We start from the raw sequence: 252,275 nt of genomic DNA, 5'->3' as shown, positions 1-252,275 counted from the left end.
TAATTAGAGTTACAGCCTGGATAAAAAGGTATATTGACAACTGCAGAGATAAAAATAGAACAACGTCAAAGAATTTAGAAATCGAAGAATTGAATGCAGCTGAATTCCTTGTTTGGAAAATTGTGCAAAGGGTATCCTTTAAAACAGAAAAGGATAAACGCTTACGACATTTAAAACCATTTGTTGATTCATCTGGTCTTTTAAGAGTAAAGTCAAGAATATTAATGAGACAAGACTTCGAAAATTTTAGAACACCTGTAATCCTACCTCCTGAAGATCCAGTTGTCTTTAAACTGATTATGGAAAAACATGAACAACAAATGCATTGCGGAACTAAGACTTTAATGGCAATGCTACGAGAAAATTTCTGGATTTTGAACTATTCGTTAAGTGTTGAAAAACTGCACTAAATGTAGAAGATTTGATTCGAGGTCCTCCACGGTACAATCCGCACCTTTGCCAAAAGACCGTGTTAAAGATTCTTCTGTTTTTGAAGTGACAGATATCGACTTAGCTGGCCCTTTGTTTTTAAAAAAAATGGATCGAAAACGTGGATCGTTTTATTTACATGTGCTGTATACAGGGCAATTCATCTTGAACTTTTAACGTCTTTGTCAACAGATAACTTTTTACTGGCTTTCCGACGTTTTATAGCACGCAGAGGAAGACCTGAAATTGTCTACACTGATAACGGTAGTAATTTTATTGGTACAAATTCGCACTTAAAAATGATTGACAGGGATAAAATTATTAAGAACCATGTTGTCAACCGCATTAAGTGGAAATTTATCCCACCAACTTCTCCCTGGTGGGGTGGATTTTGGGAAAGAATGATTGGCCAGATGAAAAACATTCTGAGAAAAGTTTTAGGTAATGCCTCACTGAAATATGAAGAACTTTCTACGATCCTTTGCAATTGCGAAAATATTTTAAATTGCAGACCATTAACTTATATTTCCGAGGACTTGGAACTGGAACCCTTGACACCTGCAATGTTTTTTCGTGATCTAAAAGAAAGTGGCGTTTCCGATCTAGACATTATTGATGCCAAATACTTACAAAAAAAGGTATGCATATCAAATGAAGGTCAGAGAAGATCTAAGAAAACGGTTCAGAACTGAATACTTAGGACAACTGAAAAACCATACTTTAAAAACAGAGAAATATGTTAAACTATCGGTTGGAGACATTGTGTTAATAGAAACTCCTGAGAAAAGAATTAAGTGGCCTCTAGGAAAAATTATAACACTCATCCCAGGAAATGATGGTGTAGTTCGTTTAGTAAAATTACGCACCAAAAATGGCGAAATCCTTCGACTCATACAACGAATTTATCCGCTGCAAGTCCATTTACAAACGGATAATATAGGAGACTGTTTGAGAAAGAAGCATTCTGATCAAAAAATGTGTGATAAGCCTACAACTTCTATTGGATCTACAGATTTTGGTGCCACTGACAAAGATCAGTCAGATGAACTCAATCAGAATTCCCTCAAAACAACTAGATGTGGACGAGTGATTCGAACTCCTGAACGATTAAACCTCATGAACTTTCAACCAGACTGTGGCTGAGTTTCAACTTGGTGAAACTCATCGGGGGGGGGGAGTGTGTCGCGAATGACGCAAGCTCCGCTCTTGGGGAACGGATTGAGCCTCCAGACCGACGAGAATTGAAAAAGAAAGTTTGTTTTTTTGAGAACTGGCAACGATGAGTGTATGCTTTTAGAACAGTGACGCATACTGCTTTAGAATGATGACGCTTTTAGAATAACGACGCTTTTAGATATGAATAAGAATGATGCTAAGTAGTTAGAAGTGATTTTTGATGTTGTAATGATTTAGATATTGTTCCTCTTTTGTGTCAAATGTCACATAAAATTATTCATACAAAATAGTGCCAATTTTAGATGAGTTTGAAACCAAATCGGAGTCTACAAAAGCGGCGGAATAGAATCGAAGAACGCGGATCATAAAGGTAAGCAACCTTTCTTCATTTGCTTATCTAGAATTTTGAATGATCTGTTTCTTACTGAATTGAAATGATATAAATAGTAGTGACAACTGTAAAAAAGCTTGCTTACCATCACATGTAACAGTGAAATCATGCAATAGAAATCTTAGTAGACAACCAATAGATTCAGGAAGAAGATTCGGGCCAACTTCCAAGGTATCGTTCAGTGAAATCATTCCTGGAGCATGCGAGGAAGCATCAAACACAATTCTCCACTTGGTTTCAGATTGCGTTTTCTTTCTTACAGCATGATGAGGAAGGTACTGACTTCTCATTGGATTCATCTATGGAACAAACTTCAACATGCTTTTGTTCAATGTAATTCAGCATGCATTTGTCATATTGTGTCTTTAACACATCACTAGATGCAAGTCGTTTTTGAAGAGAATGAAATCTGTTTTCCGCTATAATTTTGTTTGTAGGCAAAGGTGTGACCAATGGTTTTCTAGGCAGACACATAATTCTTCGATTGTCTTCAGTGTTGTAAGTTTTGTGAAATTCTGATAAAATTTCTTCATCTCGAGTAGTCATTTTTCGTTTCTGCGCTTCTTGTATCCCTATGGAGTCTAATTCCCAGAAGCGGCGTACCTGATAAATTTAAACAATCAGTTTTAACTTGCACACAAACGTGATGGACAGAAGTCTTCTCAGCGATTGTAGTATGTGTTCTTGTTCCGCTAAGAACCCATCCAAACACTGACGGTACCATAACAAAAGATTCTGAAAGCTTGATTTGAGCTTCTGCGGAAACAATTTGCCAATAATGATCACCACCAATAAGTATTTCTATGGGCAATGAAGAGTCATCCGGTGGATCAGCAATTCTCAATCTTTTCTTCTGAGCAAAGTGAACTATTTCTGGTGGTGCAGTAGGACGTGTAGTATAGGAATTGGAGCTTTTAAATGCGGAGATCAAAAATGCTTGGTTGCTCCACAAACTTGAAAGTGACAGTTGAACACATCTACGTTGTTCTTGTGAAGTGAAAGATTCAAATGCTTGAACTGAAAGTGAGGCAGAACTGACAACTTTAAGCTTAAGCTTTTCAATGAGGTTTGTGTGAACAAAACCTGCTTGGCTACCACCATCTAAAATGCAGCGTAAATGGCCTGTGGGGCCAGTAACATACACACGAGCAGTTTGCAAATGTGTGAAAATTGTTTTAGGAAAGGTTATGTGATTTACAGCACTGTTAGTTATCTGCAGTTGATTGTTTTCAACAGGAGGACAAATAGAAACATGATGCCTTTTCTTGCATTTAGTGCACCGTGCAGTATTTTTCCTTGGGCAGTTTGAAACTCTATGACCACGGTTAGTACACAGAAAGCAGCGATTTGAAGTTTTAAGTTTCTGAACACGAGTATCATAGTTTGTAACAGTTTCACAATATTGAGGCCAATGTCCTGTATTATCACAAAATGAACAAAATGGTTAAATTTTCTTACATTTGTTTACTGTTTTGGAATTGATATTAAAATTTTCTACAGTGCACTTTACGGTGTGATCAGAAAAAGACGTACCTTTAACTCTTTGTACTGCAGCTACACCTTCCACTTCTTCTGCCAAGAACTGCATCAATCTAGTAATATTACCTTCGTTTAGTTTTTCGCGCTTGGCATAGATAATCCAGCGGCAACAAATATCATTGGGGAATGCAAGAATAATTTTTGGCACTAGGATTCTACCGTATGCTTCAATATTTTCACCCAGAGCACTTAAAGCTTGAATTCTTCTGTTACATTCTATGTAAAGATCATTTAGATGCGTAGGAGATGGGTCTTGAATAACATTTAAATGTTCTAAGTAATCTAAGTGTGATTGGATAATTCGATCTTTATTTCCGTATCTTTCCTCCAACAATTTTTTTGTTGTTTCATAGGTGTCTCCTATTACACTAATTCCATCAACAAGGCTTTTAGCTTCACCATCTAAATAACCTCTGAGGAAAACATGTTTATCAATAACAGAAAGATGTGGATTGGCATCTATAGAAGATTTAAACTGTTCCCAAAAACATTGCCAGTGTTCAATTTCTCCTGTAAATGATTGTAGTTTAATTGTTGGCAATTTAACTGTATATAGTTGAGTCATAGGCACTGTAGTAGGAGGGTCGCCAAATGTCATCGATAAATCATTGGTAGCCATATTCGAAGCAGTAACATTATTTGCAGTTGGCGATAATTTATTTTGAATAATTTTTCGTGCTTTGAAAATCGCGGATTCACCAGTATCTATGTAGTTTTCACACTGCAAATTATCACTTTCATATTCATCGTCAGAAAGGAAGTTGTGAATTTCGTTATCTATTAGTTTCATATCATTTAAAGTAGTTGTTAAGCGATTACAAATATATTTAACTTTCTCAATTGAGAAATCGTCGTTCAAAGTATCAATTTCAGTAGAAAAGCAAGAAACATTACTTCGCACGGCTTTCCGCTTTCGTTTCACTTGCGTCATTTTGTCTACAGCTTCACCGGTCGGCGCCATTGCCCGAGTAGTAGAAAAGAACAAAAACTAAACTAAGTTTTAATGTCGGAAGCAAAATAATTCAGCAAGAATAATCCAACAGTAGGAAGTATAAGTTCAAGGTCCTGTTTCGTAAATGGTTTTTTCGGCACCAGATATTAGGAGATAGTATTTTATACTTATTTATTTCCTAACATAAACATAAAGTATAGAACAAGCAAAAGACATTTATAAATACAAAAACGTAAGTGATGCCATTCACAAAAAGGGTAATGTTATTTCTAATAATTCGCTGGCTTTGCCGCAACAAAAGTATATTCACCTCAAGTGATAAACATAACGTCACAAAAATATAAACTACGAACATTAATTGTAATATACAAAATATTGCATTAGGAGTTGGACCTGACTCTGGTTCATTTTGAGAAAATTATGAACCTTAATTAAAATTTTTAGGTGATTTGCTGCTCCTTTTAATATCCTCCATGTTACTAATCAGATAATTTAGTAGCTAGCTATAGACCAGTGGTCGCCAAACTTATGAAGCTTCTGAGCAATTGTACCATTTTTAAATCCTACTGTGAGCTAGCAACCAAAAGAAATGCCAATTTTTAAAAGAAATCTTACATGTGTTTGTTGCCTATAAGCTTACATTTTTAGTAAATATAAAATCAATTTTGGTTAAACTGTATGTATAACAAAAAGAAACTGAAGTGCAGTTACTAAGAAATAAACGTCTGATGTCTACACCACACGACTTCCTTGTACGTAATTTTAAATGATACGCAGCTTTTCCTGCATTTCGTTTAAACAAAAAAAGAAACAAATCTGAAAGTTTTCAGATTTTATATTACACCTTCTTAACGTTTTGTGTGTTACCTTTATTTATTAAATATCGTAGTTATTAAATATCATGTTCTTCGCACTTAAACCAAAAACTTCAGTTCAACAGCAATATCGCAAAAATATAATATTATATCACATTAAAGAATAAACGCGAGTCTCACATGAAGACCATATCGTGCAAGTTTTTCTTATTTATATTCACAACACATAAACATATTAGACTGAAATATAATCCAAATATAATTAATAAGGTAATCCGAGAAAAAGAATAAACTGACCCCGTCACCAAAAAATATCCGTTACACTCCGGATTCTAATCCGAATATCAGACGACTGCAAACGCGCGATTGCCAGATATCACATAATCATTTTATTTTCCAATATTTCAGAAGCGAATCGAAGCAAAATGCCAAAACGAAATTAATAGCCCTTCTGGGCAACTTGACCCCTTGGGCTAACGCAGAAACAAGCAATGCGGCCAGCGGGCAAGAAGGCAAATTTTTTGGTGCACAAGACCAAAAGTTTACTTTTCGTCCTACTCGGCAAAAAAACACTGAAGAAGCATCAATATTCTGTGAAGTTTCAAATGTAAACAAATATAGCTGCTATGCAATTATTTTTAAAGCAAAAAACGCACAATTTACCAACATATAAGAATGAAAAAAACTAAGCTCACACAATCCAATAACAGAGTGGGTATACATATATATATATAAACTTAACAAACGTTCTCTATTCGTAAAAAGCAAATTTATTGTTAATTAAAATTTAAAATTTAAATTATGAAATTTTAATAGCAAACAAATAAATGAACAAGTATTTTACATTACTTAAGAGTTTACAGAATAAGTTTTCAAAATAGATCTAATAGGTAGTAGCTTAACACTCAACTTTAGCTTATATTAACGACCTCTATTTATAAAGTTAGCAGAAGCACACTACTCAACATCACTTAGTTTGGCAAATACTGCTCCACTCTCCAAATACAAATATAGTTTGGTAAGTTAAATTAAAACTTACTATTTACTTGCCTTTTTAGTATTATTTATGTATTTTTATAGACTGTATATGGTTTATATTTGATTTGCGTGCATAATTCGTGTCGGGGAAGTTTCCAAATAGGCAAAGGTTTCTAAATTACTTTGGTTTTCTAGAAAGCTTTGATTTTCTACTCTTTTTACATTGGTAATTTTAATTATTTTGATTCTTTGCCGTTTATTTCCAAATTACTCAAAATTCCTTTTCTTAAATTTTAGTAATTCACTACTTTTGATTTACTTTTGGTTTTAAATTACTATACCCAAGCCTATATGGATGACGAAACATGAATTGAGTAATTGAAGAGTTAGGTTTGGAGGCAACTTTTCCTTGATAAGATCTATCTCCTGCCTGCTCAACAATTATTCACTATGCAAATTAATTTAGATTTGGAAATTTTTTATAATTTTTTAGTTCTAAAAATTTTTTTGGAATATTATATATTTATTCATGGATTTTGATACATGCACTTAATTTACACATGCTCTCAGAATATAAATGGATTGGATTGGATTATTTAATTATGGCAAAGCACACGAAGGCTATCTGCCTAAAGGGAGGGATGCTTTCGTGGAGGACTTTCTAAGGGGAACTGGCTCGTATACACGTTACACATGGGGAAAACCACGAAAACGCCCATGCAGCCAGTGTTCAGCGTCTTTACGGCTCGGCCGCTGGTGGGGCAGAATTTAAATGATAGTATAGATTAGTTCGCAGCAATAATTAATCATTTATTTGCTTGCTATTAAAATATTATAATTTAAAATTTAAATTTTAATTAACTTTAAATTTGCTTTTTACGAATAGAGAATGTTTGTTAAATTCAAATTTCATTCATTGCAGGAATGGCGCAAGAGAATTATTTAAATTAAATTTAACTTTGCTATTTAGTCTTATAAAACAATTTTATATATACATATATTTAACATACTTTTGGTGAGGCGGATTGCAACCAAAAAGGGAGGTGTATAGTACCTCTATATACAAAATTTCAACATACTCATTTTTGAGATAGGCGAGATACATACATACGTACCTACGTACGTATGTACAGATGCCATGAAAAAATTTCTTCTGAAGTCACTTTAAATCAGTTTTATAATTCGTTTGTGGAAAAAGAGTCCTTCATTCTGTCCTTACGTACAGATGTTTCGCAAATACATGGTTAAATTGCATTCCATAGTGTTCAAAATGGATATTTTCGTTGAAATATTATACCCGGAATTTTTTGTGATTACAATACTTCCTTTACGCCGTACAAGGAAGGAATAAATGTAATGACATTATCAGGTTCAATATTCCGTCTTACTTTCTTTGGGAACATGCACAGACCTGACTCGGAACAGGGAGCTTACTAAAGCTATGTTCAATAACTGTGGGAAGTAGACAAGATACACAAGAAGGGTATACAAAACCCTTTATTTTTCACTCTTTACAATAATTTCCGTACTTCGGAATACAGAGACCAACTACTTGTGGTCTGAACGTAAGAATATAAAAATATTTAACTAAACTCTAACTTAACTTTAGAATAATAAACGTGGAAGATTGGCCTTATATTAACAGGAAGCCGTAGGTAGTACAGAGAACTGTTAACACTACAATAAGTTTAAAATTATCACGAGGAGTAAACCTCTGGCCTGGAAGGCAACTAGCAACTGAGTAAAACTTCTAAGGTAAGTGGCCTGCTTCGACTAACTCCTTCCTCTCTCTCGTTTGGCAAAAAGCCACAACTTAAGTACTTGGCGTTCGCCAGACAAATTTTGCATAAATAAGTTAACGCTTTTAATTCTGGCCGGAAGTAGAAAATAAGAAGTGATAGTAAAGATTTAAAATAAAATAAACGTTAGTAAAACGTAAGATCCTTACATACTTCCCGCCAGAGTTAATTAGTTTGAAACGGAGGTCTAAAACGACCTTATTGAAAACTTTTAGCTCTAGAATCTAACTCGAGGCCAATCTTTTACAAACATTTCTCACTAGAAACTAGAAATTAAAAAAAAAAAAAAAAATTGTTTTTACAATAGCAGCTCCATGGACACCCAATTTTTCATCTGTACTGCATCTAAACAGGAGCTTTTATTCAAATCTGGTTCCTTCCAGATCTCTGGAAGGAAAACTAGTTTAATGAAATGTTACACAATGAAATGGCAAGTAACATGCATATTTATATTTCTCTTAACATTCTTATTTCATTCATGACTATTTTAATTATCTCTCCCCGTGCTCTCTGACATGTGTTGTAAAAGAACACCAAACACGAATGTGTTTATGTATACGTGTTCAACACTGCCTCCTACAATCAAAACACTAACGTGTTAAAATTCAACATGACAAGACTTCGTAACACACCCTATCTTCAACTCTAAACCCTGAGGTACTATTCTGAAAGTGGCTAACTCTGAAGTGTAGCGTCAGAGAGCCTAACTACATTCATTCAACCTTACCACATATTCACCATAATTTGGTCTTTTTACTATGACACGAATAAAAAAATTTTTTTTTGCATTACTTTCACTTTTACCATATCACAGTATTTCTTAACATTTAAAATAACAGTTCACATTGTATATAAGAACATATTAACATGCCGTTAATTTTACGCATTTTAAAACATACATTAGTAGTACATTGTTAACTTCTATTCTTTTCAAAGCAAGTGCAATTCTTCTACATTGAAATATTATATTTCAAAACGTCTTTCAGACTAAAACTTCTTTCTTGCCAGAATGTTTTTAAATAAAATTTATACAATAACTTTTACAATATTTAAGTATTTACACATTCCTATTATACATCAAATTTAGTTTTACGCGCGAGTAATTGAAAATCATAATACCAAAATCGGTAACAACTCATTTCTCGCCAAGCCGTTTGATGGCAGCTGGTCTTGGCGGAACCGGGACACTTCTTTCGCGTTCCTGCTTGGACCTCGTTGCTGGCCGTTCAGATTTTCCTTGTAACGTTTCCTCCGCCGCTGGTGACCTTTCCGCAGTTCGGCGACATTTGCTGCGGAGAGTCCTGTCCGATGAGTTGATCTTCCGTTTGGGAGCCGGGTTATAGTTGCCGTTATTTCTCCTGGCTTTCTTTGCATTCGTCGTACTTCTCCCTTCTTCATTCTGGGGGTGGTCGTGCTCTCTCTTTTCTGGACGGTGGAATGGCTTCTTTTTCTTGTTACCTTCAATTTTCCAGCGGGGAAACTTTCTTTTCAATTGCTCCTGCCTCCTAATGGCTTGTCCTTGTGCTTGACGTGGTTCCACCTCTGGAGCTTGTGCCTGCCGTGTCTGCCGTGCCGGATCCTGCAAAAGATCTTTGAAAATTTGCATTTTATTACGATCATAGTAGGGTTTTATTTGATCAATGTTTGCGGAGCACGTTTCACCATTTCTGGCTTTTAACACCACTACAGCGTGAGTTATTTTTTCTATGACATATGGTCCTTCAAATCGTGGAAAAAATTTGGCAGTTTTATCTTCTGGTGCTGAAGAAAGTGAATGCTTAATTTTTAACACTTCATCCCCTACTTTATAAGTTACTCCCCGTCGTTTCATGTCATAATAAAGCTTCTGTTTTCTCTGTGCTACTTCAGTATTCTTTTTTGCTTCTTTAATTAATTTTTCTATATCACCCATTTTAAATTCTGGGGCTCTTTGTTGCACATAAAATAATTTATCTAACGGCGTTATAATCTTTCTGCCTAAAAATAACTCAGCAGGAGTTTTGCCCGTTGTATCATGTTTTGCGGTCCTAAGGGCGAAAGCAAATTCATTGACATAGTTATCCCAGATTTTATGAAAATTTTTAACATAACTACGGATAATTTTCACTGTATTTCTATTGACCCGTTCCGCTATATTTGATTGCGGCCGATACGGGACCATTTTTAAATGACGTATTCCCAGTTTTTGGCACATGTCTTCAAATACATTACTTACAAATTGAGGACCATTATCCGATATAACTTTTAGGGGCGCCCCGTATTTTAAAATATATTTATTTAAAATAGAATCAGTAACTACTTTCGCGGAGGCTCGTTTTAAGGGAACAATTTCGGTCCACCTACTAAAATGATCAACCATAACAAGGAGATAGCGACTTTTATTTAACTGACTTTTTGGGAAAGGGCCCAATAAATCGATGCCAATTATTTCATTTGGAAATTCGGATTTAATACTATTTAGAAACCCGGCCGGGCGGAAATTAATATAATTAACTGCTTGACATGTTGGGCAGGACTGGACATATGACGTTGTTAACTTTTGCAGTTCAGGAAAATAGACTGCCTCGCGTACGCGTTGGATAGTTTTTCGAATACCAGCATGAGAAGCTAAAGGGCTGTCATGCAACTCCTGCAGGATATTTAATCTAAGACTAGCTGGGATAACAGGTCGAAATTCGTTGTTGGAATTCGTAATTTTTGTATAAAATAATAGACCATCTATTAGTTCGTAATGGGCCGCCCTATTTCTTATCGCCACAATATCTTGGTGGCTAAAATTTTCAGGATCCTTTAAATACTCATAAATGCTTCCAAACTCAGGATCCTTACCCAGTTCGGTTATTACAGTTTCTCGGGAATTTATAGTACATGCTGTGAGCATTGCCACCTTTACAGTATTACCTTCTTCATCTATTTTAATTCTGGATAGGGCATCTGCTACGATATTTTCCTTTCCGGGAGTATGCTTGATTACCAGATTATATTCTTGTAGCTTGAGTGCCCATCTTATTAACCTTGGGGATAAGTTTTTCCCTGAGTACAATCTAGTTACCGCCGCATGATCAGAGTACACTGTTATTGGCGCCTTTCCAAAATAGACTCAAAACTTTTGCACTGCTAACAGAACTGCAAGTGCCTCTCTCTCGGTCGCGGAATAGTTTCTTTGTGTTTGATTTAAAGTTCGGCTAAAAAATGCCACGGGCTGCTGATTTTGTGAAAGTACCGCTCCTACCGCATAATCCGAAGCATCCGCTGAAATTTCTAAATTCTCATCCTTTTCAGGAAATTTCAACACAGGGGCTTGCGTTAATGCTTGTTTTAATTTTTCGAAAGCACTATTAGCTTCGGCCGTCCACGAGAATCTTGCCTTTTTCCTTTTTAATTTTAACAATGGTTCAGCAATAGCTGCAAAATCTTTAATAAAGGACCTCTAATATGAACAAAGTCCTAGAAAAGACGAGAGCTTCTTCGCCGTGTTTGGAGTCGGATACTTTTGAACAGCAATTATTTTTGATTCGTCCGTCTCGATTCCTTTCTGAGATATTTTGTAACCTAAATATTTTAACTCAGGGGCTGCAAATTTGCACATTTCGACATTAACTTTTAGACCGGCCTCATTTAATAAAGAAAACACCTGTCTTAAATCCTGTACATGTTGGTCGAGATTATCACTAGTAATTATGATATCGTCTAAATAGATAAATGTGGACTTTCCAAGAACAGGCCTTAACACAATGTCCATACATCGCTGAAATGTTGCCGGTGCCCCTGAAAAGTCAAACGGCATACGCAGAAATGCATAAGTGCCAGACTTGGTTATAAAAGCAGTCTTAGGCACGTCCTCAGGCCTAACCCCTATTTGAAAATAACCAGTCGTTAAGTCTAAAGTCGTCATATATTTGGTCGATATTATGTTCCTTAGAATTTCTTCAATAATAGGTAACGGATATACCGGATATTTAGTTATGGAGTTTAATTTACGGTAGTCAATCGCGAATCTCCACCTTTTTGGATGTGTCGATGGATAGTCATTATTTTTCTTACATAAAACCACCGGGCTAGCATAACTACTTGAGATGGGCGTTATGATCTTTTTACGTAGCATATCGGTGATATGCCATTCTATAATTTTTTCCTTATTGTTATCATACCGGTATGCTTTATGGCGAACTGGCATTGAATCTCCGGTGTCAATACTATGGTTAGTAACCTGAGTAAATCCTGGAATATCACTAAATAACGAAGCAAATTCACTTACCTTTGGTCGGATTCTTCGTTGCTCTTCATTAGGCAGGTGGTCAAGGTTTAACATCGGCGGTTCAACCATTTTTTCTGGAACTGGTTTCATCGTGAGCTTAAGGGACTCTTCATTAAAATCCAGCGTTGCTTGTGCCTCTGAAAAAAAAAATCTATTCCTAAAATAATATGATGAAGAATAAAATAATTAAATGGCATGTCTGCATGGTCAAAGGTATTGCATTACATAATTGCACTGTCCACTTTAAGAAAATATCTTAAATCTTTCGAGTAAAAATTTTAGCTCTTTAAAGGTGATGAAATTTCTGTTCCTCAAGAAGTAAATTCTCAAAAACGTATCATAGCGTACTGGAACAATTGTATATCTAACCGGAATGGAATTACTATGTAGACAGAAAGGAGTTGCTTGCCAGAGGTAAAGCCGTAGAATATTTCTACCGTTACCTCTACGCCAGAAAACTCATGCTCCTCACAGATTACGCATCGTTTCTCTGGCCTTAAATTTGTACAGTCGTTAGGTTATTGTGAAGCAGGAGACGTGAAAAATATGCTTTGCTCTCCGCCTGGACTCAAACCCTAGATCTCTCAAATACGCGTCAAGTGTGCTTCTAATGACACCACGTAGGCATGCGGAAAGGAGGGAGAAAATACCTTATACATTTCAGAAATCCCGAAGGCCTAATAGCTAGATGAATAGGGAGACTGTATAAATACGACATCTATATCTGTTATCAGAAAGGATCGTCACAAGGAAACTGCGACGCCCTGTCTAAAAGACTGTCCAGAAAGCTGTTATTGTTTTAGGGTCAAACTGCGAGCTGTTTAATCTGGTCACACGTCAAGATGGTCTGACCCAGACCAATAGAGTGAGGAAAAAGTCAGGAAATACCAGTTGGAAGACAGCGACATTGCAGTAATAACAGAGGTAATGGAATCTTTAAACGAGAAACCTGCCTTACAGGATATTCGATCTGTAATCCTGCGGTAAAATAATACTGGACTGTCTGGATCCCACTCCATATTAAAAATGGGGTCTTTTACCAGAACGTTTTTGTTGGATTTGGACGACAATCAAGCATTCGGATGGCAGCTCATACATCCAATATTTCGGATCCCGGAAATCGTTAAAGAACTACATAGCAGTTCGACAGAAGACCAGCTCAGAAGAACACAAGACATTGCACAGAGTTCGAGAGAGCTTATACTTTAGAAAAGTCAGTTCTAACATGTAAAATCATGTCATGTGATCCTGTGCGCGTCGGAAAGCACTGAACAAACAAGGGAAGCCGCAACGTCTCAGTGTAGAAACCTATTGCCTTTGACTTCTCCCATTAATTTTTTATTCAATACGGCTATCGCTCCTTAGACTGGTATTCTTTTTTATTTGTTACTGCTGTGGGTAAGCAATTTGTAAATTGCTTATGCAAATCAGCTTACCAACAGCAATAATTATTGCAATAATTATTACAATTTGGCTAGCAGAGCAATCTGGTTTATTTGCATAAGATTATGATTCAATTTTGAAAGAATGAAAGTATAAAATATGTATCATAAAAATATATACTTGCAATATATTAGCGTATATATAAAATATATTTTTACAAAATTGAATAAATATATATTGAATACACATAAATATACAAAACAGACATACATAGCTTTGGGATTCAAGCTGATCAGTATTTAAACTCACAAGAGAAATTACTTTCTCATAATAAAATTGAAATGATACATTGTGTCTAATGTGTAATTAACAGATATTCAGCTGATTACTATTATAGTATATAAAGAAAAATTATTCCATGTATAATTCTTGTTTTCATTCCCACACTTATCTTTCATTTCATTTCATTCACATACTTACCTTTAACATTTGGAGACTTCCTTAAAACATGTTATGTAGAAACGTAAACATTTCATATAAAATAAGTTAGAGAAAAAACATAAGCTTAAAATTAAGATCGCTAAGCCTTAATGAAGAAGATATTTAAATCAACATACACAAATTTTGTGCAATTGCTACATAAGAAAATTAATTACTTAAGAAATATTTTATGCTGAATGCTGCACAAACGTACATGTAAGCATACTTAATAAATTATATCACTTATATTCTGTTTAAAAAATTTAATTTAACATGAAACTACTCATATAACTTGTGAAATGTTATGTATATTTTATACATATTTTAATCATTATTTTTCAGAATTTAATAGCAAGTATTTCTGAATAATTAGCTCATATTGTTATGCTTATATAGAAACAGGATATACATCGATAACATTTTTCTAACTTTAATTGCATGAAATAATTAGGATAAACTTAATTGTAAAGTATGTGTGATATTTTTAATTATTTATAATATTAACAAACAGCATTTCGCAGGTTCACATTCTGGAATACTTTAACAAATAATTCTCAGAAAGCTCACATGTGAAACTCAAATTTATAACTTTTTAGTCTTATATACATAGTAATCAGTTCTTGCTACAGAACAAACACACAAACAGACATAGTACTCAATATTAGATGTTAGAACATACACACAAACAATGCATAGTACTCAATATTAGATCTCAATCTCCAGTTATGGTGCAGCTCCTAATGTACCACTTGATGACTGGTCCACTTTACATACATTCTGATCTTGGATGGATATCGAGGTAGTCTTGAGGTGTACAGGGTCATGAGGTCATAATCAATGGTTGACACTCTTGGGAATGTTCTAGTAGATCATCTTTTAGATCCTGCTTGCCTATTTCAACAACAATCAAAACCTAAAAAAAGAAGCATTATAACACAGCTACATAATATCATGCATTATCTAAAAAAATAACAAGAGCATCATAATATATTAAATTTAATTAAAAAACATATATTTATTTTAATGAATTAATTGGATATGGTAAGCCAATTGATTGCTGTCTGACTAAGCTTTTGTGGAGAAACTTTGGGTGCGTATGCTTTTGTGGAGAAACTGGGTTGCATTGATGTTACATACGGGGAAAACCAAACATGCAGACAGTCCGTTTGCATGAATTAAAACCCGAATCTAACTATCGGTACTAGTGTTGAACAGCCTCAACCACGCGATCACTGATGGTAATATGTTCGTTTTATTTCTAATGTATAACTAATAGAAAAAACAAAAACATAATAAAAAAAGAAGCTGTTCTAAAAAAAATATAATTTTTTTCAAATACTGGGGCTGAATATCAAATGTTTTCCTGGCCGAACATCAATATTTTGATATATTCAAGGGTTTTTTTTAAAGGATATTTTCTGACTATCCCCAAATCCACCAAAGAAGCATAAAAATGTACTGATAAAACAATGCATCATGTCGCCAAAACATATTTATGTCGCAAGTGTTTATGTACTTGTTATGAAAATGTGCTGGTGCTGATAGAGCATACAATCCACCGGTTTATTTTTAGTACAGTGTGTCGTTTCCGTTTATACAAAACATTAAGAAAATTAGGTGAATCACATACTATATACCGGCCCCAAAGCGTTTATTCGATCATTATAAACTTACAGTGTTGCCAAAACATATTTATATGGCAATTTATGTGTGTCCATGGCAATCCCAAATGGCTTTCCAGACATTTTACCAATACGACAGCAGATTATGATCCATCCCATGGGAATTGCAGCATTTTAGCGTAGCGGTGAATCGCATACTGCAGTTTTCACCATCTCTGGCGAAATCTTTCTGCGCGCACTTGCTTAAAGGCATCATGTGCCATTTTTTTCGCTTGTGCCATTTTAGGATTTTGATGCAAGGTTGTTGAAAATGTCAAGTTTCTGGAATTCTCTGATGCTTTTTTAAGTGAAAGCAGATCACTGTGTACGTAAAAAAAAAGAGTGGAAGGAAACCAAAAAATGTGCATGTCTTACATGGGGAAAAAAAAAAAAACTATCAGCACGTGAATGCATTTTTAAACTAGACATAAGGATATCTAAACAAACATATCTCTCCAAAGTCAGCAATCAATTTGTGACTTTTTGATGGGGGGGGGGGTAAATAATCAAAAAATACCAAAAAGGCTTTTAAAAATTATATGTCATATGACATTACATTTAAAAATAACAAATAATACAACTTAGTTAAGGTAAAAATAGAAACGCTAGGTCTTGGAAAATTTTGCTTATGTAAAGCAGGGGTTCTCAAGCCTTTTCTTACATTAACCCCTTTTAAAGGAATTTTAGAAGAAGGTTTTCTTAATCGAACCCCTTACATTTTCCCCTGTAATAAAATATATAGCATGCGGTATAATCAAAATACAAATAGTTGTAAGTAAACATAACAAACAAAACTTTTGAACAAAAATTAAAAAAAAAATAGTTTATTGGATTTATATTTTATTATTTTTATTTTTAATTTTACAAATATAAACAAGTTTCCAGAAACAAAATCACAAACTTTTAACTGCACAAAACTTCAATTTTAATTGCACAGAAGTGTGAATAATTAATTCGATGTGTGCATTCATGTAATTGTTTAAACATTTGGTATAAAACTGCTTAATTCTTAAATCACTTCCATCAGAAATATTCAACCTGTTTCTTGTTTCCCATAGTAAATTATTGACTTGGTTCGGTAACAACTTTTATTTTGGAATATTTTTCTTGTATGACTTTTAAAATCTAAAATTTAGCATACATGTGCATTTCTGGAATCAATGCAATGCGCAGCATGCAATGCTATGCTAATTAATTACCACTGCATATTTGGCTGTCAATCATCACTAATCTCCCATAAAATTTCAGTGTCTCCATTGGGAACCCTTGATATAATGATATGACTGTAAAAAACACTCTTAGCTAAGAAAGCGGAATAGAAAATTTTCTGGAATGTAACTTTTTGTAGTAACATATTTTTAAAATATAACAACTTAAAAATTGAATATTTTAAATATTGCCGCAGTTTGCAGTAATAAAAAGAAAACTGGTACAGTTACATACACACTTACTAATACAAATCAGAAACATATATGATCCCTCGAAGATGCCTTAAAACTTAAAACAGTACTTTACAATACATATTTATTCTGATGCTCTCTCGGCCCTACAAGGCTTGGCAAATCCGGAACCAAGCAATAGACTTCTTTTGGATATAAAAAACATTTATAACAAAATAAGAGAGAAAAATGCTATATATTTTCATTGGGTCAAGGCACATATTGGTGTTATCGGGAATGAAAGGGCGGATATGCTAGCTAAAGAAGCTGCCCTGGATTAATGATTCCAGAAGAATTACCTTGAGAAAAATGAAAGCAAGTATAATTGAGAAATGGGCTCGGAAATGGAATGGTTCAAATAAAAATAAGGGTTACTTGAGGATTTTGACCATAAAAAGAAAAATGGATCTATTTAATAATATAGATACTATTCAAGTTATCACGGATCATGGTAGATTCCAGGCCTATTTAAAACGATTTAATCTCCAGGGAAATGATCAATGCTTGGCTTGTGGGAAGTACGGAAATGCAGCTCATTTTATGGAAGAATGTAAACTGACCGAGAGTGTGAGGATGAGATTTGGAAAAATAAATGAACAAAATGTAATTGAAAAAAGAAAATTCTTGAATAGCTATGCAACAGAAATTATGAGGATTGTGAATGAAAATAAGACTATCATAGGAATAGGACTTTAAATATTTTAATCTTTTATTTATTTATTTATTTTATTATTATTATAATTTTTTGTTGTTTTTCTGCGTCGGGTGTGCTGCGTTAACCATGAGGCCGATTACTGTCGGCCAGGAGGGTTGCAGCATACTCGTAAACTAAACTAAACTAAACTCAATACAGTGGCGTTAAAGCTAATTAATGTTAGACACTGGATAAAACATTGCCATGTTACAAGGTGTATGTAAAAGCATGGATACGGTAGCATATATACATAACGTGTGTACTCATATGTTGAATACACCATGATCCTTTGAAGCATTATCATTAGATACACGAGACATGTAGTACATACTGAAATATTAGGTGCGCAATGTTATGCTGGAATAAGTAATTAGAACAGTAAATTAAAAGTTAGACCCTAAATTAGTACTGTGTGGTACAGTGTCTTGCTACTGGATTATTTGTGCTGTTTCCTAAGTACATTAACCAATGTACAAAGATATTAAAACACGTGTATTAGGTACACAGTAATCAGTGGGTACCCAAGCGTTAGGTAAGTGCTACTTTAACATACATTAACAATAAGTACTTAATACAATGCTGAACAGATAATTGCTGCTATTAATTTTAGAGTGGGACCCTCGAGGTCTGCGGACTATGGTGGATGGGGGTATGGTCTCCCAGCCCAGTCGCTAAATGGTATCTTTAGCCTTTCGAGCCACATGAGGCCTCGCATTGTCATGGAGGAGGAGTACCTCCTTACGATTGACCAATGCATCTTTATACATCAGTGCTTGATGCACACGTTCAAACTGCTGCGAGTACAGGCCTGCCGTGATGATTTGGCCTACTGTAGGAGCTCAGAGTGCACCATTTGGCGACTAGCCCACCAGATACCGAGCATGATCTTACGTGGGTGGAGAGAAGATCTCGCAATGTTGTTAAATAGCTACTGCACCAATGTTCTGTTTCTATACTTTGCCGTAAAAATCATGGGCACCAATGCAGTGTTACTACTTTCTCTTAGGGAGGAAACTAATGCAGAAACAGACAGGTGTGAAACCGTAACTAGCTAAATATCAACTGCGAAACTAAACTCTTAAGAGTTTGCTAATTACCAAACTTTTAGTGATCGTATAAGTGAATTTTTAATGCATTGCGTTGTGAAAATGCATCCGAGACCGCGCCGTGAGAGGATCGAATAAACAACATGTAAAATCAATATATATATAAGAAAAACAAATAACAGATATAAAGAACACATAAGTAATAGGTTTCCAGATTAAATATCAGTTTATTCAAATTCCTCACAATAAAAATTAAATCTTATCCTCATCAGAGAGTCTAATTTCTTATTTGTGTTACCTTTTAATTTACTTATTTTAGACACAGGGGAATTCTTCAATTTGTCACTTACTTTTTGTTACATTTAAATTCATGATTTGCAAATCTATTACATGACTCTTTTAATTTAACGGCTACCCGATCTATAATTTCTAAGAGGTTAAGGAAAACATATTATTTGCAATTCACATCTGTTCTTAGGAAGATTACACAAACAACTTAAATTATTACATCCTAATTCATATAAAAACCTTAAGGTTTGTCTTGGTAATTTAGAAGGGGAAAGGGAAACAATTGAAAGCCTGAGAATTAATTTAAGATTCGACGTTGTTATTTTACATTCCAAGGAAGTCGTTGAAACCTTACTTAAAGTTCAAACACAAAAAATAGACTTATCTTGTAAGGACGTCTTGAAGTGGAGGATTCGTATCCTAATAAGCGTTGACGTCGGCGGGGCTAATTTTTACGGTCACAAATGGATGTTTAAGAAGACATCGTCCTGACCTGGCAACATTGGCGAAACACACACGCAGGTAACTGGTTTTCATAACGACGAAGCTATTTTTCTCTGGAAAACAGAAACAGGAGCACTGCTGCCCAGCACGGCTGTCCGCCTGGTCTTGAAAGTCTTAAGTCACTCGCCCGGTTCAATTTCGCCTTTTAACCAGAACGCGGCAGGGGAGCATGTTTGCAGCTCCCGACCTAGAAACGGCTCTCTAGGCAATTACGGCTCGCCTGTTCTTGCTCATCCCAAGAGCAAGCTTCAAGAGTAACGTCCAAAGTAAGTTCTGCAAGCAAGTCTTGCCAAGTCTCGCACGAGAAGTCACACGAAAAAGTGATTCAAACTCGAATTTTCTTCCTCTCCTTCACAAACGCGGGCTCCCACTATGGCTTCAATTATCGCCCCCTTAATTTTGGCAAAATTTGCGTTTTCAACCCCTGAATGCGGAAATAACGGTGATCGCGCATGCGCGCCCTTCTTCACTTAGCCAACAACCGGACCCTCAATCGCCAAAAACCTGAAAGACTTACATCGAAAGTCAAGTGGCAACCTCAGGCCCTTCTGTCACGTACTTCCTGTCCTAAGGTCAACTGCACAATGAAATTCCTTCTAGAACATTCTAAAGGACAAAGCGCGCGAAATTATGAATTAGCAAAATTGCCTCCCTTTCCCTGCTTCTTTTCACAATGAATCAAAGCTTGTACAAAAATTGCAAATAAAAGAAAAATAAATAATATTCTTTTAAACTAAATAATATTTCCAGAAGCATCTGTTTTTCCCCAAAATTAAAGCATTAAAAATAAATAATTCAGAATCAAATAAAATTAAGATTTCCATAAATCAGAAAATCATTCACCTAGTTTTTATAACGCTATCAGACAAATTCTCTACACAACATTCCTTTCCCCTAAGGAATTAAATTTTGGTGTACCAAAATTTAGAAGACAGACACTTCTTGAAATACCATGACTCATACTGTGCAATAAGGCTAAAAGATAACATAATGTACCAATATTTCACCCGACCCCTTGGTAACAGTTACGTAAATGACATATTAAATCTCAATCCAACATGTGCAAGGAAAACAACAAGATTAATCAAAGCAATTACTAATTAAAATACTCAAGGAAGATCATCAAAAACAATTAATCAAAAACATCAATTAAATCACTTAATTAATTAAACCTAGAAATATTCAGAACACATACAAAAATAAAAATAAAAAATAAGGCGTTAATCACAAACAAAATATGTCTAAGATCAAGGATTCAAGAATTTTATGACAAAAAGAATTTCTCATTTTTTTTTTTCAGTTCATTACATCACACTAGTGTTGCAGTCTCTGTGTGGCCACATTTCTGAACGTTTATTTATCTATTCATTCTTTTTCAGTCCATTAATGTAAACAATTTCACCTGAGGTCGAACATTTTACTATTCTGACAATTTCTGCTGAGCACAATCATGGAGTACATTAAATGAGTACGGAGTTGTCAATGCAAGCGAGGGAAAACCCTGTAGTTAGAAATCATTGTGTTAGCAACTCCCCCCTGCAGCCTTCAACGCGAGAAAGTGAAAGCAACAACCCCGTAATGTAAGAACTCAGCATCACAATACCCTTTAGTAGAAGATCACAATGCTCGAAACACAAACAGCTGACTGACAGTTTAGTAGAATACAAGCCAAGAAACTTGACCTAAAAAGAAAAACCAGATTTCACCCCCCTACGTCTCACCTTCGACCAAGGAAGAACAATCACTCTTTCAAAGTTGAAGAAGACTTTATCTGTCAATTTTTTCCTGACGATAGATAAGCCACTGAATTTGTTCGGATACTCACACCCGAAGAAAGAAATAATCTAATCCAATTGTTCACACCAAAAAAAAAAAAAAAAAAAAAAAAAAAAAAAAATAAAAAAAAGAAATAAAAATAAGATAATTAACGCGCCGCAGATACATAAAATAAATTCCTGAGAAAATAAACACACTAAGAATTCAAACAAATCCAAATAAAATATGTCACATGAACGTATTCAAACAAAGATTAAAGACCCCCTAAGTACTACGAAATTGAATAACTTCCAGAAATGAATCCCAAACAATCACGTCTAAGATCAGAAGCGGCCTGATCAGGGCCAAGCATTAGAAAGAAAAGAACGTTACAACACAAGGAACCTCGGAAACAGCCGAAAATAACCCCCACACACACACAAAAAAAAAAAAAAAAAAATTAGAAAGAAAACGTGATTGTCCAAAAATTCAATACGACCAAAATCAATTCCGAAAATTAACATAACGAATACGCTGTGCAAATACCAATTAGAATTTTATCCAAGACACACAAAATTAATACTAATACAACCTAATGCATATACAAAATAACGTTTTGCCAAAAATTTACAAATACTACCAAGATACACATATACACATAAAATGAAAATACAATTAAACTGTAAAAATTTCGTACATAATTCAAAAGAGCAATGAGATCAGTGATACTTAAAAAAAAATTTTAAACTGCAATACCTAAACAAATACACGAATAGTCATTACGTTAAACCATATCAAGTCAAAAATATTTCACAGTAATTCAAATCAAGCCAAAAAAAAAAATCAACCAGCAAGAGTAAAGTGTCTCTAAATTTTCAAACCTCAAAGTAAACACTAGTGAGTAACAACACCATATTTAAGTCCCCTTAATAAGACAACAATAACAAAAAAAAATTTCAGTAATTCTAAAAAAATCCACTAAGTCCACAAAAAAAATTTCAACTAGTCAAAGAAATCAATCAAAGCAGGACTGAAGCACGTTACTAGAACACTAAATAAAATATCACAAATCAACAAAGTGTTCAAAACAAACCCCCCAATTTAGGCAAAAACTGAGATCTATTTTGCATCAGACTCTTCCAAAACGTTGTATAAGTAACCTAAGTAACAGCTTTCAGCAACACCTCCTCCCGAAACAAAAGAAACAAAGTAACTCTTTACCGCGTCCATGTAAGCCGAGAAAAGCGCTGCATTATAAATGACAGACTCAACTTTACGTATCAAGCAAACCTCCAGACACGTTGAAAGAGAACATAAGATCTCATATCTCGGAAAGAAAAGTGCGCTGACTGAAACGTTACTATCTTGAACCAACACAATGAAAAAGATACAACAATAGTTTTCTCAGATAGCAGGTTCCTATTTCTCCCAGTGTAAGAGGTCAAGTGCCACCATGAAGTGCAAGTATTTACAAGAAAACCAGCTTTCAGGACATTACAACTTCACGCAAGACCTAACTGCAAGCAACAAATGCAAAGTTCTCAAGAGTTCCAAACTAAAAAAAATACTTATAACTCAAAAACCCCTAAAAATCTCACAAATCAAATCCATAACTCAAATTCTACCATTTTCCTATAACCACAGAAATCTCAATTCTTCCACAAAAACTAAACATCAGAGAACTTACATTTTACGGACACTGGCAGAAACCACCAGAAAACAAAACAAAAACCTGATACAACCAACTTGACACTAACAAGTCAAATACAAAACTTATGCCAAAACAAGAATTAACCCCAAATTCTGCAACAAGTCCAACCAAGAAAGAAAATTCAATAACTCAAAACAAATCTACTGCGATCCACTAGTAAATTCAAGACAAACTGCCTGTAATCAACAGAAAATTCCCACTCATGAGTACAGAACAAAAGTAAGTAATCTTCTCAAACTTATTTCAAACATTTTCACAAAACAAATTCCCGTTGTCACAAAATTCTCATTAAAATTCACTTTCTACAATTCACAAGACTAACTCAATTTCTACTGTTTAAACAATTCTCACATGACAACTCTTCACAAACTTAAAACTCAGAAGATAACTAATTTCAATTACTCTGATTCATTAAACTAATTAGAACTTCACTCAAGCTGAAGAATTCAATCAAAAAAAAAATTAAATAACCAAACATCACTATTGCTGATCTCAGGCAAAAATCCAAATCTAACCCATGTTAACTTTAAAACAGAATTTTTCAATTAAAAAAACAATCTACAATTTTTACTCATTCATTTGTATCATTATGCCTTCAGAACTTATAAAATTCATTGCTCAATACTAAATTAAATTTACTAACACCTTACACAATATACTGGAATCATATCAAAACATAGTAAATTAACAAAATAATAAGATACTTGGTAAGGTAGATAATCATGAAAACATTACATACATTTCACAAAATATTATTCAATCAAGTCTAAACTCAAAATTTTTCTAACGTTACCGCTCACAATTACACATTTCACAAGATTCTAGGTTAAATAAGTAGCAAAAACACACAAAAAAAATTTTTCTAGCTACGCATAGCTATGGCTTGTCTCATTCAGTAAAATAATTAGAGTCTTTAAGTCTCTTTCTCTTAGAAGTGCTCATAAAATGAGTCCAGTTTTTACCGACAAGCACTCGAAACTTTATACAAGGATACACAAATAGCATAGGATTATCGTGAAATAATTCATTTTCCATCTTGTATCATAAATCAGAAATGTACATCCAGAAAACACTCAAGGATTTTCAACAGTAAAAATGTACAGTACCTATTCTGCTACATTACAAAAAATATTTTTCCTAATTTTAAAGTTCAATTCTGATTGCCTAACGTTAAAGTCCAAAATTCCTGAAATTCACAAAGATTCTCAAAATTTATCCTCTTGTATTAACAAATAAGCAAACACATATCAAAATGAATTAATCCTAGCACATAGACTTAACTCCTTCATTAAAACAGTAAATTACACAAAATAGGTAAATTCAAAATCCAAATTCAATTCTCGATCCGATCCCCCACTAAGCAGAGGTCACGGCACCAATGTTATGTAAGAACGTGCCGTGAGAGGATCGTAAACATAAGAAAACATATGAAAGATATAAAGAAACTTTAGTAATATGTTTACACTATTAAATATCAGTTTATTCAAATTCCTCACAATAAAAATTAAACCTTATCCTCATCATAGAGTCTAATTTCTTATTTGTGTTACCTTTTAATTTACTTATTTTAGACACAGGGGAATTCTTCAATTTGTCATTTACTTTTTGTTACATTTAAATTCATGATTTGCAAATCTATTACATGACTCTTTTAATTTAACGGCTACCCGATCTATAACTTCTAAGAGGTTAAGGAAAACATATTATTTGCAATTCACATCTGTTCTTAGGAAGATTACACAAACAACTTAAATTATTACATCCTAATTCATATAAAAACCTTAAGGTTTGTCTTGGTAATTTAGAAGGGGAAAGGGAAACAATTGAAAGCCTGAGAATTAATTTAAGATTCGACGTTGTTATTTTACATTCCAAGGAAGTCGTTGAAACCTTACTTAAAGTTCAAACACAAAAAATAGACTTATCTTGTAAGGACGTCTTGAAGTGGAGGATTCGTATCCTAATAAGCGTTGACGTCGGCGGGGCTAATTTTTACGGTCACAAATGGATGTTTAAGAAGACATCGTCCTGACCTGGCAACATTGGCGAAACACACACGCAGGTAACTGGTTTTCATAACGACGAAGCTATTTTTCTCTGGAAAACAGAAACAGGAGCACTGCTGCCCAGCACGGCTGTCCGCCTGGTCTTGAAAGTCTTAAGTCACTCGCCCGGTTCAATTTCGCCTTTTAACCAGAACGCGGCAGGGGAGCATGTTTGCAGCTCCCGACCTAGAAACGGCTCTCTAGGCAATTACGGCTCGCCTGTTCTTGCTCATCCCAAGAGCAAGCTTCAAGAGTAACGTCCAAAGTAAGTTCTGCAAGCAAGTCTTGCTAAGTCTCGCACGAGAAGTCACACGAAAAAGTGATTCAAACTCGAATTTTCTTCCTCTCCTTCACAAACGCGGGCTCCCACTATGTCTTCAATTATCGCCCCCTTAATTTTGGCAAAATTTGCGTTTTCAACACCTGAATGCGGAAATAAGGGTGATCGCGCATGCGCGCCCTTCTTCACTTAGCCAACAACCGGACCCTCAATCACCAAAAACCTGAAAGACTTACATCGAAAGTCAAATGGCAACCTCAGGCCCTTCTGTCACGTACTTCCTGTCCTAAGGTCAACTGCAGAATGAAATTCCTTCTAAAACATTCTAAAGGACAAAGCGCGCGAAATTATGACTTAGCAAAATTGCCTTCCTTTCCCTGCTTCTTTTCACAATGAATCAAAGCTTGTACAAAAATTGCAAATAAAAGAAAAATAAATAATATTCTTTTAAACTAAATAATATTTCCAGAAGCATCTGTTTTTCCCCAAAATTAAAGCATTAAAAATAAATAATTCAGAATCAAATAAAATTAAGATTTCCATAAATCAGAAAATCATTCACCTAGTTTTTATAACGCTATCAGACAAATTCTCTACACAACAATGTGAGGCACAGAGTCCTGTGGTGGCAGCCAATGTCTGGAATGCCTGGATGTGTCATACTAGAGACACTTTTCATCGCTGGTGAGTACTCGATCAAATATGGATGCATTGCGGTGCCGAGTAAGCAATGACAAACAGGCAGCGACACGCTGTTGCTTGTTCGCATGGGACAGTGAGTTGTGTGCTCACTTGCTCAGCTTGTATGTCTTTCATATGCGGTGCAAATGGAATCTGATCGTTTCATCAGATACCTAGAAAGGTGCAGATCACCACACGTTTAGCTATTGTTACTCTCTATGGCTGCTCTCAGGTCCTCCTCGCTTGTGGCCGCGCTTGTGGCCGACCGCTGCGGGGTGCATCCCTGAGAAACATATCCCCTGATCTGAACTTCTGGAACCCCTTCCTAGCGGCTCATTCGTTAACGGAATCATCCCCAAAGGCCTGGCAAATTCGGCGACTTCATTCTGCTGCTGACAGGCCCACTTTAAAATCATACAGCAAACAACTCCGAAGGAGCACCTTGAGGCGTCCATTTCAATCAGTCGCTGTAGTTATTACCAATACAACTCGCTTTTATACTCTTGGATAATGTACGGAATCCCATCCTAACCGCTTCATCACCAAGTTTGGCGACTATTTTTATGTTGGGCTTCACTCTTCCAATGTCATATCAGAAACGGAAGGAGATTTTTTGGCTACCCTGTAAAAGCGCACTTTTCCCCAACATTTGGCATACCTGCTAGATGAATAAAATAAAATAAATAATGTAATAAATGAAGTCATTTAAAGACAAAATGCAATTAAAAATGATATTTTATTAGTAAAACATAAAATAATAGTAATTAGGCAGGATAACTTCTTTTTAGGTGAGGTTAACCCATGAAACCTTGCATCAATTTGATAGCTCTTTCAGGAGTGCAGACCTTTAGACAACTAAGTTTTCGTTTAGCTTAGACATAAGGAGCGTTATTTTCTCATGAAGACACACTTATCTGAAGAAAATTGTCGTTGATCTTCAGTCAGATAATAAATGTTTGCTCTTCTCAGACCCGAAAAAAATCGAGTTGAACATTTTTTCCTTCGATGAGATGTGTCGTTTGCCGAAATCTGAGATTTTATCCCTCTTTAAGTTCACAATTATTTTCACTTTTGCTTTGTTATTAACTTCATTATCAAAGAGTGATAACATGACTGTTTCTTCACATAAATACAAGAAGTGTTAGGCAAACTTATTTAGGGCTGCTTTAGAAACTGTTGTGCCAAAATTTTCGTAGTTCTTCAACGTATTCAAGAAGCATAATTCTTGGTTAGGTGCTTTTATCGTCACTGTGTACTCGAGGCAATGTTTTACATATATTGTGACAATAAACAAGCAAGCCACCCAACCGGTATAGTGGTTAGCGTCGCTGATTACCGTTCCGAAGCGCCCGAGCCGAAAGTCCTTTCGAGAGGCTGCTGATAAGAGAAGAGAGGTGGGAGACACTCGGACCTGTCCCCCCCCACGGGGTGCTCTCCATGAAAATTGGGGGCGAAAATGAGTTAAACTGTATTGTCACCTGTAAGGTGCACAAAGCTGTTGCCAATGACAGTTGAAAGTTTAAGCTCCTTGTTACGAAGATTTATGTGGGCTTGGGCTGACTATAGGTCATACAAGTGAGCATTAGCAACAAGAACATAAACATGCAAACCTCTTGCAGGGCTTGATTGTTCTTCGCGCTTATTTTGAATTGAGACTGAAGCAAACATATTTTTAAAGGGTTGCATATACAAAATTTAAACGTTCTGCCGCGACTCATTCTTGAGTTGTGCGCGATACATACGTACATACATATAGACGTCACGCAAAAATCTGTTTTGAATCCATTTTACAATCCGTTTTGGAAAAAAAAAAAAAGATTTCTTTTATTCTCTCCATATGTAGAGATATCACCCAAAAACATCGTTCAGATGAATTCGAGAGTGGTCAAAATCGATGTTTTCGTTGAAAAATGATACTCGAAATTTTTCGCGATTGAAGTACTTCCTTTACTTCGCACAAAATAGTAAAAAAGGGGAAAGTACGCGAAGAAATAAAGTATTGCAAATCAAATTTCAATCGAACCAACAAAATAGAAAGCTGAACTATGTAACTTAAAAAATGGTAATGGCCTCGTTAATGGTAATGGATTTGAATTTTTCGAAAATATTTCCTAACCGTTTTATATCATACGCAATTAGTTTTACTTTATGTTTTCTTTCGAACATATTATTCCTTTTATTTCACCCAAACAAATATATTTGCAACATTCTGAAGTAGAATATTTGAGACCAAAGAATTCGCAGACACTCAAAAGAGTCGAATTGTTTCCCTGTGTTGTTACATTTAGTGCTGCCGTTAAAGCAAACACAAGATTTCTCTGACGCCAGAATATTTACCAGAAGAACATTCACAGAAAGTATTCAACCATTCGGAGTGTCTTTCAGGTCCATATCTCTAAACGTTGGCATTACTGTAATGGTACTTAAGGGACCTGAAGAATGGAAAAAACAAACAAATCTGACTTTTTGGATCCATTAGCGATAGTAGATGTGACATAAGACTCATCAGAACCCACCGATGTTTTGAATATCCTTAGAAGTACAGGAAGTATTATTTTCATTGTTTTCGTGGCATCATTTCACCGAAAATGGAGAAGTGAAATTATTACATGTGTATTCAAATATTATCCCTGGTGGTTATCGAGATCTGTAATAATTATAATCGTATTCTTATAATGCTATTTTAGTTTGTTGAGGAGACTCACAAACTGAGAAATATTGCATAGAATTTCAATTTCTAATGCTATTAATCTTTTTCGCTTGAGAAATAAATACTATTATTGCAAGTTTTTATTTTTCATTCTCGAGTAAAATAAATTTGCCCACTTTAATATTAAACAAATGAAGAAATTCACAATTAATTATTAGCACAAATAAGCAAAAATTTATTGCCAAGTTCTGTTTCGTAGGAGCTTAGTCCCGCATTATCATAGCGTGGGTATTGTAAGCAATGTATGGAGACGAAGGTTCACTGCTTAACGTGGAAGTTGTGGGGATGTCCCCAAACAGCCTTGATTTTTTTATATTTGATTCAGCTCGATCGGGAGATAGCGTTTGACCATCATTCCCATATTAGACTTCATTTTCCACCCCTTTGTATAAACGTAAAGAGGGTACTTTATGCATACGTACTAAACGTAAAGAGGTATACATATGATGGCTATTCCTTTAGATTAAAATATTCAGACAAAAGTGAAACTAGGCAGTGGGTTTGCCGATCTAACAATTGCAATGGAAGCACTTCCATAAGTAAAGACGAGAAAATCATTGGCCAGAAATGTCATGTACGCCTAATAGACGAAGCAAAAATTGAAACCTAGAAATATAAAATGAATTTAGAAGATATCGGGAAAAGTTTATTCCGACGATATAGGCCTAAAATAAAAGTCATGGAAACATGTGAAATGAGATTTCAATATAATAATATAAAAAATAATTAAAAAAAAGTCTAAAAAGCTTCAAATTTTAACAGTTGCTCAAATCGGTTTGTTATGGTTTTTTACGCACTCATTGAGCTCGCAGTCTACCAGCCTGGTGTTGCACACACTTTTGTTAACGCCTTTTTTTAAAGTTTTATTATTAAGCATGACACTTACGCCACATACAATTCAATAATAAAATCATAAAAACAATAATAAAATCATAAAAAATTTAAAATCAGCATGTGTTTAAAATTCCCAATGCAGTATTAAGGGTTCGCATACATTTTTCTATTTTTTTCAATCTTTTCTCAGTTCATTGTATCAATGTTTAATTTATTTACTGAGATGGCTTAGAACGTTTTTTTTTCTGTTTTTTTTTTAATAATTAATGTTTTGTCTGTTACTTGCATTTTAAAATATCACTTTCTTCGCACTTAGGCTACATAAAATTCGATTCAACAGCAAAATCACAAAATATTTAAAAACAGCATATCTTTAGAATTTCCGATAGACAGTTTTGGAGCACTGGATAAATGTTTTACTTCCTGTAGTGTTGGCACTGCTCGCTTTTAAGTCGTTGAGTTTGTTAATCAAAAATTCCTTAAAGTTTCACAAAATATGAAATAAATAAATAATATATATATATATACATTGTCATTCTATGAAAATATTGAATGTTTTTAATTAGATAAATCTTGAATTGAATGCATTTTTATTATTTAAGTCAATCCGAATGAAAAGTAAGAAACGGATATTCTTAAAACAGCATTTTTGCTTACAAATAGCTTAGTTTGTTAATCCACAACTGACAGATTCAATTTGAAAGATAAATATCGTATATTTTTCCAAACGGAAAGAGGCTGAAGTGTAAAGTGGAAAACGCATTTATAGTGTTTCGATGTCAAATCCCATTTTGTGACTAATAGTCGCTCTGGAATTAAAAAAAAAAAAAAAAAAAAAAAAAAAAAAAAAGTATGCAACAGTTACAAGCACTGTCTTTACGTTATCATATTTACAGAAGAGGATGTAAAAAGAGACAGCTTTAAAAGTCATGTAAAGGATTATTTCCTGAACGGGTCCATTTGGAAATAAAATAACTGAATCTACTCGTTTATGAAGCTCGGGAACCAAATTGTAAAGACTAGAAGAGAAACACGCTAATGTGACAATCAAAATCGTAAAAACAACCTTGTATTTAGCGTAGGTATAATAAAACACTCAATCGATTTCGAGGGCAGCTAAAGGTCCCTCCTCATCAGGAGAAAGAAATACCTAGAAAGAAGAAAATAAAGGTGGTGTGTGGTGTATTTAATTATGGCAAAGCACACTAGGGCTATCTGCCTAAGGGAAGGGATGCCTTTCGTGGAGGACTTTCTAAGGGAAACCGGCTCGTATACACGTTACACATGGGGAAAACCACGAAAACGCCCATGCAGCCAGCCCGTTCGCGGGATTCGAACCTCGGACCGAAAATAAAGGAGTCACAGAAACACGTGGTCCTTATAAGTACTGCACGTGGTTATTATAACTAGATTTTCAATCAGAGTTGCACTGCCCGCCTACTTTTACTGAGCCAGGCTATCTGATCGACCATGAAAAATTAGCGAAGTTAAAATAGGGAGTGGGGGGCAAATTATTTGAAGTTCAGATTTTGAGCGTAAGGCGCATTTGCCCCCCCCCCCGCTCCCTATTTTAACTAATTTTTCATGCTCGATCAGATAGCCTGGCTCAGTAAAAGTAGGCGACCAGTGCAACTCTGATTGAAAATCTAGTTATAACCACGTGCAGTGCTTATAAAGACCACGTGTTTCTGTGACTCATTTATTTTCTTCTTTCTAGGTATTTCTTTCTCCTGATGAGGAGGGATTTTTAGCTGCCCTCGAAATCGATTGAGTGTTTCATTATACCTACGCTAAATACAAAGTTGTTTTTACGATTTTGATTTTCAAATTGTAAAGGCTATTTTGAAAATGGGCTGGAAGTTGTAGTTTAAAGAAGAAAATTGGGAATCAGAACAGGTTTTCTCCTGAATCCAAACGGAACAATAGAGGAATGCTTTCACCGTCGTTAAAGCAGAGTTAAATTTGATATAAGTATATATCAAAAATGGATAGCCCAGAGAGAGGCGCCGTGGCTTAGGTGGTTAAAGCGCCTGTCTAGTAAACAGGAGATCGTGAGTTCGAATCTCGCCGGCGCCTTAGCGAGACAGTTTTTTACCTCCCCCTGAAAACTGAACCGAGGCACTTAGCGATTTTTGCGGGCAATACGTAAAAGAGTAAAAGATCTTGTAAAAGAGTTTTTTTTCAATCTAGAATTAGATCGTAGGAAAAGGTTGTCAGAATACTGAAATTGAAGAATAACGATATAAAAGGTAAATTTTGAAAATTAATATTACTTAAATTATGATTTATTTTATAAAATACAAAGGTAAAACATATAGAAATTCTCATCAGTTTCGCTATAATTGTCTTCAATATACTTGAACTCAGAGTCAGAACTACTATCAGGGTCGGAAATATCGTCAGGAATATAGGTTATATCACTCGCGAAACGCTTCCTGCCAGACATCTCTGAGTTCTGAAAAGCGCGCGCAAAATGCTATATTACGTATTTTTGTATATTTGGCAGAAATGTGGACAACTAACGGCATCTGTTAGTCAACATCTCAATAAACATAAAGACCAAGTTGGGCCACATTCCCTGGCTGCCTCTCGGGCTGCCTTAACATGATCATATAGCCTTCCTCAGAAGACTGTGTCGACGGGGCGCCAACCCGCCAAACAGCCCGCAGGGACTTCTCATGTTCATCGCCACAATCCATCACTGGGGACTGCGCGGGCAACCGCCACCCCCCCCCCGACACAGCACTCGTATAGTTTCCAGCGGGGCCACGAGGAGGCTGACTCTGAGCTGTGGGAGACGCAAGCAGGCGAACCTGAAGCCATTCCCACAGCCCCTGCCCATCGATCAAACGCCAGGTCTCCTGCCTTCCGCCATTGCCTATGACGATCTCCCGCGCACGGTTCACGCCGCCTACAGTGGTTTTCAGCTGGTTCCAGACATCCGACCCCCGGGTCAGGGACCGGCAGATTGGTCCTCAGATCAAACGCCGGGTCTCCTCCTGCTGTAGCGCAGTCGGTTCCGGACATTGGTCCTCGGGAGGCCAATCGCCCCCGCCCATCTCAATAAACAATTAAACATCACAGAAAAGCCGAAAGGAAACCTTGAACGAGGTGGTGTGGTGTATTTAATTATGGCAAAGCACACTAGGGCTATCTGCCTAAGGGGAGGGTTGCCTTCGTGGAGGACTTTCTAAGGGAAACTGGCTCGTATACACGTTACACATGGGGAAAACCACGAAAGCGCCCATGCAGCCAGCCCATTCGCGGGATTCGAACCTCTGACCGAACTACCAGTGTTCAGCGACTTTACCGCTCGGCCGCTGTTGGGCCCCTTGAACGAGGAAAGAACGGTTTGCGCAGTTAAATAAACGGCAAAAAAGTCATCCCCGTGGAAATCGCGGGTTTGCGCAAAATTTGCTACTTTTAGGTTGCCGTGGTGCCCGCGAGAGGGTTAATTTCTTACTCGAAGCCTGGTTTTTGTTATCGTTTCAATCTGTTTGACTACCATTCACGGTAATCGTTCTCAAAATTATCACCTCTTTCACTAGTCAGCTGCCTTAGCGTTTTCTCGTCCCATTAGAGGACTTCTTTTTCAACTTTAGATCTTTAAACCCGTTAACGGTTCTTTTTCGTCCCTTTAGCTAATTCTCTTTCTGAATTATTTCATTTATCCTAACGATGATGGGAAGGTAATCGCTTAATTAACGCAAAGGTACTCCGCAACCAAACGCCTTGGTCTTTGGTCCAAACTTTAAGACGATGGGAGCCGCATGATAGATTTTATGAACGTTCGAGAGCCGCAAGTCCAAATTTATATCGTTTCATAAATAATGAGACAGGTTTTTGAATATAAAGAACCTTTTGAAGTAAATTAATGAATATGTGATTAACATGATTACATATAAATATGAAAAAATACATCTTATGTCTACTGTTTTGTGTTCAGAAAAGTTAAGTCCTAAGAAAATAAAAAAAAAAGTTAACATTCTACTAGGCAACTGAGCGTGTTTTCTTAATGTAGAGAAACCAACTTTTTTCTTCTGATTTCCTTATACCTCTCCGTTTATAATTATTATTGTTTTATTTTAGTAGAATTAAAATGAATCGGACGCATATTTATTAGTATAAAATTTTATAAAAAAATTTGCATTTGAGTAAATTAAAATCATTATTAATTTAAAAGAAAATGGAGTGTTTTTTTTTCATTGAAAAAGAAACAACAACTCATAGGCAGTCTTTTAGAAAGGATAAATTAAATGATACACGCCAACGCGCACAGCAGAGAAACTCTTATTCGAGAAAGAATATTTATTTAAAAGTAAGCTATTCACTTGTTTAGGCTTTTGTTTAGTAATTTTGTTTCTCCACACGTTTAACGCAAGGACCAACATACTGAGATCATTCGAATCTTTGGATGCTAACTTGAGAAACAGTTAAACATTTACCCCCAAATCTTTGGAGTAACTACTTTTACTACTGCCCAGTATAGAAGAATTTACCAAAAACAGAATGTGATTGCAATTTCAGTGGTATTTGAATATCTCTCATGACGATCGTGATTGAAACAGTATTTCAGGGTGGCATCCAAAGGAATCCGCCAGATGTTTTAGCAATCAGTACACAGCGCATCATTTAAATTTCTTGAAATTATCCCTCGTCCCGATAATTTTGAACATAGATAACGAAGTTCATGCGTATCATAAAAATTCTTGAAACTATCTTTTGAATCATCCCGATAAATTTTGGGCATAGATAACAAAGTTCGTGAGCATCATTAAAAATTCTTGAAACTATCTCTCGAATTGTCTTGATAATTTTGGATATAGATATAATGTTCATGCGCGTAACTGAAAATTCTCGAAACCACCTCTTGAATCGTAACAATAATTAGTAATAGTAGTTTATGCTGGGCTATACAGCCGCTTCGTCCAGCACATATTCCAACTGTCTACCAGCCGAACTCTTCAACCTAGCTGTTTAATTTTCAGCTGTTTTTCAAATCCATGGCAAATCAAAACTCCGCCAAAAATAAAATCCTTGTAAAATTCTTCCACAGATTATAAGAGCTCTATGTGGAATGCAAGGCGAAATAGGTTTCTTCAGCAGATACTTGCGCCATTCAAGGACTGAATAAAATTAGTAATCTAAAACGAGTAGCAAATCTTCCAGGTGGATCACAAATGTTGTGAACAATGGGATTACACAGGAATGTAAGCAGATACTGTCTGAAGTAAAATTAACTTGAGAGAAAAACTATTAGGGAGAATAACTAAATAAAAATATTAGTATTGCGTTTTAGAATAGCTTCGTATTAGTGTATTCAGATGACCATTACCTTTTCAAAAAGTAACATAACCGGAACAGTAGTTACCAGAAATGGAAATTATATGTAATGTACGTACTTGTTTATGTATTTGTTACTCTGATGATAAGTTAGCAGTGGAAGTTTGAAACCTATCAAATTTTACATACATAAATCAGAAATTAAATTAGCGATTAATAAAAAAACGCGGCGCTGCATGATTTCTATTTCAAATTCCATTTGTATTAAAAAATTGAATTATATTTATTCGAAACAAGTTACATTTCAGATGGCAAAGGATCGCAAGTGGCTCGTGAGCCGCAGTTAAGATGTCGGAGAGCCGCAGTTTGGCTACGTCTGCTATATATCATTAAACGAATTTTGTCTAACTATTCATTGATGCCATCGTGCTCAATACCAATAAGTGTTGATCAGTTGCAGAAATAATTTTTGTCATACGAGAGTCATAATTTTTGTTTTATGTTTTATAATGAACATGGACTTTTGTTAAACATAAATAACTATAGGGTCTAAGGATGTTTTTAATGTTTAACAACATTCTGGCTTGAACATTGTAACTTTTTCCAGTTTCTTTCAATTTGCTGGTTCTTTTAATAGTTTTTAGACAATTACACCAAAATGTTTCTAAAAATTTGCTTTTGATTAGTTTCAATAAAATTTTAATAATAAAAAAAGACCATACTTTAAGGGGACATGTGACATATAGACTGGCGAAAGCGGTCGCCCAAGAAAAACTTGCGCACGTGATGATCGTGTGATAAGAAGGATGATCATTCAATGTCCAACAACCTCCTGCGATAAAATTAGAACTACTGTGGCTGCAAAAGGTACCAGCGTTAATTCGAGTATTATTTCAAGACGTTTGACTAAAGATTATGGTTTATTTTCCTATAAACCTGCAAGGAAACCTCGACTTACTCGAAGTATGAAAAAGGAACGACTGACTTTCGCCAGACAATATCAGAATTGGACCGAACGACAATGGAGTACAGTGTTATTTTTCAATGAGTCAAGTGTGCAGCAATTTTCTGCACGTGCTAGATGCATTCGCCGCCCATTTGGAAAAAAAAATATGATGACAGATATACGATTCCGACAGTGAAACACCCTCCAAGCCAGATGATATGGGGTGCAATGTCTGCGTCCGGTACTGCAGCTGTATGTTTTCTGTCACCTAAAACCATGATGAACGGCAGTTGGTACCTTAATTTGTTACGTGACAAGTTGAAGCTTCACTTGAATGTTCACAGATGCTCAATTTTCATGCTTGATGAGGCTCCGTGTCACAGGGCAATTAATGCTAAGGACGATCTGAGGGCTACTCAAATCCTAGTGCTTGATTGGTCAGGTAAGAGCCCAGGTTTGAATCCCATAGAGAATTTGTGGTGTACTGTGAAAAATAAAATCGCGGAAAAGCTACCATCCAGTAGCAATAAAGCATGTGTGGTGTAGAGAGATTTCTCAAGGTTACTGTCAGTCTCTTGTACATAGCATGCCTAAAAAGATTGCAGAAGTGATAAAAAATAAAGGAGGTCCGACAAAATACTGACTAAACATCAATAACCTTGTAAGTCTATTTTTTTCATTTGTAGCATATGTTTTTATTGCAGAAGTCCAATAAATCTGATTTTTCCATGTGTGATCTTAAAGTTTTGCACACGACTGTATATATATCCAATAACATTTTTTTCCATTTTCATATTTTTCAAAAATTATTTTTCCATTTTCACACTTTTCATAGCAACTGAATATGCTTATGTTGGAGTTTTCTTGGAGCCACAGCTCTTGATAACTTTTTGGCGAGCTTACTAAAATTTATCTTCTAATTTCCTTAATTTTGCAGCACAATGAGCAAAATTTTCACCTAAATTTGTCTTTTTAGTTTTGTTCTTACAACCTTATAATATATGCAATAATATATATATACGATTAACTTTAAATTCGCTGTGTCATAATATTCGAACAAGGAAAAATGACCCTAAATGGCGCGAATTCGTTATTTAAACGAGCGGTTACGTAATATACTCGAATGTTCTCGAAAGTACTGGTCTAGGAGGAAGATCCTGAAATTGCGAAAAGTTAATTAGAGGTTGCTTGTTTGCGTAGAGCAAAAGCCATCGTATTTTTTATATTGTACATCTATTTTTTTCATTTATAGCATATGCTTTTGTTGCGGAATTCCAATAAATTTGATTTTTTCATGTGTGGTCTTAAACTTTTGGACACGACTGTATATATATATATATATATATACATATGCAATAATATATATACACACACACACACCATAACATATATTGTATGCTTTTGGCGCTGCGGATTGCAATAAAAAAAGGAAAGCGCAGAACTATGAATGTTATAGTCTTCCATATATACAAAATTTCAACGTTCTACGGTTAATCATTTCTGAGTTATGCGAGATATACACATATACGTACGTACGTACAGGCGTCACTAAAAATCAATTTTATTTCCATTTTACAATATGCGTTTCGAAAAAAAAAAAAAAAAAAGAGCCTTTTACTTTATCTGTACGTAAAAACGTCATGAAAAAAAAAAAAAAAAAAAAAAAAAAAAAAGTGGCCTCGGGAACAGTCAAAATCCATATTTCCGTTGAAATATGATAGTCGAAATTTTTCCCGATTACAGTTCTTCCTTTATTTCGTAAAAAGAAGTAAAATTATTTTGTTAATTTTAAAATAATAAATAAATAGTAAACAGCATTATTACTAATTCATAACTTGTAGTGTGAAATCTGACATAAAAATTCAAACAAAATAAACATTCTTTTTTGTAATAACTTCTTGAAAAGTAAAAATAAGATAATGTATCCGAGAAAAACTCTTCTTTGAACAATATCTTTCAAAGAAATCTTCCAGTTAACCATATAATTATAACGAAAGAAGAAAGTGATGCAAAAGTGTCTGGTCATGGAGTTTTGACAATAAGCCAAACGGGTGTCACTTATATTGCTGGTTCCGTTCTAGAAATTTCAGCAAAGTGCCAGATAATGTAGAAGTGATTTTAGTGTCTAAAGAGTTAATTCAGCATGAAGATCCGACTTCCGCTTATGTATTCAACATCGGTGTTTGACCTTTAAGATGAAAAATACGAAACTTGCAGAAAAGCGTGACACAAATAGCAAAGTGCAGACTTAAAATTGTTATGACTGGATTATTAAGGGTACGTTCCTTTTATTTCTTACGCATAAGATCCCGTGTATATTGCCAAAAAGATTTCCGAAATACTGCAAATGAAAATTAAAAAAAAAAAAAAAAAAAAAAAAATTGTAGTGACTAGTATTCATAAACATTTCAGAGTTTGATGCAAATTTTCAAAACGGTGAAAAAGAAGATGTGTAAAAGTTCGTGACAAGTTTTGATTTTATTAAAAAAGTTACATTTTTATGACTTTGAAGATATATGAACTTTTTCTTGAAGTCGAATTCATTATGAGATTTTTAGCAGATACTTTGCAGCTGCCTTGTCTAGCTTCGAGTAGAAATTAGGCAAAAAAGACTCTAATGTTGCACATTTTGAATAACACTTTACCGAAATAGAAGGGGATCAAGACTAAATTACTTTTTCATATGAGCAAAAAGATTCTTTCATACGTGAAAGAAGCAACAACCATATTTATAGTTAGCTTCTGATTTACCAGTATAATAATTAGCTTCGGATTAGAGTAATTGCTCACGTCAGGTCGGTTAGATTTGTTTTCGAACTCTACCTGACTCAATTGTAGGAGGCGATGGATTGGCGAGATTTGTTGGCGTAAAATGCGTAAACATCTCGCCCAGCTTTGTCACGTTCACATACAAGAACTTGATATAATTTTAATTATGAAATAATAATATTCAGTTTCGGTTATTCATTTAAACAAGTATAAAAATATGTATAGAAAAATATAAAATAAGTAAACAAAACATCGAAACTTGTCAACAAGAATAAAAAATTATTGAGAAAATAATTTTCAATATATAATTACTAGCTGAATAACATAAGACACAATTTACTTAATTTCAATAGGCAATACAGCTATTTTATTAATTGTTTTTTAAACTCTCCTGTTTTGGTAAGAACTTTCACAACACTGACTTTCCCATAGAACCGTGGTACAATGATGTTATTTGCCCTAAAAGCCAATTATTAACCGGCAGAAAACCTTCTTTAATCAAAACCATTTGGCCAATCATTAGGTCATTTATTTTCGCTTCCGCTTCCAAAAAATCCCAATGTCTCTACTGGAAATTGATAGTGCGTGTTATATTATAATGGATATTATTCTGTATTTTTAAAGCAGATGATAATGTGCAGGTCGCGATTTAGAAAAAAATATTATAACTGAATATAATATTAGAGTTTATTTTTCCAAGGAAAATATCATAAAACACAAGAAGCATTCATTATACTTAAGACGTTTGGGATGCTAAATACAATATAAGGTATTTTTCCGGTCTTCTTAGTGTGCCTTCGTGGTGTAGTGGTCAGCACACTGTGAGCGTGTTCGAGAGGTCAGTGGTTCGAGTTCCGGCGAGGGCATTGCTCATTTCCCCTTTCTGCTCTTTCGAAATAACCTAATGTCTCTACAACTGATGTAGGAAAAAACCAAAATTCTAGATTAATATACGACCGTATTCTCGAGGATAAACCTAGTAATCCAATTCCTTCTAGTATCCGTGATCTACAAATCAGAACATCCCTTATTATACATAATTTGGGGGGAACTCATTGAAGAAGTCGAATTCATGTCACTGCAAGCGTCCCTTGCAACTTGGACGTCAAGGTGCCTGAACAGCACATCTTGAATTCGTGATATGACCCGGAATGGATCTCCAGATGATGCTTAGACTCTCCAAATAAGTGGAAAACTCTTCTGTCTTCAAAATTATATAATAAAGAATTATTTCGATTAACGCAGATTCTCTTGGCTTCAGATCAGGCCATATTCTATTGATAATATCGGGGAATCGCTTGAAAACAATACATAATTTTCTTGTGAGACAGAGATAAAAAAAAAAAAAAAAGCTTTTCATTAATTTCTTTTAAAGCAGTTTGGCTGGGAGGAGAGTTTAGGTGAGAACTTATGAAAAAATGTAACCTGTACTGACAAAATCTGTCCATTTAGAATCTTGTTATAACACAAAATGCTCCATTGGGAGGAGTTTAAATATTTCTTATTGCAAAATCTTTAAGTCCTTCATATTACAACAGCTGTAAATATTTTATTACTCTCAGGCCTGTGTATTCATTACATCATCTAAATGTCATTAACAATTAATTTTCAGCAAGAAGTAACAGCTTATCAGTAAATATTATTGTATAATTAATTAATGTTTTATATTTACAGACGGAAACTATAGTACAGGCTTGTCGTGGACACTTAGTTCGTGATATCAAACTGGCGGCTCCGAAGCAATTTTATGCGGCCCCCCCAAAACATTTCATTTGATGAATTTGTTGCCAATACCATCTTACAAAGATTTTGGGGAAAGTGCAGAATCATCCACTACTTGGCGCGTTTTTAAGAATTGCACATACTCGGTATCCATGTGCACATCGACCTATTTTCATAAAAAAAGCATCCCAGAATTGCACAAAAATGGCATTGCGCACTGCCTTGACTTTATCCATGTACACATCGACCTATTTTCACTTAAAAAGTCAAAGAAAATTGACAAAATCCAATTCTTCTTACCCTTATAAAAAGCGCCAAACAAATAAGTGGGCGATTCTGCACTTTATCCAAGATTTCAAGCTTTTAATTATTTGAAGTCAGAATTTACATTATTTTCATTACCGTTCCTTTTGCCGCTGTACGCCGTGCTTGGCTAGAATGTGGGGTCTAGCTTTTGCCGTCTGTCGTGAAGTGTAGATGTTTGAGGCGTCGCAAGCAGAAAAATACATAAACTAAAAAATTAAAATCCTAAAGAAGGGAGAGAATAGCCAGAGCATAAGCCGCTTCAGTTAAAAAACGTTATAAGAATGGAAGTAGTGTCGCGCGATGAGGGGTCCGTAGTGTGGCGTCATCTGTTGAGGTCTGGCACAGTTAATCACATTCATCTTTCTTAAAGTCTAGTTGAATTAGTTATTCAAACTATCAATAAGTCCAGAAAACTGCAGGGCAAGCTTTATTTTTGCATATTGCGATTTCAATCCTTTGAGAATCTTTGCAAATTCTAAAATTTTACCGAAAAATCCAGTAAATTTATCAAGCAATTTAATGACCTGCTTATCCGTCGAATCAGAGGTATTATCCGAAGTCACTAATTTAAACTGATTTAGAAGCAGCAGCAACATCAGAGTTCAATTTTCTTGGCTTTACAGCTTTCTTTTTAATTACTTTGGGCAGCTCAGGAGCAGTCTTGTCATCTTTTCTGGAATCTCGAATTTTAGGAAAGAATTCGCAACCTTTAAAATTCGCCAAATTCGCAATTTTTACATCTCACACGGGTTGGTTTTTCATCTTTGCTCAGAGTACAGCCGTAAGTAAGTCGATCACAACCACATTTTAAACACTTCGGTGCATTATTACAAAAGAGTTATCCGTGGCCATACCTTTGGCATCGGAAACAAATCACAGTATCTCTATTTGATCTGAATCCTCGAAATTTAACATGCAGACTCAGAATAGTATATATATAGATGCTACTCAGGATAGTAGCTATTTCTGCCGGAATCATTTCTAGTGAGAGACAGGGAAAATATAGGCAGCTTCTTATATTCTCCATCCATCTTCCGGGAAAATTGATAAATTTTGAGAATCGGAAAACCACCTTTATAAGTTCATTTCTGATATCCTCAATATCCGAATTCTCAGGTAATCCGCGAATAACCACTTTAAGTGGGGATTCTTTCCTCGGTCGAAAAGTGCTGAATTGGAATTCACTTTTTATAAAAACTGCCAGTGCACGATAGCGGCTAGCATGTTGTCAAAAAGAATGGAATACGTTCTTTAGTCAGAATTCCAGTATAATCATCTACATCATTTTTGGTAAATAGGTGTCTGATTTCCTTCCAAGAGACTTCCGGTCGAGGACAAACGATCGAGGATAGTCTTTGCGTTTTTCAGGTGAAGCGGCAACAACATCAGAGAAGGTCGAAACGCTAACATCCAGCTGTCTTTTCTCTGCAGCAGACGGTAATTCATTAGTATCCATGGAGTTCTCAGGAACAATATCTGTTTCTAAAGCATCAAAACTGTTCTTAGTAGGAATATTTAAAGTTTTATCCGGAGAAGAAACAGTTTCTTCGAGAGTTTTATACAACACTGATGTATCAGGACGTGATGGAGTCATTTTGGTAACTTTAGATAGAGTAATCCATTCACTATCAGTTTTGGAACTTATTATACTAGCAGTCTCACTTCCAACACCCCAAGGCGTAGATTTTATATTTTTGCTAGGTTTGGAGAAACAGACATCATCAGACGAGTCAATAGTATTCATTAGTCTCTCAGGATCTCTGAAGGGACGGATGTCAATTTTTAAAAATTTAAGATCGTCAATGAAGTTTTTTTTTTCCTCACGGAAGAGACGGCGATCAAGCGGAAATTCAGATTCTAATTTGAGTTAGAGTTTAGCAATATCATTCAATCTTTCGAATAAATGCTCACTATTAGCATGTGCTAATTGACGAACAACAGTCCTAGCATGAGACACATTTATGGGAAAATGCATCGATCTCTTAGGCATTATGCATGAGAACACGACAGAGACGTAAGGAAATAAACTTGGTAGAAACTAGCAAGATCGTCAGAAAGAGCAACCTTCACTCGTAAAGGCAAACTTCCAAGTTTTCATTACCATTGACAACTAAATAACGGTTCGAAAAATTTATAAAATAGAGGCAGTTAAACCCCTCGAAGAAAGACTTTCCCCACCATTCCCGAAAAGATTTCTGAAGGAAAGACAGCAGACACATGCCTGTACATTGAGAAGTCAGAAAGAAATCTTCCTTCTGAGATGAAAGAAGCAACAAGCTGGATTAACGACAGCATCAGAAAGTTTATTCATGAAACCTTTACGGCTATGGTCTCTATTCCAAATTCCAAGTCACCACCAGAAGTGTAGCTAGACCTTTTGCCGCCCGGGGCGTATCCTGATTTTCCCGCCTGATGCGGTCCCTGAAATTTACGTCCTTCTTGATGTACAAACAAATTACTATAACAATGTCAAAATAACATATAGGAAATAAATTTTTGCCCAATTTACTGCAATGCAGATACAATAGAAAGATTTCTGAAATGCAAAATATATACTTATAGTTCTTAAATACTCCTTAAATGCAAGATACAGATTTATAGTTCTAAAATACATTTAAAATGACTTTTATTTACAAACTTCTCACAAGTACTAGCGCTTACTACAACAGAGAGGAAAGATCGTGATAGTATTAGAATATTTGGAACTTTGTTCTGGAGATTTTATTCCAAAGTAAACTGTAAAAATTCAAAAGAACTGCCCTTTCACTTGTCTATTTCGTCTTCCCTGGCAATAATGGAGATAAAAAAACTCTGTGCCATAGCGAGGAATTTTTCTTTATTAATGTCAGCGTGATTATAATTTATTTAGTATTCGTAATTTTTATGCAAATGCTTTACCAGAATAAAACAAGGATATGTAGCAAGGATGTATGATTTCTTTGAATACTTCGAGTAAAAACTATTTTTTCCTCTTAAATTTAATTCGGTATGCAGTTCAGAATCTGATTATTTATTACGTGCTTCGATGATCCTTAAGATTTACAAGCTGGATTAATCCTATAAAATAATATTACCTCGAACATTGCCGCCGTCAAAAATATACCGCCAGGGTCGGGCCGTCCCTTTTACTTCTCTATAATTTCGCCACTGCTCAGAACTCAGAAAGCTCACTTTGGGTTCATGAGCCATTGAAATAGTCATCCTCTTCGCGGACATTGAAAAATGATAATCTATTTGACCAACAGATGGAGCCACACTAGCTGCAATTTCGTAGTAGCGCAGATTTCTAAGTTTGCCGGACATATTTCGCTCAGCAGCGCTCACTCGACACCGGCTTTTTGACTTAGAAAGATATGTTTTCTTCTTTGGGAATTTTATAATTCCCTTGCTGCAATAGTGCTTATGAACCGTACTTCTCTGACTGAGGTCTGATAAACACAGGATAGGATATACTTTCTGGCTTCTGTATCATGTGATGTGGTCGCCTCAAAACTATCAAAATTTATGAGCGTTGTGGAGAATTTCATCGTACGGATACCCCATAAATAACATTTACGATTTAGAACCAAATTATAATAATGGTAAAAGGTCATAGGAATTACTAAACAAATTTAAATAAAGCTGCAGATATAACTGCAGAAGTAGTTGCGTTTTCTAAGAGAAATGAAATCTCTTGAATAAACTCTAGGGGTGGAGAGTCTGAAATAATTTTTCATTTCTGAAGATGAAGTATAGTTTGAATAAAACAATAATTGTTTTTCAGTAATTTTTTAGACAAACAATTTACCTTTTATTTATTACTCAAGCATTCAGTTTTTTTTTTTTTTTTTTTGCTTTAGGTTACATTATATTATGCTACCAAGGCATTTTTTTCCTTCGAGGTGTGGCAGCCTGATATTTCTCCGAGATATCGTCATTACCAATGGCAATGGCATGGAATTTTTTATTTACCTTTCAGTTAAAAAAAAAAAAAAAAACTCTATTTTCCCTTTTATTGGATCGATTGACGAAATTTAATTCGCGTTTTTCATCTATCGAAAGCATGGCTTAGATTATATGTTGGATTTATATATAGCGTCGTTTTAGCATAAGCATTTTGACACGAAATCGGACTTTTTCAAATAATGACATACCGATTTTTTTTCGTGTTTCGATTCTACGACTCAAAATATAATTTACTATAAAGTTTGCAAAGTTATAATATTAGAATTATAAAATTAAATCGTAATATTAAATTTTGCCTAACTAATAAATTTTATTTGGTGAGAAATTTAAAAATTTTTCTTGGAGCGTCTTTTCAGTTTGCGTCAAGAATAATTCACTTGGCGAAATTCTTAATTTATGGTAATCTATTTTCCTTTCTCTTTTATTCTGCACGAGCGGATAAAAAAGTGACTGATTGACTGACAGGTAGGGTATAGCAGAGAATGCTGTGAAAAGTGCGGCGTGTCCGGTTGAGATGAAAAAGTTGCCAATACGGCGCATCACATGAAATTATCCTAACATAAGAAGCAGGTCTGAACTGTGGGGTAACCGAAACATCGCAGGTGTGAGAAACAACAAGGCACTGTAAAGAAAAATAAGCAAAACAAGAAAATACAATGCAATACAGTCATGATATGATAGGTAAGCATTGCGAAAATTCAAAGTAAAACAGTGCAGTAATAACAGCTGAGAATTAAGTGAAAGTGAATTAGATGTGCAAATCAGGTGGGAAAGTTGGAGTCATAGACAAGGTATGCCGCCACGGGGCGAAAATTCCTCTCCTCTTTCAAAATCTCGTACGTGAAGACGTTAAAAAAATTCATATATTCACAATTCATAGCTTTTAGAAAAAATACCCTGTTGAGTTTTCTTAGATGATCTTCGATTGTATCCAGGTTTAAGTCTCTGTGAAGAGTAGCATTACTCACATAGGAGTGGACATTCGAAATCAGACGAAGCAACTTATTCTGGGTGACCTGTAATATTTTAAAGTCCTTGTGGGAGGCTGTTGCCCAGGCCGGTGACGTATAAGTGGTGATGGAACGGATGGTCGTAATGTACACTAGTCTTTTCTTGCATAGATCAAGATGTGAGTAATTCCCCAGCAGCGGTCACAGACTTGTTGATCACTCCGAAAGTTTTCCATTTAATGTTCATAATGTGATCAGTCCAACCAAGTTTTTCATTAAACATGACTACCAGGTACTTAGCCTTACAGACCTGAGGAATTTCTCGTTAAAAAAAACCACTTATTTCTAAGAGGAGTTTGTGAGCGTCGAATAATTAGTAGCTGGGACTTGCTGGCATTAATGGAGATATGTCCTCTGGTACACCCTTTCTCAATACAGGGCATAATATCCTGGAGCTACTTTACTGCGTGGTTCGCATTTGCGGATGATACAGCCAAAGCTGTATCGTCCGCCCGACATCCTAAGAAGTGATTTGAGTTGATGTGCGCTCTAGAAAAATCCGCTACATAAAACAGATAGAGGATGGGTCCCAAAATGCATCCCTGTGGGACTCCAGCCTTGATGGATCTGATGCTAGAAGTGTCATCACCTATGGCAACCGTAAACTTCCTGTTGTTGATAAAGGACACAATTAGCTGTATCAGTTCCCTGTCGAGTTGAAACTTAATTAACTTGTAAATAAGCCCCTCATGCCAGAAGCTGTCGAACGCTGGATAAAAATGTGCATCATTCATTCTTTTGAAATAATTTTAACAAAGTGCGTAAACCACATTTGGCGTTATTACAGCTTATAACAACTATGTCAAAGTTCAAAATGCGCCAATACATTAAATTCACGTATATCTTGGGAAATTTCGAATAAAGAACTCTAACGTTTTGCAGGTATGCCTAGAAACACTTCTAAAAGTGTAAAATTTTTTATGTGACGGTAAAAATTTTATAAACTGTAATTCAAAATGTTTTCGAAAAATTTATAAAAATTAAATTTTAAAAAATAGGGCCAGGAAATGTCTGCGAATTTTACTTGGACTGAACCTTAATTTCGAAATGTGAAAGGAAGAATAAAATAATTTTAATAGAAAAGAGAGATTAATAAATATATACCAAAATCAATTAACATTGAGGAGCTAAAATTTTGAGAGCAAATTTTTAAGAAAAACTACTCTACTTTGGCATCATTTGAGCCGTAGAATAGAAATGTGCAAAAACACGTATACGCCATTTCAGAAAAATTCCGATTTTGTGTCAGAATACCTACGTCAGAACAATTCTATGTATAAATCTAATATATATCCTAGTTCGAGCTTTCTAGCCATGAATTAAATTTCATCAATCGGTTCAAAAGAACAGAAGATATAGAATTGTCCTTTTTTGCAAGGTGTAGTTATAAGGTTTATTTTAGCTTAAAAAACTTGTTATTTATGTCAAAATTTTCCTGCTTATGCAAATTATCCTGCACTTCTATTACTCCGCCTTAACTGAAATTAAATTTGTAGTCATGGGATAGCAGAATTAGGCTTTTAGGCACGAAACTTAAACCTTGATTTGTAATTTGAGTTACTGTTGTCTATTTCACTCGCAGGAAGTGAAAGTTAATTTTGCTAAATATTTTACTTTTTATAACTTCAAGCTAAAGTTCAAATACAATGTTGTTGCTGTTTTACATAGACGAAATTACTTGGTTGTGTGGTATTGAAAGTTAAAGACGGGATCATAATTCTTTCGGTAAGCTAAGGAAGTTAGAGTAGACATTAGATTAATTCAAGCAGAGGTTAACTTTATATATCGATTAAATTCTATAAAAAAATTAAATGTATTGGCCATCAGACCTTGAACCTTACTGAGCATGTCTGAAATGCATTAAACCATCGAACAGTAGAACGCAAAATGCCTGCTTGGAAATTCCAAAGTTTAAAAAAGGCGCTTTTTGAAATAATGGAGGTATAATATGATTAATGGAGATAATTTTTGCGATAATGGAGGTAATAATAACGGATAATAATAGTAGCATAAGGTTTTTGCAATAACGCGATGGAAATATTTTTTTTTAAACATTTTAAAATTTCCATGAATTTGGCTTTAAATACGATATTTTGAGATAAAACGGTAGGCAAGCATGCTAATTTATGTTAAATTAGGCTTTTGTACAAATTGTTTTTAATTATTCAGCTAAAGTTTTTGTCAATATCCTTTACTTTTGATCACCAGTGTACAAGTTCTCTTTCAGTAGTCATGAATCGATTTATTAGAACAGAAAATCCACATTGAAAGAGATGGGTTTTTCAAAAATCTTTCACTCATAAGGACCACTGGAAAATTGCTTGATCCTATTCCAGTTTCCCTTCCTAACATAGATTGCATTACAAAAGGTGTCTCTTTCGGTGTAGTTAAAATTTTGTCGAATGCATTCAGAATTGTCTGCGCGTTTATACAACTCTACGACGGCCAAATGAATCAGTATTTTTCTAATCCTGTAAATGTTGCGTTTTTGTTGATATAGTCAATTTGTGGAGAAAACAAACATACAGTTGTTATTTTCAGCCAATGGTGGCCACCTAACGAGAACATTATCCAATGACAGGATGTCTGGTATGTTGGCCTTCAAGTCACCAAGGAAGCAGTAAAAAATATATATGTTAGTTTTAATTTCTGTAAAGTTAATTGTAATAATGTAAGAAATAAGCCGGAAAATAAAATGTAAGAAACAAAACAAAAGCCGCTCTGACGATTGCTCGGTCTTCACGTTCTGTCGTTTCTCTAGGCCTACCTTCTTGACGCTGTGTGCGGCCATGGTCCACCCATCCCTGCCAACATCATCTAATAGGGGCATCGCTCCTGTTAAAATGTCGAGCTATTCACCGATAAGACCAACCGGCTTCTTTGAGGCCAACTACACGACCTCTCTCAAATTCTGACATCTACGCATATCGTTCGCGCACCTGTATGCGAGGCATAGTTACTGTCTACCAAGAGTTGCGCAGATCAGATGCGCTGTAGCGACAACCGTTCATTCATTGGCAACCAAAATGTAAAATTTTGCATTTTCCGTCGAAAATTGTATGCATATCAATTTGTGTCTAATTTGCTTTATATCTTCTCGATGCATCGTGGTGCGTCTTTTTTTTTTTTTTTTTTTTTTTTTTGTCTAAGAGTGTATATATATTTAAATTCCGATATCATGTACATTTCGCAAATGGAACAGTTCTATATCTCCCGTTCTTCTGGGCCGATTGACGAAATTAAACTTGCGTTTTTCATGTCTCGAAAGCGCGACTTAGGATATGTATTAGATTTATATGTAGCATTGTTCTAATGTAGGTATTTTGACAGAAAATCGGACTTTTTCTGAAATAACATACCATGTTTTTTCGTATTTCGATTCTACGACTCCAATTACGCCAAACTGCCAAGTTTTGTAAAAATCGCACGAGCAGTTTTTAAAAAATTATCTCTCAAAATTTTGGCTCCTCAATGTTAATTGAGTTTGGTTCATATTTATTAATCAATTTTTTCATTAAACTTATTTGCTTCTTCCTTTCACATTTGGGCCCATCAGCGGCCGAGCGGTAAAATCGTTGAACACTGGTAGTTCGGTCCGAGGTTCGAATCCCGTGAACGTACCGGCTGTATGGGCGTTTTCATAGTTTTCCCCACGTGTAACGTGTATACTAGCCAGTTTTCCTTAGAAAGTCCTCCACGAAGGCATCCCTCCCCTTAGGCAGATAGCCCTAGTGTGCTTTGCCGTATTCTCAATACACCACTACCACACACCACCTTTCACATTTCGAAATTTAGGTTCATTCCAAATAACAACATTGATCCATTTTTTATGATTTATTTTCATGTAATTTTATAAATTTTTCGGAAAAAAATTTCAATAATAATCTATAAAATGTTTACCATCATCTTATAGTAGTAAAAGTTTCTAAGAATACCTGCAAAAAATTGCAGTTTTGTATTCAAAATTTCCGAAGATATATGTGAATTTATAAATTTTCGCATTTAGAAATTTGCCATATTTGTCGAAAGCGATAAAACATCCAATGTTAGACACTTTGCTAAAATTATTTGGAAGTAGGAACGATGGGAATTTTTTCCGCTCATGCACATTGTAAAAAGGTAGGAACGAGGTGCCTTTTTTTGCGTCTCGGCATATGGAAGGGAAGAAAAATTGTTGCCATTTTATTAAGAAGTTCGCCAAGTTAATTATTCTTGGCGCAAACTGAAAAAATTGCGCCAATATAAACTTTCGTAATTTCTTCGTAAATTTCGCACCAAATTTTACAAAATTTAATATCTAGGCATAATGTGAGTCTTAGAATCGAAATAGGAAAAATAAATTGCTATGTTATTTCATTCAAGTCCGATTTTGTGTCAAAATACCTATGTTAGAACAATGCTATATATAAATCTAATATATATTCTAAGTCGCACTTTGGAGACATGAAAAACAAGCTCGCCATTGGACAACTAATAACACGTGATAACAAATTCATTCTACGAGTATAAATGAAAAACTTAAGTATTATACTGGAAAAGCCGAAGGACTTAATATAAATAGTTATACAAGCTTTAGAACTTTGTTTATTTCTTATTTTAATCTATTATTATTATTTATTTACTTGGAATTACTTTATAAACAACAAAAATTGCACGTAGTGAAAATTTCGACATGCCTTAGCCAATCAGAACATCGCACCAAGTCACGTGCCTTAGACTGAGATTCTCACACAGTATACGATTACGATTCATTCTTCTGGCTGCTGTCTAACGGAATGCCACGTAAATTTCATTGCTTTTCAATTGTAATTATAAATTATTGCTTTTGAGAAATGTGTATCTCAAATAGTTGGTAAATATTCTTATAAGTTCTATAAAGATTGCCATCATTGAAATAATTGCTGTCAAGAATGCCATTACAATAATTGCTCACAAATTAATGACTCTTCACTTCTTAGATTTTCGCCCTCGGGTTTGGTACACTGTCATATAGATTGAATTCATTATGTTAAAGACCACTGGCATAATGTTAAATTGACTGGTTAAAGCTCATTGTAGTTGTAGGTCAGAAGTAAAGGAAAGATCAAACATCAATCATGTACCTAGCTGAAAGCAAACCACAGTTACTGAAAAACTGGCCATACTAAATATTTTAGTAACTTTATGCAGTATTGGCGTAAGATGATATATAAATAGAAACTCGATTTCTAATATTTCTAAATCTATGAAGCAGATAATCTATAGCAGAAATGTTTCTTACCATTCTAATTAAAATCTATTGTTACAAAACTAATCGCACGGAAAGATTTAGCGACTCTGCATGCAATATTCTCGTCTGATAATAAATATATTAAGTAGGAAATCGATTTCTAATATTTTTCACCAGTTAAAGTTCATTTGGTATGATGCCATATTAAGTAATGTTTCGCTCTTCATATAATGACTTTATTAGATAAAATGGACACATATAAGAAAATAAATTTAGAAACAGCATTATTCTTTCTTTACTTTTGATTAGCCTTTTTTAACTTGCTGTTGACCTTTTAATCATGCGCAACAGACGATTACGAATAAACGTTTGTGCATTTCCACTCGCAGAAATATCGGTTGGATAGCATAAGTTATGTATGCTTCTCAGAAATTTTAGAATACTTAAACTCAAATCCACCACTAAGTTCTAACTCTCACTTCTAAATTAAGTGAAGACCTTTTATTTACAGTTTTTACTTTTTTGCACAAAGTTATAAGATGTTTTCTCCCTCCTTCCAGCATGTCCTTCGTGGTCCAGGTTTCGAGTTCAGGTGATGGCACTGCACACTTTTCACGTCTCTTGCTTCAGAAAAACGTAATGAATCTACAAAGTAGATCAAGTATTATAATCGAGAAAAGCTTAGAAATTTGCATTTCAACGGAAATATCTATTTTCCCCTTTTTCGAATCCATTTTGACTATTCTATGCAATGTCTATATATACCATCAGAATAAAGGACACTTTTGTTTTTTCCGAAACAAATTGTAAAATGGATTTAAAGTATATTTTTTTCGTGGTACGTACAGATATATCTCGAAAAAATCAAAACCGGTTAACCTGACAAACGAAATCTAAATTACGAACGAATCACTATAAAGATTATAACTGAATTATAACGAAATCTAACTATAATTGGGGTCTTCTGGATTTAAACTTATATTTGGTTAAGTTTTATACTCCTTACGAAAAAATAAAATTCTAAGAAATCCGTACAAAGTATTGACCGTAATACCGTATTTACGCGAATCTAATGCGCATCGTTTTTGGCCAAATGTAGTATTCAAAATTGGGGTGCGCATTAGATTCGATGGCGCATTAGATTCGAGTGCAAAGTTCGCCGATGACGTCAACCAAATTTCTCGACTACATTTACCGTTACATTTATCGTTGACACATTATTGCATAGAGGATACAAACAGCAGAGTACGTAGTCACGAAATGGAGGGCAAACAGAGAAGAATGTCATATGACGCTATTTTCAAACATAAAGTAATTCTTTATGCTGAAAAAAATGGCAATAGAAAGGCAGGGAGAGAATTCAACGTAGCTGAGAGCAATGTTCGCTTGTGGCGGCAACAGAAATTGGCACTGTTTGCAACTAAAGCTAGTAGAAAGAAATTCACTGGCCCTCGCAAAGGAAGACACCCTAAAATTGAAGAAAAAGTTTTGGAATTTGTACGCGAAAGGAGGAAGAATGGACAACCTGTGACTAGTGACACCATAAGAAATAAAGCAAAAGAGGAGGCTGAAGTTCTTGGAATACCGAAACAAGAGTTTAAGGCTAGCCGTGGATGGGTGGATCGGTTTATGAAGCGGATGGGTTTATCTCTAAGACGCCGTACAACAATATGCCAAAAGCTTCCTGCAGATTTTGAGGGAAAACTGCTAACATTTCAGCGGTATGTCATCACACTTCGGAAGGAAAAGAATTTTTCAATGGGGCAAATTGGCAACGCTGACGAGACGGCAATTTGGTTTGATATGCCTCGTAACTACACCATTACGGAGAAGGGGACTAAGGAAGGTATCATCAAAACTTCGGGATGTGAAAAACAACGCGTAACAGTGATGCTGGCAATAACAGCAGACGGGTGCAAACTTCTCCCTTTCTTAATCCTAAAACGGAAAACATGCCCTAAAACCCCTAAGAATGAAAAGCTGTTCCCAGATGATGTCCTGATTCGAAACCAAGAGAAGGGGTGGATGACGGAATCATTAATGCTTGATTGGCTCCGAAATGTATGGAAACGCCGTCCCGGTGGGCTCTCTAATCCACCATCAATGCTTTGTCTGAACGCATTTCGTGGTCATCTCACCGACGACGTAAAAAAGAAGATGCACAGCCTAGGCAGTGATCTTGTTATCATTCCTGGAGGGATGACGTCTGTGTTACAACCCTTGGACGTTAGTATAAATAAACTTTTTTAAGGGGTACGTTCAGGCGGAGTACGAAAAATGGTTTTGTGAGCCAAACCGTGTATTGACCCCGACAGGAAAAATTAAGCGTGCTGCACCGCACATTGTTGCACACTGGGTTTCTGCTGCCTGGAAAAGCATCGAAGCACCAATGACTGTGAAATCTTTCAAGAAATGCTGCATTTCAAATGCATTGAATGGCAGTGACGATGACGTGCTCTGGAACGCCGAGGATGAGGATGACGATGATGAGGAAAGAAGAAATGAATCTGCTTCTGACGAAGAGTGCTGCGAGGATTCCAGTGATGAAAACATTAGTGAATAAAGACGTTTACTATTAATCACTGATAGTAGAAACTGTTAGCTAGATAGAAATGTTACGATTTATTTCATGTTCATATTTTACGATAGATACCGTATATACGGTAGTGCTAATTAACAATGATTGTTTCACATGACAATAGCCCACTAATAGGTTAATTCTATGCTCTGCTGCTTTATGTATAAATCCATCGTTGTATAAAATATATTATCTAAATTTAAATAAAATTATCATACCATTGATTGATAGTTTATATACAAATCCATTGTTGTATAAAATAAGATTCAATAAATTCCTCATATCATTGATGCGCATTACATTCGCCGACAAACAATTTTTTTATTATTTAAAGCTTTAAAATGGGGATGCGCATTAGATTCGATGGCGCATTAGATTCGCATAAATACGGTATGTAACTTCAAAAATTTTAATTTTTGAGATCCTTTCAACTTGTGTAGAGGGATCGTTAAGGGATCATTAATTAAGTTGGAATAATTCGAAGAAATAATTTTAAATGAAGTGCAGTACTAAATATGCATAATAATTACAAGGAAGTTATGTGGTGTCTAATCATATATTTTTATTGGTTTTAAAAGCTACTTTAAAGTAATTTCCCTAGCTTTATTCTTTTGCTGGAGAACTTACCACAAAAAGTTCAAAAGTCTGTTTTCCAAAACTAACCACAAATGTTATTCAATAATTAGAAAACAAGTTTATCACATCAACGTTGTGTTATGTTGTGACTCATCTCACTTGTCCGACAGAAACATCAGAACAAGCCCACGAACATCATCGTGGCAAGGAGAGCAAGAATGCCCCTGTCGTTGGCAAGAGCCATGAGCACCATACAGTTGACAGTACGACTTCGCTCAGTCCCTCCCCCCCGAATTTTGAAGGAGAGCACCCCGGGGATACGGGTCCGAGGGTCTCACATCCCTCTTACCCTACCACCAACCTCTCGAGAGGACTTTCGGCCCGCAGCAGATTTAGAGTGTCCCCATGCCGCACAGACGCTATATATTTATAAACATCCATGGGTTCTCCAAGATTAGATCCCGAAACCTTCGATATTGCAATAGGCTATCCTAACCACTATACCGTCACATCAAAGCATTTGTATAATTCTTTAATTTTTAAATATTTATAGGATTGATACAATTTGGTTGGGTTTCATTATTTGGATTTTTGAGAAAGCAAGTAAGGATTTTTAACAGAAACTGTCTTTTACTTACATTATAGAAGGAAAAATTCAAGAAAAAAAACCATGTGACCAGCTCATTTGTCGGACTCGAACCGGATCGGACTGCCAGTATTCAGCAATTTCAACTACTTGGCTAGTGATGGGGTAATTTCCAAAGCGATATGGCTTAACCTGTCCTAAAATAAAATGTAAAGAAGAGAAATAACTGAAATAATAAAATAGTAACTAAGCAACTATGAGGAAAAATTAATTAACTATGCCAATTTACCTTAAATTAGGGGGAAAACCTATCTAGAGCCTAATTGCTATTCTCTAACTTTGTAGAGGAACGAACTGTAATGAAACTATATTTGAAATTCAGCAGAAGTTCTTCGATAGAAAAGTGCACTGAGATTATTAACATGTTTATTTATTGCTACATTATACTGGTCCACTTCGTCTATTACTTTAATTTCCAAAATGGGAAAAATAACAATTAATATTATCTATAATTTATTACATTTAACTGATGTTATCAAAAATAATTGTAGCAATGATAAAAACACTGATAAATAAATAGAAATGAGAAAAGTTTTGCAACGGGCGAACATCCTCAGCCAAACAAAACCATAAAAAATCTCCGATGCGTAGAGAACGGTCTAGTTATGAGAGCGCTGAACGATTCTTATTTCTCACAGACACGTGTATGCCATAGCCGGTCACTACGTTGATTCTGACGTATGCATGATTTATTATTGCAACAGGAAGGAATATTGCAGGAAGCGAGAGACTTTAGAGGTCCCGAGCGGATTTCTTCAGGTGTTTTCTTTATTTATTTCTTGCGGTATTCGTATGCAGTTATGTTAGTTTGCGGGCAAAAAATAGGTCTTCGTCTGATGCAGTAGTAAACACATTTTTTGGTAAAAAAAATCTATTGGAAGCTAAGTTACTGAAATTACATACTCTTTTTTGAATCATTCTTTTCTTAAATAATATTTTTTCCGTTGTTTTATATTCGTCTGCTGGACGGCTATCTTTATTTAAAAGTAATCAATCTTACTTAAAATCCGTTTTTGATCTTAAATTAATTTACATACAAATAATTTAATTTGTTATAAAAGAATGAGCTACAACCCTGGACTAAAATGATTATGCAGATATCCGTTAATTAACCAATTATTGTGATTTAAACATTTATTAAGATGGCTACACTTTCCTCAGATGAGGAAGAAGATGAGGAAACCCCCTACTTCATTAATCAAGGAAATGTTTCAAAATGAATGTATATCAGAAACGTTGCAGAGAAATATTATCTTAACAAATTTCAAACAAACAATAATAGCATTGTATGGAAGACCCAATAATGTCAAAATTCCGAAACATCCTGAGGATGAAACAGAAGCAAAGTTCTTTGGACAGATTTATAGCAAAGGACAGACGTAGTGATCCTCAGTTAAGTCCAAGTAAGGATCTGACAGAAGAAAAGAGACAGAAACTAGATAAACAAATTTGGTAAATTTTCTTTTATGCATAGCATAGTATTTGTATTTTAGTACTGAGCAGTGTTATAATGATAACAATAAGGTATTTTTATTAGATTAACTATTTTCCCTTTATTTCCCCTTGGAAAAGTTCGTTCGTTATTATGAAGTTTAGTATAAGTTCAAAGATTTGGAACGGGTTATTGACTTATACCGAAGTATCACTCTATTTAAATATATGCCTTTTGAAGATTCCGAAAGTAGCGTTAGATGAGCTTTACCTTCGTGTTAATAAGTTTTAATTAAATTTTACTTATACGCGTTGTGGGAATTTTAAACTTCTAATTAAATACGACAACGATATATGTTTCGAAGCGCAAAAAAGTTAGACAAGTGGTTAAGATTCAATTAAGTTCAAAACTACGACTTAAAGTTCCGATAATGGTAATTTGTTTCAAATGGCCAGACACTTGCAGCTTGATTTATTTATATATTTTAATAAGCAATATTCATCAGTGAATTATCTGCCATATCACTGAGAACGTTTCCCACAGGAGGCGACCGAGAGATTCCATCACAGCTTTCAAAGAGCAGAACCATTTTTATTTTACTGGCAGGGTAACTTAACAGCCTGTAACTGTTAACTGACTGTACGAACAACATACACTACGAGCAGTGGAATCTTTTACTAATACTAGGGGCTACCAAACATTTTCTTGCATCGATTCCTTTTAAAACAATAATTTTCTTCATCAACGTCATTTCACTTTTCTCTATAATAACAGCATACAACATAATCATGCTATAAATCATTGCATATAAATAATTAAGAATAATAATTCGACTAAGAATACGAAGAAATGTTTTGAAAAAAAGTTTATTAGATTTATTTTTCTATTGTTATTATTTTGAATTAAAAAAATTATAAACAAACTCTCAGAAACAAAATCACAGATTCTAATTCGATTTTATTCGATGAGATGACGACTGCTTTTGATGTATTGTTGCAATGGCATAAATTGCATAACTTAATTTTTAATCATTTCGGTTAAAAATATTCGATAACGTTGGTTCAGTAACAATTTTTATTTCAGACATATATTTTCAATTCCAAAACTTAGCGTACGGATATGTTTTGAATACTTCTTTGTTTGATATAAGTTTATAACGATGAATAGTAAATTATAAATTTTATAAATAAGTTTTTTTTTAGCAATGTGATCGTGATAATGCCGATCAGTTGCAGTGCACATTCGGCTATCGACCTAATCGACCCCTTGATCGTCAAAGCCCTTTAAAATTTCATCGACACCCAGGGGGTCAATACAACCGCGTTGGGAACGCCTGAGGCATTTTCTTTCTTCTAACCGCATGACTTCGTGGTATAACTGGAAGTACGTTCTACTAGAAATCGCGAGGTACAAGTACTGGAGAGGACACTGCAAGATGTTGGAGTCTTTTGCTCCAAAATAAAATGTGTAGTGGTTTCCACAATGGCCCTAGTGGTGGAGGACAATTCATCACCATCCGGATTTAGCAAGTGGGTTGCCTCTTCCAGAAAACGCTCTTTAAGTGGAGAAGAATGTGAGATATTTTCTTTCTGCTTATCACGTGCTTCGTGGCGTAATAGAAAGAACATTCGTCCAGCAGTCACCAGGGTCAGAAGTCTAATATCAATGAGAGATTGCACCTCTTTCTCGTCTCCCGCTTTAAAATAAAATGCCTAATAGTCTCTTGGCCTTGTTTTAGATGATAACTCAAGCATAAGTGGTGCCTAAGGACTTTGTCGTTAACTAATTCTACCCAGTAAGTGTGTACGTCCGAGTCCGGACGTATTACCGTACAACCATAGTATTGACACAATACATGATGTATCCGAATGTCTCCCATCTCTCGTCCGCTACCACTAAACCTCTCCAACGAATTTTCCGCTCTTCGCTATTTTTTTTTTAAGTGCCTCCATGTAGAACCCAGAATATATGCTGTATGATCATCGAAGACGTTTACGGGACTCCAATCCGGGTCCAACCATACACGACAGATGGAAACTTAAAATTTAATACATACTTGTGCTATATACACATTATTTTTGGATTTCTTATTCATCAAGATGGTGGGTTTTTTTATCAGTAGAACAAAATATGTTTTTCTAGGATATGTGCCAAGAGGACAAGGTCAAATACTGAAAATACTTTTACAGCATCTCACGTCATGTTGATGTGATATGATAGTTACATCAAAATAGTCTTATTTTATTCAGGTATATATTTCACTTCATGGTCAAGGTTAAGAGAAAGATTATCGAATGGAATAGGAAACCAAACAAATTTCCTATACGATCCTGAAAGAAAAAGAAACATTCCTCACATAACCATTAGTAATCCATTAGTATCTTTACCCATTAGTATTGTTGATACCCATTAGTATGAATACGTGGTTTGCCTTACATTACACTAAATATGTGGTGTACCATTAACAAAATGTACGAGAGAACAAACCGTCTGATTTTCATCTTAATTTTGTGCTTATGTTTCTTCGCTATATAATACGAAATATCAGATGTGTACACCACATGACTTCCTTGCGCGGAATATTAAATTATGCATATTTTTTGCTGCATTTCATATAAACTTATTTTCTCGAATTTCTTAGAGATCTAGTTCGCATTCAATTAACTCAGTTCTCACTTCGCGGCAAGGAAAAAATACATAAAACCTCAAAATAACTTTATCAAAAATTAAAAAATATAGAAAAATATAAAACACCAAATAGAGTTAAAACAATTAAAAAACACGTTTTACAAATAAAAGTAACTGTTTTTACAGCTAAAGATATCCGGATATCATCATCAATTTAGATCCTAAATATAAACATCATAGCGGATGTAAAAAATATAATTTAGACACCATATGACTTCCTTGTAAGACCTTTTAAATTATACACATTTAAGCTACGTATTATTTAAACTTATTTCCTTAGAGATATATTTCTCATTCAATTAATCCAGCTCTTACTTCGCGGCAAGGCAAAAATATATAAAAACTCAAACAATCGGTTATTAAAAAATTGTAAAATACAGAAAAGCATGAAACATTCAACACAGTTAAAATTTTCCTCAAATTTCATTAGAGATATATTTCTCATTTAATTTAATTAGTTCTTATTTTGCGAAAAGCGAAAATACATGAAAACTCAAAACGTCTTCATAAAAATTCCTAAAACACAAAAAAACATAAAACACTAAATGCAGCTAAAATTATTAAAAAATATTTTTTTTACAATTAAAATTATAGTTTCTATGCAAAAACAAGCAACTTGGCCAGCGGATAAAGGAGGCAGATTTTTCGATGCGCAAAACTGAAAGTTTACTTTTGTTCCTAATCGGCAAAAGAATACTGAAGTTGGAGCACAAACTGAATATACTTCAAATTTGAATTAAGTAAAGATATACTTCATAAATATAGTTTATTATTTTTCTTTTAAAAACAGAATGTCGAAATAAATACATGTTCTACATTTGAGGGATCGAAAAAATTCATTATATTGCATTTTCGGACATAAATTTTGGAAGTACATTATTTTACATCTTCAGCATTCGAATCTGTGACCAGCCAATACGGCAACCAACAATACCAACCACTATACGATCAGGGCGGCTCAACTATTTCTAATTTGCGAGTAGTAGTTGTTCGGTTTATTAGCCCCAAAGTTCTATTAGTCTCGAAACACAATTTTGCTTTGACTAACTTTAAATGTCATGCACTGTAAATGTTTTTCTTTTCATTCTAGTCTGTTGCCATTCGGCAAAATGTAAGATATTTATCTTTCAAACTGAATCCAAAAATGAATTATTTGAAAGCCATAAATGATGTTCTTTAGAATAATTATTTTAACTTTTTAATCGGATGGATTAAAAAAAAATGCATTTAAATCACGATTAATCCAAGTAAAAATCATTGAATATTTTTATAGAATTCTATTTTTTTTCACTTTATACAGAAGCTGTATAGCATTCCCATGTGACTCTAAACGTACATTCATCAAGTTTACTCTAAAATATCTACTCGAGACATCATCATTGATAATCTCTACCCATAAACCCCAATAAAATTCAAATGAGTCTTTTTGAATAGTCATTAAAATCTGTTTTTTTTTTTTTTTTTTTTGCTTTTATATTGCATTTACTATTGAAATGATAATCTATTAATTACTGCCGGTTAGCAAGATAATTCAAAACTGGCTCTGAAAATGCTAAAATAATTGCACGAACTGATAAAGAAAAAGAGATGATATGTCAACATCAATCGAATTTACATAAGAAAGCATTGCAGGCTATAAGTAAAACCCTTGATCTGAAAGATACTGATCAAAAAAAGCCACCAGCAGTTTTACGAAATTCAGAATAGAATTAAAAATCTGTTGTTGAACAATATAACTGTTTGCAGAAGATTAAATTTCATAAAAAACGTAAATATAATTTTTTTTAAAACACTGAAAAATGAATTTAGAAAATGCGTAAATAGTTTATTTTTAACCTGGCTTATTAATTATTGTTTGAAGAATGTAGATGATTCAGCTATAACACAACATTATCGACGTATTATATAGTAGGTATATCTTAACTGGTGCAGAACGTGTACACTTATTCTATAATTACGAGCAAAAGTTTAAATAGTTATAGCGTTACAATTTTTTATACACACAATGCGTTAGCTGAGAAGTGTAAGAAGAGTTAAGATTATACTATTGATATTAGATTAAAACTGTAAATTTAATGTATTTATCACTGGTGGGACGTAGGGCTATTTTTATTGGGCTAGAAGTCAGCTACCTTTAAATAATTCAAAATATTAAAAATTGTTCACACTTTTTTACTAAAATTTGATTTCTCATAAGCATTAAAACAAATCCCATCTGAAAATATGCTCTACTTTTAAAAAATAATTCTCAGCCTTTTTCATTTAAAGGACTAGGTGATTTGTTTACATTTTCATTTCAGCATTCCTTGTATTAAATCCCTTAATCTAAACATAAAATGGTTTTTTATACTATTTTATGCAAATATGTAGGTACGCATGATAAAAAAATTAACTTATTAGCGGATGTATCTATAGTTTAAAAATAATTTTAAGGAAGTAACGCACTTGAAAGATTCCAAGGAAATTTACTTTTCAATTAAGATTTCATAAACATGTAATTTTTCTGATTTTATGCAGGATTTCTCTGAATTGGTTGCTTAGAATTTCAAGAAATGTTGATTAATTCTGCAAACAATGTATCTGTAAAACACGGACACTTATTGTGCTGTTGATACAACTTTCAAACTATAATTAAATTTGAAATCGCATGGAAATTTCGAATCTTTATTCTCATAGTTTCAATTAGAATATGTAGATTGTGTTTGCAATTTTGATTAAATATATACCTACTCGTGTATTTTTCCCTCTAGGTTTTTTAGAGCAAGATTATGTAATTTTCAAAAATACTCCTGAGAATTTTCCTCTTAAGAGTTCGGAAAGCGTGCTCCTCTACATATTAAAAGAGATTTGTCCACGTTCAATTCTGCAGTGATTGTCTTTGCCTTTCTAACTGATTTGATCGTGGATTCTGTGTGCATGGACTCTGAATGATGACGTAACAATAGCGAAGAACTTCAAGTAAACCGTAATATCTAATACTGTTAATGGGTCTGAATATCATTGCATGCCGGAAGACAGGCTGAATGTTGAGAAAGACGGTGACATGGCTGACAACAGCGACCACTTGCCAGCTGCAGGAAGCAGCGCAGACAACAATTTCAACTCAACTAAATTATTTGAGGTCGAAAGAATAGCAATGGGCAGCAATAAAAGCGGGGGGATATTCAGGATGTAGGGAAACGAAGATATATTATGAGATATTGTAGTGTTGATATTCTTATGTATTCTTATTGCAATGCAGTTTTCTTTCAAATAAACAAATATAGTTACCAGTCCATGAACACTTTTCATTTGTTTTGTTCTTGTAACAGAGTCCTTCTGAAATTAAATTAGTTGAATAATTTTCCTATCTCAATTTTTCGTAAGCTAAAATTAGTAAAAAAAAGATACATAATTAAAATTAGTAAAAAATACGGTAGTTACATATACTTACAAATTTCAACTTATAAGTATATTTTTATATTTTTTAATATGAAGAAAATAATGTGTATTTACATTATTTGAAGCGCCGCCCAAACGAGAGAGTGGTCAATCACTCTGACTACCGTACCGAAGGGTATCGTATCGTACCGTTCGAATCTTGGAGAAGGCTGGATGGATATAAATTATGGATGTAAATTAATTTATCCCATGGATGTAAATTATCTGTCTCTTCATAGGAGGTAATAGTGGCCCATATATTAGGTGCCTCTATAATAAAACGAAAGGCTTCCGGCGTTGGTTGTGGCCACCGCCTATAACGGCCAGTGCCTGCTATGGAGGGGCCATTATTTGAAGGCAATTAAAGATTTTTGGAAGCAGTAACTTTAACCCTTTGCGGCACAGTGTGTCCGGTCTGAACACACCTAAACATTTCTTTCTGTACGCACAGAAAAATTGAATAAAAAAGGATTTATAGGTTACTATAGGTTACTCTGAACTTTATTTATAGTAGATGGCAGCTCAACACAAACCATCCATACATTTTAGCCATGTTTAGTTTTTTAAGACTCTCATTTTTCAAAGAAATCTTCAAGATTATTTTTAGGATATAAAATAAATTGCTTGAAAACAAATTTCTATGTTATCTTTTTTAATGTATGCTAATCTTCTTATTCTATATTAGTTTTAAATTTTTAGCTTGAAATCTTGCCTAAAATCAAACGGCGAACCTTAGATGTGCCCAGACCGGGCTCACCGATAATCTAGGACAAATGAGAGTCTGTATTCTTTGTTTCTCCACATCTCATCGGTCAGTTCATTGATAACAATGCTTCAACACTCTTTCCGAAGCTCTATTCAATCACTGTGCCACTTCGGGCACACCCACAGAATTAAAACGATAAGTGCTATCTTCACAAACTTTTACTTGTGTACTCCTCTAGGCCTAATTAAGACTGCCTACCATTTTTTTTTTAAATCAAAACTCCGACTTTAAAAGGTAGCGTGCCGGAAAAGGTTAACGGTTGGCCGCTTTGATTTATCTGAAAGCGCTGAGCAGGTTTTTAAGAAATGATTGTTTTATACTAGCGTATAATTCATACAAATAAACTCTACATGAGTCATGTAGAGTTTCATATTGACGTAAAATGATGAACTATTATGTTCTTGCTTAAAAATGTAAGAAACTGCCTTTCATTTTCCGCTAAAATTAGCAATTTGGGGACCTCAGAAATCAAAAATATGATTTTTTAGGAGAATATGCTTCCATTCTTTTTAAAATAAGGCATTTTAATTACACATTTTTGTTCTAAATTGAAAAACCAATCAGCTAATACCTGTGATTTGTTTATGCATAACGCATAATAATTTTAATATCTGACACAGAATAAAACAAATACCTTTGTAGAGTACTCAGTTACTTTTATTGACCAGTTATTTTACATTATTTAGCTTTTCTGTCGTTCTCGCTTTCCATTTTTGTACCAGAATGCTAATTTTCTAGTTCGCGGGTATTGAAATGAGGCGGAAGCCGATAGTTATTGTTGTTGTGACTAATCTCGCTTGTCTGATATCAGAGCAAGTCGACGAAATTCATCGTGGCAAAGAGGCAAGATGATACATACTTGCGTCCAAAGTGGTGGCCTGTTATATACATATATAGTAAGCGGTAAAGTCGCTGAACACTGGTAGTTCGGTCCGAGGTTCGAATTCCGCGAACGGGCTGGCTGCATGGGTGTTTACGTGGTTTTCCCCATGTGTAACGTGTTTACGAGCCAGTTTTCCTTAGAAAGTTCTCCACGAAGGCATCCCTCCCCTTAGGCAGACAGCCCTCGAGGCTTTGCCGTAAATAAATAACCTAACCTAACCTACCTCTTTCAGGTGTTGATAATATCGGATAATAGTACAGATCATTATTATTTCGGGCATAACTATGAAATAGAATTGTCATAAAAATTCGTCATTAATATTCCTCTTGCGAAAATCAATTACGAAAACAGACACAGTGTTACACCTTTTCTGTAGTTTATTTTATGCGGTCAATGGCAAACTTCGATTATCATCTGACAGACTGTCTCACTGGTAATAAACGATAGCTTAATTCCAACGTTAAGAGTAGGACAAAAATACCTTGCTAATAGTGTCTTAATGGAAGGTGAAAAAGGTAACACAAACACATTATGCTGTGTGTTTCGAAACACCATTCTTTCGCAATAGCTGTTAAAGATTTATATAATGGCTACTAAGAACAAAGTGAAGATTCTACCCTGGCCAATATTCTGCTTAGGCATAGCTGCTAAATCAGAGTTTTAAATTTTCAGATTGTCTTTTCTTATAGAGAATAGAAATTATTTTCAGATATAAATATAGGTGCGAATTTTTCAGCAGATCCTGACAGCAATACGCATAGTATTCAATTAATGAAAATTTCCCTATAACTTTATGCATAACAATGTTATTTATACCATGTGAATAATTGCAATTATAGTAAAACAAAGCGCTTTGTGAATACAGAATGATTCATGTAACTGCATGCTACTCTAGGAAGGATTGAGTGTTTTTAAAACTAACGTAAATAGCAATGGTTATTAAAGGTTTAAAGTTTGTTTCAATTGTTTTATAAGGTATTTCTCCCACTTTCCTAGCGTCCTTCGTGGTGTAGTGGTTCTGCACGTTGGGCCGGTATCCAAAGGTCCGTGGTTCGATTCCCGGCAATTCCCGTTTGCTATTTTTCATCTTGTTTGCTTCCAATTAACCTAATGACTCTACGATTTGACTAGTTATATTTATGTTTGTCACTTCTCTATTTCAGTTTTACAGCCAGAATGCTAATTAGCTCACGTCAGAGTGCGTTCTGCCTATTGAAGTCCACATTACTAGGATTTGTATTTTACGATAAGAGTTCCTGTCTTCGGCTGTGCAATATGCTTGCCGATAGTTTAAATTCACGCTGGTTAAAGTCTGAGAGCCAACTTGGCATTTAATATAACCTGCGTAGCCTTTGGTTATTAGATACCTCTATTACGTTTTACATTTGAATTTTGACTTTGAGTTCTCGCCATAAATACTGGCTGATTTGTAAGCACCAGGTGTGTCTTCTGTTCATTTATTTTATTTTAAATAAAGGGTCATTTACACCCTTCCTAAGTCTCTGTAGTATTTTTACAAGACATAGCGATAATAGTATTAAGACATAGCGATAAGTTGGTTAAGTCGTTTTAAGGTTTGGTTACAAGTTAAAATATAAAAAAATATATCCTTTACAAAGTTATTTTGATATAACGGAAGTAAAGACAGCGATAAAGTGTCATGTCAATGGAGTGAAAAGTAACGCCAATAATGAATTTTCCCTTTTTATGAATTTGAATCAGCGATTTTTTTCACCACTGATTTTGAACCGGTGAATGTAGACCACCAGTAAAAGTTTCCACCAGAACAGAATCAGTAAAATTTGCCAGTGATGAATTTGAATAGTGATGCCCAAAATGACGCCAATGATGAATTTAAAGCAGTGAGTTTTCCCAAACTGATATGTTTGTTTGCGAACCAGTTTGTTTGTGAATTCACGTATGAGCCAGTGAATGTACACTACCAATAAAATTCTCCACCAGTGAGTTCTCCACTACTAAAGATTTTTATCTGCGATTTGAACCAGTGAACTGAATCAGTGAAATATGCTAGTGATGAATTTGAACAGTGATGCGATTGATACCCAGTGAACAGTGATGCCAGGGATGAACAATGGACAGTGAAGAACAGCGATGGTTATGTAAGTTATTCTGATATAGTGAAGTAAAACAGTAACAGTTATTAAAGTTATGCTTATAGAATATTAATGGTATCTTACTTGAGGCCTATAGAAAGGATGTCGTATGCTGGAGCCATCAGAAAGTTTTATTAGAATTACCAAATTTCATCGATAGTACCAAATTTCATCGATAGCAGTGCAGCACCACAGCACTTTACTCAGGTATAAAGAGAGAGAGTTTCGTTTGCGAAACAAATACTGTAATTAATTTAAAAGTGCAGCATTAATGCAAATCGCATAAGTCTTTCTAACGAAGCACTTTTTTATGGAGACAGCTTCATCAATAAATGTCAGAATTAGGGGAATGAAGACCCCTGTTATGGGTTTTCATGATCACTGTATACCCCAAAATTTACTGTATGGGCAGCTTTAAAGCAAAAGCGTCATCATCAGTGCATATTTCTACAGTAGATAGCGAATTCAAATAGTTAGTTATATTCAAATCTTGTACGAATTTTCTTCCGTCCATAAAGGCTTGAACGATATATCAGATACATCGTTCAAGCATCGTTCATGCAAAATGGTGTGGGATCTCATCAGATTGGTGAGATTTCAGCTTTCCTGGAAGAATATTCTGACAGTCACATTATCTCGCTATACTACCCTCACGCAATCGGTAAGCGTATGAATTGTCCACAGTATTCTTCGGATCTCAGCCCGTGTGATTTCTTCCCTCGGTACAACTCGAAAGATGCGGCTATCGATGGAATCTCATCACACTCGCAGAATTCCGAACAAATCATCATTTATGAACTCGAAGTCATTCCAAACAGTTGCCTTATAGACCGCGTCTGCTGATCTTATACTTCGCTTAATACAAATAATTTTTCCGAGTATTGAAAATTTCGAGAAAATTTTTATGTCCTTTTCAAAAATATTCCGATAATTAATAATTTCAGAAATGAAAGCGGCACGTGTTGAAGACTTTTGGTATTAATATAACAAAGCTTATTTTAAAAAAATTACTTCGTACATTAATCCCCTGCGAGAATTATTTTAATATTTTCAGCGTTTGCTTGGTATTCCATTTTAAAACTCTCAGAGCTTTTCAGGACATCTGTACATAAATACATTTACAACAATAGTTTCAGCACACTGCGAACGTAATGAATATAACAAAAAAATTCAAAAATTGTACTAAAAGAGATTGTAAAGATATATCATATAGCAACAGACAAACAAAGCATACTAAATTAAATATAAAGTGATAATGTGTGGTAGAGTAAATGAGGAAAGAATCAGCAGGTTCGACTACTAAATCTCTGTATACGATAGTATTCTTTACAAATTCATGGAGCGTATTATTTGCATATTATTAATATTGAGAAGCGGAACGTATTATAAAATAATTATTTTTATTACAACAAATCATGTGAAAACGGCTATATGACTAAGGCTAGGGCGTACGGTGAAACGGTTATATGACTAAAGCTAGGGCTTCGTGATTATGGCAAAGCGTACGAGGGCTATCTCGTGTATACAAGCCAGTTTATCTTACAAAGTCTTCCACGAAGGCATCCATCGCATTAACGAGATAAAACTCGAATACTTTGACGTAATCAAATAAACCAAACCAGACTACAAGAGCTATCTGCCTACTTTGAAGTATATCTTTGAGAAAGACTATCTAATGGAAAACTGTTCGTATCGATGTTACGCATGGTGAAAAAGCCTACACATCCAGCATATTTGCGAGGATATAGAATGGTTTTATGGTTAACATAGCAAAAATGAAAATAATAACTAGAATGTGCTTGGAGCAAGAAGCCCAAAAGTTCCAAATCAAGAATGGAATTCCTTTTCTTCGCTCACAGCACTTTAATTTTATTTCACCTTGTCTGAGAACAAAAATTGCACCATTTTTTCAATAGTTAGCTGATTTCTGATAAATATAATATCGAGGCTTGCCGAACTGAAGTTTTTGGTATCACCTTTTTATTATTTATTTGGAATTTAGAGCACTTTTCTTTTTTTTTGGGGGGGGGAAGGTGGAAGGAATCGTAATTTGAAAAGTACCTTAATTGCTCCTCGTCACTCACAGTTTTAATGCAGTTTGAGTGAGCCTTTCTTTAATGAGCATAATCTTTATATAGCTTTCTAAATTAAATTGAAAGACAAAAAAAATTTAACCTTGATAAGATGAAATTACTTAACCTTCAGGTTTAATTTCTGATGCGAGAGGGAACATAGATTATCTTTACATCTCTATTCTTAAATAATGAAGAATTTTTTGTCAGTGTGTGTGTTTGTCTGTATGTCTTTTTGTGTATTTGTCCGCACGCTTTGCTTTTCTTGCTGGACTCGATTGGATTCGAAGCAGTAATTGCTCAACTGTAACCACCAGGAAGTGTCTTCAAAAAATGAATTTTGCAGTTAGTTTTGGCGTAATAGCTTGGGGCATGTGGTCTCCAAGTTTAGTTGTAGTTTGACTTCTTTTCTAAGTCAGTTACAATCAATCACATTCTTTATAACCACTGTTCGTATAGTTAGCCGCCCAGACGGTATAGTGGTTAGGGGAGGTAAACCTCTGAGTTGGCTTCCGACACAGGTATAGATATATCCATGCAGAATTGGTTACCAACTCGGCGGGAGTCAACCACTAGCTACCAGGCCGCAGCCCTGGGCAGCACCGTCTGAGCAGACATTTATAAAATGCAAAAAAGAGATATACATATGGATACAAGGCACTTGAAGAAGAGTACAACAATGTACAGAGAAATATATACATGTGCATACAAGGCACTTGAAGAAGAGTACAATCAAAATATATATATATATACATATAAATACAAACTCATATACAGATATATAGTACACACTTACATACATAGATATTCCGAAATAAATAAAAGTATACATACTCTCACTCATATTGATATATACACCCAAACATATACGTTATCATGATAGTTAAAGTTTACAAGAAGCATGCCATTGAGGTACGCGTGATCCTTAGTATGAATTAGGTACCGTAAATAAAAGATATAAACATGTACAGATACATTACAGCATTCGGATACAGTACGAACTTTATGTATGTAAACCTGGCACAGCATAAATACAAAATTACATATTGTGCATACATATTACATACTCTGTTGCTGACATATTGAACTAGCTTATATAGACTTTTATGACTACTATCTTCCAGTGTCAGAAGCGTAATTGCTAGTACAGTAGTCAATTATTGTTTTCAGTTTCCGCTGGGCAACTCTGTTACTTTGTAGATTCTGGAACCAATTTGTCCAGAATCTGGCTCCTGGTTGCTGGAGGCTGTTAAGTGCTGCGTGTGGTTAGGGGAGTCTGACTGCGATACCGAAGGGCCCTGGTTCGAATCCCGGAGAAGGCATGATGTAAAATTGTCTCTTCCTTCCTAGGAGGCGAAGGTGGCCCACCTATTAGGTGCCTCCATAATAAAGAGACCACCACATCTGGACTTAGGAGTGGCCGATGCCAACATAGGCAAGTGTCACCATTGGAAAATAAAAGTGTTCGTACAGTTATATTTTCCATGTATATTTTCTCCCCCCGGTCTTTACTGCAATGGATTTCTTTCACGACTTTAGATTTGCCAAGAGATGTCTAGTGGATATTTTGTTTCTTTAAGAAAGACTGCATTCGAATAATCAAAACTTCATGAAATTAAACTAAAACTCGAAGACGAAATGACTATGCAGCCTTCTCTCATGGCGGGAAGGAAACAGCGTCCAAATACAATCGTAGTTTCTTGGATTTCGCATTCCCTTCGTCAATGCTGCACGGTTCATTTACTTGGTGCATTACGAGTGTTTTAAATGGTGAAAATATTCATGTTTCGGCAATGCCAAATGAAAAGAAAAAAAGAATTTTGGATAAATGACGAAATCTAACTTTTAATGCAGTCTCCTGCTTAATATACTAATATTTGGGAAAGTTTTATACTCGTGATGAAAAAATAAAAATACAAGAAGTTTAACTCCCTTACGACAAAAGTTGACTGGGATATTTAACTTCACAATTTGAAGTTTTTGATGACATTTTCATCTTGCCTCAAGTGACTGGTGAATTAACTTGGAATAATTTAAGGAAATAAGTTTAAATGAGATGCAGCAAAAAATATGTGTAATTTAATAGATCATACAAAATCGTGTAGTGTCCACATCAGATATTTTAATTTCTGATTGTCATTCCCTCTTGGCTTTTCGAGTTCGATAAAGTTTTTAACCTGAGAGAAAAATTACTAGAAACTATTATCATGATGTGCTTTTTTGTCAGTTCATGATTCTTTTTTTCAGATTTATAATTCTGAACTACGTAAAAAACTTGTCAAATATTAATGTATTCCCAAACAAAGCGATTATTATTACTGCAAAATTTTAGAACTGACACTATTTATCTTTTGATAAGTTTGATCAAATTTGTATTTTGGAATCTTCGAATAAGGTGCAAATTAATTAGCTAAATCTGTAGCTATTCTGGCATGTTACTTACGCTCGTTTTTAATGGCAGTGAAAATAATGTAAATTTGGACTCCAAGCCATTAACTTGTTAAATTTTGCCTTCAAATTAATGTCAGAATAATGCTAATGAACTTGAAGGAAATATATTTGCGGACTGTATCAATTAGGCGTTGTGAGACCAGTGTTTGAAATGACACATAGATTCATGCTTTAGCATTCTTAAATTTAAGAAAAAAAAAAAAAACCTCAATGTTACAACTATTATGAAATCTAACGTTTTATATATCATTAGCTAAATCTGTAGCTATTCTGGCATGTTACTTACTCGTTTTTAATAGCAGTGAAAATAATGTAAATTTGGACTCCAAGCCATTAACTTGTTAAATTTTGCCTTCAAATTAATGTCATGTCAGAATAATGCTAATGAACTTGAAGGAAATATATTTGCGGACTGTATCAATTAGCCGTTGTGAGACCAGTGTTTGAAATGACACATAGATTCATGCTTTGGCATTCTTAAATTAAAAAAAAAAAAAAAAACTCAATGTTACAACTATTATGAAATCTAACGTTTTATATATCATTAGCTAAATCTGTAGCTATTCTGGCATGTTACTTACTCGTTTTTAATAGCAGTGAAAATAATGTAAATTTGGACTCCAAGCCATTAACTTGTTAAATTTTGCCTTCAAATTAATGTCAGAATAATGCTAATGAACTTGAAGGAAATATATTTGCGGACTGTATCAATTAGCCGTTGTGAGACCAGTGTTTGAAATGACACATAGATTCATGCTTTGGCATTCTTAAATTAAAAAAAAAAAAAAAAAAAAAAAAAAAAAAAAAAAAAAAAAAAACTCAATGTTACAACTATTATGAAATCTAACGTTTTATATATCATTAGCTAAATCTGTAGCTATTCTGGCATGTTACTTACTCGTTTTTAATAGCAGTGAAAATAATGTAAATTTGGACTCCAAGCCATTAACTTGTTAAATTTTGCCTTCAAATTAATGTCAGAATAATGCTAATGAACTTGAAGGAAATATATTTGCGGACTGTATCAATTAGCCGTTGTGAGACCAGTGTTTGAAATGACACATAGATTCATGCTTTGGCATTCTTAAATTAAATTAAAAAAAAAAAAAACTCAATGTTACAACTATTATGAAATCTAACGTTTTATATATCATTAGCTAAATCTGTAGCTATTCTGGCATGTTACTTACTCGTTTTTAATAGCAGTGAAAATAATGTAAATTTGGACTCCAAGCCATTAACTTGTTAAATTTTGCCTTCAAATTAATGTCAGAATAATGCTAATGAACTTGAAGGAAATATATTTGCGGACTGTATCAATTAGGCGTTGTGAGACCAGTGTTTGAAATGACACATAGATTCATGCTTTAGCATTCTTAAATTTAAGAAAAAAAAAAAAAACCTCAATGTTACAACTATTATGAAATCTAACGTTTTATATATCATTAGCTAAATCTGTAGCTATTCTGGCATGTTACTTACTCGTTTTTAATAGCAGTGAAAATAATGTAAATTTGGACTCCAAGCCATTAACTTGTTAAATTTTGCCTTCAAATTAATGTCATGTCAGAATAATGCTAATGAACTTGAAGGAAATATATTTGCGGACTGTATCAATTAGCCGTTGTGAGACCAGTGTTTGAAATGACACATAGATTCATGCTTTGGCATTCTTAAATTAAAAAAAAAAAAAAAAAAAAAAAAAAAAAAAAAAAAAAAAAACTCAATGTTACAACTATTATGAAATCTAACGTTTTATATATCATTAGCTAAATCTGTAGCTATTCTGGCATGTTACTTACTCGTTTTTAATAGCAGTGAAAATAATGTAAATTTGGACTCCAAGCCATTAACTTGTTAAATTTTGCCTTCAAATTAATGTCAGAATAATGCTAATGAACTTGAAGGAAATATATTTGCGGACTGTATCAATTAGCCGTTGTGAGACCAGTGTTTGAAATGACACATAGATTCATGCTTTGGCATTCTTAAATTAAAAAAAAAAAAAAAAAAAACTCAATGTTACAACTATTATGAAATCTAACGTTTTATATATCATTAGCTAAATCTGTAGCTATTCTGGCATGTTACTTACTCGTTTTTAATAGCAGTGAAAATAATGTAAATTTGGACTCCAAGCCATTAACTTGTTAAATTTTGCCTTCAAATTAATGTCAGAATAATGCTAATGAACTTGAAGGAAATATATTTGCGGACTGTATCAATTAGCCGTTGTGAGACCAGTGTTTGAAATGACACATAGATTCATGCTTTGGCATTCTTAAATTAAATTAAAAAAAAAAAAAAACTCAATGTTACAACTATTATGAAATCTAACGTTTTATATATCATTAGCTAAATCTGTAGCTATTCTGGCATGTTACTTACTCGTTTTTAATAGCAGTGAAAATAATGTAAATTTGGACTCCAAGCCATTAACTTGTTAAATTTTGCCTTCAAATTAATGTCATGTCAGAATAATGCTAATGAACTTGAAGGAAATATATTTGCGGACTGTATCAATTAGCCGTTGTGAGACCAGTGTTTGAAATGACACATAGATTCATGCTTTGGCATTCTTAAATTAAAAAAAAAAAAAAAAAAAAAAAAAAAAAAAAAAACTCAATGTTACAACTATTATGAAATCTAACGTTTTATATATCATTAGCTAAATCTGTAGCTATTCTGGCATGTTACTTACTCGTTTTTAATAGCAGTGAAAATAATGTAAATTTGGACTCCAAGCCATTAACTTGTTAAATTTTGCCTTCAAATTAATGTCAGAATAATGCTAATGAACTTGAAGGAAATATATTTGCGGACTGTATCAATTAGCCGTTGTGAGACCAGTGTTTGAAATGACACATAGATTCATGCTTTGGCATTCTTAAATTAAAAAAAAAAAAAAAAAAAAAAAAAAAAAAAAAAAAAAAACTCAATGTTACAACTATTATGAAATCTAACGTTTTATATATCATTAGCTAAATCTGTAGCTATTCTGGCATGTTACTTACTCGTTTTTAATAGCAGTGAAAATAATGTAAATTTGGACTCCAAGCCATTAACTTGTTAAATTTTGCCTTCAAATTAATGTCAGAATAATGCTAATGAACTTGAAGGAAATATATTTGCGGACTGTATCAATTAGCCGTTGTGAGACCAGTGTTTGAAATGACACATAGATTCATTCTTTGGCATTCTTAAATTAAATTAAAAAAAAAAAAAACTCAATGTTACAACTATTATGAAATCTAACGTTTTATATATCATTAGCTAAATCTGTAGCTATTCTGGCATGTTACTTACTCGTTTTTAATAGCAGTGAAAATAATGTAAATTTGGACTCCAAGCCATTAACTTGTTAAATTTTGCCTTCAAATTAATGTCAGAATAATGCTAATGAACTTGAAGGAAATATATTTGCGGACTGTATCAATTAGGCGTTGTGAGACCAGTGTTTGAAATGACACATAGATTCATGCTTTAGCATTCTTAAATTTAAGAAAAAAAAAAAAAACCTCAATGTTACAACTATTATGAAATCTAACGTTTTATATATCATTAGCTAAATCTGTAGCTATTCTGGCATGTTACTTACTCGTTTTTAATAGCAGTGAAAATAATGTAAATTTGGACTCCAAGCCATTAACTTGTTAAATTTTGCCTTCAAATTAATGTCATGTCAGAATAATGCTAATGAACTTGAAGGAAATATATTTGCGGACTGTATCAATTAGCCGTTGTGAGACCAGTGTTTGAAATGACACATAGATTCATGCTTTGGCATTCTTAAATTAAAAAAAAAAAAAAAAAAAAAAAAAAAAAAAAAAAAAAAACTCAATGTTACAACTATTATGAAATCTAACGTTTTATATATCATTAGCTAAATCTGTAGCTATTCTGGCATGTTACTTACTCGTTTTTAATAGCAGTGAAAATAATGTAAATTTGGACTCCAAGCCATTAACTTGTTAAATTTTGCCTTCAAATTAATGTCAGAATAATGCTAATGAACTTGAAGGAAATATATTTGCGGACTGTATCAATTAGCCGTTGTGAGACCAGTGTTTGAAATGACACATAGATTCATGCTTTGGCATTCTTAAATTAAAAAAAAAAAAAAAAAAACTCAATGTTACAACTATTATGAAATCTAACGTTTTATATATCATTAGCTAAATCTGTAGCTATTCTGGCATGTTACTTACTCGTTTTTAATAGCAGTGAAAATAATGTAAATTTGGACTCCAAGCCATTAACTTGTTAAATTTTGCCTTCAAATTAATGTCAGAATAATGCTAATGAACTTGAAGGAAATATATTTGCGGACTGTATCAATTAGCCGTTGTGAGACCAGTGTTTGAAATGACACATAGATTCATGCTTTGGCATTCTTAAATTAAATTAAAAAAAAAAAAAAACTCAATGTTACAACTATTATGAAATCTAACGTTTTATATATCATTAGCTAAATCTGTAGCTATTCTGGCATGTTACTTACTCGTTTTTAATAGCAGTGAAAATAATGTAAATTTGGACTCCAAGCCATTAACTTGTTAAATTTTGCCTTCAAATTAATGTCATGTCAGAATAATGCTAATGAACTTGAAGGAAATATATTTGCGGACTGTATCAATTAGCCGTTGTGAGACCAGTGTTTGAAATGACACATAGATTCATGCTTTGGCATTCTTAAATTAAAAAAAAAAAAAAAAAAAAAAAAAAAAAAAAAAAAACTCAATGTTACAACTATTATGAAATCTAACGTTTTATATATCATTAGCTAAATCTGTAGCTATTCTGGCATGTTACTTACTCGTTTTTAATAGCAGTGAAAATAATGTAAATTTGGACTCCAAGCCATTAACTTGTTAAATTTTGCCTTCAAATTAATGTCAGAATAATGCTAATGAACTTGAAGGAAATATATTTGCGGACTGTATCAATTAGCCGTTGTGAGACCAGTGTTTGAAATGACACATAGATTCATGCTTTGGCATTTTTAAATTAAAAAAAAAAAAAAAAAAAAAAACTCAATGTTACAACTATTATGAAATCTAACGTTTTATATATCATTAGCTAAATCTGTAGCTATTCTGGCATGTTACTTACTCGTTTTTAATAGCAGTGAAAATAATGTAAATTTGGACTCCAAGCCATTAACTTGTTAAATTTTGCCTTCAAATTAATGTCAGAATAATGCTAATGAACTTGAAGGAAATATATTTGCGGACTGTATCAATTAGCCGTTGTGAGACCAGTGTTTGAAATGACACATAGATTCATGCTTTGGCATTCTTAAATTAAAAAAAAAAAAAAAAAAAAAAAACTCAATGTTACAACTATTATGAAATCTAACGTTTTATATATCATTAGCTAAATCTGTAGCTATTCTGGCATGTTACTTACTCGTTTTTAATAGCAGTGAAAATAATGTAAATTTGGACTCCAAGCCATTAACTTGTTAAATTTTGCCTTCAAATTAATGTCATGTCAGAATAATGCTAATGAACTTGAAGGAAATATATTTGCGGACTGTATCAATTAGCCGTTGTGAGACCAGTGTTTGAAATGACACATAGATTCATGCTTTGGCATTCTTAAATTAAAAAAAAAACTCAATGTTACAACTATTATGAAATCAAACGTTTTATATATCATCAAGCCCTTTCTATATACCTTTCTGTTTTAGGAAACTTCTATGCTCGTTTTAAAAAGACTCTGATGTCAACACCACATCACATCCTTATATGGCCTATTACATTATGCACATTTTTTGCTGCATTTCATTTAAACTTATTTCCTCGAATTTCTTAGAGATATATATCTCATTCAATTAATTCAGTTCGCGGCGAAGCAAAAATACATAAAACCTCAAAACATCTTCATTAAAAATTGTAGAATACAGAAAAACATAAAACACCAAATACAGTTAAAAATAGTTTTAAAAAATAATTTTTACAACTAAAATTAGAGTTAACACGCAAAAACAAGCAATTTGGTCAGCGGGCAAGAAGGCGGATTTTTCAGTGCACAAAACTGAAAGTTTACTTTTGCTGCCACTCGGCAAAAAGACGTTGAAAATGCAGGAGCTAACTGAATTCACTATGCTACTGAGTTTCAAATGTAAATAAATGGCCGTTTATTGGGCGTAACTCGAAACTTAAATTTAAAAATTTTTGACAATTCTACAACTATTGCATGCAGATTAACTAAAGGCATTAAAAACCCCATAGTTCAATCACTTTAAAAGCAAAAATGCACAATTTACCAACATATAAGAATAATAATAATAATAATAATAATAAAAAACTAAGCTCACCGAGCGAGATATTACAGTGGGCATATATATATGTAAGAAAAATAGAATATGTAAAAGATAAAATTTAAATTAGCAGAGTAAATTAATTTCCCTCCTCTATTCTAAAAAAATAATCTTTCTCTGCACTGCGTCATTTCGAGATTATTACATGTCTTATGATTTTTACATAATTCTAATGATGTAAATGGAACTAAAACTGAAACGTTGAATAAACATTTTACAGCAGTATTAATTATCCAAGCAAAATGCATTGAGAACCAAAACTAACTCAGTCTGAATTAAAATTTCACCCTCAACATAACACACCCGCTCGCTAGTCTTCATCCTAGCTGGACTGCTATCTGCTGCTTCCTTCTTGCTGCAAAGTTATCAAAAATCTAAACCTCTTGAAATAGGCACAAGAAGTATTCCAAGTTGCTTTTGGCCGCAACATGTTTGTTGAAATGAATTAAAAATTTTATCTGCCTTGGCTCCCAGTTTCCTATTCATTATGGATGAAGACTTCTACAACATCAAATTTCCTGCTGTTCATTACTTCTATGTTTGTTTCTATTACATATATATATATGTAAGATTGGTTCAGCCAATTGCAACAAAAGCGAGAGGTGCACAACTAAATGTTATAGCAGTCCCAAACATAAAATTTCAACATTCTTCGTTTACTCGTTTTTGAGTTATACGAGATACATACAGACTTACAGAATAATCTCTTCTGAAACCATTTTAAATCCATTTTACAATCCTTTTTTGGCGAAAACTGCCCTTTATTCTGTCCGTCACGCAAAAACGTCGTTCAAAGGGTTTCGAGAGCGGTTGTAATGGATATTTTCTTTGAAATGTGATACCCGAAATTATTCGTGATTACAATACTTCTTTTACGTTCCTTTGCTTCGTAAATACTTCCTTTACTTCGTAAAGGAAGTAAAAAAGTAAATAAAATGCTCTATACAATTTTTTATACATCTGTTCTACAAAAATTGACCAAACTGTAAGTTGCTACAAAAAATGATGTTGTTTTTTCTTTTTATAATATTGAAAACACTGATTGAATATTTACTATAGGCACTTCTTTTCTTTATAATTTAGAAGAATTTAAAATGTACTTAAGGAACAAGCAAAATAAAATCTTTGGGTGAGTCAGCCATTTGAAATTTTTTGAGTCATCCTTTAAAACTTTTCAAATACCTAAAATATGTGAAACGTTTTGGAGAATCCTACAATCCGTATTCAACAACTCGTTTCAATTTATAACAGTTCTTTCCATTGCGTTAATCAAAAATCTGTGGCAAGTAAGACAAATTTGAAGTATGTGACTGGTTCAAGTCAGCCCAACTCCTTTCCCAGAAACTTCTCATTAGAATCACAGGAACATCCTAATAAAATTATCGAAAGAGATTGCGGTTGCTCTGGAAAATTTCTGGTTTACGGGAAATATATATGTCTTCCTCAAAGCCCGGAAAACTGATTACTTATTGTTGGCCTTGGCCTAATATGACCGATATGAAATATACTTCCATCTAACTACACAAATTACGCTTGGTATCTCCGTGAAACGTCTAGACGCCTAATTTGCTGCGGATAAAGCAAAGGACGGAGGAATTATATTCGACGTCTTGATTGGCGCCATTTATTTCGTAGAAAAGAGGTTTTGTTAAGCTTCATTTGTAACTGAATAAGAAAATGCTTTCCCCTTGCGAAACAGTAATTACAAAGCCAGTGCTTGCACTTTTCCTGCAACAGCGACGGCGGTCGTTGCTTAGAAACATCATTCAAAGAACATTTGAAATACATTTAATTTGCTGACAGAATTAACTGTGTGCACATTTCGTGCTGGTACCATTTATTAATACTTCTCGTGTATGTTGTTACAGCCATTAATGAGGCGTACAGTGCTACCTGTATTAGGTTTCCGACAGCGAAAGAAAGATACATGAGTTAGTATTAATAAATCTAGCTAATGAAATTTCACGGATGGAGCTAGTAATCAATAATTATTGAAATGAGCCTGCTTTTATTGCTTAGATTGTTAATTAAAAACAAAATAAACGTGAAAAGAAATTTTCAAAAAATCTCAAAGGTTTCAAATGTTAAATTACGTCCAAAGGGGCGTTTTCTAGCGTTTTGTGTGTTACCTTTATTTATTAAATATCATGTTCTTGGCACTTAAACCATAAAATTCAGTTCAACAGTAATATCGCAAAATAATTTTCAATTGAACATATCTTTAAAATTTCCGATACACAGTCTCGCGCGCTGGAGATAAATACGTTGCCATCGCTCGCTTTGAAATCCTTGAGTTTGTTAATCAAAAATTCGTTACAGTTTTAAAAAATAAGAAAATGATAATAAAGCAAATTCCACATTTCAAATTTGGTCTTCCAAATACCCATATTCGCAGTAGCATTACGTCATTCAAAATTTACAGATTTTATATTACACCCAAAGGGGCTTTTTTTTTAACGTTCGTTGTGTTACCTTTTTTTTTATTAAGTATCATGGTCTTCCCACTTAAATTATAAAATTCAATTCAACAGCCATATCACAAAATAATTTAAGAAGAGTATATCCTTAGAATTTCGGATACACAGTCTAATCCGCTGGAGATAAAAAAATTTTTTTTCGTGCAGTGTCGCCATTGCTCGCTTTGAAATCGTTGAGTTTGTTAATCAAAACTTCATAAATGCTTTACAAAATAGATAACAAAAAGTTTTAATTTGGGCTTTCAGAGCCCATAATCGGGTGGAGACGTACGTTATTCAAAATTCGATGTCTGTAGTTACCGTTGTTTTATATCAATGCAAGAAACATACATACATTTATGTAGAGTCTTCATTATTTAGCTTCTTAAAATGTAATATAGGGAATAATATTTGGTTGTAACAATTTGAAAAGTGAAACGACGTTTATAGTGAATAAACGCCTCAAAATGCCAAAACGAAATTAATAGTCCTCTTAGGGTAACAAACACCCTTTGGGCTAATAATCTTACACTTTTCTTAAAAACAACATACTACCGCGTGGAAGATATTTAAAGTACTAAAACATATGTATGTTAAATCGCTGATTTTGTTGATTAAATTCGAAAGAGAAATAACTGCGTTTTGCTGAGTGGTAGCACATTTCCTTTGAGGTCTCTGAGGTTTCAGATTAAATCTTAAATATAAATGTCTTAGATTTTGCAGAGTGGCAACACAGAGGCTTTTAATCGCTAAGCGTTAAATCAAAAGTTCATTAAATGCGCACAAAATAGAAATAAAAAAATCTGATGTGGACATCTTATGACTTCCATACACGGCCTCTTAAATTATACACATTTTTTTGCTACACTTCAATTGCCTTTTGGCAATTTCAGAATTCTACAAATCCTTCCGCGAGTACGTATATATTTGTTATTCGAAAGAAAATACAGAACACAAATAATGTTTTTATTTTGCTTAGCAGTTACAGAAGACAAAGTAATCAGATTATGTTCTAAAATATTTTAATTCATTTCCCAAAAGGTTAAACTTAACAGCTTAAAACTGAAATCTCCAAAAAGAAACTACAATTGCCAGAAATTTGAAAAAAAAGTATAAGTGAAATTTGATTACGCTCATTAAATTCTATGAATTATAATAAGACACAAATTAAAATGAAGTTAAACATCTGAATCGCTTTTTAGAAAATGCCCGAGCTATTCATTTCAAAACAAAATTAAACAATCACGTTAATTAGGACTGAAATTGATCTTTATAAACGAATGCATTTGAAAGGAGTAAGTTCAGTTTTACATGCAAACGCCCGAGTGAATTTTCTCTTTGTCTGTAACTCGAAAATTATCGAAGCACAAAAGTGCTTTCAGTTTTTGGTTGGCTGCATACAATTTAAGTAATTAACTTTCGCACTTTAAATTTCGCACGTTTAAAATAAGAAAGAACGAAAGTAGAAATAGCTGCAACACGAAAATGCACTTTTTGTTTTCTTAAGTTTTCATTTGAATGTACAGGCACGGACTAAAGAATTAGAGTGCTTGAATATCTTTAAAAAAAGAAACTGCTTATTCAGAATATGTTCATACCATACCAGAATTTTAAATCGTTTAGTGAGAATTTAAAATGGATAAATTAAAGAAGACGAAAATTCACACTCACAAATTCGTAAAGTTTGTGTTTCTCAAATTTCTCTTTACCTGAAGAACACTTTTGAACTAGAACTTTACTCTTGTTGCCTTTGAAAACAATTTTTTCTGCATATGGTATATACTTATATATTAAAAAGCAATTAATTAAAATTCGTTAAATTTATTGGTATTAATCAATTAAGTCATAAGGTATTTCTCCCGCCTTCTTAGCGTGTCTTCGTGGTATAGTGGTCAGCACGCTCGGCGCGTATTCGAGAGGTCCGTGGTTCAATTCCCGGAGAGGGCATTGCTCGTTTTCCACATCGCCTGCTTCAAAAATGTATAATGTCTCTACAGTGGCGACCGAACTAAAAGGGTGGTAGATGATGATTCTTCACACCCAGGATTTGGCGATTGGGTCCCCTAAAACCCCAGTCGCCATTTAAAAGGAGGAGTATACAAGGTATTCCTCCCGCCTTCTTAGCGTGCCTTCGTGGTGTGGTGGTCTGCACGCTGGGCGCGTATTCCAGAGGTACGTGGTTCGATTCCCAGCGAAGGTGTTGCTCATTTTTCATCACTCCTGCTACCAAAAAGAAATCCTAATGTCTCAACGAAGTTAATAGAAGAAGAGTGGTATTTGTTTTTAATAACACATTATTATACAAAATTAAATAACTGTTGGCACTCACATTAATGAGATGGAGGAGCTTGCCGTTGCTTGCCCAGCTGTCCTCGTTTGGATGTAGGCTGGTAAGATTAAGTCTCAGATTGGCATATACATCAGGTCGATTTCGTTCGTGTTGTTTTTATTTGACTTCGTTTTTCTTACACAGGTACACCGAAGCAAACCAGATTATAATTTGTTTACAGTACTGTTGTAGAGTTCACTATATTCCAATTCCACTGATAGCGTGGCCTAGAAATAATTCGTACTTCTATCCGTCTGTAAATGATTAACAAACTCAGCGATTTAAAAACAATAAAACATTTCTTAAAAGCACAATTTTTATTTTTACTTCCTTCTACGAAGTAAAGCAAGTATTGTAACCACGAAAAATTCCAGGTATCATATTTTAACGAAAATATCCTTTTTGACCACTATCGAATGCAATTTAACGATGTTTCTGCGTGACATCTGTACGTAAGGACAGAATAAAGGAATCCTTTTTCCAAACGGAGTATAAAATTGATTTAAAATGGATGTAGAAGAGATTTTTTTGTGACGTCTGTATGTACGCTTGTATGTATGCATGTATGTACGTATCTCGTAGCACTCAAACACGGGTAGCCTCAGAACGTTAAAATTTTGTGTATAGGACTGATATAATATATAGTTGTTCACCTTTCGTTTTGGTTGCAATCGACCTCACCAAAAATGTATATATATATGTGTGTGTGTATGTGCCCACTCTGTTCATAGTACACACACAGTGTGTGTACTTTCGGTTAAGGTTTTATGCCTTTAGTTAATCTGCATGGCATAGTTGTAGAATTATCAACAATTTAAAATTCGTTTCAGTGCGGCTAAGCTTAATTTTTTTATCATAGCAACCATATTTGTTTACACTTGAAACTTAGCAGAATAGTGAATTAAGTAAGTTTCTGCACCTTTAGTGTGTTTTTGCCGACTGAGAACCAAAAGTAAACTTTCAGTTTTGCTCTCCTAAAAGTTTGCCTCCTTGTCTGCTGGCCGAATTGCTTGCTTTTGCGTAGAAACTCTAATTTTAACTGTAAAAAAAATTAAATAGTTTTAACTGTATTTGATGTTTTACGTTTTTTTATATTTTTCAAACTTTAATGAAGATATTTAGAGAATTTATATATTTTTGGCCTGCCGCGAAGTGAGAACTGAATTAGTTGACTGAGAAATGAATTTAGAGGAAATAAGTTTAAATAAAATGCAGCAAAAAGGCATGTAATTTAATGTTCCGTACAAGGAAATCATGTGATGACCGCATCAGATTTTTTTATTACCTCCATTTAATTCATAAAATTTAAAGTGCATTTAATGCTAACATGAAACTTTAACGCAAAACCTAAAAAATTAATGTAGGAAATTAGCAAGGCAATTTCTGATTTAAGCTCTGTCCCAAGGCTTCAAATCCTATAATCTAAATTGAGTATTAATGATTTTTAAAAGTTCAAGTTGGAACGTATTTTCTCCTTCCTTCCAGTATGCCTTCGGAGTGTAACGGTAGCACACTCTGCGCGTATTCGAAAGGTTGAGGTTCGAGTTCCGGCGAGGGCATTACATGTTTTTCACGTCTCCTGCTTCAAAACAGCCTAATGACTCTATAAAGTGTTTAAAGTAATGACTCTAACTGAAGTAACTGAAAAACACTTTAAACACTTTATAAAGTAATATAAATTTAATGAGACCGAAGCTGCTCTCTGAAAAATACTGACGGAAAACAACTTAATGCAAGTACATTATCTCCAATAATTCTAAAAGAAATTACTAGAATTGTTGATGTTTGAATAGAATTTGTAAAGTATTGAATGATTTCTTTGGTAATATAGTAAATATGATTTCAAAAACTGTTTGCTTTGAATGTGTTCGAAGGCCTGGTATTGGTATTTGGAAGTAGAGTTTTATAACAACAAAAGATGATAAAATTATATATAATCACTTTATTTAGTTCCGAAGCAAGATTTAGAATTTAATATTCATTCAAACGTTTCGAGACTGGAAATCTGTAAAATCCCATGAATTCTGTACTACATTACGTAATTTAACTTAACTAATAACTGTCTAAGTCAAAAAAATATTTTATCCTGGAGTTCTTGTGCGTGAAGAAAAATGCAAACGAAAAATGTTTTAATGAAACGTTTGAGAAAAAGATAATACCACTAGTAAATTATTTATATTCTTTCATGTCCTTTGTTTCATCATACTATCAACAATCAAAAGAACCTGTAAGCAAACTAAGTAAGCAAAGAAATACGATGATACGCCACGCATAGCGATGTCTTTACCGTAAATAAAAGCTTGTGTTTACAATTTAGCCCTTTTCCATACAGGCACTGAAGTAACAACGCAGCTTCAGTGACACCCTGAAATAAAAATCGCGAAACACCGCCTGAATACGTTATTTAAACTCAACTCCTTTTCACTGAAGGGGATGAAAGTTGGGCTTTGATTTAAACATTGAAGATGGCACGTGCATGGAATAAAACATGGAGGTGCACTATCTGATAAACTTACATAAATGGATTCTTGCATTCTTTGCTGTAAGAATTTCATGCGAGTTATACTAAGTATTTTATACGGGAATTCTTCATGCGAGTTATAGCAAGTATTTCTAAACTATTTGTGAACCTGTCTCTGTCTAATTTCGGTGCTCAAGCTCGAGATGTCTGCAGACTGAATCCCGTGAGGGTAATTGCGGATTTCTTTAGTTTCCTGACATCGAAAAATTCTAAAAGCTTCTAAGTGGCGCCCGAACTAAAAAGAACGATAATTCGTCACCATAGGATTTAGCGACTGTGTCCCTTCATCACCATTCGCCCTTTAAGTAGGGGAATGGGAATGAGGGGACGCATTCTTCTACTTTGCGAATGGGGAAAGGGAAAGTAATTAAGGTATGAATCAGAGGAATACGACTCGGTGTTTTCTCCTTCCTTTCTGCAAGCCTTCGTGGTGTAACTGGAAGCATGCTCGACGTGCATTCGGGAAGTCCAGAGTTCGAATTCCGGAGAGAGCATTGGACATTTTTCCCGTTCCTGCATCGATATAATATAAGGATAAGGAACGGGGGACGTGGGCACTATGCCTCTACCATACGGTTAATTAGTATAGCACCACGTCCACCATGATCTAGAGAACCCTTAGGACAACACTAATTCAAGTACGTGAGTACATAATTGAAAATGAATGATTAATTACAAACAATTGTGGTATACCTAGGCAGTAAAATTGTTGCATTTGTGTAAATAACAGGTTACGATAAATTTAACATAACACGATGTAGTTAAGAAATGATATGTGTTATTGCTTAAGACTTCTAACAAGTGATACATCATTAAACTTAATACATGACACAGCGCGAGGATAAAATCCTGAGGAGAAGTCAAACATATAACTATAGAGAGATTATAATATGATAAAAATACGGTTCAGTATGATTAAAATCCAGTATAGGATGACAAAAATACAGTAGTTTACAGCAGATTGCAGTAATGATGAATACAAAGGTATGGACTAATATGTTTGCGGTAAAATACATTGAAAATTTTTTGACAGTTAAAAATAGATGTGCATATAACATGATACAGTTTAAACAGTTGTAGTATACCTTGGCAATAAGGAATTGTTGCATTTGTGTAAATAGCAGATTACGATACATTTAACATAATACAATGTAAATACGAAGTCATACATATTATTGCATAAGACTTCGAATAAGTGATATATATGATTATACTTAATACATGATACAGCACGAGGGTAAACTCCTGAAGAGAAGTCAAACATATAGTTGTAGAGAGATTATGGGTTGATAAAAGTACAGTATAGTATGATACAAATGCAGTATAGGATGATAAAAAGACAGTAGTTTACAGCAGATTACAATAATGATGAATACATAGGTATAGACTAATATGTTTGCAGTAAATTACATTGAAAATATTATGCGAGTTAAAAATAAATGTACATATGACACGATACAGTTTAGAATAATTTAAATACATAGATGCTTAAATTCATAGACTAAAATAGATGTACATATGACATGATGTAGTTTAAAATAGTTTAAAATGCACATTATAATCCAAAATGCACATTATATATTATTATAAATCCATTAATTAATGAATAAATGATGGATAAAAGCAATGCAAGATAGTATATAAATACTACGTTGAATATAATTGCATATGTATTGATAATATTTTGTTATAAAACATTTCAGACATTTGTATGAAATGTCTAATAAGTTATATTAATACAAAAGATGTGCGATATAATATAAAGACTCAAATGGGATTTTGAAAAATTAATTAGAAAAGCCGAGCAGCGAAGAAAATGAAAATGTTATGCAGAAGTGAGGGGGCCACCTAATATTTACCCTAAGTAAGCAGGTATTAGCCCCACACACTAAATAGAAAACTAACAACATTCTGACATCATTTCGAGTCGTGATGGAAAATGTGACTCCAGTGAGCATTATAAGTACTTCCACCGGCGGCGGCATCAACGGTACTACTACCTTTCAGCGCTAAATTAGCTCAAGTAAAAGGTATTAATTTACATGATATACATTGCGAAATACATAGTTGTGCAGGTGCATATTTTGAAGATGTTATCTATCGTAGTGGGTACAGGCAACATGTTTCAGGACATTATATATTGCATTAGAAATAGGCGGGATGTTCACATGTTACAAATCATTTTTGTAAACATGATCTGTTTAGAATTAATTAAGAACTATAAAATTGTTTACAAAGCTTATATTTAAGTACTGTTGTAAAGTTGTGCTGAAACTTTAACAGCTCAATTTTGACGATTCATTATGTGCTGTAACGTATGGTTAGGAACGTATGATGGTAAGAAATTACCATTATGTGCTGTAACGTATGGTAAGAAAATGGTTAGGATCACCATGGAGTTGAAAAGAGAGATTGCAAGCACAATGACGTCTACGACTGTAGGAAGAGAAAAAGACGGGATTAAATCGGCTAAGAATGCTAAGTGGGCAAAATCGATTACGAAACAAAGATCAGATGCGTTACAGCATTAGATTTGAATACCATTTAAGAATTTAATGTTTTAATAACAATGTATAATTAATTATTTTTATCTAAATTTAATATTTTTATGACAAATAAGTTTATTTCTTTCTTTTAATTTGCCTCTTGTTTTTACTAGCTCGAAGCGGCAATTTGCCTAGAAGGGCTATTAATTTCGTTTTGGCATTTTTGCGATGGTTCACCTATAAAAGTCTCAATCACTTTTCAAATTGATGCCACAAAATATTAGAGCCCTGCATTATATTTAAAGAAATTAAATAATGAAGAATCCGCATGAATGTATGTATGTTTCTCGCACTGTGAAAAAACAACGGTAACCAGAGACAAGAAATTCTGAATAACGCTGTCCTCCACTCGAATATTGGCAACTGGAATGCCAAATTTGAAATTTGTTTATTATCTATTTCACATTTTTGAAACTTTAAAGAATTTTTAATTAACGAACTAAACGATTTCAAAGTGTGCAACAGCAACACTACACGGAAAAAAATATTTTTATCTCCAGTGTTCGAGACTGTGTATCGGAAATTTTAAACATATGCTGTTTTTAAATACACTCACTTTCAAAAGTTAAGCACGAAGATGTAAAATGCAAAAAAATCAACAAATACTGCTTTGATTGACACAAAATTCGGCAGGAAAGTAGCATATATAGTTATGCATAAAAAATCAATAATTATATACAGAAATGAAAGCAATATTAAATTTTAAGCTATCAGATAATGACATACTAGAGACGTAAACAGAATTATGCATGAAGTGAAAATAAACAGCATAAAATGAAAACAAAGGTCATTAATAGGGTGTGTGACCCCCCCTCATCTGTATACAAAGTTTACATCTTGTGACCATGCTTTCAATTAGGTGGTCAACCACTGCAGAATTAAGCAATCGCCATTCTTCTTTTAGAGCAGTTTCTAGCTCAATAAGAGTGGGTGAAGGTGGGAAACGTGAAGATACAGCATGGCCGAGAGCATCCCAAAGATTTTCAATGGGATTAAGGTCGGGCGAATATGCTGGCCACGCCATGCGCGCAATCCCTTCACTCTCCAGGTAGTCATCGACGATGTCAGCATCGACGTGCATTATCGTCCATTAAAACAAAAGTAGGGCCAACTGCTGCAGCGTACAATCTCACAATGGGTTCTAGGACTTCATCTCGATACCGGACAGCCGTCAAAGAACCCCGTTTAAAGATGTGCAGGTCGGTTCGGTATCCTAATGAAATCTCTGCTCAAATCATAATGCTTCCGCCTCGGAATGCGTGATGTTCGGTGATGTTTTGAGACTGATTGCGTGTTCGTTGTTCACGCCATATCCTCATACGCTTGTCATCTGGCTCCAGAAGCAAATCTTGACTCATCATTAAATATGACATTGCTCCAGTCAGACACATTCCAATTGACATGTTCCCGGCACCACTGTAATCGCGCCCCTCTTGATTGGACAGATAGAGGAACACAAACTCGAGGTACCTGGGCGTACAGTCCACTCATATGTAATCTTCGGCGTACAGTAACTGCAAATATCACCTTACCAATGGACGCTGTAACCACAGATATCACACGTCTGGAGGTCGCTCTGCAATTCCGCTTGGCTACAATAGTATATCGATCATCCGTGGGAGTTGTAACCCTTGGGCGACCGGTTATGGGCCTTCGGACAACTGTCTGTGTGGTTTGGAATTGTTTCCATAAACGTGAAATTACAGAATGATGGACTCCGAAGAAAAGAGCAACATCTGTGATCGACTGTCCTGCCTCAATGCGCTCCACGGCACGCCAGCGCTCAGAATCTTCATTCGTCTTCTGGAAGTCATAGAAATACGTATGTCTTGAAAACAAATTGTACGTAAGTTTTAAACACCTTCTATCAGCAGTTACAATCAACTTCTATAACCCTTCGTAAAGCTGGCTTCTTATAAGATTGCCTTTTTTGCATATTTCTTGACATGAAAGAGCGATTGGCTGTTATCTAACATATTTGCATACTTCCATCTACCTCTGCAGCGAATTGCATCCTCTTCAATTCTGATTGGCTTCCAGAAATTAGCATTTTCCTCTCCTTGCTCAACTTTTGGAAGTGAGTGTATTTTAAGGTATTGCTGTTGAACTAAATTTTATGGGTTGCTGTTGAACTAAAATTTATGCGAAGAACATATTTACTAAATAAAAATAACACACAAAACGTTAAAAAACTCCCCTTTGGGCGTAATATAAAATCTGAAAGCTTTCAGAATTTTCTTTCCAATTTTTCTTATTTTTAAGTATTGTTCTGTATGACTAGTATGTTTATTTTTGAATTTAGTTGTAATTAATAGTCTATCTGCGCGATGGGAAATTTTCCCACATATCTGAATTTTTAAGATATCATGAACAGTGGTTGTAGCACATGATGGTAGTAGGACAGGTTCAAATTCGCCTTGATACTTCGGAATCTTTCTACGGAATCAGCAGTAATTATCTTATTTTAGTCTTTTATTTGATAATTTAATTGTAAATTGAAATGCATTTAATTAAAAATTCTATTTAATGATTTTCACAATGATGCACATTTGTTTTCTAAATTTTACTTTGCATTTCCTGGGTAAAAACTTTCATTTACATTATTTATTACTTTATTAAATTGATCATGTGCAGCGCTTCATTTATGTGCAGTACATATATCACCCACTGCATTCACATTTTAGTATTAAACAGTTTTATGATAACGTTGCATGCGTGGGGGTTCGTAAGAGATTGAATGCACAAGTCCAATAATACGTCCATAAAAATTAATTTTTATCGAAAGAAATATTTCCGAAATCTGAATTTTCCAGAGAAATATTCGCACAATTGTTCATAGTATCGCACAGTATAATCAGTACTAGTATCATATTACAGTACACTTCAAACTATTAAGAACTTTAAACACTAGGCAATACGAAGCACATCTAAAGAGAAAGCTAACTCGGATTTATCTCAGTTCACGCGGAACTACAACTCGCAAACAACAATAACTAAGCAACTGAGAGCAGATGTTCGCTCTTCGGCCTTAAATACTTTTAAAAAGGCCGTCGAGATATTTCTAGTACTTTCTACTTCTCGAAATTACTGGAAAGCGATACCAGGGGGAATTACAGTTACAACTAACATAGTGGTCAATTACATTTATTCGATTTTAATACATATTACGGTGATACAGGGATCGGACCGAAATGTCGCCAACTGTTCACCAAATTTGGCGATTTATCCCCAAATTTGGAGACAAAATAAGTCGCCTAAACCGTTGTCAGCTTGCCGATATCTCGCTAAATTACCGCGCGATACCCATTTACTCAATGTTAAATTAGCCTGCCTCTGTACTCTTACTTCTCCAGCATAGCTTCGCCTTAAAATTGGTTTCGCGTTACATTACTCAGAAAAATACAACGATTTCACTTATAATTGCGCTAAAATTATCTGTCTAATATACAAAATTCGCAATAACAGTAGGATTTGTTTATAAAAATCGAGTAATTATGTTCCCTTTCCAAAAGTTTGTTCCATATACGTCCGGTATGATATACGCCAAGGTTCTGGAACTGATTAATACGTACACAGCTGTAATAAATTCTCTAATAAGTAAGTTCTCTAATAAGTAAGAGAAAGTTGATTAAGAAACAACAGTTAAGATAACTTTTAATCAACTTCCCAAATGAATCGAATAGCTTGAGTAAAAGAAACTGCATGGAAGGCAAGCTCTTTTCATATGAACTTGCATTTTAAAATTCAGAGCCTTTTCCTAAAGCATAGTCAGCAGTGAAATTCAGCATTTGCGGGGGCATATATTTCTTTATTTTATTTTATTTACTTTTTATATACGTTGTAGTACTATAGGTGCTTTTACTCCTTCCGTACGCATCGACTGGAGGATAGTATAAACCTACACAACATTCCTGAAAGATGGAATTCATAAAGAAAAATCTTTCACTCGATGCTAAAATAAGTTTTTACTTTTGGATTCGAAAGAAAAATCAAATACAGGAAGGTTTATGGAGAAATGGAAAACTGAAAGTGAAAAGTTAAAGCTGTAGTGTGCATTAGCTGAAAAGTTAATGTTTTGTGAAAATTCGTACTGAAGAACTTCTTACTGAGTAAAGATTAAACGAAAATATGCATGTGGAAAAAGATCAAACCCATTTGAGCTTAAAAGTTGCGCAACATTCTTCTTCTATTTAGGTCTTATAACAAAACATTATGCATTAAATGCTTAAAAAATATTTTAAGTTTTAAAGATTAAAGAATCAATTAAAGCATAAGGAAGAAACAAAACTGGAATTTTAGTGATTTTCTTGAATGAAGAATAATAAAAAATCTTAAAAATATAATTAATAGCAAAATAAACAAAAATCTGAAAGGTTTCCGATTTTAAATGACGTCCAAAGGGGCGTTTTTTTAACATTTTATCTGTTACCTTTATTGATTAAATATCATGCTCTTCTCACTTAAACCATAAAATTCAGTTCAACAGCAATATCGCAAAATAATTTTAAATTGATCATATCTTTAGAATTTCCGATACACAGTCTCACGCACTGAAGATAAAAATGTGTTTTCTGTACAAAGTTACCATTGCTCGCTTTGAAATCTTTGAGTTTATTAATCAAAAATTCGTTAAAAGGTTAATATGAAATCGACAATAAAACAAATTCCAAATGTCAAATTTCGGCTTCCAGATGCCCAAATTCGCAGTAGGATTACGTCATTCAAAATTGGGTGGCTCTAGATACCCTTGTTTTATCACAATGCGAGACATGTACATACATTTCTTCAGATTCTTCCTTATTTAATTTCCTCAAATATAACACACGGCGATAATATTGGGTGGCAACAGTTAAAAAGGGAAACGCACATTCAGAGTGATTGAAAGCAAAATCGCAAAACGAAAACAATAGTACCTCAGGGAAAAAGCCCCTTTGGAGTAAAAAAATTCAGAATATTTTTAAGAATGACCAATACCAGTTTGTCATTTCTATGCTTTGAAGAAAAAATCTGATGTGTACACAACATGACTTCCTTGTACGGAATAATAAATTATACGCATTTTTTCTTCCATTTCATTTAAACGTATTGGATTGAATTAAATCTACTTCGCCGACAGCGCATAAACCACAATACAATAAACGCATTTTTTAAAATTCACTCTATTTGTTTACCATAGCGACACTCTGGCGCTAGGTTCACTTAACAGTATTACATTTCGTTCAGATTATAACTCAGAATGCACAAAATTTGTATCATTTAAATGATTATCTAATCGTTGCCGCATGTTCTATTCAAATACTATAATAAAGCTAGAACGATGTATAAAAGAAATTAAGCAAACAAAACAAAAAAGAAACAGTTTTTTACAGACGATTGAGTACTTTTCATTCAATTAATTCAGTTTTCACTTCGCGACAAGGTAAAAATACATAAAAAGTCAAAATATCTGTATTAAAAATTACGAAGTAAATCTTAAACACTTATTTCCTCGAAAAAATTCCAGAAAGGATTAGGCATGATTTAATTCGCAGTAATAAATGAAGGCGTTATCTTTGTTATTGCGAAGCTAAGTTTCTCTAGATTGGCAGCAAATACACTAGTCTGCTATTTCAAATTTAAACAATCAATGGCCGCCATAAAAAAAGGCTTAGCGGCACTTAAACAACTTTAAAATTGTTGATGATTCTAAAAATATTGCATACAGATTTACTAAAGGCATAGAAACCTTAACCGGAAGATAAGAACAACATAATTCAATCATTTTTTAAGCAAAAACTGTACAATTTACAAACATGTAAGAGTAAAGAAACTGAGATCACTGAGCCGAGTAACAGAGTGGATATATATATAAATATATTTATATACGTTTGGTGCGGCCGATTGCAACCAAAATACGAGGTGCACATCTACATGTTATAGCAGTCCTATATACAAAATGTCAACGTTTTGAGGCTACTCGTTTTTGAGTTATGCGAGATACGTACGTAAGTACATACGCTCGTACAGACGCCAGGAAAAATTCTCTTCAGATTTAATTTTAAAGCAGTTTTATAATTTTTTTTGGAGGAAAAGAATCTTTTATTCTGTTCTTACGTACAGGTATCACGCAAAAACATTAACGATTACAATACTTCCTTTTTATTTCGTACAAGGAAGTGAAAGGCAATGATTTTCTACAAAATTTAAGCCAATATCAGACTGAAACGTTTCCTAATTTTAATAACTGGCAAGGCTTCGAGGATATTTTTTAACGGAAGAAATTTAAAATTTACCTGTGTTGTTGTCCGCGTGGTAAAGTCCAATTAAAGCCCCCACTACAGTTTCTTTCTTTAAATTAGGCACTTTAAGGGTGTGAACGTAACGTGTGTCGTCATAACCGCCTAACATATATTTCCTTCAACTCATTTGTAACTGTAATTTAATTCAGCCATCACATACACGCAATGTACATCTGTTTACACACAATGTGCGCTTTCCACGAAGCGAAATAACTCTAACGGAAAAGTAATGGGGCATTAGATAACTGGAACCGTCTGTTGCAGCTGTCGTTCCCATGACTACGGGACATACAGAATGGAGGAGAATGGCCTTGAATTTCTTATTTTAAAGTAGCAGACTATAGTGATGAGGAAAAAGACCACTGAACCTTGGAAGCTCGACAAGGGTTCACATCCTAGCATACGGAATGCCTGCATGGACGTTTCCATGGTTTACATCTTGTATAATGTAATTAAAGGCCAATGTTTTCTTAGGTAGCGCTTTAAAATGCAACCGTTCGCTTAGCTTGATAGTTCCAGTGTCTTATTTAATCTACGTCTAGGATTTTAGTGCATCTGCTGATTGCTTTTGTTTCCTTCAAAAAGCTATTAGTCTCAAATGATGGAATGAGGCGTCCTTTAGCACAGTCAGTGTAAACTGCAGTCCTCTTTGCTCTTCGTGAGGCTTACTGACCAGTGCGCTACTTTTCAGGTATCGAAAACCAGTTCAATTCAGGATTGATGAGCTGCTAATATGTGGCGAATGTATCTCCAGGAATTATGAAAAGTCTTTTCAGCAAAGCTGAGTTTTTAGTGTCGAAAATTGCTGTTTTTTAAAAAGTTATGATAGCCAGCAAGACTTATAATAAAACGCAGCACATTTTCATAACTGCATGGTCAAGGATCACATCAACACAGACAAAGCACTGCAACCCGAATCCAGCACAGTACAAATATATATCTGTATCTACAAAAGCCCTTATCTAGGCTTTATTTTCGCAACAGTCGGTGATAGACATACATTTGCAGGTACAAAAATGTTTTAAAGGGTGAAACATTCATGCTTGGCCATTTTTAAATTGAAAGAAATCAATTTTATAAACTTCCTCGAATATAACTTTTTAGACGTTCTTCCGAAGCCTTGCACTTATATTTAGAAAATTTTATACTCGTTGTAAAGAATAAGCCACAGAAGTTTGATTCCCGTGCGACAAATGGCCGAAATATTTAATTTCGAAATTTGTGACTTTGAAAATTGTTTGATTTGCATTGAGTGATCGGTTAATAAATAAATTAGAATACTTTTTAAATTGACTTTTTCTTTATAAATGCCATTCAGTGATATACAATGATTATGATTTGCTTGTAGTATCTTTATAATAATTTATAATTTTATTACATTTAATAAGTCGGGAATATTTTCATACAAGTAACTTATAAATTTCCTAATCTAAAAATATATTATTCACATTCTGATGAAATTGTATTAACTTAGAATCACTATCTGGTAATCTTACAAAATTTATTAAAACAGAAATATTTTTAATTTATGCAAATATTACTATTATGGTGTCTGTACTGAAGCATGACAATGTTTTCTAGAAGACGAATTTTATAAGATTCAAGAAATAAGATCTCCATTTTGGAAAAAATTACACTGATGAGTATTTTTCATAATAATTTGCACAACACTACTCGTCCCGTAATCTCTTACCATCAGAAACCTTTTTCTAAATGATATTTTATTTTTAGTTACGAAAAAAATGCAAATATTTTTCTCTTCAATTTCTTCAATTTGTACGGCCCCTGAATATGATTCTCGATTTTAATATTATGACTTCTTGTCAGTTTTCGTAGTACGGGAGTTACACGCCTTTTGTTATATTTTTTTATAACGAATACAAAATTTTCCTAAATAATATTAGTATTGGGGCAGAAAGAATGTGTCAAAAGTTAGATTTTGGAAATTTCGGAAATTGATTTTTTAAAATTTAAAAACGCCAGAACATTAATATTTGCATCATTTGAAACATTTTTTATGCTGGAAGTGTATATCTATGCACAGTGGTTGTGGAAATAAATGTCTGATAAGGACTTTTGGATTCGAAAGAAGTAGAGAAGGAATAGCAAAATGGAGACACTATACCTCTAAGAAGAGATACAAGTAAAATTAGAGTCAATCAAGACGGCATCAGGAGTTTAAAAAACATTAGTAGAATTCGCTCCACTAAAGAATGATTCAATAATATTTGTTCTAAACTTATAGAAAGTGATAAGTAACCATAAATGAAGCCAGTGCCTAGAAATTTTTAATTGATTGTTGGAAATTCTAAAACAGAACAAGAGATCAGTTGATATTTATTTGAGGTAATTTTAATATTGAGGTAACTTGAGGTAATTTTAAATATTAGTATGAAGAAACAAAAAAAAAGAAATCAATTATATTAAAGTTTAGTTATGTGAATGCACGGGATTTTATTTCTGTAAGTACAGTGGACACTAGTTTAGATGAAAAATGTTTCATTCCTTAACATTCCTTTGAAGAAAAATTTTACAAAGTTGTTAATATAAATTGAAAAATTTGGTAAAAGAGATTTTGTATTTTTTATTATGTGACTCGAGCGTGTTTTATCCCAAATTGTGCATCAAGGACTATTAAACTAACTTGAAATAAAATCTAAGAATTTGTGATTTATGTATGAAACATGAAAATGTCTATGGAAGTATTTTAAACGCGCTTGACTACATCTTTTAAACGTTGATCAAATTCAGGCCGTTTCCTTTTGGAAAGCACTAATCAAGGTGTTTTACCTACCCAGAGAGCTGACTAAAACTTAGAAACGTATAGAAATACGATTTCTAAAGTCAAATGAAATGAAATCTTTATCTCATAAAATATGTAAAACATTAATAGCTGAGATTTAGAAGCCTTTTCAAAAATTTTTTGAGGTACACTAAAAACTGAATAGTTCAGCTTTCATTTTTGATGTAGTTCAATTTAAGATTCCTGTCTAGACAGGATAAGTTAGTTGAATATATGATTTAATGAAATTACTCCACGAGTATAGGCTTCTCAAACGGATACCTCTCGCTTACTTGCGATCAAGTACTTTCTAATCATTTCATTTCAAACGTAGGTATGGCAGAAATACTGAATATAAGAGCAATGAACTCAGATTCATAAAAATGACTATCCAAATTATATTAAAACAAAATTTGATTTCATAATAAAATATAGCTTTATTAGTCCAAAGGGGCTTTATCCCTGAAGGACTATTGTTTTCGTTTTGCGATTTTGCGTCGGACTCATAAACGTCGGTTCACTTTTCAAACTGTTGCCACAAAATGTTAGAGTCCTGCATTAATTTGAAGAAATTAAATAATGAAAAATCTGCATAAATGATTGTCTATTTCTCGCATTGTGATAAAACAATGGTACATAGAGCCATCGAATTTTGCATGACGAAATCCTACTGCGAATATGGGCATCTGAAATCCCAAATTTGGAATTTGTTTTATTATAGATTTTATATTTTGTAAAACTTTAACGAATTTTTGATTTACAAACTCAATGCTTTAAAAGCGAGAAATGGCAACGTTATATAGAAAAAAAATACTTTTATCTCCAGCTCGCGAGACTGTGTATATCGAAAATTCTAAAGATATGCTTAATTTAACATTATTTTGCGATATTGCTCTTGAACTGAATTTTATGGTTTAAGTGCAAAGAACATGATATTTAATAAATGAAGGTAACACTCAAAACGTTAAAAAAGCGCCCCTTTGGACGTAATTTAAAATCTGAAACATTTCAGATTTTTAGTCCAAAGGGGCTTTGTCCCTGAAGGACTATTGTTTTCGTTTTGGCATTTTGCGTCGGACGGATAAATGTCGGTTCACTTTTCAAACTGTTGCCATAAAATGTTAGAGTCCTGCATTATATTTGAAGAAATTAAATAATGAAAATCTGCGTAAATGTATGTATATTTCTCACATTGTCATAAAATAACGGTACATAGAGTCATCGAATTTTGAATAACGTAATCCTCCAACGAATATGTGGAAGACCAAATTTGAAATTTGAAATTTGTTTTATGATCGATTTCCTATTTTTTTTTTACTTCACATTTTTGTTTCTTGATTAAGTTTTATTTTTCAAAACTGAAAAATTTCCATTGCTCATTAAGGCCATTAGTTTTTGCTTGTAGAACGTCCTATTCTCTCTCGTTCAAGTAATCGATAATTACTAGTAGAGTAATCGTTATCTGAATATTAATTTGATATTAAAAATACAAGGAGAAAGACAACATCAGGCCATTAAAAATGATCGCAGCGCTTTTGAAACCTCTGCATTATTATCTCATCCTCAGAACCCTCTCCTGATTGATTTTTATGACAAAAGTTGGCATCCAACTTCGCCATTTTGAGCCTTCAGAATTATTTTTTTTTATAAGCGAGGTTATAGATTGTGGTGGGCTTTAAAAAGATTTGATTATTGGGTTTCCTCGGTCTATTTTTTCGGAATATTTCAGATTAAAAGAGCTCATTTATTTCAAACTTCTCAAAAATAATTTGAATTTATTATGTAAAAAGCTTGGAAACTTTCTCCATTCTCCAAGTAAGTTGATTTACTTCTGCAGGGAATATTTTTCTATATTTTTCAGAGACTCTTGCTGAACTATGATTTCATTTTTCAGCATATTAAATTATTCTCTACTTATCTGTGTTTGAGAGGGAGGGGGGGGGAAGGAAACATTTGTGATTCACGATACGTGGCTGGCTCACAGCCAGATTTCTTTATTATAAAAGATATTCAACAGTAAAATATACATTTTCCGGCATTCATAATGAAAATATAAGTTTCGAATATGCATTAGGTCTAAAACAGGATTCTCAACCCTTTTCTTCCATCGAGCCCTTAAAACAAATTTGTCTTCATCAAGCCCCTTAGAGTTTTCTCTATAGTATGTAGGGCCACATAATCATATTGCAAATAATTGCACATAAATAACTTAAAGGTAACAATTAGACTGAAACATGACAAAATGTTTTAAAAATGCTTTATTAGATAAGTTTTATTTTCTTGTATTGCTATTTTTAATTCTACAAATATAAGCTAAGTTTCCATGATCATAAAATTAGTACTCAATAAGCAGAACTTTTTACACATTCCTTCGAAAAGATCATATGTTATACAAAATTTATAAAACTGAATTCGAAAATGACATATTAAATTATTTTAAGAGAAAATACTAAAAAAAAACTATTTAGGAAAATGCTTTACTCTTTATATAGAATAAATAAATAAATCTAAAATCTTTTATGAATTTAATGTCTACTATGCATCAAATGCAATTTTCTAAAATTAGTCAGACTAAAAAAAGAAATAAATATTCTTAACTGCATTTAATGTTTTTAAACAACTTAATTTGTTAATCAATAGTAATTAGATAAAAAGTGAAATATAATTAGATAAAAAGAGAAAAATCGCATTTATTGAGGACAACATAAAAAAAAAAAAAATCTGATGTGTACACCACATGACTTCCTTGTACGAAATATTAAATTATACTCATTTTTTCTTGCATTTCATTTAAACTTATTAGATTGAATTAAATCTACTTCGCCGACAGCTCATAAACCACAATAGAATAAATGCATTCTTTAAAATTCACTCTATTTGTTTACTATAGCGACACTCTGGCGCTAGGTTCACTTAACAGTATTATATTTCGTTCATAACTCAGATTGCACAAAATTTATATCATTTAAAGAATTATCTAATCGTTGCCACATGTTCTATTCAAGTACTATAATAAAGCTAGAACGAGGTATAAAAGAAATTAAGCAAACAAAACAAAAAACAAATTTTTCACAGACGATTGAGTATTTCTCATTCAATTAATACAGTTCTCACTTCGTGACAAGGCAAAAACACATAAAAACTCAAAATATCTGTTAATTAAGAAGTCAAACAACAAAAATCAGCGTTATATTTCAAAATATCTGTATTAAAAATTACGAAGTAAATCTTAAACACTTATTTCCTCAAAAAAATTCCAGAAAGGATTAAGCATGATTTAATTCGCAATAATAAATGAAGGCGTTATCTTTGTTGTTGCGAAGCTAAGCTTCTCTAGATTGGCAATAAATCCACTATCCTGCTGTTTCAAATGTAAACAAGCAATGACCGCCATAAAAAAAAGTAGGCTTAGCGAAACTCAAACAACTTTAAAATTGTTGATAATTCTAAAAATATTGCATACAGATTTACTAAAGGCATAAAAACCTTAACCGGAAGATAAGAACAACATAATTCAATCATTTTTTAAGCAAAAACTGTACAATTTACAAACATGTAAGAGTAAAGAAAATGAGATCACTGAGCCGGGTAACACAGTGGATATATATATAAATATATTTATATACGTTTGGTGCGGCCGATTGTAACCAAAATTCGAGGTACGTACGTACGTACGTACATACGCTCGTACAGACGCCACGAAAAATTCTCTTCCGAATTCATTTTAAAGCAGTTTTGTAATTTTGTTGGAGAAAAAGAGTATTTTATTGTGTCCTTACATACAAATATCACGCAAAAACATCGTTAAATTGCATTCGATAATAGCGGTCAAAATGGATATTTTCGCTGAAATATGGAGCCTGAATCTTTTCGCGATTACAATACTTTTTACTTCGTACAAGGAAGTAAAAACCATTTGGGGACATAACTAAAAAAAAAAACGTCTGTAAGGTTAAAGATTTTAGCAGTCGCCAAAATGGTTTATTAAGGTGTTTTACGCTCTCATTTAACTGGTAGTCTACCAGTCTGCCCTTGCACTCGTTCCTAACACCCCTCTCTTTTTTTTTGTCTTTTTAGCTTCATTATACAGCATCGTTTTCTTCGCATTTACGCCACATACAGTTCAATAATAAAATCACAAGTCTTTTAAGGTATCCGACCTCGTATAAAAGACGATTTTCGGTCAAAATTTCGATTTTTACTTTATTGCATTATCATAAAGAATATATCTTTAGCTATCAAATACAAGTTTTTGCTTGTTGATAGGTTAATTAGAACTGAAGTTATAAGCATTTTTCTGTAACTGAATAAACCGGAAGTTCCAATATTCTGGGCCGGAAGTGAGCGTTTAAATAGATATACCTGTTTAGAAACTTTATTTATCATCAAGATTTTGTAAATTATAAACCTGCGTACTAAGTTTAGATATTTTGTAATACATTTTAAGAATCTGGTGTTAGTTTTTTCCCTTAATTTCGTATTTAGTTTGGCGCAGAGGGTATTTCGACGTTGAATGTATGTGTTGCTGCTTTGCCGATTAACGTTGACAAAGTGCTTGATTTGAAAGCTATGTCACATTTTTGCATCATTTTCAACAAAATAAACAGAATGGCATGCAATCTTCAGCACGACATATGTAGAGCGTAATATAATTGTTCTGCAAATTATAAAGAAGCAGCTTCGGGTATGGAAGCAGTTGGTGCTTATTCCCTGTTTGAATGATCTATTACATTACAAAAGCTAAAGCACACGGAGTATTACGAGGATGGGGATTCTAAGGGGTTTTTAATTGTGAAAGATATATATGGTAAAGATTCGGTCAAGAAAGTGGAATGCATTGAACATGTACAGAAAAGGTTTAGTAGTGGACTACGAAAAGTAAAAAACTCCGCTCCTGAATTGAAAGGAAAAGGTAAACTGACTGATTCTTTTATTGATAAACTGCAGAATTAGGGATTGCAATTAGAAGTCATATTTGAAACTTAATTGAGATGCAGCAGGTTGTACTAACTGCTTGTTTCATTGTAGCTCTTCTTCGAAGCCAATGCCCTCCTCAATAATAAATGAATTGGTGCAACTATGAATGTGTGATTGCAGAAATCAGGAAAAAATCAGAAAGAAAAAAATTAGGCAAAAACCTCTGGTATATCAATATATATTTTGAATTTAATTAAACCTACATATATGGAGTTGACTACATAAACAAGAGTTATTAAAAAGTGTCTGCATGGCAAAACTCAAAATATCAAGGAACGTTTTAATGGTATTTTATTGCAAATTGTTCCGAAAGAAACATTCATAAATTTGCGAATATTAATGTTTGGAGCAAATGTAAGTGTTGGGTTATTTAATGTTATTTAATGATCTATTTATAGGTTTGCTTGAAACATTTTCAAGGTTAGGTATGTGCCCTGAATTTTACACTGAGCAGGGAATTCGAAAACTTGATAAAGGGCAAAATCATGACTTTTGGTGGCATTCCACAAGTTTTACAAAAATCCAAAGAAAAAATTACACTTTGTTCGAAAGAAAAGGTGCAAAGTGTGGGAAGAAAAAACAAGGTGTTAAGTTACAAAGCAGAGGAATTTTAATTATCAGGGATGCTTCTTTCACTAAGAAATTGTTTTATGAAAACTTTAAACTTGTTTTCTGAAAAATGTTTTTTCTGTAAATATTGCCAATGGTAACAGCCATAACTCAAAGTTTTATGGATAAAATTTAATGATACTTTCTATACATGTTTCATATAATCTGATGCATGCTCTGAAGCAAGAGATTTTAGAAATATTAATTAGAAGTTGAATTGTTACTTTTTATTTTTAGATTTCGGATGCAATAATAGGAAAATGTACAGTAAATACTATACATTTTGACATATACTCAAGAATATATGAATATTTCTTAATTATTTTGCTTCATTGCATACAAAACAAGTGTAAATATAAATACAAATTAAAAAAACTGCATATTTATATATACATTGTTCACCGTGGTTGTTGCCGTAAAGGCAAAATTTAAGCAAAAATTATCCTTTTTTCCTTATTTTTCAAAATTAAAATTACTTAGCTTTACGTTTTAAATTGTTTTCACTCATTAATATACATATCTTCAAATTAATATGTTTATAGTTAAAATAAAAACCATTTTTAAAAAAATGGTACCCGAACGAGGTCGGAAGAGCTGCGTAGAATTAGAATTTCCGATGCGCTGTTAAGTGTTGCCATTCATTTTTAAACATTTTTCAGTCTTTTCTCAATTCATCATATCAGTATTAAGTTTCCTTAATAAGATGGGTAAAAACAATTTTTTTGTCTCTTTATTATTAACTTTTTATATGTTAACTTTATTTATATCATGTTTTCCGCATGGCCACACACACATTTCGTAGGCCTCACAAAATTCATTTCAACATCAAAATCGCAAAAATACTTAAAAAAGGATAGGATTAGAATTCCCGACAGAGTTTTAAATGTCGCCATACATACTTTTATGTTCGCTATATTATTTCCTTAAAAACTAGTCCTCGAGTCCATAGCTATCATAAAAAATAATAGTTATCATATAAAAGAAAATGTATCTAATGATTTTAATGAGTTCAGCTATTGAAATCCCATAAAGATATTGAATATTTCTAATTAGACATTTCATGATTTTAATACCTGCTGATCAGCATTTCAGATCACAATCAGCTATACAGGCTGTTTCCAGAGTAAACGTATTTGATATTTACGACACCTGAGCATTTCTATTTCAATAGTTTGGAGAGAGATTATTTTGCTTTTGCTGACATTCACTCAGGTTTTAGGTTTTCTATTTCAACAACCTCAATGATTAGTTTTTATTTTCAGTAAAGAAAGGTTGTAAGGATCTTAAGTTTCCGCAGTTTGCGTACTACATACGTAAAAGTCTGACAGTCTTAGTGTTAATCATCTGTGTAAAGAACTCGAGTTTAGTTCTTACCCGAAATAAATGCTGTTGGGTGATGATTCTCTTCGCCCAGGATTTGGCGTTTGGATTTCCTAAGAAAAAAAAACAGTCGCCCTTTAAAAGGGGAAGTATATAAGGTATTTCTCACGCCTTCACTTCATTTAGCATGTCTTCGGGGTGTGGTGGTCTGCACGCTGGGGGCGTATTCCAGAGATCCGCGTTTCGATTCCCGGTGAAGGTGTTTGCTCATTTTGCATCTTTCCCGTTTCCAAAAATCATAATGTTTCTGCAAGGTATCCTAGACTATTCTAGCAATACAATTAATGAATATATTAAATGAATAACGTACTTCCTCTCGTATCTTATTCCTTTTCATTATTTTTGTCCTCCGAAAATCGAGAAGGGAATAATTGAATTTCCAGGAACGTGGTTACAGTAAGAATATAACCAATGAAAAGTTGTCATGAATAAGCTACTGATAACTATCACAATATTACTTCTTTAAAAGAAACCCACACTTCAATAAGAATGAACAGTAACATTCACATTGCAAAATTTTCCTCCTTTCTGCATGCCTTCGTGGTGTAATGGTAGTATACTCAGCGCGTATTCGAGAGGTCCCATTTCGAGTCCCGGCGAGGGCATTGCTCATTTTTCATGTCTTCTGCTCAAAACACCTGATGACTCTACAGTGGCGCCCGAACTAAAAGGTGGTGAATGATTATTTTTCACCACCAAGATTTGTCAACTGTCCCTCAATCCTCAGTCGCCCTTTTAAAGGGGGATTATATAAGGCATTTTCTCCCTCTTCTTTGTATGCTTTTGTGGTGTAATGGTAGCACACTCGTCGCGTATTCGAGAGGTCCAGGTTCGAGTCTCGACGAAGGCATTGCTCATTTTTCATGTCTCTTGCTTCCAAATAACCTAATGTTCTACAATCTAACAAGATGTCTTCACTTCTGCTTTCCTGTAACCTGCATCTCGCTCGTTCTTATTATTGTTTCTGCTATAGCTTAGGCCTCAATACGTCCATAAATAGCAGAAGTGAATGGGAACCTCACTCAACGAAAGCGTAGATTGAATGTCGATTCTTGTTTACTTCGCCAGTTTCTCCTTTTATCAGGTTGGAATAAAGTTCAAAATTTAAAAGGAAAAGATTCTTAAACTTCGTAGGCAGTTTGTGAGGGATTGTTTTTGTGAGTAAGAGAGTAAAACGAGAACTGTTACTATGTGAACGAATCCATTTTTTTTAAATTTTTACGGAAGCTTGTTCTCTAAATGCACGAAGAAGGCGGACAATTACGCAAAATTTTTGAAAACTTGGTGCTAAAAAAGTCAAAGAAGGGGGAGGGGGAATACGATATATGTCTGTATGTATCGAATCTCTTTCCGGGAGATTCAATAAAAGTTGTCCTAAAAGAAATCGGGTCTTTCCTTTTATTCGAGATAGTAAATCTAGGACCCAGATGGTGCAGAAAAACAAGAAAAGAACATTCTTTTCCAAAGGAAAAAAAAGAAATGACAGTTGCTTCCTATCTGTATGCGATATGTAATCTGTAACAGCTTAAAAGAAAAAACTGTTCGCAATTATCTGTTACAGCCATTTTGTTTTGTTTTTGTTGGAATTTTGCATGGACTGGTAAATAATCCAGTACTTAGAACGAATGCGAACTGACGAAGACAAATTCAGCTTACTTATAGCGGGTGGCCGAAGATAAACCGAACACAAAGCAAGTGAAGACTCCCATGTTCGGTTCGGTTCACCTTAGTCCACCTGATATAATCTCTTAATAATATTCTGGCGTATAATGCGCACTTTCAATACAAAAAATAAGAACGAAATTTACGGATGCGCATTGTCTGCCGGGTATAAAAATTATAGATCTAAGAATAAGGAATGAGCTTAAAATAAATTAAATTTCTGTATGTATCTAAATGCTATTTTTTAAAAGAAAGACATACCTTATGAACTTCAAAATTTTCATTATCGGATAACATGAAAAGTTCGTCATCTTAGTCTTCCGCTATATCGTCAGACACATCATCGAATTCTGTTTCATCTTCACCATCAATGTACAAATAAATCTACAAATAAATAATCATCATTATCCATCCCTCTTTCACCAACGCCAAATACTCGTAAATACACTTACTGAAGCACGATTACCATTTTCTTTCGTAAAATGAACGGCTTTGCATTTGAAACCAGCACCCTGTTCGTTTTTTTTAAGGGAGCTATATTTACTACTAAAAGAAACACTAGATCAACTGTATCTCTGCTAAATCGAATGCAATTTACTAAAGCCTTTAATTTTCACTTCAAAATCACGGCCTCAAATGACTACCCAAAGAGGAAATATCTAACTTCTAATTCCACGAATTCATTCAGGTTGGAAGTGCATTCTTACTCCAAATTATATCCTTATTTTCTCGAAACCACACAACAGCATTCTTTTGGACTCTAGCATTGAATACAATCCAACCTTTTTACAGGGATATTTACACCCTCAACATATTGTTCCCCTTACCCACAGACATATTGTTCGCCTTATCGCTTGTAAATTAGGTATACATTGTTCGAAAGGCTAGGACAAATCTTCGAGTAAGTCATCTCAAAAGTAAAAGCATTGCACATGTATCTTTTAGGTTTCTTCTGAAGAATTGATGGCGCGTTATACGGCGAATATACTTAAAAACTAAAAAATGTAGCTTGAAATTATAGATGAACATTATACGCCGGAAAATGTGATATATAGAATTTGCTCAAAGAGAAAATCTGTAAAGATTTCTAAGTATAATGGCCTCAAAACTACATAGAAATAGCACACTCTTGTAAAAATATTTATTATCTCTGTACTATTGAAAATAGTGTGCTTTTCGTGCATCTGTGCAATGATATTTCGATAAATGGCCTTACGACTGTCAGTATCTTTAGCTTTTGGAAAACGTCCTATCTCTTTCCCTTTATGTATCCAATCCATTATTTTCCTCGTAATATCTGTAATTAGTCTAGAGTGTGAAAACTGATGAAAGCTAATGCAAATTAATTCCCTTCCGGGTTTCAGAAGTAATATGCTAACGTGCTTTTAAAAGCGAGTTTGTGAGTCAAAATTTAATCCATCATATCTTTGAACTGTGCAAATAAACAAATCAGCACATATGTCGTAATAGGCTTTTGCATATTAAAACGATCGAAGCTTCGAGTAAATTCATCTTTTAAAGAATGTGTTGGGAAACATTCGCTGGGGCTAGTAAGCTTGTTAGAATCTGACAAAATGTTCGTTGATAGTCTTCTTTGTGAAATTTCCATTGCTATATCATTTTGTTTGCAACGACTGCTTAATAAAAGCGGGAGTGCTTTCAATAGGAAAAATAAATTAAATCTGCGTTGATGAGAATGCGCAAGTTTAATAAGAACATTTCTTAAGTTTGATTTTGATTTGCAGTTTGTTTAGTTTTGATTTTTGCTTTCGTACTTTAAATTTGATTTTGGAATTTTGATTTTGGTTTTGATTTAGTGTGAACCGTGTCGCTTATGAACTCACACTAAGATTTCCCTAGTGTTTTCTTAGGAGCTTTCTAAAGAATCATCATATTTCTCTTCGAGCGCTCTTGTGGTGCAAGTGTGAGTCAACTATGAGCTTCGAGATCCGTAGTTCAAATCCCTGGCAAGACACACCAATTTTTCATGATTACATTTTTGAAAAGTTAACCTTTTTCACTAGAGGCCCTTGTGTTTCGGGTGAACCAGCAAATCGAGACGATTTTCTGCATATTTGATGGATTTCCTGCAGCTAACGTAACAGAAACCTTGTAGAAACATTAGGCTTTCTTGCAGCAGAAGACATGAAAAATGTTCAATGCCTTCGCCGGTACTCGAACCTCGGACCTTTCGAATACGCACCGAGTGTGCTGACCATTATACCACGAAGGCATGCTAAGAAGGCGGAAGGAATACCTTATGTACTCCTCCTTTTAAAGGACTGCTGGGGATTAGGGAACCCAATCACCAAATCCTGATGGAGAATCATCATCCACCACCTTTTTTAGTTCGGGAGCCACTGCAGAGAAATTATGTATTTTTTTAAAGCAGGAGAGATGAAAAATGAGCAATGCCTTCGCCGGGACTCGAACCTCGGACTTATAAAATACGCGCCCAGTGTACTTACCATTACACCACGAAGGCATGCTAAGAAGGCGGGAGAAATATCTCCTAGTGGTTGTTTTATGTTTGAAGACACCTGGAGTTCTGCGAATCACTGTCGCTTTCATATTCGCTGCCTATTAGCATGATTTTTCGCCTTCTTACACCACCGCTATCTTCATCACTGCTTTACTCCTCTCTATCGTCAAATATCCCATGGACTTCATTCTTTAGTCTACTCTTGAAACGATTCCTTCGCTTTATTCCGTGCATATTGGGCTCGGTAAAATTTCAAAAATATTCCTAATACCACGACTGCCGAGTTCGCGCTAAATTCGAAGACACATATATAAAAATAAATCTAGAAAATGTATTTAAGATTAAAGATTGGCAGTTGTTTTATACGCATGTATTGATGAATATGAAGCGATATTGCCCAAACGAAACCTAAATAAATATCCGACCGAGTATTAATCCAGAGTAACCGCATGAAGTCACCGAGAGTCACGTCTCGAGTGTAGATATTAATAATCTTGGTGCTGGCATCCTAACAGAACGTAGGATAGAGAAAGAGAGTATCAGCAGACATGCTCACATCGAATTAACTGCTCAGACCATCCATACACGAGTGGCATCCGATACCAGATCCTTTCAAACGGACCTAAGTCCTAGCATTAATGGTTAAAATATGTTTCTTTCACGAACTCCTTTATGAGACTTAATTATTTGACGTACTGCTTAATGAGAAAGAATTATAAAGTAATTATAAAGTACCCTTCTCTTTAAGAACCTGAAACTCCTTAACGCTCCTTCAGTATTCTCGCAATATATTGCTGCGCGCGTACGGGTTCGTAACGGATTGAATGCACAAGTCTATAAAAATTAAATGAAATTTATTTTTATCCCAAGAAATAAAACAGAATGCTGAAATTTCCTCAGAGATATTCGTACAGTATCTCACAGCAAACTACTAAAACGTTTAAGAGAACTCAATTCAAAAACACTGAGAAAACTAATCCGGACTCTCCGCGAATTCGCTACCATCAACAATAGCCCTAAGTAACTGAATTGAGAACTCATAAAACAACTGAATTGAGATGTTTTGATCCGGATTTTATAAGCTTTCGAATCCTGCACGAGAACATTTTGGTATTTTATGGATAACAAAAGAGTAAAATTACGAAATATCCATTTATTAAAATGTTAAATGCGCATGCTCCTGTATTTTAATTTTTCCGGCGTAGCTTTCTCTTCAAATAAGTCTCGTGCTGCATGGCACGGGAGTATAAAACAATTTAAATTACAAATTCTACTAAAAATAGCTAAATAAATACAAAATCCGTAACAATATCTTACAATGCTTTTATTTTAATACAATTAAATTACTAAAGTGCAATGAGCTGAGTAAGAAAAGTATAAGTTGTTATGTTTTCAGAGAGCGTTAAATCTGAAGCTGTTTTGAAAGAATTTTCATTGATAGGATCTAAAATCCAAATGTTGTTGTTCTCATTTCATTTGGACAAGTAATATGGGAAAGACACTTGGAGGCCGCCTTTTAAAAGGATTCTAATGCTCTCTTTGACTTTCACTTAACTTTTTATAAACTGAAGCCAGTTTTTCCAAAGGTGTCTCTGTTATTTCAGTTTGAAATTTTTTTCATGGAATGATTCCTTGAAATCTAACTCTTTGAGCATATTGACCTAGGAATCACTTTTGTGAGACACTTTGAAAAATAATTATGAAACTCTTCGGTAATCGTAGGCTCAGTTTATATACCCGCTTGGAAAAATATCGGGTAGTGTTTCAAGTCCTTGAAGTCATTCACCATTTTGAATTTTCAAACTCATTTCCAACGGATGGTCTCCCAAAATTTGCTTAATCCAAATCGAACTATTTGCGACAAGTAGTTTTATATTCTGTGCTAAGATCTACTTAGCAATTATTAATCCATTTGGATATAAACAGCGCTTTACAATACGCAGTTTTAAAAGAGCACGAATTTAAACCAAAGTTCGCACTCAAACTGGTTTGCATATCACAATTTAAAAGAAGTGAACAACATAACTGACTTTATAATTCACTAAATGCTGAAACTACAGTCACCGTACAGTGCGATAAAACAAGGAAGGAAATAGCTAGAAATGGCTAGTGAGTTTTAGTGAAATTATACGTGAAATTGCTGTATTCTTCTGTATAATGTGACATGAAAAGCTTGAAAGAAACGATGCTATGCTAGGAAAATAGGATTACAGGGGCAAGTCTATTTAACATTAAGTAAGTGGACGCAGTAACAGATGCGCTTTGCATTCTGTTGGGTTTAGTGTTCCTAGTAATTTTAAGTGTAGGAACTGATTATGGTGTTCCTACACTGTACCATACTGTACTGTGTACTGTACTGGGGTACTGTGTTCCTACACTGCTGTGCTGATTCTGCTATGATAATGTGAAAAGCTGTACGAGTATTTCTGTACGAGTGTTTCAAGCTATCATTATTTTTGTGAGCATTCATACTCTCGCCACAAGATTTTGACTCATATCATTTATGAGCTGAATATTTCATACCTTAAGCAGTAGAGCTCCAAATGGTGCTTTATCTGAAGTTTGCAATGAGAGACGTTATGCAAAGTTTAAAACTTTGTTTAACGCTTTTTCGTTAAAAGTAAAAGTGCTTTAGAATAAGAAACAAGTCATTAAACTTTACTGAGTGCGCAATAACTAGAATTTATGACAAAAGTTTGAGTTTTCAGGCTTTCATTAATCTAGTTACCTTCTTAAACAATCTTTCTTTTTAAAGATTTTATTTCTGTAAAGCATTTAATAAAGACGCCTTTTCTGCGAGCATTAAATTTAAGTTTTATAAATTTATTTCGTTCGTTGTTAAATGAAGTCTTAATTTACTGTTCTCCAACTGAAGAAGACTTTCTCAAAATTTCTTACTCTGTTAGCGTAATAATAGTACATCACTTTTTCTTTTTTTTTATGAAACTTAGTGAAGACATCACTTAACGATGTACAAATTAAACAAAACAACTATTACTTTAGATCTGCTAGTTGAATGCAAAGCAAGAAATAAAATTCATTTAAAGTTTTTTTATTTATGCAGTTTTGTGGATGCATTATAGTAAGCCATTTTTCCGTGATTATGTGTGCAAATATTTAAGCCGTAATAATATCTACATTTTATAAAAGTTAAACCTAATAATAGCTTTTTAAAGTGAATAATATGCAGGTTTCCTTACAAATGTTTTGAATTTGAATTTTCATTATGAGAATAAAGTTGTCCTAGCTCTAATCGTACGGTGTTGGGAAAGATATGAAAAGATAGAAAATGTAAATTGGACAAAATTGATCTTCTATTTGGATATTTGCATTATTTAAAATATTTTTGTAATTGAAAATATATGTCTTAAACCAAAGTTGTGAAAATAAAGTCAAATAGAAATTTGTAGATGCAAGGTGTAACCTGGTTCTAAATTATTCGTATATGTCAATACGAGGCTGTTTCCTTAGATAGAGGCCCACCAGTGGCCGAGCGGTAAAGTCGCTGAACACTGGTAGTTCGATCCGAGGTTCGAATCCCGCGAACGGGCTGACTGCATGGGTGTTTTCGTGGTTTTTACCATGTGTAACGTGTATACAGCCAGTTTCCTTTAGAAAGGTCCTCCACGAAGGCATCCCTCCCATTAGGCAGATAGCCCTCGAGGCTTTGCCGTAATTAAATAACCTAACCTTAGACAGAGAGATAGAAAGAGAGAGAGAGACATATAGACAGACAGAAATGTAGGTAGCTGAGCGCCCCATAGGCTAGTTACTTGAAAAATGAAACGTTCAACAAAAGTGATTGGACGCAAAAGTGAGGAAACTGCAGGTCCTTCTCGGATAAAAATGTATGTATGCACTTTACGCTGTAACGAGAATTCTAAACGTATGCTGCTGTAAAAAATTCTGTAATTTTTCCTGTTGAATTTTATGTGGCACAAGTGCGAAGAAAGTGACGTTTAACAAATAAAGTTAAGAAGGTAAAAAAAAAAAAAAATAGAAGGTTTTTTAGCAGGAGTGAGTTCACGATTAGATGGCTGAACAGCGAGTTCAACTAGAGCATAAAATGCCTTAAAACTCACTCTAGTACAACGTCAAATTCTGAATTCTTTCAGAAATTTATTTTTTGTTATTTTTTAAACTGGTTCTAAAGCCTTTTTTTTTTTTTTTTTTTGAAAGCGTAAAATGATGGTAGTTCCTCCAATCAAAATTTTGTTCAATTATGTATATAATTAATTCATTAATCGGATTACATTCGTTTACAAATAATGACGTTTCACCAATCTATAGGATAATTGCGATTTCAAATAGAAACTCTTCGGCCAGGCGATATAGTAGTTACTGGAACCTATTGCGGTACCCGAGCCCGGGTTCGAATCCCGGAGAAGGCATGGGTGTTTGTAAATGTATAATGTCTTTGCGGTATGGGGGCATGTTAAATATACGGCGAGCAGTAAGTCCTCTTCTGTGGATTGGTGGTAGGGTAGAGGGATGGGAGACCTTCCAGCCAACACCCGGGGTGCTGTCTCTCAAAATTGAGGTGGAAATAGAAGCCCAACCTCCTTCAGCCTCTGGCAAACATTCTTCCATGAAATTCATGGATAAAACAACAGCAGCAACAAACAGAAATACTCCTAAATGAGTTACCAATTTTAGTTCAGTATGAGTTATTCAGGAGCATGGAAGTAGTACAAAATAAATAAAATCTTGGGTTCGATTACGCAAACCTTTTTTTTTGGGAGAAAAAAAATTCCATGGAATTTGACACGCAGTTTTAGTTTAAGATACTATGCCTGCAGAGAAATATTTTAAAATATTTACACATCCAATCCAAATAAATCAAAATCATTTCAAAATTCAAATTTGGATGCGATGCAAAGTCCTATCTCAAAATCATTATAGAAAAGTGCATAAGGAAACGTCTGCGTTTCTACTAGAATAGAATAAAATGCTTTCGAACGTTTTCCAGACTTTATCAAGAATAAAGACAAGAAAGCGACCAGACATCTGTCAGAAATGTTAAGCAATATTTGCGTTAGAAATTGAGTTTTTAGTTTTAATATTACCTTAGCTCAGAAAACAAATTGCCTTATATGTATGTACAATATTTACTTACATCCCTAAAATTCTTTGTCGAAGGGTTTATAATACTTCACAGACACTTACTTACAAGAGATGCTCCAACTTTCTACCTTGATGTAAAAACACAAACTATAACCAAATTAATTTTAATCCATTTTTCATAAGTGGTTTTAGGGAAAATTTCCAAGCTGTTTATATGAATACGACTTTAGAGCTACTAAGGTCTTTATATATTTGAATGCTGGAAACGAGGTTTAAAATATAGTACTTTAAGAAGCACTTTCTTACGTTTGGAAACAAAAAAGCAAATTTTAGTTTTCTGAATGTTTTTCTACCGCACATGTTTTTCTAGCTGAATTACCAAGCATTGACCAGGATTTATACAGACTGAAGAGACTTCATTTAGGGGGTGGGGCTAGTAATCTCGAAATCCCATTTTCGAAGTTATTTGCGGAAAGCTGATAGAGTACTTCAATTCTACTCTGAAGATTCTATTGATCTGGAAAATTCTACATTGTTCTAAAGTGAAGCATTGTTTAAATCCTTCCTATTTTTTTAGGGGATGAGAATCACCCTCAACTTCAGCCGATTTCTTCATCGTTTTCGAAGTGCTCGCAGGAAACTGACAGAGAATGCTCCTAAATTGTGCTTTAAACGTTCTACACTTTTCTGAAAAATTCCACACTCGTTTCAAGAGCAAACGAACTTTGCGCCGTTTAGCGATTTTAGTAAAAACTGATAGCGAGAATGCAACAATGGCGATGAGAACATACGGACTGGTGATGTGGTTTCACGATGGAAACCACATAGAAATATTAATATATATTTAAGAAGTTCTTTGATTAAAGTCTATGGTTTCTACTAAGAGCGGGAATGCAATAATGGTGACGTGATTGGTGATGTGTGCGTAAGACGGCTGTCGTGAGTGCACCGTTCTAATACAAATATACCGTTCTGTGGATCCCGTGAAATGGTGTTTCGAAATCGTATGCAGGCAGTGACTTATCATTTGTTTTGAAAGTCAAGTGGACAAAATTTCATCAAGACTAAAATAAAAGTGTGCATTTATATTGTAAGGATCCTAAGTTTTACTAACGTTTATTTTGTTTTAAATCTTTACTATCACTTCTTATTTTCTACTTCCGGCCAGAATTAAAAGCTTTTAACTTATTTATGCAAATTTGTCTTGCTAACGCCAAGTACTTAAGTTGTGGCTTTTTGCCAAGCAAGAGAGAGGAAGGAGTTATTAGAAGCAGGCCGCTTGCCATAGTAGTTTTACTCGGTTGCTGGTTGCCTTCAAATCCAGAGGTTTAATCCTCGTGATAATTTTAAACGTATCGTAGTTTTAGCAGCTCTCTGTACTACATACGGCTTTTTGTTAATTACCGGCCAATCTTGGAGTTAGACACTTGTTTATTAATCCAAAGTTAATTTAGTTAGAGTTTTATTTAATATTTTTATATTCTTACGTTCAGACCACAAGTGGTTGGTCTCTGTATTCCGAAGTTCGGAAATCATTGTAAAGAGAGAAAAATAAAGGGTTTCGTATACCCTTCCTGTGTGTATTGTCTACTTCACAATTTATTGAACATAGCTTTAGTAAGCTCCCTGTTCCGAGTCAGGACAGTTAATGTTTCCAAAGCAAGTAAAGAGGAACACCAGTCCTGATAATATGAATTACACGCACACAAACCACGGACACTCTTCATTGCACATATATAGAGAGGGCTTTAATGAACTAGTTTGTGTGTTATTTCATGGTTTCAGGTAGTAATTAACGATAACTGAAATGAACAATTTTGGGTTTAAATAGCTTAGTTTGTTAATTAATAACAGAATAAATGCAAAACAAACATTAATTTCTTACGCTCGGCTGAACGATAACATATTTTAAAAAGTTAAATTTGATCAGTGGCAACATATTTATGTTAAATCACTCAGTTTATCAAATTCGAAAGACAAATTATTACGTTTTGGTGAGAGGCAGCACGATTTCTTTTACATCTAGTCTATCGAATTTCTACATACTAGAAACATTTTAAGAATGAAAGAAATGGAATATAATTGAGATAAAAAATTTATGTTCTAAAAGTTGGCAGCCCTGCTAAAAATGCCTCATAGAAACCAGTAAATCCTTTTATGGGTGCCCATAGACCAGTCACGCATCAAAGGCGATCGGCCACACATAAAAAATGTTTCTTTGCAGGTGGTCGCCTTGGAGAGGGGATGTTCAATACCAATATATACTTATGTTCTCAGAAATACTTTATTTTTAGATGTGGTCGTCTTAGGAAGGTTGCCTCCACGAAACGAGTCTCTCTAAGGCGACCAGTTCTCTGAATGCACACACATACACATATGCATGTATAAACAACTCTGATAGTAAAAATAAACACTGGTACATCGTCTCTTAAACGCGACCATTTTCATTCTCAACTGTAAAACTATTTTTATCCTTGTTTACGCTGAAGTGAGGAAATAAAATTAGCCTACCACCTCTTTCAGAAATAGAAGTTTCCAAACAAGCAACATGGTGCCGTTGTTGTTAACGTTCTCGTGGGATGTTTGTGTTATAGTCTTGATGGATTGTAAGCTGTAGTAATGCAATAAATAACATTTTTAATATATTCCACTGCTTAGATGGTTATAATGAAAAATAAAATACCACCATCAATTGTTAATATGAAATAATATGTAAGGAAATCCCAATAGAGCCATGCACGTGTAATCGTGTCTAATGTTTGAGTGAACTTTGCTGACAGTTGAATAGTTTAGAAATGGAATTTCTCCACTGAGGAGAAACTAACGAGTAAACTTGATTTTTCATCTTTACTTTTATACGATATTTCTCCCACCTTCTTAGACAGCCTTCGTAGTGTAGTGGTCTGCACGCTCAGCGCGTAATTGAGAGGTCCGCGGTTCGATTTCCTTCGAAGGCGTTGCTAATTTTTCATCTTGACTGCTTCCAAAAATACCTCATGTCTCTACACCTTTATACTAAGAAGCAGTGTGCATGAAGGCTTGAAAAGTAGTAATTTCGGACTTGCTAATTTGAATAAATGTGTTTACAACAGATGCACAAACATATTTTTCTATTCTATTCAAACTGTATTTTTGAAAATTTGTTCTTATTTTATTATGATTTAGAAATTTTTTAAAAGCTTTGTTGATATAGATATTTTATTATTTGAATATTATATACTAATAAATTTAAGCTTAAATGATCCAACTTTTAATTTTTTGACTAGTGTGGTCGGACATAAGGAATATTTTTATATTGTAAAAATGTGCTAATTATATCTATAATAATGCGCTAATGTTCTAATTGGATTAGTATTAAATATGCTAACTATCTGTCTGTCTAACTGTCTGTCTTAAAAGGTTCTCACCTCAGTGCTTGTATCACTGGGTGATAAATGTAGCTATCCTACAGTCCGTGATCTAGAATACACACATTAATATGGTTCTCATAATTCCTAAATGCATATCGGTATCGCAACTAGGGAGGGGCTTCGAGTACGAACTAGTAGTCTTCTATAACTTTTGTAACATTAAAACTTCGGAAACCGGTGTTTATGTTTTATTTCGCAATGTTCAGCAAGTATTTCTATTCCATTCAAATTCTTTTCAGGAAATAGTGAAATATTCACAGTTACTTATTACTTCCTTGTACGAAATAAAGGAAGTATTGTAATCACGAAATATTTCGGGTATATCATATTTCAACCACTCTCGAAACCATGTGAAAGATGTTTTTGTGTGACATTTATACGTATGGAGAGAATAAGGGATTGTTTTTGCGAAAAAGAACTGCAAAATGGTTTCAGAAAAGTTTTTTCTTCTTGACCGCCTGTACCTACCTACGTATGTATATATCTCGCATAACTCAATAACGAGTAGCCGTAAAACTTTGAAATTTTGCGTATGGGACTGATATAATATGTAATTGTGCTCTTCCCTTCTCCGTTGCAAGCGGTTGTTCTAATCGTATGTAAATATATGTGCAGATATTCCTACTCTATTATCTGGCTCAGCGAGTTTAGATTTTTTATTTTTATATATTGGTAAATTATGTATTTTTTGCTTTAAAAGTGATTAAATTATATGGTTCGGTTAAGGATTTATGTTAATCTGCATGAAATAGCTGTAGAAATATCGACAATTAAATGTTTAATTAGCGAGTTAAGCCTAACGCTATTTATTTACATTTGAAATTTAGTTGAATAGTAAATTAAGTTAGTTAAGTAGGTTATTTGCCGAGTGAGACCGAAAGTAAACTTTCAGCTTTGTGCATCGAAAAATCAACCTTCTTGCCCGTTGGCCGAGTAGCTTAATTTTGTGTAAAAAACTCTAATTTTAATTGTAAAAAAGTTGTTTTAAATGTATTTGGTGTTTTGTATTTTTCTGTAATTTACAATTTTATTGGAGACGTTTTAAGTTTTTATGTATTTTTGCTTTGCCGCGACGTGAGAACTAAAATTAATTGAATGAGAAATATATCTCTGATGAAATTCGAGGAAATAAGTTTAAATGAAATGCAACAAAAATGTGTATAATTTAATAGGCTATACAAGGTAGTCATGAGTTGTTCCACATCAGATTTTTGGTGTTTTCTAATAGGATTACTTATATAAATTTTGTCGCATGCGTCTGTTCCTAAATGATCTGGAATAAAATAGGACATTTTGGCTTAAATGTATAACTAAATTTTTCGTTTGGTTTATTTAACATAGAAATGGAATTGCCATGTAAATAATCCAGAAAATACAAAGCGACTTAAAGATAATGCACACATTTCGAATAATAGCTGCTTAGTCAACTTAATTTAATGATCATTTATACACTGTAGTTAATGGTATACTAAGGCAAAATCAGTGTAGAAGTATTTTAGTCTTTTTATATTTCCTAGAATGAATTTCAGGCATCTTGATTTAAGCCTTTAAAGTGTCTTTAAGTGAACGTCTTCCTTACTGTTATGTGCCTTGTAATAAAATGTATGGAAAACCTTTTAGTGAATTATTTCTGGAAAGGGAAACATTCCGTTAAAAACAAGTCTCCCCAAGGACATACATTTATAGATCTCAAAACCATTACTTTTATCTGTCGTTTAAACACGTAGTAGTGCTTAAAAATCAAACAGAGAAATGGATTTATTCAGCCTTCAAAATAAAAATATGAGAATTTATTTTTGAAGCGATTTAAAAATATACATGATATTGGAGTGTTTGCTAGAACAGTAAATCTGCTTCTTCCATAGCTACTTCCTGAACGGTGTTATTTTTTCTTCTTCAGCTAGTTTTTATTTTAACTTCGCAAAAATATTCAGCAGTTACTCTAAATACTATACTGGCCATTAAAAGTGCTCTACTACGAAGAAAACACATTGTAGACTGTTATTTATTTTATAAATATATTATAACAGAAGGATTAAGTCAGTTTTACACAAATACGAGTTACAGAGCATGCAGAAATCAGTATTCGGAGTATCTAAGTTCGAAAGTAATAACAGCTGTTATGCAGCTGGACATGGGGTAGAACAGACTTTGTATGGTAGTTAGGAGTATTGCAACTCATACATTCATCTGCCGTATCGATTGTTGTCTTGGCATATTATTATTATATTATAAAAGCGAAAGTTTTTGGTGCTTGAGAACGAGTTCGTAATGGAGTGAATGTGCACAAAACTGATGATAGCTTGTTAAAATTTATTTTATCGAAAGAAACATTTTATAGTTCTAGAACTTTCCACAGATATATATATATTACTTTTTACTTTGCAGCAATTGCGCAAGTAGTAGAATAACTTGTTTTAGCACAAAATGAATTTAAGATCATACAACATATATAATTCTTCTTTGTATCACAGAGTATATAAGGTATTTTTCTCGCCTTCTTAGCGGCCTTTGTGATGTAATGGTCAGCACGCTTTGCACTTATTCGAGAAGTCCGAGGTTCGAGTCTCGGCGAGGGCAATGCTCATTTTTCATGTCTCCTCCTTCTAAATAACCTAATGTATCGACAGTGGCGCCCGAACTAAAAAAGGTGGTGGATGATGATTCTCCGCCGCCAGGATTTGGCGACTGGATCTCCTAATCCCTAGTCGCCCTTTAAAAAGTGGAGTATATGAGGTATTTCTCCCACCTTCTCAGCATGCCTTTGTGGTGTAATAGTCAGCACCCTCGGCGCATATGCGAGAGGTCCAAGGTTCGATTCCCGGCGAGGGCATTGCTCATTTTTCATGTCTCCTGCTTTTAAATAACCTAATGTCTCTACAAGCACAGTTAGTGGTTATACTTCAAATACGAAGAACGTTAAACACAGACCAATGCAGAGCGAATCTAAAAAGGCGAAGCTTCTACGGAGATTTCTCAATACTCCGAACTTACGCTGAACTAAACAAATGAGATCTGATGCTCTCTCAAGTCTTATATAGTTTTTCTCTAGGCCACCCAGAAAATTCTAGTTGCTTCTATTCCTTGAAATTACTTTAAGGCATATACGGTTAAATTTGCATATTAGGGCCAGATACGGTTAGAGTTGTGTAAAGCGATAAATTACAGTTATTCAGTTTCAGTATCAGTTAGTTGTGCAGAAACTGGATCGAGGCATAGCCAAATGATTGCCAAGTTTGGCTCTTCTGTGCCATTTATCGCCGAATTCGGCGATAATAATCAGTCTCCAAAAGCGTCGCCAGTTTGGAGATATCTCTGAGATAGCCATTTACTTCAATGTTAAATAGACGTGCTCCATGTAATCTTATTTTACGGAAAAGCTAAGACTGCTCACATTTTCAAGTTTCATTACACAAACGATATTACAATGCTAAACAAAACTTAATTAATATAATATAAATATATTAAATATAATAAAGATGGTGAACGATAATTCGTCACCATCAGGATTTGGCGATTGCGTCCCTTCTCCCCAATCGTCCTTTAAAAAGGCGTGTATAAAAAGTATTTTCTCCCTCCTTTCCGCATGCTTTCCTGGTGTCGTCGAATACTCGATGCGTACTTCGAGAGTCCCGGCGAGGTACTGCATATTTTTCATGTCTCCTGCTTAAAAAAAAACCTAATGACTATATAACGAGACTGGAAGAAGAGGAAAGTATTTATAAGACTGCCATGGATTTAGGTGTGAGACTAAATATTAAGAGCTATGAATAACCCATCTTTTCTTGCATAAAACTCGACATTTTTAGTAACTGCTTTACATTAGGTAGATTAGGTCCTATTAGGTCGGCTTGGTTTGAAAGTCTCTCACTGAACCTGAAAGTTTTCAAAACCCGTTTTTACGGATTACATAAAATGCAATAAATAAACAATTAAATAAATAAAATCAGTGCATAACATTATAAATGTGCACAAAAAAAATACAATCAAATATTTACAAAATTTTACAATAGTCTGCATAAAATAACAATTATCTAAAATTACAGGCAAAGCTCCAAGAATAAAAAATAAACAAAAACTAAGAAGAAAAATTCCTTTCAAACTATAATCTGTCTAATTAAATTTCGTTTCCTAGCTTCGTACATGTACAATTTTTTTCCCGTAATTGTACTGATCTATACTTGCAGCCCGTTATTATTGTATTCAGATATAATTACCCACAAGTGAAAAACTAATGGGAAATAATTATTTTTTATGTAGTTATAAAATTAATTGAGCGAAATTTGATTAAATTTGGCATCTAATTAATGTTTAAAAGGTTGTATAGAAATGGAATTACTTTTTACCATAATTACAAATTATTGCTTTTTTTTCCTTGTTTTTGGGACGAACTGATTCTATTAATCTAAAAAATGAATCTCATAATAACATAAATGGATATGTCAGCGAGGAAACAGAAAGACCGTGCATTCATTTTATAAATAATAAAAATGACATATTCATTTGAAAGAGATTTTAATGAAAAAGAAAATTCACTTACTACTAATTAACTGTTTAACAAAACTGGAAAAAAAACCTACCATGTTATAGTTAAAATCTTCCTTAAAAAGTAATATGTTATTTTTTTATGAGTTTTTTTTATGAGTTTCACTGTAAAGTGTTTTTTTAATGTTGTTTACTTTCGATTATATATTTGCTTAATTAGTTTGATTATGATTATGAAATTAAACATTCACAAAATAGCTGCTAGACTATAAACGAAGTGACTTGTTCTTATTATTTCCTGTGAAGTATTTTAATGCAGATATACTCAATTGAGCGCAGAGTATTTAAAAATAAATAAATAAGTAAATAAAATAGAAAAAAAAGTCTGAAAGTATTCAGAGATTAACGTCGAGCCAGGGGGTTTATTAAGGTTTTTAATGTTATCGTTGAGCTCGCAATTTAGCAATCTACTTTTGGATTCACTCCAGTTAACATATTTTTCCTATCCTTTCAGCTCTGTATTTAAGCGTCCCAATAACGGCCAAGCGATAAAATCGCTGAACACTGGTATTTCGGTCTGAGGTTCGAATCTCGGCAAATGGGCTGGCTGTATGGGCGCTTTCGTAATTTTCCCATGTGTAATATGTATACGAGCTAGTTTCCCTTAGAATGTCTTCCGCGAAGGCTTCCCTCCCCCTTAGGCACGTAACCCTCGAACGCTTTGCCATAACAAATAAACCAAACTTAATTACTAAGCATCGTTTTCTTTGTACTTGAGCCACAGAAAATCGTAAATGTTTTAAAAACAAAATATTTTTAGAATTTTCGGTACAGTGTTAAGCGTTGCCATACGCTTATCTACTTTTTACATCTTTTATCAGCGCATCATATCAATATTCAGTTTTCCTAACAAGATGACTTATATAACTTAACTTTATTATTAAACATTACTTTCTTTAAACTTACGCCTCAAAGAAATCGATAGTGAAATCACAAAAATTTTAAAAGTAGTGTATGTTTTGAATTCTCAATAAAATGTTTAGTGTTGCCATTAATTATTTCATACTTTTCTTAGTTCATTCTATCGATATTCAATTTTCTTAATAAGATGAATTGCACAACTTTTCTTCATTTTATTATTAATTTTTTCTCTCTTTAACTTAATTTATTGAAAAGCACTTTTGCATGGCTGTATTTACGCCACATAAAATTCAACAGTAAAATAACGAAATGTATTACAAACAACGTAATTTTAAAATTCTTTATAGAGAGTTAAGCACTTATAATATGCATTTTATGTGTATTATTTATTTAAAAGTAATAGATGACGATGACATTTGATGGCAACTTCTTTTTGTCATACATTTTTTTTTACATTCCCTATATATTTCCTTAAAAATAACATTTGATGGCAACATCCTTTTATTAGGAAAGGGATAGGCATGAAAAGTGACGATCAAGACTGATAGAATTTTTAATATTATTAAATAAGTTAAAATATTGAAAAAGATATTAATTTGGATGCCAATATTTCGTTTTGGGTAAATGCTGAACATTAATTCTAGACAATCTCACTATACCATTTAATTCTCAGTTTGTGAGAAATTTTATAAGATTAGCCTTCGACTACCCTTTTATTAGCTATGCAATCCTATGCAAATTTAACTTTCTTCAAAGGCGTTTTAACTTTACCACATTTACAAAATTGTAATTTAAATTAGTTTTTGTAAAGTTTTATTTTAAGATAAATTAACATTTTTCTCATGTTCTTAGAATCACTTGCGAATGATTAGGTTTATTAATTATAAGCTTTTATTTATATCAGTTACGGCTACGGTGAAAAGTTTGCTATCGGTTTTTGAACTACTTTATGGTAAACTATCATATTCAAATTTTGTTCATACACTTCTATGGATTCATCTATTTATTTTTAACTAATAGTTAATAATAATAATAATTTTTAACTAATAGTTAATAACTAATAGTTTAAGTTCTTTTCTGTCACCTTTTTTCACCCACAGTTTTCATGGCAGAATGTAAATGAGATAGCCAGCGTTTATTTTGATTGAAGAAGCTATTTAAGCGAAGGTTTCGCAAGCTGATTTTTGAGCGTGTTTTGCCTACTTGAGGCCATTATTTTGACTTAATAGCGATCTGATTCTGTGGCGTTCTAATCATTAGGCTTGTCCCGCCAGAGCTTCTACAAACCAGAGCCTTTCCTGCGCATTACTTTATACTGTGAGCCGTTAGACTAATTTTTCTACAATTGAGTTTTAGTCCAATATTACGTATTTAGGTTAAGACAGAAGTACTGGCCTGAATAAATCCAAGTTAGGTCATTGATACTTCTTTTTGCTCAAATAAAAGGATCTTATACACCCTTGTTCTAAGTTTTGTTTCTGTAATTACAAGACAAGAAGATAATTCTTCTGTAGTCTTTTTAAAGTCTGTAGTTTATGCTTCCTAAATTTACCAGACTTTATATACTATTTGTGGATGAAAAGCAATGTGCTAAAGCTTATTTCTCACAATTCGATTAAAACGTTTTTAATTAATGTTGAAATTATTTTTCGTACCTGTCTTCGTTTAACGAACAAACTAAAAGTTTCAGAATTTTACTATTTGCACTACTAAATAAAGTGCGAAAAAAATCTAAATGAAATATAGAATTAAACTGTGGCTTTAACATGATTCTGATTTTGAGAAAATCGCTCAGTTTTTAGACTGTTTGACGTAACAGAAGGAGTGGAAGTAAGAGTGTTTTTTTTATTGTTAAAAAAAATAATTTTTTAAGTAGATAATTCGATTGATGACGTATCATTGAAGCTAAAAAGATAAAAATAAATAAATAAAATTGTTTATAAAATAAGGTTTTATTTAAAACTGGTAAAATAATTAATGAACTAAAAATAGAAAAGTAACTGATCATATAGTTTCATGTGAGCAAGAGATTAAATAACTTTAAAGAATTCAGTCGTAACTTTATATAAGAAACAATAAAAGCGCGGGCACCAGAATAAAGAAATCCAATAATCGAATTGCTTTGCGAAAATTATTACCCATTATCTTACAGCTTATTTTTTCCTTGCTTAACTGGTGGTGCAACTGAACAGACGAAAACATCGCGGAAAAAATCTCACGGAGAAAACAACACAAGGTGGTAACGTCGTCGTACAAAACATCGCGGGAGACAAGAAAGCAAGGAGAAAACATCGCAGTTCTACCCATAAAAGCATTCTCGTCGAAAATAAAACAATTAAAAAACTTTGCATTTTAAAAATATCGTCCTCGAAAACATCGTAGTAAAAAATAAAGCAACTATAAATCATCGCAGGACGATAATATCGCAGATATGTGTTTTTCAGGCTTTAAAAATTTTATATATTTGTATAATGATTTGTGAACGCAAAAAGGAATGAGGAATATTTAGAATTTTATATTTTTAAACTAACTAATAAATTTAATTAAACAATTTTAATAGTGATAACAACATGCTGTTACTCATGTTTTTTATCTAATCTTTTTTAGACTATGTTTCTCATGAAAAATTACCGATAAAACTTTATAAAAACGATCACTAATTAATGGCCTTTGTTAGTTAACTACAAAAATTTTGAAATTCTATTGACTGCTATGCCTAGAATTATTTTTCTACTCAGTTTTGAATGCTTAAAATTCACTTCTTATTTTCTCAGTAAAAATGTATGATTAAAAAATATCAAATATAAAAGTAAAAACATTCTACATTCCTTCTTGCGCTCACAAAGTGAATATGCTAATTTATGACGCTTGAAGACGGATGTATGCGACGTTATCGTCATGGGATGATTTATAGGTGCTTTACCGTTTACCGCGATATTTTCGACGACGATGTTTTTTAGGGGTGTTGGAAACCCCTATACCGACAACATTAAATTGGCCATTTTCGATGTACCTTTCCTCAAAATCTGCTGCAGATACACGTTTCAGAATATTTTGTTAGGCATAGTAAAATTTAGCACTTTTCTCACACAATTTTTTTTAACTTTGTTTTCTTAGTTTATCACAAAAAGCTCATTTGAGTAAATATTAGGAAACCTAATAAATAAGCCATAAAAATTTTAGATGCCTGTGAGCATTAGTTCCCGAGAAAAGGTACATCGAGTATGAAAAAAATCACGTTTGCGGGAAAACGCATTTTTATGTAAAAAATCCTCATTTTTCAAAGCATTCGATGACAAATTAAAACTAGATTTTTTACAGTTGTAATTTTCATAGAGATTAAAGAATGGTATTTTTAGGAAGATAAAAGTGTAGAGAACTTGAAAATGCAAAAATCGGAAATCACCATTTTTTGAAGATTTTGGGGTTAAAACTTAAATTGCAGTGTTTATGAACCGGTTTTAATTTTATTACGGTGTATTGTACGACGATGTTTTAGAACTGCCATTTTTTCTCCTTGCTTTCTTTTCTCCCACGATGTTTTGTATGACGACGTTTTCGCTTTGCGATGTTTTCGGCTGACACCCGCATGATGCGTAATCGAGAGGACCGGAATTTGAATCCCGGCCAGGGTACTGCACATTTGTTCAGCATCCTTAAATCGGGAAATTCCTGAAAGATTCTATAGTATTAGTAAATTTATCGATGACATTCACGCTTTTATCATTCGTAGGGTAAAAGTCGTACATAAATTTTATAAAATGATATATTGAATTTCTTGTTCGCATTAAACTAGACAATGAATTATTTTTTCTCCCTTGAGTTCATAAATTATTTAATGAATTGGAAATATAATTTTATATCATGTTTTTACTATTTCATTATTTTAATTTGCATACATCTAGAGTTTATTTTTACTTTGAAAACGGAAAAGCCACAGGAAACAAAATAAAGAAAATATTAGCTGTTAGAAAGGTAAAAGAAATTTGAGAGTTTTCTCAGTAATCATTACAATTTTTAAAGAATAAGAGTCATTTTTTTTAAATGCTATACTTTTTTACGATTTTTCTTGATAGACTATGCGCACTTTTCCAAGAATTGCCTTATTTAAACCAAAAGTTTTTCCATTTCCAATCGTTTATAATGATAATTCAGACAAAATATAAATAAAAAATTCAAAATATCATATTTATGCATTAAATCAAAGCAGGTTGAATGATAGAGAAGATAAAAAGGAGAATCTTCCAACACTTGAGAACCTCATTAGATATGGAAAACTGAAGAAATGAACTTGGAAATGAATTTTTTACATTTAGTTTTAAACTTCTTTTTATTTTAAAGATCATACACTTCTTTTCTTTAAAGGTTCAAATACTGGGATCGAACGGGTACTGTAAAAACTGTCAAAAAGGATGCAAAAATTTCAAAAGTTTTTAAACTTTTATAACTGACATTTCGTATAAAATCTGAACAAATAGTGTGACCCCCCAAAAATATCCCATTCGTATTTTCCTTGTAAATTAGGTTTTGTTTTAAGCATTTTACATGTAGAATCAAAATAAGCATTACCTTTCTGACGCCTACTATCACATTCTTCTGGAAGGGAAACATTGATCAGATGATCAAAATCGTAAAAAACAACCTTATATTTAGCGTAGGTATAATGAAACACTCAATCGATTTCGAGGGCAGCTAAAGGTCCCTCCTCATCAGGAGAAAGAAATACATAGAAAGAAGAAAATAGGAATCACAGAAACACGTGGTGCTTATCAGCACTGCACGTGGTTATAACTAGAATTTTAATCAGAGTTGCACTGGCCGCCTACTTTTACTGAGCCAGGCTGTCTGATCAAGCATAAAGAAATATTAGCGAAGTTAAAATAGGGAGCGAGGGGCAAATGCACATTACGCTCAAAATCTGAACTTCAAATAATGGAAAGCAACCACTGAACGGATTTTTATACCCTCTGGTAGTACCAAGTGCGAGGAGGTATCGCCATCTATCGGCAAAAATAATTGAATTAAGAGAGTAGAATTTTAAAGGCATTAGGAAGGACTGGATTGGACTTCAAATCATTAACTAAACTTTCTAAATCTTTGTGAATGTGAAAAGCCTCAAGAAAATCCAATTCGCCTATGGAAGAAGCCTTTTGGATGATTTTTGCAGACCCAAAATCAAAATTATGGTTAAAAGTCCAGCTATGATACGCTATTGAAGACTTGTTAATTTCCCCTTTTTTGACATAAGATTCATGTTCCTTGATACGAAACTTCAACGCTCTTTTTGTTTGGCCAATATATCTTAAACCACACTGACATGATATACTATAAATTCCCCAAGAATTCAAGACAGAAACGCAATCTTTTAGAATCGAAGGGTGAATTTTATTAATAGGGGAGAAACCGACTTGAAAATTGAATTTCTGGAGAATCCGTGCAATTTTATAGCTAACAGAAGGATAAAATGGAAGCACGACAAGGTCATTGATATTATTTCTAACAGTGGAATGTCTTCTTTGATGGGAATCTGAAAATTTTTTGACGGCTTTATCAATAATCACGGGAGAAAATCCACGGTCAATCGCAACTGCTCTCAAATAATTAAGTTCATTGGTAAGCAAAGATTCAGAGGAACAAACTTTTAGCGCGCGGAAAACATAATAGTAAAAAGAAGCCATTTTTTGCTTAACAGGGTGGCATGACTTGGCATGGGGTGGTAAACAAACTGCAAAGGGTTTACGGTACACAGTGGTGCTAAAATCGGTTTCATTGCGGATTATAAGAATATCGAGGAAGGGGAGGGAATTGTTGGATTCAATTTCAAGAGTGAATTGGATGGCTGGATCAATTGAATTCATAATAGATAGAATCTCGGATAAATCCTCTTTATAACCGTCAAAAAGTGCGAAAGTGTCGTCAACATACCGAATCCAAAGACGAAAAGATAATTTATCAAATAATTTCATCTCAAAATAGTGCATATAAATGTCAGCAAGTACCGGACTGAGAGGATTACCCATAGCCAATCCTTTAACTTGACGAAAATATGCATTTTGGAAAACAAAGTGGGTTTGACTTAGAGAAACTTTAGTAAGCGAAACCAACTCATTAATTTCAGTATGTGTGAAGTGAAATTCCCGAAGCCTAGTTTCAAGACAATTTAGTGCTCCTTCGACCGGAACATTAGTGAACAATGATTTGACATCAAATGAAACCATAATGGAACGAAGTGGGGAAATATTTTTAAGTTTATCAATGACTTCAACAGAATTTTTTACAGTGTGAATATTGTTATCAAGTAGAGGAGAAAATCTGGAAACTAAATATTTGGCCAAAGGATATGAAGCAGTACCTATGTTGGAAACAATTGGTCGAAAAGGAATACCGGTTTTGTGGACTTTTGGAAGAGCATAAAGTCTAGCGCAATTAGTAATAGGCGGAATAAGTGATTTCTTCAACTGAGTTGGCAGAATGTGGGAAGATTTAATAGCACTTTTTACTTTCATGAGGTCCGAAGTTGAAGGATCTTTAGGGATCGAGCAGTATGGGCCTTCATTTATCAATTTAGAGACTCCAGTAATATATGTGTGTTTGTCCATAACAACGATCTGTCCGCCCTTATCAGCTTTAGAGATAATGATATTAGTATCAGAATTAATTCCACGTAAGATCTCATTTTCCTTTTTGCTAAGATTAGAACCCAAAGATTTATTGTTAAAATTAACATTATGAGTAATTAGGTGGCGGATTGTATCCTTCTGCGTTTCCGAAATTTTGGAGAATTTAAAGGCTTTCTCTATAGGGGCGATGATTTGAGGAATTGAAGGTTTAGATGTCTTTGAAAAGTTGAAATTATATTTTAATACTTTTAACTGATCCTCCGAAAGATTCCTATTGGAGATATTAACGATGGAGTTAACGTTTACAGTGGGAAGATCAGCTAGATAATTGGGACTATCCGACTGGTGTGTGAGTTTTTGGAATTTAGAAATGAGCACATTTTTATGCCGTTGACAAACGGTATCGGTTCTAGACCAGGATGTATGTTCAAATGAGGAAAAATTTTCAGTGGAATTAGCAATTTTTAAATGGAGGTAATATAATTCAAATTCAATTTTAGATAAACGTTTGCGTGTGTCCCTTATAATGTGACGAAGAAGTGCCAATTTGAATTTATGCAAAATTTTTGAAACGTGAACGGAAGCTTTAAGGCTACATTTCACATGTATAAATTTGGGAATGAAATTTTGATGTTTGCATTTAAGTAGAAACTGTAGATGATTCAAGAATTTCGTACGCTTAAGGCGTAACTTACAAAATCGGTTCCTGTCAGTGGACATATTGTGAAAAGGGCACAAGCAAGAAACAAGTGAACAAAAGAAATGTAATTCCGAAAGTCCAAACAAGTAATTACTTATAACATAAAAAAAACACCAATAAATAATGAAGACAATTTTCATCAACAAATGACAAAAACATTCCAAAAGGAGAGAAACATCCAATACTGAAAAACCAATAGCCACGTGGAAAGAAGCAACGAAAGTCAAAATCGTGCACGTGGTAAACCGAAAAAATATAGAATTACCTCGAAAATGCCGGTTGATAGCATAAACCAAATCCGAAAAAATAATGGCCACGTGGAAAGAAGTAAATAAAATGGTGCACGTGGTAAAATTGATCAGATGGTTGAATTATGCGATCCGCGATTTGATATTTGCAAAGACGAACACAAAACGCTTCTGTATAAGAAGAAAGTCACTGTAAAATGCAAAACCATCAATCTTTATTTGTTTTGAAAAGTTATTCAAAATGCATTCAAAAATTATTTAAAAGATTTCTTTTGAGGAACCGACTCCATAAGGTCATTGACTGCTTGAAAAATTCGTTAAAGTTTTGTAAAACTTTCTTAATAGTTCCTTTATTTTGCACATTGTTTATGAGTTGCAGTACTATCGCAACTCGAAAGATGAAGTTTTGAGATAAACTATGCTATGCTATAAGTTTAGATATAAGCAAAGATTATAAACATAGCAATATCCGAAATACTGTTATTCTCTGGTTACGGAAATTTATAACTTTCTATATAACTTTAGAAAATATTTTTGCAGCCATTTGTTGACAATGGGTTTCATATCATCCTCTAAAGTTATTTTTAAAGAGTGATTTATGTATATCATTATTGTAACATAGGCATTTTGAAAAATCGGACTTTTTTTGACATGACAAACCAATTTGTTTCCCGTATTTCGACACAAATTATGACTAAATATTAAGTTTTGTAAAATCTGGTGAGAAACTTACCGAGAAATTTAAAAACTTATCTTGACGCACTTTTTCAGTTTGCGAACAAAATAATTCTTTTGGTAAAATTTTTAATTTATGGACATCTATTTTTCTTTCCCTTTTATTGTACACGACAGGAAAAAAACGTGCATCGTTCATCCTTTAAAATAATTTTAACAAAGTACGTAAACAACGTTTGGCGTTATTATCGCTTATAACAAACATGCCAAAGAAGGCGCCAATATGTAAATTACATACGTACACCATGGGAAAATACGTACATCATGGGAAAATACGTACATCATGGGAAATTTTGAATAAAAAAGTTAAATTTTTTGCATGCATGCCTAGAAACACATCCACTTTACGGTGATGGTAAAAATTTTATTCGGTTTGATTCAGAGTTTTCGAAAAATTTATAAAAATTACTAAAAACTACACATTGTCTAAATAAATCAGCAAATATTTAATAATTATTTCTTAAAAAATTGCAAAACTATAAACTATTACTTGCTAACTATTAAGTTGTATATAAATTTTTAATTGTAAAAGAAGGAATCCAAGTACATTTTATCAAAAAAGAGATTATTTATAAATATACCAAATTCAATTAGCATTGAAGGCTTAAAATTTTGACAAAACATTTCTTCAAATCGGCTCGTGTGATGTTTACGAAACTTGGCGCTTTATTATAATCTGAGTCGTAGAATCGAAATATGGAAAACAATTGGCATATCATTTAAAAATAAGATCGATTTTGACAATTTACTCTGCATAAATCTAATATATATATATTCTGTGGCACGCTTTCGAGACATGAAAAACGTAACTTAATTTCGTCAATCTGCCAAACATACAAACCGAATTAAAACAAACAAACCCTCGTAGAATAACAAAGAAAAATCCTCTTAGACTACTTGCAAAGGTCACGCCGATGCTTTCCTTACCAGTTGTTGAATTTTATGCCAACTTAATATAAGAACCGACCTATCACAGCTAACGAATTTTGCTGAGTCGGCTGTACATTTATCTTTTCGAATTATTTAAGGAGGATTTAAGGCCTGAGGAATAGCAGACACAACAATAAGAACGGGGAAGATTCCAGTTAAAGAAAAGTAGAGATGAAGATATATTCTTAGAGACTGGCAGTGTTAATAATATTTTGTATCTTTACTAGAATGTAGATTTCTTTTAAAGAAGTAGCGATAGTTGTCTCTAGTTTAATATGCGCAATAAAGTACTTTATTTTCAGAGAATGGAAAATATTTTTACGTACCTGCAACAGGTAAATATTCCCGTTTGAGAATATAAAATAATGTTTGGCCTATGTCCTCCCTGACGTAATCTCTCGATAAAATTAGTAGTCACTTTTTCAAATATAGAACTATCGAGATTGCGGCGTCATAAGGTTATTTGGAAGCAGGAGAGATGAAAAGTGAGCAATGCCTTCGCTGAGACTCGAACCTGGACCTCTCGAATACGCGCCGAGTGTACTAACCATTACACCATGAAGGCATGCTGGAAGGAAGGAGAAAATATCAAGGTAAATATGATAATAACTCGTTCAGTATTTTCTTTACGTTCTTTTGTCGTTACTTTTTAAGTTCCGATTTTTGAGATTTTCAATAACACTCTCACGTATATTAGTTTATCGAAGTCTAGTTTTCATTTGTGATATTTTTTGTGTAGCTTTCGTAAGTTAAATATTCGCATAATTTTCTCTCTCGATTTTCGGACAATAAAATTAATAAGAAAAGGGGAAACATATGCGAGAAATACGGTATTTAAAATGCCTCATTAATGTACACTTGATATGCTGTGTTGTTATAGTGTAGAGTTATTACGTTATTTTTGAAGCAGGAGACGAGAAGTGCTCTCACCGGGACTCGAACCTGGACTTCTCAAATACGCGCCGAGTGTGCTAACCGTTACACAACGAAGACATGCTGGAAAAGGAAGAAAATAACCTTATAATAGCATGGGCAGAAATAGTATAATGATTATAGCAAAACTGAAAATTTAGAGCTTCAAAGTTATGGCGCAAAATATTTCGTTGGAAATGTATCCTGGGAATCATAGGAGTTTCTTTATTTAGTTTTTTGTATTAAATCTACTTCTGTGAAAATGCCTCTCAAAAGGCTCATCATCTGAAAAAGAAATCAAGTCGAGCGACATTTACAGACTTTTCATCTTAGAAAGTAGTCCCTTGTTGCTTGCTCTAGAATTCAATACAACTTTAATGCTCTCTGTAGGAGGTATCATAGTAAGTAAGTCATTAAGTAAGCTTTAGATTAAATTTTTTTTCTAGCAACCGCAAGCTTCAATTTCTGATACAAGTTTCTAAACTTGAGCTTAAAGTGTTAGAGTTTTCCGAGTCTTGAATGGAGACGGAATAAAATTGGGCAGAAGTTCGAATTTTTAAAAAGTGAATTATACCGCAATGAAATTTTTCTGAAGTTGATTAAGAAAATATATCATTAAAATAACACCTTTTCAAGTTGCGTTGGGTCGTCTAAAATTGTTTTTCTGTCTCTTGAGTTCTATTTCACGAAAGGAAAATTGTAAATTTCAGTTTATACACTTTACCATTTTGCATATACTGAAAATTGAATATAAAGTTATCTCTCTAAAATATAGAAGAACTTATTATTGTGTTTTAAAATATAGAAGAACTTATTAAGTCAAGCGAATTAACAGGGCCCTGTCTTAAGGAAAATTATGTACATTTATTGCGGAAAGATGGAAAAATTACGGATGTATTTCGCTGTAGGACAAGACGCTCCAAATAATTTTCTCTACAGCGATAGTGTACGCCAACTTTATACATTTTCCGGGAGAAAACATAAAGGGTGATCCAATAAAAGCGCCAGATTTAAATGCCCAGTAAAATGCTTTGCTTTTAGAAAAAGGAAAATATTTTCACATACTTCCAACAGACAAATGTTCCTATTTAAGAATAAAACATGATATCTGGCATCTATCTATATAACGATATCTAACTCAGAGAAAACAAAACAAAAGTTAATTAAAATTCAAATAATAACTAAACTAAAGTTTTAAACAAAATTCAAATATAAATTAAAATTCAATTACAACTTACTTATTATTTTAAATAATTCATATTTAAGTATAACTTAAATTGTTAATTTATTTTACTGTATCAATAAATGTTATCAATATGAAATGCAAATACAATTTAATTGACTATTAATTAAAATTCAACTATTAACTATTTATTATTAAAAAAAATAACTATTTAAAATTTATTTTATTTTGATCAACCAATTTATTTTATAATATTAATAAATTATATTATTGTTATGAAATTCAAATAAAAATTATTTTTAATACTGAATTAAAATTCAAAATTAAATTAAGACTCAAATAACTTTGTTTTTCTAGAAAAACTTGTCTCCATTGACCAAAATTCACGTTTAGTATTCCCGGTTCGATTGTTGTCTAAGTTTTGCAATTTTTTAAGAAATAATTATTAAATTATATAATGTTATTTTACAAAGCGCGCCGTCATGGCTCTCACACTCTAGCGAGCAATTACGTTGAGCAATGCTAAAGCCAATTCAAGATAACTGAGTCACTGGGAGAAAAAACAGCGAAACGTTCAGTGATGACAAAGATTGTGTCTTAACAAAAGGTTTACTGTACTGAAATATTTTGGTAGGAGCCGATTAGAGTGGAAATAAAAGTAAAGGCAAAATAACATGGCACCAGGTGAATTAAACGAAAACCGTTACAAGTTTAAATCCCGCTTTTCCAATAAAATGACGAAGATACATTCATTGTTATTTTCGTTCGGCGGAGCTTGTATTAACGGTCCGTTTCGTGGGGCGGCGCAGCGCCAAATTATAAAATTAAAAAAATTAAAAATTATAAAATTAAATTACTCTATTATATTATAAAATCAATTTTATAATATAATACAATAATTGTATTTTTTAATATACAAGCGTATTTTAGTATTTTTTGATATACGAGCGTGACTAATCGGTGGGTCATGCCGCCTAAGGGAACAAACAAGTATCCCCCACCGGTGGATCAGGCCGGCAGCAGCATGTTAATCTTGTGTTCTTATTTCCCAAAGCCTTTTCTTTTACTGCTGCCAAGCAAAAACCATGTTGTATAATAAACTTAAATTTGTGACACCGGCATTAAAGACAGAAACACAAAATAAAATCAAATTAGCTTCAATTATTCTCTACTTGAGATCTTAACTTAAAATATTACAAGACAACTGTGTACTGTACTTGGCATTGACGGGGGTAGTTGTACTTCCTCAAGGGGAGGGGTTGGATCAGATTTCCGCAACCGACCATTTTATGGAGGACACACATTTTATGGAGTTTGGTCTGGGCCTTCTGAGAGAAGGTATAGCTAAATGGCAGTGATGCGCAATATATAGCCTCTCGCTGTCCTAATCGGCAATAGGCCTGCTCGTAACCCCGCTGGTAACCAGGTTCGTACTGGTGCTGTCTTCCTAGTTGTGGGGACGTGACACGGTCAGATATCGTTGTCCTTGGGGGATGGGCTTCCCTTGGCCAGCACTGGGGGACGGTTGATGACTATGTTCTATGGGAAGCATTTAAGTTCCCTCTGGATTGCCCATGGAGGTAGGAAGTAAGATGGAGTCGCCCTAAACAAGTTTCTCCGTACCCTGCTCTGAAGCACCGGCTATCCCTACGTGGTGACCAAAACATTGGGTCATTTACCATTGAGTTCTATGTAATTTGACGCGTTCGGGTGTAAATATTTTGTAATTACGTCGCAAATATACATATAAATGTATATATTTTCTTTTTCTACAACACTTCAGAGTCCTAAGTATGTGAAAACAACATATTTTTAAACAACATTTCATTCTGGACGGAATTAAATTCTATACTTTTCACAGGACAGTTTTCTCAGAATGGTTTAATTTGAATGAAATATTTTCACAAGTTTTCGTTATTTACATTAGAAAAAAAAAATTAAGGTAATTCGATTTTATTCGGTTAAGGTACAAAAATTAAGATCAAAATTTATTGTAATATTAATATTAAAATTATGCATTATTTCTTTTCTATTTATAGAGCTTCTTCCTAAAATACTTTCTTAAATATGACATGATTTTTTGGCTTCTTTTAAATCGAAAAATGTAAGTCAATTTATAATTAATGCTCTATTCGGTTCAGTTTAAATTAGAAAATTATTAGGAATTAGCGAAATACTTTAAATAAGTATTTCGCTAATTCCTAATAATTAAATAGGTATTAAATAGTATTTGACTTTCTCTGAACATTTCTGAAAGGGAATAAAATAAGTTTTTTTTAAGTATTATTTAAAACTTGTAACTGAGTTATTATAAAATGTAAAGGGAATAATTCTTTTAATTACACTTATCAGATTTTTTTTTTACCCTTCATTTCAACAATACATATTCCAAAACTCTTTATTACGTTCTTAAGTGCGCATCTCATAGCATTTGCTTTACAATACCTTTTAACAGATTGCTTTCCAATACGAACAATTCTTGCTTAAATAGTTTTATAACGTATTTGTCAACAGGATTTCAATTTATGTTTACAATTAAATATTAAGGTTATTATATATTTAGATAACATTTATAATCATTATAAATTAGATACATTTAATCATTAGATTTCTTCACAGTACTTTCACAGTTGTTTATAAGTGAATAAATTCTTCATTTCAAATACATTTATAAATAATTTAATAAATATTTAAGTATTTTGTCAAAGGCAGATACATGCTTTTTGCAAGCACATGCATAAATACCCATACATATTTCCTATTTATCATTTCCGGCATGTGCAAATCTTTAATTTCTGTGCATTCACTATATTTTTCGTGTAAAGTAATTTACACTAATTTAGCATACACCCGAAAGTTTTACATAGAAAATATATATGAATATAATTTGAACGAAAATTATAAGTATTATTTTTAATACCCACTGAAAGGTGAGTTTTTCTTCAAAATTCCTCCACGATGGCATTTCTCTCTTTAGGCAGATAGCTCTTGCATGCGTTACTCTATTTAATAAAAACTTAATCTGACCTATGTGCCTAATTACAAATATTTTAACATACATAATTTTATATTTACATTTAGCCATCAAGTTTCAAACTTTTCAAATCTTCTAGAAAATAAATTTTGGCAGATCTCTTTTAGCAATTTTCTTAAAATCTATATTTTTGTAGTGCAACAGCTTAGAATTTTATAAAACAAATTCATAATCAAAATCGCTGTTGTTAGTTATCGAAAAATAACCAAGATGTGATTTTTGCGTAAATGTCAGTAAACTATACAAATTGCTATTATCCATCACACTATGAATGTTTCTTTCATGCGAGAGTGTCCCTTTTTCGATTTCTATGGAACTGTCGTGTGTCGAAATACTATCAGAATCTTCTCAAGCGAGCTTCTAAATGTAAACAAAGAACACCCCGTCTGGTGACCCAAGCTTCAAAGCAGTGCTTCACTTCTAGCGCGAAATGGCCCCTCCTCCCTTTCCTACCTCCATGGGATTGACCGGGGGGAGGCACATCCTCGGATGGCCTCCAGGGACTGGGAAGATTTAACCGTGTTAAGGCTGCCTTGAGCATGCCAGGTCTGGGAGCCCCGTCCTACTGGTGCATTGTACTTGGCATTAATTGTGGAATAAATTTTTAAGCTCAAAGAATTCATAATTCAGTGTAATATAACAGGAAATATTATTTCCTAAGGGATAATAACGCGTTAAAAACTTCAGTTGCAGTTGTTTCTCTGGATCATTTTTCAGCTACCAAGTTTACCCTCAGACGTTCTCCGATTAGTTAATTCAATATTCTGAAAGCCTCGTATTCTTCTACGGTACTGCTTATTATTTTTATAGACTTAACGCTTGCATGCATAGATCTAGATAACGTTTTGTGATGAACGAGTTAAAAGAAAGCACAATAAAGATGAACTTAGCAAAGCAACACATTTGTGTTTGGCGTTGATTTCAATCCTTATGTTCGACTATAGATTTCCAGTTTAAGCAGGTACAGGTCCGTCTTTATCAGGAGGAAAGAAATTTGCATCGAAGGGAAAGGGCCACGGTTGCATCCACATTTTATTTTGTCGTGTTTCTCTTCAGTCTTGATAGTAATGATGCAAATTAAAATAACTTGTTAGATAAACGAAAACTAAATTATTGCAAATTCAATTGAAATTAATCGCGATTTAATTCTTCAATAAGCGATTCAGTTGTGAAACTATTTCAATAAATACTCGATCTAATTTTAAGACAAATTTATTAAAAGGATAACAAATAAAAGTCTAATATAAAGAATGTAATTTATACCATCCAAGCTACATCTAAAATACAAATCAAAAGAATGTTTTTTTCCATACTGTTGCCACTTAACCCTTTTTCTAAATCGAATGCAATTTTGCTATTTGTTACGTTGCCTCTTAGTGGCAGTAAAAAGGAACTATTTAGGCAGGAGCACAAGTGTTTCTAGTATTTTTAATAACTTCTACAAATTTCTAGCACATAAAAGTACGCGTGACAAAGCGTTTGGAACAAAGACATTTATGACGAGGAAATCCAAGAAAGTGCTGACGATTTCAAACCAGGAAAAGGGTTTGCGTGTTTCCTTTAAGAAAAATAAATGTTCCCAAGCTGTCATTTACAGATAGTTTAAGCCTTAGAAATTCGAAACTATTTTACAATAGAGAACAAAAGAAAATAAACAATACCAGGCGTTATTTAAACTACCAAAACCCCTCTGAGAATAAACATTAAATCTTGTCTCAGCTGCGACTTTAACCACAAAGAATGATAAAGAAGCGTTAATCGGCTGCAAAGGATAAGAAGCGAGAATTTCTTTCAAGTGAAGAATTCGGGGAAGGTAAATTACAGGAGAAAAAGTTTAATAAATAGTTTATGGGTGACCCCCCCCCCCGAAAAAAAAGTAATTGCTGCTATTTTGGTCAACGACCAGAGAAAACTTCTCGAAACCGGAAGTAAAATTTCGACCGGATAATTATTATGTATGGGATGCAGAAAGTTATTCTCAATTCTTCTCTCATTTTTTATATTCTGCTTTTGTCACTTTACGCTAAACAAGAGAAAAAAATTAGTATGCAGTTTCTGTTAATTTTTAATGCTGAGGTCTATAACAGATTATCTCGACATTACTTTGTAGAATTTAAACTAATCTGTGATGTTTAGTGATTTTGTAGCATTCTGTGTGAGTTTAGAGCCAATTGTTTTTTATTGAAATATTATAAATCTGATCCTCTTCTTGTTTTCGGTACAAGATTTCAGCTCATTGCGGAAAATGTAAGTTAATTGCTTCGAACAGAAATAAAAATATATTTAAATAGACGTTTGTGTAATTTCAATTTTTGGTTAGCTCGAATTGATATTTGGCTGCATTGAAGAAAAACTCAAAACAGTTCCTTTCATTTGCACCGCCCAATTGTAATTTAATTGTCGACTTGATAAATATAACTCTAAAGTTATGATGTAATTAACAGTCAAGAGTAATGTCGTTCAAGGTTCTCTATATGTCAGATTCATGATTAGAAATTACCAGTATGCGTATTATTAGCCTAAGTTACTATTGTACTGAAAGGCTTGCCTTTCTCGACGAAGGTCAACCACCGTCGTGACGTCGACATCCTTGACGCGTTAAGCTCTGTTTTTCCATTAGTGCGGTACGAATGCAATTGGAGCAATTAGCGAATAAACGATCGACATTTGTGAGCCGCTCATGTCACCTTTCGTTTAGAATGAGAAATGGGTACCTTAGAGATAACTGTACGACTTTGCTTTCCGGCAGACGGGTCCCGATCTCTTTTTCTACTATCAGTACTTACGGCTAATTGTATATTTTAAAAGCCCCATACCGCAAACATATTATCCCAGACTTCTTCGGCACATCCCAGCCTTTTTCGGGATTCTAACCGTGGCCTGTAGTACGGCAACCAGCAACATTAACCACTGTACCGAACAGGGCAGCTAAACTATTTCTAACTTGCAAATAATAGTTGTTCAGTTTATTAGCTCATAACGGCTATTAGCCTCGAAGCACAATATTGCAATGATTCACTTTAAAAGTTGTGCATACAACTATCACTGTAAATGCGTTGTTTTCCCTTTCATTCGAGTCTGTTGCCATTCGGAAAAATATAAGACATTCATCTTTCAGGTTGAATTTGTCTGTTATGGATAAACAAATTAATTATTTAAGGAAAACTAGATGTAGTTCTTAAAAATATTTTTTAAAATTTTTAATCGGATGGATTTAAATAAAAATGCACTTAATTCCCGATTTATCTTGTACAGTCCTTCAGATTCACTTTTGTGTGAAAACTGGAATAGTAGTAACTGCACAGGAGAAGGGTTAAAAGTACCCCTTTTATTAACTCTTTAAAATTTACAATGCGTCAGCTCGACGCTAACAAACCACGCCTCTGCTTGGGCGGCAACTGAAAATCAGATAACGAAGCTAAAAGTTTGAAGATATTAACAAGTGTTAAATATAACTAAAGTTATGCTTAACTAAACTTTAGGGCTCAGCGAGATTCCTTTTCTTAAACCCCCGTCCAAACTAGTGGCAACAAGTAAATACAATTAAGCCACGTGAACCAGCAATAACTCTGGGAGCAAACAGCAGAGGTAGTGGCTCTTTTTCTTTGCTACTGAAACTCAGTTTTTAAACTTTTTCTTCAACATTGAATTTGCATTCCTTCACGCGCGCTAAAAAATTTAAATATTCTGACACTGACAATTAGGAGAATGAAGGCTTATAGGAAAGAATAGTACATTAAATAAAATTGGTTATTTAAAATGAATATAAATCCCTACAATATAATAAAAAACTGAACATTTTATAGAATTATATATTTTTTCATTTTTCAAATATATAGAAAATGTATTTTGTTCGCAAGCGAGTCTAAACATATATTCATATATCAGTCTCTAAAACATTTCGCTGTTCCCCCTGAGCCATCCATACTGATAATGTCTATTGATAAACCACATTAAACTTCAGGTGATAAGAATTAAACTGCTCAGGTGATAAGAATTAAACTGCTCAGGTGATAAGAATGGGAGGAAGGAATCTTAAAATCTGAAAATAAACATGCATTTGAGTTAGTATAGTTAACTAGAACTTAAAGATTTTTATGAATGTGAAGCGCCTCTAGAACTTGACCAATAATATTACTTCAATTAGAGAATTTTCCATGGGTAAATCTTTATTATTTTGATTGAAATGTACATATGCTGTATGTGATTTCCCACGCTCATAATTTTATACTGTTTTTCTATAATGTAAATATGCAATATATCTTAAGCATTTTAACAATTTTATTCAAATAGTTCAGTATTAATGCACATAGTAACTTATTTCTTGCCTTGGTAAATGTGTTTATATGCAAATTTACATAAATTCTATGCTCTCTTAGCCGTAGTTTTACTAGAGTTCTCATTAATTCAAATATTCCAAAGTTTTATTGTGTCCCTCATTTCGGTATATAAAAATTGGATTGTAAGACAGCTACAAATGACAAAAGTGATGGTATTGTGGAGACGAATGGGCTCGCAGAAATCTCTTTAATAACTTCTCCAGCCCACCAGCGGCTGAGCGGTAAAATTCGATTACAGGCGAACAGGTTGGTTGCTTGGACGTTTTCGTGGTTTTTCCTATGTGTAAGGTGTATACGAGCCAGTTTTCCTTAGAACTCTATGAACGCATGCCTTCCCGTAAGCGGATAAACCTAGTGTGCTTTACCATAATAAACTAAATAATATCTGCCCCAAATATAAAGTGCAGAATATATAACATTTAATTAAAATAAATAACAGATCATACAGCAACGTAAAGAACTCTAAATAATGCAGCAAGAAAGCAGCATTTAATGGAAATTGTCTTTAATATATGACAAACATCACAACTCATCAGAACCGGTGATAGAACCAGTAATCATCTAGCCGGATTAGAATACAGTTGCCTGACTTTGCATAAAAAACTGAACTTTCTGACATCCAGCACCAACATAGGTGATATTTATTGGAATGTATATATATAGGGAGGGTAGCCTAAAACATTTTTGGTAAAGTCGAGTAAAGTCCCTTCTAGGGCTTAGAAAAATGAATGTTCTGAAAGCTGCCACAATTGTCTCCACTTTGGGGAAAATCCATCAAATGTCGCCAACTTGGTGATAAAAACTGTATCCAAGGCTTGTTAGGAGAGATTCCCCATATTTCGTCGATTCTAGATGGTGCAGATCAACAATTCACACGTCGATTGATTCAAAATTACAAGATCTGTACGAAATACGAACCTAACACAATTAACCTAAAAACACAATTAGTGGATACAAATTCGATTATTATTATTATTTACGTGTTCCGCCCTATGACATTACACGGAAGGGAGAAATACCTTCGTGGAGGACTTTCTAAGAGAAATTGGCTCGTATCCAACACTTTACACATGGCGAAAATTATGAAAACACCCACGGGGCCAGCTCGTTCGCGGGATTCGAAACTCAGACCGAATTGCCAGTGTTCAGGGGCTTTACCGCTCGGCCAAATTCAATTAAACAGAAACACCATAGTATTGTTAATAAACTGCATGAAATAAATAAATAATTAAATACAAACAATACATACTGCAAAGAAAAACGAAAATGCAGAAAATCAGCAATCGCATAATAACCCAAATACAATATAACTCAAATATTTGCATAAATTTGCCACGCTATTAATTAATCTTAGCCTAAATTTGAAACTACGTTTGGAGCTATTAGACATCGTCGTAAATAACAACTGGGAGATAAACAACTGGTTAAGACAGTAATCTGACAGCTTGTTGAAAACTGTGATTTTTAATCCAAACAGTAAATCTCACATTTTTTAAAATCTTCAACACCGCTTCTTTATTTCACGCTTACGTCAGGAAAACTGCCAACCTTTTGAAGATTAATTAGTTTTGCGATGCAGTTCGGCAAAGAAAATAGCTGATAAAAGAACTTTCGATAAAACAGCAATAAATTGGTTGCCAGATTTTCAGCACCAAATTGCACATAAAAAGCATTAACTTGTAATTAATTGATTCGTGGCAAGTTTCATGTATCACTTTCCTGAATACTTGGAAGTAAATCAATGCATAACGTTATGTCATTTAATTCAGGTTTCCCAATGCTATTAATTTTTCGAACTTTTTGGCATACTTTTAACGAATTTGCAAAAGTATTAATTGCTTCTAATGTAGAAAGAGGTATTAGAAAAAAAAAACAGGATAAGTTAATTGCTAAATTAATCAGTGTATAACATTATCAGGGCGACCAAAAATTAATTCCCTTTCATTTACAGTGAATCAATTACATCTGAAATGGAGTGAAATCCAACGCTAAAAAGATATTTAAAGATTAATAATATGAAATAAATTGATACGTGCAATAATTTGTAATGCTTGAAGTTCCTTTCAGTACTTTACGATCTTTTGCTAGAATTATTACTTAAACACCTCTCTCAAGGAAACATTTACTAGATTACTAGGGAACAACAAATTTTTAACCTTTCGAAGGCTCATATATTTTATTCCTAAGATATCTAATAACACATCTTCTGAAAAGCAAATTTAGCTCTAGTTGAACCGCTTGCTTGGTCTGTCACCTAAAATAACTGCATACTATATATAAATATAAGAATTTAAATGAATTCCAGCTAATGTCATTTTACACGTCCAGCAGTAATTAATAATAATTGAAATGAGCCTGCTTTTTATTCCTCTTAAATTACTTATCTCCGCTCTATTCTTTAGAGTCATTTTAAAATTTCGATATAAAAAAATACATCGGCTGTAAAGTTGTGAAAATTTCACAGATATATGAAAAAAAACCTTTCACTTACTTTTAAAACAACAATGATATATTAATATATTCCTATATTGTTCTTTGAATATATGACAGTCTTAACCAGAAAGAGTAAGAAAAAAATTTCTCGTAGAAAAAGTACATTTGAGCTCACCAATCTTAGGGTACTTAATGACGAATTGATGATATTCCTTTTCTCATTTTAGCGCCATGTAAAATGCTCATTAAGTAACACTGATGTTACATCTAATTTCCGAAAATGAATATTCAAAGCGATTTTTTCCTTCTCTGAATGACATCATTTTGCTTTATTCCATAACTTTCTTATAATTTATGGCTTGCGTTTTAATAATGACTAAACATTTCATCATTGGCAATGAGTTAGTCAGACTAAAAAAGAGAAAACGAAATACAAATAAAAAATTTTTTTATGAAATAAGCTTTTATTTAAAATGGATATGATAATGAATGCGCTGAAAGGAGAAAAATAATTTATTATATAGCTTAATGGGAAAAATAGGTTAAATAACTCTATTTACGGAATTCATCTACAATTTTATACCGTGATTAATAAAAGTGTTCCGCGTTTAAATAATGAAATCTATTAATTGAAATGCATTGTCAAATATACAAGCTATTATATTTATAATTTTATATTAATTTAATTGCATTATAAAATGTATAAGCCATTATGTTTTTAAATCTCTGATGGGCTCCCAACTCTTTTATTATTCTCAATATAAAATTGTAGATGAATTATTTACTCTGTTATTCACATTAAACGCTACGCTAAATTATTTTTCTCCTTTGTTGTTATTGTTGTTGACTAATGCTCACTTGTCTGACCTATTGTCAGTCCAAGCTCACGAAATTCCTCCTGGCAAGGAACGCAAGATTACACCTGTCGTTGGCGCAGCCTTGAGCATCTTGCACGTGACAGTGTGACTTAGCTCAGGTCCCCCCCCAATTTTTATGGATAGTACCAGAGGGGGAAGGGCCTGAGAGTCTCCTACGCCTCTTTCCCTCTCACGAACCTCTTGAGAGACTCGTCGCATGTTTAGAGTTCCCCGAATAACACTATACATTTAGAAACATCCATGCCTTCTTCGGGAATCGAGCTCGGGCCCTTCGGAACGACAATCAGCGGCGCTAACCACTATATCGGTTGGGTGTCTCTATTATTTTAGACACCACAAATCAATCGCTGTAATCGAAAGAGCACTTTAAGTGCAGTTACTTCAACTACTACTGAAGGAAATTTACGACAGTCTTTTTATTTGCCATTCACCTTTCCACTTTTTTATTGTATTTATTGAATTAGATTTCAGGAAGTGGGAAAATGTTCTTAATTGCACGTTATTTCACAACTACATTAAATTTTGAAATTCTGTGTTTCAACAAATTAATGGAATACGTATGGGAACAAGCTATTCTACCCAAATTTGTAACCTTTGCTTGTTTACTAAAGAATTCCTGTGTCAACAAACACCACAAAAGAATCATAAAAATAATTTGATTTAACTTACAAATACACAGATGACATTATTACTATCAGCAGTTTGAGTTTAATTAAAATTAAGTAATTGGAAATCAAATCTAGAAAAGTAATTGGGAATACTATTTTTAATCAACTAATTAGATTAAAAATATTGGCACTAAATTTTCTTACCTACAACAAGAAATTGTTCTTCTCACTAAAACTTTAATTGCTAATAATATTCCTTTAAATTTCAGTTTAGTACAAGAGGTAGTTTCTAGTGTGTTATTTGTTAGCAACACACAGTAAAACTTGCTCGAAATTAATTTAGGTGAATTATCAGAATTGAACTACAGAAGAAACCTTACATCTATTCAGCTTCATTTCACAGACTGAATGGATGGCTTTGCTGATAATAGAAAAGCTAGAATTTGGTTAAATTAAACTAGACATTGTGATGGCTGGATTTTCGAAATGTGTCATGTAACTGTGGAATAAACTTCAAAACACAGGGTTCCTTCCTAGAAGAATTAATCAACGCGTAAATATGTGGTGTAAGAGAGAAATCTTATAATCTTTACAGTCCTCTAGAACAAAGAGTTTCATGATGCGGTGATGAATTTCACATAGAAAGCAAGAGTTGAGGTTGTCCTTGTAGAGTTGCGCGCCTCCAACTTGCACGCAACCAAGAGGTGACTGTTGAAACTGGATAAATGACAGAGTCTTGCTAAGGGTTTAAGTCCCTTTTTATTCAACGTAATAAATTACAAGTGCGTGCTCTTGACGCTCACAAACTACGCCAACTCGGCGGTAAAATAAAAATAAGAACCTGAAAAAAAACTAATAACAAGACTCTAATTACGAGGCTCTCTCAAAGTAACTAACCTCACCGCGTTTTACAATACCGCTGCTAATTCAGCAAACTTGAAGATCACGTTGAACGATTAACAATTCTTCAAGGCAAGCACACAGGCCGAAACGCGGGGTTCTTCAATTTCTGGCTAACTACCTCCGCGCTCGTGAAGTAAGAACAGCACACCTCGAACTCGTTTCTTTTCTATTTAACTCAGAATACTTCCGCTGATAATTTGAATCCTTGCGCGTTCAACTAAAATTTACATACTCTGGCATTGGCAGTTCCAGGGGAAAGTAAGGCTTGACAGGAAAGATAGTTTAAACTTAAAATAAATGTTAGTTAAAATAAATATAAACCCTACATTTGCCGCTGCCAGAATTTGGAAAACTTGGAAGCAGGTCCTACAAACGACCTGTTGTAAGTTTATCTAATTCTGAACTAACTGGCGAAAGGCTCGTTTACAGAAAAAAATCTTATGTAACAATTAAAATTCTGTTAGTCGTTACAAAGCTTTCTTCTTACAGCAACTTTTCCTGGACTTCATCAATCAATCTTGGTCTTTCCTTCCAGCATCTGGAAGGAATAAGTATCAGTATCGTTCTACATACATTATAATTTACACTTTCTTGACACAATAAATTTTTGTTTTTAACGATTCGTTTTTCTTAGTTATTGCTTACTTCACATTCATTCAATTTTTCAAGCATTAATTTAACTTTACCCTGGCTCTCCACCATGTGTGGTGTCAAACGGGAATATTCGTGTTTTAGTCTTACAACACTTCCCCTAACCACCATGATTTGTTAGAATTCAACAACCAAATAGACACACCTTACTCGACATTCTACAACTCAATGAGCTACTTTAATATTCTTAAAAATTCAAATGTAGGTGGAGAACCCTACAAAGCACATTCATTCTAACTTCCCCCTCATTCATCTTTAAACATGCAGGCTTTCGCTCTAAAGCATGACTTTACAGTTTAATACTTAAATTTTGACTTCATTGCTTTTAAGCATTCACTTTTAGCATCTACAATTTTATGCTTCTAGACTAAATTCTACTTTTACATAACATGCAAGTATTTACATACATTTACAAAAGTTTAATACATATGCTTTTTACAATTTACCATAAAATGAATAAGAGAAAATAAATTTTTACTTTACTCATTCTTCGCCAAGCTGGCGGCACTGAAACTAAAATTCTTATTAGTACAAGAATACGAAGTTATTTTTTATCTCCGGCCAAATTTTGGCTTTAACATAACAGAATTAGTCTTTCGACCAACAGAAAATGCTTGTTTTTAGCTTTTATACTTAAAGAAAATAATACTTTTGCCTTAGCTAAATAAAGTAAAACAAAACTAAGTCTCAACCGAGACATATTGACTTTCGTCAAAACATAGAACTTCGTACTTATGCATAACATTTCGGAACAAAAGAGAAAAAATTTTATAGAAGATTTTAACTTATCTTTGAGTTTCCGATGATTGAAACTCCGTCATTCTTTTCTGGCAATATTGTTCCCAAGTTATAGGTTTCATGGACGTCAATCTTCTCCTTACTGACCTCCGAGTGTCGTCCACATTAGTTTTTCTTTTGCGTCCTCTGCATGCTGGCCTCTTGGCGGAGTAATCATCGGGTTGTTGTCGCTTCCGGTTTTCCATTGGACGGCTGGTCTTGACGTCCTCCGGTCTGGAGTCCTTATTGAATTTCTTCTGTTGTTCCTGGTATTTTTATTCCTCCTGCTGCCGTTTCAGTTTCCGGAACGGCGTCCTTGCTTGCACCTGACTCTCTGTCCCTGGGAGCGTTCTCCTTGATGTATAATTTCTCCTGCGATACGTTGTATGTGGTGTTTTGCTCTTTACCACGGTTTCTTTACGCGGTGCACCTGCATTCTTGTTTTTCTTAAATGCTGGAGTTTGAAAGTTTTTATTTTTTCTTTTTGGTACCGTCGTCCGGGTTGTAGAAGGGCTAGGTCTCTCTTCAGTTCTCTGCTTCTTGGGTGGTGGAACAGTTGTTGTTATTTCTGGACCTTCTACTTCGTTTAGACTTGAGTCCTGCAAGAAACTTTTAAGGATTTCAAAATCATTTGGATTATAGTATTTTTTCACCTGGTCGGGACTTGCTTTACAGATCTCCTCTCTCTCTTTCTTAAGGTATAATACGACTCCTTTGATTTCCTGAATTACATAGGGGCCTTCAAATTTTGGAGCTAGCTTTGCCGTAAAATTGTCTGGGGCACTTGATAAAGAAAATTTCCGCTTCAATACTTTATCCCCAACTTTAAAATCTGCTTCACGGCGTTTTCTATCATAATATGCTTTTTGATTATTTCTTGCCGTATTCGAGCTTTTAAGCGCCTGATCAATAAGTTTTTGCACCTCTTTCTGTTTAAACTCTTGCTCTCTTTGTTACACAAAGAATAATTTATCTAAAGGCGTAATTAACTTTCGGCCTAAAAATAATTCTGCTGGGGTTTTTCCCGTAGTATCGTGATTTGCCGTTCTTAAAGCATAAGCTAATTCATTTATGTAGCCATCCCAGCGCTTGTGATGTGTGCTCACGTAACTGCGAATTATTTTTACTATGCTTTTATTCACTCTTTCTGCTATGTTTGCCTGTGGTCTATACGGAACCATTTTGATATGGCGTATGCCAAGTCCATTGCATATGTTTTCAAATATTTGACTAATGAATTGTTTTCCGTTATCGCTAATGACTTTTATCGGTGCACCATATTTTAAAATGTATCTGTATAAGAATGCTTCTGCGACTGTTTTGGCTGACGCGCGTTTAAGTGGAACAATTTCTGTCCATTTTGAAAAATGATCTACTATTACTAAAAGAAAACGATTTTTATTTAATTCGCTCTGGGGGAAGGGACCAAGAAGATCTATGCCTAAAATTTCATTCGGAAATGTAGCGCGAATGCTATTTAAGTACCCGTTCGGGCTGTAATTAATATCATTTATTAACTGACATTGATTGCAGGACCTGACATACGCCGTTACTATTTTGTATAATTGCGGGAAATATACCGCCTCGCGTACCCTTTTTATAGTCTTTCTAACCCCGAGGTGGAGCACTGTTTTTTCTTCGTGCAACTCCTTCAAAATGCTTAATCGAAGCGAGGCTGGGATGACTGGCTTATACTCAAGATTTTCGTTTGTTGTTTTCGTATAGAATAATAAATTATCTATTATTTCATAGTTTTTTGCTCTATTTCTTATCGCATCGATATCTGTATGCTCAAAGCTTTCGGGGTCTTTCAAATAAGCATAGATATTTCCAAATTCAGGATCAGCTTTCAGTTCAGTAATAACCGTATCTCTAGAATCTCAAATTTTTGAAGTCAACACAGCGCATTTAAGTTCATTTCCTTCATCGTCCAGTTTTATACGAGAAAGTGCGTCAGCTACATTGTTTTCCTTACCCGGTTTATATTTTATTGTGATATTATATTCTTGGAGTTTTAAAGCCCATCTTATTAACCTGGGCGTTAGGTTTTTTCCCGAGTAAAGTCTACCAACAGCCGCATGATCCGAAAAGACTGTTACTGGCGATTTGCCGAAATAAACTCGAAATTTGTGTACAGCCATTAATACGGCTAATGTTTCTCTTTCTGTAGCTGTATAATTCCTTTGTGTCTGATTCAACGTTTTACTAAAAAATGCCAGCGGATGGTTATTTTGCATAAGAACCGCACCCACCGCATAGTCTGACGCATCTGCTGCAATTTCCAGGTTTTCGTCCCCCTAAGGGAATTTTAAAACAGGGGCATTAATAAGCGCTTTTTTTAATCTTTCAAAAGCTGTGTTAGCTTCCGCTGTCGACGTAAACTTACTCTTTTTTCTTTTGATTACTAAGAGTGGTTCAACAATATTAGCGAAATCTTTTATGAAAGATCGATAGTAAGAACATAACCCAAGGAAAGATGAAAGTTTCTTGGCGGTGTTGGGCGGTGGGAAATTCTTAATAGCTTTTATTTCTGAATCTTGCGTTTCTATACCCTTTTGCGAAATTTTATAACCGAGATATTTAAGTTCTTTAGTTGCGAACTTGCATTTTGAGGCGTTAATTGTAAGACCGGCCTCTTTTAATAATTTAAAAACTTGTTCGAGGTCATTAATGTGTTGTTCCAACGTACTACTCGTTATAATTATATCATCTAGATAAATTAAAGTTGATTTTCCTAGGACAGGCTTTAGAACAATGTCCATAGCTCTCTGGAATGTTGATGGGGCCCCACACAACCCAAAGGGCATGCGTAAAAATGCATAAGTGCCCGATTTTGTTATAAACGCGGTTTTATGTATGTCTTCGGGTCTCATAGCTATTTGATAGTAGCCAGACGTTAAGTCCAAAGTAGACATGTATCTTGTCGATTTGATCTGTCTAATAATTTCCTCTATAACCGGCAAAGGGTAAACTGGGAATTTAGTAATACTATTCAGTTTTCTGTAATCGATAGCAAACCTCCAAGCCCTTTTATCCGAAGGAGGAAACTCGTTCTTTTTCCTACATAGTACGACTGGACTCGCGTACTCACTATTTATGGGCGTTATTATTTTATTCTTTAACATCTCCTGAATATGTTCTTCGATGATTACGTCTTTTTGTTTGTCGTAACGATAAGGTTTAGTCCTACAAGGTTTTTCGGCAGTTAATTGTATCTTATGCGTAACTATCTGACAACTACCCGGCTTTTCTGAAAACAAGTTAGAAAAATTACTCACCACTTGCTGGATGGCTTGACATGGTCATTCAGATGGCTAAGGTCCACTTGCGGTCTCTCCACAGGTTCCACCACCCTCTGGTCCATCTCCAGCACCACGGAACTGTCTTGAAAATTCAGCTTGGCCCTCGGCCCTTAAAAAGTCCATTCCTAAAATAAGAGGAATTTGCAGATTCTTCACTACAAAAATTAATACTTTGAGGCTTTCCTCTTTTACCTGTATGTTTAATGATAATTTCCCGATGCAGTGACATGTTTTTCCTTGCGCCGCTATAATTTCCGTATTTTTGGTTTTAAATAATCGTACCCTATAAAAATTCTTTTTGAAGAACTTTTCGCTCATAAAATTTCCTTCTGCTCCTGTATCGATGAGGATTTCTACTGGTACATCGCCAACCAGGACTTGTATAATTGGTAGATGTGAGTTTTTTTACGATGACCGTATTTAAATGTCTTTTTGAGGGTTTTTTTTAAAACTTCCGGGGTCCGGATCCTCCCTTTCACAGGCCCCTCTACTCGTTTAAAGCTTTCCTTTCAATTTGTGCCTTCTGGGTACGCGGATGTTTATTTTCGAATTTTCTTTTTGGGCCTTGACCTTCGAGGTTCGATGAGTTAGCTTGATAGCTCTTTCCCCCATAAGAGCGATTCGCATTTCTGGTTTCCTCATTTGAGGATTTCCTTCGGGTACTTTGAGAATACGTTGCCCCTCTAGCTTTTTCCGCTATTCTGCGATTTTGAAACTTCATCGCCAATTCGAAGAGCTCCTGCAATGTGCTTGGGTTTCTAATTTCGAAGTAGTCTTGAACATCGGGTAACAATCTTGGTAAGATTATTTCAATAATCTCTGCATCGGGTTTCTTCCCATACAGCACATCCGTCAGTTTAATTTTTCGTAGAATAAAGTCCGTCAACTCTTCTATATCCCGTTGATAGAAACTATATAGTTCGGCTTCCAGCCTTGCTCGATCTTTCACTATGGGGAAGGCCTTTACTAACGATTTTTTGAAATTTTCAAATATGTCTGGCTTCCAAATTCCCCTAATAAAAATTTGCCTATATTTTCCACCATAGCGCGGCCTGTCCTCTTAGTGCGGATGTGGCGATGGCAACTTTTTGTCTTTCAGGCACAGGGAAGAGCTGAAAGTGATTTTCTAGGCCTTCTAGAAATATCGCCACCGAATTTTTTCCGTCGAAATTGACGTTTGGCTTGATTGACGCTCTTAAAGTCTGGACCAGGTATCCAACTCCTTCCAATTGGCTTGCCATTTCTTGGTGTTGTCCAGCTGCTTCCATCCGATTTTCGGCCATTTCAGTTCGATAAGTGCTCGGGCGCCAATGTAGAGTTGCGCGCCTCCAACTTGCACGCAACCAAGAGGTGACTGTTGAAACTGGATAAATGACAGAGTCTTGCTAAGGGTTTAAGTCCCTTTTTATTCAACGTACAAATTACAAGTGCGTGCTCTTGACGCTCACAAACTACGCCAACTCGGCGGTAAAATAAAAATGAGAACCTGAAAAGAAACTAATAACAAGACTCTAATTACGAGGCTCTCTAAAAGTAACTAACCTCACCGCGTTTTACAATACCGCTGCTAATTCAGCAAACTTGAAGATCACGTTGAACAATTAACAATTCTTCAAGGCAAGCACACAGGCCGAAACGCGGGGTTCTTCAATTTCTGGCTAACTACCTCCGCGCTCGTGAAGTAAGAACAGCACACCTCGAACTCATTTCCTTTCTATTTAACTCAGAATACTTAAGCTGATAATTTGAATCCTTCCGCGTTCAACTAAAATTTACATACTCTGGCATTGGCAGTTCCAGTGGAAAGTAAGGCTTGACAGGAAAGATAGTTTAAACTTAAAATAAATGTTAGTTAAAATAAATATAAACCCTACACCCTATTGGTCTCTTTGTAACTGAAAATATTTCGCGAGATGCAGCTTAGAAAAGAACTCTGCGGTAATGTTTTTAAGTTACCACAGAGTTACTTTAATTAAACGTTAACGTTAATTTAAATGCTGGATTAGCTTTCCTTTGATTCAAGTCAGTGACTGGTCACCAACTCAAATTGCCTGTGGGCCGAATGTACGATTTGTAAACAGCTAATTCGCCAGACTATTTTTTTTCTTTTTTTGCGGACGAAATGAAACTTTTTTATTAATAGAATATTTTGAATACATTGTAAGTTTCTCTTACTAAGTTTATGAAAACAAAACGAAACAAAAGTAACATCAAGAAAGATAAAAAATAAATTTTTACTTATTTTCTGTCTGAAATCTAGATTTGCAAACTTCAAGACAATTTTATTTTAAATAATTTTAATATGTTTAATTAATCATTAACGCATTAAAATGTTAATTTTAAATGATAAAATCAGCTTCTATTATCAGCATTTATAATTAAAATGTTAATTTTGTTTGCTTAAATTAAAATAATAACTTATTTTAATTCAAACAAACAAAATATAAACAAATTATTAATTCTAAGACTTCAGAGACCATTTTTTAAGTGGCAGAAAATAGGAAGAATAAACAATGACAATTTAATCTCTATTTTTCTTATTTATTAAATTTTCTTCGACGCAAAAATGAAAATACGTATTTTTGAATGTAAAAATTTATAAAACATCTTTACTTTTTTGCTGCAGTTTGGCAACTGATGGAGTTTAGATCTTGAAAAAGATTGTAGCCTTGGACTGAAATAATTAGAAATTACCTTTATCATGGATTGTAGATGCTCATTGAGCAATCAAATTCTTTTCCTATTTAATTTCAGCTGTGAAAAAAACAACCGGTTGTATATAAACGTGTTGCTGTTGTTGTCATGACCATATTACGTGGAAGAACGGTTGCCGGAGGCTACTCTCAGGAAAGCCTACTCCTCCACCCCAATTTTGAGGGAAAGCTCCCAGGTGGTGGTTTTGGGGGTCTCTCACCTCTGTCCCCTTCCACATAACCACACGATAGGACTTTTGGCTCTCCCCAGATTTAGAGTGCCTCCATGCCGCATGGACATTATGCATTTATAAACATCCATATCTTCTCCGGGATTCGAACCCGAGCCCTTTGGTACGGCAGTAGGCTCCACTAACTACTATACCGTCTGGGTGGCATATATAAATGTATTCCCGAACATAGCGATTATTCGTTTCATAAACGAGTTCGTTTATTTTTTTGACAGGTTTGAATAAAAGTTAATCAAATTTGTATCTTGAAATCTTTAAGTAAGGTTCATATCACTATAATATACATAGTGTACATATTAATTAGCTCATCAGGAATACATAGTACATATTAATTAGCTCCATTTATAGATTTTCTGATGTGTTATTCACTTCGTTTTGAAATAGTCATAAAAATAATATAAACTCTACTTCAAAGAAGTCTTGAAATCTTTTTTATCAGCATATTAACATCAAATGCATAATTAAAATGTATTCTCAGACCGCATAACGTTGCTTCAAAAGGGTCTACCAGTTTACAATCACTCATATGTAACAGCTAATACTAAAAGATTACGCCACTTAAAGCAGGTGCGTTTAAGAAGATTTAAAGCTAACTTATGTTAACTGAAAATGTTTTCCGAAAAACCTATCTTGCTACTCGTAACTAAGTCGCCTAATCTATGTAGTGGTTAGCGATACGAACTGCGTGTCGTATATCTTGGGTTCGAATCCCGAAGAAAGCATGGATGTTTGTAAGGGTATACTGTCTGTGCGGCATGGGCTTGTTAAAATACTGCAGCGACCACACAAAAATAAGAAATTCATGTGATTCCCCAATAAGTCGCAATCTTCAAGCTGTTAAAAGGTGAGAGACGACATGCTCCGACATTGCAGAAGAACGCGTAAATGAGGGAGAAAATATCTTACAAACCAAGGTTCAATCTTTGCAGTAAAGGAACCTGTTTCTTCAAAACGTGTACTTTTCCATTTTGCCGGCGCAGGCGATAAATTCGCCAAAAATGGTACAACCGATGCCAAACGGAATATCCTCGCTGGTAACCTTTTACGCCTTTACAAAACAAGTTGCAGCTATTTCTTATCGGATTGATTGTTTCTTTTAATAACTGGCATACAATATAGAATTTTTATTAGATAGTTCAATTTTATGTCCTAAGGGCTTAAAAAGATACGCCTTTATGTCCTAAGGGCTTTAGCGGTAATTAAGTCAATTAGGATATAATCACACTACTCTCACGAAGGCGAAAATATAGGAAAAACGAAGTCAAGAGTTAAATTCATCAATTCTAATGAGAATGCTCTAGCGAAGTAAATTACTGCGGGTTTATATAATTTCTGAGTAAGCTATTTTTACGAATCGAAATAATTCTTGCATTTAAACTTGTATTCCATAAGATTTAACTTTAAACTAATGTAGATAAAATCTGAGAGAATTATATTTTTGTAGCGTAGTTTACGCGGGATGAGATCACTTCGGGTCACGTGATCTGAACCGGTGAATCAGGATGTTAAACCATGCGATCATAGTAAATTTTTAAATCTTGGTCTTTTCATAAATTTATTGTCTTTTTACAAAATTTTAAATGGTATTAAAATGTTTAGGCGTTCAAAATAAAAAACTCTTAGAACTAACATTTTTTATGTGTATACTGTGTGTTGTCGCCAATAAAGTCTGCTTGGCGAGATTTGCGCCGGCCAAACGGAAAAGTACCTCAAAACGCAATAAAACATGAACGATTCTATACACTGCTGAAAATAATGTGATTGTTTTGTTAAAACTAAAAAGCACTGTTCATCAGGAATATGTTCCATCTGGCCAGGGAGTAGGCAAGGAGAGCTACTATAAACTCTTCGTTCAGCTTAGCGTGCGCAGTAGCTCTTTGGCAAACATAAAATTCTTCATGCTTCTCATCCATGAATCTCGATCTCTGCGATATTTACTGATGTTAAGCTTCAATTGAAAGGAAGGAGATTTCAAGATGATGAGAAAATTTGAGATAACACTACAAGGTCGCTCCTTGTTGTCCTAGGAAAAAGGATCCATATTAGGATAATATTAGGCAAAATGTTGAGTATTAGAGCTCTGAAAGTGATTAAATGTAAAATACGTTAGCGATATACATACGATATTTTCGAAGTTCTAGGAATTTAGATATTTTTTATTTCATCAATTTTCATCAATATTACAGTGCACGTTTTCAACATAATCTCCCTTTAATTGAGTACACATGCCCCAACGAAAAACTCATTTTTAGGCAGTCGTGAAATAACATTTTCGGTATCTCCTCTCTCTCTGTCCTTATGACATGGTTTAAAATCTCAAAAGTAAAGGTCTTTTGAAAAATTAAAGGCCTTCTCTCCGTAAAGGTCTTTTCAAATGTGGAAACAGAATACTGCTTGCCGGCCTTGAACAACTTTTGAAGTTTTCAAAACCTTTTTCCAGCCCAAAAAGTGGGCTCTTCGCATCTTCTAAGTAGAAACATTTTCCGAAAATGAGCCTGAGTCAGTCAAACAACTGAATCGGACTAAACAATATTGCAGAGGATAGCTGTATAAACATGTCAAGACTGGTGTCTGGTCGATAACGTTGTCTTAAGTTCTAAGATTATAACTAGAACTTCAATTCTTAGACATTAGAAGCATATCATATAGTTTACTTTTGAATCCTACATTGAGACATTTTTTCTCGCACTTCCTGTTGTATAAAATGCTAACACAAGCTAGGAAATATTCGTTTTTGCGAATAGTAGTTAATTCTTCATTCAAACATTCAGCGTAAACAGTTAACTCTTAATCGTCAGTTTATGAAACCATTCCACAATTCTGAAACTTGTTTCACGCTTTTTATAAAAGAAGAATATCCAAATTACTATGCATGACTTCAAATCGAAATATTCATCCAAGACATATGATACGAAATATAATTTTTTTAATAAACGAAGGAGGAAAAGTTAAATGTAAACAAAAAATATACGAAAACGGGTTATGTAAGCGTATTTTGTAAGCAAAACGTTTAAAAGTAAAATTCCCAAGCGAGCTAGGAAAGTTGCCTCCTTCGATAAAAAAACTTGGATGGAAAATATGTAGCGCGTGAGAAAAATTCAATGTAAATAAAGATACTAACAATAATAAAAACTGAACTGAAATTGGTTTGACGCATTTCAAAAAATGTTATGAGAAAATTATTTTACGCATCTTTCAGGAATTCATAAAATTCCTTGCTCTGCTCAAAAGAAGACATATTTTATGTTTGACGCAAGTAACTATTTACATTTTCCATTGAATATTAAACCAGTATTTAGAAATGAAATCTCTAATGCATTCTGACGCATAAGATGTTAAAAAACTTTAAAACTGAAATAAACGATCTGTAATCCTGAATTCGAAGGAAACACATATGGAAGTCCATTCACGTTTGAATATGTCATGAACAGACACAGAAATGAATATTTTAACACACGTAAGCAAGCTCCAGTTGAATTTACTGCTTGCATCTTCGCAACTCTGAATAAATTATTTACCATTCAACGTTACCCTTGCTTATTAAACTCATATATATAAATATAGCATATTGGAAGATGTTATAGACTAAGTTGAAGTCTTTTTATGAACTACTCTATATAAACAAGAAGAAATCAACATGTTATTGAAAGGAACATCTAATATCTACTATACATTGCTCAAAGAGAAAACAGAGGTGCAATAATCTTTGCTTAGCAAGAGATCAATGAGATTCATGATTTTAATTGAATAACTGAAATAACTCGAATCAAAGTTCGAAATATAGCCATATCTATAAGATAGTTCAAATACTTTTAAAAGTTTCCAAAAAGAATAATTGCTCCTAGGGCCTAAAAACATTTTTTTCCCGAAAACTTCTAAAATATCGTCAAGCTAACGAGAAATCATCAATTCGGTTATATTGTCAACTCGGTTATGAAAAATAGTTCTAAGCCCCAAAACGAGGATCTATAGGGAAGATTTCTGCCAATAACTTTAGTTCTAATTGAGCTTTATTTACAATTTAAAACTCGACATATTCAGAATTACATGATTTTTAATGCAATGCACAATTTAAATACTTAAAGTGCAAAAAAATAATGACTTACAGAGACATTAGGTTATTTGAAAGCAGGGGTGGCAAAAAATGGGCAATGCCCTCACCGGGACTCGAACCGTGGATTTCTTGAATTCGCCTCGAGCGTGCTGACCACTACACTACGAAGGCATGCTAAGAAGGCGGCAGAAATACCTTATACACTAACTGAATTAAACGAAAATACACTAAAATTATTCTAAAAATGGATTTAATAATTAAACAAATAAATTCAAAAACTACATAACACTATAAAAGTCACAAAATATAAATCATAAACAAATCAAACAAATATTTACAAAAGAGTTTCTACAATACTCAGCGACTGATAACTTGTATTACGCTTAGCCTCTTGGGCTATTTTGCTGTTGATATCTTTAATGTCTTATCTATCTTATTGTTCCTTATCTATTATCATTATTCCTTATATAATGTCTATCTTATTATTTCTTATCTAATGTCTTAAATTTTAAGCAACATTTTACAGAATATGTATTTAATTTCTAAATACAATTCGAAAAATCTTTCATAATGCTCTAATACTTTAGTGTGTTAAATACACAAATTGTTCATTCAAATATAACTCAAATTGCTGACTTAATAACCTGCCATACCTGTCATTACATATTGTTGAGGGCTACAGGTTCGTGACTGTCTCTTTAAATAGGGGCATAGGTTTGGAGACTTGACAAGCTAGTCAAGAACATAAACACGTCGAAGACATCGTTGAAAAAGTCGTGCTGTATCTAGTCGAACGTATTCCTGCTGGAAAACAGAACCTGGACGATTTGTTAGCAAAGGCAGTACGATCAGCTACGAAATTTCGATAACCTACCTGCGAGCTGTCAGATTACCTCGTAGAACGACTAATGGTGAGCAGCTATTCCAGCTGATTGCACTAGGCTGTCGCATCTTGTGTTTTGGCTGTGTGCCGCTCTGTAACAAATGGTACACTGGACCTCTTACCTTTCCGTCTCCAGACACGTATGCGGCGGTCACCAGCACTGAGAAAGACGCATGACCTGAAGTTCATGTTCCTCCACTCGAACACTGTCTAGATTGAGTGCGAGCGGCACCATGTAAGACGACACTGCTTATGGTGGAGTATCAGTGGCAAGAGTCTTAGCGGACGTCGCGATCTGTGCCCAGCATCACCCGGTCTTCTGAGAAATGTATCATTGTACGTATATCTCGGGATCTCTGGCAGTTAGCTAACAGCGTTCAATCGATGATAGCGTGGATGTGGCCGCTCTTCTAACTGCGTGAACCTCTCGTGCATTTGCGAGCCGGTGACGTTCCGAACCACAACAGCGGCTCACTATACTTTCGCTGAGCCATTGGTTTCAACAACGACGATATCGCTTCGACCAATATGCCACTGATCCGCCTGTTCGACCAACCGGCCTCTTCTAGCCCTACCATGTAGCCATTCTGAAAATCTGACAATTGTTTGTAATGCCGTCGAGTTCATCTTAAAGGCATCTTTCGTTAAAATGTCATGTGTCCAAGTCGTTAGCGCGGTTGTAAATGCTCGTCCCTAGCCGCATCTGCCCTTTTACATTCTAGCAGCTGTGCATTTCAGACTCGCGTTGTATCTCTCCTTAATGCTGATTGGTGCTGCAAGTTCAGTCGTTTACTCAACTCGCTAACCCACATCTCATGCTGCATTTCTTAGTTGTGGGTCTTTTTTTCTGAGTGCAGATATTTTGTTTTGCTACAGAGTAAATGTATATATTTGGTAAACACCCTCCAGTTAAGGTAAAGACCCTCCACCATAAAATTATCAAAATTCAGCGTTAGATGGATATCAGTTTTATGGGAAAAGAAAAGGCAAGCGTGGAATTCCTGTAGTTCACTAAGTGAAATTATATATCCCGAAAGAAAATCACTTTATTTCTCTAAATAGGCAATGTGTGTCCGAAGTATCTGAACAAATTCACCTTGTTATTGAGGGTACCCGTATATCAAAGATTTTACCTAGGACTATTTTCGTTCCATGTACAAACACGTGGCAGTAGGAGTTACCCGAATACATGAATTAATCAATTTGCCCATAATTGGAGGACCGTTAACCAGAGGTTAGTTTTCAGCGGAACGGTGAGTCACTTCACTGAGCACTTGTCGCAGACGCAGAGGCTTTGAAGTTTGCTTATGAAAATGTGTCAGCGCCAAAGGCGTAAATTGCTCTGTACCCAAACAGAAAACTGTCAAAATTGCTCTAGGACTTTGTGACATCCTGTATATACCTCCAGAAAATATACCGGATGAGCTAAAGGAGACTGACGGTTTCCCAAAACTTACAACAGGAAAATGGTTAAAGTTAAAAAACAATTCTTGGTGCAAATTTCTGTGACAGAAGTAAGTTTTTCCTCTCAAACTTCCTGGTTTCGGTTCAAAAACCTTTCAATATATGGTGCTGCAAATCCATTCAGTATACAAATAAACTACTTAGAACCTCATCCTATCACGTGACCAGCAAAAAAAAATTGCATTTTTTCGCTTCTTCATTATTATCATCGCCTGCTCGATACCAAATTATTTTCTTCACTTATTTCATCAAACTCATCTTCATCTTCATTTTCATTCCTACTAATTTACTGAGACCTTAAATACGGATACCATGCCTATTTCCTCACTATGCTCTACAATGCTAATTACGTCCTCTTACAATAGATGGCGACACATTCGCCTTCCCTTTTCTTCATACGGAATTATTAAGTTTCTATACATGGATACATTTATGCTTATTAAGACTGCCCCAGCAGGGTAAATAATTGCGGAGTAAAGACATTCGGGTCGAAGACTCGTCATGACCAAAATTCAATTCAAGTCTTTTCTACCATTCTCTCCAGTTTTAATGTACGCAAATTATCAAAATACGCATCCGCAGAAGTGTTCGATACTTAAAATGAGTGTTATCTGTGACTTGACGTAGAATAGAGAGCCATCAGCAGATTCTGCATGAAAGTGTTGAAAATGATAAAATGATATATTAGTTGAAGGAGAGGATTTTCCTTGTATTGGAAATTCCATCGACTAGGGGAGAGTTTTACATTAACAGGGAGGAGCTTTCATTACAAATTCCAATTCGCTAATGGATCACAGCCAAATGCAATAAAAACATTGTACATTCAAACGAACAGGCAGTGTTGCGGATGAGAAAGTGTAAACAGTTGTACGACACGATTCGGCTGTTGCAGAAGGAGATGAACAGGTAGTTGAGGACACATTTGCAAGCTTCTCTGGAAAATCACAGTTGTACGACACCGGTCACAGCATCATATCATTCGCAAACATATTCCATTTCTCACGGATCCCTAGAGAAATCGAATATTTTTGTGAATGAAATGCTGGAAATGATTGATGGCGACAGTATCGACGTGAACTACGATTTCCATCTCGATGGACTCGTCAATAAGTAAAACTGGTGATTGGGGAACTGAGAAACCTCATGTGTGTGTTCCACAATCCTTCTATTTTCAAAAGGTGACTGTGTGGGCAGCTATTTGGAGAAGAGATATAACTGGGGCTTTTAATCTATGTTATACGGTGATTTCAGAATGATAGGTTCATGGTTTGCACAGTTTTGTGTCCATTGAAAATGTTTTGGTCGGATCATCCACAACATCCTGATTAATGCAAGATGGTGTGAGGACTCATCGCATTGCTGCAATTTTCAGTTTCTTAAAGAAATATTTTGATAACTGTGTAATTGCTTTCATTTACCCATGCTTCACAGGAAAGAGAATAGGATGTCCACCATATTCACCAGACTTGAAACTGAGCCGAAGGATGTAGTAAGTATACCGGAAAAATCTCCGAACACTTGAGAAACTTGAAAAAATAACCATTGATGAATGTGCAGACATTCCATTGGCCACTTCACAGAAAAGGTCTGCTAATTTTGTCCTTCGATTATGACGTATGATTGCGACTGGTGATGGACATTTAAAAATATTGTAATATAATTTTCATTCACTGAAAAATTTCGAAAACTTGTGATGTGATTTTCAATTATTTTCCTTTGATATACAAGTTTACTATCTGCAGAGCCATCTATCAGAAATGCTTTTAACTAAAACTGTAGTCATTAGAGTTTTTGAAGTAGGAAACACGAAAAATGAGCAATGCCTTAGCCGGAACTCGAATCTCTGGAATACGCTCTAAGTGTTCTACCGTTACATCACGAAGGTACGCAGAAAGAAGGGCGAAAATACCTTATAAAACCTTGTACTGTGAACTGTGGAAGAAACATTTATGCTCTGTGATAAGAGTTTGCTGCAAGAAAGGTTTTTAACCTTAACCGTTTTGCTGCTTTAAATTTCTGAAAACCGTCAGTCCATTTTAGGACATCCGATATATGCCTAAAATTCTGGCGGAAATCGTTACTCTAAAGAACTGATCGAAGATCTTATGACCTTAATATGAGACTTAAATATTTGAAAGTAAGGATATGGATAACTGAAAATTAAAATATCTCAAATTTCATATGAAAGAAATAATAATTTTTAACTTTTGTTCGAATTAAACCATTCTATCGAGTATAAGAGGAAAGATATCTGTAGAAGTAAAAATGACAATAAAATGCTTATTTCTTCGTATCTGAGAAGAGAAATATTTTGGGTAATTATGTTTCATATTTTGTATTTTCTTTTTCACAATTCCCTTAAGCATCATGTCTTTGATTAGAATCTTAGACAGACGATATTAAACAGCTACATTCCTCGTAAACTCTTATTTATTTGAAACTTTGTTCAGATAGTCCATTTGCGATTCCTTTACTGATTTGGCACAAGAGACAAAGAGAAGAAAATAATAATCAAATTCCAATATTTGAGTCTAAGGAAATGTAATAGGATATCTCGGAACTTTGTTGTATATATGAGAAGCCAAGCGAATTTCTGTGAATCGCAATTTATTTCACGGCAGATATTTTTTAACATGAATGAATATTCAGAGTGTTTTGTTCACTGATATTCTGACAGCTGAATTCTATATCATTGAATTGCTGAATAAGTCGATCAGAACTTTCCAAAAATTTTCTCATTATTTACAAATAAATAAGTACCAATGTACTCATTTATTTTATTGTGAAGAAGTTTATATAAATTCGTTCGTATCTAGTATTTTTTGTAAAATTTGTTTGGCAACGATGATGTAACTCTTTCTCGAACAATAAAGAAATAATATCTCTGATGTAATCTTGTAGTCTTCTTTCTTGAAATGGCAAAGAAACTGTAATGTCTCTTTTTCAATTGATATAATATCTTTCTTAAATCGAAAAATAAACTGAGTGTAATGTATCTTAAAATGAGTGTAATGTGTCTTAAAATGAGTGTAATATGTCTTAAAATTCCTGTGTAATAAAAGATATATAAGAACTTACTGTTTTACTAAGAAATTAAACATTTTGGTTTCCTATTCAGTTCATTTTTGCTTATTAAACTAAAATTTAAACTAAAAATCTAACTATAAAAGCTCTTTAGAGACGTTAAACACAGGTAGTTCGATCTGAGATACGAATACAGCGAACGGGTTAGCTGCATGAGCGTGTATGATAGAGGGATTTAAAAAAATGAGATTCTAAATAGCAGTACAGAATCATACTCTAGAAAAAGTACCGAAAAAAACCATGAAATTTCAACAGCTGCATACTCCTGTTGTACCGTTCTATTTCGCAGAAATTTGGAATGAAAATTACGAATACCAACGATGATTATAAGCAAAAATTATCGTAAACAAACAAAATTAATCTTGTGATATAGTTTAAAAAATAAGTTACGGTTTTCTAAAATATCAAATATAACAAACACCTTATTAAATTAAAAATGTGTAGAGGAATACAATTAAAATAATGTTAGTGCCCATTTTACACAAAATGTATTGTCCACTAAAATATTTAAAATTCAACCTTTCTTTGAATTTAATTTCAAAGGAAAAGAAAATCTGTTGGCTTTGAAATCGTTGGGTTTGTTAATAAAAAATTCATTAACGTTTTACAAAACACGAAATAGATGATGAAACTAACACGAAATTCCGAATTCGGGCTTTCAGGTGCCCGTGTTCGGGTGGAAGGTAAAGTTATTCAAGATTTGATAAATCAGGTACCTTTTTTTCACAACGCGAAACATGTATACATTCACACAGATTTCACATCTTTGAATAAAAACACAGTACGATAAGTATTATTTAGTGGCAAGAATTTCAGAAGTGGTACGCCGTTTATGGTGATTCATTGCAAAATGCCATTTCGAGAGACTAATATCCCACTGGAGACTAACGTCCCTTTAGGCTAAAAAAAAAAAAAAAAAAAAAAAAAAAAAAAAAAAAAAAAAACTGATTTTATATTACGCCCAAAGGGGCGTTTTTAACTTTAGACTTTCCAATAAACAGTCTAGCGCACTGGAGATAAAAAAAGTTTTATTCCGTAAGTGTTGCCATTCCTCGCTTTGAAATCGTTGAGTTTGTTAATGAAAAATTCGTTAAACCTTTGCGAAATTTGAAATAGATAATAAAACAAATTCGAAGTTCAAAATTTGGGCTTCCAAGTGCCCATGTTCGGTTGGAGGACTACGCTATTCAAAATTAGATGGTTCTGGGTACCGTTGTTTTTTCACAATGCGAGAAACTTACATACATTCATAGAGATTCTTCATTATTTGATTTCGTTAAATATAATACATGACTTTAATATAATATATGACTTTAATGTCAGCAGTTTGAAAGGTGAACCAATCAGAAAGTGAAACGAGGCAAAATGCCGTTTTAGGCTAACAGCGCTTCGAGGTGTAACGCCCTTTTGGGCTAAAAAGAATAAAAGAAATCATGTTATTCTTCGAAATGTTTTGTGACCGTTGCACACCTTTCAGTGATTTTTCTTTTCAAATTTTAAGAATGGATTGAATTCGTTAAGTCTGAAAAGATATGCACATTTCTTAAAATTAATGTTTGTCAAATATTATCTCATCATTATTTAGAACATCATTATTTAGAACATCATTATTCAGAAACATCATTATTTAAAAGTAGACATAGCGAGTACAAAGATTCAGGTTTGCTGCTATCTATCAGCAGGCTTTTATTTATCAGCGGGAGATTCCTCAGAGAGTAGTTAGATGAAGAATGATGACTCGTGTAAGCTTCTGCGATTAACTAACTTCCTTTGTCCCAAATTATAATGGATTTCATTGAGACATTTTCTGACAAAGAGTGAAGGATGCAAGCCAAAGTCTACTAATGTACAGGCAAAAATATAAAACAACAACTGAAATAAAATAAAAATATAATTCTTTAATATAACAACAGGCTATTTTATAATACCTTTCTTGTCTATTTTATAAAATAAATTAAAAAAAATTCTGAAAGATTTTAGATTTTATATTACGCCCAAAGAGACGTTTTTTAACGTTTTGTGTGTTACCTTTAGTTATGAAATATCATGTTCTTCGCACCTTAACCACATAAAATTCAATTCAACAGCAATATCACAAAATATTTAAAAACAGCATATCTGTAGAATTTCTGATATATAGTCTCGCTGGCTTTGAAATCGTTGAGTTTGTTAATCAAAAATTCGCTAAAGTTTTACGAAATATAAAATAGGTAATAAGACAAATTACAAATTATAAATTTGGGCTTCCAGATGCTCATATTCGAGTGGAGGACTACGTTATACAGAATTTGATGTCTCTAGGTACCGTTGTTTTTTGTACCGTGCAAGAAACATACGTACATTCATACAGACTCTTTATTATTTAATTTTTTTAAATATAATGCAGGGCTGTAATATATTGCGGCAACAATTTGAAAATGAAACACTCTTTATAGTGACCCACGCAAAATGCCAAAACCAAAGTCATGGCCTTTCTGGGCAAATTGCTCCTTTTGGCTTATAAATGCATATTTCTCCAAATTTTAGAAAGGAAGGGGGTAATGATCGTCTAGCAATGATGAAAAGGTGCATGGCGTAAAATAGATTGAGAACCGCTGGTTTAAACAATAACTGTGAATGTTGTAATGCAAATGCTGCATTGTAAACAATGATTTTAATACTAATTTTAATTCTAATATAATTGAATCTGCATTTGATCGGATTCGATGCCTGAGATTAATATTTGTTAAATTTAAAAAACGATAAAATAGACGTAAAAATGGGAAATGGTGCTCACAAATTATATTTTCGTATGAGAATGCAGATATCATTTAAGTATGGAAGGAAAACTACATTAGGGTACAATGACAGAATTTTAATAAAGTTGGAAAGTAGCTTATGCTGATTAAAGTTGCAAGGAAGCCTTATGTTACGATATTTTGCACCACGATGTTTCAAAACTGCAATGTTTCCTCTTTGCTTTCTTTTCTCCCACGATGTTTTATACCGCGATGTTTTCACCTTGCATTGTTTTCTCTCCGAAGAATTCATCAGCCCTGTTTTTGCCGCGATGTTTTCGGCGGACACCATATAGATACATACGATTGGTACTGCCTATTGTTACAAAAACGGGAGATTCACAACTAGATATTACGGCAATGAAATATAAAAAATTCATGTTCCTATGGCTAATCGCTTTTGAGTTATGTGAGATTCGTACTTATGTTCGTACAGATGCCCGGGAAAAAATCCCTTTTTATCCATTTACAATCTTTTTTGAAAAACAAAAAGTGTCATTCATTCTGTCCGTATATACAGATTTTACCCCCGCCCCCCCCAAAAAAAATTCAAAATGAATTTGGAAGCGGTCAAAATGGATATTTTCGTTGAAAATCAAAACCGAAAATTTTCGAGATTGCAATACTTTCTTTACTTCGTTCAGGGAAATAAAAACAGCGTCTTACTTGCTTCTGAAAATAAAAGTTTTAATACTTAGGACTCCATTTTAAATTATTTTACAAATCGTTGCCATCCTCATCTTTAAAAGGAAGAATAGTTAAATTAAACATTTTAGTATTTTTCGGTGTTTTCAAATACTGAGTTAGTAGTGTATTATGTTAACAGTTCGCATAAATTTTGTGAATAAACATGTAAGATGATCAAAAAAATGAACCAAAATATTTTGACCTTTCTTACAACTGCAAGCACCAAACAATTTTAATTGTGAAGATATCCCGAAATATTCATCAATTTTCCTCCCAAATATAAAAAGCGTAGCGAATATAAAAAAGTATGGCAACACATAATACTCTGTAAACGTAAATATTTATCAACAAATTGAACTCACGTCACACACATGTTTATTTCTTTGCCTTTTCTAAAATACGATTTTGCTGAAGTATAGCAACTTTTATAAGCAATCACGTAAATACTGCAAAAAATATATTCCAGTTTTATAAATGTAAAACTATATTATAGGACTTAAGTGAATTCACAAAGATAAAAGTTCAACAATGCTTGTTTTCTATCATTAGAAACTATTCATTTTCAAGATAAATGAAATCAAAATAATCTGGTAACATCTCTGAGGTTGAAACAAAGTCTTCATAGAATAGGTTAGGTGTCGCAACTACGAGCCACGATAAGCAATGCGTCAATGAGGTTTATATCTCAGTACACGGTAACTCCGTTCCCTTGAGTGCATCGGGTACTCATTAATCAGAGGTAAAATTCGTGCTGTATCTCGAGACTGGGGAAAACTATAAATATTTCAGCTATTAAATTCTAATCACAACACTGGAGGCATTACGAACTAATAAACTTACATAAGTACCATACTTCTGAAAATTAAAATAGAAATATTCGCGCCATTTTCTCCTTCCTCGATACGTTAAGAGTGCGTGCTTCCCTAATTATTAAAATGGATTCGTCCATGTAATGATTGTTTTCGTCTTACTAACAAAAACAAATCCTCGCAAACGAGTTGTAAAGGAGAGGCCGAACTTTTCCTTCCTGATTCTCGAACTTTATGCAGTCCGAATGCCAGAACCAACCTATCTCGACGAATTAAGCACAACCTAACATTCAAGCGCTACGATTTTGCTGAGGCTGGAAGATTCGGGGCCTAAGGAGTATCATAGACAACAGTAAGATCGAACGAGATTCAAGTTACAGGGAAGTAGAAATGAAAATATTTTATTAATTATTGTAATGTGAATATTAATTTGTATTCTTCTTATTTTTTTAATTGAAAATTTTAAATTCCTTGTGCACCACATAGTATCACACAAGACTTACAGAGGTAAGTAAAACAAAAACAAATACAACAACACAACACAAAATAAAATAAACTTACAAATTTACAGATGACACGTAAGAGATAAATTTACAGAAGAAAGAGAAAGCCATTTTATGCTGGACAAATACGTGTGAAGAGGGGGAGGAAATGTAATATTAAACAGAGTTTAACCTAGAAAGGAGTTCCTTTCGTTCTTTCTTGAGCTTTGAACAATAGAACAACAAATGTTCGACATTTTGCACTCCCCCAAAACTGCATGAACACAAGTCTGTACTAGATAATCTAAATCTCTTCAGATAAGAATTGAATTTACCATGTCCAATTATAAATTGAGTAACTTGAAAATTTGAAAATTGCAAAAAAAGTGTTTATTATTCAATCTGTGAGGAATGGAAGGAAAATATAGTTTAGTCAAAGAGGCAGTAGTAGAATTCCTGTATTCCTATATAGTACAGGTCAGTCCTGTATAGTTCCTGTATAGTTAGTTGTATTCTTATTAGAATGCAGGTTTCTTTTAATGAAATAAAGTAGCGATAGTTACTTGTAATATCCTTGACTATCTATCCCCTCTTATGTTCTTACTGTAACCACGGCCTTCGGTAATTTAATGATTCGCATAAAGTTTCTCCTTCCCTATTCGGACAGTAAAATTAGTGAAAACTGGGGGTGGGGTTGAATATGCGAGGAAATACGGGATTTCATTTGCAGAAGCAATATTTATGTATTCTTAAAAACGAAATCTAAAAATGGTTAAAAAGGGACATTCGATATATAACACAAATTTCATTACAAATCGAAAACGGATGTCTTTTTATTTGTTGTTTTGGAACAAACAGGTAAGAAACATGGTCAATATTTATGCTCTCCTGAATCCTCCTGATGTGCTCCAGAATGCTTGGAAGACGAATAAGATGCAACATTCACATCAGGAAACGTTAGACTGGTTCTTGAAACATTGCTATTAATCAGAAAGGCTTTATATGCTTTCATCCATTAGAAGGAATGGGGCAAGACAGTCGGGTAAAGCCGGTATTCGAAATGGATTCCTTAGATAACAATTGATGTATTAATCTGAAATCTACTAGCCTGTTTATTAGCTTGTTTGTTAACGTTATTCTTTGTTAGTTGCCTATTTCTTTAAGGAAAGCTTTTTCTCCATATGTAAAATTGAAGAAAGATTTTTGAAATTTCTGTGTACTACGAATTAAAAATTTTAAGAAACGGTGTAGTGTTAAAATAGTAATTAATAGCTTATCTCTCTTAATCATTATTTTTCTTTAGTTTCATTTTCTTTGTATTATAATCGCGAAAAATTTCGAATGTCATATTTAAAAGAAATTATCCATTTTGACTATTCCCTAATCCATTTTGAGTATTTTTTGCCCGACATCTGCACGTACGTACATAATAAAGTATCCTGGTTTACAATACGGATTTCAAAATGGATTTTAAATGGATTTAAAAGCAATTTTTTTCGTGACGTGTGTTCGTACGTACTTACGTAACTCAATAACTCAGAAACGAATAACCGTAGAAAGTTAAAATTTTGCATATGGGACTAGTAGCACAACTAGTTATGTATATCTAGTTTTTATTGAAAGACACAGCACAAAACTATATGTAAGATGTAACAAAATATGATAGCAGTTTCAAAAACATAATTGGCGACCTCATAATTAACATTCTAAATTTGGTCTCCGCCTGAGTTCATCTTTCCTCCCAGGTTCCAGATTTTTCTATGCAACGTAACGTTTTAATGCAGATACCTCTTGTCCAATCAAATTAATTGTGAACCCAAACTCTGAATTGAATGTTTTCCGACTCCCTTCTTCTTCTGAAGTACTGCGGCACTCTCCCCTTTTTCGCTTACGCTTTCATGCTGGCAACAGACTACTTTCCCATGCTGCCGCTTATTTGCTTAAGATAGCGTCGTACTTCAAAATGGAACTTATTGTATTCAAATACAATTAAGAAGTATCTTGTCTGAAAAAGGATGATTTTATGTACTTAAAAAAATAAAGATTTTAATTCTTCAATACGTTATCATACTTTTCCACTCAGCTCTACCTTCAGCCACTACGGTCTTCTCAGCCATCTACGCAGTATCGTAAGCTATTAAAAGTTCTAATGTCTTCATCTGCACTATTAAAAATTATAACACACACATATATATATATGTATATACTTCCATTTCCGTACCTGTCTCATATATATATATATACACTTCCACTTTCTTACCTGTCTTAAATGTCCTTACCCGGTCATTGTTTACGAAATCGTTGTACAAAGTGTTTTAAATGACGAAAAGATCCAAGTTTTGGCAATGTCAAATAAAAAAAAATAGTTTTGGACAAGTAACAAAATCCAGCTTTTAATGCGATGTCCGGGTTCCGGTACTTATATTTGGGAAAGTTTTATAGTCGCTATGAAAAAATAAATAAAATTATAATAAATAGTAAAATTTTGAAAAGTTTGACTCTTGAATTGACCGAGATATTCAATTTCAAACTTTGCAATTTTCGATGCCATTTTCAACTGTCCTTTAAGAATCTGTTAATTAAGTTACAATAATTTGGGAAGAAAAGTTAAAATGAATTGCAGCGAATAATGTGTGTAGTTTATTAGGCCTTGAAAAGAAGCCATGTGGTTGCTTAGATTGTTTTCTAGTGACAGAGGTGCTACTCGTCTCAAAACTCACTTTTGATCGTATCTATTTATCGCCCGAAACACTTTTCAAACTATTGCTACTAACTGCTTTCGTTGTGTATTATATTTTAACTTAAAAAACGTAAAGAATGAAGAATTTATGCATGTTCTTCGCATTGTGGGAAAAAAGACAGCACTAGAGCTACGCAATTTTTAAAAGCTTGTAGACCGAATTTTGAATTAACACTTCGGTTTTGATTTATTTCATATTTTGCACAAATTTAAAACAAAAATTGTTTAAGAAACTCAGTGGGTTGAAAGCGAGCAGTAGCTTGAATAAAAATAACTGCTTGAAATAAAATATTTTTATCTGTAGCGCGACAGGCTGTTACCATTAAGTAAAATATAAGATATTTATCCTGAGATTTTTAAGCCACAAATTCGGTTATTTGAAAACAGTGTGTTGTCGGTACCTCTAATGCAATACTTATTATCTTATGATGCGATTTCTCCCTCCTTTCGGCAGGCCTTAGGAGTGTAACGATAGCACACTAGGCGAATATTCGGGAGGTCCAGGTTCGAGTCCCGGCGAGGGAGGGCACTGGACATTTTTCACATTATATAAAAACCCTAATGACTCTACAATAGCGCTCGAACTAAAAGGTGGTGGACAATAATTCATTACCTCCAGGAGTTGTCGATTGGGTTCCCTCATCCCCAGTCACCCTTTAAAAGAGACAGTATATCAGTAATTTCTCTTTGCTTCCAGCATGCCTTTGTGATGCACGATAGCACACTCGGTGCGTATTCGAGAGATCCAGATTTGAATCTCGTAGAAGGCATTGTCCATTTTTTTCGTCTCCAGCTTCAAAAAATTCTAATGACTCTACATTCTAATAGAATACTTTTTATTCCGAAAAGGTGTATTGCCATTCGTAGAATCATAAGATATTTAAATTTCAAATTTAATCTTTCTCTTACTGAGTAACAAACCGAGAGATTGAAAAGCAAAAATCGTCTTTCTTAAAAATACTTTTTTAATTTTTAATCAGGTTAATCTGAATTCTTTTAGATTTTCTTTCTTCTTCTTATGTTGTTTTTCAGTTTAATTATAAAGGTATGCTGCTTTTTAATTTTTTGTGAATTTTTTCTTGAATTTTATATGGCTTAAATGTGAAAAAAGCGATGCTTCAGATTAAAGTTGAATACAGAAAGAAAAAAAAAAGAAAAAAAAAATGTGTGTTAACAGGAATGAGTTTAACAGCAGAGTGGTAACCTGCGATGCTCAGCGGGACCATTTAAAGCCTTAACAAATCCTGCGATGCGACATTAAAATCGGAATTCTTTTAGATTTTCTTTCCCTTTAAATTCTTACTATTAGCTCACACTTTCCCTATATCTTGTTCAAATTTCCAATCATTAATAAAATACTTTTTATTATTCTACTCAAGTTCAGATACACTTTTTTAAACTTGTAGTGGACAACACTTGATGCTAATACAATTTTTTCACATTTTTTTTTTTTTTTTTTTTTTTATAAAATTTTTAAATTTTTTCCTTGTTAACCTAAGTAGGAATTAACTCTTAAATTTTATTTATTTAATTTATTATTAATTAAATAATTTTCAATCGTTAATAAAATACTTTTTATTCATCCACTCAAGTTCAAATACATTTTTTAAAACTTGGATGACACTTGATATTAATACAGTATTTTCACACATTAAAAATTTTTAAAAGTTTTAATTTAAAATTCTTTTTTTGTATTTTTAAAATTTTTCTTTGTTGACCCAAGTAGGAATTGACTTTAAATTTCTTTCTTTCTTTCTGTTTTATATATATATATTACGTGTTCTTATTTTAGTTCAGCCCCCTCCCTAATTTTAACGTGCTTCCAATACTTTTTTCGTTTCTCATGGAAGATTGCTTCATTTACTGTATAATGAGTTGTTCAGCAAGGCTGATGTCATTGCACAGAAGTTAAATTACAGTGATCTTGATTTTTGTTTTTTCGTTTCTGTAAATCTGTAGAGAAGTTTAATTCATTACTTAATTTAGAAAATTTAAATAACTGTTGCATCCATTGAAATCGTACATTTGGTTTTAGACAATTTCTGCCTAAACATTGTTACTAAACATTGTTACAAAAAGTGAGTTTTAGAAATATCCCTCAGTTTCTAATGTCTCTCAATCTGCTAGAAATTACTCAGGCTCTGCAAATCTTGACAATATTTTGTGTATAACTAATTAAATAAAATATCAGATAAATAAGAGGTCATATTGAAAATTATATAGTGAGTATCTTCAAAACATTTTCTTTTCTTTCACATACCTCAGGCAATAAGCGCCAGAGCAAGAACTTAATACTGCTTAGCAAAACGAAATCATTGGAGGATTACGAAAACAAGACAACCTTCTAGTACCAAAATTTCACTTATTTCTAATATCTCAAGCAATTTCTTATCTTAAAGGTCAGTTCCAAAAGAAAACAACATATTGCTGAAACGTTAAAATGCTTTGTTTATTAGGATGATTTCTGTTTGAATTGCGAAAGAAAAAGAATTTGAAATCTTAAAATATAGCTGCATCTATACATATATTTAAAGCCCTCACGAGCCAGCCAGGATTCGAACTTCGAATCTCCTGATCCGCAGTCAGGCGCGTTATCCATTGCGCCACTGACTCACGTAGATGTTGCTAGGAAATAAACATTTTGAGTAATTTGAAATGGTGTAATGGTAAGAGAAGTATTGTCATGATGAACTCTCTCCAAATTATTGCCGAGAAAATATTTTTTGAATTTACATTTCGAAGTACGATTTGAAATATTTAAGATAAGGCCAAGATTCGAACCTGGTAGCTTCTGCTTTGTAATCAGGTGTTTCATTCGTCGTGCTACCGGCTGACCCCGAAATATTTAAGAATTTACATTTCTTAAGTGATGGTGAAAATAATATTTGCACAATGAACAAAATTTGAATTACAGTAATAAAAGCAGTTTACGAATTTTCCATTTGAAAAATTGATTTCAATCTGATACGAACCAATCATGATTCGAACCTTAATCCTTTTACTTCATCGTCAAGCGCATTATCTTTTGCCCGACTGGACCATGTAGAGAAGGATAAAAATTAAAATTGAGTAATAAAAAATGAAATAATTTTCCTGTTATCAGAAAGTTTAGAATTTTAAGAATAAAACTTTTCGGGTTTTCTGATGCACAAATTACTTCGAACTGTCACTTGCATATAAGTTTCTAATTAGAACATTCTAATCTGTAATTAGCCATGTCGTCCTTTTCCTACGTCAAAAGCTCATTGTGAGGTGACTTTTAATATATTTGTTTTTAATTTATTTTTGACACTCAGACGGTACAGTGGTTAGGGAAGCCGACTGCGATACTTAAAGATCCGGGTTCGAATACCGGAGAAGAGATGGCTACGACAGTTCGTCCCTTCGTAGGGCCCACCTATTAGGTGCCTTCATAATAAAGTAACCACCACTTCTGACCTTAGTATTGGCGAAGTCGAAGACGGCTAAGTGACCGCCATTGAGGAAAATATTTTTATAAAGTAAAATTTTAGAAAAGATTTGTGACTCGGGAATAACTTTTCTTGTATAGTATTTCTCACTTTTCTGTGACCTTTCATTGTTAATTTGTTTGAAAAAGGTATTAATATATTAATATTCTAATATTCTAATCTTTATTGTTCCGATCCTGATTTAGAGCTTTATTATGTATCCAATGAAAGTGAGCACACGGTGCCTGAAATTTGAAAATTTCAAATTTTCAATTTTGAAATTTTTTATTCATGTTCTAATTAGAATTGTTTATTTATGTTATTCTTGCATTAGTTTTGCATGTGGGCTTCTAAAAATTGTGTATTTAGAAAGTTATTTATAGAAAGACCGTCTCTCCGTTAATTACTCAGAAATGTGTATCAACTGCGCGCTAATTTGGAATGAAAGCTTTATTAGGTTAGCTTAACAATTAATTTAAGCTTTCTTAAGCAAATTCTGCAGTTAATTGCACGGATGGAAGTTTTCTGCCACTACAGCTATCTATAAAATAAATGATGTATTCGGCTATAGGCTTTTAATTACCCACCATACCGTGATTGAAATTCGTTTACTAGAAACAACCCGAGACATTTGAATCTATGTCTTTTATATTACTTTTAAACGAATTTCAATATGTCATCTTAACAGTACTTACGCATACATATTATGTACTTTTCCCTTTATTAGCGTATTGATTTGATCACTTGCTGCGGTATTTCTCAAGATGTTTTAAAGTTTTAAAGCGGAAGCTGTCAGTTTAACTCATTTTGGGACGAATAATTCATATAGCTTTGTGGAATGTTTTGATTGAATTTAAACAAATATATCGGCAAAAGAAAAATTTAATCTAGCAGCTCAGTACGGTCTAATTCTACTTATTTGATCTGGTGAAAAGATTTAGAAAAAAGCTGCAGTGTATAGATTTATATATGAAGGTAGATAGGTAAGTACGCAAATATGTATGGAGCTATGTAGATAGGTATGTATGTTGGTAGGTAGGTATGCATGTAGGTAGAACATTCTATGTACGTACGTACATATATGGTATGTACGTACGCACATACATATGTATGTATGGAAATAGGTAGGTTATATATGCATGTTATTAGGCAGGTTCTACATAATTACGTACATATGTATGTATGCATGTACGTACGTCTGTACGTACGTATTTTTGCATGTGTCTATGTATGCACATACGTTGTATATCATGGATGGGGTGCATGAAAAGGAGTTTAGTCTGGTGGTTAAAGGGGTCAAAACGAGATATGCTCAGTCATCGGCTGCTAGACAAACGTATAATTCATTGGAAAACGTCTGATTTTAATATGCATGAATAAGTTTCATAAAATCTGAAAATAAAATGGAATCGAACATGATTTCCCAAAATTTCAAGGAACTACTAGGGCTCGGCGTCAAGCCCTCGTATAGGCGATAGAACTCCGGATAGTTCTCTGCGATCATAAATACGAACATCATAATCCGAACTTCATTACTTAGGTAACCGACTCCGCTAAAAGAGGCACTTCAAAGTCATAACGACCCTCCCTAATTTACGAACGTTCCAGGCGTCAGCATGACTGAACATAGAGAATAAAGAAATTTCAACAGGTCAGTGCCCTCAAACATCTGCCGGAGGTTTCGTTACCATGGTTACGAGGCAATCCAGATGAGGGAAAATGGTCATGAGGGGCTTTTTCTGAAGTAACATACTTTAAGTATTGTTTAAAGTACCGAGCACAATTAGAAAATAGTTGATTAACTAAATTTGCTTTCAAAGTTTGGTTTGAATGCGCGTTTAAAAAAAAAAAAAAAAAAAAACTATCGTATTTTATTTTGCTTGCATTCACATTTTATACTAGCGTTTGTGAGATTTTACAGATACAAGTTTGGCATTAATACAGTTACATCTCTTTAGTTATTATGGCTTTATCGATGGCTGGATATGAGATGGAAATTGATCAGCATAATCAGGATCCCGTTGATTGCAAAACATATTGATAATTACTTGTTTATCGATATAAATCTATATCATGAAATAAGTAAGAAACCATATGAAATAAATATGGGCCGAAAAATACACTAAAGTTATTTAATATATATTCAAAATCAATAATATATTTCTTTAATATGTAAATTTTTTATGCAATAAATACAATATATAAGTAAAACGTAAGAACACAAGAAAACAGAATCGAAGAAATATAGAGAACGCAAAACTGGAGCAGAAAACATGAAACAGGCTCAGTATTTTTGACGAGATGTTTAGTAATTCAATTAAGCTATTTTATGACAAATATTTAAAATATTGCATAATAAATGTAGCCATTACTTTGATTATAATTGAAATTTGTGCAATTAAAATATGAAAATAATTTGTTATATCTGAAATTTCGGCACCAATGTTAAATAGCTTTACTTCAAGGTACCATTGTTAAATAAGAAACTACTTGCCATGAAAGGTTTCTACTTCCTCTTAGGGAGGAAACTAAACTCTTAAGAATTTTTGCTAATTACCCAAACTTTTAGTGATCGTATAGTGAAACGGTAAAGCATTTTTGCGTTGTGAAAAAAATGCATCCCGGGACTGCGCCGTGAGAGGATCGAAAACATAAGAAAAACATATACAAGATATATAGGAAAAACATATTAAATATATAAAGAAAACATACTGTAATAGGTATCCAGATTAAATATCAGTTTATTCAATTACATCACAATAAAAAAAATCTTAACCTCATCTGAGAGTCTAAGGAGAAGTCATCAATTTGTCATTTACCCTTTTTTTTCCATTTAAATTCATATAAAAAAACTTAAGGTTTGTCTGGTGATTTAAAAAGGGGAAAGGGAAACAATTTAAGGCCTGAGAATTAATTTAAGAGTCGACGCTGTTTTTTACATTCCAAGAAAAATTATTGAAAACCCACTCAAAGTTCAAACACAAAAAAATAGCACTTAACTTGGTTGGACATCTTGAAGTGGAGGACTCGTATCTTAATAAGCGTTGACGTCGGCCGGGCTCATCTTTACACTGGTTCTCATAATGTCGACGTTGTTTTACCACTGTAGAACAGAAACAGGAGCACTGCTGCCCAGGACGGCTATCCGCTTGGTCTTGAAAGTCTAAAGTCAACACGCAGGTAACAGGTTTTCATAGTGACGAAACTAATTTACCTCTGTAAAACAGAAACAGGAGCACTGCTGCCCAGGACGGCTATCCGCTTGGTCCTGAAAGTCCTAAGTCAACACGCAGGTAACTCGTTCAAATTTCGCCTCTTTACCAGAACGCGGCAAGGGAGCGCGTTTGCAGCTTCCGACCAGAAACGTTTTTTCTAGGCAATTACGGCTCGCCTGTTCTTACTCATCCCAAGAGCAAGCTTCACGAGTAACGTCCCAAGTAAGTTCCACACGCCAGTCAGTAAGTGAGTGCCTCTTAACCAAAACGCGGCCGTGGAGCATATTTGCCGCTCCCCGCCGGGAAACATCTCTCGTCGTGAATTACATCTTGCCTATCTCCTTCAAGCCGGTTTTCAAGAGTAACCTCCAAAAGTCCAGCAAGCCCGTAAGTGATTCCAACTCGAATTTCCTTCGTCTCCTTCACAAACGCGGGCTCCCACTATGGCTTCACTTATCGCCCCTTAATTTTGGCAAAATTTGCGTTTTCAACTCCAGAATGCGGAAATAAGGGTGATCGCGCATGCGCGCCCTTCTTCACTTAGCCAACAACCGGACCCTCAATCGCCAAAAACCTGAATGACTTACATTGAAAGACAAGTAGCAACCTTTGACCTTTTTGTCACGTACTTCCTCTCTTAAGGTCAACTACACAATGAAAAATCCTTCTAGAACATTCTAAAGGACAAAGCGCGCGAAATCATGACTTGGCAAAAATTGCCTCCCTTTCCCTGCTTCTTTCACAATGAATCAAAGCTTGTACAAAATTTGCAAATAAAAGAAAATAAATAATATTCTTTTAAACTAAATAATATTCCCAGAAGCATCTGTTTTTCCCCAAAATTAAAGCCTTAAAATAAGTAATTCATAATCAAATAAAAATTAAGATTTCCATAAATCAGAAAATCATTCACATAGTTTTTATAACGCTATCAGAAAAATTCTCTACACAACCAATTTATGATTTTTGTTTCTGAAAACTTGTTTACAGTTGTTAAAGCTGTAGAGACATTAGATTATTTCGAAGCAGAAGACATGAAAAATGTGCAATGCCCTCGCCTGGACTTGAACCTCGGACCTCTCGAAATACGCGCCGAGTGGGCTGACCATTACACCACGAAGGCATGCTAAGTAGGAGGGAGAAATATCTTATAAACCAATAAGAATAATTATAATAGAACAAAATAAATTATAAATCTAATAAACCATTTTTAAAAAATCATTTAATTATTTTATTGATTTCATTTATTTGCTCAAAGGAGGAATTTGCCCAGAAGGGCTTTTAATTTTATTTTAGCATTTTGCGTCGGTTCACTATAAAATAGCGTTTCAATTTTCAAATTGTTGCCACCAAATATTAGAGCCCTGCATTATATTTAAAGAAATTAAATAATGAAGAATCTGCATGAATGTATGTATGTTTCTCGCACTGTGAAAAAATAACGGTACCTAGAATAACGTAATTTTCCACTCCAATGTGGGCATCTATAAGCCCAAATTTAGAATTATCATCTATTCCCAATTTTGTAAAACTTTAGCGATTTTTTTATTAACGAGCTCAGTGATTTCTAAGCGAGCAGTAAACAAGGCACGGAAAAGAAAGGAAAAAAAAAAAAAAAACTTTTTATGTCCAAGGCGCGAGACTGTGCATCGGAAATTCTAAAGATATGCTCTTTTTAAATATTTTGCGATATTGCTATTGAATTGAATTTTATGGTTTAAGTGTGAAGAACATGTTATTTAATAAATAAAGGTAGCTCACAGAACCTTAAAAAATCACTCCTTTGAGCGTAGTATAAAACCTGATAATTTTCAGATTTTTTTTTATTTATTCTTAATTTAAATTGTTACCTTTAAATTTTTATGTGCAGTTATTTGTATCATGATAATGTTGTATACTGAATGCTATAGGAAAAATGTAAAAGGTCGTTGCAGGGAAAAGGTTGGGTATCCCTGCATTAGATTATTCCTCACACTTTAGTTCTTTTCTCACCTGAAAAGCACATTTGAAGTGAACCGAAGATGTCATAATATTTGGCATCATCTTATGAATACATCTCTCAGACTTCGAAAACATAAAACTTACGTTATTTTAAGGTGACCTTTTGGAAATGTCACAATGTCTTTAATGTAACATACGTGTAACTTACCGCAAATCTTTGAATTTATAAAGAAACATTTTACGTTCGAAAGTAAACAAAGGCTTATTTCTTTCAGGTATTGTCATAATACTTTATACCGATAACCATAACAATAACGCAGATATCCAAAATGCGATAATATATCTGTTTTTCAAGAGGGAAAACGTATTTATTCTACAGTTCAATTTCATAAACTGATGTTTTAATACGTTATTTAATGCAAAATAGCTTTGAATTATGTTAACATTTTAATAAGCTCTAACCATTTGATTCTTTTACTATCTTTTTATAGATAGCAGGGAGTAAATTTGATTAAACTTAGTGTGTTTAGACTAGACCTAATCTTTCTTCACCATACGCTATAAAATAAGAATTCTGTTAAAATAATAATAATAATAATAATCTTTCAGATTGTATATTACGCCTCTTGGGAAGTTATGTTATTATGATATTAGTTAAATATGATGTTCTTCGCACTTAAACAATAAAATTCAATTCAACAGCAATATCACAAAAATAATTTAAAGCGAACATATCTTTAGAAATTCCGATATTTTTATCCTGTGTATCGTTAGCGCGCTGGAGATAAAAATGTTATTTTTTCGTATAGTGTTGCCATTGCTCGCTTTGAAATCTTTGATTTTGATGATAAAAAATTCGTTAAAAGTTTAAAAAATACGAAATAGGTAATAAAGCAAATTCAAAATTCGGGCTCGCACATGCCCGTATTCGAGTGGAGGTCTCCGTTATTCAAAATGTGTAGGTACCCTTGTTTTTTCACAGTGCGAGAAACATCATACATTCATTCAGATTCTTCAATATTTAGTTTCTTAAATATAATGCAGAGCTCAAATATTTCGTGAAGTTTGAAACGTGAAAAACAATTTGAAACAGGAAACACCGTCTATAGTGAACCAAAGCAAAATGCCAAAACGAAATTAGTAGCCCTTCTGTGAAAATTGCTCCTTTGGATCAGTGAAAATAAGCTTTTCCAAATATAGTAAAGAAGAATAAATAAGGTTAAAACTTCTATAAGCTTAGCTTTATTTGTTCTTAAGCTGTAAGTATATTCTACACCTTTGATTTTCCATTCATGAAAATGGAGGGGCTTATCTGAAGGAAGATCTCATTCTTTCGAATATTTCACAGGAATAAAATTTCTTTCCAGGTGGTGCTTACGTAACGCATCCAATTCCCCTGCTGTCTATAAGGCTCGAAAGTATGTTGAAATACAGTACAGATTCGCTGCAAAAAGAACATTACTTTCTTTTGCAGTGAGTTTTATAAGTTTAAGGCCAGCAGCAAAGTTATACATTTCCATATTACATTTGTTCTTTCACACAGAGGTATGATAGAAGAGATACTTTTGTTAAGTTTTCACAAAACTGCAACAAAATTTTGGACTTGTTTAAAGCCGTTGAACTCTTTGGAAGAAGTAAGACATACTTTGTACAAAGGTTATTTTTATCAGCTTTAGTTCACTATTGATGTATCACTGTGAGTGAAAGCACATATCTAGCTTAAAGAACAAGCATATCAGAAGTTTACCATTTACATCATTGAGTAGAGTTAGAATGACTTTAAAATAAAATGTATAAAAATTGTAACTTAATTTCTGAATTTTTAAGAGCCATTGGATTTTTGAACCATTTCACGTTAAGGATGTTAATGCTTCTTCAACATGTAAAATTGCATCGGATATAAAGTTTTGAAATTTTTACAGATTACAAAGTAAGCTCTTCGCCTTATTTCAAAATAAGAACGATAAAAGTATTAATTTAAATTTTTTACAGTTTTTTACAAAAATATGGTGCAGTTTGCAGCAGACGGGAGAGAAAAGTGTTTCTGGCAGAAAAATTGTTTCAGTACTTCAATTGTAATTTTAGTAAAGTCCAACCTCTTCAAGTTGTTAAAAGAACAAATTAAGAAAACATCTAAAAAGCGTAAAATGTTTAAACTGAACTACAATTAATCTAGAATTTAGCATAATAAACATATGTATTATAACTAAAGCTTTACAGGCTTTGATTTCATAGCTGAATTTCTGTAACAGTTGTGCAACATGAGCCAGTTTCCACCAGAAAGTCCTCCACGAAGGTATCCCTCCTTAGGCAGACAGCCTTCGATTGCTTTGCTATATTCAAATAAACCTAACCAAATAACATTTAAGTTAATGTGTCATTGCAAAGATCATTAGGTACTTGAGAAAATGAAAAACGAACTACGCCGTTGTCAGTATTCGAAATAAGTATTTGCCAATTGTTGTCTTGATGTGCTAACCGCTTACACCACGACAGCAATCACGGGGGATTGTGATTATTTCTTGTACATTAAAAAAATTAAAGTCACAAATTTTAAGTATTTTTTTCGAGACAAAAGTATTTAGTTTCTGAGAAGTTTCTGAAACATTACAAATGAAACATATAATGAGGTGACACCAAGAAAAAAAAGTTTTGGAAATATTTTTAATCGAAACGTTTAGTGAAATTAATTTCAAAAGGTTTCAGAGACTGTAGTTCAATAAAAGCACACTGTTTCTTCTTTTTTTATGTAAATATAGCTTGCGAATGTATGAGCACAGGGAAAATTGTTTTAATAATACCTTTAGAGACAGATAAATTATTTTGCTTTCTTTCCTCGGCAGTTATTTGCGTTACTTCTTTCTAATTTAACTGCGTACTCATTTGGAATTTATTTTCTGTTTACTTAAAATAATGGTAGAAGTTTGAATAGTTTCCACATTTCGTTAGTTTAGCTAACGAAGGTTAATAAACTTCGGAATGATAGAAGAAACTAATATCGTTTAATGTGTTTCATTCAACTCGCAGAAAATGCGAGAAGGAGAAATCAAGAAAATACAGATTCCCAAACTTAATAAAATATTATGTAGGGATATTTATTGTTCTATAAAAATATATCATTGCTAATTTGTACAATTCTATTGTTCAAGAGAACAAAAAATGCGTTGCATTCTTTAGTAGAAATGAAAATAATACGTACCCCATTCGTGATTGGATAAACTCATTATTTGTCTGAAACTGCACACATTTCCCTTAAGAGATTTCATTATTCAGAATTACCTGAAGACATATATTATAATGATAGTATGGAGATTTTAATTATTCACGAAACATTTGAAAAATTCATTACATATAAGGCAAGCAATAAAGGTCGAATTTTGTTATTCTGAAACATAGAAAAACTCGCGAAGTTTTTATATGCTTCACGAGTTCTCAATATGCGAGAGATGTTTCGTCCTACGTTGGTAACAGTAAATTAAGATCAACTTAAATAATCTTATTTTAGCAAAGGCGAAGATAGAAAGAAAATGTGTGTGGTGTGGACGCACTCAGCTGCTCTTAGATGGTCAAAGGTTTACTCGGCGCACATTCAAGAAATCCAGGTTCCAGTGCCGGCAAGGGCATTGCTCATTGTTCACGTCTCTAGCAACAAAACAATCTAATAAATAAACCTACTGTGTCGCCCGAACTAAAAGGTGGTGGGTGATGATTCTTCACCACCAGGATTTGGAGATTCGGTCCCTTAATCCCTAGTCGCCCTTTTCCTCTTTTCTTTGGGCATGCCTTCCTGGTGTAATGGTCAGCACACTCGGTGCGCATTCGAGAGGTCCCGGTTCGAGTCCCGCCTAGGGCATTGCTCCTTTGTCATGTCTCCAGCATTAAAATTGTAGAGACATTAGGTTATTTCTAAGCAGGAAAGATGAAAAATGAGCAATACTCTCTTCGGGACTAGAACCACGGACCTCTCGAATACGCGCCAAGGGTGCTGACCACTACACCACGAAGGCAGTCTAAGAAGGCAGCAGAAATACCTTATATACTCCCCCCTTTAAAGGGCGTCTGGGGGATTACGGGAACCAGTCGCCAAATTGTGGTGGTGGAGAATCATTTCCACCACCTTTTTTAGTTCGGGGGCCCCCTTTTTATAGAACAAGAAATATCCTGTAGAGACATTACGTATTTTTGAAATAGGAGACGTGAAAAATGAGCAATGCCCTCGCCGGGACCCGAATCACGGACCTCTCGAATATGCGTCGCGTGTGCTTAACCGTTACACTACGAAGACATGGTAAGAAGACTGGTGAAATACCTTATATACTCCCCCTTTTAAAGGTCGTCTGTAGTTTTAGGTAGAAACATTAGGTATCTTTTGTATCAGTAATAAAATTTAATATCAGTTAAATAATTTATTTGCTATGAATTTTTAAAATGCTCTACTGAGTATTGAATAATCCTGAATTTATATCAATATATTGTTATTATACATCGTTACGGATATTTTTCCATTGCTAGTAAAGATCAGTGTCTTTTTGTCGTAATTCCTTTGTAGGCTCGATTAAGTTTAAAGTATAAATTTATTTCAATTTAATTCCAGTTTAATTCGATTAATTCTGTGGACAAGTGGATACTTAACTGTGACCAAATATCCGAAGACCTTGGGGAGGATTCATTTGCAGACGATTTTATCAGGAAAATTAGCTCGTTTTTCCATTTATACCATAAAACTACAAATTATCTCAGTCAGCCTACTACTACCTACAAGGAGTCATCCCCAACAGCAAGGCGACGTCGCTGGAATATTTCAAACATGTCACAGTAAATTTATAGGTATTATTTAATGTCTGTTTTTTGTGATGTCGTATTGCGACGTTTATGTGACGTCATACTCCGATGTGTACGTGACATCGCATTGTGACGTTAATGTGATCTCACACTGTGACATTCGTAGAAAGTGACACTGTAACGTATTTGCGAAGTCACACTGTGACGTCGATGGGTAGTCACGCTGCGATGATGTTGTGAAGTTATACTGTGTTGTGAACTCACACTTTATCACCGATATAACGTCGCATTGAGACTTTGATATAACGTCACACAGTGATACGAATGTAACATAATAAAATACCATGAATGTAATAATTACTAAATCGGAAAGCAATATATTTGCTTAATGATAACTTTTGCCTTTATTTTATTTTTAATTATATATTTATTTGGTATCATGTATCTGATTAGTAATAAGCATTAACACCAATAGTTTAACTCATAAAAATGCAAATAACTTCACAAATTGCGCACAAGATTTTTGGAAAGTGTTCGTCAGCAGTTTAAAAATATTCTCTCTCCTCCAAATTATAGGCTTTAACCTTAATGCACAATTTTCACTTTCCTTAGAATCAGTACGGGACAAGTTTTCCAAATGGTGAGTGCGGTAGTGAAATAAATTAGACTAAATTGTTATTTTACGAATAAACATTCAAGATCTATGTGTGCAATTTTAGCAGTAATTACCTATTAAATTACACCCTGTTTAACTTTCCCGTGCTTCTGAAAATTTCCCTTCCTTGGCCTCAATAGCTTAAAACTCAAAAACATAAACAAGAGTCAAATCTTCACTAAAGTGCTCACTCGAAGCTAAGCCTTGTTGAGCAACAAAAGTTTAACAAAATTTAGTCACCGCTACTTTCGGAATAGCAGAGCGACTAATATAGGTTAGGCTGAGCACTATCATGCTGCTGTGTGTTTACAAATACATACAACTTTTTTTCCATGAAGGCACTTAAAATATCGCTGAGCCAAAAGTCCTGTCGAGAGGCTTGCTATTAGAAAAAAAGGGTCAGAAACTCTCGGATATATCCCCCAGGTAATTCTCCTGTAAAAAATGATGGACCTTTCTGGTAATCGTACAATTACGGGTGAAATCTGTCATTGGCTGTGGTGTACCTTGGATTTTTACTTCCTTGTACGAAGTAAAAAGGATGCATTGTAATAGCGAAAAGTTTCAGGCAGCATATTTCAACGAAAATATCCATTTTGACAGCTATCGAATGCAATTTGACGATGTTTTTGCGTTATATCTGTACATAAGAACAGAATAAAGGACTCTTTTCCTCCAAAAAAATTATAAAACTGCTTTAAAATGAACTCTGAAGAGAATATTTCGTGGCGAGAATATTTCGTACGTATGTACGTATGTACGTATGTACATACGTACGTACGTATCTCGCATCACTCAAAAACGAGTAGCCTCAGAACGTTGAAATTTTGTATATAGGACTAATATAACATGTAGATGTGCACCTCGTATTTTGCTTGCAATCGGCCTCGCCAAACGTATATAAATATATTTATAAATATATCCACTCTGTTACCCGGCTCAGTGATCTCATTTTCTTTACTCTTATATGTTTGTAAATTGTACATTTTTTTGCTTTAAAAATGATTGGATTATCTTGTACTTATCTTCCGGTTAAGGTTTTTATGCCTTTAGTAAATCTGTATGGAATATTTTTAGAATTATTAACAATTTAAAAGTTGTTTAAGTGCCGCTAATCCTAATAATTTTTTCGATGGTGGCCATTCCTTGTTTACGTTTGAAACAGCAGAGTAGTGAATTTGTTGCGAATCTGGAGAAAAGTAGCTTTGCAAATACAAGGATAATGCCTTCATTTTTTATTGCGATTTAAATCATGCTTAATCCTTTCTGGAATGTTTTCGAGGATAAGTGTTTAAGATTTACTTCGTAATTTTTAATACAGATATTTTGAGTTTTTATGTATTTTTACCTTGTCGCGAAATAAGAACTGAATTAATTGAATGAGAAATACTCAATCGTCTGTGAAAAACTGTTTCTTTTTTGTTTTGTTTGCTTAATTTCTTTTATACATTATATTATATTATTTGTTTGCTTAATTTATACATTGTTCTAGCATTATTAAAGTATTTGAATAGAACTTGTGTCAACGATTAGATAATTCTTTAAAAGTTTGTGCATTCTGAGTTATAATATGAACGAAATATAATAGTGTTAAGTAAACCTAGCGCCAGAGTGTCGCTATGGTAAACAAATAGAGTGAAATTTAAAGAATGCATTTATTCTATTGTGGCTTATGCGCTGATGGCGAAGTAGATTTAATTCAAGCGAATAAGTTTAAATGAAATGCAAGAAAAAATGCGTATAATTTAATATTCCGTACAAGGAAGTCATGTGGTGTACACATCAGATTTTTTGTTCAGTTATGGGACTACTAAATGACCAATGAATGTCCATTCGTAACAAATGCATTAAGAGGACAAGACCACTTCAAACTGGCCAAATTAATCTGTTCCCAGAATTTTTCATTACTGGATAGCGCATTTTATCCTGAACAAATTGATACCATTATTTTATTTTTCCCACAATTATTTATCATGTTATTAGATAAAAATTTTACTTCGCTTCACGGTTTCTTATTTAAATGCCCTACGTCTGCTGCCATGACAGCTTCACGTCGGATTCATCATATTTTTAATGCAAATTCTTGTCTTTTTAATAAAATTTTAATGACTGCAGAGAAAACATAAATAAATTCTCTGCAGAGAAAACATAAATAGATTGACTTCTGAACGTCACTTTTGGGCTAAGCTCTCTGCTTTATGTTTGCCTGCGAGGAGATGCTTTTTGTTTATTTACGAAATTTTGAATATAAATGCAAGCATCTTGAATAAATAGTTTTACTTATTCAATTCTTTTAATTAAATTCCTATATTCCTGAGGCGTACAAACGTCAGCAAAATAAAGTTTGAAGTTTACGGAACAATGCCGAACTTGTTTATAAATAAAATTATTGAAATGCTCAGAATTAAAAAAAAATGAATTAGGTTAATAAAACGTTTCTGAAAATTCTTCTTAGGTAGCAGATAACTGCTTTCAATCGATAAATTAGCTCAAATGCAAAGAACAAATCTGTGCTAGCAATTGCAAATGTTCCTGTAATTCTACTACATCTTTCAGACTGGATGAGTTCTCAGAAAATGGAAGCTGGGAGCAATATTTTGGTTTCCAAGTAAAACCCTGCTAGTTGCAGTCAATTATTATCAAACGTTGCGGCTATCGGATCGTTGTCCGAAATGTTGTCCAGCTGGATAAGGTCGTAATTAATTACAACCATTTGTGAGTCATTCTTAGATTTAAGGTAAATAGATATCTATGATATTTAGTCGCCCTCATGGTAGGTAATGAATTACAGTCACAAAGGTAGATTAATATGCAAGCTGAGCAATGCCCGTGATCTGATCAAAATATGATCTTGTTCGCCGGATATGACACATTTATTTTCTATGATTTTAATTTTATAACGTTTTTGCTTCCTCGTACAAATTAAAGGAAGTATTGTAATCGAGAAAACTTTGGAGTATCATATTTGAATAAAAATATCTATTTCGATCGCTCTTCAAAACATTTGAACAATGTGTTTGAGTGACGTCTGTACGTACCAACAGAATAAGGGACTGTTTTTGCCAAGAAGGATTGTAAATTGGATTTAAAATACATTCAGAAGAGACGTTTTCTTGACGTCCGCACGTACGTGCGTACATATGGGTATATCTCGCATAACTCAAGAACGAGTAATTTTAGAACTTTGAAATTTTGTATATGGTTCTGCCATAACATGTAGTTGTGCATCTCCCTTTTTCGTTGCAATCGGCTGTACCAGTCTTATATCTATATCTGAATTTAACAAACATTCTCTATTGATAAACAGCAAATTAAATGTTAATGAAATTTACTTGCAAACAAATAAGTGATTAATTGTTGCTGCGAACTAATCTACAAAGAGTTCTACAAAGAGATTAATTTAAGTAAATAATTAATCATTTATTTGTTTGCAATTAAATTTCATTAAATTTTAATTTGCTTTTTACGAATAGAGAATGATTGTTAAAATCAAATTTTATTCCTTGCAGCAATGGGGCAAGAGAATTATTTAAATTTAATTTAACTTTACTATTTCTTCTTTTGAAACATATATATATATTTCTCTCTCTATATATATATTCTTTTTTGAAACATATATATATATATATATATACATATATTCCCACTCTGTTACCTCGTTCGGTTAGCTCATTTTGTTATGAAGAAATGTTTCGACACCAAGGTTAAATAGTTTTACTTCTAGGTACCATGTTATATCTGAAATTTCTATATTGTTAAATGTTAATTATGAAACTACTTGCCGTTAAAGGTAGTAATCGTATAGTGAAACGTGTACAGCATTTTTGCGTTGTGAAAAAAATGCATTCCGGGACCGCGCCGTGAGAGGATCGAAAACATAAAACATATACAAGATATAAAGGAAAAGTTCATATTAAATATATAAAGAAAACATACTGTAAGAGGTTCCAGATTAAATATCAGTTTATTCAATTACAACACAATAAGAAAAATCTTAACCTCATCTGAGAGTCTGTTCATTTAAATTCATAAAAAAAACTTAAGGCTTGTCTGGTGATTTAAAAGAAAGGAAAGGGAAACAATTTAAGGCCTGAGAGTTAAATTTTAGATTTGACGTTGTTTTTTTTTTTTCTGCTAAGGACGTTTTTGAAAAGCTTGCCTAAAGTTCAAACACACCAAAAAAAATAAAACTTATCTTGAAGGGACATCTTGAAGCGGAGGACTCTCATCTTATCCCGCGTTGATGTCGGCCGGGCTCATCTTGACACTGGTTCTAAAAATGTAGACTCCACTTCACTACTGTAGAACAGAAACAGGAGCACTGCTGCCCAGGACGGCTATCCGCTTGGTCCTGAAAGTCCTATATCAACACGCAGGTAACTCGTTCAAATTTCGCCGGTCAGAAACGTTGTTGCTAGGAAATTACTGCTCGCCTGTTCTTACTCATCCCAAGAGCAAGCTTCACGGGTAACGTCCCAAGTAAGTTCCACCCACCAGTCAGTAAGGGAGAGAATCCAACTCCAAGTTTCTTCAAGCCAGTTTTCAAGAGCAACGTCCACAAGTCCAGCAAACCCGAAAGTCAGCGAGTCCAAGCGTAAGTGAGTCCAGAGAAAGTGTGTATCCAACTCGAATTTTCCTTCGTCTCCTTCACAAAACGGGCTCCCACTATGGCTTCACTTATCGCCCCCTTAATTATCGCAAAATCTTCGTTTTCAACTCCAGAATGCGGAAATAAGGGTGATCGCGCATGCGCGCCCTTCTTCACTTAGCCAACAACCGGACCCTCAATCGCCAAAAACCTGAATGACTTACATTGAAAGACAAGTAGCAACCTTTGACCTTTCCGTCACGTACTTTCCTCTCTTAAGGTCAACTAACAATGAAAATTCTTTCTCGAACATTTTAAAGAGCGCGAAATCATGACTTGGCGAAAATTGCCTCCCTTTCCCTGCTTCTTTCACAATGAATAAAAGTTTGTACAAGATTTACAAATAGAGGAAAATAAATAATACTCTTTTAAACTAAATAATATTTCCAGAAGCATCTGTTTTTCCCCAAAATTAAAGCCTTAAATTAAATAATTCAGAATCAAAATAAAATTTAAATTTCCATAAATCATAAAATCATTCACCTAGTTTTTACAACGCTATCAGATAATTTCTCTACATAACAATTTTTTTTATTCTTATATGTTGGTAAATTGTGCATTTTTTGCTTTAAAAAGTTGATTGAATTATGTATTTTTATGTTTCGGTTAAGGTGTTTATGCTTTAGTTAATCTGCATATAATAATTATAGAATTATCAATCTAACGAACCTCCATTTGTTTGCATTTGAAACTCAGTAGAATTGTGAATAAATTCAGTTTCTGCACCTTCAATGTCTTTTTTGCGGAGTGTAACCAAAGTACACTTTGAGTTTTGCTCACCTAAAAATCAGTCTCCTTGTCCACTGGCCGAACTGCTTGTTTTTGAGTAGAAACTCTAATTGTAATTGTAAAAGTTGTTTTTTACCTTGTAGAGACATTAGTATTTTTTTGAAGCAGGCAAGATGAACAATGAGCAGTCGCCTTCGCCGGGAATCGAGCCACGGTCCTCTGGAATATCGGCACAGCGTGCAGAACCACTACACCACGAAGGCACGCTAGGAAATTGGAGTGTTTTAACTGTATATGGGGTGTTTTAAGTTTTTCTGTACTTTACAATCTTTAATGAAGTTATTTTGAGGTTTTTATGTATTTTTGCCTTGCCGCGAAGAGAGACCTGAGTTAATTGAATGAGAAATAGATCTCTAATGACATTCGAGAATATGAGTTAAAATGAAATGCAGCAAACGGTGTTTATGTTTAATAGGCCATACAAGGAAGTCATGCGGTGTCTACATCAGTTTTTTAATCTTTTTGTTCATGGAAACGTAAATTTTGTGCCACAAAATACTACTTTGAATGTTCATTTTTTAAATTTAGTTACGGCAAAGAACTCGTGGGCCATCTGCTTTAGAGGAGGGATGCCTTCGGGGAAGACGTTCAAGAGAGAAACGAGCTCGTATACACGCTGCACAAATAGGAAACAAATAACCACGAAACCACGAAAGCGCCCATATAGTCAGCCTGTTTGTCAGGATTAGAATCCCGGACCGAGCTATGAGAGTTCAGGGATTTTAAATGGAAAGACCCCGAAATTTCTTTAGCAAACAAATGCAGTATCATCCATTTTACAGCCTACTAAGCTAGATTTCGCTTTTGAATTTTATATGGCATAAGTGCAAAGAAAACAATGCTTAATAATAAAGCTGCAGTAAATAATTTTGTTAGCAAGTCGAAGAGTAGACTGTTAACCTCACCGGACGTTTATTGAGAGCAGAAAATACCTTAGCAAGTCCTCTGGTTCAAAGTTAGAATCTGGATCCTTTCCCTATCTTCTTTTTTCTCTTTTTTTCAGTCCCTCCCCCCCCTTTTTTTTTTTTTTTTTTTTTTTTTTTTTTTTGAAACCGAGGTGTTAAAAGGTTGTCTAGAGTGGTGTTTCTCTTCTCTTCGAGTCTTGAAATATTACGTGATATTGTGACTGAGTAGATTACGCATTCTGTTCTTCGCAGCGATTGACATGCAGTGCGTGGCTTTTTACCACTTTATAATTATAAAATGTTTCACTTGAAGAAGTTTGGAAATAGTTCTTTTCTTCAGAAAATCCTTGATATTTGAAAACAAGCATGTACGCTATGTGCTTATGTTACTATTTATATTTCTGACTCTGGCAACAGTAAGCGTTGCTAGGCGACTGCAGCAGAGTATTCCGATTGAAAGTTTGATGTTTTTAACCATAACTTCTTCACAACGTTTGGCCTCTTGATCGTGTTGTTTACACGAAACTGAAAAATTCATATCGGGCTAGAAATGGAATTGACTCGTGAACATTTCCGTGCGATTATTTTTCATAACTTTCGACGTGAATTATCAAGACAAGAGTGCTTCGATGAACTTAATTCTTTATACAACGATAAAGCACCATCCTACAGCACTGTAAAGAACTGGTATCACGAATTCAGTCTTGATCGACCTTCGCTCCAGGACGAATTCCGTGAAGGTCATCTAAAATCGGTTTCTATGCCAGAAAATATCGATGTGGTGCGTGAACTGATAAAGCAAGACCGTTATGCGACATACCGTGAGACTGAGACATCTTTGAGCATTAGTTAGACAAGCTTCAATAAGATATTACATGAGTATTTGGCCGTAAAAAGGATTTGTTCGCGTTGGATCCCGTATAATCTGAGAAACGATCGAAACAAGTCATGGCTCATGTCGATTGGTGCAAGGAAATGTCGTATCCGACTTACACATGGGAAAAGCCACACAAACGCTGATGCAGCCAACCCGTTCGCCATGATTAGAACCCTGGACCGAATTACCAGTGTTTAGAGACTTTACCACTATGCAGCTGGTGAGGCAGTCGCATTAGGACTGTGTAAAATTCCAAGGACATTCATCTGTTTTCTAACCTCTATCACTGTAACGCGACAGTATAATTTCTCACTAGTAATTCGGCGCTTTATTTTGTACTTTGGTATTGTCTCTCAGAGAATATCTCCAGAGATTTAGATGGTTACATGCCACATGTTCTGTACGTTGTACTAATTAGAAGCACCATACTTGAAAAAGGAATACCACATGGATAATAGATAGAATATTTAGAAGAGTGAGGTTGCGTTTCGTATTAATATCGTGGTAGAATTACTTAATAAGCAAATTAAATACAGAAGTATCAGATTATAAACTTTTTTCGTTTCCTTTCAAACCTTCTTAAATGCAACAGTGCAACACGGCATTTGGTTTCGGTGAAGAAATATTGGTTAGGAATTTCAGATGTATGAAAATATTTTGCTCCATCAGCCCTCCGCTTTTAAAGTCTTTCCGCAAATATTACTCTGCTGAATCGACGGAGATATTTTCAGGAAAGAGTTACTACTAAATCATTTTATCCTCGTTGTTTAACAAAGCAAAAATCGAAACAATAGCACAACAAAAGGAATTTTTACTTAAAAAACACACTGCTTTTATTCATATATGGGAACTTTTATATTAGGATAAAAAAATAATAATTCTTTGTTTAGACGCTTATTTCCACGAAGGTAAAAATTGTCAGCATGTAGTTATTGCCGATATTAATTTCAAACTATTTACATTTTGGAAAGATCGTATCGTATCCATTTCAAGCTACTATTAAATTACAAATATGTAAGTCTCCTCAACTGTATCCTACTGATTTTTCGCCAGAATTAATTTGATATCGCAGATAGATATGTGGAATTCACTCAATTAAAATTTTAATTATCTTACGTCACAGAATTGCAAATTTAATTGCATTCGACATAGCTCGTCCAAATGCCGAACTCTAGTTAATCAATACGTAGCTTATCGTCCTCTCAATAGAAAAGCATTCTGTGCTGATCGGCAATTTTATGAGAATAGCATCCGAGAGAAGCTGTTTCAGAACAGATGATTTAACAAAAAATGCATCATTTCTTTCTACCAAATCGTAACTGAAAACAACGACGTTTGCAACAATTCGTGGAAAAAGTTTATATTTTTAAATGTATTTACGATTTATTGTTTATAACTGCTGTTTTTAATAGTATAGCTATCCGTTCATCGTATGCCCAAAACAAATATGAGGCAATTTTGTAGATGTTAGCAGAAGAAGTACTTTATCAAAACTAGTAATCTGTTAAAACTAATTTTACCATTTGAAAACCGGAAGGGAAAAAATACGCTATTTCCGAAGACGACTTAAATGATTAATGTAGTACATTAAAAACTACACTACGTATTAAAAAATTAAAAGAAAAAGAAAAAAGGGGGGACAGTTCTATATCTCCCTGGCGAAATTCAACTTGCGTTTTTCCATGTCTCGAAAACGCAACTTAGGATAAATAGTAGATTTATAAATAATTTTGTTTTAATATGGGTATTTTGATGCAAATTCGTACTTTTCCTGAAATGTCGTCCCAATTGCTTTCCCTGTTTCGATTCTACGACTCAAATTATGCCAAACTGCCAATTTTTGCAAAAATCGCACGGGTGGTTTTCAAAAATTAGCTCTCAAAATTTTAGCTCCTCAATGTTAATTGAATTTGATATATTTATTAATATCTCCTTTTTTATTAAACTTACTTCATTCCTTCTTCCAGAATTCGCAATTTAGGTTTAGTCCAAATATAATTCACACATTTTTATGATTTATTTTTAAAATTTGTATTTTTAATCATTTTTTATAAATTTTTTCGAAAAACATTTTTAATTATAATCTATAAAAGTTTTACTATCCTCTTTAAGTAAATGTATTTCTAAGCATACCTGCAAAAATTAAAGTTTTTTATTCAAAATTCCCTAATATATACATAAATTTACATTTTGGCCCGTTTTGAAATTTGGCGTTTTTATTAAGCGATAATAAGGAAAATGTGATTTGAGCACTTAGCTAAAATTATTTGAAAGAATGAACGATGACATTCCTTCTGCTCGTATATAGTGAAATAAAGAAAAGGAAAATAGGTTGCTATAAATTAAGAAGTTCGCCAAGTAAGCTATTCTTGGCGAAAACTGAAAAAAATACGCCAAGATAAATTTTTGAATTTCTCCGCAAATGTCGCACCAAATTTTACAAAATTTAGTGTTTATGTGAGTTATAGAATCGAAATATGGAAAAACATTGATGTGTTATTTCAGAAAAAGTCCGATTTTGTGTCAAAATACCTGTATTAGTACAATGCTATATTTAAATCTAATATATATACTAAGTAGCGCTCTCGAGACATAAAAAACGCATTTGAATTTCGTCAATCGGCCCAGTAGAACGGGACATGTAGGGCTGTACCCCCTTATTTTTGGCGCAGTGTACAAATGAATTAAAAGTAGTCAAAGGGATGACGTGTTTTACCATGAGGAGGCAAGCAAACAGAAAAAGGTTTTAGGCAACCACAGGCTTGAAAATCAAATTCATTGCGGATAAATATAGATTAAAGTAGTCTTAAAACGTTCAGACAATTCTCTATAAATTACTCTAACTTCAGAAGTTTTAGGAACGGTTAAACTTTTAATATACTACTAAAGAAACTTCTAGATTAACTATTCCATCAATAACTTACTTAACTTTTAAAATGAATTCTGTAGACATTGTGGAAAACGCGCTTCCTTTTAAGATAAAAATTTTATATATAACTTCGGAATTTTATTTATTTTACGGATTTCTATTCTAATGTTGTCGAAGTATGCATCTCTCTCGTAATGAAATTTAATGGTAAAGTTAATTTTTAATTTTAGTAAACGAGTCATTGATTAAATCCGTAAATTAACCATTGAGATATAGAAGCACTTTATTCTATATAAAGACGTTTAAGACTTTAGAAACAAAAGAAACTTTCATAGACTTGGGAAAATTTTAAACTGGAAAGCTACTGGATTTAGTTATTTTCAAAATGAGAGAAGCTAAAATTTGCTTGTGGAATATAATGGCTAAATAAAAATCACCGTATTAACCCTCCCAGCTTTACGGATTTGAGATTTCCTGAAATTTCCGGAATTACATTTTGGCCCGCAGGTCTCCAAAATTTCATAAAAAAGGGGTATTTTTTCAGTAGAACTTCAAAATGACCTTCCCACTTTTCCTATATTCCTTTATTTCGATATATATTCAACTTGATATCGGATAGATCAGAAGCTGGCAGAAATTTCGTGTGTAGCGAATCGGATAGGTTAGGTTATTTAATTACGGCAAAGCCTCGAGGGCTATCTGCCTAAGAGGAGGGATGCCTTTCGTGGAGGACTTTCTAAGGGAAACTGGCTCGTATACACGTTACACATGGGAAAAACCACGAAAACACCCATGCAGCCAGCCCGTTCGCGCGATTCGAACCTCGGACCGAACTACCAGTGTTCAGCGACTTTACCGCTCGGCCGCTGGTGGGCTGTGGCGAATCGGAAGCCAACTTTTTGCACGGAGTTTTACGGACATAACCCTTGGAGAGCACGGACGAACGAAAATGTTAAAATACACGCATTTTCCAAAATTAGGGTTAAATAAAAATAAGTGTGATATCTCGATAATTAATTGGTTTGCTGTAAAAAATTCAGTACTCAGACAGCTCAGTACTCTACGACAACCAATCGCAACATCAAACGTAATCAAAGAATTCTTTCTTTGCAATATGCAAATCAATAGAAAAACGGCCAGAATATGACAAGGATAGCAAAGAGTATACTATAAGATTTAAGTCTACTACTTCGCTAGCCTAACCATATAATGATACACTCTTCCTTCAGAAAATTCGACTTTATAGCCTACTTGAGCTATGTGTGGCCTAGCATTATCGTCCATGAAAATAAAGCTCATTCCAACAGCTCTCCGATTAAGATGGATCCACCAATGGCCGAGTGATTAAGACCGCTGAATACTGGTAGTTTTAACTTTTTAGGTTCGATCCCAGACAAACGCGCTGGATGCATGATTGGTTTCTTTGGATTTCCGCATGTGTAACGTGAATACCAGTCAATTTTTTCCGAAAGTCCTCCACGAAGGCACCTCTCATATTAGGAAGATATCCCTTGTGGATTTGCCATATTCAAATAACCTAACTTAACCTAACCCTCAGACAAGCCTAACATAAGATCCAAGACTCTCATTTCTAAAGCATTGTGAGGTGTGAGGCATTGAAGGCATGCAATGATGTGCGTCCATCCAGCATGAAGCCTTTCCACACAGGTATTTAACTTCTAAAAAAGTGGTCTATTTCCATTATGTTGAAGGATAATAGATTTCCATTATGTTGGAGGATGACTCAGTTTAGCTGTGTTCAAAACTGTTATACTTTACCTGCTAAAAATGGATTCTTTTCTACGATACGCATACCGTTAGTTGCCGGGCTTAAATAGCTTGCTCTGCTAGCGTCTGTTTACAATGCATGGAAACTGTTTTTTTCAGACGCAGTAGCGTGATCTTGAAAGAATTCTACAGCCATCATCCTTCTACGACGCACATTTACATTACGTAGTGGTCTCCCACAGCTGTCGTGGCTCTTGAACGGCCGTGATCGGTCTACTTGATGGTGGTAAACGCAGTTTGGAACCGAGGCGTTAATTGTGGATACCAGAATTTCAGACACCATCGCCACCATCCAGCAATTTCCACTGAGCATCCTTAAACTTACCGATGATTGCCGATCTAAATCCATCGTAACGATTTCGAGAACTCATTTGATCGAAATCAGTCAGTCTTGCGCTTTCACGTCCGCGAAACACAATTCTATAAAAGATATTGACATATTAAGTAGCTGACTAAATGTTATTCTTAGGAAACATATAGTTTTAACTTCTGCAAGGATCGCTAGATATTTACTCCTCCCTGATTATATGTACCATCAGTTTTTAAAACATAGCTACCATTAGGCAGATATTTTTGAGCCATCGAAATAAAAACATAGTTGTAGCTTTAATTTTGGATAGCGATATTAAATTGCTGTAATAACAACCCTAAATAATTTTTTAGCTGGAATCATTTAGTAGAGCTTTTTTGTATGAGTCTATATCATGTACCGTATCCACATAAAAGTACTTAATTGACCTTTGTTTTCGAAATCGCTGGTCATGGACGCATAAATCATCAAAAAAATACGCATAAAATGCGCGAAGAAATTTTATGTGACCCGTAAATATATTTCCCGTAAATGAAATAATATTAACCATGATATGAATTTGAAGAAACGTTTTAAGATTTTAATAACTTTTAAGTCCAATTTTACATTAATTTCATTGCCAAAAACGAATTTGAGGAAGCTGCGGAAAATCTAGAAATGGAGCTAATTACACTGTGATATAAATTTTATTCAAAGATTTGAAGATAAAAATTTCACAACTTTCATTAGCGCTTGTCAAAAGATAAATATTATCAGTTACGAATTTTTGCAGTAAGAACAATCACTTTGTTTGGGAGTACATTTACATGTGACCAGTGATTTTCGTGGCGGGAAATAAACATATCTACGAAAGGGAACCAGAATGCCGATGAGTATCTACAATCCTGTTCTTGTAGCTTTTCCTTAAGAATACAATCTTTATGAAAATCGAAACGTCATGAGGTGTTGTAGCTGAAAGCTGTAATAAAAAATAAAGAAGTTTATAGTCATTTACATACAAATATATATTTTTTCTGTATGTGTCATGGAAAAATTTAAATAAAACAAAAAATGGATTAGGTTGCCATTTTTTATACAAGTTTTATCTCTCTCTGTAAGTGTTCGTGTATTTCTTTTAAGTTAAAAATACGTTGTTAAACAGTTGCTGTAAGGTATTTCAGTTATTTGAATAGATGTCAATCTGATAATTTTAATATTTAGCTGCCAATACGTTTGAATCACAAATTGTGACCAATAGAAAGTTCTTGCAGATACCAATGTTTAGATTTTTGGCACAAAACCAGCATAAATTTGAATTTTTTCTTTGCACCTTTTTTTACATGTATATTTTGACAAATATGTGGTAATAAGATTTTTAAATTTAGTTAATACATTTTATTTTGTTAACAAAACATGTTTTCATCCTCCTCCTTTTTTTTTAATCGCTGCCTGTCCTCTACTTTCAGATCGTGCATTTTGTTCGCGTGCAATTTCAGTTTTGAGACCATTGCTCCATACTTGTCCCACTCTCTATACTCATGTTTAGGAAAATGTTATACTCATTCTAAGCAACACAATACAAAAAGTATGAAGTAACCCAAGAAATAATGGAAGTTTGTTAATCTGTGAAGTTAAAAACAAAAAGTAGAAGTATGAAAAAAATTAATACTGTCATGAATACTAGATTGCTTCCGCAAGACCATAAATTTGAGGATCATAATCATGCTTTCTAAGAAGATCTTAGAGTTCGAGAACTGGCAAGATAAGCAGAACATGAGTAACCGATTAAGTCCGCGATGGTTCTCGTTTCTGTTACTGCTTGGTTACTATGTATTAAAATCAAATTTCATCCAGTTGAGTGCCATGGTTCCGCTAATATATCTAGGTATTTTGAGCCTAGTATTTTATGACGGTAATGCGGCAATGTGTTATATATGGAATTTCTTGAGCAGCATGACTTGCGAACATGATTGGGAAAATTTGCTAACAGTAACGTAACAAATTTGATAATTGAACCAAACTTGATAGTAAACTACCAAATATGATAACTGAACCAAACTTGATAATAAACCACCAAACTTGATAACTGATTAATGTTGATAATAAACTACCAAATTTGATAATTGAACTGTTTGATAATAAACTACCATACTTGATAATTGAACCAAACTTGATCATAAACTACCAAACTTGATAATAAACTACCAAACTTGATTCTATCCTTTTTCTAAAGTTTTTGAATTTCACCTACGTCTCCAGTAATTCCAGAGCACACATCGAAGATGACAAAAAATCCAGGTGAGAACCGAAAATTCTGAAAGCAAGGAGAGCTCTTGCAAAGACAATGTTATGCTACTGATCTTTCGTACATGGGGAGTATTGCTTGTTCTGAATCTCGACTTTGTAAGTCACGGGTGCTATACGCCGCAAAGCTGTGGCTCAAAGGAAACATCAAACTTCTTATTTATTCACCGAAACAAGAGCCCCTCACCAGTTCATAGTTAGTTGAGCCAAAAGGGTTCACAAAGAATCCTTTCCGTTAGAAGTATAGTCTGGAATTGTTTTTCTAAAACAGCAAGAGCTTATGGATTCTTCTCAAAATGGGCATCTTAGCTCGTATATGAAGAATAAAATAAAATTACGATAATAATTTGTTTCTAATGATCCACAATAAAAGCAAGAAGAAGTTTTATTATTATAAAACTCATTTACTCGTATATTAATGATTGTGATTTTCTTTTGCGGTATGATTAATCTTAAAACCTAACGATTAATTAAATAATTTTTCTTCAGTTCATTTGAAATTCTTATATGAAGATTAATTTTGCCTACAATTTAAAATTTATTAAGGAGGAAGGGTATATAAACAGGTACATAAACGAATTTGATTTTTAAACATGAAAGAGTTTACTAAATTTTGGTAAATCGTAAGAAAAATTTTAAATGCTACAAAAATATGTATCATACACACTCAAAAATAGCAGAGCTACCGGTTCTCGAAATTGATTTTTTTTTTTTTTTTTTTTTTTTTTTTTTTTTTTTTTTTGCTGTATCAATAAATTCTTCTAATTAGCTAAGATCAAAAAATTTCCCGTTAGAATATGATTTTGCTCAATTATAAGATAACAAAATCAAAAATTAAAAATCCAGGGCATTTTAAAAAATCGATTAATTTTCTTAGAAACAATTTATTTATTATTTATTACTTCTGAGTTTGGCTATATCGCGCGCGCGCGAAAAATAAATTGTCTCAAGAAATTGGTGTTTAAAATCCTCTGAGCGGCCAGGGTTTCCGCTAAGAAAGCATTAATTTCCCAAAACTACCATGATAACAAATTATGTTTTTGATTTTAATGTAAATCCTCTTCTGGTATTACATACCTGGATTTGTGTACTTTTGATATCTTGCCTTAATTTCTTTCACGTATTTTAATATGCACGTATATATACGTTCTTACAGACACCACAAAAATTATTCTAGGCAGTATATATACGGCCTTGCTGCTTAGAGGGTTAAACTTTCGGATAGGAAAAAATACTCAGTACTGATTAAGCAGATATACTGCTATATGAGCTTAATCCGCAATGCCGAGGCCATATAATATGGCTTCCCGCTCTGCGAAATCGTAAATTCTTGTTTTGGAACTGTCCTGGCCTGTTTTGACCTGTTCTGTCTCCATGGGGACTTTGAGGACTCCATTAGAACTTCAGCTTGAATTTTTAAATATTAGGAATGCATGCTTCCGATGAAAGTCAATTTTATAAGCAACAAAGTAATACGTAAAAAATCGATTCAGTATGGCCCTTCTCCTTTAGCCGAAGATCTATAAATATATTATGGAATTTGTGTAATTTCTCCTAGAGAGAAATCTTTCTGTAATGACCGTTTAGTAAATATTTGTTTCCTATCTGTGCTTTAAACATATACCCAAGAGTCCACAACGTTCTCTTCATGACAATTAGTTAAAGAGCGGGCGGAGTTAAACTACCATCCCAAACGCAGTCAATTTAACCAGTGAGAAAAATCATTTTGGCAGCAAACTTGAGCAAGATCTGCTTGCTTGGAACAAACACAGTATTGACTTCCAAGCTCTCGTCTTCTACTTAATGAAGAGGATAACGTTGACGACCGAGCAAACACTTCAAACTTATCGAATAGTTTTCGGCTCCTCACGTGAGGTTAATTCCTGTAAAATTCTTAATTAATTCTGCTGCATGGAATATTTGTAGTGGATTTTGAAATCCTTTCCAAACTTGTTTTCGTCGTTTGTTAAGTATTGACGAAGGAATATTTGAAAATACTCTCGTATAAATTTTGATTGGTTTCCAACAGAAAAGGAAAATCGCATTGCATTTATGAGCCGTTTTAAACGAAGATGCATGCTTTCTTCTTAAGTGCAGAAGATTCCGGTATGTTATCCAGACTTGGTACAATTCAGTCTTTGTTTTAGCTGAATTGTACGAAGACTTACGGAATTGTTAGCTGAATTCACTAAGTTAAGGTGATCGGAAGAACAAAGTTGTAGATTTTTTGTTTCGCTTTGCTATTGAATTCGTACTGAAAATACTTGCATTCTTAACAGCTACAGTACAATTCCAATTATCCGAATCACTGATTATCCGAATCGGCTTCAGAATTTCATAATTTTTCAGAATCAACTGAAGGAGATCGAGAAAGAAAAAGGAAAGGAAAGAGACAGGAGAAGATGAGGATGATCTGTCACTTAAGGAAATAAGAAACATTCTTTTGAAAATACCTGGATGTTCAAAAGTTAGTGCTGAGGATACAGCAGAATGGATGGTGTGAGATTCGTCAGACCCTGGGTTTTGAATTCTAAATGATGAACTTATTGAAAGTGGGAGAGAAAGTGTCGAGGAAGAGGGGGGCCTTAATATCGAAGTAGACACGGGGCCATCAGCTAATCAAGCGTTTGCCGGCCTTTAAACTGTGCTGCAGTAGATGGAGTGTCAGCCCGAGTGTGACCACATGCAACTTCTCATTCATTGTCAAGTGGAAGGGAGACTTGGCTGCCCGAAAACGGATGAAGATAGTCAAACAGCTTACTTTGGCCGAGATGTTCAGCAAGCATAGACCCTTTCTTCGGGAAAAATCCAGTTATTCGTATTTTTTATTATCCGAATGGGGTCCAGTCCCAATTGATTCGGATAATTGGAGTTCTACTGTACATTGTGTTGCTTTTAATGAAGGTTTTGTTAAGTTTTATTAAAAAAAAATAAACTTTTGTGATCTTATTAGTAAAAGCGCATAAAATAGCTTTAAAATTACATTATTGTAATTTTTATGTCTTTTCGTTTGTTCGTTTCTTGTTTTAAAATACACCAAAAATATCTTTCTTGCATCGTTCTTTGTTTTAGAACAGGCTATACTGAGATCAAGTACTAAGTTATAGTTAAAATTTCTAGCTGTTTAATAATTACGAAATATGAAGCTGCGTAAAATGTTTATTACTACCAGCTTGTGTTAAAAAAGCCAACATTAGAAGTATATTACGTAAAATAAGCTTATAGAGTTCGACTTGTTTGGATAGCATAAAATAATGTTTACACTTGAAAATCTTATTAGAATAGTGAATTAAGTCAATTGGTGGACCAGCTTCAATGCTTTTTTGCCCAATGTGACCAAACATTAACTTTCAATGTTATGCACTGAAAATTTTGCCTTCCTGCTGGCTGGTCGAATTGTTTGTTTTGCGTTTGTACTCTAAATTTAATTATAAAAATTGTTTTTTAAACTTTTTTTAAATTGTATTTGGTGTTTTATATGTTTTTCTGTATTTCTGTATTAAAAAGCCGTATAAGGAAGTGATGTGGTGTCCGCATGAGATATTTTTTTAATAAGGAATACAAAATTTTTCTAAACAGAAGTAAAGACAGGAGTAACGTATGATAAGTTAGATTTCTTGTTTCATATAAATTATAATTTTCCTAACTTAAAAATACAAAATCACGAGTATTTGCGTCATTAAAAATATTTTTGTAATTGGAGGTTGTAGATATATTAGGTATTTTTGGAAGCAGGGAAGATGAATAATATGCAAGGCCTTCACCGAGAATCGAACTACGGACCGCTTAATTATGCGCTGAGAGTGCAAACCACTACACCACGAAGGCTCGCTAAGTAGGCGGGAGAAATACCTTATACACTCCCCCTTTTAAAGGGCGACTGCGGTTTTAGAGGACCCAATCGCCCAATCCCGGGTGTGGAGAACCACCATTCAACACCCTTTTAGTTCGGGCGCCACTGTACAGACATTAGCATTATTTGGAAGCAGGCAAGATAAAAAATTAGCAACGCCTTTGCCCCGAATCGAACAGCGGAGACCAATTACGCGCTGAGCGTGCAGACTACTGCACCACGAAGGCTTGCTAGAAGGCGGGAGAAATGCCTTATAAAGTATATGTCTACAATCAATCGTCGTGCAAATAAATAAAGGCCGAGTAAGAACTTTTGGTGCTTTTCTAAACTACAGAATTATTTCAGAATTTTTAAGCCGTCTTTCTTTGCGAAGTCCTTATTCCTCTTTTAATTCGTTATAAAAGACCCTAGAGAAAGACTTGAGCTTCCGGTCCTATCTGTACGGGGAATAGGAAATCTTTGAACTAGTACGTTACTACCAGCTAAATGACCTCTTTCCGTTTTCATTACATTTAATGGGTTCTGACGACGCAAGAATACACATAGTTGAGATTCCGGAAATATTCAGCTAGATTAACTTAATGAAAGGAAACGTATTGCTCTGAAGTTAGCGAGAATGTTCCTTTGAAATGGAATTATTTTAAACGGTTTAAAATACGTCTGTTTGAAGTGTACAAGTCCTTTCAAATAGTTTAATTTTTCAATTAACTACAAATTACTTCATTTGCCTTACTTCCGATAATTCCGTTCTATGATTTAGTTAAAATAAATCACAGAACTTTATGCATAAATAACTATTTTTGCAGTTATTTTTTAATAAGATTTATTATAAGTGCTACACTTAGCACTGCATTTGTTAAGAATTAATAAAATATTTATTAGTCCAAAGGGATTTGAATCCCGAAGGACTATTAGTTTCGTTTTGGCATTTTGCGTCGGACTCATAAATGTCGGTTCACTTTTCAAACTGTTGCCACAAAATGTTAGAGTCCTGCATTATATTTGAAGAAATTAAATAATGAAAAATCTGCATAAATGTATGTATATTTCTCGTATTGTGATAAAACAACGGTACATAGAGTCATTGAATTTTGAATAACGTAATCCTCCAACGAATATGAGCATGTGGAAGACCAAATTTGAAATTTGAAATTTGTTTTATGATCGATTTCCTATTTTTTAAAACTTTGACGAATTTTTGATTAACAAACTCAAGGATTTCAAAGCGAGCAATGGCAACGTTGTGCAGAAAAAACATTTTTATCTCCAGCGCGTGAGTCTCTGTATCGGAAATTCTAAAGATATGCTCGTTTTAAAACTATTTTGCGATATTGTTGTTGCACTGGATCTTATGGTTTAAGTGCGAGGAACATGATATTTAATAAAGAAAGGTAACACACAAAATGTTAAAAAACGCCCCTTTGGACGTAATTTAAAATCTGAAACATTTCAGATTTTGTTTAGGATTGTTATTTATTCTAGACCGGGTTTTGTTGACAATCCGCCATTTTTTATTTTTTATACAAAATGCCAATTAAGCAAATTTTGAATTTGTTGTGTCGAATACGAAATGTACTGTTACACGCGTACGGTTTAGTAATGGATTGAATGTATATAGAACTGACGAAAGCCTAATTAATTATTTTCCAGAAACACAGCATAGTTCTGGAACAGTTTGCACGAAAATATTCGTACTGCTAATTCTTAATATCACAGAGTACAATCAGGTAGTTACCACCTCAAACTACCGAAAACGTTGAACACAAAGGAATGCTAAGCGCATCTAAAAGTGAAACTCATATAAAGATCTTTTAGTGTTCTGAACTCAACTGAAACTCGTGTTCTTTCTAGTCTTATACAGATTTCTCGCGTCCGCCAAGAAACTTTCAGTATCATTGAGTTCTCGAAATTACTGGAGGGCATACACAGTTACAGTTACATATTGGCGGATGTAGTTACAATTACACAGAAGTCGGAACAGTTACTGCTGCCCAAGAATTGTACCAAAATATGACCAAATGGTCGTCAAGCTTGGAGCTTTTGGCGATTTCTTGCCGAATTTGGCGACAAAAATTAATTGCTAAAACCATTGCCAGCTTGGCGTTATCTTGCCAATTACTTCAATGCTAAAGGGACTTGCCTCTGTGACCCTATTTCTCCCTTTATGTTTTGCATTCTGACACTTTAATAACACTTATATACGAGACATAACAATTTACATAAAATTTCTCTGAAATTATTTACATGTATACAAAATTCGTAACAATATATAATATCTATATATTTCAAGAGACTTGGTAGATTTCCATTTATTTTCATTAGTTCAATTTTGGTAATTTAAAGTGTTCATTATATACACAGAAGCATAATGCTTTCTTTGTGTCATTAATATATATATATATATATATATATATATATGTTAACGGCAATGTATAAAACGCCGGCTTCTATATAATGCATGGCGTTTTTAGGCAAAGCATGAAATACGAGAATTATTATATACTTTACCAAGGCATTTTATATAATACGTAAGCATTCTATAATATGAGAAATGTTATTTAGTAAAGTAGGGAAAAAATAAGGCAGGATAAGGCAATTATTTAAAATACGTGCATTCCTCAAAAATACAATTGTTATTTTGAAAACGTAATGGAAGAGAGTCATTGGAAAAAAGGTTATTCAAAATATGTAAAGAAAAATTAAATTTGCACAAAAAATATTTACGCCTTTATCAAAGGAAACAATCAATAAAAATGTATGGAAATTACCCAAGAAGCATGCATTCGTAAACTACACGCGAAGCATATGTGCAATTTACAAATGATCCTTCGTATAAAAAATGTAAAACTATAATGTAAAAATGTCATAAAATGCGTCTGGAAAAAACTTTACATTTACGTCTACTTTTACGTTACAATATAGTACTTCAGCCTTAAGTTTTACATCAAATTTAGCTATAGAATGATCTCAGTTTGTTCGTAGCGTAACGTATAATATACAAAAATTTAGAGGACACACGTATGTTTTTTTGTGAAAATTTACGTACATTTAACGTATATACGTAAAATTTCCCATTTGTTTTTGCAAAAATTTCCGTCAATCTGCGCGATTTCGTTTCTTAGCATACGCGTATATTTTTCGTAGAAATGTACGTTAATTTTCTGCTATTTTTTTACTTCGCCTATAGGTTTAATGTTGATAAAAATCAGGTAAATCTTCCGTACTTTTAACTGCATATAAATGTGCATTTTCAGCAAGAAAAAATTTGACAGAATCAACTATTTTCTTACTAAATCTAGTATTACGTTATCCGTGCATTTTTCGTGAAATCTACATACATTTTCCCGAGTATTATTATGCATACTCGTGAATTTAGTACCATATTTCTACAATTATATTCAAATAATATACGCACTTTCTAATGTAAAAATGGAAAACATTAAGTAAACATTCTGAATACATAAATGTTTTTCAAACTTTTAGAATTCCTATAGTATTCGTAAAAGTTGTTTAAGATTCTAGCTAAATTACATTTACTTTGTTGGCTAGACGTTCACATGAGCTGTTAAGGGACTAGTCGCTAAGTTCAAACTATATCAAGGACAGAGGCTGTTCACACATTTTTTAGACGATGTATATTGTATTCACAAAACTAAATTACATAAAATTCTTGTGTTTTAAATGTTCTATTTGACATCCCTTATTCTGAACTATCTTTCGACACCGCAATTTCCAGGATAATAATGCCTTTTGAAGTGGTAGAAGAAGTATTCTATCCCATTCCTTCCGAACAGCTTTCCTGTTAGGGTCTTGGGACAACGTTTGGATAACGAAGTTTTTAAAAGTCCGAAAGCACAAAACTCCATAGGTGACACATCGGAAGATTTAGTAGGGATATCAGTGAAGGGTATGGCCTTGATACCAGTTTTTTGTTCCATTTCGTTTAGGAAATTTACAGTGGATTTTAATGTGTGACTGCTAGCTTTGTCCTGATGGAGTCTCACAGATGGATGGCACTGTGGGTAAAGCTATGGTATTTCATTCAGAAAAATTGGGGATAAAATACGTTTTTGATAGTATTTGGAGTTGATCTTGACATTGTTTTGCACTCTCTTTACTTTTAACTTGTCATTATAAGAAAAACCAGCAACAATCATGAATCCCTTAGAAAAACTTTCTTTCGATTCTTTGAACCATGTACTTAAATTTTTTTCTCCCCTTTTATGATAATAAATGGCTCTTTTTTTGTTACATTCATTTAAATACACCCATGCTTCATCTATTGTGACAATTGTTTTCCATTTATCTTTGGATAAGTGTTTCTCATATAGAATTCTGCAGCGTGTCCTGCGTTGAGCGATATGCTTCGGAAGAAGACGATGCACATTGCGTTTTTTTTCGCTTTCTTAAGATTTAAATCAACGTTTATCATTTTGTTTACAGTGGACACTGAACATTTTAATGATTTTGCAACTGTCCTTTGACTAGGGTGATTTTCTTTTAACATTAAACAACGTACCTTTGCAATAGTCCAAGATGTCCGTTTTTTCCTTGGATAATTGTTTGGAATTTTTGTCCCACTTGAGGCTCCAATTTGACGTTTTTTTCCTTTCTTGTTGATGATATTACCTATCGACGCTTTAGATATCACAAAACCATAACTCTCACATCAATTTTGGATAACGGAGTATGCATATTTCTCTTCGGAAAGAGCGTAAATGTAGCCTTCGAACCACTGCTTTGTTAAATTCGCCATCTTGAATAAAAAAAAAACTTTCAAGCCACAGACGACAATTTTAACTTTAAAAAACGTAGTACAATTGCAATTACTTTTTTTTCAGCAAACGATTGTTTATTACTGCTTACCAAAATCGTCTAAAAAATGTGCGAACAAAATCTGGATAAGATGTAAGAAGGGTGAAAGCCCCTTTTATTCAGCTCAAGAAGAAATTTACAGACGGCACTCCTGTGGCTTACAAACTTAGCCAATACTTTTGGCTGCAACTCAAATTAGAAATATAAAATTTAAACTAAACAATAAGTAGAAGATGCACAAAGGTAATTAACGCGAGCTGGCTCTTAGCCCTACCATCGACCTACACAAACCGTCAATTAATATCAACGGCCATAAAATGCCAAGCTTAAATCCCCGAAACAACATGGCCGGAAGGCAGAACATGCTCCGTCTGAAATAACTCAGACACCAGCTTCAAAAGTATCTTTCCAGCCTACTTTGCATAACTCGCGAAAGCGAAACATTCTGGCAGACAATGGAAATGAAGAAAGGCAGAAAAGTCAAGAAACTGAACACACACACACACAAAAAAAAAAAAAAAGAAAAAAAAAAGAAAAGAAAAAAAAGAAAAAAAGAAAAAAAAACTGGTTAGTTTAAAATTAAATGATTCTTTAAAAAGGAAGAAATAAAACCTAGTAAGGTAACGTTAGTTTTTTTCGAGTATACTTGGATTCGTGTAATTTTCGTAAAATTTACGTCAGAAAATGAAAAGCATTGACGATGTCTTCAGTTCAGAATCCATTTTGATTATTTCTTTTTTGCGGGACGTCTGTATGTACAGGAACTAAATACAGAATAAAAAAAATAATTTTAAAAAAATTAGAACAAAGGATTCGTTTTTCCAAAAGGAATTCTAAATTGATTTAAAATAGACTCAAAATGGATTTTGTCGTGACGTCTGTGCATGTGTGTGTATGTACGTAGTCATCTCGCTTAACTCAAAATCGACAGTTCTAAAAGAATAAGCAGATATATTACTATCTACACCCTTAACCGGATTAAATATTCCTATCTGGCCTTTATTTTTGCAATCATTGGTCGCAATGTTCCACTTTCATTTACATTAATGCTGCTTCTCAATTTCTATAATTATATTTGGAAAAATGTTATACTCTTTATGATTCAGTTAATTAAGTTAGAATAATTCAAGGAAATAAGTTTAAATGAAGTGCAGAAAACAGTGTATAATTTAATAAGCTGTAATGATATCATGCGATATACATATCAGATTTTTTATTTACGTTATATGCTTTTGCAGTTTATGATGTAAGTCGTATTGAATTGCACTTAATTATTTTATTCAAAACTACTTTTATTGCATATTGCGTTTGCAGAGTATGACATAAGTCATGTTAATATGCAATAAAAGTAGTTTCTCTTCTCCTTTTAGCCATATTCATTCTAAAGGTTTGTGTTCGGCAAAGCATACTTACATAAATTATTATATATTCATCAGTAAGCAGAACCTGACATATCTGGGACAATGACCGATCTCCAACGAAACATTTAAGTTTTCTCTCGAATAAATTGGAATGTATCCATAGAAAGAGAATAGACCTAGAAAATAACGAAGAAAAAGAAAGATATTCGAACATGCGGAAGCAAATCGGCAGATGTTTGTGAAAGGTAAAAGCTTTCGTTTAGAATTTTGTCTTGTGGTTCATTTTTGAACTAAGATAAGCATGGAATATTTTTGAAGTTGTCGTTTTATAGTCTGAAGAGAAATGTCGCGTTTGCAAACGTTTGTATACCAAACAATAAAATGAAAATGTTCCCTTTAGGATCCAGCTTCAATTCCAACGATTTGAAGGAGAGGAAGCACTTGCGATTTTATATTTATCAGCCAGACTGAAGATGGAAGAGAATTTTGGATATCTACTGCCGGAAGAAATCTCTGCTGCTTTAGTCGCTAAACAGTTTTTTCGGTACATCATAACAGTAACTTCTTTATTTTTGCGCAGTCTGATTTGTCCGTATGTGCACCCGGGAAAAGTGAAATTTCTTTTGAAAGCTATCTTGGTATTTGCAAGTGTTAGTTCTGAGTTTTCTCCAGGAGTGTTTACCTTATAGTCGGGGGCTCTCTTTGTTATAAGGAGCTAAATTTTACTCCACGACATGATAAAGTCCCCGGTGTCAACCACAGGGAAGCAAGAAGAAATGAAAAAAGAAGGTAAGAAAGCAAGAAAGGGTGGCCAATGTTTCAAAGCCAAAGTCCAATTAACCAGTTATTCAAATTTGTTATCTTTCCTAAACTCCTCAGCTTCTCGCATTTCCTTACCAGAATGCTAATCTAAAGTTAAGTCTAAGTGAGTATTTAAACGGGTGAATCTTGGAGTTTATTCAGGGCGTGTTTTCGCTAGCCAGCGCACGTTACGAATCTGTGCTTTCTGTTACGCGGAGTTGCTGATACGCCTTTTTGACCATTTAAATAATTATCAAGCAGGGTAATTTGTTGAGTCAACCTACTTAGCCTTAACTTAAACTGCTAGTCCAGCACTACTCTTTAACCTTGAATTTATTGTGTAACGATTTCTTAAGTTCCAACGCAAGTTTTGTTGTGGGTGTTATTGTAAAGCCCGAAGTCCGTGACTTTCTATTCATTGTTGAAAATAATAACGGGTTATTTTCAATCTTGTTCTATGCTGATATTAGTTCACGCCTGTGTGAAAAGTCCGCAGGTTTCTTGGTAGGATCTAATAGAGTTTATGTGGCCAAAGAAAGTAAGATCCTATAGTAGTTGTTCTAGAGAACTTGATGATATTCTGGCGAATCAATCTAATAAAAGTTAATAAATCAGTTGGAAATAAAATTAGGGAGATATTTTGCAAATTGCAAAATGTTCTTCTTGAGAACAGTGTCTTAAGAGGACGATTAATAGAAATAGAAAATATCCAAACTATGGTGGATCATAGGAAACAACCAGAAATGACATGCTGAGAAGGCACAGCAAAAAGGCTAGAACACGAACTAGATCGAGAAGTACAAGAAAAAATGTAATGGAATTTGTTACTCTAAATAAACAAATCAAACATCGGAACAAATAAAAGAAAAATCAATAAAATTGTAAATTGGAGTTCAAAAAATTAAAAATGGGCGTGTCTTAATTAAGGTAACTAGAAGTGAAATCTTGATGATCTTTGAAAATGCAGTTTCTGAAAACAATAATTTGAAAAACCACCTTTTAGAGTTCAAAAGACCAAAGAAAATCAATCCAAAGATTATGATTTACAATGTTAACCCTGAATTATCGGGTAACGATATGATGAATCTTTAGAGATCTCAAACTTTTGTATGGAACATGCTAAAATTGAATCAAGATTTAGAGTCCAGTCAAGAATGGTCACACGTTGGGTAGTATCTTAAGACCCAGTAATGATCCATGTAGCTATGAAAGAAATGAAAGTATATTTAAAATGGTCTAGACAACAAATTAGAGAGTATAATGAATATAAATACAATAATTGTACTATTATAAACTAAAGATTTGGCCTAGGACGTAATACAAGACATGAAAATACAGATAAAGAGAGTCCTAGTTTTATAAGGCAACTTGATTTGTTAACGAAAAAGATAAATTATGGATTTATAAATCTAAAGATATGGCAGTTTTAACAGAGGGTGTAAGCCCACGTGTTATAATAACATGCTATTATAACATGTTAATATTCTCTCCTTATGAGAGTATAGATGATCATTTACGAGTTATAGCGTCTCTGACTGATAGATGAAGACATTTATTGATAGTTAATGGAGACGCAAATATTACACATCCCCTCACATGACTTCCTTGTATAGCTTATTAAATTAAACACATTTATGGCTGCATTGCATTTAAAGGTATTTCCTCGAATTTCATTAGAGATATATTTCTCATTTAATTAATTCAGTTCTCATTTCGTGGAAAGCAAAAATTCATAAAAACTCAAAACATCTTCATTAAAAATTCTAAAACACAGTTACAACTGTTAAAAAATTTTTTTTAACAATTAAAATTAAGAGTTTCTACGCATAAACAAGCAATTCGGCCAGCGGGCAAGAAGGCAGATTTTTCGGTGCCAAAAACAGAAAGTTTACTTTTCGTCCCACTCGGCAAAAAGACACTGAAAATGCAGGAAAAAAACTAAGCTTACCGAGCCACGGGCTCATTGCAACTAAAAAGTAAATTGCAAAATTTCAACGTTTTTCGGCTACTCCTTTTTGAGTTATGCGAGGTACATACATGCGTACGTACGTTCAGACGTCAAGAAAAAACTCTTCTGATTCCCTTTTGCAATCCTTGTTTTGGCAAAAACAGTCCTTTATTCAGTCTGTACCTACAGATGTCACGCAAAAACATTGTTCAAATGGTTTCGAGAGCGGTTGAAATATGGTAATCGAAACTTTTCACTATTACGAATACTTCCTTTGCTTCGTACCAGGAAGTAATAATGATATTTTGAAGTAGAAGCTATTTAGCTTGCGATATTGATGCTTTGAATGAGTCCTGTTTATATTCGCAAAACAATGGTGAACACAAAAGCAAAGGTTATTTTAATAATTATAAGCAGAAAATGAAAAGTAGCCTTGCTCCCACATTTCTAGTCTCGTGTCTAATTATTCAATCAGCGGTTGAATTGGAAATGATAAATTGTTAATATAATTAACGCTAACATCATCACTCAACTTAATCTGCCGGAGGAAAATTAGTTTCTCTTTCATTTCGGGCATTTTATATCTTAAATTCAAATAGAAAAGGAGTTTAAAGACGTTAGAGAAAGGCTTTATAAATCTGGAGCATTTATCTCCGGCTATGTTTGAGTTAGACTAGCAAATACATGATGTAATTATTCATTACAATAACATGGCGTTAAACTAGCGCAGAAATTAAACAATCTCCTGTAATTAGTTTAGGAGCGTGAGCAATGCTGTGACAATTGTGAATACGGGTAATCTCTCCAGAAATGCGTATTTAACACTTAATATCATATTCAATATCTGCGTTAAATATTACTCTAAATCAGTAAAAGTACTTTTTTGTATTATATATTTGTATATGAATATGATTATCTGTATACGAATATTTATATATTATTTATATGGTTTATGAATATTATAGTATATGAATTAATATATTATTGTAATAATATATTATCCGGGCTAATGGTGAGGAAGCACTTCACGGTGCGTTGTGAACATCGTGAAATAAGCATGAAAATCGAGGATAATCCAAACTGTCAATTTTCATGCATGTTGAATGAGTTTATTTCTTTAAAAAAAAAATAAAAAATAATAATAAAAAAAAAAACAGTAATTTTTATTGTATTTTTGAGAGCTGTTAAATATTTATCGAATTTTGTTGGGTGTTTTTCCAAGTGCTGTTTTATAGTTGGATTTTGAATGCCCTTTGGTCGGTAAAGTCCAATAGAGTTTCATCAGAAGTCATTGCTGTCAGTCAAATATTTCGATTTATTTAAATTTTTGCTTTGTGTTAAAAAAACGTTCTCGCGTTTAGTACTTGCAGTGTGTTCTATAAGCATTTTTCAGTTCTAAAATTTCATATCACGTTTTAAAGGAATAAGAAGGAAATAGTGATGAAAAGGCGTGCAAAACAGAAACCTCCCAGTGGTCAACCGATATGATGCCTTTAACTAAGCGTACGCAGGACGAATTGTACGAAATAGTATTTGAATCTAAACCAAAATACGCAAGTCATCAGTTTTTTAGAGTAGCTTCCGACTTGCGCATGCCTTGTGTTTCACACATTCTCAAGCGTTGTGTTGAGTGTGGGGGAGCGGGCATTTCCACGCACGATTATTCGAGTGCGGATTATCCGCAAATCGGATAATATGCACCTTCATAAGCGAGAGAACACTGTGCATGCATTCCCAATCATTACTCTTCACTTGCATTCTTAACAGCTTATTAATGTAACTTATTGCAGTGTTATTAACTTAGTGTGAAATGCTCATTTGTATCCCTTTCCTTGCTGTCAGTGACGTAGTGTTAAATTTTATCTGTGATATATATATATATATATATATATATATATATATATTCTATATATATATAGGTCGCGAAGATGAGTACAGTCAAGCTGAGCTAAAGTTTTAAAGCACATTTAATATTGCAATTCCAAAACTTATTTTTAATATATATGTACATATATATATATAAACATGATATATAAAGATATAAATATTCTACATATATATATGTCTATGTATATACTATAAAGATATAAATATTCTACACACGCACATACACAAACATATATATATATAATTGTTTCAAAAGAATAAATTGAATTTAAATAAATTTAATTAATTCTTTGCGCCATTGCTGCAAGGAATGAAATTTAAACAAATTTAAATTTAAACAAACGTGTATATACATAAAAAAGCAAATTTAAAGTTAAAAAATGTGCAAACATATAAAAGATTTAATTTTCGAACTAATCTACAATATCATTTAAATTCATATATATATATAATATAATTTACTATTAGAAAAGTGTTTTCGTATACCATTTCCAAGGAACAGGAAATTAATTAAAGGGATAAAATCTTGGATAAATTATTTCTATCGTAGTAAAAATTTTTAAAAAACTGTAAAGAAATAATATTTTTAACCGCAAAAATTCTAAAAAGTAAAATCGAAAAGTAAAATTTAAAGAACTGAAAAGGTAGCTATTGTCATTGACCGTCAATTGATTGACCTGTCAAGGCTAATAAATCAATTTATTATCAATTAACAATAACTAAATTAAACGAGAGTGTTTCGTCTTTTTTTTTCCAAGTAAGGATCAAATTAGTAATTTGGTAATATTGCTAGAGCTAAATTATAAGCTATGAACAAAACTAAAAAATTAGAAAGCTATTAGTCTGTTTGATCCAAAAGACTTGTCCTAAACAAAAACTAAAATAAAAATTAGAATGAAATTCTTAATTTAAGCTACTCGTTAAGAACAGAGTTAAATTTGTAAAACTAGACACTCACTTTAGAGAAAATATTCTCCGTCTCTCTCACAGTATTGTAAAAACAATAAAAAACTATTAAAACCTGCTTAAATTACTATATACAAAAGAAGGTATTAGAAATCAATAGAAAAATGTTCAAATTAATACATTATTTTAGATTAAAATGTAGTCCGAACGCAAATCAAAAGCAAAGCTCTTAAATAAACATATAATAAATACATATACTCATATATGTATGTAAACATATATATTAAATTAATGAACTGAAATTCATTGAAATCGAAACAAATTTCTTAATACTTGTGCAACAGCTGCAAAGTAAGATAATAACAGTTTATTTACTAAAGTAAGATTGATTATATTATCTCCTAAAATATATTTAGTAGAATATATTTAAATGAAGTAATCCAGAAGTATGAAATTTAACCTCGAAAATAGTTTTTTTTTAAAGGAACTTGAATTTAAATCATGAAAAATAGAAATGCAAACTTTTAATATGAAAATTAATAAACCGTGTTATAAGGTATTTCTCCCGCCTTCGTGGTGTAGTGGTCTGCACGCTCAGCGCGTAATTGAGAGGTCCGCGGTTCGATTTCTGACGAAGGCGTTGCTAATTTTTCATCTTGCCTGCTCCCAAAACTTCTAATGTCTCTACAGTGGCGCCCGAACTAAAAGGGTGTTGGATGATCATTCTCCTCACCCAGGATTTAGCGATTGGGTCCCCTAAAATCCCCGGTCGCCCTTTAAAAGAGGGAGTACATAAGGTATTTCTCCCGCCTTCTTAGCGAGCCTTCGTGGTGTATTGGTGTGCACGCTCAATGCGTAATTGAGAGGTCAGCAGTTCGATTCCCGGCGAAGGCGTTGCTAATTTTTCATCTTCCAAAAATACCTAATGTCTCTACAATGAAATTAGCATTATCGATCAGAAATTGGTTGGTCAAGGGGAACAAAAGAACTAGTGTCGACTATTATACATGACTTAAGTGTCGGGGGGCACTTTACTCAAGTGTAATAAAATACTTTTACTACTTAATTTGGCTATATTAACTTGAGATTTCTAAAAAAAACATTTATTCACGGAAATGCTATATTCAAAATGAATTCTTTACAGCACTCTGCTTAATTTGGCTATAATATCTCGAGATTTCTAAAAAATCCATTTACGAAATTACTTAATCTTAATTCATCTCACTAATTGAATTAAAGCTCGACTATAATTTTAGCCTTATCTTAAAATTTCCAATTTGGCATCATGATTCTTACTTGAGTAAAAGACGAAACACCTTCGCATTTATTAATTATTGTTAATTGAACGGGAGTTGGTTTGTTCCCCTTGAAATGTCAACCAATTTCCGATCAATGACGATAATTATATGGTTTAATTTTCATATTAAAAGTTTGCATTTCTATTTTTCATGATTTAAATTCAAGTTCCTTTAAAAATAGTATTTTCGGGATTAAATTTCATACTTCTAGATTACTTAATTTAGATCCATTCAACTAAATTTATTTTAGAGATAATATACTCAAACTTACTTTAGTAAATAAACGTATATATAGTATTTATAAACGCGATATATAAAGATATAAATATTCTCTCTCTATATATAAAATGTATATTATACTGCTATATAAAGATTTGCATTTTTCACTTGAACATTGCATATTATACTTTACTTCAAACGGCAGAATATGACATATAAACATAAACAAAGTGCATTCAATTCCATACAAATAAAAATAGCGATTCGTTTAAATTTATGCGGAAATAGAGACAATCCAGTGACGGATGGCTTCCCGGGAAGTTTAATAACATACAGTGAGAAGATTAATGGCTTTGAAAATTCTCTGGGGATGAATATTTTGCATTAGGAAAGCGCTTCGAAGCAGTCATTCTCCTTCTCAACTGATTAAGTTGAATACGTATAAATACTCAGACATGCAACTTCAGTTGCCAACAAAACTGAGGAAATTCAGAACGCTTTTCGAGGAATTACTTCAAAGTGTTGAATTTTTCGACTAGAATTATTGAATAAACAAATGAATGTTAATAAAAAAAGGAATAAACAAATTAATGTTGAAGAAGTCAAGAAATAGTCTTGATTTGAACTTAATTAAGTACAATTCTTTCTCAGTTTAATGACTCCACTTGAAAGCTGTGTCAAATTCTTTTCTTTGTGTGAAGAAAAATTATTATACATTTAAAAAATCCGTTTTCGGGCACATATATGCATTTAAAAGTCTTGAGATGCTAAAGATTCTATAATAAGCTGCCAGATGATGTTTCGTCCCATCTGACGCATTATATTGAATTATCATTATCAAATAAAAAAAACAAAGCTATGTAGGAAAAATTATAAACTAAAATATTTTAAAGGTTTCAGACTTTAACGGTCGCCTATAAGGATTTGTCATGTTTTTTATTCTATAGCTGACCTCGCAATCTAGAAGTCTGCTGTTACACACACTCTTGCTAATCCATTTTTTTTTTTTGTCTTTTTAGCTTTATTGCATCATTTTAAGTATTTAAGCAGCATTTTCTTTGCACTTAGTCACATAGAATTCAACAACAAAATTAAAAAAAATTTAAAAGCAGTATAGCAGTATACGTTTAGAATTACCGATGCAGCATTAAGTGTTGGCATCCATTTTTCTGCTTTTATTTTAACCTTTGCTCGGTTCATCTCATCCATGTTCAGTTTCGATACTAACATGGCTTTAAAAAGTTTTCTTTTGTCTTTTTATTATTAACGCTTTTCGTGTTTACTTTATTTATTTAATATCACGTTCTTGGCGCTTATATAAAATTCGATTCAACAGAAAAAATCACAGTATTTTTGAAAACAGCATATCTTTAGAATTAGTCTCAGTGCCGGAGTCAAACAGTCTCGCGTGTTGGAGATAAAAGTGTTTTTTTTCGTACGGTGTTGCCACTGCTCGCTCTGAAATCGTTGAATTTGTTTATCAAAAATTCGTTTTACAAAATATGAAATAGGTAACAAAACAAATTTGAGCTTCCAGAGGTCCATATTTGGCTGGAAGACTACGTTATGTATATTCTTCATTATTTAATTTCTTAAAAATAATACGGGGCAATAATATTTATTGGCAACAATCTAAAAGGTAACAGGCCATTTATAGTGGTTCAATGAAAAATCCCCTTTCGACATTAATTGCCCATTTGGGCTAACGTCCCTTATGGGCTTATAATCAGAAGACGCTCGAATTATAAAGTTTTCCTTTAAAAATAAACATAGGGTATTCGTTTTATCCTCTTTTGCCTCATTTTATCACTTTTTTAATCTATTTGCTTGAATATGAAAGGGGAAGCTAAATGCAGAGAGAGCCACAGACGGCAAATTCAAGGACCGCTTCTGGAGGCAAAAGCTATACTCCCGTGGCTGAACTTGTGCCAGGAAACGGAGGGAAAAATGTGTATTAAAATTTAAATAGTTAAACCTTGAACGTACTATTTCAGTTTTCATGCTGAAAATTCAGGTATATACTCTATAGACCATAAACGCAACTGCATATATATTTGCTTGTAAAATCCTGTCCAGATGAGAAGAAACCACACGATGAATATTTTCTTTCCTATCACAAATTTAAATCGTTTGAGAGTTTTAAAACTTTCTGTGTAAATACTTAAAATGATCTTGAATGGCCCTATAAAAATTTTTCTTTTTTTTCCACTGCGTACTTTATTAGCAGTTTAAAATTCTGATTTCGAATCCTGGCGAACTTAACTCCAAAAATCCATAAAAATTCTACATTTTCGACAGACTAAAATGTGATTGAACAATCATTCATCACCATTTGTTTTTCTTTCTTGGGTCCTTTTTTTGCTAGCCGCTGCTTAAAATGATGATGAATATAAGGAATTTTCCTCTTCATCACCGCTTGCCTTTGTGGTGTAATTATTAGCATGTCTAGCTAGTAATCAGAGGATCCGGAGCTCAAATCAAGGCGAAGGCATCATTGATTTTTAATATTTACTGCCACATAAAGAGCATAACAATATGAAGATATTACACATAATTTTTTTAGCATTTCATTTTATTTAAGCAAAGGTTTTTCACTGCAGTTTATAAAGTTTGGTAAAGCTTTTTTTTCCAGTAGGAGTTCACCAAATGTTTTCAATACTTCTTCCTTTGTTGAATTCACAGCAGCGCAGGGCAGGTAACCTAAGTATTGATTCGCCATATATTGCGAAAACAAGAGGTAAACTTTTCTTTTCCTTTTAAATTTTACAGTTTTTTTAATTACAGGTATTTAGTTTGATTCAAGAATGAATCTACTTTTAAAAGAGAGAAGTGAAATAATGGATTAATACAGAGATCATGTAAAATAATGCAAACATCTAAAAATAGGAAGAATAGTGCATCTAATGTGATTTATAAGCATCTTTAAAATTGAATTGAGCATCTAATGTGATTTATAAGCATCTTTAAAATTGAATTGAGCATCGAGAATTGAAGGAAGGTATTTTGGAATGAAGGCATACAAGTTATGATTGTCGTTGAGTAGGCATTCCATGCCATTCTTCTATCAGAAACTGTTCTACCTTTTTCAGAGATGGCGGAAGAAGAATGGGATATCGCTCTATTTTGCAACACGGTTCACAGTGATTCAATGATATTAAATCTGGTGATTTTGCAGCCCACTGAAAAAAATGCAACTCCATCTTCATGTTTTCTTCAAACTGTGACTAAATAGTCAGATTTCAGTAAATTGGGAGTTGATTGTCTTAAAAGATGGCAATTATATGTAGGGAACAATAATTGCGCTACTGAACGGAAGAGGCCGTTTAAAACTAAATAGGCTCACATAAGTGGTTAGTGACAGTAATGGCTGTACCGATGGGCTCGGGTTTCAATCCCGGAGAAGGCCTGAATGTTTATAAGCGCATAGTGCCCGTGCGGCATGGGACACTCAAAACACATGGCAAGCCAAAAGTCTTCTCGAGAAGCTGTTGGTAGGGAAAAAAAGGATAGGGAGAACCTCGGACCAACCCCCCGGTGATCTAACTCAAAACTGGTGTGGAAGCTTAAGAGTTAGCTAGATTCAGCAGTACCTCAATTACTTGTGGTACTATGGAAGTGCTGGCCTAGCTTCTACCTGTACCTATTCAAAGCATAAGTAAACTGCCACCATTTTAAACTATTTATAAGAATAAGTCTGGACTATAAGATTCTATTGGTGTTCTCCCTAGATAGACTCTTCCTAAGGGAAGACATAGTGTGAGGATTGACTCAAAGGAATACAGTACTTATTTCTATTGATTATCATTTCATGTTTTATGTTCTTGTCACTATTACGCTAAGCTTAATTTTTTTACCTTAGCAGTCATATTTGTTTGCATTTGAAACTTATCGAAATGGGGAATAAAGTCTGTTTCTGCACCTTCAGTGTCTTTTTGCTGAATAGGACCAAAAGTAAGCTTTCAGTTTTGTGCACTGAAAAATCTGCCTTCTTGCCCGCTGGCCGAATTGCTTGATTTTTAGTAGAAACTCTAAATTTAATTGTAAAAATTGTTTATTTTTTAAAAATTATTTTAACTGTATTCGGTGTTTTACATTTTTCTATATTTTTCAATTTTTAATGAAAACGTACTGAGGTTTTATGTATTTTTGCCCTGTCGCGAAGTGAGAATTGAATTAATTGAGTAGGAAATACATCTCTAATGAAATTCGAGGACATAAGTTTAAATGAAATGCAGGAAAAAATGCGTATAATTTATTATTCTGTACAAGGAAGTCATGTGTTGTACACATCAGATTTTTTTAGATTAAAAATTTACTTAATTTACTGTATTAAAAAGTAAAAACTTCTAATTATAATTCTGCTTACTAGAAAATCAATTATTGAACATACATTTTACACTTTTATTGTTCTTTTGTTCCTCATGAATAAATTTTATGGGGGCTGTACTCATCAGAATGTTTTTAAATGTTTATTACCAAAGAATACCATTTGCAAAGCGTGTTTACGCACTCAGCTGATATATCCATTAGCATCTTAAGTAGTTTCTGCTGAAGAAGGTATTGTTTAGATTTCTCAAACAACTTATAATTTTATGGGCTAACAAAAGGAATACTAACTTAAGTCTTTTTTACGGAATACGCCAGATTTTAGTGACAGGCGAGTTTAGGCATAATGGATGATTTCATTCGAAATTTTTTTTTTTTTCTGTATGACAAGATTGCGAATACTTCCTATTGTCTTATACTCTTGATGGGAGGAATTTTACCGTGCCTTTGGGAAATAATACTAATAAAGTTTAACAGCTGTTGAACTGTTCTGACGCACACGCATTGTATCTCTGCATCGATTTTCTTCATAGTAATAAAAATACTATATTTCTCCCTTTCCTTTTGCTACTTTTATCGTTCCAAAATCGAGAGAGAAAAGTAATGCGAATAATGAAATTTCCAAAGAACGCGTTTACGGTAAAAATGCAAGAAATGAATAGAAATTAATTAGAATTAAATTAAATTAATAAGAATTAAGTTAAATTAATAAGAATTAAAATAAAAATAGTTAACTCCTTAAAATAACTGGGTGTCATCATTGGTAAAGTAATCAAAAAGATTGACCCATACGGGGCAACTGTAGGGGCGGAACCAATGACAAAAAGAAAGCAAAAAAAAAAAAAAAAAAAAAAAAAAAAAGCTTCATACAATCCACCTTTTTCCCCAACGATACAGAAGCTACAAAACAATATCAAACGCAGCCCTCTTCCAAATCGCTAACCTTTTTATACGAGCACCTTTTTATACGAGCTGAACAAGAATTTCATACGATAACAGTACTTCAACTACGGAAGAAGAGCGACTACAAATCCTTAGAGCTTTTAGCAGAAAAGTACGAAACACCGGCACACTCATAGGAGCACCACCCAGGAAAGAAACGTAATATCACATTAAGCATTGAAAAAAGAAGTAAACGAAAAGAAATTCATCCAGCTCTATAGAGAACATTCCAGCACAGAAGAAGGTAGAGGCAGCTCAATCACAATCTACATAGATCCCAACTCGACAACAGAATAAAAATTCCACCACCAACAAAATAGTGTATTCCAAGCGAAATGAGTAGCTCTCATTCAAGCAATAAAATTCATCATCACAAACTCCCTAAAAACAGTATATATCTTTACAGGCAGTCTTTCAGGAATGCATGCCATCGGAAACCCACACAACCGATCAGAATTAATTCAAGAGATTATAGAAAGAATTTCAACATCACAAAATCAACGCTACTTTGTCACTTGGCTGAAAGCACATGCAGGGACAAAAGGCGACAAGGAGGCTGACATTCTATCCCTACCCAAAGAAGCAGATACACACAAAAGTATCAGTCAAACGCACAAAAAGTATCAGTGTCATTGTCTGGCTCGCACCTTAAAATACTCATAAGCAACAAATCTAAAGATGACTGGCGGGACAACGCCGAAGAAGGAAGGAGGACTTATCAATTGTTCTCCAAAGTAGGAACTGCACCCAGTTCAATAACAAGAGAAATAACGTGGTTCTTATCAGGGCAGGGCCCTTATCCCACGTACGTTTATGCAAGGAACATAGTTACATCAGATCAGTGAGTATGTGGAGAAAGAGGCAGTCCCGAACACTAATTATTTAAAGGATACTTCGCAGCTGAACATCATTTAAAAGTTCCGAATTCACAAAGTAAAATGATTTTTTATAAGATATGCTATCAAGAACAACCATCTCAGAAAAAAAAATCATAAATATAATGAGCTTGTAGAGACATTAGTTTATTTCGAAGCAGAAGACATGAAAAATGGGCAATGCCCTCGACGGGACTCGAATACGTGCCGAAGATGCTGACCATTACAATACGAAGGCATGCTAAGAAGGCGGAAGAAGTACCTTGTAAGCTTCCTGTCCACAAGAGGCTCCCCCGGGGGGTTGACTCAGGCAAATGCCTGGGATGTACTGGTTAGGATCTGTACCTAGGCAGTCTCGAGCACGGGGGTATAAAAACAGACTTCACAGAAGGCCTGAGGGCTCTCGGGACAACGTAAAGCTCGGCAGGGACCGTACGGGTACTGCCTTGTCTGCGCTTGCTCTGTGAGGTCGCAACATGGTAGATTGTAAGTGTGGTGGGGTGGCACTTAATTCCGTTTGGCAAAATAGCCTCAGGTCGGAAGCTGCCCTATCCGTTAGAGTTGTCCACAAGAGGCATTTAGTTGTGAAACACAGTATAGAATAACATAAAAAAGATATTACCTCAAACATCGCATGTAAACAGAACTGGAGCTGTCCTCCACAGCATGTAAGTGCGAGAGTCACCAACTTTGAAAATAAGGTACCGTCCGCGGTGTTGAACGCACCAAATACAATGTATTGGCAAGCAACGCCTGGCGGAGCCCCCATGTGAGCGTGAATTATTTGGATAAATAGTGCGCGTGGACAACACCCGCATAGCTAATGGTTAAACAATGAATGTACACTGCACTTCGCCATATCTACATCCAGACTACCAGATATGAAATACTTTAATTCTGCATGGTCCAGTCTATTTTGCATTTTCCGTATACTAGATTTGCACTTAGGGTACTACTTTCCACGCACCAGAGTACTTCTTGTTGCCATTCAGCAAAGCCTAAAATATGTAACTTTCAAATTTAATCTGTAAATTTACTTAAACTTGCAAAAATATAGACAGCAAAAGGGGCTTGGGTACATACAGGGTGTTTCTTTAAAGCTGACACTACACAGAACCCTTTGCAGCTTGATCTATCAGCTGGAATGCCACCAAATTTGATAAGGGAACTAGTAGTTATGTAAACAACAGCAGCGTTAGTAATTCAGTGTCTTTACCTCAGCGCGAGTTAGTTGTGAAGTGGCTTTATCTTCAGCTGCCAGACGCAACCGCTGCTCTTCGTGAATTGAGAAGTCGTAAGAATCTAAGTAAAGGCCCTCTACCAGTTAATACACTGAAAAACCATGCTTCAGAAGTTTTGAAGATTCGGAATTCTTAACAGTTCGGTTTGGTAGAGGGCGGAAACCGGTGTCAGAGCAGATATTTACTGATGTCATGACCGCAATCGTTGATAGGGGGAAATATGGCATCCATAACGCCATATTTTTCCCTATCGGGAACTTCCGAAACTATTTATTTCACGGAATCATTTTCCCATTTTGTTGTCTACGGCTAATGCTTTTTTTAAGCTATGCGAGAGACACAATACGTACATACGTGACAAAAAAATCCATTTTGAATCTATTTTACAGTCCGTACGTACAGACGTCACGCAAAAAAATTGCCAAAATGGATTCGGTACCAGTCAAACTAGTCAAACAAAATTTTTAAGATTACAATATTTTCTTCACTTCGTACCGGGAATTAAAAAATTCCATAATTCTGGCTCCCATTTCTGGCTTCCAGGTGCCCATATTCGGGTGGAGGATTACGTTATTCAAAATTTACTAGTTGTAGATACCGTCGTTTTTTCACAGTGCGAGAAACATACATACGCTCATGCATATTCTTCATTATTTAATTACTTTAAATATAATACAGGGCGATCATATTTGGTGGCAATAACTTGGAAAGTGACTCGCTATTTATAGTGAAACGCCACAAAATGCCGCTTTGAGATTAATAGTCCTTCTGCGCTACCGCCCCTTTGGACTGAAAATATTGATAAATCTGTATCTTCAAAACTTTATATAAAATTTAGCCCATTCCACAAATTAATTTGCTCAGTTTACAGAATTCTCTGGCGCTTTATTCATGTTCGTTTTTAATAATAATGAAAATAAGGTAAACCCTAACTTAACTACAATCTTGACATTTTTGCACTACCGAATTTGCAAGAAATACATAATTGAAATTTATAAATAGAATTTTTATAATACAAGCAATTTCCAGCGGGTCGCATAAAACTGCTTTGTAAGCAGCATGTACCACCACTTTGAGACCGTTGTCTTACGATATATAGAGGTATTTAAAACTAAAATGAAAAATTGAGTGTAAAATTAAATTTGGTCGGTAGAACTGAATTTCAGGTTTGGATAAAAATTCATTAAGGAAAGATGATGTTTTCTATGTAATTTTAAGTCTTCTTTTCCCTTGATTTCTCTAAAAAACCTCGATGCCTTACAAGTGATCTCTGTAACAAATATGTCGAAAGAAGTCATATACGACAATTAATGAGTTTTTTCAGTTAGACTAAAGTAATCTTACCTAGAAAAATATTGGTTAAAAAAACAGAATAGTTTTAACTATGAAGTCTTAGCAGTTCTACTAGGAAAATAATAAAGTAATGCTATTTGTGTTTACAAAAAAGTTGTAAATAAAGAACATTTTTCCTGCAACAGAGAACACTCAGAACCAATTTGCTTTTTTTTTTTTTTTTTTTCCGGAGAATTTCTTCAGATTTCTATGAGAAGAACGTTTTGTTTCGGACCGTATTCCCTCGGATATCTTTTGTGAACGATGATGTTTTCACTTTCAGCGGATTCCACTTTAATCGTCTGGCATTTCGAAAAGAAGCCCTTCTACAACGCGTCGCAATGCGTCATTGTTGTTGACAAGAAGTCCAGTCTTTTATTTCAGCGTAGTAGGCTTATAAGTAAAGATAATTAATCTGCCATTCTGAAAAGATAGCCCAATAATATTTCTCAATTTCTAAGTTCCACTTCTTCCAAGTCAAAGGAAGCTTAACACAAGCAATACGTTACGCATTAATAACGTATTAATAACGTATTAATTACGTATTAATAACATTACGTTATTCGAAAGTTTAAATTTTTTCCCGCTAAAATAAAATATAATTAATAAAAGTAAATTGAAAAAACAAATGGCAGCTGCAATTAAATCTCGTTTAACCAAAATAATATGGGAATGATGCCTAGTATAAAATCGCAGTTAATGTGATAGCAAGTTAAAACCGCAGAATAAAGGATTAATTCACGATTATAATTAACTGAAAAATCTGAAGTGGCTTCCTTATACGACCTAGTAAATTATGAATACTTTTTGCTACATTTCATTTAAACTTATTTCCCCGAATTATTCTAACTTATTTAAGCGACCTCTCGAGGCAAGTTGGAAATGACACCCAGAATTGAAATTATATATCCTGCTTCAATTTCGGTCGTACGGGAGTTTAACTTCTTGTATTTTTATTTCTTTATATGGGATATGCGATATGCGATATGCGACGTGGGCACCATCCCTTTACCATTGGGTTAATTGGTACAGCGTCCACCTTTATCTAGAGTTTGGCTATTAGAACAATGGGAGATTATATATATTGACATTGGTATTAAGGAGTGCACAGCCAAGAACATACAATACTCATTGGTAATACATATAAATCATGGGTTAAGGTACAGTTGGTCTGTATATATACCATAAGACAATGACATATTCGTGTATGGTATGATAGATTCACGTAAAGCTGCGCCATCTATATCTGCGCATTAGGACATAAATTATTATACTGCAAATTTCTAGCGCGGTAATTAACACAGACAGAGGAAAGTGGACAATAACATTACAACATTCATATTGACAACACTAATTAGCTCAGCAGAGGGGAGTGGATAATACTGTACCTTGATAAATCACATTCCTGTAATTAATATTAAGAGCAGTGGCGACTCGTAATAAGCACTGGGTAACTGCAGGACCCCCTATTTTCACTTATTATAATTTTTAATATTTAATATTGTGCCCTTTAGTCTTTAATTCTTTCTTTACACTTTTGCAATACATAATCCTTAACTTTAATGTCAGTAGCCATCCCCCAGTTTGTGAAAAAGGTACAGAAGTCTTTGCTTGAAACTGCGCGTTTCACAGTTCCAGCGACATGGTGTTTGGCTGTTCTGCGCATGCGCACACAGAAAGCAGCACACTGAAACAGGGAGAAAGTACTGTCGTTCTTGCAGTGCCGAAATTCTGGCGTGTTGTTGGGAACGCGATTTCTTTTTATTCCGCATATGTCTTCTACAAGGTGGAACTTCATCATACGGACCATAAACAGAGTTCATGAAAATTTGCAAGCTTTAAAATATTGCCTTTCTGAAATTCAATCAACATCAAATGCAGATCAAACTATTGCAAAAACAACAGGAATTTTAAAATATCTCAATGATGATAATTTCAAGTTTGGGTTAGAGCTTTTTTTATCAGATTATGCCTCATGTTGAAATAATATACAATTCACATGTATATTATTATCCAGAGATAATAGTGGAATCCAGAGAAATTAGTGTGTTTCAAGTTAATGAATATGTAACAAATTTCAAAACTGCTATTTTAGAATTAAGAAACTCAAAGTACTGTGATAATTTTTCAAAGACACTGATGGCAGAAGCTAAAGAAATATGTGATTTTATACTATGTATTGATATAATGCACAGATATTCTTCCACTAAACACTTAGCAGCTGCTAAATTGTTTAACAAGAAATGCTTCGCTAGTTTTAGGAATGAACATTCTACAGAAGAAATAGTACTGACCACTGAAGCATATCCAATTATTGACAAAGAAAAGCTTGAAACTGAACTAAAATTATTCTACTGTGGGTCTGATATCCATGAATATCGCAAATTAATTTAGCAACTGAAATTTATCTTCAAAATAATCTAATAGATGATGTTCTTAGTGAAATTACAAAACTGATAAAAATTCTCTTCAGAGTTTCCATGACTACATCAGAGGCAGAACGTTGCTTTTCAACACTGAAAAGAATGAAACTTTTCTAAGAAGTACTAGGAATTCGGAAGGACTAAATACGCTTGCATTGCTTTCAATAAAGAAAAATTTCCTCAATTGTCATCCAGAGATCAAGGAGAATATTACTGATCTTTTCGCGCAAATTAAAACTTTTTTTAACGAGAATAAAACTCTCCCAAATATTAATTGAGAAACCGTAATATATATATTACATGATATAAAATGGTTTGGAACTTGGCGGTGGCGTAATAGACGCGTAGAGAGGGAACTTGGCAAGGTAGACATGGCCGTATTTCAACATAATTTTATTATTGAGAAAAGCAATTCGGGATTCGCAACATTTGGTTCACATACAGTCCTACATTTTTGTTACCTCTGCGCATATTCCATGAACAAAGAAGGTAGCCGCAGAGCATCTGGCCAGGAGGATAGCGCAAGCAAAAATGTGACGCAGCAATTCAGAAGAAGAAGGGAGGGAGTCAAAGTTTCAGTTCGAGTTATAAAAGTTTTAGTTTACCATTTAGTGATTGGGCAAGAGGTATCTGCAAAAAGCGTTATGCGTAGGATTGCATGATTCATTTTAATGACGCAGTTTAGACTTATAACGCTATTTTTAAGATAGAGAGAGGAAGTCCCCAAATTAAATAAGAAATTATAGCCAATTAAAATTAGAAGTTTATCTTCATATTTTGATATTACGTATATATATACTTTTGGTAGCACCGGTTGCATTAAAAAGGGAGGTGCATCAATAATTGTTATAGCAGTATCATATACTAAATTTCAGCCTTCTACGGCTAATAATTTTTGAGGTATGCGAGATACATACTGTTGCATTTTTTTTCCTTCCTTCATGTTCGTACGGGGTTCGTGCGGATTTGAAGTGAATAATGACAACAGCACTCGATGAAGTATCAAAACACACTTTATTGGCCAATATTATTCAAGACAACTCCAACAATACGTTTACAGTCGTCGAAGAACTACTACACGCTGTAACAATCAGCAACACAGCCTTCCGGAAATCAGGCTATAACGGTGAAGACAGCTTCACTATACACCGCGAAGATGACATCCGTCTTAGTTCGTGCCATACGGAATTGAAGGTCATTTCTGCGGAAATCAGTTACATTGGCATACAAGGCTTGTTGTTCAGTACATATTATTTTCTTTTGTTACAAGATATTTTGAATAACACAGTATTACATATGGACACTCTTATAACATAAATCAATACTATGCATAAGTGAAATTATATTGTATGTACACACATATATGCATTTGGCAGTGCATTAAACGAGTACTACACTTGGTGTATAAATTAGTTAAATGTGATACATTTAAGTGATGACAATCAATGTGGAAGAAAACATTTTACACTAGAGAAATATATAAATGGCCTTATGCAACAATGTTATTGGTATTGTGTTGGATTGGCATATTTATTATATTGGAATGAACCCTTATATTACGAAAGGTAGGTAACTCTATGATCAATGTATTGCACCGGATGAGTATAAGTATTTATAAGAGACTATTTCCATGCACTCGACGACCAACTCGGCACTCACTGACTGACTACCAGCTGTATGGACTCCGCACTGACTAACTGACTAACTCTCAGCGTACCAGGAGGGTTTATATAGCTTTTGGCTTGTGTTCGAGAACAGTCGGGGCTAAACCAGTAAGAATTCGTTCCAGAAGGTTCTCCATACGTTTATGGCATATCGCTAATTTAGTCGCCAAATGGGTGATTTCTCACCAAATGTGGCAACTCTGCCATTTTATGGCAACCCTAAACCTGCTTTGCGGGAAAGCTATCGTACCGCGCCTGGACATTTCGTAACAATACATATATGTATGTTATGACGTCATGAAAAAATCCCTTTTGAATTCATTGTAAATCCATTTTACAATTCGTTTTGGAGAAAGGAGTCTTATATTCTGGCTACACGTACAGATATCATGCAAAACAATTGTCCAAACGGATTCGGAAACGGTCAAAATGAATATTTCGGGTGAAATATGATACCCGAAATTTTTCGTAATTCGAGGGAAGTAAAAATGCTGTAGTGAATTTGTTTCAGGTTATCTGACTTGGAGTAAACAACTCTTTAGAAAGCAACTATTTCTTTGTTTGGGATGAACAAATATCCATCTTTACAAGCATCTTTACAAGCGTGTGTAAGGCGTACACGAGCCAGTTTCACTTAAGTAATCCTCCACGAAGGCTTCTCTGAAATTAAGAAGACAGCCCTAGTGTGCTTTGCCATAATTTACTAAACGAAACGAAACCAAAACCATGTTTAGAAGCATCACCCGCCTGGCAATGGAAACAAAGGTGCAAAAGGATAAAAATACTTCAGCACTTATATATCACGATAGCTCCCTCAACAGACAGAACTTAAAATCCAAAATCTGTACTCAGTCTTAAAATCTCTGCAATACGCTCTGCGCATGCTCACGATTTGCCAAACCGCCAGTTAATTAATGCATAATTTCTGCTACTGCTGTTTCGTGTTACTGCTTGGAAACGAAGATGGAAGTTCTTCAAGAAAAATCAATGAAGGCAGCAACAAATAAAAATTTAGAAGATATGATTTTTAAAGTGGTTTTTGCAGCAACGTTCTATGGAAAACGGAATTTTGGGTCCGATTCTTTGTGAGAAAGCTAAGATCCTAGCTCAGAAGCTTGGTTGTCCATCCTTTAAAGGCTGACTAAGAAATTGTGACAGCAGGAACGGTGTCCGTCAAACAGCTTATTTTGATCGTGATGTTCAGCAAACAGTGACTTTCAGCATTTTAAGTACTATACAGTACGCTATATAACATGTACGTAAAATTTTTGCCTTTCATTCTAATTAATTAAAACTTCTTTTTCTTTAAAAATAGTTTTCTTCCCCCATTTTCTACATATAGTACATGCAGTAATTAATTATAGAATACATGCAGTAAATATAGTACATGCAGTAAATAATTATATTATTAAGTGTACGTAGAGCATTTATCGTTGAATGTTGCCAATTTGACAAGAAGTTTGGTTGGTTTGGTTTATTTGATTACTGCAAAGCCTCGTCGGCTATCTGCCTAAGGTGAGGGATGTTTCCGTGGAGGAGTCTCTATGGGAAAATAGCTCGTATACACATTACATATGGGGAAAACCACGAAAACGTCCATGCAGCCAGCCATTTTGCTGGATTTGAACTTGACTGAACCATCAGCGTTCAGCAACTTTACAGCTTGGCCTTGACGATAAGAATTATCGCTAGAACGTTCTTTTTGAGCTATTTTTGCAATTTAATCGCCGTTGGATTCAGAATCACAAGATCTACAACTATATAAAAGAAATTAGCATTTACGTGAAAAATATATATCCAAAAATTTTATTACACATAAATATGGGCCTTAAAATTATCACCTAAATTTCAGCCATTCAACAAATAAATAAAGCAATATATATTATTGGGAGGATACAAGAAAACAAAAATTGACAGAAACTTAAGATTTCTTAAAAGAACTGTGTTTACTATCATATTGTTAGAGCATCACGGTGTTCAACCTCGAGGTAGAAAGTGGATTAAAATCTCTTCTGTTTACCATTCAATGTTTATATGTTCCGAATAATGAATAATTAAATGACTCATAATCCCCTACAATACGTAATTTAATTTTACGTGATAGATAAACACAACTTCAAACATTAACGCTGTTATTGCACGCATTTTTCTTCTTATTTTCTTATTTCTCATACGCAAGTTAGTTTACACTCAAGGACAGTAATTTTCCTATCATTTCGGAATAAAGAAATTTAACATTTTCTTTTAGGCAGAGCGGGGTTAATTTTACTCTCAGGTAAACGAGTGTTGATTGTACAGAATTTTGGAGACTATATCGTATTTCATCGCATTTTCCCTCACCCTTTTTAACTAATTTTCATCGTCCGAAAACCGAGAGAAGACAATTAGGCGAATAATTTAGTTTCCGAAGGACGCGGTTTACTGTTAAGAACACAGCAAGTGAAAAGTACTCATGGATAAATTACCGGGAATTATCATAACGTTTTTCTGTGAGAAAAAAAAAACACAATGCATAGTAATATTAAAGTTACGATATCTAATATGATATATTCTTTTCTACTTCTTAATTCGAATTTCACCCGTTCTTATTATTGTCTCTGCTACATCTTAGGCCTCCAATCTTCCATAAATAATTAGAAAAGATGAATGTGCAGCCGACACGGCGAAATCGTATACTAAATGTCAGTTCGTTTTGCTTCGCCGCAATGGGTCTGTTCTTGTATTAGGAAGGCCTTAAATTGATTAGTTAGTAGGGAAAGGTTCGGCGTGACGTTCGTCTCGAGGGTGGCCTCTTTGTTCTCTGATAATTCTCCAAGGTTTGTCTTTGTTAGCAAGACGATCACAATCACTACGTGGACGAATACATTTTTTTTTAAATTTTAGGTTAGTTTCTTCTCTGAGCACACTGAGAAAGAAGAAAATATTGCGCATATTTACAAAATTTCAGATCCTGGCGGTGAAGAGCTATGAGGAAGAGTAAGCGAGGATATACTGTAACAATTCCATTTGTTATTTACAAGGGATGGGATTTCGTCTAAAGACAAAGAATGTACCAAAACTACTTGCTCAGACCATAATGACATATTACCACTTTATCACTTTAAAACTATCCGCCTGAAAGGAGATTTGCCTTCATGAGGAAACGGAATCACATTCATGCTATAAATGTGAAATTTGAATACGAGGCGGTTTCATTAACTTCCCCCTCGAAGGCATCTCTCCTGTTATGCAGATAGCCTTTGTGCACTTTACCGCAATTCAAACTACTCGCGTTTTCCTTTATTGTACTTTAATGAAGAGCGCAAAGTTTGGAAATGTTTAAAACTTGTGAGACTATTATTTAAATTAAAAAGTTTTAATGGCTTCAGCCGTAACTATAACTTCCTCTTTCCATCTCCTCACCAGAATGCAAACGAGATAGGAAGTATTTAAAATGAAGTTTTTTGAGTTCCAGACCAAGTATAATCACGCAAAGTGTTATATTCATAAAGCAAATGTAAAGTTTAAATTACTGAATTATTAGCAATCGTTCTGCCCGTTGCAAAGAGATCCGTAGTTTGTCCATACCTGCCACGGCTTTGTTTTGTCTGAATTTCTCCCCAAAATTGAGTGAAGAGAAATCTTGCTTTTCTAGATTTTAATTAAAAGATGACTCTTTTCCGACTCAATTAAAGTTAGAAAGTTTTATTTAAGATTAATCGGAAGAAATGGAAAGAGCAAAATTCTAAAAGGATTCAGATTTGAACGTCGTATCAGAGAGTTGGCCAAGGTTTTCTTATGCTCTCACTGAGTATCACAGTTTACTATTCTGCATTGGACTCACTCCAGTTGAAACGTTTTAGCCTTATGATACTTAACGCACTTACCTTACATACAATGCAACAGAGAATCACAAAACTTTTAAAAGTAGCATGGTAGCATATGTTTAGAATTTTCGATACATTTGTATGTTGACATACATTTTTCTGTTTTTTCAGTCTTTTATCACTTTATCATATCAATAATAAATTTTTTTAATGAGACGACTTGCAAGACTTATTAATTTTTATTAGCTTTTTTGTGATTAAATATTACGCTCTTCGTACTTATGCAATCTAAAATTCAAGATTTTATTTAAATCAATCGTATTAAAAGTTACAAAAGAAGTATTTAATAACTACGTTTATTTCCTTTTAAATCGCTTAGTTTGTTGTTCAGTAACCTTTGCTGTGTAGATAATTGTCTGATCGCGTTATAAAAAACTAGGTGAATGATTTTCTGATTTAAGATTAATTAATTATCTTAATTTTATTTGATTCTGAATTATTTATTTTAATGCTTTAATATTGAAGAAAAAAACAGGTGCTTCTAAGAATATTATTTAGTTTCAAAGAATATTATTTACTTTCCTTTTATTTGCAATTTTTGTACAAGCTTTGATTCATTGTGAAAAGAAGCAGGGAAGGGAGGCGATTTTGTTAAGTCATGATTTCGCGTGTTTTGTCCTTTAGAATATTCTAGAAGAAATTTCTTTTGTGCAATTGACCTTTAGGACAGGAAGTACATGACAGAAGGGTCAGAGGTTGCCATTTAACTTTCGATGTAAGTCATTCTGTTTTGGCGATCGGGGGTCCGGTTGTTGGCTAAGTGAAGAGGGGTGCGCATGTGTGATGACCCTAATTCTGTCATTCGGGGAAAGAAACGCAAATTTTGTCCAGATTAAGGGGGCGATAAATGAAGCCATTGTGGGAGCCCGTGTTTGTGAAGGAGACGAAGAAAATTCGAGTTTGAATCACTCACTTTTGACTAAGACTTGGACTTCGAACTTGCTCTTGGGTTGAGCGATAGAAAGGAGGAGATGTAATTTCGTCGTGAGATGTGTTTCCGGCGGGGAGCGGCAAATATGCTCCCCGGCCGCGTTTTGGCAAAAAGGCGAAATTGAAGAGTGGGTGAGTTATTCTGAAATATTTAAATCACTTTTGGGACTGACGTTTTGACTAAGACTTGGAACATCGAACTTGCTCTTGGGTTGAGCGACAGAAAGGAGGAGATGTAATTTCGTCGTGAGATGCGTTTTGGCAAAATTCTGAAATATCTAAAAAGACTTCGTCGTCAATGAGGACTTTCTCAAGTGTCTTAAAAATAAGAAAATTTCCTCCAGCGTTTTGTTAAATTCCTAACATTTATCGGCCAAGTTCCCCCACGTCAATGTGAGATTCTATCCTCGACAGCCGGTCAGCGAATTTTGAAGGTACTTCTTTGGTGCTTGTTCCAGTGGCAATTTTTCTTCGATGCTGAGCGTACGGACGTCACCACCGGAAAAACAAGGCCTCGTCACTGCGATCGTGACGTCACTAGTAGCGGGTAAAGGAATAAACGGGCTCGCAGCTTCTAGGCAGCGCGAATTTTCTTCAAAAATTAGAAATTTCATTTTTTATTCCCCAAAATAAAAAATAATGTAAGTAAATAAAATTCTTCAAAAAATTTAAGTTCAGGTGAATTTTCGCTGTATGCATGAATATTTCAAAGGACATTTAAAAGACTGACACATAATGGTTTCCATACATTTTCCCACCATGTTAGCCAACAAATTCATTTTGTTTTTACTGTAAGAACGACAATATGTACATTATTTTTCCCTTGAATGACAAGAACATCTGCTTTCAACTTTTTTTATATTAGCGCCGTAACGAAGTTTGCTTGCTGTATGTTTAAAATCTATGGTTAAATCTAAATCAAAATATGCATATAGATGAAACAAATTCATGTCCTTAGACATAATCATAACAAGAAAAATCTGCAAGCAATAGATCATCTAATGTAAGTTTTACATTATGGTGGTGATGATATGGAAAACTCAGATATTTAATTAGCTATATTTTTTCTGACTAAAATTTAATCATTTTCTTACATGAAATATTATACAGAATAGCAAAAATATATTTTATTGATTTAATTACAACATTTTTCTTAAATATTAAAACATATTCAAAATGATGTAATGAAAATTAGAAGCTGTATAAAATTTAATAAATATAAGCTTTGATGTATATTATTTACACTTAATATTTTATTGACACTGCTATATAGAATAACTAAAGTAACAAGTTTTTAGGCAGTAACGTGAAAAATAATGTTTGTGTACGGCATTTATTACTTTTGAAACCAATTAAACAAAAAACTTAATTCAGCAAAAGCTAATAAATGAAGTAGTGGTATATTATAATGCATGAGGGTGCTTAAATTATTCTGTACCATATAAGTTTAAGCTACATGAGATAAACAATATTTGAAATAATAATAGAAGGTGATGTATCTTGTGTTGTTTATTTACATAGCATACCATATAAAATTAATTATATTGAATTCAGAAAGAACTAATAATTAGAATCTAATAGTGTCAAAGCATTTATAAGTTATTGTCTAGCATATGAAATGTAAGTTAAATTAGGTTAGCAGTATATGAAATGTAATGGCAAGTGACATTTATGCACTTTCATTTGTCTACAGAATTTGACACAGCATATAAAATTAATTCTGTTGAAACCAATTGAGCAAAAACAAGAGAACCTAGAAAAAGCTAGTGATGGTGTAATGATATACTACAATATAAAAGCATTTATAAGTCAGTTTTCAAGTTATGCAACTAGGAGAAATTATGTTCAACTTCCTTGCGTTTATGATCTTTGAAAATTTTGGGTATTTAAAATGTCCCTTGCATTTTAATTATTATCAAACTGTTTCCACATTAAATTTATAAGTTTTAACACTGGTAATAAAAGATTTGTTAACAAATCTATTAAGAATTTTGTTGTTTTTAGCATTGATAAACATTTACAGGAATTATTAGGCTTTTCATAAAATAATTTAAAAGGGCGAGTAAAATTTTGTGCATTATTCATGTGTACAGAACATAGCATATAAAACTGATTCTACTGAAAGCAGTAAAAAAAATTGATTATTTTGAAACCAGCTGAACAGAAATTGAATGGAGAAAAAGCTAATAAATGTATTAATTATTAAAATAAGTTAAAAAAACAATACACAAAATTTTAATAATATTTTATTTAATGCACTGCAGCTTCTCAGAGCAATGAATAATAAATGCACTTTATGTACATGTAATATAGAATGAATTCATAACTGATATTTGCAATAATATATACTCATTTAAAAAAAGCCATTAACAAAGAAAATGGTTTTTTATGGAAAATTTAATTAGCATTAAGTTTCACAGTTTGCAGTTTTCGCTTTTTTGTTACAGGCATGTGATCATTTTTTTTAGTACAATAATTTTTTAGAAAACAATTTGTAGATGTTCTTAAAATTATATTTAATAAAGTGTCATTGGAATGGCCATTATCACAAGTTTCATCGCCTAAGAAAAAATCACATTCATCAATAATAGTAGACGATAATTCAACAACAATATTTCTTTGATTATTTTGCTTCAAAAATTTTTTTTCATTTTCTTCGCTTAATAATTTTTGTATTACGACATAATTATACGTTACTGCAGTAACAACATTTGTTGAGAGGAAGAGTAATTCATTTCTGTCTAAATTTCGTATAAAATTATAATTTGCACTTAATTTTAGATTTTTGTCAAGGACAATTAATTTAAAGCAGGAATTACATCTGAGTGTTTTTGCAGCCATATATGAGCAATAACCGGATATATATGTTAAGACTGGTAACACATTTTGAAAATCATTTTCAGAAATATTAATATTGAACTCTGAGCATAAGTCTAAAACATTTGAGTTATCATCTGTAACACAGTCTTCTCCAATACAGTCGATTAAAATGTTCCCACGTGCTACTGGTCTCAGAGATAAAGGTTGAAAATTTTGCATTCTTAATTTTGATTCACTTTCAAAAATTTGTCTTACTGATATTAGGTACTGAGATCCAGCAGGCATGCGATATTTACTAAATCGCTCTTCTAATGCATCTGTCTGTATCTTTCCTGCAAGAAAATATTTAAATCCTAACTCATGAAAACAATACTTAGATAATTCTAATAACCCATGTGTGGTGTGAGAAACAGCTAAATGCGTTTCTTTTGTAAAGGTCCCAGTTGTGGGAGCATTAGCTTTCGAAACATCTAACCATAACAGAAATCTTTTTAAAAACTTTTCATTCAAAGAATTGTTAGGCAATATTGGCATTTGCAATGGATCATTTAGCCTCTGAAATTTCAAAGGTGTTTTAACATTGACAATATTTCACCAGTTATAAATTAGTTCTATGAAACTTGCAGTACTAGCATAATTTAAAATATTATTCTCCTTGCCAATGGTAGAAAGAGCAACAATAACATAATTGTTAAAAATACTGTTAACAAGTTTGACATTTTGTCTCTCCAAGTTTGATGGGTTGAGGGATTTTAAGGATAATCCATATGCATATTTTACTAAAGAATTTCACTCAATTTCATAAAGCTGTTTTAGTGATTTAAATGAGGCAGTGGATAATGGTAATTTCTCAAAATCAGGATAATAAAATGCTTGTTCACAATTTTTTTGATTCAACCAGTTATTTCTTATACTTTTAAAGATATGAACAGAATCGATGATAAAAAACAAAGGATCACTTTTATTACATGGGTGTTGATAAACAATACTTAACTGGGGTGGGGAAGAAAAAAAAAGACATTGCTTTTCTGTTTATAGCATTATTATCACTGACAACACACACAACTTTAAACCCTAAACTATGTAAACCAATTATTGTTTTCTTTAAAACTGAAAAAAGGTCTTCAGCTTGGATTCTTTTAATGGGCAGTATATGTACAACTTCTTTAAATGATGATAATAAACTTTGTATCATGAATACATATGCTATATTTGCAACACTATTACTGTTATATGCCATACCAACAACATTTCCTCCCTTATAGTCTATGTATGGTTTTATGTGTATTTCATCCAACATTAATGTAATTATAAGGTCTTCTGAATTCAAGCCATCTGCTTTTTGTTTTATGAAAGATAAGAAGTTTTCATCAGACTGCTCTTTAATGGGATTAGTATTAAATCCAGAAAATATTCTGTAAATTGTTCTTGGATGTGGCATAATGATATTGCATGAACTTCTAAAAAATTTATATGCATGGGAAGAAATGGAATATAAAATAACGAAGAAAACATACATATGTGATGAATAACGTATGCGTTCCTTTTTACAAATAAGATTGGACAGTTGTTCTGTAATGAATTCAACAGTTTGTTGTTTATCACTATCATCAGTCTTAACAGTTTTCAATAGAGTAATAGCTGTTTTTATAACATTGGAAAATAAATTTTCATTTTGTGGTTTAGAAATATTCAATACAAAGTCTAAAACTTCAAACAAGCTATTTATATTATTTATTACTTTAGGAAACACTTCGTTATCTATTATTTTTAATTCTGATTTACCGATAAAAACATGACACATTAAATTTTCTGCCACTACTACTGAAGCTTCAATAATCGGTACAGACACAGTATCAATAATAAGAAAAACAACTTTACCGTCTTTGAAAATAACTGTCCAAGCATCAGGAACATTCTCAGACTTTATGCACGATAAAAATTCAGAAAACGAGTAAAAACATTTTTTTCTGTCGTAAATTTCTTTACTGGTTATGCTTGCAGCAAGAGCACTCTGTATATTGTTTCTATCAATTCGAACTCTTCTATCATCGGCACTTTCTCTTGATGTTGAAGATTTACCTGATAAATATTTTGGACAGCCAGGCAGCTGTGAAGGTACAGCATCCTTTCGAAGCCTTGGACGAATTAAATTAATTTTTATTGAAGTTCCTTTTTTCTCATCAAAATGTTCGACTGTTCTTTCAATATCTGATTCGACAAAATGTTTCTCACAAACCTAAAAAGAATGAAAAATTCAGTATTGAGTATCATTGTAGATTCATAAGAAAAATCTTACAAATAATTTAAATGTAAAATGAAAATACAGATTTCCATTCAGAAATAAATTTTGGAACCTGAAAAATACTAGCTAAAATTCATCTACCTAGTACTTCAAGACATACTCTACACATTATGTACTGGAATGATGTGTATGTATACTGAAATTCAGCTGATATTCTAGAAAGTTTTTGCTTACCTAATATTAACTTAAATATTGTACTTTAAATAATATCTCACTAAATTTCATTACAGATTTAAATGCTTTAGAATTAATGACGAACTGTATTATTTGTTGATTTATGTATCAGGATAATTAATTTCAGATTTTATAGAATTCAAATTAAGTTTATAACAACAATATCATATATAGAAGTTTAATTAGTATAAAAAAAGCAACAATAAGGCCTAATTTTTGATCGCGAAATAAATCATAAGTTTAAAAAATTGATTGTACGTACCTTAGAATGATTTGATGGGATGAAATTCTGCCGGTGAATTGCACGGAGCCATTTTCTGCGCAACGAATCCGATTTGGGTATAGAAAACATCTGTACTTTTTCAGTGTTTGGATAGTTTCCTCTGCAGTTAGGAACACAAGTATAAACCATCCTTCAACAGATTATTAACAAATGAAATATTATTAAATGTTTTATGAAATATAGAAATTTCCCGCTAAAACTACAAGCATGCTTGCACGTTGACGTTACTACTGAAAGGAGCGGTGACGGTTTGTTATGCCTACTAGTCCCTGGCTGACTGACGTCACTCGCAGCAGAAGGGAGGCCTTGTTTTTCCGGTGGTGACGGTACGGATGTGTTGCTGGAAAATGATGGAGGAATCGTTCTTCAATATTTCGGTCCGTGTTCCTGAAAGCGTGAGACTCATTAGTCGTCAGTGTTCCTCTTACGGATTATATTTCTCCCAGGACTTAAAAGAGGACTATTTATCCATGATTTCTCCTAGAATACAAGGCCTGCCCGAGACATTTCCGGGTGCGTTTTAAGTCGTCTACATAACAGATAAGTTTTGTTTTGTTATCAAATTTTCCTATGAACTTTTGGGAATTGGAACTTTACTTTTAAAATGAATCTTTAAATTAATTCTAGATGGCTGAAAATCGTCGCCCTTTTCCCTGTCTTTCTTTTACAGGGACAATAAGAAAATTGAGTATCTAGTTCCTAGGATGTGAAATTTAATTTTAATTGTTGAGAAATTTGAAAAAACTTGTATTTTAATCTGGAACCCTATTTCTTATGTTTTCTTTATATCTATTTATGTGTTTTCTTAAATGTATATTGATTTTACATCTTGTTTATACGATCCTCTCACGGCACGGTCCCGGATGCATTTACACAACGCAATGCACTATATTTTCACTAGTACGATCACTAAAAGTGTGGAAATTAGCTAACTCTTAAGAGTTTAGTTCTCTGTTTGATATTTAGTTAGTTACGGTTTCACCAGTCTGTTTGTGCTTTAGTTTCCTCCCTAAGAGGAAGTAGAAACAGAACATTGGTGCCGTGATACAAGTTGTAACCGACTTGTATCCTCTCACGGCACGGTCCAGAAACAGAACACCTTGCAGATTAAATGCGGAAGTTAAATATCTTAGGTTTTACTGAATTGCAACATGCCGGGGAGTGAAAAATAAAGATATTTTATTTCCAACAATGGTAACATATTGCTTTAGAACAATTAAGTTTGTGCATTAAAACTGACAGTTAAATATCTTACATTTTAAGGAATGGTATCAATATTGCCTCCTGGAGATAAAAATATTCTATTTCGAGCGGTATTGCCGTTAGTAGGAGGCAACGGTGCGGCCTACTAGATGCCTCCACAATAAAATGGACAAACCACATGGTCTTAGAAAGGGTCCAGTGCTGAATAGGCAAATGTCCGTCATTGGATAAAAAGCATCTATTTTGCCAAACAACAATGAAAAGATTCATCGGCAGTAAAAAGGATAATTATGATATGGCTGAAAACAATTTAAACTGTAAGTAAAATAATCAGGTATAGAATTTATAAATGCAAGAATATTAAAACAGTTTAAAAAACCGCAACTAATGTTAAATTAACCACATAGAAATTCACTACAAAATATTTTGTTTCGTTTTTTCTGATTCGACTTTTCTCAAGAAAAACAAAGCGATTTCGCATAAAAGCTGCCTTGGTTAGAATAGCATAATGATGGTCAAAAAATAAAATATTTCTCCATCGAATTCATTTTTTAGGAAGTTCCCCTAATGATGTGAATTTTCACTTTTAGGAAAAACTCGCTGAAGAGCATATTAAATTATTTTTCTCGCTAAATCTTTTATGTTTCCCTCATTTACTTTATATAGTTCTGAAACCTTTATTTAAATACATCATTAGGGGAAATCTACGAAAACTGTTTGCTAGAGTAATATGCTTATTTTATCAAAAGTGGGCTTAGTTTTTTTATAATTATTACATTATCTTAATGTAACGAACATTTAAAAAATATTGCTTACGAATATTGTATATATGTAAATAAGCTCAGGAAAATTACATTTAAATTGTAGTATCTTTTATCTATCTATCATAATTATCATTTTATCTCTCTATCATAATATAACATGAAAAGTTTGAAGAGACGAAGCTGTGGCTCATTAGCAATTATCATGTTGCTTATGCACAATATTTAATTTCTTATAAAAAGAAATCTGATGTGTACACCACATGTCTTCTTTGTAAGGAATATGAAATTTTACGAAATGTTTTCCTGCATTTTTTTTTAGTCTTAATTCCTCGAATTTCCTTCAAGACTGTTGGTCCGGAAATCCCATTTTCAATTTTTCTGCAGCAAAATTATTCAAAAATCATCTTCCACTGGTGAATTAGATTTTCTAGAGGAGTCTCACATTCAAAAAAATCTTTCTGTTCTACACTGGTGTGCAAAACTTAAGCAACAATGTAATTTAATTATAAAATTACAAAAAAGGAGTTCTTGAGATCAGTACAATAAACACGAAATTCAGTAGAAAGATCATGCGTATGGCAAATGTTAGAAACAAAACATCACAGGCGACGTGAGCGTACGCAAAACGCGTGTGCTCGGCGCTCTCAGTTGAAGACTACAACAAAAGGAAGGACAGAGACGTAATTAATAACATTCATTGCAAGTGCAAGTGAGGTTTTTTGGGAAATATGGCTAGAAGAAATCACCTGGATGACTTCATACCTGGAAGAAGGATCAGAAAGCTGGAGGATTGGTGTAGAGTGACCAGTGTAGATGAAGAGTTCGGAATGAACAAAAGTGTAGTTTTGCGCGCTTGGAAAGTCTTACAAACCATAGGTACGGCTATCAGAAAGGTTGTTGGCGGCCGCTTAAGGAAACCAACTGCAGTGGATGACCGATATATCGTCCTGTAGGCGAAAAGAGCCCGAAACCAGTCACCAAACTCCATAGTCCAACAACTGTGTACAGCAACGGGGCGACAGGTGTCGCGGTTTACTGTGTCCAGACGCCTTCACAAAGGTGGCCTGTTCGCCCGCCGTCCTAAATTCTACATCCCTTTGAAATTTGCCCATCTGCGCCACCGTTTAGAGTGGTGCAAGAAACACAAACCTGGGGCACCTCATCAATGGAGTAGTGTCCTCTTTATGGATGAAAGTCGTTTTAATGTCACAACAGATTCTCACCGCCAGTTGATTTGGATAGAGGTAGAGACGCAGTTTCATCCCCGTAACATCACGGAAAGAGACTGTTACGGTGGTCCTGAAGTTCTCGGCTGGAGAGGCATTAACGTTTTGAGGCCGGGGCTTTGGTAGCAGTAAAAGCTACCAAAGGACGGGGAATCTTGAACCGAATGCTTTCCCCCTTTAAGAAATCACCTCCTATTTGCAACAAAGATTCTTGTGTGTAGTTTAATGGATTCTCAGAGGGTGCATCTATGTCGCAAACGGAAGACCTTTGAAAAAGATAAGTGGTTAAAATCCTAGGGACGTCAAATTTGACATTTCACCCCACTTTTCAGACTGGAAAATGGGGGAAAAAGACATGGCCACTAAAGTGGACAACCCCGTCGTTTCAAAAAGAGGACTATATGGCCACTATAATGACCATCCCGTCTTCAAAAGGTTAAGCTGCACGGGCGGACAGAGCTTCCCGTTTTTGAGAGAGGTTCTGTAACCGGAGATCGCTGCTGTCAGGAGGTGATCCATCCCCGTGTAGGTCTGTTCCGAAGTGCCATTAGAGCAGATTCGTTTTTATGGATGACAATGCACCACAAACCAGACTCATGCGGTTCAAAAACTACTTGAAAGTGAAGATAATATTCGAATGGATTGGCCAGCGTACGCCCCTGATTTAAATCCCATAGAACATGTGCGGGATGCTTTGGGAAGACTCCTTGGGGCACAATTACATCCTCCGGGGAACACCCAATAACTGAAACAGATGCTGGTTGAGGAATGGGCACACTTACCTCCTGATCTGTTGGACAATTTGGTGCTGAGTATGGAGAGACTGCAAAGCAACCATTGCAGTAAGGAAGAGGGCATATCCCATACTAAGAAACATCTGCTTGTTGTTCTTCCTCTTGTACAGACAATCATGTGTAAGGATACTATGAGTTCAATAAAGCCTTTTCTTTGTTTCATTCCATACTGTATGCATTGTATTAAGTTTATCGCAACCATGCTTTTGTCATCATTTAAATACAAAATGCTGTCTCTCATTTCTGAATTTCATGCCTCTCAGATGTTTGTTGTGGCAAAACGAATATCTGTTGCTTAAGTTTTGCACACCAGTATAGTTAACGACCCTAATTCCAATCCATTTTTGCCTTCAGCCTTTCAGGAAATTATGATGTAGTGTTGCGTGGCCCCAACTTGTCAGCAACTATGGTAGTGACTGCTATGAACTGTAAATTACACAAACTCGTAAGAAGGGTTTAAATCCTTTTTTATTCCACTTTAGAAATAACAGCTGCGTTCACTTGACGCTCACAAACTACGCCGACCCGGCGGTTTAACAAAAACAGAACTATGAAACTAAAAATTAATGACAGGATGAATAAACAACTAGATCACTACCTATGAGGCTCTAAAATCGTAACTAACTTAACCGCGTTCTAAAATTCAGCTGAGATTCAGCAGGCTTACTGATTAAGCAGTTGAAAGATTCAACGAACTGCCGAGATAGGCACAGAGGCCGAAACGCGCAGTTCTTAAATTTCTACCTAACAACCTTCACGTTAGCGATTCAAGAAGCACACATGCAATCTCCTTTCCCTTCTATTTAAACTCAACTTACTTCTGCTAAAATTTGAATATACTGCGCGCTCTACTACAATTTACATACTCTGGCATTGGCAATTCTAGGGAAAAGTAAAGGCTTGACAGGAAAGATAGCTTAAACTTAAAATAAATGTTAGTTAAAATAAATATAAACCCTACATTTGCCGCTGCCAGAATTTGGTAAACTTGGAAGCAGGTCCTAGAAACGACCTGTGGTAAAGTTTCCATATTCTGACCTAAGACTCAAGAGCCTCGTTTACATAAAACAAACTGTTTCCTAAAACAATTACAATCATTTCTGTAGATGATTAAAATACCATATCTTCTTACAGGATCCTTTCTGGTATTTGGTCTTCATCAATCAATCTTTTTCTCTTCCTTCCAGCATCTGGAAGGAATAAGTATCAGTATCTTTCTAAATACATTATAATTTACACTTTCTTGACACTGAATAAATTTTTGTTTTTGAACGATTTATTTTCCTTAGTTACTGCTTAATTCACATTCATTCCAGTATTCAAACATGAATTTAACTTTACCCTGGTTCTCCACCATGTGTGGTGTCAAACGGGAATCTTCGTGTTTTTGTATTACAACACTTCCCGTAACCACAATGATTTGTTAGAATTCAAACGACCAAATCTGACACACCTTAATCCAGCATACTGAAAGTCAATGAGCTATGTTTAACATTCTTAAAATTCAGGTGTAGGTGGAGAACCCTACAAAACACATTCATTCTAAATTCTCCCTCATTCATCTTTAGACATGCAGGCTTTCGCTCTAAAGCATGATTTTATCTACTGTTTAATACTTAGATTTGAGCTCGTTTCTTTTGAGCATTTACTTTTAGCATCTAAAATTTTATGCTTCTAGACTAAATTCTACTTTTACGTAACTTTCAAGTATTTACCTATATTACAAAATTCTGATATATATGATTTTTACAATTTACCATAAAATGAATAAGAGAAAATAAAAATTTACTTCAAGCTTTCTTCGCCAAGCTGGCGGCACTGAAACTAAATTTTACATTAATACAAGAATACGAAGTTATTTTACTTTCGGCCAAATTTTGGCTTTAACATAACAGAACCAGTCTTTCGACCAACTCGAACTGCTTGCTCTTAGATTTTACACTTAAAGAAAATAAAGCTTTTGCCTTAGCTAAATAAAGTAAAACAAAACTAAGTCTCAACGAGACAAATTGACTTCCGTCAACACATAGAACTTCGTATTTACGCATAACATTTCAGAACAAAAGAAAAATTTATAAAAGATTTTTAAGTTATCTTTGACTTTTCGATGCTTGGAACTCCGACATCCTCTTCTGGCAAAATTGATCCCAAGTTACAGAGTTCATGGAAGTTAATCTCCGCTTTTGGTTTCTTCGAGTTTCCTCCATGGTGACGTTCCTTTTTCGCCCTCTGTACGCCGGCCTCTTGGGGTGGTAGTCTTCGGGTTCCTGTCTTTTCCGTTTGGGCCCTGGACGGCTGGTCCTGGCGGCCTCCAGTCTAGATTCTTGCTTGAATTTTTTCTGCTGGTGCCAATCTTTTCTTTCCTCTTGCTGTCTTTTTCTTCTCGTGAACGGCGACCTTATTTGCCACTGACTATCTGGCCCTGGAAGTGGTTTCCTAGACGCAGATTTTCTACTGTGGGAAGTTGTAACTGGTCCTTTCCTGTTTACCAAAGATTCTATACGAGGCGGCGCTGATTTCCTGCACTTCTTGAATGCTGGAGTCTGACCATTTTCCTTCCTTTTTTTAGGGACCCAAGAATGACTTGTAGAAGGGCTAGGATTCTCTTCTGTTCTCTACTTCTTGGGTGGAGGAGCGGGCGGCGTTAATTCTGGAATTTCCACTTCTTTTGCGCTTGAGTCCTGCAAGAAACTTTTAAGGATTTCAAAATCATTTTGATTATAAAATTTCTTCACCTGGTTGGGACTTGCTTTACAGGTTTCCCCTCTCTCGTTCTTAAGATATAATACGACTCCTTTGATTTCCTGTATTACATAGGTTCCTTCAAACTTTGTAGCCAATTTTGCAGTGAAATTATCTGAGGCACTTGATAAAGAACATTTCCGCTTTAACACTTTATCCCCTACTTTAAAATCTGCTTCACGGCGTTTTCGATCATGGTAAAGTTTCTGTCTATTCTTTACGAGAAACTTCTGGTGAATAGGCTAAAGTACCACCTTCACCGTACCAAATTCCTTAGCAATAACCAATATGGGTTCAGAACTGGCCTCTCTACAGTACACGCTCTAGATAAGATCAGAAGCCACATTAACGATAATAGAGCCAATAACCGGCACACGGCATTTATATCACTAGATCTTCAGAGTGCCTTTGACTCCCTCTGGTGGCCTGCAATCAAGCAGGCCCTCAGGGAGGCAAAGTGCCCCAGGAATCTATATAACATCTTCAACGATTATCTGGACTCAAGAAGTCTCATAATCGCAAACAATAGTGGTGTCTATACAAAGAAGCAGGAGAGGGGTTGCCCACAAGGCTCTTGCGCGGGGCCTCTGCTTTGGATAATTACGTTCAATGCGCTACTGCAACTCAATTGGCCTGACCACACCAAAGTAGTGGCGTATGCCGATGATGCGGCACTACTAGTTAGTGGCCGTACGCGAGACGAACTGGAGAGGAACGGCTCCGCCACTTGCTCCAAATTCTATGACACGTGCCAAAAGCTGAAACTCGTTATCTCAGCCCAGAAATCTACGGCCATGGTCATACCGCGTCCAGGTACAAACCCCACGAGACGACCTTGTATTAAGCTAATGGGCAGAAACTTGAAAATCACCAAAACGTTGAAATACCTTGGAGTCATGTGGGACCAAGGCTTGACCTGGCTACCACATCTACAAGAAGTCAAAGTCAGAACAGCTAACATTGCAAAGAAAGCCAGGCAGTTTCGGGGACAAAACTGGGGGCAGAACCCTTACATTCAAAAACTGCTCTACTTGACGGTTGCAGAAAGGATTGTACTCTATGCCTCAGCTATTTGGGCACTACCAATGAGCAGCCGTAAAATAAAAGCCCTGTCAGCAATTCAAAGACCTTTTGCTCTCAACATTAGCAAGGCATATAGAACAACCGCGACAAATGCAGCACTTGTGCTTACCGGGCTCACACCCCTTCACATCAGGGCCAAGTTAGAAGCAATATATGAGCGGGTAATAAGATTAAAGGAGAATGCTGCACTCGACACCACAGTCTTCAGCACGCTGCAGTACGAAACACCAGGCAGCACACAGCACGTGCACCCAGCACATAAAAACTCGGGCATACACGTCAAAATAGCAAAGAGATCTACGCCGCGAATAGAGGATGTACCAGTCGCCTCGCAATTCTACACAGATGGCTCCAAACATGATAACGGAGTGGGTTGTGCTTATGCTTATTATGAGCATGGTACACTTCACAGTCAATGGAAAGGTCATCTTGCAGCTCACAATAGTATCTTCCAGGCGGAGGCCATAGCAATTGAAGCGGCAATACAGTACGCACATGACATACAACTTGCACGAACAGAAATCTGCACAGACAGCATGTCAGTGCTGCAGGCATTAAAGAATCATCATCACACATCTCCCATAATCCTGCAAATCCAACAGACATTGCATAGCAACCAGCAATCTAACATCAAGCTAAAATGGGTAAGAGACCACTCTGGGATCGCAGGCAATGAGATGGCAGATCAATGAGATGGCAGATCATACCCCCTTTAGTAAACTATATCACGGGGCATGGCCCTTTTCCCACCTTCTTTTATAAGCGTGCTATTTCCATGACAGAAGCGTGTGTGTGTGGGGGGGGAAATTGGCTCCCCCGACCACTACGTGTTCAACTGTAGCCTCACGACGAGCCATCACCTACCATATCCCACTACGGATATAGTACCTTACAAGAGGTTCATCATCAAACACGCACCTGCGATAAGAAATATATGTAAAATTATACAGCAGCTGAGCGCTCTAGGGCAGGATGTCTGCCAACCAACATAGGAATAATAGCATACACAGCGCAATAATTCTATGTCTCTATTGTAACCTAGCAGGTGTTATGTCTAAAATTGTAAATATGTAAGTGTATAAGTAACTGTGTAATGTAAGTAATGTAAGTAATAGTGTAATGTAAGTAATTTAATCAATGAGTGTAATACGTCATACTATGTGTACTTTTAACATAACGTAATCGGTAATGTAGTCATTAGCGCGTGCCCCATGTGTATTATTTTAAGTAACGCATATATGATTATAAGGCAAAGTATGTGTGCCTATCTTGTTATATATCATAATGTCATTTAAGAAGTAATAGCAATAATGTAAACTATAAGTAACTTAGCAAGTTCGCAATACCATTAGCTTAACGTAGTATACAGTCAGGTTATAACTCTAATAAGTGTAGATTAATGTCATGCATTATGTATGTGTAGTCTAATGTCATGTGAAGTGTAAGTATGTATGTACTAATTCATGCAAGTATTATGTATAAGTTTAATGTCATGTCATATCATGTATGTAATGTTATGTTTCATGTATGCATTATGGCCTATGAACACCCAGGTCAACCATTAACATAAGAATCTGTACAGAACCAATGTCGAACTGGAATAGCCCTTGTATGGCCATGTAAACTTTTTCATGAAGGCTCAGTAACTCCCGGTGCGCCCTTCTGGGACCCCAGGGAGTTCTTGTATCTATATAGGGGAGGGCGTGGGACATATGCCTGTTTACCTCCGTTAAACACCAGGCGTCCCCGTCCTCCGTCACCTGTCACCTGTCTATTTCTTGCCGTATCCGAACTTCTAACTGCCTGATCAATAAGTTTCTGTATATCTTTTTGTTTAAATTCTTATTCCGTTTGTTGCACAAAGAATAATTTATCTAGTGGCATAATTAACTTACGTCCTAAAAATAATTCTGCTGGAGTTTTCCCAGTAGTATCAGGATTTGCTGTTCTTAAAGCATAAGCTAATTCATTTATGTAGCCATCCCAGCGCTTGTGATGTGTGCTAACACAGCTTCGAATTATTTTTACAATATTTTTATTAACTCTTTCTGCGATGTTTGCCTGTGGTCTATACGGAACCATTTTGATATGGCGTATGCCAAATCCAGAGCAAATGTTTTCAAAAATTTGGCTAACGAATTGTTTACCGTTATCGCTAATGACTTTTATCGGTGCACCGTACTTTAAAATCTACCTGTGTAGGAATGCATCTGCAACTGTTTTGGCTGACGCGCGTTGAAGTGCAACAATTTCTGTCCACTTTGAAAAATGATCTACAATTACTAAAAGAAAACGATTTTTATTTAACTCACTCTGGAAAAAAGGACCAAGAAGATCTATGCATAAAATTTCATTCGGAAATGTAGCGCGAATGCTATTTAAGTACTCGGCCGGGCTGTAATTAATATCATTTATTAATTGACATTGATTGCAGGACCTAACATACGCAGTTACTATTTTGTATAATTGCGGGAAATATACCGCCTCGCGCACCCTTTTTATAGTCTTTCTGACAACTAAATGACCCGATGTTGGTGCGTCGTGTAATTCCTTCAAAATGCTCAATCGAAGAGAGACTGGGATGACTGGTCTGTACTCAAAATTTTCGTTTGTTGATTTCGTATAAAACAATAAATTATCTATTATTTCATAGTTTTCTGCTCTACTTCTTATTGCGGCGATACCTGTATGTTCAAAGATTTCGGGGTCTTTTAAATAAGCATAAATACTTCCAAATTCAGGATCAGCTTTCAATTCAGCAATAATTGTTTCTCTAGAATCTAAAATTTTAGAAGTCAACACAGCGCCTTTGAGTTCATTTCCTTTCGAGATAGTGCGTCAGTTACATTATTTTCTTTCCCTGGTTTAAATTTAATTATTAGATTATATTCTTGAAGTTTTAAATCCCATCTTATTAACCTGGGCGTTAGGTTTTTCGCCGAGTAAAGTCTACTAACAGCCGCATGATCCGAAAAGACTGTTACTGGCGCTTTGCCGAAATAAACTCGAAATTTCTGTACAGCCATTAATACGGCTAATGTTTCTCTCTCTGTAGCTGAATAATTACTTTGCGTAGAATTTAAAGTTTTACTAAAAAATGCCAAAGGATAGCCATTCTGCATGAGCACCGCACCTACGGCTTAGTCCGACGCATCTGCTGCAATTTCCAGGTTTTCGTCCCCTTCCGGAAATTTCAAAACAGGGGCATTGATGAGTGCTTCTTCTAACCTTTCAAATGCTGTATTTGCTTCTGCTGTCCACTTAGTTTTTTTCCTTTTAATTACTAACAACGGTTCAACAATGTTCGCGAAATCTTTTATGAACGACCGATAATAAGAACATAACCCAAGGAAAGAAGAAAGTTTCTTGGCGGTATTGGGAGGTGGGAAATTCTTGATGGCTTTTACTTTTGAATCTTGAGTTTCTATACCCTTTTTCGAAATTTTATAACCCAGATATTTAAGTTCGTTTGTCGCGAACTTGCATTTTGATGTGTTAATTGTAAGACCGGCCTCTTTTAATAATTTAAAAACATCTTCCAAGTCTTTAATATGTTGTTCCAACGTACTACTCGTTATAATTATATCATCTAGATAGATTAAAGTCGATTTTTCTAGGACAGCTTTTAGAACAATGTCCATAGCTCTCTGGAATGTTGACGGGGCCCCACACAACCCAAAGGGCATGCGTAAAAATGCATAAGTGCCCGATTTTGTGATAAACGCGGTTTTATGTATATCTTCAGGTCTGATAGCTATTTGATAGTAGCCAGACGTTAAGTCCAACGTAGTCATGTATCTCGTAGACTTAGTCTTTCTAATAATTTTCTCTATTACCGGCAAAGGGTAAACCGGGAACTTAGTAATACTATTAAGCTTTCTGTAATCGATAGCAAACCTCCAAGCCCTTTTATCCGAAGGAGGGAAATCGTTCTTTTTCCTACACAGTACGACTGGACTCGCGTACTCACTATTTATGGGCGTTATTAGCTGGTTCTGCAGCATTTCCTTAATGTGTTCCTCAATAATTTGCTCTTTCTGTTTATCATACCGGTAGGGTTTAGTCCTGCAGGGTTTATCGGCAGTTAGTTGTATATCATGTGTTACAATTTGACAGTTACCAGGCCGTTTGAAAACAAGTTTGAAAAAGTACTCACCACTTGCTGGATGGCTTGGCTTTCATGGACACTCAAATGGCTATGGTCTTGTTTCAATGGCTCCACCACCCTCCGATCCATTTCCAGCATAATCGAATTCTCCTGAAAATTTAGCTTGGCTTTCGCGGCCTTTAAAAACTCCATGCCTAAGATGACTGGATTCTGCAAATTTTTCACCACAAAAATTAATACTTTAAGGCTCTCATCTTTTATCTGTATTTTTAATGATAATTTCCCGATACATTGACAGATTTTTCCTTGGGCCGCTTTAATTTCTGTATTTTTATTTTTAAATAACCGTATTCTATTAAAATTTTTATTGTAAAATTTATCACTCATAAAATTACCTTCTGCCCCTGTATCAATGAGGGCTTCCACTGGTACATCACCAACCAAGACTTGTATAATTGGTAATTGGGAATTCTTTACCACGACCGTGTTTAAGTATCTTCTTGAGGTTTTTTCGAAACTTTCGGGGTCTGGACCTTCGCTTTTACAGGCCCCTCTACTCGTTTAAAGCTTTCCTTTCAACTTCAGTCTTTTGGGTACGCGGACGGTTTCTTTCAAATTTCCTTTTTGCGCCTTGACCTTCTAGCTTCAATGAGTTGACTTGATAGCTCTTTCCCCCATAAGAGAGATCTGTGTTTCCGGTCTGTTGATTTGAGAATTGCCTTCGGGGACCTTGAGAATACGATGCCCCTCTAGATTTTCCCGCTATTCTTCGGTTTTGGATCTTGACCTCCAACTCGAAGAGTTCCCGCAAGGTGCTTGGATTTCGGATTTCCAAGTAATCTTGGACAGCAGGTAGCAATCTTGGTAAAATTATTTCAATTATCTCTGTGTCGGGTTTCTTTCTATACAGCATGTTTGTCACCTTAACTTTTCGCAGAATAAAGTCCGTCAAATCTTCCATATTACGTTGATAAAAACTATACAATTCGGCTTCTAGCCTTGTCGGTCTTTCAGTATGAGGAAGGGCCTTTAATAATGATATTTTAAAATTTTCAAAGGTATATGTTTGGCCTCCGAATTCTCTTAATAAAAATTTCCCTATACTCTTCCATCATAGTGAGGCCTGTCCTCTTAGTGCAGACACGTGGCAATGGCAAATTTTGTCTTTCAGGCACAGGGTATAACTGGAAGTGATTTTCGAGGCCTTCTAAAAATATCGCCACCGAATTTTTTCCTTCGAAAGTGACGTTTGGCTTCATAGATGCTCTCATCGTTTGGACCAGTTATCCAAACCCTTCTAACTGGCTCGCCATTTCTTGCTGTTGGAGTTTTACAGGAGCTTCCATCCAGTTTTCGGCCATCTAAGTTCGTAAGATGTTTGGGCGCCAATGTAGTGTTGTGTGGCCCCAACTTGTCAGCAACTATGGTAGTGACCGCTATGAACTGTAAATTACACAAACTCGTAAAAAGGGTTTAAATCCTTTTTCATTCCACTTTAGAAATAACAGCTGTGTTCACTTGACGCTCACAAACTACGTTGACCCGGCGGTTTAACAAAAACAGAACTGTGAAACTAAAAATTAATGACAGGATGAATAAAAAACTAGATCACTACCTAGGAGGCTCTAAAATCATAACTAACTTAACCGCGTTCTAAAATACAGCTGAGATCAACGAACTGCCGAGATAGGCACAGAGGCCGAAACTCGCGGTTCTTAAATTTCTACCTAGCAACCTTCACGTTAGCGATTCAAGAAGCACACATACAATTTCGTTTCCCTTCTATTTAAACTCAACTTACTTCTGCTAAAATTTGAATATACTGCGCGCTCTACTACAATTTACATACTCTGGCATTGGCAATTCTAGGGGAAAGTAAAGGCTTGACAGGAAAGATAGCTTAAAATAAATGTTAGTTAAAATAAATATAAACCCTACAATGTTTTAGTCCTCGTTTCATCAATAGATGGCGCAAGTAGCTTAACTTTTGTTCAGCTATTCTTATCTTATCTAATCACTATATCTTATCTCGGTCATTTGCGCTTTGGAAGCTGAGGATGATAGTTCGGTAAAACCATCGAAACTAGTCCTGAGAAAATTTGCAAATACGAGCTTTTCGCTGATGATTTCGTGCAACAAACTTCGCGAAATTTGTGGAAAACTCAAAGAAAGTTCCGTTATTGTGAAATTTCGATTTTCACGGACTTTAGCATCGACTTTTTCGAGAAGTTCGGCGGTCACTATGCTGGGTCTCCCACTTCGATCTTCGTCGTGAACATTGGTTCGGCCATTTTGAAATCTTATGACCCACTGACGCACTCCACCTTCAGTGATAATGTTGTCCCCATACACTTCACGAAGCTGCCGATAGATTTCTATCGGTTTACAGTTTTTTGCAGTCAGAAACCTTATTACTGAGCGCACCTCGCAGCTCGCGGGATTTTCAATTAACGCAGACATTTCAAACCGTCACAGTATCTGAACGGAGCACAGCACGAACCTCTCA

The 252,275-nt window shown here is 34.0% G+C and overlaps 1 protein-coding gene and 1 non-coding gene across 2 annotated transcripts; one reads left to right on the top strand and one right to left on the bottom strand.

The window, feature by feature from the left end:
* Nucleotides 1–31,850: 31,850 nt before the first annotated feature.
* TRNAT-AGU (transfer RNA threonine (anticodon AGU)) lies at nucleotides 31,851–31,924 on the top strand. Its single transcript has one exon. It is a non-coding gene; the product is annotated as a tRNA-Thr (tRNA).
* An 11,257-nt stretch (nucleotides 31,925–43,181) lies between these two features.
* LOC146996111 (uncharacterized) lies at nucleotides 43,182–237,978 on the bottom strand. Its single transcript, XM_085821356.1, has 5 exons — nucleotides 237,829–237,978; nucleotides 236,873–237,326; nucleotides 235,343–235,419; nucleotides 45,353–45,441; nucleotides 43,182–43,332 (listed from the first exon to the last, which is right to left on the bottom strand). Exons 1-5 carry the CDS (start codon nucleotides 237,976–237,978, stop codon nucleotides 43,182–43,184), a joined length of 921 nt encoding a protein of 306 aa, XP_085677482.1.
* Nucleotides 237,979–252,275: the final 14,297 nt, after the last annotated feature.

Source organism: Stegodyphus dumicola, chromosome 7 (genome assembly GCF_044657685.1).
Source record: "Stegodyphus dumicola isolate Sdum_Otavi_A_Nest chromosome 7, ASM4465768v1".
In the NCBI taxonomy this organism is placed as follows: Eukaryota; Metazoa; Arthropoda; class Arachnida; order Araneae; family Eresidae; genus Stegodyphus; species Stegodyphus dumicola.
Note: the sequence above shows the minus strand (reverse complement) of the source record. Positions and strands in the feature narration are given on the sequence as shown.

Coding starts and splice junctions, on each gene's coding strand:
- LOC146996111 (XM_085821356.1), bottom strand. CDS start 237,978: ATGGTTTATACTTGTGTTCCTAACTGCAGAGGAAACTATCCAAACACT. Junction 235,420..236,872: donor AATGTGTCATGTTTTTATCG/GTAAATCAGAAT, acceptor ATTTTCTTGCAG/GAAAGATACAGACAGATGCA. Junction 43,333..45,352: donor ATAATTTCATGTGATGCGCC/GTATTGGCAACT, acceptor ACATTGTTATAG/TAATTTGTTTGTACATCAAG.